Source organism: Mauremys mutica, chromosome 1 (genome assembly GCF_020497125.1).
Source record: "Mauremys mutica isolate MM-2020 ecotype Southern chromosome 1, ASM2049712v1, whole genome shotgun sequence".
Lineage (NCBI taxonomy): Eukaryota > Metazoa > Chordata > Testudines > Geoemydidae > Mauremys > Mauremys mutica.
The window spans coordinates 125,150,020-125,423,727 of record NC_059072.1 but is presented as its reverse complement, the minus strand read 5'-3'; the positions used below and the strand labels follow the sequence as shown (position 1 = coordinate 125,423,727).

General features: G+C 43.7%; 2 protein-coding genes across 6 annotated transcripts; both read left to right on the top strand.

Moving 5' to 3' along the window:
• The first annotated feature begins 54,601 nt into the window (after positions 1 to 54,601).
• SULT4A1 (sulfotransferase family 4A member 1) lies at positions 54,602 to 95,899 on the top strand. 3 transcript variants are annotated; one of them, XR_006577653.1, is made up of 8 exons: positions 54,602 to 54,936; positions 81,593 to 81,723; positions 82,107 to 82,187; positions 82,297 to 82,423; positions 86,247 to 86,341; positions 86,921 to 87,059; positions 91,786 to 91,917; positions 94,233 to 95,899. XR_006577653.1 is itself a non-coding variant. In XM_045008345.1 (7 exons), exons 1-7 carry the CDS (start codon positions 54,768 to 54,770, stop codon positions 94,343 to 94,345), a joined length of 849 nt encoding a protein of 282 aa, XP_044864280.1. In that variant the 5' UTR covers positions 54,602 to 54,767; the 3' UTR covers positions 94,346 to 95,899. The 3 variants fall into 3 exon arrangements, 2 of the variants coding, with proteins under 2 accessions (XP_044864280.1, XP_044864271.1); XM_045008345.1 differs by lacking the exon at positions 91,786 to 91,917 and having other exon boundaries at positions 81,599 to 81,723; XM_045008336.1 differs by lacking the exon at positions 91,786 to 91,917 and having other exon boundaries at positions 54,603 to 54,936.
• Positions 95,900 to 104,342: 8,443 nt separating this feature from the next.
• Positions 104,343 to 272,133, top strand: EFCAB6 (EF-hand calcium binding domain 6). 3 transcript variants are annotated; one of them, XM_045001807.1, is made up of 31 exons: positions 104,343 to 104,387; positions 120,673 to 120,819; positions 125,985 to 126,205; positions 127,692 to 127,780; positions 136,228 to 136,294; positions 145,910 to 146,046; positions 153,968 to 154,086; positions 159,182 to 159,309; positions 161,056 to 161,204; positions 172,099 to 172,209; positions 172,460 to 172,580; positions 181,562 to 181,732; positions 183,944 to 184,015; positions 184,163 to 184,323; positions 192,195 to 192,344; positions 194,570 to 194,741; positions 197,182 to 197,296; positions 203,982 to 204,115; positions 208,946 to 209,181; positions 212,136 to 212,232; positions 213,275 to 213,393; positions 215,336 to 215,563; positions 221,537 to 221,692; positions 229,942 to 230,137; positions 231,648 to 231,833; positions 247,097 to 247,309; positions 256,942 to 257,169; positions 260,705 to 260,882; positions 261,695 to 261,879; positions 264,838 to 264,987; positions 269,823 to 272,133. In XM_045001807.1, the coding sequence occupies exons 2-31, from the start codon at positions 120,678 to 120,680 to the stop codon at positions 269,943 to 269,945; spliced, it is 4,554 nt and encodes a 1,517-aa protein (XP_044857742.1). In that variant the 5' UTR covers positions 104,343 to 104,387; positions 120,673 to 120,677; the 3' UTR covers positions 269,946 to 272,133. The 3 variants fall into 3 exon arrangements, with proteins under 3 accessions (XP_044857742.1, XP_044857743.1, XP_044857741.1); XM_045001808.1 differs by lacking the exon at positions 104,343 to 104,387 and adding an exon at positions 106,467 to 106,561 and having other exon boundaries at positions 264,838 to 264,983; XM_045001806.1 differs by lacking the exon at positions 104,343 to 104,387 and adding an exon at positions 106,467 to 106,561.
• The last annotated feature ends 1,575 nt before the right edge of the window (positions 272,134 to 273,708 follow it).

Below are 273,708 nucleotides of genomic sequence, written 5' to 3'. Positions count from 1 at the left end.
TTGTGAGTTTTAGCTCAATATAGTGGGGAGCAAAGACAAGAAAAATGAAGTTTGCCCTCTGACCTAATTACAGGGACATATCCCCCATATCAAACAGAACTCATAAACTGTACATAGACTCCCCAAATTGTCACAGTAGCCTTTAGAGCTTACAACTGGATTCCTGTGGGCCCTCATGAGCATATGATAGGATAGCAGATGGGAATTTAGGGCCAGATTTGAAAATCCCTGTGACACTGGAAGACCAGGTGCAACCTCTTTCCAAGGCTTTAGGCCTCAGCAGAGCACTGACAAATTCATTTCTGAAAACCAGTCTGTTTCACCTGTGTGTTAGTATGGCTAAGATGGGTATTGAGCTTGTGATGGGTTTACCCATCCCCCCCAGGTGCTAACTGATGTACTGGGGTACCACTGAGCCTGCCTGTTCCACCAATCTAGGCTTCCTTACATTTTTCTGCTGAGCCAGGCCCTCATGCTCCTCCAGCACGTGCGCGCACGCGCAAACATACACACACACCCCAGCTGCAGAAAGATAGACACTGAAATCAGCACTGCATGGGAAGGCTTCAGCGATGGAATAACCCAGCACTCAAGTGCACATCCCCTCTGGAGTGTAAACCCAAAATTGTATCATCTTGCGCTGCACAGAGTACTGTACAACATAAGCTCATGAAATTCACTCCCTCCCTCAATGTGCAGGAAGATATGCACAGCTTTTTTGTCCTCCTCCTCCCCCCCATTATGAACTTCACAAACTGGTTTTAGAGAAAACAAAAACAAGTTTATTAACTACAAAAGATAGATTTTAAGTGATTATAAGGGCTCGCAAACAGATCAAAGCAGATTACCTGTCAAACAAAACACACACAAACTAAGTTTAAGATATTATTTGTAACCAGTTTATTTAGTAATTTCTCACCCTAAATGTTGTTTTAGGCAGATCGCATTGGTTCTTGAAGGCAAAGTGCTCTTGCTTGAAGCTTAAAACTCCAGGATTTCTTTCAGAGACCAGACACCTTTCCAGTGTGGGCTCAGCGCTTCTCCCCCGTCCCCGCCTTTGTCTGTTTCTTAGATGTTCACAGCAGTCATCTTGGGTGGGCATTCAGTGAAGAAAGACAATGATTATATCACTTTGCTGGCTTAAATAGGTTTTATATATGGCAGTTTCCCAGTGAGATTCTCTCTTCTCAGTGGAAAAATACTGGTATTCTATCATGGAGTCCAGTACCAGATGGCTTGATCACATGACCCTGCAGTGTCAAAGCAGCCATGAGTCAGAGATTGTTTGTAGCATCCCAGGAAAGCTCTCAGGAAGGTGGGAGATTAGCATCTTCAAAGACCTATTGTTCTCCCTAATGGTCCATTGACTTGTTCCCAGCAAACCAGCCAGACTGACTGCATTCTGTCTGATGGCCATTCCCCAGGTACAACCACTGTGTAGTACAGATGTACAGTTAATATTCCTAACTTTAGATACAAAAATGATACAGGCATACAAATAGGATAATCATTCAGTAAGTCATAACCTTTCCAATGATATCTCACAAGACCCATCTTGCATAAAATATATTGCAGTGATTATGACACAACCATATCATATTACTACTCTGAAAAATATGGGAAAGTGTCACAGAACTTATAATAGGGTCTTTATTGTTTAGACATTGTGAAATGCTTGTAAGATGTTGCATGCATTAATCACACTTATAATACTTATCACGTGCTATCAGGTAATATTTAAATTTTTGCTTTGTAACTCTAAACAATGTTTGCTCTGAAACTGTAAACTCAGGAGAAATCATCTCCTGACCATAAAGAAGGCCTAGCAAAACTAAAAGGGCCATTGTGGGACAGCATAGAATCATAGAATCTCAGGGTTGGAAGGGACCTCAGGAGGTCATCTAGTCCAACCCCCTGCTCAAAGCAGGACCAAACCCAACTAAATCATCCCAGCCAGGGCTTTGTCAAGCCTGACCTTAAAAACCTCTAAGGAAGGAGATTCCACCACCTCCCTAGGTAACCCATTCCAGTTCTTCACCACCCTACTAGTGAAAAAGTTTTTCCTAATATCCAACCTAAACCTCCCCCTCTGCAACTTGAGACCATTACTCCTTGTTCTGTCATCTTCTACCACTGAGAACAGTCTAGATCCATCCTCTTTGGAACCCCCTTTCAGGTAGTTGAAAGCAGCTATCAAATCCCCCCTCATTCTTCTCTTCTGCAGACTAAACAATCCCAGTTCCCTCAGCCTCTCCTCATAAGTCATGTGCTCCAGCCCCCTAATCATTTTTGTTGCCCTCCGCTGGACTCTCTCCAATTTATCCACATCCTTCTTGTAGTGTGGGGCCCAAAACTGGACACAGTACTCCAGATGAGGCCTCACCAGTGCTGAATAGAGGGGAATGATCACATCCCTTGATCTGCTGGAAATGCCCCTACTTATACAATCCAAAATGCCATTAGCCTTCTTGGCAACAAGGGCACACTGTTGACTCATATTCAGCTTTTCGTCCACCGTAACCCCTAGGTCCTTTTCTGCAGAACTGCTGCCCAGCCATTCGGTCCCTAGTCTGTAGCAGTGCATGGGATTCTTCTGTCCTAAGTGCAGGACTCTGCACTTGTCCTTGTTGAACCTCATCATATTTCTTTTGGCCCAATCCTCTAATTTGTCTAGGTCCCTCTGTATCCTATCCCTACCCTCCAGCGTATCAACCACTCCTCCCAGTTTAGTGTCATCTGCAAACTTGCTAAGGGTGCAGTCCACACCATCCTCCAGATCGTTAATGAAGATATTGAATAAAACTGGCCCCAGCACCGACCCTTGGGGCACCCCACTTGATACGGGCTGCCAACTAGACATGGAACCATTGATCACTACTAATACAAAGACTAATACAAAGACTTTGTGAATTGCCCCTTTACAACCATGAAGAGGCTGATCTCATTATCGTGAATTCTGGAAAGGGCAATAAAAATGCAGACAAGAACATTTTTCATCTCTTTTGCTGTTTGAATTCTGACAAGGCTGAAGCTACAAAACAGATGCAGAGATGGCCAAGGTCAACCTGGGTCAGCCCTAAAAGACAGTCAGAGCTGGCAGATTACTACAACTCTGTCATCTTTTTTGGAACTATGGACTAGAACTCATTAGTGTATATATGCTTGCCTGTTTTAACCTTGTAATAACTCATTTAGTTTCTTAGTTAATAAATTCTTGGATAGTTTACTGTAGGATTGGCTAAAGGCGTTGTCTTGGATATGAAATCTAAGGTACAAATTGACCTGGGGTAAATGACTAGCCCTTTGGGACTGGGAGGAACGGGAATATATTGTGATCTTTAGTGTATAGCAACCATCTATCACTAAGTCAAGCTTGCCTAGGTAGCAAGGTAGATTGGAATGCCCATGGGGACTGTGAGATCCCATGGTAAGACTGTTACAGTGCTTTAGGAGTTAACACTTGTTACTGGGTTGGTGAAATCTAATTATAGAACATACAACCAGTCTGGGGTCTCCGCCCTGCTTCTTGAAAGTCTGCCCTAAGGTTGGCACTCATAGTCATGAGCTACTGCAGACAGTGTGACAATCCCAATGTTTGTGTTGAAAGCTCTGGAAAATCTGGACCCTTCATTTTGGAGCCAGAGTAGGAACTGAGGTCTCTGGAAAAATCTGGCCACTATTATGTAAATTGAGGCATGACAATTGCTGAGTTTGAAATTATATATACAGAGAGAAGATAAACCTAAAGGTGAATGCTATCTTCATCCTACTGATCTGTCATTCAAAAATTGAAACTATTTCAATGCAGCAATTAATCAGCATGTAGCCAAAACCACAATCAGTCACCTCATACCAATAAAATGTACCAAGTCTGACTGCATTTTTGTCACAGGAGTCATGGATTGTGTTTATTTCTAAAAATAAAGCCTTGACTTTTGACATTTTAGATTTTTTTTATATGGATGATGGGTGGATATGATGTTAGTCAATTTAATGGGCAACCAATTTAACTGAGAATTGAGTGCTGCTAAAACCTCAGAAAGTGAACAGAGCAACCTCTCAGCACATAGCATGGGGTCATAAAGAACCAGAACACTAAACTTTAAAGTCTTTAATTTTTCCAAGGGTGATCACTCTTCCTTTCCAAAGTTAAATAAATAAATGTGGAAAGTTACAATAGGTTTACAAAGATCAGCTCTGATACAACCACTACATTAAAATCATATCACAGAACAAGCAGTTATTATAAAATAAAATAAAGGTTATTTAGAGCAATGGTTCTCAACCAAGGGGCCAAGAGCAGGTTTCAGGGGGGTTCACCAAGCAGGGCCAGCACTGGACTTGCTGGGGCCCAGGACTGAAAGCTGAAACCTCACTGCACAGGGCTGAAGTCCAGGGCCCTGAGCAATGTAGCTTTGCAGGGGCCCCAAGCAAATGCCCAGCTTGCTACCCCCTAACACCAGCCCTGGCTTTTATATGCAGAAAAACAGTTGTGGCACAGATGGGCCATGGAGTTTTTATAGCATGTTGGGGGACCACAGAAAGAAAAAGGTTGAGAACTGCTTATTTAGAGTATAAAACAATGTCACTTGATGTTGTTGTTGACCATATGCCTACTGCTTTTGCTTTTTCACATCCCTGTGACTTTTCCATGCTAAAACAGCACTAATGACATCTTAAATGATAGCTGGATAAGAGTAAAATTTTAATCTCAGTCATCATCTCTTGACATTTACATTGCTCCTTTAGGATCCCAAAGGACTTTACATACTCTACAAAAGACAGACAGGAATCACAACACCCACCCCTGATTTGCAGCCACCACTGGTATGGAATGCAGATGTTTAACAGTTAACTTGCTATGTAATAGTTTAGGACAGGCGATGGAGAGAAATTGTTATAGCTAATTGAAACTGCAGGAGGGAATTTAGGTTGTCATAGAGGCTTAGATTTTTCAAAATATCATTTTATGTGAAAACCCACACTCTCCCTCCTGCAGTTTCAATTGGCTGTAGCAATTTCTGTTTCCTATCCTAAACTAATGTGTATCTAAACCACTTATAACTAATACATTTTGAAAATAAATTAAAATATTAAATAACTTTTGAGTGACAAATGTCTGCCTTTAAGATTTAATATCTTGGAATCAACCAGGCCAAATAATAAACATTTTATACTAGTGCTTAAGGTAGATTCCCAGCTTCCAACTGTGGCATAAAGTGCTCATTTCCCCAGATTAAATCCTGCCATTTCTCCAGGACTGAATATGTTTCCTTGTGGGCCTGAGCTGGTGTAATTTAGGGGAACAATTCTAAATGGGAAGACATTTCTCTAGCAGGCTGTTTTCTAAACACACTTTTTGAATCTGCTCAGAGGTTTGGAATGTTAGACTAAGTCTCAGGGAGAAAGTGAGCTGAGTGCAGATGAGGATATGACATGTAGACACATGCTGTGTACATTAAGATGCATCTTTGCCATGACCTATAGATTTGCCCTTTTAAAAAAAAATATATCAATGACTTGAGATTTTACAAGTTGTTTTTCCCCCATGTGAACCAGTGGACATGATACTAAACAGCTGAACCATGAGTGTTACTAAACCAAACTCCAGGTTGCATGAGGATAACAGAAAGCAAGAAATCCATAAATACTGTGAAAGACTAGATCAGTTAATTTAGAAAGCTTTAATTCTTTCAGAATTGATTAGGTTTCTCTCGTCCTGAAAGAATAAAATAATTTGGCACCCTTCCCCCGGGCCTCTCAACAGTGTTTATAATGGAACTGGTCATGTCTGTATTATGACCATTAAATAATAAAGCACTCATCCACAAAGGTGGCTGGGGTGCCCAACCTCAGCAAAATGACTAAACAAAATAAAACAGCAGCAACAATGGTGGTAATTTAAAAACTCTTCTGGAAAAAAGTTTGTAGGTGTTTTTTAAAGAGAGAGAGAAATTAAATGAGACATTTCAGAAAGGAGAATGTTCCACACCAGTGGGACTGCTGCATTGGAAACTCAATCGCCTATGATTTTAATTGCAATTATGGAACTACTTAGCACTGGCAATATGCAAGTGCAAAATGAAAAGACCCATCAGGTGGAAACTCAGGAAATAGGTCTTCAGTTTAACTAGGGCCAGTCCCATTCAGAGCTTTATGAACCAGCAACGCTAATTTAAAATCAATCTGCCTGTAACAGGGTTCACGTACCACTCTAGCACCTCCTTCTGGCTCTGCACCCTCTTCAGGTGCTGTCTCACCACCATCACTCCTGCTCTAGGATCCACATCTCTCCAAGGACTGCGGTGTCCTTTTCAGCAACACAGCTCTCTGGCCATGCCACACACTGTGCTTCTCCCTTCTGGGGGACCTGCAGTCTGCTGTTCAGCCACTTCCCTTAGTGGCTGCTACTGCAAATTGTCTGGCCATTTCCTTGTGGTCCCAGCATCCTCTTTGCCCTTGCCTCAGGGCCTCAGCCTGCAAACCCCAGCAACCAACCAGGAGCTGTCTCTCGCTCACCCAGTCCCTGCTAGTAGCACTGCTCTGTCCAGGGTGCTGGCAGTTATCCTAGCCCTCCAGAGACACAGTCCTTCCTCCCTGGGCTCCCAGCAGAGAACTGCCCTAGACTGGCCAAATCTTAGACTAGAACCTACCCAGAACACCATTTGAGTTGAGGTGCTCTTGGAGTTGAAGAACCACCACCTTCTCAGTTACCTTCCACCTATCCTAGATCTAGTTGTTGGTACTTACCAAGCAAATGGGGTGTATAGTAATGAATGAGACACCTGATGTTTTAGTTTTTTGAACTCATTCTCATTCACATCACTTGATGTTTCCTAAGGATTGCCATAATAAAACATTACCCATTATTATTACAATTTGAAAAAAAAACCCCGCTTAGAACCAGATCTTCACCTGGTATAAGTTGGCATAGCTCTATTGAATTCCATAGAGTTACACCAGTTTAAACCATCTGATGATCTAGTTCTTACTTTGAATTTTGCAAATGGTGGGCCATATTCTGCCACCCTTGCTCATGCTGAATAGTACCTTACTCCTTGAGTAACCTCACTGACTTCAAGGAGACTAAGTAAGATACTATTCAACAAGAGCGAGGGTGACAGAATCTGGCTATCTATCTGTAAAACAGACAAGAAGTGGCCTGTTTTGGGTTGTTGGAGCGAGACTTAACCTTGGAAACAGAGGAGACGAGGGAAGAACGTGGGGGAGGGGCAAGACACATTGTGAGGAGTAACAGGAAAGAGATGGCCTGTAGGTGTCACTACACCTACCATACGCTATTATTAATTTGTTCTCTGTCAACAGAAGTGCCTGACTTCAGCCAAGTTCAAACACAAGGTCTAAAGTTTAGCTCTGAAGAAGAAAACCTCCCTAGTTCTGATCTCACTCTAGCCCTGTTCCTGGAAACCTTGACTCTCACAACAAATCTTTCTTACAGCATGCTGGGGGTAGAGGTGCTGGAACAATCTGTATAATGGGGGTGCTGAAAGCTATTGACTTTGACAAACTGTAAACCCTGTATATAATGGAAACCATTTCAAGCCAGGGGGTGCAGCAGGAACCCCAGTGCCCCTAGTTCCAGCACCTATGGCTAGGGGAATTAATTTCTCCACATTTGGCTCAGTCATGCCAACCTGTAAATTGTTGCAGTCATGGTAGGCAGCTATCAGCCTCCTAGCCAGAGGGAGATTAATCCCTTTCCTTACAGCCTCCAGAAGGGGGCTTTACATCCCATTTGCAGTAGATAAGAACAGTTGTTTACTACCACTTTCAGAGCTCCCCTGCATGCTAGGGCACAGGAAGCTTTGAAGGACCTGTGTGTCATGTAGGCAGATACACCCCCAAAATGCTGGCTTACATATTCTGCCCACACATGCACACACAGATTCTTCTGCATTCAGGGCTTTGTATTTTTCCTGTAGAAATAAGGCTTTTTCCAATGTTTCTTTATTAAAAGTACTATAGTGCTGACGACAATTTACTCCACCATTTTTAGGTGTTGTGCAAAAGGTAAGCTAACTCTGGCACAAAGGAATAATACTGCTTTTGTTCCTGTCCACCGACTAATAGGAATGAAGATTAGCTCCTAAAGGTTAAAAAACCCTATTCTCTCTTTGCATGGCCTCTTCTAACCTTATTTGTTGCCAGTATCAACACATAGAAGTTCTGTTTATTTAAAAAGAAATCTTTAAGCTTCACTCTGTATTCAGTTTGTCAAAGCAGAACTACTCTGATAGCTCAGCTAATTTTTCTGGCCTGGTTTCAAAATTCAGATTGCTAATCTTTACGCACTACACCTCTACCTCAATATAATGCTGTCCTCGGGAGCCAAAAAATCTTACTGTGTTATAGGTGAAACCGTGTTATATCGAACTTGCTTGGATCCACCAGAGTGCGCAGACCTGCCCCCCGCCCCACCCCAGAGCACTGCTTTACCATGTTATATCCGAATTCGTGTTATATCGGGTCGGGTTATATTGAGGCAGAGGTGTATGTGCAAGAGTTTTCAATCAATAGTCAGGATAATCTGTCTTTTCAATACAATCTTTACTCTGACAAAACTCCTGTTGAGTACAGACTAGTATATTTCCATTGTCCAAGCTGAGAGAAATGCAGAAAGCGAACAAATGGTATAAATGGCCCTGGTTCTCATGGGTGACTTTAATCACCCCGATATCTGCTGGGAGAGCAATACAGCAGTGCACAGACAATCCAGGAAGTTTCTGGAAAGTGTAGGGGACAATTTCCTGGTGCAAGTGCTGGAGGAACCAACTAGGGGAAAAGCTCTTCTTGACCTGCTGCTCACAAACAGGGAAGAAATAGTAGAGGAAGCAATAGTGGATGGGAACCTGGGAGGCAGTGACCATGAGATGGTCGAGTTCAGGATCCTGATACAAGGAAGAAAGGAGAGCAGTAGAACAGAGACCCTGGACTTCAGAAAAGCAGACTTCGACTCCCTCAGGGAACTGATGGGCAAGGTCCCCTGGGAGAATAACATGACGGGGAAAGGAGTCAAGGAAAGCTGGCTGTATTTTAAAGAAACCTTATTGAGGTTGCAGGAACAAACCATCCCGATGTGTAGGAAGAAAAGTAAATATGGCAGGCGACCAGCTTGGCTCAACAGTGAAATCCTTGCTCGTCTTAAACACAAAAAAACAGCTTATAAGAAGTGGAAGATTGGACAAATAACCAGGGAAGAGTATAAAAGTATTGCTCAGGCATGCAGGAGTGAAATTAGGAAGGCCAAATCACACTTGGAGTTGCAGCTAGCCAGAGATGTTAGGAGTAACAAGAAGGGTTTCTTCAGGTATGTTAGCAACAAGAAGAAAGTCAAGGAAAGTGTGGGCCCCTTGCTGAATGAGGGAGGGAACCTAGTGACAGAGGATGTGGAGAAAGCTAGTGTACTCAATGCTTTTTTTGCCTCTGTCTTCACAGACAAGGTCAGCTCCTAGACAGCTGCACCCTGCAGCACGGTATGGGGAGGAGGTGACCAGCTCTCTGTGGGGAAAGAAGTAGTTCGGGACTATTTAGAAAAGCTGGATGAGCACAAGTCCATGGGGCCGGATGCACTGCATCCGAGGGTGCTAAAGGAGTTGGCTGATGAGATTGCAGAGCCATTGGCCATTATCTTTGAAAAATCATGGCGATCGGGGGCGGTCCCGGATGACTGGAAAAAGGCTAATGTAGTGCCCATCTTTAAAAAAGGGAAAAAGGAAGATCCAGGGAACTACAGGCCAGTCAGTCTCACCTCAGTCCCTGGAAAAATCATGGAACAGGTCCTCAAGGAATCAATTCTGAACCACTTAAAGGAGGGGAAAGTGATCAGGAACAGTCAGCATGGATTCACCAAGGGCAGGTCATGCCTGACTAATCTAATTGCCTTCTATGATGAGATAACCGGCTCTGTGGTTGAGGGGAAAGCAGTGGATGTGCTATTTCTGGACTTTAGCAAAGCTTTTGATACAGTCTCCCACAGTATTCTTGCCAGCAAGTTAAATAAGTATGGGCTGGATGAATGGACGGTAAGGTGGATAGAAAACTGGCTAGATGGTCAGGCTCAACGGGTAGTGATCAATGGTTCCATGTCTAGTTGGCAGCCGGTATCAAGTGGAGTGCCCCAAGAGTTGGTGCTGGGGCCGGTTTTATTCAATATCTTCATTAATGATCTGGAGGATGGTGTGGACTGCACCCTTAGCAAGTTTGCAGATGACACTAAACTGGGAGGAGTGGTTGATACGCTGGAGGGTAGGGCTAGGATACAGAGGGACCTAGACAAATTAGAGGATTGGGCCAAAAGAAATATGATGAGGTTCAACAAGGACAAGTGCAGAGTCCTGCACTTAGGACGGAAGAATCCCATGCACTGCTACAGACTAGGGACCGAATGGCTGGGCAGCAGTTCTGCAGAAAAGGACCTAGGGGTTACGGTGGACGAAAAGCTGAATATGAGTCAACAGTGTGCCCTTGTTGCCAAGAAGGCTAATGGCATTTTGGGTTGTATAAGTAGGGGCATTTCCAGCAGATCGAGGGATGTGATCATTCCCCTCTACTCAGCACTGGTGAGGCCTCATTTGGAGTACTGTGTCCAGTTTTGGGCCCCACACTATAAGAAGGATATGGATAAATTGGAGAGAGTCCAGCGGAAGGCAACAAAAATGATTAGGGGGCTGGAGCACATGACTTATGAGGAGAGGCTGAGGGAACTGGGATTGTTTAGTCTGCAGAAGAGAAGAATGAGGGGGGATTTGATAGCTGCTTTCAACTACCTGAAAGGGGGTTCCAAAGAGGATGGATCTAGACTGTTCTCAGTGGTAGAAGATGACAGAACAAGGAGTAATGGTCTCAAGTTGCAGAGGGGGAGGTTTAGGTTGGATATTAGGAAAAACTTTTTCACTAGTAGGGTGGTGAAGAACTGGAATGGGTTACCTAGGGAGGTGGTGGAATCTCCTTCCTTAGAGGTTTTTAAGGTCAGGCTTGACAAAGCCCTGGCTGGGATGATTTAGTTGGGTTTGGTCCTGCTTTGAGCAGGGGGTTGGATTAGATGACCTCCTGAGGTCCCTTCCAACCCTGAGATTCTATGATTCTATGATTGGTGAAAGGCCATTTAGATTTGTATTTTTTACCCATACATTTTAATAATCATTTAAGGTTTATTGAGCCAGATCCTGTTTTCCCTGAACACCCCAAAACTTCCAGTGACTTCCATGATTTGTCTGATTACCAACATTACAAATATTTGTTTGTTTGTTTGACCTTGGTGTCCATTTAATTTTCTTGGGCTTTTTTCTGACCTCAAACAATTCTTTAGTTTTGAAAATGGTAATACTCCAAATTTTCCAAGTGTGCAAATCTAGGACCAGACCTTCAGTTGTACTGGAACGGAGCCTGGTGTACTTGAAGAGTGGGGAAACTATGGGTGTTGCATCTTGCTGGGACCAGTCATGATTACTGACGTGATGCCAAATATGATTTGCACTGATCTACACAGATATGGGCAGCTAACTGGATTTCTCATATTTGTATCTGAATATGAAAAATTTTGTTACATGGACAAGTGCACAGGGGACTGTATGACAGCCTATAGCCTGCTTCTTGTGTATGGGGAAAGTAAGCTGTTTTCTTCTTCAAAGCCCTGCAGACAGCCACAGGGTGCATTTCACCCCATTGACAGTTATCCAAGTAGATGTATGCTTATTACAACAGCACTGGGAGGCTGCAACTGAGATCAAGACCGCATTGTACTAGGCCTTGTGTAAACACATAGTGAAAGACTTGCTGGCTCAAAGAATGTATAACCTAAAAAGAAGTATTATAATCCTCATTTTACAGATAGGGAACTGAGGCACAGAGACACTAAGTGACTTGCCTATGGCCACATAGGAAGTCTATGGCGGAGCAAGGAGTTGAACCAAATTACTCAAGGTCAGCCTTCCTTTTTCCTACCTATACTTTCCTCCAGCCCAGATCAATCAATCCCAGAATCAGAATAAAGTCTTCAATGGATGTTGGATCTTCCAGTTGAGATAAATATTCCTTTAAGTGACTACAAAGTCTATGAAAACTTCCTTTCCCTTTGAAAATTTCTTTGAGGGCTGAATCTGAAAAGAAAAAACTCCCTCAATCCTACTGCTCTTTCTCTCTCTCCTTTGCAGAGAGTTAGCTGGACTACTGGTTACTTACAGTGCCAATGGAAGATAGACTCAACATAGCACTAATGTTCATGCTTTATATATGTTTGTTTTGAACCCCAAATTAAACCTTTTTAGGGGAACCGCTCTCTTTTCTTTCTCCCTTTCTTTGTACATGGTCCACTGAGGTTGTGTCTTGAGGAAGCCTGAATTACTAGAGTGAAAAGCATTTTTATTTTAATTACCTGAAAGGCAGGGGACTCTGCCTTTCATTTCTATCCCAATGAAAATTCAGATTAATATATAAAGGCATCAGCAAGTGCCCTTCTCTTCCTTTTCAAGATGAGAATAAGATGATTTATTTTAAAAAATAAGATCAAGTGGCAAGTCCCTCTTTTACAGAATTTTACTGTATCTCCAAATTTTCCTGTTTTTTTGTTTTTTGTTTTGCTTAATTACTACTTGTAGTGTGTAAAGTTAAATCAAAGGGACTATGTAAGGGCCCTAGATAGTTAGTGCTTCAAATCAGGACCTGTTATATACAAAACTAATTTTATAATGAATGATCTACTTAGAAAGAATTTTATCTCAGCTTCAAAGTCTTCCATGGTTAGATTTTATTTATTTGTGTTTACACAAGAGTCCTTCTGCCAAATAAACATGGTTCATTTCTGTGTTCCCAGAAACTGAGAGAGGATTACAATTTATGGGAGAGTCCTTGGTTTAATTCACCATCCTCTGCATGCAACTACATATCTTACCAAGATAGCCAGGCCTGTCAAAGGTTTATTCAATAATTAGGAAAGAGTGTACAGGAAGGTTTAAAGAAGCCCTTAAATGCTGACAACTCTTAGAAGAATTACAAAAAGAACAGATCAAAGGTGAGGAACTGGCCCAGTACCTGCCATTGCAGTATGTGCTATTTCCATAAACTGCTTGAGAAATAAATGCCTTCACAGGTACAACCTGCAAAATAATGCCCCGATAGTAAATGCAGAGAAGGCGCAGTCTTGCAGCATTTCTGTATGAAGTATTTAAAAATAAAAAAGGCTGAAGATATTTCCTTGCTACAACTCATAAGATACTGTCACAGAGTTGTAAAGAAAACTGAGTCAAAGTAAAATAAAACAAGAAAATTTGCTTTATTTCAATTATCTTAAAAGAAATTCAAGGTTCCAATTCACTTTTTTCTTTAAACATTTGATTTCTGATGAATGCAAAGACAGATAGATACAGACAGCTACACAGAGTTACAGCTGTATTAATGTATGGTCAGAGGGTACGTCAAAGTGCACATAAAAAAACCCACCTTCCCATATACCCCATTCTAACCATTTCATTTTCAGTCAGGTTTGAGATTTTCCCCTGCTTGATCACTATTTCCAGGTAATAGGTAGTGAATATTTAGAGAGACAGTTCTCCTTTAGTTTAGGCTTTAAATTTAACATAAATTTGATATATCCTGATGGAGAATGCTATCGGGAGTAAAAAATAAAAATAAAAAATATTTATCTAAATCAGGGGTCGGCAACCTTTGGCACGCAACTCACCAGGGTAAGCACCCTGGTGGGTCGGGCCGGTTTGTTTACCTGCTGCGTCTGCAGGTTCGGCTGATCGTGGCTCCCACTGGCCGTGGTTTGCCGTTCCGGGCCAATGGGGGCGGTGGGAAGCGGCAGCCAGCACATCCCTCAGCCCACGCTGCTTCCCGCATCACTGACACTGGAGAAGAAAGAAAACAGTGGGCCAAATTCTCAACTGATGTCAATTGACATAGTTCCAATGAAATTAATGGAGTTATGCATTTACCCCAGTCGATGGGTCCCTGCGTGTCATTGAAAATTTGGCCCATAGTGGCTTGCCCAAAGTTAAGCAGGCACAATTGCATGCTAATTTGTGTGTGAAATGATCGATTGAACATCGCATGGCTTGGATAATCTTAGGCCCTGAGAGTCAAGGCAAAATAAGTGCATGTTTGCAGTTTTGCTATCAGGATGGGAGGATGGATAAGAAGTGAATGTATTGTGAAAATAAAAGGAAGGTTTGGACAACAACCTTGATTTTAGGTGCCTCTCATATGTGAGTTTTATTGTTGTTATGACTAGAACTGTTTTGCTGATAAGGAGAATAATGAACTGTTATTGGCTGTTGCTAGAGAAATCATAAGCCTATTAGAGGTTAATATGAGTTGTGCTTTGTTAGAAGAAAAATTATAAAAATTTTAGGTAGCAAGTGTGCTTTGGAGAAGTCCAGGGAAGCTTTCCTCTGGGCAAGGATTTGACATGTAAGTTCCCCAGCAGCTAGATGGAAGGTGGTCCCCACACAGAGGCCTGGCTACTGATTTCTTGAAACCATTTCAGACTTTTTGGGTAGCTATAAATATTTGGAATGCTCTGAATCTACTGGTATAGCATGTGTGTGCGCGTGTGTGTGAGAGAGAGAGAGAGCTTGAGACCTAATACAAAAGTAGTTTTAGGTAAAAGCACTCTTGCTTGTGCCAGTCATTTCAGACAGATGAGCATGCCCCCACTGATTTATTCCTGACAACACCTGGAAAGAAACAGTAAAGTTACCACTGCTTTGGATTCTGAAAATCTTTGGTAACACCTGTAGCTGCTCCTCATAGGCTTCTAACCAAGTACATGTTTCACACTTGCAATGTTAAAAATTGAAGGCAAAACTTTTCTAGTGTAGACCTGGCTTGAGTCTGATCTGCAAAGATCATTCGAGACTGAGAACCTTGACTGTGATAGAAGCTCTATAACAACTCTCTTCTCACTGTACCACAGGAGCAAGGGTGATGAAAGTTTCATTCCTAATCAGTATAAAACTGAGGGACAACACAGTACCATAAATCTTGTGCAAAACAGTGCCTCCTGACTGTGCTGCCACAGGTGGTTTCTCGAATGGAATCAACTACCTTTATGGAACCATTACAGTTCCCATTTCAGACAGCTAACAATATGAAGAAAAAGGAAGCAAAAAACGTAACAGCTACTTCATGAACAAATGCAAGAAACAACACCATCCCCAGAGGTCTCACTAGCTATAACTCTGATCACTAAATACAACTCCAAGAATGGAAGAAGAGCTCCATGTGTTTCAAAAGTGTGTTTCTCTCTCAACAACAGAAGTTGGTCTAATAAAAAATTGACTTCACCACCTTATCTCTCTTTATGGACCATAAGCAGGGCCGGCTCCAGGCACCAGCATTCCAAGCAGGTGCTTGGGGCGGCAATCTGCAAAGGGCAGCAGTCCCTGCGTTTTTGCCCCCAAGCAGCGCGCCGAATTGCTGCTGGGGGCAGTCCGTGTGCCGTTAGGGCGGCACCCGCGTTTCCGCAGCGGCGGCAATTTGGCGGCAGCTTCTATGTTCAGCTGTCCACGGCAGCACAGCTTCTGTCTTCCGGCAGAAGACAGAAGCTGCCGCCGAATTGCCACCGCCGCGGAAATGCACGTGCCGCCCTAACGGCGCACAGACTGCCCCCGCCGTCCACAGCAGCAATTTGGTGTGCTGCTTGGGGCAGTGAAAACAGTAGAGCTGGCCATGACCATAAGCAGAGAAAATAATATCAAATCATCCCCCAATCAGCTTTGTATCAGAGAATTGTCTGTACTGGAGAAATTTGATGAAATAACCACTATTTGGACCATGACATGCCTGTAACACACCATGCACCTGCACACAAGTTGCTCACAACAGTGCACGGTGTTCAAACAGCATTTGGAGTAGATTTGTTTTAAGCATGACTAATCAGCATGTTGTCCTCCACCATGACCATCTTCATAAATTCAAATGCCAGTGTAGGCAACAAGCAGCCTTGTTCCCAACCCCAACGGTGAAAAGTCTTCCCATTACCATCCCACCTGATTAGGTGTCCTGTCTAGTTGAGTTTGAGCTCTTATTGGCCTGGAGTCATGTTTTCTAGAAGCCTCTGATGTGTACCAAGAATTTGTAGAGCTCATTTGTACATAGGTAATCTGATGCTGCTGGAGAAACTATCACTGTGTATTGTAGCAAATTAATTTCTTAGCACACTTTTTATAGAAGCCTATTTACAAGCATGCTGCCAGCTGTCCCAAGCCAGACAACCAGGGAGTCATGAGTATCTGGGCTGACGAGATGATCCAGTGACAATGAATTGTTGTTTACAAGACCTTGGTCTATAATTGCATGTCTGAATGCCTTGCCAACTAAGGCATCACTCAGCCCACTAGACAGTTCCACAAGAAAACAAGAGGGCTGCAGATCCAGTATGGAAGTGGCCTGAAATAACAGCCTGTCTGGAACGGTGAGGAAAGACTATCCATTCTACTATGGACTGGACTCACAGGGCTCATTCCTCAGTGCAATCCAACATACAGGTGGACATGCCAAATCCCAATCTGCCCAGGACAGAGACATGCACCTTGTTCATTTGGTCCTTCCTGTGCATGGCTCTGGTATTCTATCCCTGCCCAAGATCAGGCTAAAGAAAACCAGGACTCCCAAAACATGCATTTCAAGTCCCTGTGGACAGTGTGGAAACATTTCCCACCGTCACCTCTCAGTGCAGCAGTTACTCATTGCAGCTGGCCTGCAAGTGCGTGAGCTAATTTTGACACTTTCTGCGTCAAGTGTATGACAAAGCTTTCCAGAGTGACTAGTGATTATGTTTACTCCAATTGGAAAAAGCTTAAAGTGCTGAGCATCCACCTCCTGGAGAAAAAAAATCAAGCCCCTTTAAAAGGGTCTCACATTGGGTATCCAAAAGTCATTAGTCACTTTTGAAAGATTTGACAATAAATTCCATAACAGTCACTGAAGAGAACCCTAGTAGTATTATAAGAGTAAATCCACAACAGGAAACAATCCCAGTTAATTCCAACAACTGCTGACATTTGCTTCAGTCTATATCAGGCACTTGTGTCCTCCATCTGCACCCTACACTTGCAAAACCTGTGCACAGAACATATTGGATTTGGTGTGCACATCAACAGCAGGTTGTGTTGACATAAGATACAGCTTCAGGTGTCAACTTGATTTTCCAGCTCTACATGTTTTGCTTCAAGTCTTGTGGCCTCCTCCCTTAGTGTATCAAACACCTCATCCCTGCTCCCACAGATATTATCCAGAGTACAACAGGCAAGTCTGGAGATTGTTGATTGCCCTAAGAGGCTATCAGGTCAGTCATGCCCACCTTGCTTTAAGGGTCCCGAAAAGCCACTATGTTGAATCTGCGATGTATCTGAATTGCCATCTGACTGTTAACAGGGTATGTATTGTATTTTTGAACCCAGGGTATGCTGCGTTACCAAGAATTACAGTGGGGATGTAGGCACCATTAATATCAATATTATGGGGTGGGGAGAAGGTGCTTCTCTGTTTGCTCTGGAAAATTCAAAGCTGTGGTGGGGTTTTGTTTGTTTTGAAAAGCATTGTTTGGCCCTCTCATGTAAGCATTCTGGAACCAGCCATGATAATCCACTGGTTAAAGGTTGGAGTGATAGCCTTTTCTGTTAAAGCACTCCAAGACTTGGTAGGGTGGGTGTTTGGCACAGAATGGGCAGATGATCCTCTATACACACACTTCTAAGTGATTTGGGAATCCTGACTCTCAGTGATTTAACATCTTGATCATACAGTCCAGCAAAACATTGCATTTCCCCACAAGCATCCACCTGGACACCACCCACTGTGGACTCCACAACTGAGTGGTCGCTACCCAGTTCCTTCTCCCCCTCCAGGTGATCTCTGGTACTTCTATTACCTCCATCCTCATAGTATCTGAGTACCTCACAATATTTTTGTATTGATCCTCACAATACTCCAGTGAGGTAGGGAAGTGCTAATATCCCTATTTTACAGATGAGGAATTGAAGCTCAGAGAGGCTAAGTGATTTGTCCAAGGTCACAGAGGAAGTCTGTGGCAGAGCAGGGAATTAAGCCTGTGTGTACCTTCCTCCCAGGCTAAGGCCTTAATCACTGGATCATCCTTCCTCCCACCCTGGTAGTTTGGCTCTGCAGTTTTGAGGCCAGCTCCCACCGTGGTACAGAAGTAGCATTTCACATAGTAAGCTTCAGTAGCTGGTTACTCCAAGACATGAGCCTTGTGGTGGCATGAATTCCATTTACTGGTGGTCTTGTTCTCTGGCTTTTGCAGATAGTGCCAACTCACCCTCCTCTGCCTCTCCTGGGCGATCTGAAATGCAGGAGCTTCAGCAAAAGGCTGTCTTCCTGGCACAGACCACTCATCCTAGCTACCACTGGGAAAAAATGCCTTGGAAATGGCTGAGTTTCACTAGATGTTCTGACACAGAAGCAGTTGCTGCTACAGGCACCAGTGTGTCCCTCCTCCCCTCTCTGCAAGCTGAGCATGTTTTCAAAGTGGGGCATCACAGGGGTGCATTTCAGCGGGGGATAAAGGAAGTTGGCAGAGAAGAAAAAGGAGCACATATTTTCCCCTCCCCCTTTCAGAAACATAAATCTGGGCACTGTTCCCCTGCACTGACCTTTATTATCAAACAGTATTTCTATCATCCCACCACTGCTTATTCCCCCAGTGCCTGTAATACACCTGTGAGTAGCTTCCAAGATGTACTTCTCCTCAGCTCATAACAGACTTCAGGGATCTCATGACTGCAGGGATGCCAGAGTCCCCACTACTCGATACCAGGGCCTTGGTACCGAGCACTTCCCGGTCCCCGGAATCACCAGCAGCACCAGAGCACTCACCTCCAGTTCCACCCTATTTCAGCAGGGAGTCTGACAGTGACCAGGATGACAACATCTCCTTGGTCACATACCAGGCGCCATCATTACAACAGCTGAGGCCTTCCTAACTACACCCACACTGCAATCACCACCCTTCCTGGTCTGGCCACTCATGGGTGCCACCACTCATGCCCTTCCCTCCACCCCAGTGACCATACTGGGACCTGTGGGCAGCCTACAGGCATCATCTTTCCCAGGCATCTAGTGTCTCCTGCAAGGAGTCTACTAGACGATCACTTATAGCCTCTATATCCAGAACCTGAGGAGGAAACTTTTGATGAGCAGGAGGCCAGACTAGAAGAGGGGGCTACACCACTGGCAAACATCTCCTCTTCCTTACTAGATAAGGTGGTGATGCCCCCTACGCCATCGCTGGCAGATGATTTTAAGGTTTTCTGGGATCTCACTAAGAGGGTTGCCAACACATTGCAAACCCTCCTCAGAAAGGTGAAAGACACCCCCGCACACACACAAACTGCTGGTCATATCACACACTTCCTCCTCTTCAAGAATTGCCCTCCCAGTCAACAAGGCGATTCTGGATCCTGCCAAGGTCATCTGCTAGATGCCAGCCTCTCTAGCACACTGAGATGTAAAAAGGCTGGCAAGAAGTATTACGTGCCGCACAAAGAGGCGGACTTCCTTTTTACACACCTTCAGCCTAACTCTATTGTCGTGGGTGCCATTAACTCATGAGGGAAACAGCACCATGGTAAATTAATCCCTTATGACAGAGACGGCAAAAGGCTATACTTATTTGAAAGGAAGGCATTTTCTTCTGCAACTCTGCAGTTCAGGATTTCAAACTTATCGCCCTCACTTGGGTGAGACAAGTGTGGTACCTATACCTGACACAGCTGGCAATGTGTCCTCCAATTCCTCTTCAACCCATTCCTCACCTACTTTCCCCAAATGTCGGGTGGATCCAACATCCTGACCTGCACATCCTCCATCTCCAGGCTTGACTCCTTCATGGTTCCAACACAGAGATGCTGCTCTAAGGAGGTGAAGGACATGTCACTACACAGCAGAAAAATCGATGACTCATTACACTTACATGCAAAAGTGGAAACAATTCCAAATTCGGTGTCATTCCAAACATGTTGCTCTGACATCTTTCTCCTTCCTTTTTCTAGACTATATACTAGACTTCAAAAGGACTGGTTTGTCTCTTAACTCGTTCAAAGTACATCTTGCAGCCATAACGGCCTTCCACTTACAGGTGGATGGATACTCGGTATTTGCCCATCCAACGATGCCAAGATTCCTCAAGAGCATGGGAAACCTCTTGCTGCACACTAGCCCCGCCCCCATCACTTCAACATGAGACCTCAGTCTGGTTCTAAGAGCCCTAACTAGACCATCCTTTGAACCTATGGGGGCCTGCTCTTTTCTACACCTATCAATGAAGACACAATTTCTAGTAGCCATCACATCAAATAGGGGAAATAGCAGCATTGATGGCACACCCAAACTTCACAGTCTTTTTTAAAGATAAAGTCATCCTGAGGCCACATGTGAAGTTGCTTCCTAAGGTGGTATCGTCCTTCCATATGAACCAGCTCATTCACCTCTCCACCTTTTCCCCAAAGCCACACCGTGACAACAGGGAGGTGATATGACATATGCTTGAAGGTGGAAAAGCCTTAGCATTTTATTTGGACAGGACAAAGGACTTCAGGAAATCTCCTAAACTCTTCTTCTCAATACTGGAGAGATCCAAGTGCTCCTCAGTATCAATTCAAAGGCTCTCCAAATGAGTCTCGAGCTGCATTAACTATTGTTAATATGCCCATAACCTGCAACCTCCATCAGGAATTCACATGCATTCCCTGAGATCCGCTTCCACCTCAGTTGTTTTTGTTAAAGATGTTCCCATCTCAGAAATTTGCAGGGTAGCAACTTAGGCTTCTGCTCACGCTTTCGTGGAACCTTACGCGATTCCTCGAGACTCAGCTTCTGATGCCATCTTCGGCTCCACAGTATTATCACCAATACAGTACTCCTCGCTTAACGTTGTAGTTATATTCCTGAAAAATGCAACTTTAAGTGAAACAATGTTAAGTGAATCCAATTTCCCCATAAGAATTAATGTAAATGGCGGGGTTAGGTTCCAGGGAAATTTTTTTCACCAGACAAACAACTACATTTTATATACATATACATACACACAGTATAAGTTTTAAACAATTTAATACTGTACACAACAATGATGATTGTGAAGCTTGGTTAAGGTGACGAAGTCAGAAGGTGGAAGAGAATGGGATATTTTGGCCTGCATTGTGCAGGAAGTCAGACTAGATGATCATAATGGTCCCTTCTGACCTTAAAGTCTATGAGTCTATTTCCCAGGGAATGCCTTACTGCTAAATGATGAACTAGCATTTGGCTGAGCCCTCAAAGGTTAACACATTGTTGTTAATGTAGCCTCACACTCTACAAGACAGCATGGCAGACAGAGACAGAGACATACACCCTGTGTGTGTGTGTGAGATAGAGAGAGAGAGATGTGTATTGCCCCTTTAAGTACGCTGGCCCCACTCTAAGTACATTGCCTTTAAAAAGATCAGGAAGTTGAGACAGCAGCTGCAGCCAGCAAGCTCTCTCCATCCTGAGCTCCGTGTCCCCACCCTGCTCTATATGGAGAAGGGATAAGCGGGGGGCAGGAGTAGCAGGGCGGAGGACACTCTGACATTAGCCACCTTCTTTCCCCCTCCCCTGCACAGCAAGCAGGAGGCTCCCGGGAGCAACTCCAAGGCAGAGGGCAGGAGCAGCACATGGTAGTGGGGGGAGGAACAGCTGAACTGCCGGCAATTGATAGCTTGCTGGGCAGCTGCTGCACAGGAAACTTAAGGGAGTGGGGATCTGATGGGGGGCTGCTGGTCCATCCTGGTTCCAAGCCCCCACCAGCTAGCTGCAATGGGCTGCTCTTTCTGCAAGCAGTGGACAAAGCAGGCAGCTGCCAAACAACGTTATAAGGGAGCATTGTGCAACTTTAAATGAGCATGTTCCCTAATTGATCAGTTACGTAACAATGTTAACCGGGATGACTTAGTGAGAAGTTACTGTACTAGACTCCACACTGAAGTCCCAGCCCTTCCTGGGGGATACTGCTGTGAAGTCACCTACAGTGGAGCACCCCTAGGGACACTACTTGAAGAAGAGGAAGTCACTCCCCTTGTGCAGTAACAATGGTCCTTTGAGATGTGTGTCCCTATGGGCAGGGGCGGCTCTAGGCACCAGCAAAACAAGCTGGTGCCTAGGGCGGCAAAATATAGGGGGCGGCAAAAGGCTGGGGCCCCAGCTCATCCTGCCGCTGCGAGCCGAGGAGCGGCCCGTCCCCTGCAGCCGGGGCAGGGCCGTGCTACCGGCTCCGCTTGGGGGAGAGGGATGGCCCCTTACCGGTAGCGCGGCCCCGCCTGGCTGCAGAAGACGGGCCGCTCCTCCTCCGCTTGCTCGCGCCCGGGTCCTAAACAGCGCAGCAGCAGCAGCTTGGCTGGGGGGGGGCGGGGCTGAGCTCCGCCCCGCTCAGAGTCGCATGGGGAGGGGGCGGGGCTGCGAGCTCCGGGCCAAGCGGAGGCAGCTGAGCTCAGCCCGGAGCTCCGAGCCCCGCCCCCTCCCCACGCGGCTCTGAGCGGGGAAGAGCTCAGCCCCCTCCGGAGCCATGCGGCTGCCTCGCTGGACAGGGCCGCTTCTCGAGGCGTGCAGTGAGCCGGGGGTAAGCAGCCAGGGCCGGGGGGTTAGCTAAGGGGCAAGGAGTCCCGGGGACACTCAGGGGGCACAGGTTCTGTGGTGGGGGCGGTCAGGGGCCAGGGAAGGGGGGGTTGGATTGGGGGGGTCTCAGGGAGGTGGTTGTCAGGCACCCCCCGACCCCATTACCCCCCGGGCCCAGCCCTGACCCCCAGCTCCAAGCCCAGCCCCTCGGACCTGGGCACCCCCCCGGCCCCATCCCCCTGACTGCCAGCTCCAAGCCCAGCCCCTCTGAGCTGGACACCCCCTGACCCCATCCCCCCACAGCCCTGACCCCCAGCTCTGAGCCCAGCCCCTCTGAGCTGGACACCCCCCTGACCCCATTCCCCCCACAGCCCTGACCCCCAGCTCTGAGCCCAGCTGCTCTGAGGTGGGCACCCCCCAACACCATCTCCCTCACCCCAGACCCCCAGCTCCGAGCCCAGCCCCCGTTGAGCCGGGCACCCCCCGACCCCATCCCCCACAGCCCTGACCCTCATCTCCAAGCCCAGCCCCTTTGATCTGGGCACCCTCCGACCCCATCCCCCCCACCCCAGACCCCCAGCTCTGAGGCGAGCCCCTCTGAGCCAGACAACCTCCGACCCTATCTCCCCACAGTCCTGAGCCAGCCCCTGTGAGCCGGGCACCCCCCAGAGCCCAGCTCCCCACCCAGCCCTGGGCAACAGCAGCACAACCTCCAGGCAGTGACAGCCCATTGGCACCAACCATCACCATCACCCAGCAACAGCCCATTATGTAATTGCAAATGTATACAGACCAGTAAAGCATTTAATGTTTTTAAATAATGTATTTGGTGTATTTTCAAATTATTACAAATTAATTTTCACTAGTTATTTTTTACATTTCCAAATACATGTTACTATAGTATTGCAACTTTTTTTTATGGAAGTTGCCCCCAAAATTGCTTTGCCCCAGGCCCCCTGAATCCTCTGGGTGGCCCTACCCAGTGTGTGTGAGGAGCCGGGGAGGGAGGGAAATGGGGTCTCCTGGAGCCGAGCCCGGGCTGCGATGGGCTCCTGGAGTGTGTGAGGAGGTGAGCGGCCGGCTGGGTTCGTCGGTGCTGAGCAGGTAGCCCCACAGCCGGAGATCCTCGCCTTCCCTCCTGCCGGGACTGGGCCAGGGCACCGTGAGGCTGAAGAGCAGTAGGTCCAGGGGGCTCTCCAGGTCCTCGGCCACCAGCATGTCGGGGGTGAGGGCGGTGAGCGCGAACTGATCCACCTTGGCCACCAGCAGTGCTGCGAAGCCCAGGGAGGGGGCCGTGTTCTTTGCGCCACCCCGTAGCCGCGCCGCCACCTGGAAGTACTCCCGCTCCGCGCCGCCCAGCAGCTCCACCTGCATGGGGACAGAGTCGCAGCTGGGCCAGGGCTCGGCTGCAGTGTGCTGGTAGCGGATCCCACATTTGGGGGGGAGCCCAGTGCTGGGGCAACAGGGGGTGTGAGTGTGGGGCACTGGTGGGTGGGGGGGGCTCATGTCTGGGGGTGGGGGGGCAGCCAAAAAATGTTTTGCTTGGGGCGGCAAAAAACCTAGAGCCGGCCCTGCCTATGGGTGCCCCACAACCTGCTCTTCTCCCCTCTATTCAGAGTTCTCGACAGGGGGCTCTGTGATAGAGAAGGAACTGAGGGTGGTTTGCCCACATGGTCCTACATAGTCTCAAGGCAAACCACAAGGGATGGAGGGTGCATGTGCAAGCCAAATGGACACTGCTACCTAAAATCTCCAATCAGAGGTGCAGACACACTTACAGTGGAGCACCCATAAGGACACACATCTCAAAGAACCATTGTTACTGCACACGGTGAGTAACTTCCTCTTACTGGGCACTGTATGCAAACATACAAAGTCACGGTCCCTGGTCTCTCTGAAGAGGTTATAAAATCCAGTTTACATCAGTTTATTCGTTTTCACTCTGCCTCTGTGAGGTACATCGTTATCCCCATATTAGAGATGGAGAAATCAAGGCAAAGACATGGAGTGATGTGCTCAAGGCACAGTAGTACCAGACCTGCACCAGAGCCAGACTTAGAATTTGTGAACACCTTGTTCTTACCCCTGCCTTAATTCTACTAGACCAGCGGGTTGCTAAAGTTTGAGAGCCAAGGACCCCCATTTGGTTTTAAATTTTTTGCAGACCTCCAACTCCCCCACTCAGCCCCAGGCCCTGCCCCCACTCCACCCCTTCCCCCAAGACCTCACTCCTTCCCTGCCTCTCCACCCCCTCCCCATAGCACCCCCCATCCCTGCTCCTCCTCCTCCATCCTGTTCCCCAGCACACAGGAGGCACTGGGAGGGAGAGGGAGGAGTTGATCAGTGGAGCTAATGGCTTCAGACATGATTCCAAACCCTCCCCTGAGCATGCCCCATCCCTGCTCCTCTTCCTCCTTCCCAGTGTCTCCTGCATGCCGGGAACAATGGCATGCAGTAGGTGCTGGGAGGGAGAGGGAGGAGTTGATCAGTGGGGCCTGCGGACTTCCTAGAGTACCCTCACAGACCCCCAGGGGTCTGCGGACCCCAGTTTGAGAAATGCTGTACTGGACCACAGTGGTTTTCAAACTGCAAATACCTCTGAAAACAGTTACCAAAAGCTGCTCACTCATATGATCTCACCAAGAGTGACACACATGACTGTTCTGAATTTTTTGAGGGCATTTAATAACAAGCTAAATAGAACAGATGATCATATTGTCTTACTGATGTTCACAAGACATGCTGACAGATGGTATCAGATGGTAATGAAATCACAGCTGATGACACATGGTCACATGTATCAGGTCCCAGCAGCCTGAGGGTTGTTGAAAGATAGTTGAGTGGTTAGGGCCCTCACCTAGGACTTAGTAGACCTGGATTCAATTTCATGCTCTGCCACAGGATACTCCTGTGACCTCTCTTAGGTCTAGATAATTAAAGTGACTTAGGTGCCTCAGTTCTAGTTTTAGACACCACTGTAATTCACATAACTCCCACTGAGCTGCTGTCTAACTCTGTAGACTCATACACTTACTTTGAAAGTTAATTTTTGCTATAAGAGTCCCATGGGGTGTGTAAATTCCTGCCTCCAGGCATACATGCTGATACCTCACTGTAGGTTTCCAGACATGCCCAAGTCCCAGCACGATCCACAAACCAGGTGAAAATAGCCACTGCTCCGCCTGTGTTGCCTCTAGTGTTGCCAATTTTGCTTGGATGTATTCCTGGAGTTATCACATGACAATCATTAATTAAAGATTAATCTTTAATTCCTGGACACTCCAGGACAATCCTGGAAGGTTGGCAACCGTACTTGCCTGCAGTGCCCAGCGCACAGCTAACTCCACACAAAATGGTGCATGAGCTGTCCCTTATAATCTATAACCCAGTGGTTAGAGCAATCACCCAGGACATGGGAGACCCAGGTTCAATTCCCCTGAGCAGGAGAAAGGTGGGAACCCTAGTTTAAATCCTCTCAGGCAAATGCCCTAACCACTAGGCTATGGGATATGCTGATGAAGGGCTCCTTCAGTCTATCCCCTTGAAGCTGTTCCACTTCAAATGTTAATTGGGTCAGAGAAAAGCAATCACTCTCCAATCCAGTACCAAGGTCATTCACCTGAGAGGCAGGAAACCCTGAGGCAAGTCCCTTCTCAAGAGGCAAATGGGGCAATTGAAGTTGGATCTCTCACATCCCAGGTGAGTGCCTTAACCACTGGGATAAACATGACTCCAGAGGACACCTTCCCTAGGCCATTTTTTGTGGAGTTAGGCAAATGGCTAAGCTGTTCTCACAAGAAACATTTTAGCGCCTAAGCTGCTTGACTTCAGGGGAGAGGCTCCCAGCTGTGGATCGCTAGCAGAGACAGGTGTCTCGCTGCAGCCCAGACCTACCTACCTACGTCTGTGAGAGGGCCAGGGCTTAACACAAATCCCTTTTGTCAGTGTCTCTCATTGCCTAGCTTAGGCATCTGCTGCCCCAGAGGGCTAGCTTTTGTTGATGCCATTCTTAGGCACCTAAGACATAGATCCACAAAGGTATTTAGGCTCCTATGTTCCAGTGCTTTCAGAGGAAGTGATGAATCTAAATACCTTTGTGGATCTGTGCCTAGATACTTAACTCAGGCTTTGCGGAGCCCACTGTTGTTCCAGTGATTTTCTAAGTACCTAAAAGAGGAGCATCACAATGCCCAAGTCCCTTTGTGGATCAGAGCCTCAGATCCCAATCAGCAAAAATGGGGATAATAGAACTTGTGTACTTCACAGGATTTATCGCAGGATAAATGCACTAAAGATTGTGAGGTACTCAGATACTACAGTAATGGGGACCATATAACTACCTGAGATAAAGATTTGCTCATCATATTTCCTGGTTTTGAAATACTGATGAAGCATCTCGCATGGCTGGACTCGGGGTGGGAAAGTCTCTAAAAGTGAAATTTAGGATGAGTTTATATTAACATGAGCATGAATATATGGTTGCATGAGGCAAAATATAAAGTGATGCAGTATCCGGGCGATTCATAGAGGCAGGCTCACAATACAGAATGACTTATTCATGGCTGTGATAGTTTACATAGTATGGACAGGCGTTGACGTCCTAGATGACAGGATAAGTGTGACGGAATGTGATACATATCTTGAGAATTCCCTGCACTGTTTCTGTCACCTCCCACACAAGGTTGTAATTTTTAAAGGACTTAAATAATTAGGCATCAACCCAGCATGGTATTTAGGCATGTTTTTTTAACTTTAAACATGTGACTAGCCCCATTCACTTCAATGGGATTACTCACATGAGTGAGGTTAAGCACATGCTTAAGTGCCTGGATCTTAAGACCCAATTTACATTTTAGCAGTTAATGTTTAGATCATATTTCTGTTTGATTCTGCTCACTACCCGAGTTGATTGCTGGTATTTTGGAGGCAGAAGGCACTAGCTACCAAGTGGCAGAGTCCTACTACCAGCCCTTGTGGGAAATGCAATACCCTACTTCCTTCTTCTAGTGCTGGCCTGGTCTCTAACAAATTGATACTAGATTTACACTATCCTCCAGACTAATCATCTGTCCAAGTGGCCAGCTGAAAAGGAAGAAACAACAGAACTTACTCCTGGCTATTTTCTGCTTTGCTCCTGGTTTCTTTGGGGTTGGATGCTGGCTTTTTGAAAATGCAACCAGGCATCTCCTCTGGCAACATAGTAGTTGAATGTTATAATGGACATATTTACAGCAATGTTTTAGTGTTTCTCCATTAACTGCCCTAACTGTTCCCTGGCTCTTCATTCTTCCTATAAACTCAGGGCCAGAGTCTGATGTGAGATTTTACTAATGTAAATATGGAGTAACTCAAATCAATGGATTTACACTGGCATAACGAATGAGACTAGAGTCTGGTGCTGTTCTTAACAACTCAACCATCTTTTAGGTCTATTCCAAACACAGGTATTCTTCATGGAAGATCTATTTCTCTATCTCTACCTCTTCTCTTGTTGTAATGAAACCTTCTCTCTCTATTATCTACTGTCTGCCTCCATCTTTCCTCCCCAGTGACTCTTCACTTCATCTCAGCACCAGCTGTCTCATTTCCCCCAGCTCTCATTGTACCAATAACATTCTCATTCCAGAAGGCTCCTGATTATGACCTTCCCTCTCAGCTTCCCATTTAACTTTTAAGAGAACCAGAAACATTTTTTCCAGCAGAACAGCCAGTCGAGATAGTCTGGTAAGATTTGTGCTTCATAAACCTGTGCTGCTTATTATTTACTGGGTCTAATTCAGATCTCACACACATTAGTTTCAATGGAATTTACAGAGCCAGGGATTACACAGAATTGGGCTCATACAAAAGCCTAGTCCCTGATCTAAAGAGCTTACTGTTACACATAGCAATTATCTTTGATTGTCTTCCTGCCTGCTTCCATTACCAGCACGTGGCCTTAGTCTTGATCAACAAAGTCATTAATAGAGCAGGTCCTAGTTACATTAGTGATTTCTCTCAACTCACAACTTGCCACGACAGCTGCATTGTTCTGGGACAATACCGTTTATGAAGTACAGGAGAATGCATGAGAGCTGGAGATCAAGCATTTTCAGTCAAAAGAATTCAGCTGTGGAATGAATGAACTTTTGGTCCTGCCATGAGGGCAGGGGACTGGACTCGATGACCTCTTGAGGTGCCTTCCAGTCCTAGAATCTATGAACTTCTAGAGGAGATTACATTCTGGATTAATCTAAGCACCTTTGGGACACAATGCAAGGTCTTCCTCTTTGATAAAGTTTTCCCACCATAATCAGAACAATTTTTTAAATCTCTCCCCCCCACCATAGAGTCTGGGATGGGAGAAGAGCAGAAGAATCCATGAAATCCTCTAATCCTTTGCTATGACAATCTAATTTGCTTAAGAAGTGAGATTTAGCTACTGTGGTAATAGGTGCTTGGATAGACACAGATATACCTCTTCCTAAGGTATAATTTGCTTTCTTTTCTGTTACTTTATCTTTCCCCTCTTCTGCACACCCATTTGTTTGTCCAGTCAAATTGTTGCATCTGCCAGAATCTAGATTGTAAATTCTTTGAGGCAGTGACTGTTGTTTTACTGTTGGGCCCTTGACTTGTGCCATTAGCTGCTATTGCAGAACAAATGAATAAATTCACCTGTGCAATCCCATTGTCTGATTATGCTCTTATTTACACCTGGGCAATGCCATTGTCATCAATGAGGCTGCTCTGGCATAGCTACTTAACTTCAGAGTTGTTGCACAGGTGTCACTCAGGGCGGAATTTGGAATTGTAGCTTCATTAACACTTACATTGATAACATGCAATAACTCTCCACCCTCAAAAGACAACACCTTATTTTTGGCACTAAAGTTGACAGATATGACTTAGTCACACAGGAAGCAGATCTGTTGACTAAGATGATACTTTTTTTATATAGTCATTTTTCAGAAGAATGGCGTTTCATTATCTTATGGGTTGAATTTAGAATGACCAGAATCACCCTTCATTCAGTTTTTGAAAGTTAGTGACACAACTGCTTTTCTCCAGTCCTTTTCTGCCTCCCAACTTTGTCATGATATTTATAAAAATAAGTTGATAGTAATTCAATACATTCATTAAATAGCTGATTCTTTTCACACTGATTTACATTAATAAATCTGGATGATAAATATCCTAAAATTTTTGAAGTATTTCCTTGATGCCTATCAAAGTATTTATCCACAGTGGAACAATCACTGGGCCAGAGAGCAAGTGACTCTGGAGTCGCCTGGGTAGGATACCCACATGGGAGAACCCAGGTCCAGCCCCCTGCACCAATCACTCTTTTGCTATTTATCCACAGTGCAGCAGCTCCAACAGGAAAGATGGAGGGAGCCCCACGGAATATCGCCTAAGTCAGTGGTCAGAACACGCTGCTGACAGGATCTGAAAAGGCATGTCTCACCTTTCTCCCGCACTGGAAGGGAAGGGGAATTCAACCTGGGGTCCATCATCCAAGATGAGTGCCCTAGCACTGGACTAAAAATAAGGTGGCCTCCTCTGGCCATTTTGAATGAAGTGAGGCCAGTGCCTAACTCATTCCTGCAAGCAGCTTAGACAGCTGGTTCCCATTTGTGGATCGCCAGCAGAGATAGGCACTTCTCTGAAGTCTGGACTTACTAGTGGCATCACCTAGTGATTAGGTCATTGGGCCTCTGATCTTAGGCACCCCTGTAGTCAAATCCTACTGCAATCATTTGTACAAAATATGCCTTGTGAGGTATCATCTGAAAACCACCACCACACTGGTTATTAATCATTGTAAAATCCACGAGTTAACATTATATGTGAAGTTATGAATTCCCTCTGTAGAGTGTTACTAACATTTTTTTTGAACTTGACAAGTCTTGGGAGTGGGCAAACACTTTTTTTCAGACAAAGGCAAAGCCAGTGTCTCTATCCAGGTGCACTCAGAGACAATTGGCAATCACATGGTTGGTAGGGGAGCCTGGGCCCTCCTACACAACCAGGCTCCAGCCCAGAGCCCTGTGAGAGGCAACAGTGTCAAGCTCCCTGGAGTGCCTCAATGCTGCCTCCCTGGGCCACTTGCTATCACTCACCTCCCCATCAAAGTCTTGCATAAGACACCAAAAAGAGAATAACTGAACTTTCAGATCAGCAGGGCTCAGCTCCTTCCTGGCAGCAAAGACGTCTGTAGGCCCTTGTCTTGGCGCTCTCAGGATAGAGCTAATCCCTCTTTTGACCTGTCTGGCTCCCTTTAAAGCTCCTCTTCCCACTGGAGCAGGTTCTGCAGGTGTATGCGTGTTGGGGGAGGGGGGCGGGGGGCAGAGTCACCTGGGCTCAGTACTGCTCCTTAACCCCTTCAGTTCCAGTATGGGGTTTATATATCTCATCACATCTCTGAGAAATGGGCAAGACTTACCACATCCCCTTCTAGTCAGCATCTCCCATTGGCTAGTTTAGGCAGCTCCCTGCCTAACATGCTGGGCTTTGTAGATCACATTCTAAGGGCCCCATCTTTCCCCATTCACTGTATTAGGGAATCTAGGTGTCTAACTCGGCTTTGTGTATCCTAGTGTTGTTTGTGTGGTTTCTTAGGTGCCTAAAAGTCAGGCGCACTCTGACACTCAGCACTGCAATGCCTAACTCCTTTCATGGAACCCACCCTTAATCTCTCTGTGCCTCATTTCCTCATCTGTGAAGTGGGGATAATAGCACTGCCCTCACAAGGGTGTTGCAATAATAAATACGTTACAGATTGTGAGGTGCTTAAACTCTACAAGAAGAGGAGCTGTACAAGTTCCTAATGTGGCAAATTGCCAGCACTATTATGATGAGTCTCACGCTTACTCTTCTTCGGGGGTGGGGTTCAGGGAACCATTTCTTGCCCCTAAATTGGAATATTAATTGCCCCACTAGTGTCCTAGAGGAGGGGAGTGAAGAGGGAGGGACCTGGGCCCACCCTCTACTCCAGGTCCCAGCCCAGGGGCCCTGAGGATAGTGGTGAACCACTTGAACTGATGGTTCCTTCCCCTGGGCTACTTCCCTCTCCTGCCCTTCAGCTTGTGGGAGGCTTCCTGCCCTCCCTCTGCACAAGCCAGGTGCCCCTTACCTAGGGTCTTGGACTTCTTAGCCCACCACAGCACTTCTCCAAACTTTCCTCTGTTTCCCTTCAAACTGTTCTCTGCTCCAACACCAATCCTTTCTGCTCCAACTCCTCTCCTGTCTGATTGAAGCAGGGGTTTTTTATCAGGTGACTGACTGCAGGTGCTCTAATTGGCTTCAGGTGCTCTAATTAATCTATAGCAAACTTTCTTCCCTCTACAGGGAATAAGGCTTCCTTCTAACCCTCTCCTGCTGCCCTCTGGCCATGCTGTATCACCCTAAGTACAGAATTATAATTATAAAACAATATAAGATTAGATCATGTGAGTGCTATTGAATGAATTCAATCCACTCCCGTGTCTAATGATTGCAAAGTATTTAATAGATGAGTAATATAATCTATTTATGCAAAAGACTAATAACATTTACCGTCCAATTTGCATACAGGTTTTCTTCAGGATTTACTTTTTTTAATAGAATAATTTACTGTTCTAGTAACTCCTGAAGTATGATTTCTCTTAGCTCTAATAAAACTGACAACCACCAAGTGCCATGTCTTCTAAAACAAACATGACTCACAGCCCATAGATGGCTTAAGGACATTGCAGGCAGGGTAGAGTATATTACTACACTCTGAAGCTTTGAAACACACTGGGCTGGAAAAACAGGGTAATTGCTCAATATGTGTTTTGATGATGGCATATCTTATTTATCAACTGGTTCTGACTCCGGTTAATCTTGTAATAACTGTTGAGTTGTGTCATTGCTGTAACAATGAGGGCCTGATCCTGTGGTCTTCATGCAGCACAAGCCCCCGTTAATGTCAATGGTAGTTTGGCCTGATTAAGTTGGCAGCATGGAGCCCTTTGCGTGATTTTAGTGGTTCAGTGGTGGGGGTTCCTCCCACTCCGGGTCCATGGGAGGCCAGTCTGCCTCACTATGTCTCTGGGCTTCACCTATCATGGGGAATTAGCGGTGTGATAAGAGTCTATAGCTCAAGCCTGTGGTCAGGGGCTGAGCAACAAACACAGTTAAGCAGTCAGGTAGCCCAGGCCCTCAATCAGGGTGGGGCAATGAGTCAATAGCAGTGGCTCCCAAACTTTAACAACCTGTGAACCCCTTGTGATGGGTTGGATCGCAGAAACCCCCTTGGGAACTGCCAAATGATGTGCCAAGACTACTTCTGCCCCTACTCCAGCACCCTGTCTTGTTAAGCCAGACGCACCAGTCTGCTCCAACAGAGACCCAGGATCTGAACCACATGCTCCAAAGCTGCAGACTTAACTGAAAGCAACTTAAGATGTGTTCCTGTCTTTAACACTCAGATGCACAACTCCCAATGGGGTCCGTTTTACCCTGTGTAAAGCTTATACAGGGTAAACTCAAATTGTTCACCCTCTATAACACTGATAGAGAGATATGCACACCTATTTGCCCCCTCCCCTACCCCCCAGGTATTAATACATACTCTGGGTTAATTAATAAGTTAAAAATGATTTTATTATATACAGAAAGTAGGATTTAAGTGGTTCCAAGTAATAGAAGACAGAACAAAGTGAATTACCAATAAAATAAAACCCACAAGTCTGAGTATAATACAGTAAGAAAACTGAATACAGACAAAATCTCACCCTCAGTGGTGTTCCAGTAAGTTTCCTTTTACAGACTAGTCTCCTTCTAGTCTGGGTCCAGCAATCACTCACATCCCCTGCAGTTATTGTCCTTTGTTCCAGTTTCTTTCAGGTATCCCTGGGGGTGGAGAGGCTATCTCTTGAACCAGCTGAACAAAGGGGTTTAAGTAGACTTTCTCTTGTGGGTGGAGACCCCTCCTCTCTCCTATGCAAAGCCTAGCTCCAAGATGGAGTTTTGGAGTCACATGGGCAAGTCACATGTCCATGCCTGACTCCGTTTTTTTACAGGCAGCAGCTATTGTTTACATGCTACCCTGAACGTCCTCAGGTAGACTTCTTATGTGGATTGGAGCCTTCTAAGATTCATTGTCCTTTAAGTGTTTCTTGATTGGGCACTTAATTTGCATATTCCTTTCTCAAGAAGCTGTCCAAATGCTTTACTAAGGCTACTTAGAAATCAAGCAAGTACACAGCCCATATTCATAACTTTGAATACAACAATGACACATGCATACAAATAAGGTGAATATATTCAGTAGATCATAACCTTTACATAGATATGTTACATGGTATATGTAGCATAAAACATATTCCAGTTATATCATATATACATCATAAGCATATTCCCATGAAGCCTTATGGGGTGCAATGTCAGACCCATTTCACTAAGATGTCAAATCTCATGAACCCCCTCCTAAAAATGAATATTTCCAGGGATTTTCTCCTTTTCCTGAGTATAAATTATAAAAGCAGTGATCTTGGGAATATAAAAATTGTTTTTATGACATGCTTATTACACACTTTATTATTAATTATCATTACAGTATTTTTATTACATTATGAAAATGGCAACACTCTTCCAAGATCTCACTTTCATAGCTTGTATCACTTTGAATAAGCCTGATATAAGACAAGGCTCCTATGTTTCATCAAGGAGTATCATATGTGAAACAGCATGAAGATATTTAAAAAGCCAACTCAAAGAGTTCCTCCTGCACAAGCATTCAGGTCTTGAGCAGTCCAGGCAAACAATGCACATTACAACAAAGCTTAAACTTGTTCTTCATAATAATTTTAAAAACAATATGTAACCCCCAAGGAGATGACCTAGATTCCTGGAGCTCTGTTTGCTGGCAGCTCAGGGAGGAGGAGCCAAGGCAAACTCAGAGTCTGTCCGGCAACCAATAGGGAGTGAGATGCCCCTTCCAGGGAGTTCAAAAAAGGGGAGAAGCCATTTTGGAGAGGCTCAAGCTGGAGCTGGAGCGGGAGCGTCTCAGGCCTGCAAGCAGGGTTCCCCCCTGAGAACTGGCCTCTAGGAACCTGACAGCAGGTCCCTCAGCTGGGTTTTCCTTCCCCACGGATGATTCCCAATTGTTACATTTGCTGGGAAATTTCCCCAGCCAGGATGGGTTCACCTCTGCCTCCCTAGGTGAGACTAGTCACCACATGGTCAGCTCTGCTAGTCCAGGGCTGCTGCCTGCTGAGTGTGTGACTGGAGGCTGGGCTAGGAGGCTACAGTTTGGATGTTAGTGTTGTGTATTTGGTTGTCATGGTTTTTGGTTCCTATGGTAACTGAGTTAGATTATTAGGGGATAGCTCAGCCAGCTTCAGCCGGCTGGGTGAGTTCTCTGAGTCTGTAAATAAAATGGTGGTTTTGTTAGCTGTCTGCTGTCTGGCCTCAAGTGATTTCTTCCTAAACCGGCTGCCCCCAAGGATATAACAAGTGGCGACGAGGATGGGATCCTGGTGCTGCTCCAGTAACAGAAGGAAGTAGAAGTCAAGGTACAAAACAAACAAATAAAAATACTGCTTGTTTGCACTGACTGTGAAAGTGAAACTAAAATCATGGCTACTCTGACCAGGCCACTGGAACCTTTTGATGAGAATATAGAGCAGTGGCATGTGTATACTGAGTGTTTTGAGCTTTTTGGTATTGCAAATGACATTACAGAAACAAAGAAGGTGCCAATATTCTTAAGTGTTGTAGGGGCTAAAACCTACTCCCTGCTACGCAGCTTACTACACCCTGTTAAGCCTGAGACTAAATCTTACAGTGACATTGTGGAAATCCGGGGGTCCCATTTCTCCCCAAAACCACTGGTAATTGCTGAAAGATATAGGTTCCACAAAAGAGACCAAAAGGAAGATGAAACAGTTGTACAATTTGTAGCCATTTTAAAAAAGCTAGCAGAACACTGTGAATTTAAAGAGATGTTAAATGATGCCCTGCGTGACAGGTTAGTGTGTGGCCTCTGCAGTGAAGCTATACGGAAGCGCCTTCTGACAGAGGCTCAGCTTACCTTACAGAAGGCTGTTGATATTGCTGTCTCCATGGAACTGGCTACAAGGGAGGCGCAATACATCGGTGCATCCCCTAGGGTGAAAAAAGTGTCACAAGAACTGACCCACAAAACGGTGCAGAGTCAAGAATGTTACCGCTGTGGTAAGCCGGGTCACCAGGCATCGGAATGCTGGTGTAAGGACCTGGTGTGTCGACACTGGCAAAAAGGGACACATTGAGTGTGCCTGTAAACAAAAGAAAAGGAGGCCTGTGGTCTAGCCGACAAAAAGAGGAACCTTGCATACCCTAGAGCAGACCCAGGATGATCAAGGTGACACCTCAGCGCAAGAGAAAGTGCCACTGCATGTTTTGTCTTTGGCAGTGGGCTCACATGAATACTGGGTAACCCCGTTATTGGATGGCAAACGTATACGCATGGAACTGGACACCGGTGCAGCCGTCTCATTGATCTCCGAGACTGTGTATAAAGAAAAGCTACAGCATCTTCCACTTAAGGCAACAAAAACTGTTCTGAAGACGTATACGGGAGAAGCTGTGCCTATGCTGGGCACTATTGATGTTAAGGTGGAGCTCAATGGACAGGTGGCTAAATTGCCACTGTTTGTGGTGAGAGGTAACTACCCAGCCTTAATGGGTAGGTCTTGGCTTGGGAAGATTCAACTGAACTGGGCAGAAGTGCACCGGATGACTAAAGAAGAAACCAGTCTAACCCCTATACTAAGGAAACATGCTGCTGTTTTTGGAGATGATTTGGGAAGTATGAAGGGAATCACTGTGACATTGAACATTAAACCTGACAGTCCACCAAAATATCTGAAAGCCCGAACTGTGCCATATGCCATCAGGCCAAAAGTTGAAGCAGACCTGGAGTGCCTGGTCACCAATGGAGTCCTAATACCAGTTACCCATAGCTCATGGGCCACTCCTATCGTTCCAATAGTGAAGAAAGATGGCCTCTCAAGGTTGCCTTTGCCGGTCAAACATCAAGATAGTGCCCAAAAGGAAATCTTCTACTTTGAACAGGTAGAGAATACACCCATCACTGCTACTCAGATAAAGAAGGCAACCCGCGTTGACCCAGTATTGTCCCAAGTTATGGACCTGGTGATGCATGGAAAATCTCGACAAACCTCTCCGGTCTCATCTGACCTTGTTCCCCACATGTCCAGAAGGACGGAGTTATCGGTCCAATCTGGTTGTTTGTTGTGGGGGAGACGTGTCATTATTCCACCACCCCTGAGATCACAGATGTTAGAACAGCTACATTCTGGTCACTGTGGAATAGTGCGCATGAAGGAAATTGCACGAAGCTATTTTTGGTGGCCTGGATTGGACAGTGCTATTGAAGAGAAGGCAAAAGCTTGCATGTCATGTCAGGGTGTGAGGAATGCACCCCAGTGGGCACCCCTACACTCATGGGACTGGCCTGAAAACCCGTGGCAACGTATTCATGTTGACTTTGCTGGCCCCCTTGAAGGAAGCATGTTCTTGGTGGCAATAGATGCCCATTCTAAATGGCCAGAAGTCTCTATAATGCAGTCCACTACTGCAGAGAGTACTATCCAAAAACTATGAGGACTCTTTAGTCGTTTTGGTCTGCCAGAACAACTTGTGAGCGACAACGGACCGCAGTTCGTCTCTCAGGAGTTTCAAAATTTTATGAAGGCAAATGGGATACACCACATCACGTCAGCACCATATCATCCAACCACCAATGGATTAGCTGAAAGATTTGTGCAGACAATGAAAAACGCTTTGAAATCAGCAAGGGGACAACACTCCATTCAAAAGCGTCTGGATACCTTCTTACTTTCCTACCGAAACAAACCTCATGCTACGACCCAGGCATCCCCAGCCTTTCTAATGTTGGGACGACAGCTGCGCACTTGCTTTGATCTGCTGAAACCTTCTGAACCCAGACAAACTGTGCAACATCAGCAGCAATATCAAGTCATCAGACGGGCACCCAGAGCAAAAGACCGAACCTTTAGGCCGGGACAGCCAGTTTTGGCTCGGAAATATACTTCCAGAGCTAAATGGGTCCCGGCCACAGTCATCACTCAAACAGGACCTGTTTCCGTCTGGACTGCAGAGACTCTTACCTGGCGGCGACATGTAGATCAGCTGTTGCCAGGTCATGCCAATCCTCAGGACACATCTGCAATTGAGGGGTCTGACTTCACCTCTTCTGGTGAGACACCGAATCACGAATCACCTATTCCTGACTGTCCTCCTCCATTACTGCCGGCGGCTGAGATGCCCCTTTGCCCAGCACGAGCTGATACCACCTCCTCACCCGTTCGTGCTGCGGACCCTGAGCCCATGGTACTTTCGGGTGCAACAACACCAGAAGTTCGCTGTAATCCACCTAGAGACAGAAGGCCTCCTCATCGGCTGGATCTTTAGCTAGGGCGAACCCATGGTTATGGGGCAAAATAATCCCCAGGGTTTAGCCGGGAATGGAGGCAGTCTACCCTCCTTCTCTAGTCTAGTGTGTGTTTTATTTAGGGGATGTTCTTATTAGGGGGGGAGGAATATGTTGTGTATTTGGTTGTCATGGTTTTTGGTTCCTATGGTAACTGAGTTAGATTATTAGGGGATAGCTCAGCCAGCTTCAGCCGGCTGGGTGAGTTCTCTGAGTCTGTAAATAAAATGGTGGTTTTGTTAGCTGTCTGCTGTCTGGCCTCAAGTGATTTCTTCCTAAACCGTCCGCCCCCAAGGATATAACAGTTAGGGTAGTTGTATAACCTCCACCTTGAGCCCTGCACCCCTTTGTGATGAGGGGAAATCATGGGACCAACGCAGGCTGATTCCTGCTTGAGGAGGATCCCTGACAGCAGACCACAGCCCCTCTGCAGTGACTGAGGAGTGCAAAGTCATCTTCAAACCATTCATGGTTTGTGAGTGCACCAGCTTTTAGTTAGTTAGTTGGGGAATTTGTTTTGGGGACCCTCTACTCCCTGACCTGTGTCCTCAAATCCACAGTCCTCAACCTGTGTCCAGGGAGCGAGGGTTTGAGGATTTTATAACCTGCTGCTTATTACAACTGTGGAGGGATTTGCCACCTCCTCCCACTTGAGGGTCTTATGGGCTGTACTGAACCCAGTCAGCTACACTACTAAACCACTGCAGAGAATTTTATAGGTCATCAAGGGCCCCAGCAAAGTACGTGTACCAACAGGACACTAATTTTACACTTGTTACATCAAGTCACGGGTATTTTAAGTGTGGGCACCGGTGACCCTGAAAATAATGTTCCACCCTGTTATGTTGTATATGTTGCCTGTTTAATATAATTATTGTGTTGAATATATTTTTAGGTGTTGTGTTATTTCTTGGAAGTCTCCAACTATCTGGCAAGTAAGTGGGGATTACTCTGTAGTTAGAATTTTCTGCCCAAGCTGCCCTGGTGACTCTGCCAGGAAGGAGCGAGCAGGGTGGAGGCACCGCCAGATAATTTCATAGCAAAAAAGAAAAAAAGATTCACCCTGCTGAGTGGGTGGCGGGATCCAAAAGAGCCCAGACCTGTCCATCAAAACCTGTAATCGGATTGCCATTAAAGGAGGTAACTAGGTGGAGGGGGCGCTACAAATACTAGCTGTGTCAGGATAATGGGAAACAGAAATGGTTACATATGCTTTCTAGAGACTAAACTTAACTTTAGCAGGCCAAAATCTTGTCTAAAGCAGTTTCTCACCTAAAGCAACCTGCCAGCATCACTAGCCCACATGGCCAGGTTCCAACTTTCAAGAATGCAGAAAGCTGTGTCCTTTTTGCATCCTTAGTGAAGGATAAAATGGTGTCCTTTTTGCCTTCTACTTATACCCCAAAGTCCATTGTTTTTGTCTCCTGTCACAGGTTTCACCCCCACTCTGGACTCTAGAGTACAGATATGAGGACCTGCATGTGAATCCCTAAGCTAAATTACCAGCTGGTTTTGCTGACACCACTCCCAAGTACTAACTCCCTTCCCTGGGTAGTCTTGAGAGACTTCTTCACCAATTTCCTAGTGAACACTGGTCCCACCCCTTGGATCTTAACAGAAGGAGAATTTAACCATCCCCTCCTCCTTTCTCCCACTAATTCCTGGTGAGTCCAGATCCAATCCCCTTGGATTTTAACACAAGGAAGAATCAATCAGGTTCTTAAAAATAAGACTTTTAATTAAAGAAAATAAAGGTAAAAGGAAAAAAAAACCTCTGGGAGAAATTAGCATACCAGCTACTCTCACAGACAACAGATTCAAAACACAGAGGATGTTCCCCTGGGCAAAAACTTAGTACACAAAAGAATTTGATTATTCCTCTAATTGCACAAAGACAAAGTCACAAAAGAAAATAAACATAAACCTATTTATTCTTTTCTAAAACTTACTACTCTGATAAGAGGCTGGTTCCTTGATCTTTTCCACTCCAGCTGAAACTGACCAAGACAAAGGGAACTTCCCTCCTTCCTTTTGAAACATCCTGTCCCCCACCATTGGTTCCTCTGGTCAGGTGTCAGTTCGTCTAGGTGAACTTCTTAACCCTTTACAGGTAAAAGAGGCATTAACCCTTAACTATCTGTTTATGACAGCTCCTAAGTCAGAATGACTCCCGTGGTTTCTTTCATGGGCAGCGGGGGGTTGGGGGGAGGCTCCTAGGTGTATTTCCTATACTCCTGTTTGTTCTGTATGCAAATGGACTTCCATTGTGTTGACTCACAATGTTTAATTTGCATGTGACCGAAAGAGACACATCTTGTCTCCTGTCTAGAAGAAAACTGTTTGTCAGCTCTTCCTGCAACATAGGCGTTACCATATACATTTAATACATATACGCAACTTCTTAATATCATCCGTATGTACATCTCTCAACGATTAAGACAATCAGTATGATATAAGCTTTTATTAGATACCTTAATGACCCTTTTGGGATAAATTCTATGAAAGCATCGTGTTGGGTGTAATAAGTTTATTAGCCTGATAGGAGTTGCTGTTACAGAATAGTGAATCCTTTATCAATTGGTAATGAGGGATCCTTTGGATCACAAGCACATTAGTTTGAGCAAAGCTAGTGCAGAAACATCTACATGAGCTGGGAATCACACCCCTAGCTCAAATGTAGATGTACCCAAAGAGTTAAAGTTCCAGAAGAAACCACCAGATCATCAAGTTTGACCTCCATATATTACAAGCCACTGTCAACACCCAGCAACTGCACAAAAACCCAACAACCAAAATTAGATCAAAGTATTACAGCACTTAAGAGATTCAACTATTGAGAGCCCTCAAGTAGCTGTGCATGAGGAAATTGTACAAGATAAGAGGGAGTTCCACTAGGCAATCTCCATCCACTTACCACACCTGTTCTGATTCCCACCATGTGGACAGACAGACACCCCCCCCCCAACAAATCCAGGCTCCACAACTCCTCCAAATCACCATTGCTACTGATATGCTTATAACTTGCGTAGAGTGATGGCTGCCTCTTTCCTGATTTTTCCCTCTTATCTCTTGCTCCAGCAGGCACATCTGCTCATCAGCCAGCTGTCCAGGGGGAGAATGTGGATGTTTAAGGCTTTCCTCCATGCCATCTGCCTCCAAGTTGACTGCTCTTCCCACACCCACATTGGCACGCAGAGATACTGTTCCATGAGGAAGCCATTCACAAAACACCTCCATCCCATATGTGGGTCCATGCTTTCTGACAGCTCATCTGTAGCCAGCACTAAGTTTCTGTGTAATGGGTTTCCCTTTGCACTATTCCTGTCTAGATGTAGCAGAGAATGGAGCAGAAGAAGAAGATAGAAAAAATAGGGCAAGACCTTAACTTCCCTTTTCAGGAAGATGTTGAAGGCTCCTGGAGGAGAGAAGCCAGTGTTAGTTGGAAGGCCTGTCTCTTTTGCAGATGTTGACAGACCTGTTAGCTAGTAGCCAAGATAGCTATTCTGGCTGGAATATGCATAACCGGAACCATTCAGATAGTCTCCTGATTATGGCTAGGAGTATCTTGGCACAAAACATGTGTTCCAGCAGGCAACTTCTAGGTTTGTCAATGGGCGTCCACACTGCAGCCCACACTTCCCTCACTTCCATTTAGTCCTTGTGGCCACTATTATAACTGGGCCTACAAATGTATCCTAATTGTGAGCTCAAAGGTAAAAAGTGAGTGAACGTTTATAAATGTCACAATAACCTGGAACAACAAATGTTGGTGGAAAAAAGGGAGACAGACTGAATTAGTCCAAACAAAAAGGCTACTGATATAACTCCAGGACTGTATTAAGATCATGCCTGGTAAATAAAAAAAGTATGGGACTGGAAATCAATGGACCAAAATTAGTATGTCAGAAATTAGGCCTAATCGGTGGACAAAATAATGAAGCATGGGCTATTCTACTCGTCACCCCCTTGGGGGGGTTCTTAAAAAGAAAATACTTTTTGGGAGGAAAATACAGGTGGCTGGAGGCGAAGCGAGCACAAGTGAAAGGAGGATCTAACTTCACCATCATGGTGGTCACCCCACTATCTCCTGGGATCCATATGACATCATTGGGCCTTCCCGATCCTAATGTCTTGACCAGACAAGGCCAAGAGAGGGACCCAAATGACATCACCACCTCCACAGGTCTGAACACCATGTGGGATGAGAGCCTGTCTCACCCACTCCCTACCCCATCTTCTTTTCCTCCCCTACTTTATTCTTCTCTTTCCTATCTCTCTCCTTTTTCCTTCTGCCTGATAAGAGTCTGGCTTAGCCAGGCAAGACTGCATATTTTGCAACATTATTGTGAGCCTGTGATGAGAAAGAGGCAACTAAAAGCAATGTCCTAGACAGCGCAATGCTAGTACAAGTTTGCCAGGTCTTGGAGTGGCTGATAAGACCATGCACTGTCTGTTTATTCCAGCAGCAAGTTTGCAAGTGAGAATCAACACCAGAGACAGAAGCTGCATTTTCTCCCATTGCTGTTCTTTTCTCTCTCTTCTTGTGTGTGTTTGTCTTCTAGGAAATGGGATCAGGCTTTAACAACAACAGCTCTAGTCCATCTCAACTAACTTCTCTTTTTCCCTAAAGGACAGTAATTACCATCTTTAAACCACCTAAGGGACTATCAAATACAGAGCTTTTTCCTTCTAAAAACTCTCTCCAGCTCAAGGGAAAGGGAACAAAGGACCTTGTGAAATGAAAGCCTTACTTAATGTTTTACTGTTCAAATGCTTTAACCTCACCCTCTTCTTTTCTGTACCTTTAAGAAAAGGTTAAAAAGATTTCCAATAATGTGTTTGTCATGGTACTAAGTGGACTGAGGTCTCTGTATACCAAACCTTGTTTATCACTGTTTAATGTTGGACAGTGTGATATTTCTTGGGATGCCCAGGATTGAGAGTCATAATTACCCTCCTGCCTCAGCTAGAGAGGTGGTGGCACTTACTGAGGTGTCATCTCCCTGACACCATCAGTCTGTGAGCCCACTCAAATAATCCCCTCAGAGTTCTGCAGCTCTTCTGTATCCTGCAGATTAACAATAGGTGTACTTGAGCCCCTCTGAAAGCATCCCCCTGTAGTATCTAGTCCCTGTCACTGGTTTGCTGTCTCCAAGAACAGTGGATCTCAACCTTTCCAGACTACTGTACCTCCTTCAGGAGTCTGATTTGTCTTGTTTACCCCACGTTTCACCTCATTTAAAAACTACTTGCTTACAAAAATGAGGCAAAAATACAAAAGTGTCACAGCACACTGTTACTGAAAAATTGCTTACTTTCTCATTTTTACCATATAATTATAAAATAAATCAATTGGAATTAGGGCTGTCAAGTGATTAAAAAAATTAATTGTGATTAATTGTGTGATTAAAAATTAGTCAATTAATCACGCTATTAATTCTCTGTTAAACAATAATAGAATACCATTTATTTAAATATTGTTGGATGTTTCTTACATTTTCAAATATACTGATTTCAATTATAACACAGAATACAAAGTGTACAGTTTATATGAATTCACTTTATATGAATTTTTATTACAAATATTTTTAATAGGAAAATTGGATTTTTCAATTCACTTAATACACGTACTGTAGTGCAATCTCTTTATCAGGAAAGTTGAACTTACAAATGTAGAATTATGTACAAAAAAATAACCACTCAAAAATAAAGCAGTGTAAAACTTTAAAGCCTACAAGTCCACTCAGTCCTACTTCTTTTTCAGCAAATCGCTCAGACAAATAAGTTTGTTTGCATTTGCAGAAGATAATACTGCTTGCTTCTTGTTTACGGTGTCACCAGAAAGTGATGTAGCTGGTGTCACAAGATATTTACGTGCCAGATGTAGTAAAGATTCATATGTCCCTTCATGCTTCGCCCACCACTCCAGAATACATGCTTCCATGCTGACAAAGGGTTCTACTCAATAACAATCCAAAGCAGTGTGGACTGACATGTTCATTTTCATCATCTGAGTCAGATGCCACCAACAAAAGGTTGATTTTCTTTTTTGGTGGTTTGGGTTCTGTAGTTTCTGCATCAGACTGTTGCTCTTTTAAGACTTCTGAAAACATGCTCCGCATCTCGTCTCTCTCAGATTTTTGGAAGGCACGTCAGATTCTTAAACCTTGGATCAAGTGCTGTAGCTATCTTTAGAAAACTCACATTGGTACCTTCTTTGCATTTTGTCAAATCTGCAGTGAACAACTTAAATCGAACAACTTGTGCTGGGTTGTCATCCAAGACTGCCATAACATGAAATATATAGCAGAATGCAGATAAAACAGCAGGAGGCATACAATTTTCCCCCAAGGAGTTCAGTCACACATTTAATTAATGCATTTTTTTAAACAAGTGTCATCGGCATGGAAGCATGTCCTCTGGAATGGTGGCCAAAGCATGAAGGCGCATATGAATGTTTAGCATATCTGGCACGTAAATACCTAGTAATGCTGGCTACAAAACTGCCATGCGAACACCTTTTCTCATTTTCAGGTGACATTGTAAATAAGAAGCGGGTAGCATTATCTCCTGTAAATGTAAACAAACTAGTTTGTCTTAGTAATTGGCTGAACAAGAAGTAGGACTGAGTGGACTTATAGGCTCTAAAGTTTTACGCTGTTTTGATTTAGAGTGCAGTTATGTAACAAAAAAATCTACATTTGCACTTTCACAATAAAGAGATTGCATTACAGTACTTGTATGAGGCGACCTTAAAAATACTATTTTTTATCATTTTTACAGTGCAAATATTTGTAATAAAAGTAATATAAAGTGAGCACTATACTTTTTGTATTGTGTTATAAAAATTGAAATCAAATATTTGAAAATGTACAAAAACATTCAAAATATTTAATAAATTTAAATTGGTAGTCTATTGTTTAACAGTAATTAAAACTGCAATTAATTGTGATTAATTTTTTTAATCACAATTTTTTTGTTAATCACGTGAGTTAACTGTGAATAGTTGACAGCCCTAATTGGAATATAAATATTGTATTACATTTCAGGGTATAGTAAATAGACCAATATAAACAAATAATTGTCTGTATGAAATTTTAGTTTGTACTGACTTCTCTAGTGCTTTTTATGCAGCTTGTTGTAAAACTAGACAAAAAGCTAGATGAGTTGATGTACACCCTGAAAGACCTCTGCATATCCCCAGGGGTACGTGTACCCCTGGTTGAGAACCACTGTCTAAGAGAACAGTATATACACAACCTGACTGCACAGCTCAGGATCAGCAGCACTGAGATGTGGTTCTAGTGAAAACAATCATAAGTTTATTACCAAAGACTAAGATTTAAGAGATAGTGAGTAAGGATCACAAAAGGAAACAGAAATTGTTACATATAAAACAAAAGTATAACATGCCTCTTAGAGTCTACACTTAACTTTAACAGGTTAAAACCCTTGTCTAAAATAGTTTCTCACCTAAAGCAATCTCCCTTAACAAAGACTATAGCATGCTAAAATAACTGTCCCAGACACTACTACCTACAATAATGATATTGCAGCAGTTTGGGAAAATTACTGTAGAATGCCATGACCTATTATTAAATAAAGTTTGCTATTTGTTATTAAAAATAGTTAAAAGCTAAAATTCTACATGGCTGGATTACAATAGGAAATGTGTTGATCATTGATGCAAACTGCAACCACTGCAGAAAAATTTACATTATGACTAGCTCAGTTATGCAAGCCATGGCCATGCACTCTTCTTTGATAGAAACATAATTGCATAACTCTAGGGGAAATTACAAGTACAAGATTGTGATCCAGGCCTTTTCAGAAAAGCCACATTATTAACTTATGCTTCTGATTTGTTTGTTGCTCATCTTTCTCACTTGCAATCTATGACCTAACTTCCTTACAAATAGCTCTTCAATTTTCAGTTTTTAAAGAAATATTGCAGGATGCTGATTATTTTTAGTCATCTGCCTTTTGCATGCCTGCCTTTGTTGCATGCTTAATACACATGATGTGTCAGTGAAGTAAGTGGGAATATTTCTTTATATTACTGAGAGTGCAGTGAAGGTGAGCTGTGTTTGTCCTGAAAACCTCTCTCAGCACAGCCTACTGGAAAATGTAGTCCTGGGAATGAAAGGGCTGCTAAATTTATCCACAATCTCAGCACAGTCCTCGATGTGTGCTGAATTTGAAGTAGTACATATTGTAGCAGTATAAGCATTGCAAAATTCAGTGAAGATAAGATATTGTCAGGCTTGATTGTGCCTGGTTCTGTAAGGAGAGGATGTAACGAGACTCCCCTTTGCCTTCATGTAACTTCCAGTGGTGGCACAAACATTGCTCCCTGCTGTCCAAGTACTTGTATAGCCCCCATCACCATAGCATCTGAGCATTTCAAAATCTTCAACACATTTATCCTTACAACATCCCTTTGAGGCAGAGAAGTGCTATTATCCACATTTTACAGATGGGAAACTGCAGCCCGGAAAGACTAGGTGATTTGCTCAAGGTCACACAAAGTCTTTGGCAGAGCAGGGAGTTGACCCTGGAACTCCTGAGTACCAAGCAGCACTCTAACCCCAAGTATCCCTACAGGTAAATGAGAGGCTATGGTCTGATCTCCATCATCACTGGCAACAGAGCTGGGTGGCCATGTTGAGAGCACATGGTGCAACTTTTGAAAAGGTGATGTAGTCACTACTCTGGTGTGCTATCCTCTAAAAAAATCAATTTGGAAATGTCAAAATGATTTCATTATTTTCAATCACAATGGAATATTCTGACATTCTCGAAATTGAAATGGTTCATTTTGGTTTATTGAACAGTCCCAAAAATCTTTATTTCAAGTCAGCTCAATATTAAACTGCATTTTTTCATAGTGCTGCATTGCACCATGGAAGCTGTAGTTCAGGATCCTGATGTCCCAATTCTCCCCTATAGGCCAGGCTGCCTGGCCAGGCTACATGTCCTATAATGCACCCAGAGCATTCTTGCACTCACTTCCATGAAGAACCATGCAGCTCAGTCAGAGGGAAATCCGCATTGCACTGTAGGAAGATGTAATCCTCGAGGGAGTCCATCCCATAGGAAAGACTGGGGACTGGAACTACAACTCCTATAAGGTAATGTACTATTAGGGAATTGAAGTTTAATGTTTCGTTGAACTTATTCAAATGAAAAATTCCAAATCAAGTTGAATCAGCCTGAAATGACATATTTCATTTTGCTTTTCCAAATAGAAAATCAACAGTTTTCAGAAATATCAAAATTTTCCCACAGATTCTGATTTTGCATAAACTGCATATTCTGTTACAAAATAATTCTAACAGAAAATTCCCAATCAGCTCTACCAATAGCTCATCCTGCAGACCTCCACAAATCTTCCAGCATGGGCCATGTCTTACAATCCCCAGCCATGTCCTCTGTATTTCACAGCATATATGCAATACTGCATGTAGTTATTTGGATATGGTTATGACTGTGCAATAACAAGCAGTTATTACAGACATTATCCTTCCATTATGTATATACTTCTGGTCAGATTTTGAAAACTTAGCCTCCATTTTTATGTTTGCCAACTGTGGACACAACTTTCCACCCGCAGTTTCCATTTCTGAGGCCCCAAGCCTTCAGTCAGATCCACATGGACAGACAAACCCTTGCATTTACAGTCAGTTTTACTCCATGTTTGTACAAAGATACACCTTTGTGGATCCAATTGCAGCATCGGGGCCTTGGACACTGAAGAACTGGACTGCATTCGCAAATCATTTACTTATACTCTGAAGCAACCTAAATGTTGGGAACAAAATTGAACCCACACAACTAAAGCAAACAATTTTGCAGATACAAAACTTGAGGCCCCGTTGAGGCAGGGAAAATATATGAAAAACTAAGTTAAAAATGTAGAAATGGTTGAAGTATGTCCAGAGTAAAAATATGAGCAAAGCTTTCCACAATTAAGAGGAAAATGATTGCATATGTTTCTTAAACTTTGACAAAAAGTTTATTTTTCCAAGAAAAATAAAATGTTAGATAAAAAAAGTTGAAGACCGTCAAACTTCACAATATTTCTATTTTATAAATAGGGAAATTGGATGGGAAAAACAGGGAAATACCTTCTCACATCATTGGAATCTACTGGTGAAGGAGAGCTTTTTGGAAGGACAGAGTGAGGAAATAATAATTTTACTAAAATACAGCTATTGTCCCACCCACATACCATAGGGACTTCTGACACATACTAGAGTTAAAATCCTGGCCCCCTGAAGTCAATGGCAAAATTCTCATGAATTTCAATAAGGTCAGTACACCTCTATCTTGATATAATGCTGTCCTCGGGAGTCAAAAATCTTACTGCGATATAGGTGAAAGCATGCTATATTGAACTTGCTTTGATCCACCGGAGTGCGCAGCCCTGCCCCCACCCAGAGCACTGCTTTACCATGTTATATCCGAATTCGTGTTATATCGGGTCGCGTTATATCGAGGTAGCAGTGTATTTCACCCTATATGTATGCATAGGGTCTGATTCTCTTTTCACTTGTACCAGGTGTAACTCCACTGACTTCTAAAGAGTTAGTCCTGATTTACATCAGAATAAGTGAGAGGAAAAACAGGCCCATGTAGTTTATTTTACCCACACGATCAAACATTGCTCCTTACAAGTTAGTGCTAGTAAATGGGACTATTGAACAAATAAGAGATATAGGATCAGGCTATACATTTGGAAGATTAATAAGTGTAACAAGAAGCCCTAGAAATACACACGAAAAGATTGGATATAGCTATAGATGACACACATATGAAAGCTTATATTCTTTAAACTAATGTGACATTCAGAAAATGGTTCTGCAGACCATTTTTTTGTCACCTGCGAACCTGAGAATCAGTGAAATACTCCAGCCTGGTTCATCTATGCTATCTTTGATGTTGGATTCATCTTTTGATACTGAGTCTTCCTCAGGTAGTGTGCCACAAGATAGCTGAACACTGAACAGCCTTACTCCCTGTTACAGCTGCTGAAGATATGGCTCAAAATATTGGAATGCTCCTCTTTCCCCAGGATATTGTTTGTTCAGTTTTGTCATCTACAGACTTTAATCAGTTTGCTCCCTCAAATATACATGTACAACTCTCATTAACCACAAAGTGAAATACAGAGTCAGTGTCTTGCTATTGTGAATATTGATCCCTATTTTACACATTTTTTAATGTTTGTATAAATGTCTAAGGGCTTGGTTAGAAGCTTTAAAGAGTAAATTAATGCAGATAAATAGTAACCAAAGGTATAATATGATCTTTTGTCCCCTTGTTTGTTCTTTGCTGTTATTTATTACTGACATAACCAATTGTTTTAGTGATCAGAAATCACTGTAACAAATACTTTTTTTTCTTGATACCTATCATCTCTGTGGTTTGAATTGTGGGTCTGTAATACTTTCTTACTGGTGACAACAGTTATACCTCAACCATATGATTTCAGGAGAAGTAATGACATCAGAGGAAATTGATTCTGTGTAGTGGGATAGGAGACTCAGCTAGTAACAAAAGGATTCTAAATTAGCATACTGAACCTGCATTCCTGTATGCCCCAAACGCCCCTGAAATCAGGACTCTAGGTCTAAAAAATGTTGATGGCCAAATGTCAAATATCGGCACAATCTACGCCTTAATGGGGTTTTTCCACTAAGGGCCCACTCCTACTCTGATTGAAGTTTTGCCATTTACTTTGGTGGAAGGAGGGTTGGATCATAAATAAAAAATCTATGCAATAATACCAGATATGAGAGCTGGGACACTTTTCCTGTTTTGAAATATGAAGGAGTAACATCCTGGCACAATTTTAGAGCCAAATTCTGCCTTTAGTAACAAGTAGACATCTCTGATTGATTTCAGTGCACGTTGTGAGAGCAGAATTTAGCCCTTAATTAGGATATCAAAGCAACAAGGATATTTTTCTCCTACTGTTGAGATTAAGACATTTTGCCTACCATGAAGATCACATGCAGAAAAGTAGAGGAAGAGCTCTACATTGCACTGTTTGGATCCAATTCTCCTTTCAGTTACATCAACGCAACCCAGTTGACCTCAATGGAGTTGCATTCATGTAAATGAAAGGAGAATATGGACCGTCTTGTGCAGGTCACAAAAGGTGCACATGAACAGGGCCGGCTCCAGGCACCAGCATTCCAAGCAGGTGCTTGGGGCGGCAATCTGCAAGGGGCGGCAGTCTGTGTGTTTTTGCCCCCAAGCAGCGCGTCGAATTGCCGCCGCTGATGGCGGGGGCAGTCTGTGCGCCGTTAGGGCGGCACGCGTGTTTCCGCGGCGGCGGCAATTGGGCAGCAGCTTCTATGTTCAGCTGTCCACGGCGGCGCAGCTTCTGTCTTCCGGCTGAAGACAGAAGCTGCTGCCGAATTGCCGCCACCGCAGAAACGCGCATGCCATCCTAGCGGCACATGGACTGCCCCTGCTGTCCATGGCGGCAGTTCGGTGTGCTGTTTGGGGCTGCAAAAACAGTAGAGCCGGCCCTGACATGAAGCACATCAGAGTAGCTAGTGGCCTACTCAATGAACAGCAGTGGGTAGAGCAATAGCAAAGGAATAACACAGGTAGTACAAGATTCACATATCAAACTGTTGGCAATCATAGACAGCACAGTGCACAAAATAACACACTGGTAGCTGAGATTCCACAGCCTGTGATATTTATGTTGTAGCGATCCTATCACAGCCAACATCCTGATAAAACCAAGAAACAATGCCTTGCAGCCTTCGGTTGCTGACTCTTTTAATTCTCACCAACCCTTCTGACCAATGGAAGGAAGAACGTAGATTTCCCCAGGTCCTTGACATCTACATGTCTTGTCACAATCACCTTACTCACTCCCCCTAAAGAGGACTGAGTTCCCTTTCCTTTTAGAAGGCCCATCAGTAATTTATTTGATTAAGAGCCAAAGCCTATTTCAGCGAGATTAAGCAGAAGAAGTATTTCTTGATGGTTTACAAAAGAGAAAGAAAACCAAAAGTTAATTAAAAATTCCCAAACTTGAGATAGAAAAAATCCTTTAAAGTAGCAACATAAATTTAACTTAACTTTAACTTAAATAGGGCCAGATTCTGATACATTTGACCTTACGTGGTTAAGGCACTGGACTAGGACTAGGAAATCTTGGTTAACTTCCCAGTTGTGCTACAGAATTCCTGTGTTAACTTAGGCAAGTCATTTAGTCTCTCTGTGCCTCAGTTCCCTATCTGTAAAATGGGGAACTGAACAGCCTTGTACTTGTAATTTCCCCTAGAATTGCACAATTATGTTTCTATTGAAGAATAGTGCATGCCATACCTTGCATAACTGAGCTAACCAGAATGTAATTTTTTTTCCAGTGGTTGCAGTTTGCACTAATAAAAAGCACATTTCCTATTGCATTCCACTCCATCCACATACAATTTCAGCTTTTAGCTATTTTGAATAACAAATAGCAACCTTTATTTAAAAATGGGCCATAGTTATAGTGTTTGGGGCAATTGTTGTAGCATGCTGTCAAGGCTGATTCCCCAGTCTGGCACTCCGAGTGCAGAAGGTGGGGGGCCGCAAGGATTCTAAAAATTAATACTGGCTACTCCAGGCTTGTGTTAAACTCCCCAGGTTACAGCTTTCCTCTGACCTTGGATGGGTAGATGCTGCCACCACTCAGGTGCAAAAACCCCTTTGAGAACCCAGGAAGGCGCACTTGGGAATTCCTTCCTGTGGGGTACTCTCAAGCCCTTTCACCCCCACTCTGGGGAAAAGCTGAGAAAGAAAACAGCTGAGAAAGAAAACAAAGGAAATCAGCTGTTGCCACCAGATAATTAAACAACATGTGCACAAACCACTTAGAACACAAAAATTCAATCCTGTTCTTAAAAAGGATAAATTTTATTAAAAACAAAAAGAAAGAAAATACATCTGGAACTCAGGCTATTGATAGATTTAAAAAGAGAAAATACAAAAATTAAGAATCAAGAATAGCTTTCTTGAGGTCCAGCTTAAAGATGAAAAGCAAAACAAAAGCACCTGGGGTTAGCACAGAGGAGTCCACAAGCCATAAAGAAATAAAAGAGATAAACCTAATCACGTCTTCCTTGACATTTCGTGACCTTCTTACATATCTGGGGTTTCAAATGAGTAGCTTCTAGGCATGATCTGGTGATTTTCATACCTGGCCCAAAGCTTTTTACAGCATAGTTCCAGCCCTGTCTCTGCTCTCTGGGAGAACAATACAGACTTTTTAACCCTTTACAGGTAAAGCAAGTAGAGAACAACTACTAAGAGAGATTTTATAGCTAACTGGCTGGCTGGGTGTCACACATGTTATAATATTTGTTAAGGGTTACTGTGAAAGTGGTTTGAAACAATCAGAAGATATTGATTGTCGGGTTTTAAGATTTTACAGTAGGTTCTCTTCAGAGTAGTGTGGCCTAGTGGATAATGCAATGGACTGGGATTCCTGGGTTCTATTCCTTGCTTTATCACTAGATGACCTAGGGTAAGTGCCTTCGCTTCCCTGTGCTTTTATTCTCCCTCTGTGAAATGGGGATAATACTTTCTGTCTCACATTGCAAGCTTTAGGACAGAGATTGTCTCTTACTTTGGGTTTGTACTGAGCCTAGCACAATAGGGACTCAGCCTCAGGTGGTGCTTTAGGCATAATATTAATATTTTGACCACAGTTAGGACTGTCTGTGTGGTCTCCAAAAGAACTGCATTATTCTGTCAAAAGAGTAGTTCTGAAAGAAAAACCATGAGAATTATTATGTTTGTGTTTATTTTATACATCAGCCAAAGGGAATGGCAGGGAATGTCTTACAGAAACGTTTTCAACACAGCAAAGATAACAAAGCTTTTAATATGCAGTAGCTGCCCTGCTTTTCAATTGCACCTGATAAGAAGGACTATCCTTCATTGTTTGACTCAAATTTATTTCTAACCCATATACCAGTAAGTTTATAAGCTCTCTGGGATATGGATTGCCATGTACTATCGATTTATATGGTACTAAGCATAATGGCAACCTGACCTGGTGCTACCATCACAATAATGTCAGAAATAATACAATAATAATTAACTAAGCTGATGTTATCACACATTCATTATAGTAAATTATTGACTTTATAAATTCTCAATTATAATCACGTGGCTGTAGATAAATATATACATCCTCAAGAAATTAATCCCACCCCATTTTGAGCTTCCTCCTCTACACTTGTGTATTTTGGGTCTCTCTTTTAGTTGTGCATGTATTGGTAGATGGAGAAATGTATGTCATTAGCATTGTGAAAGGATAGCCATCTCAACTCTCTTTTATAGGCTTCTCTCCTTCCTCACGCCTCTAGACATTTTGCTGCTTAGACCTTTATTCTGTACCTGGCCTTTTGAAGAATTACATGTAGCTATAAGGCTTTTTTTTGGAGTCTAATTATAACACCATCTTGCTGTCTTCAGCCCCGTTAATACTCTTAGCCTTCACCTCTCAAGAATGAGCTACACACTCTAATTTTGTTAATCTGTATTTCTGGATTTTGGCCATGCTGGGGCATCCAAGCAGGTGTTATCCAAGCAGTTGGTGACAAATGTCTCCAGTTTAGACAAGGTTGGGGCGGGGTGTGATGTTTGCCTTTGGATGCCTCCAGCATTCCAGCAATGGGCCCGTTAGCTGGAGTTTGGGCTGTCACCCATCCATGAGTTGCTAGGGTAGGTTTAGTTTTGATGGGCTAGAGCCTCCCTCCCACAAGCATTGTCTGCAGAATGGCCACCACTCTTCTAAAATAACGTTTGTGGCCTGAGAGATATGATAGGGGTCACTGCTGCTGCCTGATAACTTATTGCTGACTCCGAGCCCTCACTTCATCATACTCCTTTGCCAAGAAGAGCCCTTGCAATGCTGCGAAGGGCACATTTAGCTCATCCCACAACCCCGCAGAGGTGGCCCCAATGCATGGGTGGGTCGGTGCAGAAGCAGGATGAGGGGCTGATTGTGGAGACACAACCCAGCCCCCTGCAACCCAAATGACATCTTGGGGTCATCCTCCATTGAAGGGGCTGCTGCACAGCTGACTTCTCCATGCGGCCGTGTATGACTGGAGGGGTTGCTGGGTGCGCCCTGCAGCCCACGGGCTGATGTGGGGACTGGCGTGGGGACGGCAAATCAAATCACTAACCCCTTCTTCCATTCCCCCCACTTCCCTTGCAACTCGGGCCCCCAGCCGCCAGCCTGGCGCGCACAGCCCATGGCCCCACCTCCCTGCTGTGTGTGTGTGTGGGGCGAGGGGGGGGGAACATCGCCCCACGCGGCGCGGGGAGGGTTAAGCAGTGGCGAGGAGGCCAATGCTGCCGCCGCCGCTCAGAGCTGAGCTGCCGCATCCTCCCGCCGCCGGCCCCGCGCCGCATGACATCACCAGCGCCGGAGCCCATTCGCTGCAGGTCGGACTCGGCTCCCCAGCCCGCTTCTCCCCCGCGCCTCCCACTGCAGCCACCGCCGGCCGGCCGGCACCGCCACCTCCTGCTCCCGGCGTGCGGCCGCCTGGGGGCTGCTGCTGCTGCCGCCGCCGCTGAGCCTCCTCCCTCCTCCCCCCGCCGCGTCTCCAGGCTGAGCCCTCCCCGCGGCCCGTGCCCACCTGGCCCGCCCCTGGCAGGAAGGAGGATGGCGGAGAGTGAAGCCGAGACCCCCAGCACCCCCGGGGAGTTTGAGAGCAAATACTTTGAATACAATGGAGTGCGGCTCCCTCCCTTCTGCCGGGGGAAGATGGAGGAGATCGCCAATTTCCCGGTGCGGGGCAGCGATGTCTGGATTGTCACCTATCCCAAATCAGGTACAGATTCATTCTCCCCGAGCCTTTCCCTCCCCGCCCAGGCACTGACCGCCCCTGGGGGTTGCCTCTTTCCCAGCTGAGCCCCGGGGCTGGGCTTTTGAACAAGTCCCAGGCTCTGTCTCCCTCCCCGGGGCTGCTTTAACTCGGTGACATACGGGATAACGCAGCCTGAGCTGATGGGCTTATGTCTGCACGGTAACAGTATATGTAGCAGTGTCTGCACAGCACTTTGGAAACCATACCGAGCAATGGCCATGCTATTTGATATCGGGTTTGCCTCTCCTTAGCCGGGTCTGGATCGCAGAACACAGCCCACACATGAGCAGACATAACGTGTGTGGCTTGTATTGAATTTTACATCGTCAAAGTATTGCACACGCGTATGCAACAAAAACTAAATGAGATACGCGGCCTGATAAAGCGAATTGTTTTAACATTGGCAGTGGAGCTCAGTCTCCCTATTAAAAACAAGAATTTGCTTCAAGATAGGACCTTTGAAGCTGAAAGAGCTTTGTAAAGCACTAAATTAGATACTGGGATGATGGATTGCCCTCCATTCAAACGTTCATTGACATCCATCAACACCCTTTGAAGTTAAGGGGGAGTTCTGTGGCCAGGGCACTTTACTGCGGGGTTGGGCGGGGTGAGTGGGAAATATAGATCCCTTTCCTAGGAATTTTCGACTGCATAAAAATAAAGGGCCAGTTGCTGCTACCCTTGTTTTGGAGCACTTTTCTGCATTGATTCCACCTGGACTGCTGAAGGAGGAAGGTACTAGTCAGTGAGAGTGATGTGTCATAATCTGGTCCAAGATAAATATGTAAAGGCAGGATATACGGTATGTTGAAGCAGATGTAGTGACAACACTCCACCACCACCCTCATTACTGTCTAAGGAAAAGGAAAACCAGAGTGTTCAGTGAGGACATGTGTTTGGAACAGTTAAACAGAGTAGTAAGAAATGCCCCCTATTAATAATACAAGTATGTGTTTCTGCAGTAAACAGTTTGAGCTGATAACTAGTATCTATGCTTTTAACACCATATTATTTTATTTATTATTCTCTCCATTTTCAAACAAGTGCTTAGACTGAATTAATATGGATACAGTGCTGCTGCCAAAGAAGCAGACAATATGGTAGCTTCGTAACCCACCTGATAAAACTGGAAACAAACAGAGATGCATGGACTCTTTCTTTTTAAACACATTGTTGAATGACTTTCCCCCTGGTAATAAGATGATCTCTTTCTGGAAAATTCAAAGTCCATTGTACTGAGATAACAGATGTTAGCTCTCTCAGTACAATGGCAAAATCGTGTTGTTTTACATTATGGGTAAAAAGATTACTTACTGACTCCTTTCATTTGACTGTATATTTTATCAAAGTGCTTCTCCAGTTTCTCTTGCTGTACCAGTGTAAAAGTGCACAGCTTCCATGATGAAAGATCCTGTTATTGTCTACTGGAGTTTTAAGTGCTTATTGCAGCTGCTGTTTCTTTATACTTAACTAATAATGATGCTGTTAATGATTCTGTTCAGTGTTTGGCAGATGTCTGCAGTGTAGACAGACCAGTGGACCAAAAATGCTAGAAGTAGAACCTGATAGCTATTGCTTTTTTCAGCTGTCTCTCTAAAAATCTATGACATGCAGAAAGCACTAAAAGTTCTATTTAATTATTTCAGCTTATTGAGGTTTCAGTTTTGTATCATGTTACTGTTCTTGAATCTAAAGCAGTTCATTAGAGAACCCCATATTGGTTTGTATTGGTGACCCGTAAAATATGTCTTATTACCCTGTGTCCCCCCTATAATGCACATCAGAACAATATAACGTGTCAAGAGGCAACTGCTTAGTTCCCATAACTTTACAGCCACTGAATCATAAGTAGTTATGAATAGTAACCCAACTCACAATTATTATTATTGTTGTTCTAGTAGTAACATTATAGATGCACAGAGGCCTCAGTGAGATCAGGGCCCTAATGTTCTAAGTACCATATATACGCATTGTAATAATGATGCCTCACTCCTAGAAAGTGTGTTTCATCTGCAGATCTCAAAGCACTTTACAAAGGAGATTAATATCATTATCCTCATTTTACAGATTGGGAAACTGAGGCACGGAGAGGTGAAATAATTGGAATTGCTCATTTACGAGTATAAATTCGATTTTGTTGATATAACTGAAACCTGGTGGGATGATTCCCATGATTGGAATGTTAAAATCAATGGTTATAAATTATTTAGGAAGCACTGAGTGGGTAAAAGGGGAGGGGGAGTGGCACTCTTTGTCAACAGGGCATTACCTGTTTCCGACTAACTGATAACTCAGAAGAAAATAATCTTGAATGCTTATGGATCAATGTCCTAACAGATAAAGCATAAGAGTATTAAGTGGTGTCTGCTAAAGACCTCCAAATCACACTAGGGAATACAATAACTGTCTCCTAATGTACCTGTCTATAAGTTTTAGGGGGGAAAAGCTACATGATCATGGGGGCCTTCTATCTGAATGACATACACTGGAGATCTCATGCTGCCAGTACTAAAACATCCTTGGAATTTCTAAATATTATAAATGGCAATTTCCTAACTCAAAAAGTGTTGTGTCCAATACAGGGAAATTCTATATTAGATCTCATCTTGACAGATAAAGAGGAACGGATCACAGAACTAAAAATTAATGGTAACTTAGGTTCAAGTGTTAATGATTTGATCACATTTATAATGTGCAAGCAGAATAAAGTCCAGACCAGAGATTATATATATATACTTGGGGCTTTAACATGGCCAATTTCACAGAGCTGAAAACAATTATGAGCCAAACCAGCTGGGGAGAAGAAATAATCAGAAAAATGTGAATGATAATTGGGAATTGTTTAAGAACACTTTATTAGATGTCCAAAAAGCCACAAACCCACAACTGAGGAAGAAGGCTGTATAGGTTAAAAAATTCACCTGGTTTTGCAATGGAAGTGAAGGTAGCTATAAAAAAAATTATAAACTTTCCCTTTCTTCCATTTGTTGTTGTTGTATGTGTGTGTGTGTATATATATATATTGTGGCAAATTGCCGGTACTGTTATGCTGGGTCTCGCGCTTTCTCTTCTTTGGGGAAGGTTCAGGGCGCCATTGCTTGCCTCTGAACCGGTATTTTTAATTACCCCACTAGTGTCCTTGAGGAGTAGAGTGGAGAGGGAGGGACCTGGGCCCGCCCTCTTCTCCAGGTCCCAACCCAGGGGCCCTGAGGTTAGTGGTGAACCACTTGTACTGGTGGTATCCTTCCCCTGGGTTACTTCCCTCTCCTGCCCTTCAGCTTGTGGAGGGGCTTCTTGCCTTCCTTCTGCACAAGCCAGGTGCCCCTTACCTAAGGTTTTTGGACTTCTCAGCCCACCGCAGCACTCTTGCAAACTTTCCTTTTGTCTCTCTTCAAAACTGTTCTCTGCTTCAACTCCTTCAAACCGCTCTCTGCTTCAACCAAACCTTCCTGCTCCAACAACCCACACTGTCTGACCTGAAGCAGGGGTTTATATCATGTGACTCACTGCTGGTACTCTAATTGGCTTCAGGTGCTCTAGTTAATCTATAGCAAACCTTCCACCCCTTGCAGGGAATAAGGCTCCCTGCTAACACTCTCCTGCTGCCCTCTGGCCATGCTGTATCACATATCCCCCCCGCCCTGCTCAACACCAAGGGGTTGGGCTACTTGGGATGAGAGGCAGTGTCGTCGCGATAGGCCATCAGCGTTGCCATGTCGGCTTCCAGCCCTATGCTGGACCCGGAAATGGAAAGGCTGCAGAGAGAGGAACCACCTCGTCACTCTGGCGTTCTTCTCCTTGTTCCTGTGCATCCACTGGAGCGGGGCGTGGTCTGTCACGAGGGCAAATCGCCGCCCCAGGAGATAGTAGCGGAGAGTCTCCATAGCCCATTTTATCGCCAGACATTCCTTTTCAACAACAGCGTACTTTTGTTCCCTGGGGAGGAGCTTCCGGCTGAGGTACAAGATGGGGTGCTCCTCCTCCCCTACCATCTGGGAAAGGACGGCACCAAGCCCCACCTCTGAGGCGTCTGTCTGTAGGATGAATTCCTTCTCGAAGTCAGGGGCTATGAGTACTGGATGGCAGCATAGGGCTGTCCGTAAATCTGCAAATGCTTCTTCTGTCGCATCAGTCCACTTAACTATCTCGGGGCCCCGAGCTTTTATCAGATCCGTCAATGGCCCTGCTCTTGTGGCGAAATGAAGGATGAATCTCCTGTAGTACCCTACTATCCCTAAAAATGCTCTGACCTGCTTTTTGCGGATAGGTCGAGGCCAACCTTGTATTGCCTCCACTTTGTTCCATTGGGGTTTTACCAAACCTCTCCCTACTACATGCCCGAGGTATCTGGCCTCAGCTAGTCCTATCACACACTTGAGAGGGTTAGCAGTGAGACCGGCCTTTCGCAGGGCATCCAGCACTGCTTCCACTTTTCCTAGGTGTGTTTCCCAGTCAGGGCTATGGATGACTATGTCGTCTAGATAGGCGGCGGCATACTTGGCATGGGGTCATAGTAACTTATCCATAAGTCGTTGGAATGTTGCAGGGGCCCCATGGAGTCCAAAAGGGAGGACAGTGTATTGGAAAAGGCCATCAGGTGTAGAGAAGGCAGTCTTTTCCTTGGCATCCTTGGCCAGGGGAATTTGCCAATATCCTTTGGTCAGATCCAGAGTGGTTAGGTATCGGGCCTTGCCTAACTGATCAATTAGCTTGTCAATGCGTGGTATCGGGTAGGCATCAAAGTGGGATACTTCATTCAATTTCCGGAAGTCGTTACAAAACCTCAGGGTGCCATCAGGCTTGGGGACTAGGACGATCGGGCTGGACCACTGACTGTGGGATTCTTCAATGACCCCGAGTTCCAGCATCTTCTTCACTTCCATCCTAATTTCTTCCCTTTTAGCTTCCGGTATTCGATATGGTCTTATCGTCACCCTTACTCCGGGGCTGGTGACAATATGATGTTGGACTAGTGTCGTTCGGCCCGGTTGTGTACAGAACACGTCCTGGTTCCAGTGAATCATCTCAATGACCTCTGTTCGTTGTTCTGGGGTTAATTCAGGAGATATCTTTACCTGTCCCTGTGGGTCATCTGTCTGAGATGGAGCTCCTCAAATGACCAGACACGTCTCTCGATCATGCCAGGGCTTCAGTAAGTTGACGTGGTAGATTTGCTCTGGCTTTCGGCGGTCTGGTTGTCTAACCTTATAGTTCACCTCCCCAATGGCTTCCACTATCTCATATGGTCCATGCCAGCTGGCTAGAAGTTTGCTTTCTGCTGTTGGCACTAATACCATCACCCGTTCCCCCGGCTGAAATCTCCATACTTTCGCCCGACGATTGTAATACGTCCGCTGGGACTCTTGTGCTTTTTCTAGATGTTCCCGTACTATCGGGGTTACACGAATTATTCGCTCTCTCATCTGTGTCACGTGCTCAATGACATTCTTTCCTGGGTTGGGTTGTTCCTCCCAATCTTCCTTGGCGATATCTAATATCCTGCGTGGGTGGCTTCCATATAGTAGTTCAAAGGGAGAAAAACCCGTGGATGTCTGGGGGACTTCCCGTATAGCGAACATTAGATATGGTAGAAGGGTATCCCAGTCTTTTCCATCCTGTGCTACCACCTTCCGAATCATACGTTTAAGGGTATGATTAAATCGCTCGACCAATCCATCTGTTTGTAGATGGTAGACTGAGGTCCGTATGGCCTGGATGCGGAGCAGGGCACATAAGTCCTTCATTAGTATTGACATGAATGGGGTTCCTTGGTCTGTCAGGATCTTCTTAGGGATGCCCACTCTGGCGAATATCTGTAATAGTTCCTTTGCTATTGCCTTAGATGTGGGGTTTCTTAAAGGAATGGCCTCTGGATACCGCGGGGCATAGTCAAGGATGACTAGTACGTTTCGGTGGCCCCGTGCCGATTTTTCTAATGGGCCCACTATGTCCATGGCTATCCTCTCGAAAGGGATGTCAATAATAGGCAAAGGTACTAATGGGGCCCGCAAGTGAGGTCGGGGGCTATGCAACTGGCATTCAGGGCAAGAGGCACAATAACGCTGGACTTCTGCTCGTATCCCTGGCCAATAAAACCTCCTTAGGATTCTATCCAGTGTCTTGTCTACCCCTAGATGTCCCCCAAATAGATGGCTGTGAGCTAACTCTAGTACTGCCCTTATATGTTTCCGTGGGACTAAGAGTTGCTCTACTTCTTCCCCTCGTATTTGCTCTATTCTGTACAAAAGATCGCGTTTGAGCACATAATATGGCCTTGGGCCTTTGATCTTTCCTTCCACAGGCACACCATTTACTTCCACTACCTCCTCCCTCACGTTTGCATATAACGGATCATCGGCCTGGTCCTGCCCAAAAGTCTCACGTGCAGTACCGAACTGACCTAATTCTAGGGGGCCTATTTCTACTCTTCCCCCTGGGGTGCTCCCACTTTGGGCTAGGAACTGCCTCCGAGTCTTCCTTGGCCTGAATTATCTCCTGGTCTCCTGAGCGGGTTCGCTTACCCACAAGGGAAGTTCTTTGATTCTCTGCTAGAATCCGGGTCCCTAATTTTTTATCTGCCCTTCGTTCTCGCCTAGACTTTCGAGGTTTCCCAGGGGTTGAGAATAACGCTGGAGCAAATTCGGCAAACATTGGGGTGAGGCTATCTATCGTTGCCTCTGTCTCAGCCTGGGGGTTGCTACCCTCCCCTGGCTCTATTGGGGTTAGTAAGCTCTCAAACCCGGGGAAGTCTCTACCAATTAAAACAGGGTAGGGTAGCTTGGGGACCACCCCTGCAGAAACCCTGGTAGTATTCCTCTGGATCTCAATCCGTACCGGAATTGTAGGGTAAAAATTCACAGTGCCATGTACACACGTTACCCCTGTGTTTTTGGCCAGGGTTAGTTGGTCTGTTCTCACCAACTTCCCCGAGACCAGCGTGACAGCACTCCCAGAATCTATTAATGCTATGGTCTTTATACCATTCATTTTTACTGGTCTGGTATATCCATGTGAGGTCATTGTGACCCCTACCAGGCCGATTAGGCCACATTGCTCCCCATAATCCCCCAGATTACACTGCATAGGTTCTTCCTTGTTGGGGCATTGGGCTGCTATATGCCCCAATTCCCCACACTCATAACACCGCCCCCTTATTCCGGTTGTCACCCTCTGCCTGGGGCTATTTGGTTGGCCCCCCACCTCTCTTCCCAAACCCCCAAGTCCCTTCCTGGCCTCGAGCCATTCCTCGGTGTCTTTCCTCCCGGTTACAGTTCTCCTATAGGTCTCGACAGCCCGGGGCCTTGGGTTTGGGGTTGGCTTCCTGGATTGCCGTGTCTCCCCGCCTGGGATCTGGAACAGTTCGCGGGCTGCCAGCTGTCTTTCCACGAGGGAGACCAACTCATCATAGGTAGAGGGATCATTCTGGCCAACCCAAGACCTGAGACCTGGTGGTAGCCCCCTCAGATATCGGTCCAATACCAGAACCTCCATCTTCTCAGAACTAAGGGCCTCAGGGCGCAGCCATTTCCGGGTCAGGTGTGTCAGGTCAAACAATTGTGATCGGGGTGTCTTGTCCTCCGTAAACCACCACTCATGGAACCTCTGGGCTCGCAATGCCGTCGTTACTCCGAACCTGGCCAGGATCTCTGCCTTCAGCTGGGAATAATCTGCTGCAGCCTCTGCAGCCATATCGTAGTAGACCTTCTGGGCTTCCCCACACAGGAATGGGGCAAGGATACCAGACCATTGATCTCGGGGCCAGGCCTCCCACAGGGCTGCTCTTTCAAAAGCCAGGAGGTATGCCTCCACATCATCCTCCTGTGTCATTTTCTGTAGGCAATGGCTAGCCCGTATGGTCCGGGTCCCTTCACAGTTGCGATTCTGCTCCATAAGGGCCTTTATCTGGTTCACCAGGTCTTTCAGCAGGGCTCGGTCCTGAGCAGCCTGACTCATCAACAAATGATTGGTCTCCTGCTGCATTCTAGTCGCCTCCTGTTGGGCAGTTGCTTGGACCTGGGTAGCCTCCTGCTGGGCCGCGGTGGCTTGTATAAGGGCCTTGACCACGTCATCCATCTTAAGGATGGGAGGGTTTTGCCTAACTCTGGTCTATGTCCCTAGCGCGCAGATTCCACTCCTGACACCACGTGTGGCAAATTGTCGGTACTGTTATGCTGGGTCTCGCGCTTTCTCTTCTTTGGGGAAGGTTCAGGGTGCCATTGCTTGCCTCTGAACCGGTATTTTTAATTACCCCACTAGTGTCCTTGAGGAGTGGAGTGGAGAGGGAGGGACCTGGGTCCGCCCTCTTCTCCAGGTCCCAACTCAGGGGCCCTGAGGTTAGTGGTGAACCACTTGTACTGGTGGTTCCTTCCCCTGGGTTACTTCCCTCTCCTGCCCTTCAGCTTGTGGAGGGGCTTCTTGCCTTCCTTCTACACAAGCCAGGTGCTCCTTACCTAGGGTTTTTGGACTTCTCAGCCCACCACAGCACTCTTCCAAACTTTCCTTTTGTCTCTCTTCAAAACTGTTCTCTGCTTCAACTCCTTCAAACCGCTCTCTGCTTCAACCAAACCTTCCTGCTCCAACAACCCACACTGTCTGACCTGAAGCAGGGGTTTATATCATGTGACTCACTGCTGGTACTCTAATTGGCTTCAGGTGCTCTAATTGGCTTCAGGTGCTCTAGTTAATCTATAGCAAACCTTCCACCCCTTGCAGGGAATAAGGCTCCCTGCTAACACTCTCCTGCTGCCCTCTGGCCATGCTGTATCACAATATATATATATATATAGAGAGAGAGAGGGAAAGTAAAAAATTGGTAAGGGAAACAAAGGGAGAAATTCATGGCCAGCACCGTTAAGGACAATAGGAAGGAACTTTTAAAGTATATTAGGAACAAAAAGAATCCTAGCTTTGGTATTGCTCCATTACTAGATGGAAACAGTAGAATTTGAGTTATAATGCAAAAAAGACAGAAGTGTTCAAGAGATATTTCTGTTCTGTATCTGGGAAAAACAGATAATGTAATCATATTATATGATGAGAACATTCTTTTCATTCTACTGGAATCTCAGGAGCATATTGTGCAGCAGCTTCTAAAGTTAGACATTTTTAAATTAGCAGCTCTGGATAACTTGCATCCAAGAGTTTTGTAAGAGGTGGCTGAGGAGCTCTTGGTCAAAAGGGCTAATGAAATCCTTGGATGCATAAACTGGGTAATCTCGAGTAGGAGTTTTGAGGTTGTTTTACCTCTGTATTTAGCTCTGGTGTGACCACTACAGGAATACTGTGTCTAGTTCTGGTGTCCACAATTCAAGAAGGAAGCAGATAAATTGGAGAGGGTTCAGAGAAGAGCCATAAGAATGATTAAAGAAATAGAAAACATGCATTATAGTGATAGACTCAAGGAGCTCAATCTATTTAGCTATGAAAGAGAAGGTTAAAGGATGACTTGATTAGAGTCTGTAAGAACCTACACGGGGAAGAAATATTTAATTATGGGCTCTTCAGTCTAGCAGAGAAAGGTATAACACAATCCAATGGCTGGACAAATTCAGACCGTAAATAAGGCATAAATATTTAACAGTGAAAATAATTAACTATAGGCACAGTTTTCCAAGAGCCATCGTGGATTCTCCATCACTGACAATTTTAAAATGAAGATTGGATGTTTTTCTAAAAGATCTGCCGTAGCAATTGTTTTGGGGGAAGTTCTATGGCTTGTGTAATGCAGGAGGTCAGACTAGATGATCACAGTGGTCCCTTCTGGCGCTGGAATCTATGCATCCATGAAAAAGTGACTTGCCCAAACTTACCCAGAAGCAGAAATGGGGCTAGAACCCAGCCCTTCTGAGTTCCAGTCCACCATAGGCGCCAACTCTGGCCCCGGAACACACACAGGAAAAAATTGGTCAGCACCCACCAGCAGCTCCCCGTGGCCCCCTCTGCCCCCCCTGCTCCAGCTCACCTCTGCCTCCTCCACGAACGCGCCGCCGCATCCTGCTTCTCTTGCCTCCCTCCCTCCCAGCGCTTGCGCCTTGAAACAGCTGATTCGCGGGGCAGGGAGGGAAGGGAGAGGAGGGGGAATGCGGCTTGCTGGGGGAAGAGGTGGGGCCAGGATGGGGATTTGGGGAAGGGATCCAATAGGGGCAGGGAGGGGGCGGAGTTAGGGGTGGGGACTTTGGGGATGGGGGCAGGGCCAGAAGTGGGGATGGGATGGAGTTGGGGTGGGAGCAGGGGCAGTGAAAGGGGCAGAGGGGCGTGGGCACCCACCGGCGCCGGAGAAAGTTGGTGCCTATGCAGTCCACAATATTATCTTACCTCTTACAATAAAAAAAATATTGATAAGGTCCTCAATGGTAACTACATCTAGTCAGACTTTTTAAGTAAAAAATGTGGCCTTTAAAAAAAAAGCAATTTCACACAAAATATTATCAATGGTGTCAAAATTTTTCATGAAAAATGTAGTGTCATTTTCAATCTTTTTTCTCCAAAATCTTATTTATTTATCCATTTATTTATTGTGAAAATAGTTTTTTATTGTTTGACTAGGTCTAGTGGTAATCACTCAAAAGAGAAAATAAACAACAACTGAATTAGTCAAGTGACAGAGCTCAGTGCTTCTAGCAGTTATACTTCCACAGTCCCATGCTGCAATCAAATGACAGAAGGATCTATCCTAGTTATTCCTCGTATGGCTGTTGATTTGGCCAAGTAAAGAAACAAATGGCTACAAATCCATATTTCATATGAGGGCGGTGCTGTCTGAATATGCGTAATTGTAGACCAAAAAATTATTTAACTTGTACAGAGGCAATTTCACCCCACACAGGCTGGGTAATACAATACTGAACCTGTGTTGGTGAGAGTGCTTGGCAGTGGATACATATATTGGGAGTGACCCAAGATAAAGGATGCTGTAACATAGTGGAACATTTAATATGTTAGTGGTCCTTCTGGGAGTAATGTAATAAAGAGAAAAAGATCGTACTTCAGTGTGATTGCTACTGACAGCAGCCTAAATAAATATACTCTTTATATCCCTAATTAATCCTAACATCTGCCTCCAATAAATGACTTAACAAAGTTTGGAAATTCCTGATCTTGGAAAAACTCATGCATGCAACCCAAAAGACATATTCTTCATGTAATTACAAGGAAACTATATGTTACCTCTGCAACGTTAATGCCAGTCAGGCATCTTGCAGTCTGTGTTAAAGAAAAGGGACCACTAACGTCTTCCCTGGTGTAAATCCATTGACTTCAGTGGAGGTGCATCAGGGAGGAATGTGACCCGTTACCATTATGTTTTGCACTGGTTGTGAATGTAAAATGGAATACTGTTCTGTATATGATTAAATAATTGGAACCTGTACAGCAGATTACTTTTCAGATGAGATAAGGTGTGTAATACTCTGCAGGAAGGCTATTGTTATACTACAGCCTGTCAAACTCATTGTGATATACTCACTCATACAGCTTACTCTTATGTGCCCATCTCAAAAAAATAAAATTTCTATATATACATTTAATAAACTTTATTACAAAATTAATAACGGGATTCTTGTAAGATATTTCTCCAGATGCTTTGCCTAGGGCCACGTACATCCCTGTTTAAACTCCATGGACTTTAGTGGAGTTAAACCAGGGATGCAACTGGTCCCTGAAGTATGGTGTAGCTCACCAGTTTAATCATCCAGATGCTATGCTCCTATGATGCTAGTCAGCTATACACTCTAACTATATTAGAACTATATATTTGCCTCACTTTCAAGCTGACATATAATGCCCTTCTTGATGGTTATCTTTACTGCATCTGTTCTGAATAAATGTGTATTTTATGTTCTTGGGTCAAAGCCTACAAATTAATGCCCCTTATTTTCTTCACTTGGCAAAATTGGTAGCTTGAGAAAGCAGAGTTATTCAAGTGAATAATGAAGCTGTCTTTCCACCTTGTCTATTCTGCCAAATAATTAGCTAGAATTCTATCTGGGAAAATGTCAGCATTGGGCAAATATCAGCATCAAGTTACTTCCCAAGTGGTCCATGCAAACTCCTACTTGTCTGTATTGTTATGCTGTGTCAAATGCCAGTGGCTGCTGCTGTCACTATCAGATACTTCCTGTATCATTTTGTACTCGCTGAAGTTGTATTATTACCAAGTCTTGAGCTTTTTTAATCCAGCGCTGGAATCCTGTGGCCACACAATTAAGTGTATTCCCCAGAAACATGAAGGTTGGCCCTAGGCCCTCTATTTAAATAAGCACCAACAGGACAGGACACTTGCACATAGCAAAGCCCTTCTTGAACTGACCTGTAAGTTCACTATGGTCCCCTTCTTCAAATCCTTTCTCATTGTCTCTGGCATTGTATCTTTAAGAAATCAGCCAGTGAAGGGTCAGATGGGTTAGTTACCATTTAGTTTATTTACAAATATCAAAAAACAAAATGGTACAAATGTATACTAGAGGGTCCCAGACCTTGTTGCTTCTCTGGGATGAGCGCACTGCACACACCAGGGACTTTTTGAATTCCTGCATTCTTCCCAATAACCTCCAGGTGCTACCCTCCCATCGCCCTCTATTTCAGGGACTCCCTGCAACCTCCCCACTCCCTCATCCATACCAAGGACTCTCTGTGTCCCCCATTTCTGCCGCTGCCACATGCCAGGGGCTCTGTGTGCCACCTCATTCCTCCATCTCTCCCACAGACCCCATTCTGCCCCTTCCCCATCATGCGTGGGCTCTGCATACCCTCCACTCCCATCTCTGAAATTCTGGGGTTGATTGGATGAAGTATTCAAAAGTGACCGTGTTACAGACAAACACAGAAATGCCATTGAATTCAGTGTAAGACCTTGCTTCACTTGGCCAATAAAAATTGTTTGTTTGTGCGTACCCTTTGGCCCCATGTTTCATGTGTCTTCTCGGATTGTAAGCTCTTTGGGGTAGGGTCCAGGTGTTCCTGTAGCACTTAACACAATGGGGTTTCTGTGTGGGGCCTCTGGGTGCTAGTATATAAATATTAAATAATAATGATATAACTGCACACGTAGCAGTGCACAGTTGCATAGGACCAATCTTCCCAGGGTTCTGTGGTCTATACACATCCTGACTCACCAACTAAAACATCACCTGGAATTACTCAACTACAGTTTTGTCTGATTAATTGGTTAATGTTTGTGCAGATTTAAAAGGTATTAAGTATTTTTATTCCAGTATGAGTGGATCATGGCATAGATTCTATTCCTTATGTGCTCATACGCATTCTCTTGGTTGCTGCTTGGTAATGCCAGCAGCCTTTGCGTGACACGAGTCATTGATAAGCCTGAACACAATGGGGTGATTCTTTTCTCACGTACACCAGCTTTACACTGGTATAACTCCACTGACAGCCTTGATTTGCACAGACATAAATGAGAGGAGAGTCAGGCTGAAAGGCTGCTGGGCAGCGTACGCAAAGCTGGCAGGTTCGCATGCCAGAAGCAGTGTCAGACAAAGTGGGATGAATCAGCTGAAGGCTGCAGTGGACTGCAGTGTTTGTTCCTGGAGGTGGCAGTAGCGGGCCCAGGTCTGGCCACAAATTAGACATGCTGTCAGAAAGACAGACGTGGAGTCCAACTGTCTCACCTGTCTGTTTCCTTTAGACCCTCTTCCCAACTTCCATTGTCTCTGCAGTGGTGAGAGTGACAGTCACCTGGTATTTTCTTCTAACAACTATCTCTTGTGCTGCTCTGGACTCCAGTGCCAGATAATTAGCCCATTTCTGCAATGATCTGACTTTTGTAATTCCCCATTCTCTTCCCCAGGAACTTCTACGAAAATAATAAATTTAGGGTTATTTTTATTTGCCTTCTGTTTTTTTGAGTTTTTAGAGTTCATGTTTTAAAGTTTTCCTTCACAAGCACAAGGGCTAGAACTTCAATTTATGCCCCCCGCACAGGAACACAGGTTGAGAGACAATCTAGACCTAATATAGGCAGGGCTGGTAGCACTGCTATTATTAAGGTTCCTTGACACTTCCCATTGTAAGACCCTGTTTTGAGTTGCTTAATACTTTGCCAAACTTTAACCACCTGAAATTTTCCAAGCTGGGTGTTTGATTCTGCAGGCTGTTTAAATCAATAAATAATCATTTATTATTTATAATAACTAAATAAAAAAATAATTTCAGCCAAAATAATGCAGGTGTTGTTGAAAAGGAAGCTAGGGAACAATACATTTTTTTTTAATGTTAAAAATATCTGATGACCTTTCCTTTGGAATGCTCCAATCCTCCCATGTTTTGGAGCTGGGTCTTAAAAATTCAGCTAGGGGCTGGCCAGAGTTTTTGCTCTTCCATGAAAATACGCCCAGACTTGGCCAAGTCATAAGCCTCTGAAAATGGCATTCCTCATATGCTCAGCAGAGACTTGCTAAAGCAGGAGTTTCAACCTTTTTCTTTCTGAGGCCCCCACCATCATGCTATAAAAACTCCACGGCCCACCTGTGCCACAATAACTGGTTTTCTGCATATAAAAGCCAGGGCCAGGGTTAGAGGGGTAGCAAGCAGGGCAGTTGTCTGGGGCCCCATGCCACAGGGGCCCCAGCAAAGCTACATTGCTCAGGCTTTGGCTTCAGCCCTGGGTGGTGGGACTCAGGGCCCTGGGCTTCAGTCCCATGCGATGGGGCTTCGGCTTTCTGCCCTGGGCCCAGCAAGTCTAACACTGGCCCTTCTTGGCAGCCCTCCAGGCAGCCCTGGACCCCTGGTTGAGAACCACTGTGCTAGAGCTTAGCAGCTAAAATCTCCAACGATTCTATCCTCACTGAGCTCACTGGAACCTCTCACAGCTCTTGGTGCTGAGCACTTGCACCATCCCCATGGAGAAACTGAGCATGCTGCATTCCCTCACAGCTCCTACTGTGCATGTCTCCCAGGGAGCCACTGAGCATGCTCCAGCCCAGGACTGCAAGAATGAAACCAGGCTTTCCCTATAATGACTGTTTGCGCAATGGGCCTGCAGCTAAAAGCTGTTTGGAGCAGGGACCATCTTTTTGGTCTGTTCTAACACAATGGGGTCCTGGTGTATGACTGCGGCTCCTAGACACAACCACAATACCAATAAATAATAAAAACTAATTATAATAATTATCGACATTGGGAATTTTGCCCTTGATTTCAGTGGGAGCAGGATCAGACCCTAAGTGGGTTGAGCAGGAAGCATTGCTACCTAGATTAGATGAAGAAGCAATGCACTTGGTCTCAGCATAGCAGTACCTCTCTTCAGCGCATCTCATCAGAGGAGCAAAGAAATGTGACAAGAGTGGGAGAGAGCAGATAGTCCCAAAGGAGGAAAGACCTACTACCATCTAGCAGGTTTCACTTGGGTAACCCAGGAACCGTAGAATAATGACTTTCCTGTCAAGAAAGATGTAGAGAAAATCCAAGTGATTTCCTTTTTGTAAACAGGCTCAGAAAAAATGTTTCCCCATTAAAAAGGTCATAAGGATTTTTATGGACATCCTGTACTTGTGCAACATTTGGTATTGACCAGACTGCAATGACTCTGAAGACTAAAGAATTTTTAAAAAATGTATTCAGTCCTAAACCAGTTGCTGATCACTGCTATCTCATTTGTTCCTCATCTGCCTCATTAAAGATATAAATTATAGGATTTCAAGTGCTTTAAAGATGAGCTAAAAGGAATTGAGTAGCCACAACTCAGTATTCTCATTATGCAATTCTCTGTTAAAATGCTCTTTGTCATAGTAACTACTTCAGTACTGCCTCACATACATGATACACAGAGCAAAACACTACCTTCAGTGTTGTCCCATATAAGTTGCCTCAGAAGTGCTGTCAAACTCAACACTTCAAAGAATAGTTCTGCATACACAAGAGGAAGAGTGGTTTTGTAATGAAAGCTGTGGTACTGGGACACAATAGATATGAGTTTCCTTCCCAGCCAGGCAATATAGACCTCCAGTGTGATGTTGGCCAAGTCATTTAATCTCTCAGTGCCTCACGTCTCCATCTGTAAAATGAAGGTAATTATACTTCCTTCCACCTATGCTTTGTCTTGTCTATGTAGATGATAAGCTCTTTGGGCTAGGAACTGTCTTGTACAGTTATGTACAGCCACTAGCAAAATGTGGCCCTTCACTTGAGAGGGGGTCTAGGCATTAATGCAAGTAATAAAAATACTAATAATTAAAGTGTTCTCTTACAGTGGGTGGGAACAACCAGCAAAAAAATTCAAATGCAAACTTCTGATGTTCTCAGTCACTTTAATTTGAATGTTCTATGCCATTTCAGAACAGTCACAGCTTGGGCATTATAGCTGATGCCACTGTGAGAAGGTGCTGAATAAATGAAGGTATTCAAGGCTTCCTTAGTATACAAGAGTCCTTTACAGCCTTATACATTGACAGGCAAATAAAATTAAATAGTTTAGATAGAAACAGTACTAATTTTATAGGCTATTGGGGAGTCAATGACTGTTGAGTGTTTCACTGGCTAGTGTGTGTATGTGTATACACTAGTGAGTAAGGCTGGGGAAGCACACCAGTCTTGTAGATATGTCAGTCTTGAAGGATTATGGGCTGAGGCAATCCACTAGCCCCACACAGTTCTTAGGAGGGGAGTGATGGTAGCATTGGGAAGTGTCAGGAAGGAAGCAAGTCTGTGAGATGAAGGTGTGAGAAAGAGGCGTTAGCTAGGAATAAGTGGGGCAGTCACTGGGAGAGGATGAAAGGTAAAGAGAGACAGTGAAAGGAGCTGGGAGGAAGGTAATTGGGTAGCTAACTGATTAGAGGTTTTACCAGTCACGCCAAAATCTACCTATTATTTAGAAAGTGGGAGCTAATTCCAGACCCTGTAGCCATCCCCATTCCCAGTGGGAGAGAGGGGCAGCAAATGAACTCATCATTTAAAAGGTTCTGGATAATATATAATGAAATTAGATTAATAGACAATAGTCCTGATTCAGCTCTTAGCTACACTGGTGTAAATGAGTAGTAAATCTATTTAAGCCAATTAAATGATACCCGTTTGAAACAGGTAAGATCAGAATCAAGCTCAATATATAAATATTAGCTATATATACAGTGGTCCAGATTCACCAGCATGCTATGGCTGTTTTGCAATGCACTGGTGACGCAGAGCAGCTATAAACCCAGGCTAGCCAGCCAGTTAAAAGCCACGGTTACTGCTGCTTTGTGTTGCCAGAGGGGCAAGAAGCAGCTATAGTGTACCATTGAAATTGGCTCATTCTGTGTATATATTGCTCAAACTTACCTTAATGATGTTCCCTTCAATGTCTTGAATTGTTATTACCTTCTGATTATAAGGAATATAGAGCTCTGAGCAAAAGATTGCATTGTAGAAATCATACACAGAGACACACAAAGACGTAACCATGCAGATCAGCTTGCCATGCATTCTGTGCTCATTTTATTAAATTAGGGCTACGTTCTCTCCTAATTTAGAACAATGATAGAAACATTGTTGCCTGTTTCAAGCTGTGATTTTACATTTATGAAAAAGAATGAAAACATTTTTGACGTGGATAGGGGTGCAGGTATTTTGCAAACACTGATATCACTTGGGACAAGTCTTGTGGCATATGATCATAACTCTTTCTGAAAAAAAGAACAGTTTGATACAAAAATGTTTTACCATTTTGTCCCTGTATGATTAATACTTATTGCTAGGTGATTGTGAAGTAGTGCCATGCCTGGAGGGGGAGCAACATTTGTTAAATGTTTAAAACATGGAGGTGCTTATTTCTTATTTTTTGTACCTATGGCTCTTGCCTGCAGCACATTTACATGGCACTGTGAGTGCACTGGCTTCATGCTATTCATCCTCAAAAATATATGCAAATGCACAGCAGTGTGGGTAGGTTTTTGCTGATGACTTTCCTGAAGCAGATTTCAAACTGGGGCATGGAAATTCCCTTCTGACTACAAAAGGACACTGTATGAGTTTGAATGCCAAGAGAGCACTTTCAGAACTGACGAGCATGCTTCCAGCAGAGCCTAGCACATGGGAATTGACTGGTTTCATAGAAAAGACTGGATGCAGTAATATCTCCTGCCTTCTGATCGCCTGCTTGTCAGTTCCAACACGCACTGTGAGGCCAAGGATTAAGGGATAAAGACAATGATTTCAGCCCCCTGAAATCAATGGTGCTGAAGATAACTAAATGGTACTAACTGATTTAAAGCAATGGCATCCGAAATGGGAGTTTTGAAAAAATTGGCATTAGGACAAGACTCTTTTCTGCATCATTGCCCTCTACAGAACATTGTAGCACTTTTCTGAAAATGCAGGGGAGTTAAACAGTGTGGGAGGATTCAGAACTGCAGCCCAAGCATGTTTTAGGTGCTGCTAAGATAATGCACCAGGATACAGTTCTGGCATCTTTTTAGAATAGGCTCTAGAATGAGAATGGGACTGAAACTGTCAGAGGCAGCTGAATGTAGGACACAGTTGATAACAGTTGTGTAAGGGCCTGCACCTCACTAAGAGTGCTGTAGAGGAGTTGAGATTTGAGGATCTGTAGATCCTGCCATTGGTATAAACACTGGCTGGGATTATTACTGTTATTTTATATGCCCAGAATATTCCAGGTGTTTTTCAAATACATAGGAAGGCAGACCATATCCTGAATAGTGTATGAAGAACATGTTTTCCCCCAAAGCTTCTTACTGCTCTGTTGATCTTCCCCTCATTGTGACTGCAGGTCTCCTGCATTCTCAACTCTGGTCCCTGTTCCAGGGTTCTAATATTAGGTAGTACCTCTGAATCACTCAGTCACAGAGGTAATCTTCACCAAAGGGAAGCCCTGGAGGGAAGGCTGGAAAAGCAAGTAATAGGACTGGATTATCTGTGGACATGGTCATATACCTGGTTTATATTGGTTTTTTTTCTATTCAGAGCCCTTATACTATTTTTTTCCTTGTTATTTTTACATCATAGGTCTTGTGTATATCTATGCCATGGTAGAGTGTTACATTTAGATAGCAGAGACTTAAGGGGATAAAAACAAGTAGTCCAGTGGCACCTTAAAGACTAACAGATTTATTTAGTCATAGCTTTCATGGGTGAAAAAACACTTCTTCAGATACATGGAGTGAAAAAAAAAAAGCCTCTCGGACTGTGCCGCTCCAAGAATGCTGTCCCTCAGCATGTGCCGCCCCAGGCACGTGCTTCCTTTGCTGGTGCCTGGAGCCGGCCCTGCTACAACCTACCCTGGAAAATGATCCCTCACTCTCACAGACTTTGGGAGGCAGGCTAGTCCTTGCTTACAGACAGCCCCCCAACCTGAAGCAAATACTCAGCAGCAACTACACACTACACCACAGAAACACTAACCAGGAACCAATCCCTGTAACAAACCCCGTTGCCTACTCTGCGAAGTTGTCGACAAAACTTTTGTCTGTCACGGGTACTGAAAAAATCCCCCCCCCCCCCCCGGGCAAAAGACAAAAGTTTTGCTGATGCAAGTGGCAGTGTGAACACGACTTTCCTGCCGACAAAGCTAACACCGCTCACGGGACTGGAAGTATTTTGTCAGCAAAAGTGCTGACAAAGTACCGAAAAAGAGCATTTACACACACTGACTGTACACAGCCTTGTCACTAAAAGCTGCGTGGTGTAGACAAGCCCTAAAAATCAAGACACTGGATTTTATGGCTCATTACACAGGCTGTAACCCACTAACTCTCCTTTGTCTGACAACTGAAGAGCTGTTAACTCCTCATTTCACCTTGAACGGTCTCTTGCAACATGTTAATCCCTCATGCTTAACAATCTGTTCTACCTTGTAGTGGCGGTGACACTCTTGAGTGTCTTTCCCAGACCTGAAGAAGAGCTCTGTGGAAGCTTGAAGTCTTGTCTCTCTCACCAGCAGATATTCTCTCACCCACCTTAGATCTGTAAATGAAGCATTTATCTTATGCCTTAAAGTTGGTCTCATGGTTAAGACACTAGACTTGGCTGCAGGAGATGGAGTTTCTATTTCTGGCTCTGCCATAGAGTTTCTGGGCAAGACTGTTAGTCCTGAATTTTTAAAACTGACTAGAGATTTTGGTTGCCTCAAATTTTTGAGTGCCCAAGTGATGTCACTTTAAATGGGCCTGGTTTTCAGACAGTGAGTGCTCAGCACTTGCTTCAAATCAGGCCCTCTAATGTGCCTGATGTTGGGCACCCAAAAAATGGAGGTAAAATCACTAATCGCTTTTAAAAATGTAGGCCTTAGTTCTTACTCAGGAAAACTCCCATTCAAATCAAAATGTGAATTGTGGGTCCTAAGTAGGTGAGTCATAGCAGAAGAACTAGGGAAATATGGCATCCCGTACAGCTGTATTTTATTGTCAGACCCAATTATTAAACACACAGGACCAGATTCTTAAGTCCTTATGCAGTGTTACCTCTGTCCTTCTCAGGCAAACTCCTATTGATTGAGCATTTGGGGGGAAAGGGAAAATCATCTTGCAAGCAATTAACAGAACTAGGCAGAGAATTTGTTTACAGCATTTGCTCAGTCAGTCTATAATAGTTTTAACATCCCTCATTTTAATAAGCACTTGCATTTACTGAAGCTATAAAAAAAAAGAGTCTTAATGGCACCATTGTATTGTATTAGCTGAAATTTGACCCAGCACTGATGGATCAATAGAGGCGAGACTAACGGGCTGCACTGGAAAACTGCTAGTGTTAACATTATGAATACCTAGAAAAAATATGCCTACCTGTATTGTATTTTTCCATAACACTTTCAAAAACAGGAGGTTAAGAAAGGAACATATGAAAGGGCTCAGGTCAGTTTGTCCCATTATGTGACTTGGAGGGAAACAGAGTTCTGTAAAAAGCTACAGTTGGCCACGTGGGGAGGAAAGAAGATATCATAGAATGTTCCTTACTTTACAGCTGCCATTTTTCCCTTCCACAAAATATGTATGCAGCCAGATGGCCATATGGGAAAAGGGGAGATTGGCTAGAGAACAGTGGGAGCAGCCAGGGAACAGCTGCTCTAAAATGAAGTAGCATTGAGCATTCTTGAAGCATCATTAACTACTTTTCAGTGTCCTGTGACTTCCTCTAGAGTAGTTCACAGAGTGCACACCATTAGCCATTGGCAGCATGGCTATAAGCTAGTTTGTACTGCTACTTCTGGGGTGTTGGCCCTAGGAGGACCATGGCTAGGTGAGTTCCTTCTCATGCTTGCCTTGGGAAGCCACAGCTAGGGTTTCTTGTACATTTCTGGTCTCTGGTCGGCTGGCCTGGGTCTAGGGTAGCCAACTTCCTTATCATACAAAACTGAACAGGGATGGGTATGGGCTCTGGGCTGGGGGTGCAGGCTTTGGGTAGGGCCAGAAAAGAGGGGTTCAGGGTGTGGGAGAGTTCTCTGGGCTGGGGCAGGAGGCTGGCGTGTGGGAGGGGCTGAGGGCTCCGGCCGGGGGTGTGGGCTCTGGGGTAGGACCAGGGAGGGAGAGGTTGGGGTGCTGGAGAGAGCTCCAGGGTGGGGCAGGGGGGTTGGGTGCGGGGCTGGGTACGGACTCTGGGCTGGGGGTGCAGGCTTCGGGTGAGGCCAGAAAAGAGGGATTCAGGGTGCGGGAGAGTTCTCTGGGCTGGGGCAGGGGGTTGGTGTGTGTGTGGGGGGGTGAGGACTCCGGCTGGGGGTGCAGGCTCTGGGGTGGGTCTGGGGATGAAGAGTTTGGGGTGCACAGGAAGGCTGTGGGACTGAGGGGTTCGATGGGCGGGAAGGTGTGTGGGCTCTGGGGTGTGGTTGGGGATGAGAGGTTTGAAGTTCAGGAGGGGACTGGGGAATGGGGGTGAGGTGCAGAGGGGTGAGGGCTCCCACTGGGGGTGTGGGCTCTGGGGTGAGGCCGGGAATGCAGGGTTTGGGATGCAGAAGGGGACTGGGGCAAAGGTGTTGAGGGGGGTTGTGGGCAACTGGGAGGGAGTTTGGGTGTGGAAGGGGGCTCCGAGCTGGGGCAGGAGGTTGGGGTGTGGGAGAGGGTTGAGAGTGTGAGATCCCAGCTGTGCTTACCGTGGCTCCCGGAAATCAGCTGCTAAAACCCTGCAGCCCCTAGACACATAGAGGGCCAGGGAGGCTCCACGCGCTGCCCTCGCGCCTGCAGGTGCCGCCCCCGCAGCTCCCATTGGCCACTGTTCCCAGTGAATGGGAGCTGCAGAGCTGGCCCTGGGACGGGGGCAGCGCATGAAGCCTCCCTGGCCACCCATGTGTCCAGGGGCTGCAAGGACCTGATGGCCGCTTCTGGGAGCCTGCCTTAGCCCCGGGCCCCTACTGTGTCGCTGACCAGACTTTTAACGGCCTGGTTGGTGGTGCTGGCCAGAGCTGCCAGGGTCCCTTTTCAACCGCAACTCTACCTGGGTCAGCTGATTCGGGTGCACAAGGCTCGGGCTGCAGGGCTAAAAATTGCAGTGTAGATGTTCAGGCTTAGGCTGGAGCATGGGCTCTGAAACCCTGTGACCTATAGACAACAGCCAGAAGGGAGAATACAGCCCAACTGCCCAACTTTAAAACTGCTGTGATTGTGGATTATTTTGTACCTCTTACTGAGCAGGTTATGCAGGAGGAGAACATAAGTTCCAATATAATTTGTATGAGCCTCCCAGAAAATCACAGTTCCTGGCTGTGGCATCGTTTACCTTGGAATTTACGTTGACACTAAAGAAAGATGGTCAGTGGGGACTATTTAAGGAACACAGTGTGCTTCAATACCCCAGATGCTGGCTGACTCTGTTAGCTTTGATTTAATTGGTGTTGAATAAATAAATGCACTGTGAGTCCATCGTGGCATATGATCTTGCAGCTGAGAGGGCTGACAGTCTTCTGGGATGTAATGCTGGTTTTCAGTCAGCTGCTGGATGGGGGAAGGATGGATGGAGTGGGTACTTATGTCTGGTGTATCTAGTGTCTCATTCCCAAAGTTAAGAGCCTACTCCCCTCTGTCACTGAGTATTTACTTTCTGTGCAACATCATGAATGAAACACAAAAAATGTTACAGGGAAGCATTTTGCATAGAAAATGTATAACCCAAAAGATGTCCCAGTTCCATCCAGTTGCACCTAAGTAAAGCTCTGTTGTGCGTGCACGTTAGCTTTGCAACTAACTGCCTCTTTCCTTCAATTGCACCAAAGGAAGGATGTGAGTAATACTCAAGTTCCCCTAAGTTATGGCAGGGGATGGCCCTGCATGCAGCAGGGGCCCAGGACTACGTAGTGCAAAGGTGAGCTTTGTATCATCTTTGCAATTGTTTTCCCCCCTCCAGCTCATTTCCTCCTCCCTAAACAAATCTCATTGGGTGCTCCTTGCCCATAGCCAAAGATATGGCCCCTCTACCAAAAGAGCCAGCTGAGTTTTCCTGTAGACTGGGATTGTCAAAGGAAATTGAAATTCAATGGGACCTATGCACCTAATTCCCTTCATCTCCTTTGAAAATCCCAGCCTCCACTGTTACTTTCTGGAACTCCAGCAGATTATTACTCTAACTCCTCCTAGACCAGATGATTCTCCTCATACATCTGCACACACAGCTAATTAAACCATAAATTCTACACTAAAAGTACATTAAAACCTCAGAGTTACAAACTGACCAGTCAACCACACACCTCATTGAACTGGAAGTACACAATCAGGCAAAAAAAAAAAAAAAGGAAATAAAGTACAGTACTGTGTTAAACGTAAACTACTAAAATAATAAAGGGAAAGCAGCATTTTTCTTCTGCATAGTAAAGTTTCAAAGCTGTATTAATTCAGTGTTCAGTTGTAAATTTTTGAAAGAACAACCATAATGTTTTTTTCAGAGTTACAAACATTTCAAAGTTAGAAACAGCCTCCATTCCCGAAGTGTTCGTAACTCTGAGGTTCTATTGTATTTAAAGGTGCGCTGTCAACTTTGTTTAAATTAATAATTTTAGGTTTTGTTTAAAAATAAATTCTAAAAATGTAAGGATATTTTTGTTTTTAAATAAATATTTGTATTGCGGTAATTGCCCATAATATTTTTTTTAACTCCACAAACAACCACACCAAACACAGAATAAAGCATGTATAAGTGTATCCATGCATGAGGGTGTTGCGTGTGAGGTGAGATAGTGCTGGATTAGGGCTAAGGGAGAGGAAGACCTCAGCAAGTTTTCCCTTAAATAAAAGGGACCTAATTCTCATTAATACTGAGGTCCTGAAAGCCCAGAGCAGTGTAAATGAGTCTTAGTGTGAATGAGAGTCAGGCCCAGCACCTAGAAAAGTAAGATGAAAAACAGCAGAATGTTTGTGACTGGAAGGAAGCACGGTTCAATGTCCTGAATGTAAGCCTGGGGGCCAGGGACTTCTGAGTTCTACGCTTGGCTGGAGGCAAACTACTTGACCTCTCTGTCTCCATTTTTTCATCTGTAAGACAGGAATAGGTATGTCATGAGGACAGATGGTGTGTGAAGAGTGGTGTGAAGTTGTATGGCACTGAAGAAATGCTGATTATTATTATTGAAATTCACCCATTTCAACTGGTCTTCTAAGAAAAGGACATTTGATCCACCCTCTTACTTTTATGAGTTAGCCTAAGCACTGTTGAGTGTCTGCACTGCACACAATCACCAGACTTCCCTCCTTGTGGTATCCAGAATAATCTCTCTAAACATCTTACTACTTCTCATACATTTCTTGCAGAAGTCTAGTAGACAATTTGCGGACATGTGAGTTGCTAACAGCATATTTTCTCCTATGTGGGGGGAAAACCCACATATAATATATGGGGCAGAAAACACTGATTTTTTAAAACTCCGATTTCCCTTTTCTTTGTTCTATGGGCGAGTGTGGCTTGCTGACCCCTCCCATCAGGAACAGGCAGGAAACATAACCTCCTACACCATTGGATGGTCCAAGATCAATATAGAACTCGAGAGTGCCGTGGTGGCTGAGTGGCTTGCTGGTCATCTTCTCCCCTAGCAGCCTGGCTCATTCAGGAGTGGCTATACGACAGCAGCCACAGAGGGTACTATATGAGAGTTATCTCTCCTTAGTTATCTGATTGGTTAACCACAAGGTCAACAGGGAGCATGCTGCAGAGTTCAAGTTTCCATCCGTCCCTGCCACTAACCCCACCAATCCAAATTCACATGAGTACTATGAATGTGACTTCTTGTTTGTATGGAGAGCAGCTGAGCTGGAGACTACAAAGCTCTACTGCTAATGTTGATCCCGGAACAGGTATACATTTTCTTCTTATGGACTGAGGTTGCTGTAACAGCATCTTTCTTTGCAAGTGGAATTTAGAAAGCAGAAATAAATTATAGAGGATCAAGATGTCTCGTGTCATAAATGTTTAATAAGGAAAAGTGTAGTGCTCATGGAGTAACAAGGACTAATGCCAAAGTGCCATATGTATGTTAATTTTAATGTATAAAAATACCTGCTGTGCTTTAGACTGCAGAGTGGAGTGAAGAGTTTGAAGGGACGATGTAAATGGAGCACACGACTGGTCACTGACATAGGTGTTCATAATATAAAGGAGCTTCTTCCAAGTCATTCTAATTACCCTGAACTCAGCTGGCAGGTAGATAGGTGAAATGGGTTTCTCATCAGTCGTAACATTCACAGGACTCATTCTGGAAAGCAACTCCCAGAAATGTGCTTCCCAGGCTATGATTTCATACCACCTGCATTCATGCATTTACTGAACAACCTCTTAAAGTGCAGCAGTGACGGGGTTGAGTTTTTTTCCACCTAATTTGGGATTAAGAAATCCTAATTGAGAATTCACTAAGTTTCCTGCTATGCTGGAAATGACAGTTTCCATTCCATTTGATAGAACATTGCACTGACTGCCAACCAGAAGATAAGGTTTAAGGGCGTCCAGTTTTCCATATTTTCAGCCACCATTGCAGAGAAGATGCTCTTTCACGTTAGAACTGAAAGAGGAGGGGCCAATGCTTTCAACCCTTGTCTAGATTAGAGTTTTTGTCCTATTGTACTCAAATTAATTGACTAGGATGAAACATCACCAGCAGCAAACCTTTGTGTCCAGGAACAAGTTGTTCCTGTATAGTTAATATGAGTTAACTGACAATCAATAAATTCTCAAGTTACAACAAGATCAAAAACTCTACTCTACATAAAACCTCAGTGTGCATACAAAGCGGTAGTGTTGCCTAATATTTAGAGCTGAAAAGGGTGTCTATTATCCTGAGGTCTGTTCCCATTACTGCTGCTCATGTGTGACCCTGGACAACCTCTGTGTACCTCAATTCTTCATTTCTTAAATGGATATGATAATATTTACCTACTACCTCACATTTATGCTGTGAATTTTGACTAATGTGGGTAAAATGCTATGAGATTAAAGATACTGGGAACACTATTTATATTTAAATTACTCATTGAAATAACTTGGACATTTTACAGGGAAGAAGATCTTATGTTTAAAACACAGCTGGAGGGATAGATCCAATATCATTAGCACTTACAGTAGCTCTAGATCCTGTATTAGTTTTCAGAAAACTTTTAAGGACAGTTATTATTATTTGTATGTGTAGGTCTTTCCTTTCAGATGTTTCTGTTTAAATAAGGATTATAATACAATCTCTTCTCTGTTGTTGTTTGATTTATCTTTGGAGGCACAGGCTTGCTACAGGAAGTGGTATATCTAGTGAGTCAGGGAGCTGACCCTGATGAGATTGGATTAATGAATATAGATGAACAGCTTCCAGTCCTAGAGTATCCTCAGCCTGGTCTGGACATCATCAAGGTACAGTTGACTTCACTGAAAGTCTTTCAGCATTTTTTTTATCCCCATATTTATTACCATTCCCTTCCATCCCAATTTTTTGTCCTTTTTGTCACTTGACCTGCTCAATTTGTTTTAATGATTCAGAATTGTATTGGTTTCGTATTTTAAAAAATATGCTATTGTAATGTTTTATTGTACTTTGTTATGTTTTTAAATATGTTATGGAGGGGATGGTATGATGGGACTGTCTAAAATAGCATGATGCCAATCTCATTAGTTTTAGCAGTGGGTTTGTGAATGTAAAGCAGTATAGTAAGGACCTTTACATTTGACAATTTAGGAAGAAATGCCAGCCAACTTATCTGCAGTGAGAAATATTTTCTCCTTCCATTTTCTTTTAGGAGCTCACATCTCCTCGCCTCATAAAAAGCCACCTACCATATCGGTTTTTGCCTTCAGACCTCCATAACGGCGATTCCAAGGTAAAAATGAATTGGTGTTTGATTAGTTGTACCACCTGCTGGTGCTTGCACGGTTTGTGAAGTGAAGGAAATATGTTTTTAATAACATGGATTGTTTTCACTTTCCTAGGTAATATACATGGCTCGCAACCCCAAAGACTTGGTAGTGTCCTATTACCAGTTTCACCGCTCCTTAAGAACCATGAGCTACAGAGGAACATTTCAAGAATTCTGTCGAAGGTTTATGAATGACAAGTGTAAGGAACTTTTCTCTGTGCATGATGCAATCTTTTATCCATTTATTTTTACCTCTGCATTCCATATATTATTATAATGCAAGTATATAATTACATTTCTGGCAATATTTTAGTTGCTTCATGGGCACTGCCAACTGATTTTTAATGGATGGATTTACACTGTAAAATTTCTCCATGTAGATGCAAACTATGGTCATGTCGTCTAAACAATTGCACACCCTGCAGTATTGGGCACTGTGGATTCAATCCTGCAGAGCTTACTCAGGCAAAACTTCCGTTGAGGTCAATCAGGGCCTAATCCTGCAATGTGCCAGGTGCCTTGTGGGAATTACCAAGCATCCTCAGCTCCTGTTGATTTCAGTGGACGTTGATAGCGCCCATCACCGGTTGGGAGTCATCCTGCTCCTCACAGGATTGGACCAAGCGAAGAGTGAAAGTTTTTGTCATAGTCAAGAAGAAGGGACCAGGCACTATGTGGGAATACCCTTCGGCCTATCTGCAGTGAAGCACACCGTAGCTACATTGTGGTATTGTAAAATCAAGGGTATTAAGTATCGTAAAATTAAGGGTATTATGGAGGTTTTATGCCTTCTGCTGAAATATCTGGTTCTGGCCACTATAGGAAACAAGATACCCAGACAAGATGGACTATTGGCCTGTTCACGATGGCAGTTGCTATGGGCTTGCCTATACTGCATGGTTAGCTCAAGCTATGAGTTGAGTATTGCCCCAAACCTGACCCCCATCCACACATAAAAATCTCTAGCTCTAGGCAGTTAGTGCTTTAAACTCAAGCTAACTGGCCTGTCAGGGTAGGTTGAAACTCAGTGCGGGTGACGCTCAGGCTAGTAATGCGGCAAGGCTGCATCATGCAGCAGCTCCAGTTAATGCAACTCATTAGCTGCTAATCAGATCATTGTGTAGCAATGGATGGATCCCAGGCAGCAAGCTTCCATTGGAGCTGAACTTTGAAGTAGTCATTGGATGCAGCTGCAGGGTTCCACAGGAAGGAAGAATGAGCCAGTGTAAGTTAATAACAGGCTTTATAAACCATTGTTATTTTCTCCTGTGGGTTTGCAGAAGGGGGGAGAATCACCATCTACCCATGCCATTTCATCTCGAACTTGCCCCATCCATACCCTGAGCACTGGAGTCTTGTGAAAGGGTTTCTATGGAGATGAGGGGAAAGGGGAGCATTCCACAGAGGTGCATCTCTCCTCTCTTGCGGGTGGGGGCTCTCCAGGTGTAATATATACCTTCCTGTACCAGGTTCAGTAATCTTGCCCCAGGTATGTGATTTATCCCGACATCACAGGGTCAGTAAAACATTATAACACTTTCTATGTTCCTATAACTGTGCAAATGGGGCCTTTTATAATGTAATACATTTAACTAAGGACCATGTCATGCCCTCAGTTTTTTTCCCTGCGGGGGAATGAAAGGAGAAGAAAACCTGCTCCTTTGGCCAAAGTTTTTCTGGAGGAAGGGGACTGAGCCAACATGACATCATTCTCCCTCCATCCTTCTCCCCTCCTGGCCCTGTAGAAACCCCTCCACATACCTTCTCTTCATGGTGGCTGTTTAGTTTCAGGACATGAGGATGAAGTCAGAGAACAGGCGCATTCTGTAGCATCATCCCCTGAAGATCTGAGAGGCTTTCCTCATATAAGATAATGATAGCTTGTCATCACTGTCTTAAACGGCTGCTGCTCTGCATCATCAAATCCACCCGGCTTGGGTTAGGAGCAGCCAGTATTGAGCTGTCCTGCGTGACATTTTTTGCTTCATCAATTTGTAGCCCTAATGTAAACACATACTTAGAGGTGTGTGAAATAGCAGGGCCGCCCAGAGGGGAGGGTGTGGGCAAGTGGGGCAATTTGCCCTGGGCCCCACAGGGGCCCCCATGAGAGTTTTTCGGGGCCCTTGGAGCGGGGTCCTTCACTCACTCCAGGGGCCCCGGAAAACTCTTGCGGAGCCCGGGCTCCCAGAGCTTTTTCCACTCTGGGTCTTCGGCGGCAATTTGGCGGCAGGGGGGTCCTTCTGCCCCGGTACCCACTGCCAAAATGCCAGGTCTTCGGCAGCAATTCGACCCCAGGCCCCTTGAATCCTCTGGGCGGCCCTGTGAAATAGTCATAACGAGAAAGTGCTCAGAATGTCAGTTTTTCACATACTGTTATATACACTGAAAATGGGTGTGTTTTGCTGAAAAATAACCTGTGTTTTGTGAATTTTCACATGAAAACAGGCCCCTTTGTGAAGTAAAAACGAGACCATTATCAAATTAAAATGGGCCTTTTCCAAATGCAAGGTGGCTTCAAAATGTGAAGTTCAGAAGTGGAATATTTTCTCATTTTGTATAGCTACTTTGTTGAATTTCATGGAAAAACATAATTTGAAAAGAAAATTGCCGATAATCAGAGACAAGATATTTTGTGTAAAATGTGGGAAAATGTTCACCTGTTTTTCACAGATCCCACTTCTTGATGATTTGAAGTACTCATTAGAAATTATGATAGATGACAAACTGATCAATTAACAAATTTTCAGAATGTATTTTTGCCTGGATTGTGTACCCAAATATATTTTCCTCTGATAATATTAGCAGCATGACATTTTTTTCTTAGATAGTAGGGATCAGTGCTTGATCTTTATAACATTGGTGTAAAATGGCTGAAGTCAATGGATGTATTCTGGATTTACATCAGTGTAAGTGAGATAAAGTTCTGGCCCTAAGTAGTGATATTCTTTTTTATGAGCAGAAGTACTCCTAGACAATTGAAAAGCAACAGGAACAAGACAGTAAATTTAGATTTTGAGGCACTGGGGAAGGGAAAGATCTAACTGTGTAGAGTTTCCTGGTTATAGATTTTTATTTTTGATTTTCACTCTTGTTTCCAGAACAACATTTGTATGTATAGGGCCATTTCCTCAATACTTTCTTAAGTAAGAAAGAAAATGTTGACTTGCCCTAGAAATTACATTGCAAATAGGAATGCAGTGAGGAGGAATCTTTTATCAAATATGTATAATGGTTTCTTAGACCATCTACACTTTTCTCTCTCAAAGCTATATCCACTTTCTGCTGAGTGTAGCCAAGTGAAAGAGAAGTGGAATGTAGTGTGACATGTAAATTGCAGGAATGTCCTCTCATTCCCATTCAGTAATATGCATAGTAACTGGGAATCTACATGCACATTTTTTCTGCTGGCTCCCTTTCAGCTTATGAGCAATGCATCCATATTATTGAGCTCAGAAGAGTGCTCACCATGCAACATGGTGGCCTTTTGCACTGAATGCGTAGCCATAATAACATGCCTTTAGGGCAGTGGTTCTCAAAGCCAGTCCGTCGCTTGTTCAGGGAAAGACTCTGGCGGGCCGGGCTGGTTTGTTTACCTGCCGCGTCCGCAGGTTCGGCTGATCGCGGCTCCCACTGACCACGGTTCGCCGCTCCAGGCCAATGGGGGCTGCGGGAAGCAGCGCAGGCCGAGGGATGTGCTGGCTGCCCTTCCTGCAGCCCCCATTGGCCTGGAGCGGGGCTTTCCCTGAACAAGCGGCAGACCGGCTTTGAGAACCACTGCTTTAGGGCAAATCAGCTCTCTGTGAAGGTGTTAAGATCTCATCAACACTGATGGAGACTATACTCTATTTCAGTGATGTTCCTTATTAGGAATAGAAACAGTGCAGAAACAAACAAAATTCCCTTGGAAATATAAAGTGCTTCAGTCATTCAAATGTACTTATTTCCCTCAGTTTCTGTTCCAGAGGGACTCATAACAATATTGATCATATTCCTTGTCAGTTATAATGTTCTCTATCTCTGCAGTAGGATATGGTTCATGGTTTGAACATGTGCAAGAATTCTGGGAACATCACATGGACTCCAATGTACTTTTCCTCAAGTATGAAGATATGCACAAGGTAAACCGGATATAAAGAATTTTCTATTGCCTGATATTGATCGTGACTCAGATTCATCAAATTAGGAGTCTAAAGTCAGATTCCTGAGTCCATACTTGAACTCCCAAAATGTGTGGCCTAATTTTTCAAAGCACTGATCACCAGCAGCATCCACTGACTTACATGTAAGCTGTGAAGTTGCTTAGCACTTTTTGAAAATCAGGTAATTTATTTAAGAGCCTTAATACGGCCAGATCCACAAAGCTACTTAGGTGCTTAAATACCAGATGTAGATACCTAAGTCACAGGTTTTTAGGCACCAAAGTCTCAGTTTTGGCTCCATTTCGATTCACAAAACTCACGCCAGGCCCTGCAGGCACTTAAGGTTTCCTAGGCATCTATGTTTTTGCCCCTGGCATTTGCTGGTTTTCCAGCATTTTAGTTTGGGGGATTCAACTTTCACACTCAGGAAGGGCACAAGCAGCACAGGATGCTATTTTGCGGTTGCAACCTTAACTCCACTTCAGCACATTTTTTGCATTTGTATATTTAATCCTGAAGTCTATTAACTTTTATTTGTTTTTAAATATTTTCTTACAGGACCTGGCAACAATGGTTGAGCAGCTGGTGAGATTCTTGGGAGTTTCTTATGACAAAGCACAGCTGGAATCCATGGTGGAACATTGCCATCAACTCATTGATCAGTGCTGTAATGCAGAAGCCCTTCCAGTTGGCAGGGGTATGTTATATACACAGTAACTTCTTCAGGTGGATGTCACAAAAGGATAAGTGATGGATTGATAAAGTACAGGATGTGTTGGCAAATCATTGTCTTAAATTCAATCTACAGTAAAATGTTATTGAAACAACATAGGGAAAATTATCATTAGTCTGATAGGAACTTTGACCATTTAGTATTGGGACAAAGGAGTGAATGTGATTTAAAAGAAAATAAAAGCATCCAGGATGAACATTGCATATTTACAAATATTTTAAAGGTATTGAGCCAACTTCAGCATTGGTGAAAGTGGGTGCAACACCACTGACTTTAAATGTGTTGTCTCTGCTTATATAAGTGATAAATTTGGCCCTAAAAGAGGCATTTGATTGAGAGAAAACAAACAACAAAAACAACCTGGTTGTAAGAAGGAGGTGAACATCTATCATCAGCAAAGATAACCACTACATTTTAAGGCCAGAAGGGACCATTAGATTAGATCATCTAGTCTGACCTCTGGTATAACACAGGCCATAGAATTTCACCCAGTTACTGCTGCATTGAGCCCAATAACTAGTGTTTGACTAAAGCATCTCTTCCAGAATGGCATGATATCTTGATTTGAAGACAACAAGAGATGGAGAATCTATCATTTTCCTTGGTAGTTTGTTCCAATAGTTAATCACCCTCACTGTTAAAAATGTGTGCCTTATTTCTAATTTGAATTTGTCAGGCTTCAGCTTCCAACCATTGGTTCTTGTTATATCTTTATCTGCTAGATCAGTGGTCACCAACCAGTCGATCGCGATAGACTGGTCGATCCTAGAGGATTGCCCAGTCGATCGCAATCTCCGGTGGCACAGTGTGTCTGCCGCTAAGGCAGACTCCCTGCCTACCCCAGCTTCACGCCACTCCCAGAAGCGGCCCACGCAGTCCTGTGGCCCCCGGGGGGCAGGAGTCTCCCTCCATGCGCTGGTCCTGCCTGCAAGCACCACCCCCTACAGCTCCCATTGGCCGGGAGAGCTGTGGGGGCAGTGCTTGCAGAGAGGGGGAGCACACAGAGCAACATGCCCCCCAGGGGCTGCAGGGGCCCATTGGCCCCTTCTGGGAGCGGTGTGGGGCCAGGGTAGGCAGGGAGCACCCCAGCCCTGAGCCCCCTCCTGAAGCCAGCACCCCATAGCCCCTCCTGCACCCCAAGCCCAAGCCCTGACCCCTCTCCCAGAGCCAGCACACTGTACCCCCTCCTGCATGCCAACACTCTGTCCAAGCCTGGAGACCCCACCTGCACCCAAACTCCATCCTAGAGCTTGCACCCCTCACCCCCTCCTGCACCCCTACCCCCTGCCTCAGGCTCAGTCCAGAGCCCCCTCCCACACTGCAAACCCCTCAGCCCCAGCCCAGAGCCCGCACCCCCTCCCGAACGCCAACCCCCTGCCCCATCCCGGTGAAAGTGAGTGAGGGTGGGAGAGAGTGAGTGACAGAGAGAGGGGGCGATGGGGTGAGCAGGGTGGGGCTTTGGGGAAGGAGCGGGGTAGATCCTGGGTTGCCCTTAGATTCAAAAAGTGATCTTGAGCATAAAAAGATTGGAAACCACTGTGCTAGATTAAACAGCTCTTTAGTATCTGGTATTTTCTTCCTGTGTTACCTTTCAGTCTTCTTTTTGAGAAGCTAAAGAGATTGAGTTCTTTAAATCTCTGTAGGTATTTTCTCCAGCCCTCAAATCACTTTTGTAGCTTTTTCTTCACCCTTTACAATCTTTCAACATCCTTTTAAAAACATGGACACCAGAACTGTACACAGTATCCCAATATTGGTCTCACCTTCTTACTCCTACTCACCACTCCCCTGTTTATACATCCAAGGAGAGCATTAGCCCTTTTTGACACAACATCATACTGGGAACTCACACTGTTTATCCATTATGACCCCTAAATACTTTTCAGAGTCGCTGCTACCCAGGATACCGATCTCCATTCTGTAGGTACGGCCTGCATTTCTTGTTCCTGGATGTGTGATCTTGCATTTTGTTTGAATGTGCCCAGGTTACCAAGTGATACAGATTACTCTGTACGATTACCTGTCCTCATCATTATTTACCACTCTGCCAATCTTTGTATCAGCCACAATGTTTATAAGCAGTGATTTTATTTTTACTTCCCAATCATTGATAAAAATACTGAACAGCACTGGGCTTAGTATGATCCCTGCAGAACCTCACTAGAAGCATCCCTATTCAATAATGGTTTGCCATTGACAGTTACTTTTTGAGATCTATCAGTTAGCCTGTTCTTAGTCCATTTATTGTATGCTCTACTGATAGTGTATAGTGCTAATTTTTTTTTATCAGAATGTTGTATCATACTAAGTCAAATGCTTTGCAAAAGTGTAAGTATATTACATCTATGTAGTTACCTTTCTCAACCAAACATGTAGTCTCATCATAGAATGAAAACAGGCTTGTTTGACAGGATCTGTTTTCCATAAAATCCCTGCTTACTGGCATTAATTCCCCTCCTTTAGTGCTGTATTGATTGAATCCTGTATCAGCTTTTGCCATGACTTTGCTCAGGACTGACATCAGGCTAACTACAATCACCTGGATCATTCCACTGGCCTTTTTTGCATATTGGCATGACATTAGCACATGATCAGTCTTCATAAGGCAGCTCCTTATTTTCATCTGAAAAATCTGTTACTCTGCAAGCCTGGCATGGAAAGACATCCTGTATACGGTAGAGAGGCAGTGCACTTATTTGAGTAGCAGACTGGGAGTCGGAGTTCCTGAGATCCATTCCCTGCTTTGTATTTGACTTGCTCAGTGACCTGGTGCCTTTGTGTGCCTCCATCCACCTATCTGAAAACAGGTATAATAATAATTCTCACCTACCTCATAGACTGTGTGTTCGCAGGTGAAAAAGGGGGATTCTTAGCTCAAGTTAACTAATGAGGTAAAATCCTAGTGAAAACAAAGCAGTTTGTAGTTTTCGCATGAGTTAGCAGGTCGAGTTAAAGGACTCCTCCCCCCGCCCCTCCCCTCAGTTTCTGTCTTTGTCAGCGATATAGCTCACTGCAAAAAATACACAGGGCTAGAGCCACAAAAGAGACTTGGGCTCAGTATTGCAGTGCCTCACTTTAATCGCTCTGCCACCTAATGTAATCCTCAGCCCTGACATAGGCACCCAGGCTCCCTATACAGTGCATGGGGGCTGTTAGGTGCCTAAGAATGGGAGTCACAAAAGCCAGCACACTGTGAGGAGCCACCTAAGCTAGCCAATAGGAAATGGCAAAAGAGAAATCGGAGTTTTAAAAAATCAGTGTTTTCTGCCCCATATATTATATGCGGGTTTTCCCCCCACATAGGAGAAAATATGCTCTTAGCAACTCACATGTTCCAGGGTGGGGGGAGAGAGAGACAAAGGCAGCGGTACCTTCCTTTTAATCCCCATCTATGGCTCAGCTGCTCAGCGGGGGCAAGTGATGAGGCCATGGCATTGGCGCTGCTGCTTCCTCACTCCCTGATTGGCTCTTATGGAGAGTGATTTCGCTGGCCTTTTGAATGGCAGTCGTGAGGAAAGAGACACTAGCTGTGGTGAGAACACCACAACCTGCCACTCCTCAATTGGAGGTCACGGTAGCTTCTCTGTAAACCAGCCTGTCTTTTGTGTTCCTACCCTGTTGCTGTTGTTATTATCTATTGTTTTACATTACAGTCTAGAAGCCCCAGTCAGGGATCAGTACCCGTTTGTGCTAGGCACTATACATAAGCTCTTATTTTGTGGTAGAGGAGGGAGCTACAGTAGTCAACTAAGAACCTGGTCATTTATTTGCTGTCTGCTTTTTATTGACATTCCTTATTTTGAATTAACTTTGATTGCTGTATTTGGCTTTTGCAATGTTTTGTTCCTTCAGAATGCAACTTCATTAATGGCAGTTTTGTCCTCTGTTCATTTATGTGATCTAGCACGGTAGCAATAACACCACATGCTCCTGGGGGAATTCTGCACCAAAAAATAAAAAATCTGTGCACAATATTCTGAAATTCTGCAAATTTTATTTGTCAAAATAACACTACATAATCATGCCAGTTTCTATTATTTTTGTAATTTATTTCAAAATACCTGCCAGCAAGTATGTCTGTAACAAAAATTCCTCCAGGAATAGAGTTGAAGAAACCCCTATGATAACCCAGTACCTGTTTCTCTGTGCCCCCTCCCCCAGCCCAGCCCAACCCCTCCCCCTTAGAGCCCAGCCAATATACCTGACCCCCTAACCCCCAGAGCCCAGCCACAGGGTTCTGCAGCCTAGCTTACCGCACCCCCTCCCCGCCAGAGCCCAGATACCTGCACCTCTTCCCCCCCAAGTCCAGCCGTGGGGCCCCCTCTTGCCCAGAGGCCTGCACCCCCTCCAGCCCAGAGTCCAGCCATGGGCCCCCCCCAGCCCAGACACCCACCCTCCAACCCCTCAGAGCCCAGGGATCTAGAGGGAGAAACAGCCTGATTCTTGGTCCCAGGCTTGTGTGGAGTTTCCTGCGGGCCACTGTCTCCTTCCCTCAAGGCATGCTGGGAACTGCAGCTGCCATGAACCTTCTAGGACCCGCCTACCCTCCCCCCCAAATTGTGCAGTGTCTCAGAATTCCCCCAGGAGTAACCACAGTTTACTGTAATTTGTTCCAAATATTTTTAATTTATCAACTACGTTTACCTTATTATTTTGCTTTATTTTGGTTCTTTAATTTTTTTTCTTTTAGCACATTGATCTTTACTCTGAAGAAAACCCTCAGCTGCTGTGAAAGCAGAGCATTTTGATTAGCTATATTACTTATATTTGCTTCATATCACATCATAAATTACACAGTTGCATGATTCAAATGATAAACCAGGTGGGTAACTTTTTGACAAGCTATCAGTCTATAGATGCTAGTAAAATACACTATAGTACGTTCCATTTATAAAACTTGTAATTTGTACCTAAGGTATCATTAGAGAGATTCAGGAATAACGAGGTTCTTCAATTTTATTTTTGAGACAAAGGAAGAATCCTTTTTTATTACCTAAAGGATAATGTATGATTTTATGTTGCACAGTGTACTGTATTTGTCCCATAAGTGTTGCTAGAACACAATTGAAATCAATACCTGACTTTTATGACTGCAAGAACGTTTTTATTAATAGTACTCACTGCCCTGTTTGACACAGGAAAGCCAGTACCAGCATTTATTTGTCAAAAACTGTCAGATTAAGCATTTTCAGTCAATTTCAAAGCCTTGATCTTTGAGGATTAAAAAAAACCCTTCTAGTAGTGAATTATATCTTCAGGGGTATTAGGAAAATTATTATTTTGCAAAATGACACTTGTCATGTGTAATAACTAACTTCAAGTCACTGTGCAGTTGGTGGGACACTCATTGCAAACTTTTTGACAGTACTCACAGATAATTATGTTCTTGGACCCAATTATGTAGCTATCATATTTGAGCAACTTTCATTACATTAACCAGGAGGTTCTCATATGCATCATATGCATCATCAGGTCTCCTGTGTGTAATTTGTGGTCTTGTTAATATGATTAAGTTCTGTGGTAGCATGGTCCTGACTCTCCTCCATGTTACAGCAGTGTAACGCCCTTAATTTGAATAGAGCTAATCTTCACTTAAACTTCTGTAAGTGAGAGGAGAATTAATCTAAGGCCCAACACAGTGGATTCATTATATAGTGTGAGCCCAATTCAACACTATGTTACACTGTGCATCTGACGAAGTGGGTATTCACCCACAAAAGCTTATGCTCCAATACTTCTGTTCGTGTATAAGGTGCCACGGGACTCTTTGTCACTTTTTACAGATCCAGACTAACACGGCTACCCCTCTGATACTGTGTTACTCCAGTTGATTTTGCCTGAGTTAAAGTGGCATAAAACCAGAATGACACAGTGGTGAATGAGGCCCAGAGTGTTTTACTGTCAACTTTGATGTCGTTTTCACGTCATTTTATTAGTTGGTTTCAGTAGAAAAGTAAAAGTATTTTATACAAGGAGCCAAATTTTCAAACATGGATGGCTAAATTGCACCCACAGAAAATGTGCATACATCCATTATGCATGCACGATTCACATTTATATGCAAACTGGGTACCTGAATGCACATTTTTGTAGGCATAATTTCGGTATTCACTCATCTTTGAGAAATTGCCTCATTATATTTGTACAATCATAAACACCTTTTATACATCTACTGAACATAAAAAAAGGCATTTAATGATCTTTAATGTTATTTTATTCTCTTCTGGGTGTATCCTTCCACCAATGCGTGATGAAGTTTCAGCAACTGTGTAAATACATCCCTGCTTCAAAAGGGGATAATTAAACCACCATTGTCTGCAGTGAGATCTGAAATCCACAATTAAGTTACAGTAGAACCTCTATTTTATGAACACCAATCTTATGAACTACCAGTTATAAGAACCATTTTTCCTGACACGGAAAAAAAATCACATAATAAAAGTGGCGTTGATGAAAAACAGTGAACATCCTTTCACATTTCACTGTCTTCAGTGCATTGGAAATCCCTTTGTAGTGGTTTAAACTTTAAAGAACAAAAAGAAAGCAAGGCCGTGAACATTACTGCAATGTGTGCACCGGACCTACTGGAATTTTGAGATGTTCAGTTATGAACTCTTCAATCTCCAAGTAGTTCATAAAATTGGGGTTCTAATGTAATAATAGTCAAAACAAATGTGGTACCTATTATTGCAGCAAAGAGTCCTGTGGCACCTTATAGACTAAAACGTCTGTTAGTCTATAAGGTGCCACAGGACTCTTTGCTGCTTTTACAGATCCAGACTAACACAACTACCCCTCTGATACTTGGTACCTATTATTGTTATTTAAAGATATAGGGCCAAATCTTTCAAGGGGATGAATGCTTCTGGGATGAAATTCACCCCTGTGCAGATGGCCAACACAAGGAACGTGGCACCTATTTTGAGGGCTTCAAAGGGATCTATTGGGGTGTATGAATGAATCACACCTCCTGCAGAGGCTAAGCACCCCAAGTCTCATTGAAGTAAAAGTGAGTAGAGGTTGATCTGCAGTTGACAGGAGGTGCCTGGTACCCCATGTGATCAGACCCATAATTTTAGAAAAGCCGGTGTTCTGTCACGTCACCAGTCTGACTTGTGCTCTTTCTCTGTATTTCAGGACGAGTTGGGCTATGGAAAGACATCTTCACTGTGTCAATGAATGAGAAGTTTGATTTAGTTTATAAGCAGAAGATGGGAAAGTGTGACCTCACATTTGACTTTTATTTATAAAGAAACACGCATGCATACAATATCCAAATATTAGCTAGCAGTGCTTTATGCGTTCATTTATTACCTGCTGGACAAACTACTGTAGCTATTATGTGTAACATGACTGAAAAACAAACAAAATCTAAGTAAACCATAGGAAACACTATTATTCTTGATCCTAAACAGCTGTTTATCCTTCAGCATTTTAATCTTTTGTCAACATGCAAGAATTTCATAGATAGTACAAGAATACTCAGCTGTTATGGAATGTATTATATAAGTATAAGGTATGTATCATATATGCAACTAGAATGTACACTTTTTCAGCCCCACATTGATTATTTAATGTATTTTATAGAAGCTTTTCACTGGAAACCTAAATGAAATTCAGTAAACCAAATAAAAAATTATTTCAGAAGGAAATCAGTAATAGGCCAAACCAAACTGTATGCGAGAATGATCTCAGGGGTTAGCTGTCACATTTATTTTTATAGTTGGAATGTCAAGGACAAAACAGTCCTATCCCAAATTAAAAGGCTAAAGATGGAGGTTTCCTTTAATTTCTGCACTTCCATTATTTGTAGGATTTCTGAGTGGATACCATTCGCTGGCACACTTTGCAAGCCAAACATAACTGCGGTTGTCACTCCGCGCACACATGCTCTTACGTCTGATAAGAGGTGGCTGTATTCAGAGTGAATGAAATTCATCCCTGTGAAGAGGGCAGGCCGTCACAAGGGCCTGTTCAGCACTTAAGTCTCACTCAAGTCCTCAGCACAGGGTGTAAGTGAGTTGTAAGTGGTGCATGGGGCTTGTGCTGGGCCTATGGTTAGGAGTCAATTTCTCCCAGGGTTTCTGTGATACGTGCTGGTCTTCCACACAGGTCTGAGTTTCACCCATTGAGAATGATCCTCTTAGGTAACGAGAGCGTTCTGCTGGATTCTGAGAACCCTCAAGTTCCATTGAAATCATGGGAGTTGAGGGAACTTAGTATTTTTAACACTTTTAGACTCATTCAGACATAATTTGAAGATGGATGTACATATTGGTACAAATACGTAAATGAACTAGCAGGTCTTGAAGAAGAGATTTTAAGGATACTCCAGCACGTGGGAGTATTATGCAAGCGATGGTATTTATGCAGAATACAATTGCAGCAATTGACTGTCAGCCATTAATTTATAAGCAGGATTTGAGTTTATTTTTTCTGTGTCTTTTTATTTCCCCGATATGCCTGTGGGTAGTTACATATTAACCTGGTGCAGGCTACTGTAACAATGAGATTCTACAGAATTATTTGATCCTTCAGTTAAAAAGCTATATTTTTAGGTTCTCAGCTGCAGGAGGCCCATTTTGCTAGCCCTACAGTATATCTCACCAAAAGCTGTGAGGAAGGACTAGCGGATTTTAGTATTTTGCTTCTGTTGGAAAATAACCTGTCAATGCAGCAATTGGCAAGTGGTGTGGCATGATGTGGCTTGACAGCACCTTTCTTTGTATATCTGTGAGTGAAACTGCTTTCAGTGAAATTTTATTTCTATTTTTATATTTTTAGTACTGTATGACTATTAAGCACTACACATTATTATACTTCTGTGCTTGCTTGCCTATTTAATAAAGACATGTTCCATGCATGGAAGTTTGGTCATTTGTTTCATTAACATACGCAGGCTGAAAAGTGTCTTCTTTTTTAGTTCATTTTGTCCTTGTCAAGTATCAAAAGGCCAGATGCGCACACAAAATAGCTCCTGGTTGTTATAGTTTTGCCTCCAGGACTGGGAACAAGGTGAGTCACTCATGACTACACCTACTCTTGCCTACACCACAACCCTTTCTCCCCTTATTGGTTGAAATTCATCCTTGTGCAGAGAGCTAGTTCCAGGCTTATGCCCCCCTAAGTCTCACCTAAGCTCTTCTTTAAGGACTTGGGGCTAAATCCACAAAGGGGCTTAGGCGTTACATGCAGTGCCTAACCACAGGGCACCTTGCCACACAGTGGAACTCACAACCCTGAGTTGAGTGTACAATTCATGTGGTGAGACATGCACCCGAGAATGGGCAGCACAAAAGCCAGCAAGCTGTGCCGGAACTAGCCAATAGCAAATGCTGAGAGGGGTGGGGGCTAAGCTCCACCCTTCTCAGGGATTGTAGGCATCTAAGTTTGGGCTGGATGGAGGCACCTGTCACCATTTGGGATTCTCAGCCATGAACCCTCTCCTGGAGTTAGGCATCTAAAGCATTTCTTGCAAGAAATGCAGCAGCACATGCCTAATGGCTAAGGTTAAGATTTTGTCATGGAGGTCATGGATTCCGTGACTTTCCAAGACCTCTGTCACATTTTCAGCTTCAACCCCATGCCCTGGGGTGGTGGGGCTGGCGTTGTCAGCCACTGGGGGCTGCGGGGCCCTGGAGCTCCGAGCCACTGGTCCTTGAGCTCTGAGTCACTACAGGCAGCAGGGGTTGGAGCTGTCACTCTCCCCCGGCAGTCAGTTCTCCCCCAGTTATTTTTAGTAAAAGTCACAGACAGGTCACAGACTTCTGTGAATTTTTGTTTATTGCTCATGATCTGTCCATGAATTTTACTAAAAATAACCATAACAAAATCTTAACCTAATGCCATATAAAACGATGACAGACTGGAGATGCCACTTCCTAACCCCTTATAACTGTTAGCCCTATGGTTTGTGCTCTCAGCTGGGCTACAGGAGACTAGCGTTAAATTCCCCTTTCTGCCTTATGTAAAGAAGTAATTTGAACTTGGGTTTCCCACCTCTCAGGTGAATACCCTGACCACTGGACTGTAGAGTAAGTCTCTCTCTGGCCCAATGCATAGTTAATTATTGATATCCATTAATATCCATGGAACAGCTTCAGCATGAGAGTTTGAGACAGAGAGTTTGGCCCTCTGAATTTTTCCCCATAGCGAATGCCTTACTGAGATGACTATAATAAAAAAATCACTGAAAAATAGAATAGAGAGAAGGAAGGAAGGGACAATCACACTAAATAATTAAAATGTTATTATTTTTCTGTTGAAATAACATTTTACTAGCTTGGAACAGCAATTGGAACTCAGTTTTGATGAGTTTTGTTGTAGTTAATTACTCAACTCAGATGCCATTTAATGTTAGGATTCTGCAGAATACAAGAGGAAGAGTGGGATGCTGTTAATTGCAATGAAAGAAAAAATGGGCTGTTAACACACAGAGGCTACTGTGCTTGTGACCCAGGCCGTGTGAGGTGCTGAACACAACGAGAACTGAAGGCACACAGCATTTCATAGAACCAGTCCCCTGATGTGCAGGCATGGATTAGGTATTACTCCCACGGGCCTTGATTCATCCCGGTATAGCTCTCCAAGCGAGAAGGCTCAAATAGAAGAGAAAGTATGACCAGCATGGATTCATGGTTAGTGAGTGCGAAGAGTCTGGGTTCCATTCCCAGCTGTCACAGGGCGCCATGACAAACTGATGGAACTTGGAGCCACCCTGAGGCAGCTTTAAGTTCCGACAGGGATTGAGGCAGCCCCCAGAGAGCCCCGTGCTGCAGGCTCTGCTAAGTGCTGCCCCAGCACACCTGAGGATCCATCCCTCTTCATCTAACCCTGCTCACAGCAGGTTTAATCAAAAGGGTGTTTTAACTGCTAGCCGCCTGCCTAAACTAGAGCTCCCAACAGTGCTAACATCATGGATCTGAGAGAGTATTAGCACTGGTGAGAAATGTTGGCAAAATGTTCCTTGTGTAGGAAAGACTTACACGGCCAGGCAGTGTACTTGGTTAAGTAGTAGAAAGACAGAAGAGGAAGCTAGTGAGAAATCAGTAAACAGTCTGACTCTAATGGTCCTCAGCCCTTTTTGTGGGCTAATAATATGGCCGAGGTTACGGGAGCTCAATAGTTCAGACTATAATTATAAAGATTTATATGCTCATCTCATTATTATCATCAGCCACTCAGATTCTTCCCTCATCCTCACCAATGTTAAAAATAGTTCCACTTAGTAGCCATCAGTAAAGATTTTAGAGGAAGGCTTTAAATAACAACCCTACCCTCTCTACTGAAAGGGGAAAGGCTAAAAAGAAACGCATTAGCGTTTAAAACAAAAAATCCAACAGTGACCATTAATGTAAAAGGAAGTGCTCATATATCATGAGACATAAGCTGTTGCTGGGGGACACAGAGCAGAGATGTTATAAATAGTAATAGTGCACTCTTCACTATAGTAGTTTCTCCTACTCAATAATCCACTCAATTGCTTTAATGTAGACTGCCTAGACTGGTGACCTCTAGTGGTCAAATCACAAATGTACACAGATGTAAGGTACTCTTCATTTTAATGCAATGTAGATGCTGCAAAGCAAAAGGCACACAACTAACTTTACATACGGGAAGAAAGGACATCTGGATATGCTGGTGGTATATTAGCAGACAAAGAAGAGGAAGTTTATGAAAATAGGCTCTTCCATTTAAAAATGAGAGAATCTCTATATCACAGCGTGCCTGGCCCCTGTAAATGAAGCAGATCCCGTGTCACGGTGCCAGACCAAGGGCTCTCATTCAGCCAGCTTATGAGGGCAGGGCAGCACGTAGGACTATAAAATATCAGCCAGCATGTGAGAGGGAAAGAGACCTGGTGAATCACCTGCATGAGTGAGAGTTGAAAAGGGAGGGGACAGGTGGGTGGGTGACTGACCATTACCAGAGCCAGGAGATAGTATCTGATTAATGGGTGAAGGGTGAAGGCAGGAGAGCAGCAAGATGAATTTACTGTCCGGTATTCCTAAACCAGAGTGCCAGGCCTGGAGAGGGGGAGTTGCCTGCTGACTTCTAAGCCAGAGCCCAGGGCTGGAGATGGCTGAAGGCAGGGGAGCAGTGGAGGGGTTTATCTGCTGACATCTCCACACCAGCAAACTAGAACCATGGGAACACTTCAGAGGCCAGCAGAAGAGAGGGATGCTCCCCTGGTGAGGATGATCTCCTAGCAGAGAGGCTGGGGACGGGATGAGGGGTTGTGGGGAAGAAAGGTGCTGCACTCCAGCTGGAAGGGCTGGGGTAGCTATCCTGGCAGAAGAAGACTGACAAAAAGTCTGCATGTGACAGAAGGTGCCAGTGTGTGATACATGGGGTATTGAGGGATGAGATGTCTTGCAGTTTTAATGACTACTTATGTTGAGAGTGACAAAAGGACTATGTGTTGGGACTTACATTTTGGACTACTTGTGGAATGTTTCTGTAATAAACCAGTCCCAAGAAGGGGTACTATGGAGAAAAGAGAGTCTGATGTAGAGACCTTGGCTTACCTCAGGGGAAAAACTGAGGCAGGTGCACCTTTTTGGGGAGCAGCGGAGGAAAGTCCCGAGCCCTGGCAATGTAGGGATATTAAAGAAGGTTTATATTAGACATGGTTTATATGAAAAATGATTTATTGTTAGAAATGATTTATTGTTAATTGATACTTTATAACTGAAGGTTTATATTAGAAGTAAATGTGATTCCCAAGATTTAGCCTCTAACCTGCAAGCCACCAGCTGTGTCTGTGTGAAGCCTGCTCAAAGAAATACTTTGTATAAAACTTGTTAAACATTAATTAACTCTAAGTAAGCCAAAACAGTAGCTGTTATAGTATATAGATAGAGACCCCCACCCTCTGTAAGTTTTCATCTCACTTTATTTTTGATTGTTAAAAGACAGGGAGTCTCACATAAATTGGTAACACCCCAAAAGGTAAAGAGACAGTGAAATAGATGTGATTAAGATAGAGAATGTATGTGAATAAGTGCCTAGTTTAAATAATGAATGAATGGTTAGGAAGTTACCAGACTGAAGAATTCAGTGTTGGCTGAAGAAGGTGTCAAGTGGGATCAACCAGATGACCCCTGGAGGGCAAACTGGAATCCACCCCACCACCTCAAAGGAAGAAAAAAACAAACATCTGACAACATGGAGCTAGCCACCTGCTGATTGATTTAGCAACAGCAGAATGAAGCAACTCTCATGGACTGACATAGGAATAAATTCCTATAAAACTGGACTCTAAAGACTAAGGACTTTGAGTCTATGGTTCTGCTGCCAGCCTCCAGGAGCATTAGGCGCATCTGACACAGGGCTTGGCTACACTTACAAATTTGCAGCGCTGCAGCAGGGTGTGAAAACACATCCTCTGCAGCGCTGCAAATTGCGGCGCTGCAAAGCGCCAGTGTGGTCAAAGCTCCCAGCGCTGTCCGTTATTCCCCACAGGGAGGTGGAGTACGGACAGCGCTGGGAGAGCTCTCTCCCAGCGCTGGCGCTTTGACTACACTTAGCGCTTCAAAGCGCTGCCACGGCAGCGCTTTGAAGCGCTAAGTGTAGCCACAGCCACAGACTCGGCTCCATCCTCATGACCAAGATACCTGGCCAGTAACTTGGCATGAGCAACATCTAGGCTGGTAACTATAACATCTATACAGAACCTGAATGAATGATTGTGTGAATGAATATATGTGTGTGTGTGTGTATAAAAAATAAGTAGTAATAGAAATAAGTAGTAAAACAATGTTGTTTGCTTTTATCTTTTGCTTTACTATTATATTTACAATAAATGTGGCATCTTTGCCTTATCCCTCTTAATAAGATCCTGCTGGTTTTTATTATATTGGTATAACAGCAGAAGCCAGGTGGGCAGGTGGCAGAGGGAAGGGAGGCGCCAGGTGGAGCAGGTTCTGGGAGTCCATGGGCAGGGGTGGTGGTTGTGTCCCCTAGACACACTGGGGTCAGCGACGCCAGCTGGGGACCGCCTTCAGTGGAGCTCCTGCCTTCCCCTCCCCCATCCCTCAATATCCCCCCTCAGGGAACTTGCGTAGGGCCCTGTAAATGCTAAAGACGGCCCTGTTCAAGGGACCATTCAAGGTGAAGTGGCCCCTTCTGCTCCAGCTTTTGAGTATACCCAGCAATCTGAAGCCTTTGTTCATCTTCAGACCATGTTTTTCAACTGTAAAAAGGATAACTGGGATGTTACATCTCTTTAAGGCCACTGTACGGCTGCAATCCTGCAAACATGCATATGACTAATTCCACGTATATGAGCAGTCCCATTGAACTTCAAGGGATTTCAAGTACATGCAAAGTTACGCGAGTATTTGTGGGATCAGGGGCTTAGGCTGTAACTGCAGCACTGCTGGAAGTTAGCTTCTAAAGCATGAACTATTGGAATGTTGAGTAGATTGCTGGAATTCTGAAAATAAAGAACATTAACACCTTAATTAGGTGTGCGTGTGCCTAGATTTATTTTTGCAAGACACAATTGCAGCAATGCAACTGTCAAAAGATGTGGTTCAATTTATATTAAAAAAAATAATCCAGGTTTGTGCAAGGTCACAGAAAATGGATTCCTATTATGTTAATGTGGAGGAATTTATGTCCTCCTATTAGTCTGAACAGAAATGAAGTCTGTCTCAATAAATTGAGAAAAAAATACCCCTCTGATGTTTCCTTTCTCTTATGTAGGTTTCCAAATGTGAAAACTAGTCACTTTGTATTAGCCTTAGGATAGATTTAGGATTCAGTCTATCTTACAATTTGGACTCATGGCAAAAAGCTTGCTTGACATAAATAAAAGGGTATTCAGACAGTGGCTTGCAGGATCAGGCTCCAAAACTGTATCCTATTAACAAAATATCACTTTAGTGATGAAACTGTGGGTATTGGGATGTTTGTTTGCCTACACCATTAATCTCATGCAGTGTTAGGTTTTAATAGAAACTGTTCTTTGCTTCTGCAGTAGTGCTGGTGATACACATTTTATCTTTTTGGATATACAAAAGGACCAGGTTGGTGTCAGGCTGACTTAAAACTGAATTTGTCTTTTAGGGCTCCATTGTGCATAGCTTACTCTTGAGAGTAGTCTTTACTCACACAAGTGGTCCCCCTGAAGCCAAAGGGACCATTCCCATCTGGGTAGCAGGACAGTATGTACCTATACATGGAAAGTACCATACTATGTAGTAGTCTTTACTATTGTACTGTACTTACTTGCTCTTGTTAAGTTCCTGGGGGAAGGCGGGGGGATTTCTATTTAAAACAAACACTGCTGCCTTCATTCTTCCTTAGTAAAAAGGAATTTTAATTATCAGCTCCTACTACATACTCAACACATGTAGTCCATAGTCTGTGACTCACCATTGTTTGCAGTACATCAGAATGCCTAAATTAGAATTAATTTGTCAGAATTAAGTGGAATTCCAGATTATATGTGTGATCCAAGGTTCACTGAAGTTAACAGTGACTTCAGTGAGCTTTAAAACAAGTCCTTACGAGAAGATATTATGGTGAGCCCTATCCCTGTTCCCGAAGGCGCCCACGTGTACTACAAAGAGTGATGTAGAGACTGAGCCTGCAATCTGGTTAATAATAGTGCCATTAGGAAGAGCAGCTCAGCCTTGAGATGTCTGGCAGGATATCTTAGCATACCATAGTGGGTGTGTAAAAAAGCCAGGCAGTGGACATATCCTGAGTTCTGCTGTGACTCCTATATGTTGTTCTGCAGGAGCTACCTAAGTGAGAGTAGCTGGGGACTGCTCTAATTTATATCAGCCCATCCCAGGGCTTGTGAGTAGGGCAATGCAGGGCTGCTTTCAGTCAGGGGCGGCTCCAGGCCCCAGCATGCCAAGCGCGTGCTTGGGGCGGCAAGCCGCGGCGGGCGCTCTGCTGGTGCCACGAGGGCGGCAGGCAGGCTGCCTTCAGCGGCATGCCTGGGGAGGGTCCGTTGGTCCCGCGGCTTCGGTGGACCTCCCACAGGCATGCCTGCGGAGGGTCCGGCCTGTGGGAGGTCCTCTGAAGCCACGGGATCAGCGGACCCTCCGCAGGCAAACCGCCGGAGGCAGCCTTCCTTCCGTGCTTGGGGCGGCAAAATCCCTAGAGCTGCCCCTGCTTTCAGTGGCCCTAAACTGTGCCAGTGCTGGGGAAATTCTCCTCTAACCAGCTGCTGTGCATTAGCAGCCTTTATATGCCATCAGAACAGTGCACAAGGGGTAAGGTGGGGGACAGAACCTGTTTGTAAAAATCCTTTTTTTCTGTTTGTTAACTTGGATTCAAAAGATGTTTATATGTCCCATCTATTAGAAACAGAGGCTTGTGCACTTAAAGTGCTATCTACCCTGTCCAGGCTGTTATACTGCCCCATCACCATTGCACTTGACTAGCTAGGGGGTTGTTGTTGTGACAACAGTTAGTGGTAGTGGCAAAATACACAGCTCTCAGTAGTGAGCATTCATTATGGGTATGTTTATAAAGCCCACCCATAAGAGCCCAGAACACAGGAACGGGGGTCGGGGGAGGCACTGGAACAATTTGTATAACGGGGATGCTGAACACCATTGAACCAAACTGTAAACCCCGTATATAATGGAAACCACTTCAAACGAGGGGGTGCTGCAGCACCCCCAGTTCCAGCAGCTATGCACAGCAGGGCTGACTGAAATCAGGCTCAATGCATGATGCAGCCCACACGTGCCACACCTCTCTAGCGTCCCTCGGTCAGACTGGATTCATTTTGCAGCGTGTCCCCACCGCCCCCTCACTTGCACTGGGGTTTTTTTTTTCGTTGCATTTCTGCCACGCCCCGAGCACCGGGTTAGACGGCCGCAGACAGGTCGGCCCGGCCCGGCCCCCTGGCACTGCCGGAGGCACCTAGAGCCGGAGCCCCGCGATCCCCTCGCCGCCAGCGCTCCCCCCGGGATGCACGGGGAGGGGGGGGTCTTTCCAGCCATGCGCACTCGAGGGCCGGGGAACCCCACCCCACGCGCCGCGACACCGCCCCAAGTGCGCAACCCCCGCCCCCGGCTGCCTCGCGTGGGCTGCGCCCGCGGCGTCCCCGTCGCCGTCTTCCAAGCGGGCAGCCAATAGGCGCCTGGCTTACGGTTGCCATGTAGCCCCGGCCTCCCGGCCAATCAGAAGCGAAACCAGTTGCTACAGCAACAGCGTCTTAGAAACAGGTGAGAGCAGGAGAGAAGTTCGGGGGGAGCGGAAAGTCCCCCCCCCCCCGCCCAGCCAGCCCAGCCCACCGCGGGGCGAGCGGCGCAGGCCGAGCAGGTAACTCACGCCCGGGGGAGCGGCGCCCCTGCAAAGGGGGGTGGGGGAGACCCCAAGAGCTGCTGGAGCCGGGAGGTGGGTGGGTGGCTGATGACGGGGGGGCGGCAGGAGGTTCCGGAGCCCCAGCCCTGGGCTGTTCCCGGGACGCTCCAAAAGCGGTTCCAGGGAAGCGGGGCCGGTCTGTGGTGAGACTGGAGCAAGGACACAACGCAGGCGGGGACTCTGGGTGGGCTGTGCCGCCAGTGCAGCGTGCAAACCTGCTCTCGGTCACCGTTTGCTCCCAGGAGCAGTTACTGATATTAAACTGCTGTCTCGCCTAACCTGCTCCTGGATCCGGGGTAGCAAATTGTAACCAGTAGCGGTTACCGAGACATAAGACTGTTCTGATTTGCTGACATGTCCTAATGCCATGCGGAAAAACACTTAAAGGCTAGATTGAGAGGCAAAATAGCACTTGCAAAAGGCAATCACCGTTAGTGGATTGAATGAAAACAAAGTTTTGAGACCAGGCCAGAAATTCAGTCAGACTGGCAGTCAGATGATCCAAGAGAATAAACTTCTGCTCTGAAAACAAGCAGAAAAAGTTAGAATTAAAAATTCCAAATTAGAAACCACAGTAAAAAAAAAAGCAAATGCAATACTAGAAACACAGATGTCATTGCTAAAACTACTAGCAAGTACTTACTTATACATATTTTCAATTAATATTTATTGAAATGTAAATTAAATAGCACAATGACATGCATCTACACAATAACAAAGGTACATGATGAAGTGCTAAGATCCAAGCAACAGATAAGGCAAATTTGTGAACTGCTATGAGACTTTATGCAGTCAGACACAATGATAAGGGAGTCTTTGTTTCTGAGGAGGTATATGTAAAATATTTAACTGAATCACGTCTCTGCAGCACCTCAGTAGGTTACATCAGACAGAGAGGAGTTGCGGTGACTAGGCATTGGGATGCCTGTGCCTTTTAAGACAGGAGTGGGGAACCTACAGCCCATGGGCTGCTTAATTTCATCCGGCCCGCAGAAAGTCTCAGTGCCACAGGCTGGAAGCCCCAAGCTTTGGTGTCCCGCCATGAGGCTGGACTCCGCTGCGAGCACTGGCTCACCAGGTTGCTAGAAATCCGGTCGGCTCTGTGTAGCTCCCGGCAGCTCCTGGCATGTCCCTGTGGCCCCTAGGAACAGGGGTGATCAGAGAAGCTCCATGCGCTGCTCCCGCCCCCCAGTGCTGGCTCCACAGCTCCCATTGGCCGGGCACCACGGTCAGTGGGAGCTGTGGGGGTGGCACCTGTGGGCGCAGGCAGCACACACCGCGCAGAGCCTTGGGCCGCTCCGCCTAGGGGCTGGACATGGCGGCTGCTTCTGAGAGCCTGCCTTAGCCCCATTGTGCCACCGATGGAGCCACCTGAAGTAAGAGCTGCCTGGCTGGAGCCCACACAATGACATGCATCATTGCGCGGGCTCCCTCCCACATCGAGCTCCCTCCCACAACCTTACTCCCTCCCAGACCCTGCACCAAGCAAGGAGTGCTGGATTGGGGATGTTTTCGGAAAGGAAAGCAGCTTTTAGTAGGTTAAATGGATTGTAGTTATATAATTATATCAGCGATTTTTTTGCACTTTTGTTCTTTAATTATAACAAGAAAAGAGACATCTGGCATGGACTTCTGGCCTCTTATTCAGGTGCCTAATGCTTTAATTCTGCAAACACTTTAAGTATATGAGCAGGCCCATTGATTTCTCGGATGAACTGAAGTTAGCATGCACTTAGCTGTTTGTACTCTTGGAGCCTAAACATGAATATGAAACTAAAAGGCAGCAAATTTTAAAAATGATAAAAGGAAATCCTTTCTATGCACAACATATAATTGCCGTGGAATTAATTTTCACTAGATATCATTAAGGCCCAGTGCCAGATCCTGAGTTGTGCTGAGTTTAAACTCAATAGTTTACTCCTGGGGGAATTCTGCACCAATGTGCAAAGGCAGAATTTATGTCCCAGACAGATTTTTTTCCCCCTCAGAAAATAGATTCTGTGAATAGATGCTGAAATTTTACCTTTCGCCCACCAGGAGCTACTGCAGCAGCAGAGGAGAGGGCAGCCAGCTCACTGGTGGGGAGGGGACAGTGGTTGCCTTCCTCACAGCACCTTGCCCTGCGGGGCCAGGTAAGGAGGTATGGGATATGCAGAGGGGCGAGGACGGACAGTGCAAGGCACACAGGGCTGCTGGGGGGTTTGAGAAGGGCTAGTGGGGGGGGGGGCAGAGTGGGCTGTGGGCACAGGAGCTAGTGGGATGACAGCACTGAGCCAGGGGTTGAATGGGAGTGGGAGTACTTTGCCACATAGGGACAGGAGGCAGAGGGTGCAGGGACACATGGGGTCAGGGTAGAGGGGTGGCTGAGTGGGGCTGCAGGGACACATGGGGATAAGGGGTAGGGAGAGTGCAGGGACACATGGGGACAGAGGCAGATATGCCTGGCTGAATGGGAGAGGCTAGGGATCAGCCAAGGTCTCCATGAGGAAGGCTCTCTAGCAACCCCCCTCCACCCACACACACAACCTGTTTTATACTTCTCCCATCCACACCCAACAGCCCTCCAGCTTTACCTCCAGCAATTCCTTCCCTTTCCCTCAGCTCGTCCATTACCTCTGACTACTCCAAGCCTTTGCACTGCTTCTGAGGGGTGCAGAAAATACATTTCTGTATTGTGTTTAAATGAATTATTACTCAACATTCTGTATTAATATGCCTACTAAGGAATCTATCTGTCAAAAAACATTTCCTGAATCTTTTTTGTTGTCTATATTGTAACAAACATACTTGCTGACAGGTATTTTGAAATAAATTACCAAAGTAAGTGAAACTGGCAGGATCTATATTTTGTTATTTTAACACATAAAATATGCACATTTTTGCAGAATTTTAAAATATTGTGTGCTGAATTTTTTGGTGCAGAATGTTTCAATTTTTTGGTGCAGATTTTCCCCAGGAGTAACAGTTGAGCAAAGCAGGAAGGAAAGGTAGCGTTTAGCTGCCTGCTCCCCCACCACTGGGGCTGAGGGTCTGGCTCCAAGAGTTTAGTAGGACTGAAAAAAAAATTAGACATTTATATGGCTAATGAGAGCATCCACAATTGCATTGGATAGGACTGAAAATTATTTTTTTTACAAATGGATATAAACCCTCATACTCAGGGAATAAAACATCTTCTAGTTGCCCTGGATTAGGAAGAAACTTTCCCAATGTGTAGGTTATTCCACAACTGTCCATTCTGTCCCTGGGAAGATTTATTGTATTACTTTAGCTGGAATTTGTAGGCCCAAAGAGTAAAAGGTGTTAACGTATTTCAATTACTGTTCAATATTAAACAGTTTTAAACAAGATTTGGGGTTTGGTATACAGAGACTTTAGTCTGCTTAGTATCATGACAGACATGCTTTTAAAAATTCTTTTAATCCTTTATTAAAGCTAAAGGAAAAAAGGAAAAAACAGCTGAACTGTAAAATATTAAGTAAGGCTTTCATTTTAACATTATCCCCTGTTCCCCTTTTCTTTAGATCAAGAGAGTTTTTAGAAGGAAAAAAATCCCTTGTCTGACAGTCTCTGAGATGATAACTAGTGTCCTTTTGGGGAAAAGAGTAGAAGCTAGTTGATATGGGTGGAGCTGTTGTTGTTTGTTAAAGTCCGACTCCACTTACTAGAAGACAAAACAAAGCAAACATATACAGAGATGAAAGAAAAGAACAGCAAAGACTGAAAAAAATATAGCTTCTGTTTCTGGTGTTGACTCTCACTTGGAACCTCACAACTGGAGAAACACAGGCACAACACATGGTCTTATCAGCCACTCTGAGACCTAACAAACTTGTACCACCATCAGGCTGTCTAGGGCTTTGCTTTTTGCTGCCTCTTCCTGGTCACAGGCTTACAGCAGTGTTGCAAAATGTATAGTCTTGGCTGGCTAAGCCAGACTCTTATCAGACAGAAGGAAAGAGGAGAGAGATAGGAAAGAGAAGAAATAAGATAGGGAAGGGAAAAGAAACATAGCGGGTGGGGGGAACATATTAAGTCTCACATTCTAGATGATACCTGGGATTCAGCTGGAGCCAGTGGAGATGGCAGTGTTATCTGGGTCCCTCTCTCCAACCCAGTCTGGTCAGGATATCTGTTAGGATTAGGATAAAGAAGGTCTGGGGTCCTAGGAGACAGTGGGGGTGGCAGCCATGATGGTGAAGCTTGCTCCTTTCCCTTCTCTAATCTTTCAGTCAACCAGCATCGCAGTAACCTCAGTCTGTTCGTCCATCAAATTTCCTTTCAAAGTCTCTTTTTGAGGACCCCAAAAGGGAGTGATGGATAGTATAGCCCATCTGCTATTATTTTGTCCATCAGTTAAGTCTAATTACAAGATTAACTGATTTCTGATCCCACTCTGTTCTTTGTGTTTGATTGTTTTTTGGTGCAGCAGCCTCATCATATGAGGCTATGATTGCCAGTTTCTTGTTTAATTTTAGCCAAGTGTTTTTAAAAAATATCCTTTCACTCAGTCTAGCATCCTGAAAGAAACACAGCCAGGCTTTTTTTTTGCACTCTTCCATTTTTCTGACATTCTCTCCAGTCCCTTTAGGGAAAAATCTTTGATTCCAAGCCAACTCAGTTGTTCATAAAGAAACGTTCTTTCCATAGAATATTGTCCACAATGGCATAGAACATGATCAACAGCTTCTTTGGTTCGGAACACATTACACAGCCCATCTTTATGTCTTTTTAATAAGTTTAACTTATCATTTATGGTGCAATGAACTGTTAACACACTCTGTAAATAACTACTTCAATTTTTCTAGCATGACTGTGGAGTATAGTATTGAGCATTCTTCATAAGACCTTGGTTCTTTTATTTCCTTGGTCCATAGTTCTTGCCATTCCTTCGCAAGCTCCGTTGTGACCACACTTTAAAAGGGTATTTTTTCGAGCTTGTTTTGTTGCTTTGTCATCCATTTCATTTCCAGGTATTCCAGTATGCGCCATAATTCATGCTATTGTTACGCAGATACCTGGTTGCATTATTTCTGTAGTTAGGAACATTATTTCACTGATTATGCTTTCCCAAGTCCCTGTTCTAATGATCATAATGCCAGACAAGGAATCAGATAAAATTACAGCTGCAGCCAGATGTACATCTCAAATCCAGGTTAGTGCCAATATTATCCCCATTAGTTCAGCCATCAGAACAGTCACATAATTCAATAGCTTTTTAGATTTCTGAATTCCTAGGAATATAAAATGCTGTTCCCATCTACCTGTGCTATCATCTTTTGACCCATCTGTATAGACTTGACAAAGCTGTTCGCATTTTTCTAAATAAATTCAGACATATCTTTGGTCATAATTAGGGCTGTCGATTAATTGCAGTTAACTCACGCAATTAACTCAAAAAATTAATCACGATTTATCGCAGTTTTGATCGCACTGTTAAACAATAGAATACCAATTCAAATGTATTAAATATTTTGGATGTTTTTCTACATTTTCATATGTATTGTATTCTGTATTGTAATTGAAATCAAAGTGTATATTATTTTTATGACAAATATTTGCACTGTAAAAATGATAAAAATAGTATTTTTCAATTCACCTCATACAAGTACTGTAGTGCATTCTCTGTCATGAAAGTGCAACTTACAAATGTAGATTTTTGTGTGTGACAAAACTGCACTCAAAAAACAATATAAAACTTCAGAGCCTACAAGTCCACTCAGTCCTACTTCTTGTTCAGCCAATTGCGAAGAAAAACAAGTTTGTTTACATTTACAGGCAATAATGCTGTAAATATGAATATGAATCTTTAGCGCATTTGGCACGTAAATATCTTGCGATGCTGGCTACAACAGTGCCATGAGAATGCCTGCTCTCACTTTCAGGTGACTTTGTAAACAAGAAGCAGACAGCATCCTGCACTTAGGATGGAAGAATCCCATTCACTGTTACAGACTAGGGACCGAATGGCTAGGAAGCAGTTCTGCAGAAAAGGAAATAGGGGTTACAGTGAATGAGAAGCTGGATATGAGTCAACAGTGTGCCCTTGTTGCCAAGAAGGCTAACGGCATTTTGGGCTCTATAAGTAGGGGCATTGCCAGCAGATCGAGGGATGTGAACATTCCCCTCTATTCGACATTGGTGAGGCTTCATCTGGAGTACTGTGTCCAGTTTTGGGCCCTGTTACAAGAAGGATGTGGAAAAATTGGAAAGAGTCCAGCGGACCAGCGGAGGGCAACAAAAATGATTAGGAGGCTGGAGCACATGACTTATGAGGAGAGACTGAGGGAACTGGGATTGTTTAGTCTGCAGAAGAGAAGAATGAGGGGGGATTTGATAGCTGCTTTCAACTACCTGAAAGGGGGTTCCAAAGAGGATGGATCTAGACTGTTTTCAGTGGTAGCAGATGACAGAACAAGGAGTAATGGTCTCAAGTTGCAGTGGGGGAGGTTTAGGTTGGATATTAGGAAAAACTTTTTCACTAGGAGAGTGGTGAAGAACTGGGATGGATTACCTAGGGAGGTGGTGGAATGTCCTTCCTTAGAGGTTTTTAAGGTCAGGCTTGACAAAGCCCTGGCTGGGATGATTTAGTTGGGAATTGGTCCGTCTTTGAGCAGGGGGTTGGACTAGATGAACTCCTGAGGTCCCTTCCAACCCTGATATTCTATGATTCTAGGATTATCCCTTGAAAATATAAACAAACTTGTTTGTCTGAGCAATTGGCTGAACAAGAAGTAAACTGAGCGGACTTGCAGGTTCTAAAATTTCACATTGTTTTATTTTTGAATGCAGGTTTTTTTGTACAGAATTCTACATGTGTAACTTCAACTTTCATGATAAAGAGATTGCACTACAGTACTTGTATTAGGCGAATTGAAAAATACTATTTCTTTTGTTTTTTACAGTGCAAATATTTGTAATAAAAAATAAAGTGAGCACTGTACACTTTGTATTCTGTTTGTAATTGAAATCAATATATTTGAAAATGTAGAAAACATCCAAAATCTTTAAATAACTGGTACAGTATTCTATTATTTTTAACAGTGCGATTAATCACGATTAATTTTTTTAATCACTTGACAGCCGTAGTCATAATTTATTTTTTTCCCCTTCCCTCAGTTTTTTCACAGTTCCAAATCCACAAATGGGGGAATCACTGCCAAGCTGTAGTTTGCTTTCCCATGACTAAAAATGTTTAGTTCTCTCAATTTTTCTTTTTAATATATCTCCTTTACCCAGTTTTTGACCCTGATAGTATGAGAAAGTCTGTGACAATCCATATAATTTTGTCTACTAAACTCCCAGAAATCCTTATAAATCTGTTGTGTACTTTTGTTTTCCTGATTCCCTTTTACCTTTGCCCAGAAGGTTAGCTCTAATAGTTTCATCCTTCAATTTATAGGTGCTTCTCCAGTGGCTATTTGCAGAGCACACACTGTTGTTGTTATCATTGTACCACATGCCAGTCCCAGAGCTTGGGCCTGCATTTGAGGCTGATTCCAAAGCTTGGGATCTGTAATCTAAATGTATCAGTGCTCTATACATTATCATCAATACCTTCTATCTGCACCCCATTTGTTTCCAAGTACACTTTTAAGTACATTCATCCTACATTTCCACTTTTGTATACCATCTATGTTACCTTCCCTAGTGAATTTTATTATTGCACACTAGTTCTAGGAACATAATCTTTTGAACTATCTAAATTTTTTCACCATAAAGAAATAAGTCTCAGCCATCCCTAATTTTCTTTCTGATGAAACCCAATCCCACAGGGTATGTCTACACTGTAGTTAAACACCCGCCGCTGGCCCATGTCAGCTGACTTGGGCTCATGGAGCTCTGGCTGTGAAACTGCAGTGTAGCTGTTTGGGCTTGGACTGGAGCCTAGGCTCTGAGACCTTCCCTTTCTTGCGGGATCCCAGAGCTTGGGCTCCAGCCCAAGCCCAAATGTCTACACTGCAATTTTATAGCCATATAACCTGAGCCCTGCGAGCCCGAGTCAGCTGACATGGGTCACCCGTGGGTGTTTAATTACAGAGTAGAAATACCCTTAGTTTTTGCAAGAGAGAATTTAAATCCTCACTCATTTGCCCACTTGGAAATTCTCTACAGTGCCTCATTTCTCTTTTCCATGACTACTTTAAGTCTTTTGTGCTTAGTCCATATAGCACAATCATCTGTGAAAAGGGAAATACCTATTTCCATCTGTACACTTTCTGGGAGGTCCTTTATCATAATGGAAAAAAAAGTAGAGGGGATAAAACTCCCGTGTGGAGTTCCATTTGTAAGCTTGTAGGTATTTGATAAATTTGTTACCACTTTGACCTGTATAGCTCTTTCACTTAAAGTCCCTTAGCCACCAAAAAATTCTCCCTTTTATTCCAGTTTTGGCTAGTTTGTACAGGAGGCCTTCCCTCCATAGCATATCATATGCTCTTTCACTTTCCCCGAAGACTGTTATCATGAAGATTTTAGTCCTTATGCTTTTTTGTACCTCCATTTCCAGTCTCACTCTATGGTCAACTGTGCACCTTCCTTTTCTGAAACCACATTGTACCTCAGGCCTGGTCTACACTAGGCGTTTAAACCGGTTTTAGGAGCGTAAAACTGATTTAACACCACACCCGTCCACACTAAGAGGCCCTTTATATCGGTATAAAGGGCTCTTTAAACCGGTTTCTGTACTCCTCCCTAACGAGAGGAGTAGCGCTAATATCGGTATTACCATATCGGATTGGGGTTAGTGTGGCCGCAGATCGACGGTATTGGCCTCCGGGCGGTATCCCACAGTGCAACACTGACCGCTCTGGACAGCAATCTGAACTCGGATGCAGTGGCCAGGTAGACAGGAAAAGCCCCGCGAACTTTTGAATATTTCCTGTTTGCCCAGCGTGGAGCTCCGATCAGCACGTGTGGCGATGCAGTTAAAAATCAAAATAAAGAAAGAGCTCCCGCATGGACGATGCGGACGTGATCACTGTAAGGGCAGGCAAATCTGTTCTATCAGCGCTCCGTTACAGAAGACGAAATTCAAAATCATTTTTAAAAAATCTCCAGACAGATGCCATAGCAGGGACTCAGCGCACTGCTGCGTGACAAGCGTAACGGAAAGCCAAAGAATCAAATGGACGCTCATGGACTCAAGCTATCCCACAGTTCCTGCAGTCTTTGAAAAGCATTTGCATTCTTGGCTGAGCTCCAAATGCTTCTAGGGTCAAAAACAGTGTCCGCGGTGGGTCAGGGCATAGCTAGGCAATTTACGCACCCCCCCACCCACCCCCAGAAGTGAAAGGGAAAACAATCCTCTCTTGACTCTTTTACATGTCACCCTATCTTTACTGAATGCTGCAGATAGACGTGATGGTGCAGCACTCAACACCAACATCCTTGCTCCCCCCACGCTATGGATGGCTGATGGTGCAATATGGCTGGTATCCGTCCTCATCATCAGCCTATTGGCACATGGGGCAGTGCAAAAGGACTGGTAACCATGCTGACTAGCATCAGTAAGGTCAATCAAGGGCGCCTGGCCCTAATTTTTCCTGGTAGATGGTACAGTATGGCTGATAACCATCGTCATCATAGCAACAGGGGGCTGAGCTCCATCAGCCCCCACCCTTCATGTGTAAAGAAAAGATTCAATTGCCCCTGGACTAGCAGAGGGATGCTGGGCTCCTCTCCTACACACTCCTTACTGTCCTGTCTGGACTATCATAGCAGCTGGAGGCTGCCTTCCACTCATATCTCACTAACAAGTCACTGTGTCTTATTCCTGCATTCTTTATTACTTCATCACACAAGTGGGGGGACAATGCTACGGTAGCCCAGGAAGGCTGAGGGAAGAACGGAATCAACAGGTGGGGTTGTTGCAGGAGCACCCCCTGTGAATAGCATACAGCTCATAATTTCTGCAGCATCTGACACAGAGCAGCTGTGCTCTCTGGTTCTCTGATACAGTGGTTCTCTAGTACACTTGCCCATATTCTAGGCAGGACTGATTCTATTTTTAGATACCAAAAAGGAGGGATTGACTCAGGGAGTCATTCCCAATTTTGGCTTTTGCGCCCCTGGCTAAGAGCAGCCAGGGGCACTTATGACAGCAACAGATGGAGCAGTGCAAAAGGACTGGTAGCCACGATCATCTTATTACCAATTTATGGTATGGTAGATGGTACAATATGGCTGATAACCATCTCTGCTATCATGCAAAAGCAAAAGCATGCTGCTGTGTAGCGCTGCTGAATCGCCTCTGTGAGCGGCGTCTAGTACACATACGGTGACAGTCACAAAAGGCTAAACAGGCTCCATGATTGCCATGCTATGGCATCTGCCAGGGCAATCCAGGGAAAAAAAGGCACGAAATGCTTGTCTGCCGTTGCTTTCCCAGCAGAAGGAGTGACTGACGACATTTACCCAGAACCACCCGCGACAATGATTTTGCCGCATCAGGCACTGGGATCTCAACCCGGAAATTCCAAGGGGCGGGGGAGGCTGCGGGAACTATGGGATAGCTACGGAATAGCTACCGACAGTGCAATGCTCCAGAAATCGATGCTAGCCTCGGACGGTGGACGCACACCACCGATTTAATGTGTTTAGTGTGGCCGCGCACACTCAATTTTATACAATCTGTTTTCTTAAACCGGTTTATGTAAATTCGGAATAATCCCGTAGTGTAGACGTACCCTCAGTTACAATATCATTTCCACTACCTTGCTTGGTTACCTAATTGGTATCACCAATGCTTGTTTCCATTCTGTTCGCAGTCCTTTCTCCCATATACCATTATATAACCTCAATAGAATCTTTGGACTCCCTTCTGACAAGTATTGAAGTATTTCATTACTTATATTATCTTTGCCTGGAGCTGTATTTTTCATTTTTCTAATGACTACAATAAGCTCTTGCATACTAAATTTTTTGTTTAGCACGTCATCAGTATACTCTCTCCAGTCATTTAATAGTTCATAGTTTTCTTCAATAAACTTACTTTTTTCTCATGAAACTCATTGTTTTGATTTGTATCATTACTGACCTTTTGGAATTCTTTTGCTAAAATGTCTGCCTTCCTTTCCTAAGCTTGAGACCTCAATTTAACTGTCTACAATAAAACCAGGTATACATGTACTTTTACTTCAAATTCCATTCATTCTTTGCATTTACTTATCTGTTTTTGAAAGCTTTAAATCTTTGTTCAATTTCCCACAGAAATTACTCCAACTTTCTTTTTTTTTCCTTTTTGACAATCCTTTGTGCCACTGCCTTACAATTTATTTATAATTTGTTAAGTCTTTGCTATTCATTGTGTGTTTTTGCTTGCTTGTAAGCCTTATTTGTTTCCTTAATTGCTAATTTGCAAACTTCATTCCACCAGGGAACTGGATTTCTAAGTCAGGGGCAATTTGATGTTTTATAGATGGCCAGATCAGCTTCTGTTGTAATTCCTTTTATTACGTTGTTGTAGAATTCTCCTAGGTAGTCACTTGTACAGTTACTACATAAATATTCATCACATTCAATCTTGAAAAGGCCCAGTCAGCTTTTTGAAAATTCCATCTAGGAACTCTTTCTGTGTTTTTGACATTTCCTCGGCCTTGGTACTCAATAAGCATAGGGAAGTGATCACTTCCGATTCTGTCATCTTTATGAATTTCCAGTTGCATTTACTGGCTATATTATTTGTTGCAATTAACAAATCCAAAACAGAAAATTATCCATTCACTGAATCAAATCTAGTAGTGCTCCTGTATTCAATATTTGCAGGTTATGCAAACCACTAAATTGTTCTGCGCATTTAACATTTAGCTCAGTTTTCTTACTTCTTTATAGCTCATTATGACTAATAAATTCTCTGCAAATTATGATTGGGTTTTTGACATTAACTAGTTTTTCTAATTCTAAAATAACTAATTTTTACATGGATTAGAAACATCAATCTGTATATAAGAATTTTTGTTCTACATGGGAATCTCAATAGCATTATATTCAAAATTTAGTTTCTGCACATTCATTTCTATGTAACTGAGTCCCTCATTTGTAAATATACAGGAAACCCTCCTCCCCTTCTCTGGTAGCCTCTCAATCCCTCTGGAGATCAGATCCTTGTAAATTGACTCAAATTTACTTATTAGCCATGTTTCTTGCATACATACATATCAGGCTTTTTTCCCCATTTCAGTGATGGCTTTCTTAAATTCCTGTCCCTGCATTATTAAACTATATTAAACTAAGGATAGTTATGACCTTGTTATTTAAGCTGTATTATTGCCTTCATGTAAAATCACATGAATGCAGTCTATCAAGAGGTTCAAGGTATCAAGAGGTTGTCTATTTTTAGATATTTTTCTGCTTTAGCTATGATTTTAATCCTTTCATTTTTTTCCCTATCTGCAAGCTGCAGTCAATTATTTCTGTAATGAACACTATAAACTTCTCTTTACCTACAAGTAATGCATCATCTCCCATTCCTCTCATATTCTCCTCCCTGACCAGAGATATGTTCTGCTGCCCCCATACATCTTGAATATTTTTCTATTTTCTGCAGTGGGTACCTTTTGATAGGCTCCATATATGATGTTTTTTAAATTATTTTAATCTTTTGTATTTCTGTAGCTTGTTCTGCTGCTGCATGTCATTTATATGTTGCACTGTGCTTCCCCCCCCCGACAATTGCTGCATTTAGGTTCTGTTCCTTCTACACAGTTCTCACGTGAGTGATTTCCTCCACATTTACTGCTCCTCATTGTTCCTTTACAAATGACTGCCACGTGTCCAAACCTTTGACAATTACAGCGCTCACAGGAGGGTGGCAGAGCAGGGAATATATGGTTTAACCCAGAAAGAATTGATACCCTATTTGGATCCTATCCAGAAGTGTCCCACTTTTAAGTGATATGTCTACCACCATAGATGGCTAGTTTTCTCCCTCTCTTCTATAAGTAGCTGTTTAACAAACAATACTTTATCTTCATCTATATTCTTCTTACTGTCATCCACAGAGAATCTTATTGGCACTCCATACATAGCCCCTCTAGCTTCTATCAGGAATAGAGGCAATTCACAAGTAACTTCCATTTTCCCTAAGGCTGTAGTTTTAAGAAGTTTTTCACCTTGCTCCTCATGTGTACATTCTATCAATAGATCTGCACCATCACTTTACTTTAGCGATTCCACCATTTTCAGAGGGTTAATATTTCCTATTTTCACATCTTCTGGCACTGATTCGACAGTTATGAAATGCTGACTTTTGCCCTGTTTTTGTTTTTCATTTCTATGCATTCCTTCGTCAAATCCTGATATAGCTGGTCTTTCCCCCTATCCCCCTTTTTCCTGATCTGAGACCATTCCTCATCCCCTGCTGCTTTTCCTTCATGCTCCAAGACAACTTTCTCTTTCCCCTCCTTGCTTCCATTGTCAGTTTCAATGTTCAGTCACCTTTCAGCTGGGGGGAGGGGGACAGGGCTTGCCACAGTCCTCCATCCAGCCTGCTTCTGCACTCCAGCCTCACTACCATCAGCCAAACACCAGCACTAAGCCTGACTCCAGCCCAGCCAGCCCCTCTCCAAACTCAGGCCACAGCCAGACAGCCCCTCACACTGTTCTTGTTTACCAGGCATGACCTTAATACCGTTGTTGAATTATTGCAGTAGGCCTTTTTCCTTGGAGTGCTATGTTCCCCTGCTAGGAGTAGGAAAGGTGCTGCTGCTGCATTATGCAAAGAGCCAGAGCTACCATTTTCCCTGGCTTTTTCAGGGCCTCACAATGTTGGGAAAATGGTTCTTAAACTCTCACTTCGGTTCACCCAGCATAACGATAAAGCAGAATCCAGCTTTAAATATGCAAGCTTTCAAGAATCAACCTTTTCCCATCAAGTCATGGAAAGAGAATGAGGTGGGGTAACAGATATAGAGTAGCAGTATGTTAATTCAAGACTTTATGATTAAATTCAGAGATGCAGATAAGCAAAGAAAGATTGTGTAAACCTCTGTTATGAGATGTACACCTCTACCCCGATATAACACTGTCCTCGGGAGCCAAAATTTTTTACCGCGTTACAGGTGAAACTGCGTTATATCGAACTTGCTTTGATCTGCCGGAGTGCGCAGCCCCGCACCTCCGGAGCACTGCTTTACTGCGTTATAGCCAAATTTGTGTTATATTGAGTTGCATTATATTGGGGTAGAGGTGTAGTTTGTGTCCTTACTTGTTCTTTGTCAATTACAGTGACAAAAGGCTCTATCAAGCAAGCAAGAGGGAGGATAAAACAATGGGTAAATAAGTATACAGGACTCTGATCCCCTTCCTTTGAATTAGATATTATAAGAAGACTGGGATTTTTAAAAACAGAGAAAATGCAGCCAAGACGTTTTCTATCTCACCATACACAATATAATAAGTACAAAAAAGATAGTCTGAAGAAGTATCAGCAATACAACAACCTAAAAAGCCAGGAAATCAATTTGTATTTGGGAGAAAAGAAAAAGACTGGCATATATCATCAAGCTGTTTCTGCAATCTGCCTCCAAACTGGAAACAGAATACAAAATGGCACTGTTGTGTAAAACCCATCTATCCCATGACCACTGTGAAATGTACCCATTACACAGAAACTAGATGTATGGACTTAGGGAACACATTCATATACATTGTTATGCCAATAAATATATTTAAATTGAAACAAATAGAGGGCAAGATTCTCAGTTGATGTAAATTGCTGTAGCTCCACTGAAGTAATCAGAGTCAATGGATCTACGCTGATCTATACCAGCTGAGGATCTGCCCCGGAGGTTATTGATAGTGTATTTAAAAAATCCTCAGTGAGTCTGATCATATGCACCAATATAAACCAGGAAGAACTCCATTAAATCAGGAATAGCTCCAAGGAGTTATTCCATTGAACTCAATTGAATTATTCCTGACTTATTTGTTGGAGCTATGCAGATATAAAACTGGTGAAAGTGAGAAGTGAATCAGGACCTCAGATTAAGAGGTTCTTTGTTTTTGTTTTCTGCTGGACTAACATAGGGCTCGATCCTGGTCTACTGAAGTCAAAGGAAGTTTTGCCATTGACTTAGCTGGGAACAGGTTTGTGCCAATAGTTACTACTACTTTGTCTGAACCTAGATAGTAGCACATACAGTTATTTCTGCCACAGTTGTTTGAACAGTCCATTTGCTAGCAAATCGATTGATATATATTTATGGTAAGAAGGCAAAAGGGCAGAGCAGTGTTTCTGGATACAAAAATTTCCCTCTGTCTTAGGCAGACTACAGATAGCTGTCATACTCTTTTTATCATCATATCCCACAAGCCAGAGGTATGTCTTGATGGTGCCTGAAACAGAAATATGAGTGGGTTAGGGTTGCCAGCCATCCAGGATTGTCCTGGAGTCTCCAGGAATTAAAGATTATGTCATGTGATGATATCTCCAGGAATTTGTCCAACCAAAGTTGGCAGTTCTAAAGTAGGTTCACATTTGTTTGCTCCAAGTACTTTAATTGGCTGCTAGTATTTGTGGCAAAATAGATCTTGCAGTTTAGGGATGTGTTTATTGAGCTCCATGACCTCTTGGGAACCAGACCCTACCTATCTACAGTTTAAAGGAGTGGATTTCATGGTGGCTGCTGGAAGTATGTCAGATATTTGGTTGTTCAGGTGGTGACGTTAGGCCTTGAAGCAAATGCAGAAGAAATTTTCCACCTGAAGGGTGAAGAAAGAAGCAACATTTTGCTTGGGGCTAATTTTTCTTTTATTGATAGCTGTAGAGGCAGGATACCAGCCAAAAATTGCTTCTGTACAGTCTGGACAATTGTTTGCTATCTGGGACATGGTGGGGGTGGTCTAGAAAAGAGCTAAAAAGAATCAAGCAAATGTTTTTATTTTTAAAGTCTTTTAATAAACATAACCTTCAAGATAGTTTAATGCCATTTACAAAAATCAGATAGCTAATTATTTATTACTTACGGCATGATTTAGTCTGTTTATATCTTCTGCTCTGAAACACAGATTTGAAAGTGCCTACATAGGATGAACTTTATTTAACTTCCAATGAACAGTTTAAAAGAGTCCCACATCTGTGTGGTCAGATTTGGTTCTCTGTCAGTCAGAATCTTCATCAGCAACTTGGGCCTCTTTTAATTAAGTCAACTTTTATGCTTCTTCATATTGCCACAGTCAGATTCCTTCCTTTTGTGTCATAGGTTCTAAAGTAGTGTCATAATTGTGTTTTTAAATTCCCAAGGTACCATGGCCAGAGTGGTGAGTGCAGAAGACTTCAGTGGATTACGGCCCTGCTCTCATGGAATCATTTTTACTGCAAGACCACAGTCTACACCAGGCAGAGCATCATCATGCAGAAGCAGGCAAAGCTCAATTAAATCAGCCTCATGTACGAACAGATTGTCGACTTTTAGATTTTATAAGCAGCAGGATTTTAAACTGAAATCCCCATATTGTCCACAAGCCAAAAGCAGCCTGAATCTGGCATCGCCTTCTCGGCCACCTCAGTTCTGTTATTCATGTAGGCCTAGAGTGTGCTGTTTGACACAGTCCGGAGCAAGCTGCACTGTGCCTCAGAGGGTTGTCTGATGCACAATATCTCCAGTGTTCCCCTCTTTGGGGAGTAATTTGCTACAGCCTTTTACAGGGCGCATCACACTCCCCCTGCCCATTCCCTACACTCACACGGGATGCACCTATCCAGCTGTACTGGCTGATGCATAGGAAGGATGGAACCATGGCCCTTTCTTGTCCAATCCCCTCCCTACCCACTTACTTGCAGGGAGGGAAAGGGTGTCAGGAGCACAGCTTCACCTTTATTCCCCATCCCAGCAGTCCATGCAGGTTTATTGCAGTTGCACAGGGTCTTTCTCCCCACTACTCCAGGCAACCATCTAGCCCTCGATCTTAAAGCTGCTGGGTACGTACTATTGACAGTGTCAAGAGATTTAATGTACATCCTGTTACAATTGAAGTATGTATCACAGAGTTGGAAGGGACCTCAGCAGATCATCTAGTCTAACCCCCTGCTCAAAGCAGGACCAATCCCCAGACATATTTTCACCCCAGTTCCCTAAATGGCCTCCTCAAGGATTGAATTCACAGCGCTGGGTTTAGTAGGCTAATGCTCAAACCACTGAACTATCCCTTCCCCCTTATCCTATAGGAACTCACTTGAAATTATCACATGCTTACCCCTGAAAGAGCATATGCATATTTTATACTAGTAAGATTTCTGAGTCACTTTAATGAAATAAAAATTGTTAATATAGTTGTGAATATCTCATTTGCAAGAATTAAATATTGAGAGTTACTGGTGTTTAAGGCTTCCTGATTCACAGTTCATGCCTTTTTTCCTTCTTCCTTGCCACAAAGTTTTAGTTTAAGGGGTGTGGCAAAGTACCTTCTTCTCCTCAGCAGGCTCAGTCCTTTTTAGCTTTGGAGACACAGGCTTGGGCAAAGCAAACCCTTCTAGGGAGCACAGGGTCTGGCTAATCCTTCCCTCAGTCAATCCCTTGTGCTTGTTTACTCCCCTTCTGGGGACAGAGTGCAGCCTTCCTTGCTGCAAAGATTCAGAGCCTTGCTGCACCTAACTTGCTGGCAGCTTCCCTGCTTCTCTCACTCTCCCCACTGCTTCCATGCCAGGGAGGGTTTAAAAAGGTCTCCAGCAGCTGGAGCCAGCTGAACCTAATTAGTTCCCTGGTAACCCCTGTTCCAGCTGAACCTTATTTCCCCCTGGTTATCTCTCCTCAGTGGTTTGGGAGAGGACTTTTAACCCCCTGGGACTAAGTACTACCCCTCCCTTTGTAGCCATTTGTCCTGGGTTTGCCACAGGGGTAAATTCACTCTTGGCATAAATTGACACAGCTCCATTGATTTCAGTGGCTTCACACTGTGAATTTGTATGCTCAGCTTCCCTTTGTCAGAACTGATTACTGTTAATGATATGTGCAAGAAACCCTTTAATCAGGCCCTCTCCTGGGGAACTATTTAGATTTACAGTGACCAGAGTGCTGATTCAGCTGCTGGTTCTCAGCACTCTGTCACACCTTTCCCCCTTTTCTGGTGGAAAAATTTCTCCTTCCATGGGCTCTCCATTCTTTTGGTGGAGGTACTACTCTCCTGGAGTCCTCCTCCTGATTTTCGGATGAGGGGGATTCCAATAACTGCCAAACCCCTGTCAATAAGTTTGGGTTCTCCTTATTCCACAAGGCTAATTCTGTGTTTTCTTCTTTCTCTGCCTCTTTCTTTAGGAGGCCTCCCTTTTCTTTACTGTCCCCCGGCTTGTGTTACTTTGTCTAGTGTTTTCCAACCCCTCTAAGGGTATGTCCATACTACCCGCCCGGATCGGCGGGTAGCAATCGACTTCTCGGAGTTCGATATATCGCGTCTCATCTAAATGCGATATATCAAACTCTGAACGCACTCCTGTCGACTCTGGAACTCCACCACCATGAACGGCGGTGGCGGAGTCGACGGGGGAGCCACGGACTTCGATCCCGCGCCGTGAGGACGGGTAAGTAACTCGAACTAAGGTAGTTCGACTTCAGCTACGCTATTCGCGTAGCTGAAGTTGCGTACCTTAGTTCGACCCTCCCCCAGTGTAGACCAGGCCTTAGTCTAGCTTCTCCTTTTGCTTCCCCGAATGTTTTATTCCTTCTCCTCCCTAGTGGGAGGAGCTGCAGTCCATGGCTCCTATGATGGGGTGAGACAACGTGTCCACTACCCCAACCCATTTCCAGTTAAGCTTCCCCTGCACTTCCAGGGGTGCAACAGCCATAGGGCAAAGTGTCTTATCCCCATGGATGCATTCAAGCCACAGCCTTGATCTTGGGAGCATCCAGTGGGGCTTCACCAATTCCTGTTTTACCAGTGAACAGTCTGAGGCAGTGTCCACTGGACCCCTTTGACACCTTCTCCCCTCCTTTACAGAAACCATAGATAATTTCTTTTTCCTTCCATGTCCAAGAGTCCCTGTCCAACTCAGAATTCTGAAAACCCACATTCTCTATAAGGGCAGTCTTTTTTTATGTGTCCTTGGTGTCCACACCAATAACAGACAATACCCCGAGTCCCAGCTGGAGTCCCCCTAGGTTCTTCCCTCTTCTTCTCTGTGACCTTTCCAGATTGGGTTTCTCCAACCCTCCTCCCAAGATCTGGTCTCTTAAACTGCCAACCCTTTTTCCTAGGAACATCCACCTCCACAAACTCTTCTGTGAGCTTGACCACAGAATCTAGGGTGACCAGCAGATGCTGCCTGACCCATAACCAGGAGTTCTCAGGGATGCTCTGCAGGAACTGTTTTAGAATTACTGCATCCATGATCTCACTTGCAATCTGAGTGTCTGGCCTCAACCAGCTGGTAGTCCAGTCTGTCAGATTTTGGGCAAATGCCTAGGCTTGTAACCTCCCCCAGGTCCATCTAGTGGCCCAAAACTTTTGCAGGGAACTTTTCTGTGGATAAGTCCACCTGATCTAGTATGACTGTCTTAATCACATCATAGTCCCATGCTCGCTCATTACTTAGAGCAGGTCTACACTTAAAACCCTGCATCGACACAGCCGCACTGATGCAGCTGGGCCACTGTAGTGTTTAATGAAGATGCTCCTACCTCCGTGGGAGAGCTTCTCCCATCAGCATAGTTAATCCACCTCCCCAAGAGGCGGGGGCTATGTTGACAGGAGAAGCTCTCCCACTGACATAGAGCTGTCTACATGGGGGGTTAGGCTGGTATAACTATGTTGCTCAGGGGAGTGGATTTTTCACACCCCTGAGTGAAGTAGTTATACTGATACAGGTCTGTAGTGTAGACCTGGCTTTACAGCCATATAAGTTGCCTGAGCTTGACCAAGAATGCGTCAGGATCATTTGCAGGGCCCATCTTACAGACACCTATCACCTGTGTCTGGTTGCTGTTCCCCACTGCAGGATCACATTAGCTGCTGCTGCTGCGGCACATGGGCTTGCTCTCGAATAAAATTCTGTAGGCTTTTCTGTTGCTCAGCCTGCCAGGCAAGCAAGCACGCACTGTTTCTCTGGGTGATGGAAGGTCTTCTCTCTAGGGTCTTCTGTATCTCTGTCTGCTGTTCTACGAGCCATTGCAATGTCTCTTCCATTGCCCAGACTGCTGAACCTTTGCACTGGCTCACCCATCAGGTTCTTGGTCAGTACAGATAAGGCAACTCCTGGACAAGTCCCCACTTGTGACAGGGCACAGCCCTCAGTTCTTGTCTCCTCATATAAATGGCTCCGACATCTCTGGTCTATAACCACTGCTGTGTACTTTATTTGTGTTTTATTAACCACCACACCACCCTCTGACAGTCCAGTGCAACAATTCTTATTTACAGTATTATACAAACATGAGAGGGGGAAGAGATCTCTCCACGCAGAGATCTCCCTTTACTCTGGCCTGGTTGGTTGGTTTTTCTCTCTTTCTCTTTCTCTCTCTCTCATCTTCCTTGCATGGCTTTCCTGTGCTTCTTTTCTACTCTTGCAGTTAATGGGGAAATTCGCTCCTTAGCTCTTCCCCAGTCCAGACTGATCTAGTAATTATCTGTCCCTTCCCTCAGTCAGGCCCTCTTCAGGGGAACTAATTGGATTTATAGTGACCAACTGTGCTAGTTCAGCTGCGGTTCTCAGCACTCTGTCACAGAGAAGATGTGTGGAGGAGAAATTGCAGTAAAGTGTAAATAATATAAAGGGCCATATTCTGCCATTGAAGGCAACTGAAATATTGTGTGCCAACTGATGGCAGGACTTGCCTCAAAAGTACGGAAAAATGTAAATGCACAACTAACTTCAATCTTTAGACTAGGGTGCTCAGCTCCTATTGTCTTCAAAGGAAGTATTATATTTGTATCAGTAGCTGAATTTGGCCCTATAAATGCAGGAGAAATATCAGGCCAAATCCTGTGGTCCTTATTCAGTTCTTACTCAGTCAAAGCTCTAACTGAAGTCAAAGGGAATTTTGCTTGAGTAGGGATTACACTATTTGTCACCATGCTGTCCAGTTCTCCAGCCCTCCTTTCCCATGGGTGTTTTTACAGCAAGCTGGCTGTTGTGTGTTAAAATGCTTATCTGCAAAGGAGTCAGCACACAAACAATTGGTGTTGACACATCATTGGCAGATGACTTCACTAAGGAGTTTAATAACTGAATAAAGCATCTAAATGATACAAAGCAAAGACATTCAAGGTCTTTTTATCCCTGCTGAAGTCTGAAGGTAGAATGCTAGTGGGGATGGGATGGACAAATATATTGTGAATTACTTTACATATGTTTTACTTTGTAACTTTAACTGCTCTTTTAGAGTATCTTCCAAGTTATCCAGTGTCTTGGCTATAATGTTATAAATAAAGCATTGGGAATTTTTTTGATAATACTTAGCACTTTTATATTGCTTTTGATCTTCAAATGTGCCGCACAAATGTTAATTAATTTACAGTGATATCTCTGAGGATGGATTGATTTATGTTGAATTCTCAGCAAAAAACCCCACATTTGATTTTGCCAGGTTTAAGAGTTTAATAACTGTCTGATATGTTTTACAGCTACATCTGTGCGCTCTGTCCCAGATCCCACACTGTCCTCCTCAGAAATTGAGCAGATTTTACTTAAAAAGACAGCTGAAAAAGAAGGTGAACTTAAAAAAGCATTTCAGACAATTGATATTGATCACACCCTAACAGTCACAAAAGGCGAATTCAGGAGAGTGATTGAAACCTTTCTTTTTCCTCTGACACAAGCACAGTTTGATTCTGTGCTGGCACAGGTATGCTATGTTATACATGTGTATAATCACTTGGGGGCTGTTCTTATCCACATCAATGGCAGAATTTCCTCTCCATTTCAGTGGGAGCAGGAGCAGGTCTGATTTTATCAAAATGATGATAGATGGGGCCAAATCCTTCTTGCCTTATGTGAGTAGTTCTAGTGAAGACAATAGAATTACTTATGCGAGTAAAATGAACTAGATTTGGCCATTTGTATTTCTTTTAAAGGATCCCGTTTGCATTATTTCTCCATTTAGAACCAATTCATTTCAACATTTAGAACCAATTCATTGGTAGCTTTTGTGATAATTAATCAAATTATGCAGTCTTATTCCTGGAGAAAGATCAGATTGAAAACCCTTTGAGTCATGGTAGAACACGTTCTTATTTATATTGTAAGGAGCTGAGCACTGTAAAATAATGAATAATTGGGAGGAAGGATAGTTGTCTGTTCACCACCTTTAAGCCATAGCTAGGGTGGAGTATATTCTTTAAAGGCCATTAGTTGTATACACTGGTTGAGATTTTCAAAACCCACCAGGGGATAGCTATACAACGCCCATTAATTTCAAATGGAATTGTGTGGCTAACTCCTCTAGGCGACTTTGAAAATCTTAACTTCTTTGTCCATGGGGTCTGCTTCCTGGTATTAGCTCTGTAAAGTTCTCATTTTTTTCAGTTTAGTAATTTTACTGTTGTACAACAACATTTAGAACCGTACAGTGAACTGCAAAGAGTTATACCATGCACCTCCAAACCATTGTTTCTAGTTGCTTTCAACATACTTACCCTTCTCCCCAATGGTTTGTAACGCTAATGAGTAATAGAAGATGGATTTTTGGCCCTCTGGAGTTCCAGTCCTGACCCCTGTGGCCATGACTTTCTGTCCTAAGGTTTCACAGATTTTAGGTTTTATATCCTTTCCAACATACTTGTTGTTTGATTTTTCACTTATATTGAGCTGTTACAAGGTGTTATCTTCACATTTTAAAAATATTGGTCTCTGAAAATTCAGCACTGATTTCAGTTAAAATGTAAGTAATTAGGGTCCTTGATTATACCAAATAAGCAATATGTGGATCAATACGTGGAAATACCTTACATATGCATGTGGTACACAGGGAAAGATTGTCTCACTGGTTGGATTAGATGGGATATATTTTCACACATAGACACAGAGTTAGTGTGAGGAAAAGACCTACATGATCCTTAAGTCCTTTTCCCTTATAAATGTAGGAGATAGCCTCTCTTTTGTTGCATGTACTGCGTGTCATTTCTTCTCACCTTTTGTCTAGGCTCAAGTATAGTATCAATATATATCTGATAAATCCTCCAGCAAGAGGCTATCAGAGGAGATTATTTTTGCATTTTAATAAAGTAGTTAACTAATAATGGAAGTGAATGATTTTTTTTAGTCCCATGAGATTTCATTACAGGATTTATCTAGAAATTCATTTATTTAACACTCTTTTTATTGAAATGTAGATTCCGATGACTAGCAAAATTACTGTACCATATCTTGACTTCCTGGCAAAGTTCACTAGGGTTGCCAAAAGTGCCAACATGCAAAGAAGGTAAGAGCCTCTTATTATGTAATCCTATTGTTCCCAAACTGTGATCATGGATCACTTGCTAGCGGTCTGCAGAGAGCAGGCTGGTTAAATGATTCTAGCTCTCTTTGTTTCCAGCTGTTACATCGTGTTACAAACAGCTCCAGGAACATTAAGTACTTTTTCAATATTGCTTTTCCATATAAACAATTGGTGTATTTGCCATAGGGATCTTATATGATCACTGAAGGGAGGGGAGGTAGTCTGTCAGGCCATTGATCTTGTAATGTAAACATATAGAGCTTCAAGCCTAATTGATATATTCTGTTAACTAGTAGTAAGTGTAACTGAGTATATGAGAAGTTAGATATGAGCTGAGGTTAACATTTTTTAGGGATACTCAAAACATATAACTCAACTTGCAGGATGCAGTGCTTGACAAAGACACAATCTGAGGGACTCACAAACATTATTCTGGCAGGAAAGTTAAAATGCTGTGGGATTCATTTCTTCAATGTAAATAACATTCTTCTTTGAGAGATGTCCCTACGGATACTCCACTCCAGGTGAAGGTGCATCCCTGCGCCTTTGTTCGGAGAGTTTTGCAGCAGTGCCCGTACAGATTGCGCATGCGTGGTGCCTGCCTCATGTGCCTTTGTCACCTCAATAGTGCGTGCATGACCCAGACTCCTCAGTTTCTTCTCTACTGTCCCCGCCCTGAGATGGAGCTCAGCAGTCCCATTGAAAACCTTCGTTTTTCAATTAGACAGATTATATAAATTAGTAAATTAGGTTTTAGTTTTAGGTTAGTTTAGTCAGATAAGTTTCAGTTGTTAGACTTACAGCCCCTGTAAAAAAGAAATTATTTTACATCCGATAATGCAGTTAGAAAATGCCTGGTTCACTGGGTTTTAAAAGATGCACAACATGCAGAGAGGCAATGCCTATCTCAGATGGACACTCTCAATGTGTCCATTGCCTGGGGGAATCCCACATTCCCCAGAAATGTGCCCATTGTAATAAACTGAAGGCTAAGGCACTAAAAGACAGGGACCTGAGGCTTAAACTCCTCCTCATGGAAAAGTCACTCAGACCAGCCTCCAACCCTGGGCAGGAACCCAGGGCCGCCCGGGGGGGGGGCAAGTGGGACAATATGCACCAGGCCCCGGGCCCCACAGGGGCCCCCACGAGAGTTTTTCGGGGCCCCTGGAGCGGGGTCCTTCACTCGCTCTGGGGGCCCCGGAAAACTCTTGCGGGGCCCGGGCCCCCAGAGCTTCTTTCGCTCCGGGTCTTCAGCGGCAATTCGGCGGCGGGGGGTCCTTATGCTCCGGGACCCACTGCCGAAGTGCCCTGAAGACCCTGCAGCGGGGGGGAATCCTTCCGCCCTGGGACCCGCTGCCGAAGTGCCAGGTCTTCGGTGGCAATTTGGCGGTGGGAGCCCCCTGCTGCCGAAGACCCTAGGTCCCCTGAATCCTCTGGGCGGCCCTGCAGGAACCCTCTTCTCGGCAGAGGTCACCGGTCTTCTCAACGCCAAGATTCTCTAGGGACAAGAAACTGGCAAAAAAGCAGCCAGCTTTCTCGCCTCATAAAGAGCACATCACCTCAAAATGGTCACCAACCTAATCAGCTTCATCGGTGCCAACTGCTCCGCAGCTCAGCACCTACGATGCTCCAGGCACCTCCAGTGCTGTCCGTGCAGTGGCCGCCGCCAGTACCCACTGCTCCGGTGCCAAGGCTAATGGCTTTAAGCTGCCTGTCTCCACCATGGCACCGTCAGTAGCGCCAAAGGAGACAGTACTGACAACCGCTCTTATTCCTGTGCCACAGATGAATGCGCCTAGCGTGACAGTGCTGACACAAGTTACTCGGGCACCGACTCAGCTCAGTGCAATTGGCACCCTGCCCCCTGGCACCGATGCTCTCGGCATAGTGCCTTTTCATGCAGCAGAAAGATTTGTTTGTCTCCCCAACTCCAGAATCTCTTTTATTGGGCACTGATGTCTCACCGGTGGTGTCAGTACCGCATCGTCAGCTGTCTCCGATACCATCACAGTTTTCCGGTGATGGAGATGATGAGATTGAAGGGGCATTCTCCCCACACCATTCTTCCCCGATTAAGACACTTATTGCTGCCGGACCATTAAGATCATAGTCCTCATATTCTCACGATATACCACCTTAGTATGGCCACCCATGAATGGGACCACCCATGCCCTTCCCAGGTCATTGGCCATACTGGAGTCCCTGGAAGTCTTATAGAAGACACCATAGCAGCCACCCCAGTCCACGTAGGGACGACACCAGATCTCCACCTCCACCTTCACAGTCTGTAGTGTTGGAAACACGAGAAGAGCCCATGGTGCAATAGGTAGAGGGCACTGCTCCTGACACCTCGTCAACCAATAACAACTCATTTTCCTCACCAGATGAGGCTATTTTGCCTCCACCATCAACCACAGCAGATGATTTTACCCACTTTCAGGACTTATGCAAAAGAATGGCTAATGAGCTTAAGATCGCTCTGGAGGAAGTGCCAGAAACTCAGCATGAGTTAACTGACATCTTATAGACATCAGCCTCCTCCCAGATAGCATTACCAATCAACGGGGCTATCATGGAACCTTCCAAGATGGTGTGGTAAATTCCAGCCACAATACCCCCAACCTGCAAGAGAGCAGATCGAAAATATTACGCTCCCTTCAAGGGATCCGAATTTCTTTTCACACACTCAGCACCCAATTCACTGGTTATGGAAGCGGCCAACCAAAGGAGTAAACAACATTTTTGGTGGAGAGTAAGATACTGGACCTATTTGGCCGCAAAGTATACTTTTAGTCTATGCTACAATTCAGAGTGGCAAATTATGCGGCATTACTTGCCAAATAGGACCACAGGAATTATGGTAAATTTATGGAATTTATTAATGAAATTAATGAGGAAAAGAGACAACAATTCAAAGCTCTGGTTTCTGAAGGGCAGATGATCTCATGCATGGCTCTACAGTCCTCACTGGATGCTGCTGACATGGCTGCCAGGTCCACCGCTACGGCCTCAGTCATGCACTGAGCCTCCTGGTTCAATTCTTCCTCATTACCACGGGAGATACAAAATACTGTTGAAGATCTCCCTTTTGATGGAGAAAAACTGTTTGCAGCCAAAACCAATGAACTGCTGCACAACAGGAAAGATTCATGGGCTACCCTTCGGTCCCTTGGCATCCATACCCCTGCCACAAGAAGGAGACAATACACATATCAACCGTATGAGTGCCCTAGATACCCAGCTGTAGACGGGTCGGACTCACCCCCGCTGCGCCTCCTGCTGGTGACTCCGGGAATTAGCTCAGTTCCAGTCCAGAGCGCCCTCTGCAGGCCGGTGATCCACCTGTCTTCAGGCCCCCCGTGTCCCTCCCTGGACCCGGTGCCCTCTTACATGGGGTGCTGCCCCCTAGCAGTAACCCCTTTCTCTTAGGGTCTCCCCTCCTTGGGGAACCCCCACCCTCTATCCCCACCTTGCCTCAGTATTGGCTACTGCCAGTCATTCTCTAGCCCCATGTCCTGGGGCAGACTGCAGTATCAGCCCGTTCATCACTGGCAAGGTTGGGTTTGGACCTGCTGCCTTGGCCTACCCCTGGGCTGCCCTCTGCAACTCCCAGTACCTGTTGGCCCTTCACTAGGCCGCAGCCTTCTAGGCTGGAGCTCCCCAGCTCCTCAGCCTTTCCCCAGCCCTGCTTCACTTAGGTACCCAGTCTCTAGCTCCCTGCAGCCAGGCCCTTCTCTCTCTGAAGGCCAAGAGAGACTGTCTGAGCTTCTGGCTTCCCTGGCCTTTTATAGGGGCCAGCTGTCGCTCAGTTTGGGGCGTGGCCTCACCTGCAGTCACTTCCTTAATCAGCCCAGCCTTGAGAGCAGCCGCTCTCAAGCCCTGCCAGGCCACTTTTAAACCCCTCACAGCAGGAGCAGGGGATCCACCCTGCTACACCAGCATACACACAGCAACATGAAAGGCCATACAAGGAACAACAGCAGCAATGACAGAAACAGAGACCACAACAATGATGCCTTCTACCACTAGCAGTGTCCCAACCGCCTTCCTCGGATAAGGAAATTTGAAGTCTTGCATTCACTATGTACCGAGGCTATGAGACTCTGGAATTGGTGCATCCAGCACAATATCCATATCTCAGCCTCCTACCTACCCGGATGCCAGAACACCACGGCAGATGAGCTCAGCAGATGTTTTCTCCTGGATCACGAATGGGAGTTAAACAATGCCATCCTGGAAGACATATTCCAAACTTGGGGTTACCCACAAATGGACCTTTTCATGACAGCATGCAACACAAAATGCCCCAAATTCTGCTCAGGTCCAGTCTGGAGAATCGATGGGGGATGTGTTCATGATCGCTTGGAACTCAGACCTTTTATACGCATTCCCACTGATACCATTACTATCGAGAGTGGTACTGACGATAAGGACCAAGAGGGCTTCAGTAATCTTAACAGCCTCCACACGGCCGAGACAAGCGTGGTATCCGTACGTAACATGGATGTCCGCACATACCCCAATCACACTCCCTCTACAGACAGACCTATTAACCCAACGGGAGCGCCAACTACAACACCCCAACATGAAGATGCTACATCTCAAGGCATGGCTCCTCCACAGTTCTCTAATGATGAGCTAAATTGCTCTGAGTAGGTCCAGAGAGTGCCGCTACACAGTAGATAACATACTACACATAACACCTATCTCCACAAATGGAGGAGATTTACTATATGGTGTCCCACCAGACAAACCATTGCAGCATTTGCACCTCTTCCAATTATGTTGGACTACCTCCCGGAACTGAAACAATCCAGTCTTTCCCTCAGCTCAATAAAGTGACACTAGTGTCAAAATTGGTGACACTACAATCTTTGCTCACTGTATCACAAAGCGATTCCTTAAGAGTATCCAAACTTTCTGTCCGGACATGAGACCACCCATGCAACCATGGGACTTAAACTTGGTCCTAACAGCCCTGATGCATAAACTGTTCAAACCTTTAGCAACCTGCTTCCTACTACACCTGTCCGTGAAAGTGGCGTTTCTAATAGCAATCACATCATCTAGACGTGTGGGAGAAATCGGGGTGCTCCTGGCAGACCCACCATATACTATCTTTTTTAAAGATAGAGTCACTTTGCCAACCCATCCCAAATCCTTCCCAAAGTATATTTGTCCTTCACATCAATCAACCAATACAACTACCTACTTCCTTTCCTAAACCACACACCAACACTTTTGAAGCCACAATGCACACCCTTGACATTAGGAGAGCATTGTCTTTTTACCTTGACAGGACCAAGCCATTTAGAGTCTCACTAAAACTTTTTATCTCTATCACAGCATGCTCTAAGGGTAACTCCATATCCATTCAAAGAATATCTAAATGGATATCCTGATGCATTCACCTATGCTCTCAATTAAGAGGCATACAACCTCCAGCGGGAATCAAGATGCACTTTACCAGATCAGTATTGATGGCAGTGGCATTTCTAAACAATGTTCCCCTTATAGACATTTGCAAAGCTGCCCTCTGGGCCTCTGAACACACCTTTGCTAAACATTATGCTGTTATGCAAGGTCCTCAGGTGAATACTTGACTTGGTCAAGTTGTACTATGAATGGCTATTTTACCAACTCCGAAGCCCCTACTGTCTGAGGTCGGCACTGCTCTTCAGTCATCTGGAGTGGAAGACCTACAGGGACATCTCTCTCTAGAAGAGAAGGTTACTCACCTGGTGCAGTAACTGAGGTTCTTCAAGATGAGTGTCCCTCTGGGTGCTCCACTACCCACTCTCCTCCCCTCTACTTCAGAGTTTGGAGCAGGTTCCAGGGTACAGAAGGAACTGAGGAGTCTGGGTCACGTGCGCTATTGAGGCACCAACAGCATGTGAGGTAGGCACTGCGTGCGCGTGACCCATACAAACACTGCTGCAAAACTCTCTAAGCAAAGGCGCAGGGACATACCTTCACCTGAAGTGGAGCACCCACAAGGACATCTCTCGAAGAAGCTGTTACTACACAAGGTGAGTAACTTTCTCCTCTCTGGAGCTTCAATTTTAAATCCTCCTTTACTTCTGATATAAATCACTTTCAGCAATAAAAGTGTGGAGGTACCAATTTTGTGTGGTAGGTAGGTAACTTTGGGATTAAAATGAGTGCCTTCCCTTTACATGAGGAACATCTGAGAGGTATAATGCAAAGCATTCTCTGAGTACCATACTGTATATTATACAGTAAAACTAATCCTACATTTACCTTTTAGCTTTGCTCCAAAAGCACTATATAATTTAACCTCCCTCCCCTTCCTTCCCCTTTCCTCCCCCTTCTGGGATGACCGGGTAGTAGGGTGACCAGATCATAGAAATGAAATATCGGGATGCGGGGGTGGAGCCAAAAAGCCGTTTCGCAGGGGCCGGGGAAATTAGCAGGCCCCGGCCGCACCGCGGCCGTTGCCCTCCCCGCGGCCCCAAGCACATGCGGCATGTCCCGCCACCCCGCCGGGAAGGAGCCGCACCTGGAGCGCAGCCGAGCGGGAGAGGCGCGGGGCTCCGGACCCCGGCAGCGGAGGGGGAGAGTGGCTCAGGGCCGCGCGAGCGGGCCATGTAAAGTTTATCGGCTTGGGGGGGACCCCGGCCGGCTCCTCGCCCCTGTAGGGGAAGGAGGGGGTGGAGTCAGGGCGGGGGGGGGAAAGTCCCTCCGGGAGGGCAAAATTGCTTGTTTGTCCAGTGTCCCGACCGCACATGGGTCGGGATGCGGGACAAACAAGCAAATATCGGGACAGTCCCGATAAAATCGGGACGTCTGGTCACCCTACCGAGTAGGGACTCTGCAATGGAATCCTCATGGAGATTTCCTTTCATAGATTCCCTCTCCTGCAGGTTTGACTGTGGGAGCAGATGATCCAGGCTCTGACAGACAGTTGCCTTAGAAATTATTCTACAGATTCTGACCCAGCTTTTTTACCGTCAAGTGTAAAGTTAACAAACCTCCCAGAGAATGAGGGGGAAACAATAGTGGGAGTAGTCCACTGAAAGGAAACAGGAGGAAGGGAGAGGAGGAGAGGAAGGGAGGCAGAAAATGGGAGGAGGAAATTTAAGGCTGTTATCTTCCAGAAAAACAAAGGAGCTTTGCAAAGCTTGTGATTAATTAGCAAAAAATAATTAAATAGAGAATGAAGGATCATGCACAAAATGAAAACTTAATCCCTTTTCATATCATGGAAAAAATAATGAATAGGTTAAACATGTGAGGCCTGATTTTCCTCTCACTTTCACATGGAATCAGAATGAGTTTGGTTCATAAACTCTTGGTTTATACTGGTTAAAGAGAACAGAATCAAATCTATAATTATAAAATGCTGCATTTTGACCAACCACATACTTGTAGACATGTATTAAAACTATACACAATGTAAGTCAGAAAATGATGTGAAGCAAAAATAAATGTGGGATAGTTGTAGCTTAATTTACAGGAGTTTGCCACAGGAGGGCAGTGCAGGTGCTGTTTTTCCAGAGAAAATTTTGTAAGAGGGAGCTTAGGGCTGGTTTCTGCCCGGATTTAAAGCCCACACAATTTCAGTGAACCCAGTGGGCTGTAAGTCAGGGCAGAATTTGGTCTTTAGCGCTCAATCCTGCAGATACACACGAGTACTTTCTTACATAAGTGTTTTCAGGGTCAAGCCCTTAGTTAGGGGAAGAGCCTGGGAAAACAGGAATTTAGAATCTGTCAGATTCGTTGAGAAAAATAAAACATGTTAATTGTTAACTGTGAAAATGACTTGGTCTGTGGTTTTGATGTAAGTAAATGGGTGAGAGTAGGGCCATTCTTTTTCTAAAAGATCTCACAAGTTAAAAGATCATTGACAATGATCTTATAAATGCAAAGGGCTAGATCCTCATTTATGGCTGAGGAGCACTTGATGCAGCTGGGCATTGAGAGTGTCCTTTGTACTCACCTGATTCGAGGACTCCTTTGTGTGTCAGTCTTGTTCCCTGGTCCAGCCATGCATCAGTATCAGCTGCCAATGGCCCCAGTGGCTGTGAAAAGAGCTGGGGATTGCTTAGGCACTGGGAAGCTATGCTATTGTCCTCCAGCCACATCCTCCACATTGTCAGCCATGGTGTGCAAGGTGTAGGAGCTACAATGTCTCTACATTGCTCAAGAATCCACTTGCACGGGGAGATCGTCTGGGAGCTGGATCCACCAGATTCAGTGACACTTTGTGCCAGTGCAGCAGGGCAGTGCAGCCGGGTCCAGAGCCCTGTGCAGGATCACCGTGGAGGCCCATTCCTGCAGTCTTTACTCATTCCATACTTAGGCAAAACCCTCACTGATAACAATAATTGGGCCATTGTTGGTTTACAACAGTAATGTAATGCATTTGCCTTATGTCTAATCCTTTTGTTAATATTATTTATTTTTAGATGGAATGATAGCCAAGGCAGCCAAACCATGACATTGAGTCAGCTGGAATCCCTCTTAAAGGAAAAGGTACCGTATGGGTGGATAGTAACAGAAAATGATTGCTAAAATGGTTATTTACTTTATAAGTTAAGTTCTGGCACTTCATAAATGGTACTGGTACTCTTAGTTCTAGATGTTGCTTGCTTGAATAAAAGGCCGGATTCATTTAAGGGGCTTGATGCTTCACTTTAGTGCATCTTGGGTAATCAGTTAAATTTATGCAAAGTTGGTAAAAAAAAATGCTACCAAGTCAGAACAACAGCATTTTAGGCCCTTCACTTTGCATGATGGCAACACAAGGGGCAGGCTGTGGAGAATCCAGCCTAAGATCTCTGGCACCATGTTGTATGAATAAAACTCTAGTACCTTCTTCTGATGATTCAGGTAATAGTGAAATGGCTAAGTGTAAAATAGATTTTTCTCTGATGGAGTAAAAAATATCCAGCATCAATGTAGTAATCTTTTATTATACTTGGACATCAGTTAAGCCAACCAGAGATCATAGCAAATATTTGCCATGGTGCAGAGCTCACCAGAAGAATGTTCTATGCCCTCTGGAGCATCATGTGTCATGTCCCACCACACCCCAAGATTTTTATGTGAGCAAAAAAGCATCCTAGGACATAACCTCATGCAAATCCTGCTTCCTACACTGTTTGGCACAGGCTTGGCACATATATTGGGAGGAGACAATAAAATCCTTCCTATTTTACAGCTTCTGTTGCAACCTCAAGGCTGCAGTAGCATCCTCAGCCCCTCATATATGGTGGACATCTGAATATATCTTTTCTCTAGTCTGAGTAAAATATTAACATATCACAGAGCTGTTAGGACAGATTGTACCCAAGACAATCTTTCCTCACTGCAGAAAAGCCTATCAATCATAGATGAATATAGTTATTATTAATGTCATAGCTTTTATTCATTTGGCTATGTGCAACTAACTGGAGAGTAACATTTACATTTTCATGTTGAGTATGTCATATCACAAAAGAAACAGCTTAGATATCTTCTTATTACAAAAATTATTAATTGAAAATATCCCCCAAAGTCCTAATTAGTGTTCTGGTACACTTAATTTCCCAGGTTCTGTGTTATTTTTTTAAGGACATTCTGAAACAGCAGTGATATGTATATTTAAGTACATTAATAGAAAAGGCTATCAACTTAAAAGTAAGGTTACTGCTACATATATATTACTATTAGTATATTATATTAGATTTATATTAGTTAAAAACCCCAAGTATTTCAAACTATGGAAATTAACCAGCAAAATAAATAAATGTTCAGATACACTTCATTCATACAATCTCTTGAATAAATATTCACATGTAAAATGGCACATTGATTATTCCCAAACCACACTTTACTCTGCTCCTCCAAAATGCCCTTCATCCATCTAACAGGGACATGTTTGTGTTAATTACTGTGATAGTGTGGGAAATTGTGCACACACATTTCTAAAAATTGGGTCTTTAATGCCATTTTTTCTTTATCTGTAAAATAGAGGATAATAATTCTCACCTCACAAGGGTTAGACTCATGCTTGGAAAACACTTTGAGATACTCAGTTGGAAGATTCTATAGAAGTGCAGAGTGTTGTTATAATAAAATACATGCAGCTACAGTGCAAGAAGATGGACTACATGACCTACTTGATGTCCCATCTAGTCCAAGTGATTTTGTGACATAAGTCACCACTTTTATTTGCCATAAGTAAGCCTTGCCACTTTCATAATAATTCTTAAATATTTAGAACGGCAAAGAAAAGCTAGGAAAAGATTTGGAATATTTCAAATGCAAGATCAAAGCTATGAAGCTAGATCTGAACATGGGATTCTTTTCTTTCTAGCCACTTGCAATAACAGTTTTCCAATAGGCCAGTATCAGAAGAGTTGGTGAAGACTTGACTATGGGAGGGAAGTAATACCATATGGGGAGAATGGCCATTATATTCTGGATTTTTTGTGGCACATCCTAAATACAGTACTCAGCACAGGAAGCTGGCCAGATGCTAAGCAGATGTATATAAAGATGAAGAAAATGAATCATCTCCGTCTACTTAGTGAGTGGCTTAAGAGCCAATCTGAAGAAGTTAAGACAGCCCAGTGGCTGGAGTAGCCTGTGCAGTCCTATCTGCGCTCCCCTCACTGTGGGAAGGGGAAGACTAGTGGGTTTGTATAGCAGAAGATCTTCTGGTCCTTCCCCTCCCCTGCCCACTCTATGCACTGTCTGCATACTACTGCACTGGATGCTCCAGCAGAGCAGAGCTCTGTGCCCCATAGGGTTACTCACCCCCTGTACCCAAATCCTGAGAATACAGAGAGTCAAAGCACTGCACAAAGGGAAAGGGGTCCCTTTGCACAATGGAAGTTCACTGGGTTTGCTGCTAAGAGAGCCTCCATAGCCTCAGAGTCAGGGGCAGGATTTTCTCCTTGATTACTTATCCAAAAGCACAAAAAAGCAAGGAAGGAAATGTTGATTCAAACAGTGAAGTGTCTCCAAACATTAAAAAACAAGTTAGATTCAGGTAAGACTGGCCACCTGAAACAGCTTTCAACAAAAGCAGCAAAAATATTCACCTGAGGAGCTAGCGGCAGCAACAAAGAAAAAGAAGAGAACCAACCACTAGAAAAAGCAAATTTATAAGAAGGCTCGTGAGAGTACAATGATGGCTCCATAATGCACTTATGCATCAGGGTTTACATTTAGGGATTTCACTTCTAGCTGTTGTATGGAGATGTTTGTGCATAAGTATTCATACTAACTAATCCTTAGTTTTGGACCTAAACTGCTAGTGTCTCTAAAGGTAAGCAACATACTGAGCCTGATTTACACTAAGCTGCCTTTACACCCCAGTAAATTGTGGTGGTGTAAAGAGGCCTTAAAGTGCGCATAAATATATTACACTAATTTTAAGGTCCCTCTGAATTGCTAGAATGTATAAAGGGCTTTATACATGAGAATTAGGCCCAGTATCTCTTCCTCACTCCCCACTTTCCTACTTCCCTTCCCCCCCAAATTTTTGATTTTATGTTTATGAGGCTCTGAAAATAGTCTAATTCTTTTCTATCTGGTTTGGCCTATCTCTACCAGCTGGTAAATAGGAAATGTTCACCGTAGGAAGCCAATACTCTGCAGAGTGTAAACAGATGGAATCAATATAAAGTGACAAGTTAGACTGTGCTACTGAGAATACAGAGCCAAAACTAAGAGCATAACAGTCACGATACTTATTTTGTTCCAATTCATTTGGTACTGAATAGCACTTCATATATGCACAGCTGTGTCCTTCCGTTTTTTACTTTCTTTCTTCTGGTTTGATGATGACAATTTCAAAGAAAAACTTTAATTAAAGATTTTACACAAAATGGCCCAAAGTAGAATATAGGGAAAATGAGCATTGATGTGTTTATTGCATGAGGAATATTTTTTCATGCATTTATTTTTCCTTTTTTTTTTTAAACAAAGCAAAAAAAAAAAGTGTGCATGAAATGTGCTGGATTGATAGCCTTGCAGGCTGAAGTTTTCTGTTTGTCTACAGCACAGGCACCAGATTGAGCTCTGGGTGTGAAAGCTTGTTCACCCTGCCCTTCCTATATACCTGGTACCCTGCTCTGGAGAGGCTACCCTGTAGGGATGAGAAGGTGGTTCATTCTCCAAGCCCATTCCAGGGTAGAATGTGAGAATTCCTGCATGTGTGTGCCCGCTGAGGGAAAGAGGATGCCAGGAGCCAGGATTGCTTCAGTCCAGCAATGGTAGCCTCCCCAGAAGGGCTGTGGAAATGGAAAGGTTATGGCCTTTCTCCCTTTCTTGCCCTGTACAGACCAGCAGACTTTGCCTTGTGTGGAGGAAAGCACATCTTGCACCCTGTAAAAGTGTGATGCACAAGCTGTGCTTCTCTGGGAACTGCTGCAGAGGCAGTGTGCTTCCAAGTTATCCCTGCTGCAGACTGTGACTTAAAGGCACAACTGACTTCTCAGTCTTTTGCCACCAAGAATGACAACGTGATGGTGGGATTTTTGACGCATTTTCACTAAAATGAGAGAGGCAGAATGTTCTGCTGGTTTGAATAGTGGGTTGGCAGTCAGGAGACCTGGATTTAAATCCCAGTCCTGCCATCGACTCATTCTTCAGCGTATAGTTTTGTAGAATGAACAGTTGCTACCCTTAAATTTTTGCCATTTTTACTTCAGATAAATAGTTCAGTACTTGCAGTACTCCCTACATTACTAGGGTGTCTGCTATGAAGAGGAGCAGCAACTGTTAGTTTACACTTGCAGAATTTCCTTCAGATTCTCTTAAAAGTGGGGAGCAGCTTTTGCTACCTGCAGAAGCCGTGGGTGTCAGACTCCTCCCTCCCTATATCCCCCAAGCTATGCAAGGGAATCTCAGCAAATCTGCACATAGGTCTCTTGCCTCCCCACTCCATCATTTTGCCTCCCTTGAACAACATGATTCCTCTATGAATTGTGCTATAGGTGGCTCACTTGTCCTGTGGATTCCCCTGAAATCCCTTTCAGGGTTGTTCCACACCACATGGTGGGAAGGCCATGTAAGCTAGTATGGACAGAATCAGAGGGTTTGGGGTGGGGAGAATGTAGTGATGCAGTGCAGACCAGTGAACCCTCTCCACCTTCCCCTGCTTGCCCTGTCAAACCAGGGCCGCCCAGAGGATTCCGGGGGCCCGGGGTCTTCGGCGGCAGGGGGCCCTTCCGTTCCGGGACCCGCCGCTGAAGTGCCCCGAAGACCCGCGGCGGGAGCCCCCCGCCGCCGAATTACCGCTGAAGCGGGACCCGCCGCCGAAGTGCAGTCCGGTCTTCGGCGGTAATTTGGCGGAGGGGGCGTCTTTGGGGCACTTCGGCAGCGGGTCCTGGAACGGAAGGGCCCCCCGCCTCCGAATTACCGCCGAAGACCGGGCTGCACGTCGGCGGCGGGTCCCGCTTCAGCGGTAATTCGCCACTGGGGGGTCCTTCCGCCCCGGAGCAGAAGGACCCCCCGCCGGCGAAGACCGGGAGCGAAGAAGCTCCTGCGCCCTCTTGCCCCGCCCCCTCTGGGCGGCCCTGACCCTATCCACCCCCCCCAGAACACCCACAATCCAACCCCCCCGGCCCCAGCCCCAGCCTCTTACCCCCGGCTCCCTCCTCACCCTGAGTCTCAGCGCCTCGCCCGACAGCCGCAGCGTGTGTCCAGCGGGGCCTGAGCTCTGTCCTGCTCCGAGCCGCGTGGTGAGGGGGCGGGGCTGGGAGCTCCACGCTGAGCGGAGGGAGCTGAGCTCAGCCTGGAGCTCCCAGCCCCGCCCCCTCACCACGAGGCTCTGAGCAGGGCGGGGCTCAGGGGCCCCGCCGGAGACACGCTGCGGCGCTGTCTGAGGACAGCGCTTGATGTGCTAGGGCTCCAGGAGAGTGGCGGAGGCGGGAGCCTCAGCTGTTCTCTTGGGGGCCCCTGCGGAGCCCGGGGCCCGGGGCAAATTGCCCCCTTTGCCCCCCCCCCTCTGGGCGGCCCTGTGTCAAACATTCAGAAGTGAAACTTTGTGTTCTCTATGCAGAGAGGATTCTACAGAATAAGGGAGCAGGAAGGAGATTATTATGTAGGTGGTACCCCACAAGCTCAGATCCATGGGTGCAGGCTCTCTTTGGAATGCATATGTTGTGTGAAGTATGGGGATCATTAATAATTATGTTGCTAGCAAAATACAGTTGCGTGGATAGCCTCGTAGTTGGAGGTAGAGTACTTCAGTCTTTGAAGGGTAATCTGTGGTCTGCATAAAAACTGTATTTAGAACTCCCTGTGTCTGGTGCTGGATGTGATTTGCACTGAATTTTCTTTACACATCAAAGTGTAAGAAAATACTTTAAACACCTATTTTTTTGAGCCTGAGGGATCCCCCAGTGCTACACAAACTGCCTTCTTGTAACACTGCTGAAATGCAGTTACTTCTGAGGTGGAACTTAGTAGCCAACTGGCACACAACGGTAGTAAGAGAGGACAATATGGCCAGACACCAAGACAAGGTCCTACTGTAATGAAAAGTGTGATTAACTCATTCATGTCTATTGAGAGCAAACAGGACTAACGTTTCTAATGTTGAAACAGCTGATCATGTTCAATGATCAGCTGAAATATCTTTATGTAGTTGTGACAGGATCCCTGGGGTACAGCCTGGAACTGGGGTACTGTTATGCCCCCTTATCTCTCCAGCCCGGGCTCTCTCTCACAATGCTTTGCTAGTGACAACAGCACCTGGGGGGTTTGCTGTTTATCACTCAGTACAACAGCCCCACATCCAGCTAAATTGCACGAGTGCTCCCGGAGCCACTCACGAATCACATAGAGAATGGCACCAGCAAATCTCCCAAGCCCCCAGCCTTGCACCACAGAACTGTACTGTCTTGCCCTGGTCAGAAGCCTGACCTGTATAAATTCATTCCCAGTCTGCCCCTCCCTTGATGTGGAGAGGATACAAACTAGCCTTTGTAACCTGAGCTGAGATTTCCCAAGCACTTCATCCAAAACACACTGTTTTAGGTAAAATATAAAACAGGTTTATTAACTACAGAAAGATCGATTTTAAGTGATTATAAGTGGTAAGCACAAGAAGTCAGAGATAGTCACCAAAGAAAATAAAAGGTAAGCATGCAGTCTAAATCCTAGACTTTATTAGACCAGGGGTTCTCAAACTGGGGATCGGGACCCCTTAGGGGGTTGCAAGGTTATTACATGGGGGGTTGCAAGCTGTCAGCCTCCATCCCAAACCTCGCTTTACCTCCAGCATTTATAATAGAATTTATAAGGGGGGGTCACACTCAGAGGCTTGCTATGTGAAAGGGGTCACCAGTACAAAAGTTTGAGAACCACTGTATTAGACTGAACAATATTTGGATCAAGCAGTTTTTCTCACCCCACTGGATATTGCAGGTAGGTTACAGTCCTTAATAGACAGGCTTTCCCTTTAAGTCTGGGAACAGTCTCCTCAGTTCAGTTATTTGTTTTCCCTGCATTCTTGTTGCTTCCAGTGTAGGTGGGGAGGAGAAAGGTGCCCTCCTGATACCACTGACCCTTATTTTATACTCTTAATCCATGTCCCTGGAAGGAAACTAGCCCAGGCATGCCTGGTGGGGCTTGCTGAGTCACAGGGTTGAGCAATCCCCATTGTGTGGTGTTTCTCTTACAGAATTGCAAATCTCTTGTGTACAACTCCCCTGCTGATTAATGGTTGTTTAAAATGTCAGCCTGGGTATGGATCACCACCTTTGTTGTCACTGGAGAACTAACAATGGACGACTCCCAAATTTACAACATATTTCAATAACAACCATACAGCAAAATCTCATCACTTCATAAACACTAATGATATACATATTTTGACAGAACAACGGGTTTCAGCAGATCATGAGCTTTAAAATGATACCTCACAAGGCATACATTGTACAAAACATATCATGACAGTAGTGAATATGGGGTTTCCAGGGTGCTGCTTTGAGGTACAGAGTGCCACAGTAGTAAACTGCATGGTACTCAATTTGACTTATAAGGATGAAAATTTGAGTTCAGCCTTCTAGGAAATGAATCTCTGATTCGGGGGGGATTGAAGTATTTAAAGCTTGATTCTTTAACCGTACAGTGATCCTCTTTAACAAAATCTGATTACCAAAAGATATCAAATGTTAATAAATAGTCTTTCTTATGAAAACCTTGAGGTTGTGTGGGACTAGATGTGTGGAAATGTTTTCCCATTCCAGTGAAACTGGGAAATTTCTGCCTTTTTGCCAGTCCTGTTGATATTAGAACTTTATTGTGTTGTCTTAACCGTTCATAGTAGCAAAAGGCAATTTTTTATGAGTAAAACCAGCTTTCCTTCCTCCTTCTCCGCATCCAAAACAAAAAAAAACTGTTCCCTTCTGTCATCCTGGTCTGTGCACACCTGCCAAGGAACAGTCATAACCTGACTGTATGCCTCAATTCTGCTTACTTTGGACTAGATTGTGGGCCCTTTACTTACATTGGTGGGCAGGTATAACCATAGATTGTGCCATTGCAGTCAGATAAACTATGCTTGGGATTAACTGCTCAGCAGTGGGAATAAGGAGTTCACAATGGCAAAGCTCCTATTGACTTCAATGGGAGCAGGATTTCACCCAAGGTTTTGCTACTTTATACTCTTACTAGCACTGCATAGCCTACAGGATTCTATTTTGGCTCATGTACCTTCATCAGAACAGGCAGTTTAGTTCCAGTTGTAGAATCTTTATTGTTGCTCCTATTGTGTGAACCAGAAAGAACACAACTTGACTTTCAATTCCCAGCTTGAATTTTTAGGAACAGTAGTTAAAAAGAGCAGTATTTTTAAGCAAACTTTTCTTACTTGTAAACTGAGCAAAATTCAACATAGAAGTAATTGAAAAACAGTAAGCTCGGAACCCCACAATGTCATGTTTTAATGTATGACTGCATTTTCAGGTTCAGACTTGCACAGATTTTTAACAGGGTCAGAGGAAAGGACTGCAGTTGTAAATGTCACCACCTTCACTAGCAAAACCCCATGTTTTCTTTTTTTTGCCCTCAAACATACCCCCTTATTTTTGGTAAATATTTGAATTGAATAAAAAAGAGGTTCACTCCACTTTATTCAGAACACTAATCATTTGTTGATTTATAATAAACATATGTGGAAGAAAACAGAGTCTTCTCTCATAGGTTGTTTGCAACATGTCAGAGACAGTTTATTTTCCTGACACTTGCAAGGGGAGAGTACACCCGGACAGGGGTTCCCCCATCCCGGACAGGGGTTCCCCCATCCCAGGCAGGTCTCTGCTAGATAAACAATTAGGGCAAGCGTTTATACCTTTTGTTACAGACAATAATGATCAACAATCACATCTTGTGTCTTCTGATATTCCTTCTTCCTTCTGATATCTTACTTTTCTCAGCAGTTCCTGCTACAGTCTGTATTCCGTTCTTATCTAACACAAGGTCAAAAAACAGTATCTATTACAGTTTTTCCCACTCACTTCCCACTCGCTCAGGCCCTGCCTTGAAGTCTCACGTTATTAAAGTTAGAGTTAGCCTGACTCTTGCTCTATTCTGTTGAAAACTAAGATGTCTGCGTCCAAATTCCCTTTATCCCTTTCTCCACTTCCACACATAAATACCCATGAAACTGAATTATTACTTTAGAGTTATAGTGTTAAGTAACTGATTAAAGTAATACATTAGCAAGCTGTCTACACATTAATTGTAAAATTGCATGAGTGAATGACTTATATACATAAATACACAATCTTGCAGTATTTGGTTTCTAGCAAATCTCTAGGTTTCAGTAACTGGCGGAAGATATATTTTATCTACTGCTTAAAAGGAATGAGTTGTATTTGAAACTCATTACTTTGCCTAAAATTTTTTTAACTTTACTAACACCATTTACTGAGGAAATTGCCTTCAAAACATCCAGTAACTGCACAGTATTCATGTCTTATAGTCATTTTGTAACACTTCCCACTGTGCTCAAAAAGGTTGTTTTTTTGTTTTTGTTTTTTTTTGCATTGTTGGAAAAGGTATAAAATGCCATTTTTTATATTAACAAACCTGTCCAGTGCCTGTGTTTCAGGTTGCATCAGTATTTGTTTCTTGTTTAATTTATAGATTTCAAAGAATTTGAAAAGCATCATCAAGACCTGTAGACTTTTTGACTATAACCGAACAGGACAAATACAGCGGCATGAGCTAAGACGGATTCTTGAGATCACTTGTTTCAGGATGAAGGATGCAGAGTATGAAAAGTAAGTCAGTCAAAGATTTTTGTATGGTACTTGAAATTAATAAGTTAAGGGACCTATATGGCCTTCTGACCTGCACAGGCTGTCCGGTTCTGGAGAGTGGCTTGGTAATACGCTGACTTATTAGGACAAAAGCTGGCTGGCTACCAAGAGCCTTGCTCCATATTGTGGACCTATTACTTTAATCACCCACATGCATACTTCAGCCTCTGAAACTTCCTGTAGATTGAGGGAGGTAGTAATTCCATAGTCTAGTTCCTAAAGGAATGGGTCTTAGCATCCTTAACTCCTTCTAACTTCAAGCAGCTTGATTGTTGGGGGGGGGGGAATGGGGGTCTCACCCACAGTCTCAAAGAGATTGGTGTTTGGGGTAAAACCTCTTTGCCTTGATCTCCAAAAGATTGTCAGAGGAGACATTCCTTCCCCCTCCCTTCACATCAGTTCCAGGAATGGTACTGCTGGTGCCTTCTCGCCCCAACCTGATTACATGCTGAATGGTGATAACAGTGAGACCCACCTGAACCTGATCTAGGAAAGAAGTGGTGAGTAATGGAGATGCTTTCTTTGCTCCAGTCACTGAAGGTGAAAGAAACAATCTTTTGCTCAATCCTCTAGCTTTCCTTGGCTGAGTCACGGGAGATATTTGAACTATGAGTTCTCTTCACAATGTTAGTCAAGGAGGGCAGAACATACCCTCTCCATTGGGATGTCAGGGAAAGCTTGGAACTTTGACATCATGCCCCAAGCCTGATTGCCAAGCATGGTAATTAACTGAGCTGGAAACACAGATTCTGTCTCTGAGAAGCGGGCAGTCAGAGAGGGAATATGAGTCAGCAGACAGAGCATGGGCCTTTGATTCAGGAACACTGAGTAATCCCACATCAGCACTGATTTGCTTGGTAACCTCAGGCAAATCACTTAACCTTTCTGTGCTTAGTTTCCCAGCCTGTATAAGGGATAATTATACTTACCTCACTGGGGTGATATGAGGATTAATTAACGATTGTACAGGAGTTTAAAATATAATACGCTCTGCCCTGTAAGTGCTAAGTATTAATTAGGAGTACACTTGATACTTTTGGCATGATTCCAGGGTACCTGCCAGCTTTTACTGTCATAAACCCTAGCAGAGGCACCTCTCTCAGAGGGCAGTTGTAAGTGAAAAGTGGCAACTGCCTCTATGCTACTGAGGGTCTGCAAAAGGCAGTGCCTGCAGCCCTAAGGTAGGCTAAACTGCCCCAAGAGGATGGGTGTCTAAGGCAACTGGAGGATACACTAATTCCATGCATCTCTGGGGCATTCTTTGCTAGTGAACTCCTGTGGAGCCCTGGCTGTGATTTAAAGCTGCTTCTCTTCAGTGGAAATTTTGAAAGAGGGCAGGTGATTTGCCCCTGGAGTTCAGGAATATTAGCTGGTGGAGGTAGGTGTAATTAACACCACGAACATAGGAGAATATAGCTGTGTGTTTACCACATGGCGGTTTCCAAGGATGATGTATCATCTTGGAATTTAGAGCTGCTTTCATGGATGCATACTCCATAAGGTCCATGGAGCTTTTGTCAGCAGCAATCTTGGAGGCTGTTTTCTGTTGGATAAGGGCCTAAAGGAAAATTAAACAAATTAGGATGGGCAGTTCTTTTGTTGTTGGGTTTTTTCCCCCTCTGCAAGCAATCTCCAAAATAATTTTTAGCCTGCCTTTGCTGTCTGGGCTCACTGTTTCAATTTTTATATCTTTTCTGGCTGGGACACTCTCCAGAATTACATCCCAACAAAACCAATTAAATAATTTTGTACATGCAATTATAGAACAGAAGCAATACTCTTCTAAAGCCAGCAATCAACAAACAAAACAATGCTTTATTTGACAATAAACCTTGTGTTTGGCATTGCTATCTGAAAGGTAGTAAATCTATAAAAAATGTTACTACATCTCTGTAAGTACTGAATAATAAAAAAGATCACAAATTTTTATTTGGGGTTTTTTAATGCTCAACAATGACGATGTTTCAGATAAAACTTCTGAAGCTTAACATATAAAATAATGATACAGATTCACCTTTATATTGGAGAACAGAAGATCAGAAATAATGCATTAGTTCTTTTAAAAATTGCTTTCATCCTATCTTGCTTAGTAAAAATCACAAAACTACAGTCACATTCTCTTAAAGAAGCCTATTAAAGTTGAGAGATTTTATATGTTACCAAACTGTACCTGAATTCCGTATTTGGATGGACCATTAAGCATCTTGGAGTGTATTCTCCACTGAAAGTACATGGGTGACATCATTAATGATAATAGTGCATTGAGGGAAAGATATTAGTGCCGTATTCCAGGGATGAGAAGGCTTTAACTTTTTGAGGGCAGTTAAAATCGTGGGCCAGATTCACTGCTACACCAGCAGTTTTGCACTTCTCTAGTTAAGATGGGTTTGTGGTTGTTCGCATCACCAGGGCAGCACAAAGGAATGTAGCATGCCGGTAAATTTGGTTCTGTCTCCACCTCCATACTCCATCATCATAAGTCACCTGTCCCCTGACCCAGCATGTCCTAAGTGAATATTGTCCAAGTGCATAAACTTAGTTTACTTATTAATGGGCTTTGGTATATAACATCATAGGTAAATAGGAAAGAGCAACAAATAAAATGGCAAAGTCCAGGTGTCCTCATATATTTCCTGAGTGCCCTCATCATTTTCTGACTTCCCAGGAGTGATAAGCAAAAGTGAAATGCCTCCACTTTCACATTCCAGAAATTTCACTGACTAGATAGGTTGCTCCAAAAAAAAAAAAAGAAAAAAAAAAAGGTGTTGCCATGAGAGGCTAGCAGGAAACTGAGCAAATGTAACTCTTGTGGCAAGACACCAAAAGCTGCACTTTCTATATTTCTTTGCCTAATAGTCCATATCTCTGAGCAGTTATCTGTGGAGGTCCCCAGCAAAAATCCACAGCCACTCTCTAACTAAAGTCCATGGACAACTTTCACTCTTCTTTAGCATCCCAGGGTCTGAAATCAGGTAGGTCAAGAGGTCTTCTTTTCTTTAAGAATATTATAATTCCTCCCCTCTCGTCTTCCTGTTTTTTCATTCCTGTTTGTTAAAGCCAGAGCCTAGATGGAGGCTCCTGCCTCACCAAAGAGCCTAAAAATCAAGCTACATTAAAAAGAAAAGAGGATCCTCTGGACTGCTAGTCTAGTTTAAATTGGCTTCTGTTCCTGAGGTTCCCAGTGACGTTTCCTTAGATATTAGGAGCCTCATTTTCAGTGACATGAACCCATAGAGGAACTAGAACATTAGGTTCTCAATTGGCTGCTACACTGTATCTCTTTAATAGCTCTGGGAAATATAGATTTAAATGGCATGGGTTTTTCAGATGAAGGTTGCATTTGTCAGAACAGACTAGCTCTTAAGTTTTGCTTTGGAGGACCTGAAACTTTTTTCAATACTCCCAGTTAACAGGCTCCTGGCTTTTACCATCCGTTTTGTCTCTGGAGTTAGTTCTAAACTACAGCAGAGCCTAACTCACCTGAGAGGTCACTTCCAGACCAATTTGGAATGAAAAGACAGCTATACAGGTGTTTCAGTGTCTTCAGTATTGTCCCATTTACTGGAGTGTGCTGCTACTCTGCCTTCTGGTGTTCTCCTTCAAGGTGGTTTCCTGTGTTCACTTCTGCTCTGCACTCGGGACTCTGCAGCTGTTTCTGATTCAAGCCCAAGCCCATTGAATATTTGACTTGGAGTGTTTGATAAATGTTTCTCCCCATGACAAAACTTCTCTTATGGTGTTCTGGGACTGTGTTGAATCTCTCCCTTGACTTTAAGGGTTTTTGGATCAGGCCTGTAATTATAAAGAGGGCTTTCTTTGACCACAAATGTCAGTCTTTAGGGTAGGAGACACAAAAGGAGCTGTGTGGTTTTGGGAAAATGGTCAGAGTCAATGATCAGGCTCTACATAAATGTGTGAGATCCAAGAGCCCTGTGAAGGACACCATTTGGCCTCAGGAACTTTCTCTCAGATAGGCCAGACAGACAAATCAGTTGTTTGTAGTATAGTTAAAATGACACTAAGAACCTGCCAATGAGAGAAAAGTCTGGCAGCTCTGAAGTCTTGTCCTGTCACAGAAAAAGGCAAACCAGCTCTCAGTTGATCTGTGCTGGCACAATCTTGCCTGGAAAGAATGGTCCCTAGCTTTCTCCCTCCCATCCATAGATCTATATGCCTACCTGACAAATACCATTCTCTTGTACCCAGTACTTAGACCTTCAAGCTTTCACAGTTATACAGTCCAGTGGTCCTAGTGAACTTTAAACTCATCCAAGCCTCTCATCAGTGCTGACACTTCCCTGTTTTGGAATGGCTATTTTAATAAAAAGCAATGGACCTTGACTCTCCCATTGGTATCCTGGATTTGTCTCAGAGCAACAAGACAATCTCTTCTCATATATTGTAGAAGGGGTGTTCAGATATTGTAGGATGGGGATACAGCACCAATTCTTAAATACCACACGTAGAAGATTTTTCTTAAAAGTCAGATGCTTGAGATGAAGCTGTCCCCTGGCACCTTTAGTGTACTCATCTGGCAGTTATGCAGCAAATAATTCAAGGTTATTTTCCTTGGCAGCATTTCAGAGCAAATCTTTATGTAAAGAATGAAATGTTCTTAAACAATGGGCTGGAAAGGATAATGGGTACATTTGTTAGTTTGTTTTGAATTTTAATGAATAAATAGCATTCATATTTGTTAAAAATAGAAAGTAGAAAAATAAAATAATTCTAGTGATGACAAAATTTTGATATTTAGAAAAACAGCACTGCCTAATGTCCACGTTAAATTTAATTTGAATCTTCTGAAACTGACTTTTTTTTTAAAAGGGTAGGGAGTTATTGGGTGCTCTTTAAATAATGTGCTGAAATGTAAAAAAAGTGCACACCTTAAAATATGTACAAGGATATTTTTGCTCCCTTGTTTATGGTTGTGAAAGGTCTTTTCAATAGTGGAAAAATAACTACAGCCCAGACCCTTAGTAACCCTTAGGAACAGGCTTACCTTTAAGGAAGTCAATAGTCCTGTTGATTTCAATGGGACTACTCATGGCTCTGATTCAGAAAAAGCATCCATGTTCAGGAAAGATGCTTAAACACGTGCTTAAATCCCATTAAATCAATGATAGTATTAAAGTTATGCATGTGCATAACTGTTTAAGGGTCAGGGCCTTAGTACTTTCCTGATTTGGGATTTATATGCTCAAAATTAAGCACATATGTGTTTGCAGCAACAGGATTTAATTAGAGGTCTGATCCAAAACCCATTTAAGACAATGACTTTCCATTGACTTTAACTGGCTTTGGATTACTGAGAATACAGGGGAAACAGTGAAAGTAACTACACATGGTGCTGTCAAATATACAAAGTAAAGACAAAAATAATACAGATTTTTTATTTGTCAGCTAACATCTTTCAGTTGTAGTAATCTGAAATATTACTACATACAAGGCACAGCAAACTGATCCCTTTAAAGATGGCACTTTTTGTTTAAGTGGGTGTTTGCCCTTGTGTCCTTGGACAAAATTTCTGAGTATGTTCATTGTGCTGTGCATCAGTGGATTGCCACCCTATTTTATCTATCCATTCTAATCTAATCTATTTATTTCATTTCCAACATCACCACCACTACAGATATGAGGAGCCAGTATAATTCATAGTACCTTTAGGATTAAAGAAGTTATATAAATAATTATGAGTACTGTACTATAAATATCACAATATGGTAAACCTCAGTGGGGCTATTTATTATTTTTCCACATGGAGACTGGAATAAATAGGAATGCCACTTAGTGATTTCAATTCTAAAAGCAGTCTATCCATCATGATGATTCTGCCCATGAATTCTTATTTTAAAGCATATAAACATGGTTTCCCCCCTCAGGAATGAATGTTTCGTTATTTGTTTCCTTCAGTAAATACAAGGATCAGTTCTACTTCCAGTGAAGACGATGGCAAAACTCCTATTGATTTCACTGGAAGAAGGATTTGCACCATTGTTTGTGGATGCTGTAAAGAAAAGCTCACTCTTCATTTACTATATCTTCAAGTTGCACCATGTCATTTTTATAGTAACCTATGGTAGTGATAAAGCATGAAACATATGATTCTGATCCACGCGTATGGCTTGGGGTTTTTGGTTCCCTTTCAATGGTCCAATACTAAGAGCAGCTCATAATGATGTTCTGAACAAATAATTAGTGCTGTAGTTCCTTTTTGGGGGTTGACGGGATTGATTTTTTACCTTTGACATATGAAAATCCAGAAAAAGCCTTTTTGTTCAATCACAAGACACTGCCTGATAGCAGTAACAATACAGCTTATGGGGGAAAGAGCTTTTCAGGTGTTAGAAATTGGAGCATCCATGTACCGATGAAAACTGTCACTATTGTTTTTAGTGGTAGATAATGAATGAAGTGTTCATTTTTGATAATTTGTATGTATATCTGGGTTTAACAGTATTTGAATGTTACAAAAACTGAGTTCCAAAAAAGTATGAATGTCAAACAGATATATCATGAGTGACATGTTATTTATGACAAGATATAGCATTAACCTGATCTTTAACATGGCTTTTTTTGTCATGATTTGACTGTCAGTGTTGAAATAAGCCAGTCACACAATGTTTGTGAAGTGTTTCCTTTATTTTGAATTTGTACAGAAAAGTTTGCTTCAAATTGGAAGATGGTCTATCCATGTTATTATTAATAAGTTTTTCTGTCATGCTTTACAGATTTCAAAGCATGGTACAGTACAAATATTAACTAGTTATTCTTTGGGTATGTAGGCACTATATCTCATTTTTATAGATGGGAAAACAGAGGTAAAAAGAGGTTAAGTGACTCGCCCAAGTTGCTTATCAAAAAGGAGATTGAGAGATGTCTTAATTTAGAGTCTCTCTCCATAGGGAGAGAATAGTACAGGCTCTTTAATTTAATGGAGAAGGGCATAACAAGAACCTGTGACTGGAAGCTGAAGCCAGAGGAATTCAAATTAGAAATTAGGCACAAAGTTTTAACCATGAGTGTAATTAACCATGGGAACAAACTACCAAGCAAAGTGGTGGATTTGTCATTTTTTTGTTGTCTTCAGCTCAAGACTGGATGCCTTTTTGGAAGATATGCTTTAGTCAACCACAAGTTATTGGTCTCAATACAGGGACAACTGGCCTGTGATATACAGGAGGTCAGACTAGATGATCTAGTGGTATACTTAGGCCTTAAACTCTGTGCATCTCTGAATTGTACTACAAAATCTCTGCTTTCATTTTTTAAAAATTACATATTTCTAGTGATTAGGAAGATAAACTTGGAAGCATCAAGTGAGTGTTGTCTCACATAAACCTTCAGTCAACCTGAAACAATAGTTCTGAAAGGTGTGAACTATCCATTGATTTCAATGGATTGACTTAAATCTAAAGAGGACAACCTAACTGTTCATTCTATTAACTATTTCACCATTGATTAGCACAGATATTTAGCAAATATGCTCATCCCAATCCCAATTGTTTCTCAGACTGGAAAATTTAGTATAAAAATAAATTACACTGGGGATATAGTTCTAATTGTAACATTCATTTCCATATTTAATTTTAAAAAATTCAAATTTTTAATTTAAATAAATCTGCTGCAGAATGTCCAGGTACATGGTCAGCTAAATCACATGGTAGTGTGGCATTGAGTAATAGTATGCAGACAACTCACACACCAAATATATAAACTCTGGGGGAAATTATACAATATGTATATGCAAAAAATGCCACCTTCCTTTTCTGAATTTTTACATAATATTCTGTAAAGATCATATATGTTTATTTTCGAATGTTTCACTACAGATTTGGCAGAGAATGTTGTTCCCTGAAAGGAGTTGCTTTTTTTTTTCCAGACTGTGGAATCATTCCTGTGTTGGTAAAACAAATACATTGGATTATAAAGAATTTCTGAAGAACCTTGGTATAACTATGGGTATAGTTAAGAAAAATGCAACAGAAAACCAACGCCTAGGTAGGTGCTCACAAGGAGAATGCATAGTGTAGGCTTTGGGAAAGCGAAGTTTTCACTTGGGGCCTGATCTTACTCCTGCTGAAATCAATGGGAGTCTTTCAATGGGAGTTGGATCAGGCCCTTACATGGAAACTTTCTGGAATTTTCAAAGAAGCCCAAGACAACTATGTGCCATTTAGGTGATGGTCTCTCTTAGAGTGGTTTGAAAAGCTTACCCACAGTGTATCAACATTGCTCATAGGCCAAGGTTTCAAAAAGTGACACCCAGGTGTATGCGTAAAAAGTACAGTCACAGTTGAAACTCATTCGGAGCAATTATGTATTAAGATTGTAAGAGTTCATGTACAAATAGCTATTGGAGTACTGTGCTTAATGTGGTTGTATGTACTATCAAAGGGCTGCACACTCGGTCATGTTTTTTGTGCATCACCTTCTGGCCTTCATTTTTGAAAATGTCCCATAATGCATATCAGAGTCTATGGACTTTTGAATACATTTTAAGAAAAGGAGACTGTCAGTATGTTTTTTGTCATTTAAAAAATAATTATGTTTGCATTAACCCCTTAGAAGCTTGCAACTAAAATCTCAGAGGGGTAGCCGTGTGAGTCTGGTTCTGTAAAAGCAGCAAAGAATCCTGTGGCACCTTATAGACTAACAGACGTTTTGCATCCGAAGAAGTGGGTATTCACCCACGAAAGCTCATGCTGCAAAACGTCTGTTAGTCTATAAGGTGCCACAGGATTCTTTGCTGCTTTAACTAAAATCTGTTTCTTTAAAAACCTATTATTCTACATCATGGGTTTGTTGTTGTAGGGTTACTTGCAAGCGCTGGCCTTTCTGCCAAGTGAGTTTTCATTTCTCTTTGTTTTAAAAAAATAGTATTTAAACATTATACCGGGGGAAAAAAGCCAATAAAGAATTACACAGACTTTGCAACCTGAAGAAAAGACCGTAAGCTAAATTTTGAGCCTACCAACTTGAAACATTGCCCCTTTCATTTCTACTATTGAGACTTAATACGTCACAAAGTCACAAAAGAACAAATTAACCTTTCACAGTTGTCTAGAAAAGCCTGGCCAACAGTCATACTACTGAACTGATCCACTGCCTGACAAAAAGTCTTCCATTGGGTAGTGGGACTTATTTCTAAACCAACATTAAATGAATAGCCTGATTTTCAAAGGTGCTGAGTACAGTAGTGCTGTTTCCATTGACTTCAGTGGATGCTCAGCACTTCTGAAAATCATACCATTAGAATTTTTTTTATTTAATTGTACTTTTCCCCTCTTCATTCTGAAACAGGGTTGTGTGTACACAGAATGATGTAAAGTTTATGAAATATTACAAAATAAGATAGCTTAGGAAATAATTGGTAAAATAGCCACAGCTGCTAGGCACTTGGTTTTTTACATAGTGTGACCAACTGACATCATAACCAAAGCTGTTGCTCCAAAGTCAAATTCCACTCTGCTTTGACCAACAATGAAGTTGTAAAGGTGAACAATTATCTTAGATAAACCCATTCAGCTAGTAAACATAGGGCAGTATTTAGGGTAGAGATCAGAATGGGTGAGCTAGAAAGATAAAAGGAGGAGAAGGGTGGATGTAGTGAGAGGAGAGACATTGAAGATGGTGCACTGGAGTGGTTAATTAAATTGGGCCTGATCCTGAAAGTAGCTGTACACCCTCAACTCCCACTGAAGTCAGTTGAGCATATCAAACACCTTGCAAGAGGCTCTCAATAGAATCAGAATTATTATCACATGTGGTAATTCTACAAAATGTATCTCTATCTGAATCCTGAAAAATGCATAGTACTCTTACTAAGGCAGAGATTCCTCTGGCCTGTTTAGCGCTTTACTGATATAGGATTCCAATTCACCTCCAAATTGAAATTCTGATGGCCAGTGTCATCAGGCTGTTTGTTCCACAGCTCCTGCTATTATATGATGGTTTTATACAGCAACAGGGAACTCGAATGGGCAAACTCACAAAATCCTCCTATTATTAGGGAAGAAGATGGGCCAGTGGATAATGCACAAGTCTGAGTCAGGAGACCTGGGTTTTCACCTCCCACTCTGTCATTCACGGACTTTAAGGCCAGAAGCGACCATCATGATCATCAAGTCTGACCTCCTGCATACTGCAGGCCAAGAACCACACCCACCCATTCCTGTAATAGGTCAGTCACCTCTGGCTGAGTTACTGAAGTTCTCAAATCTTGATTTAAAGACATGATGTTACAGAGAATGCACCATTTACTCTAGTTCAGATCAGCAAGTGATCCGGGCCCCATGCTGCAGAGGAAAGTGAAACCCCCCCAGCTAATCTGAGCTGGGGGAAAATTCCTTCCCAACCTCAAATGTGTTCATTTAGACCCTGGGTGTGTGGACACCTGGGAAAATTCTTTGTAGTAACTCAGAGCCCTCCCCATCTTAGCATCCCATCTCCAGTCATTGGAGATATTTGCTACTAACAGTCACAGATGGGCAATATCCCATTGTAGATAAAGTCATCAAACCATCCCCTCCATAAACTTATCAAGCTCAGCCTTGAAACAGGTTGGGTTTTTTTGCCTCCCCTACTCTCCTTGGAAGGCTGTTCCAGGATTTCACTCCTCTAGTGGATAGAAACCTTTATCTAACTTCAAGCCTAAACTTATTGATGGTCAGTTTGTATCCATTTGTTCTTGTATCCACACTGGCCCTTAACTTAAATAAGTTCTTTCCCTCCCTCATGTATGTCCTTCTGATGTCTTTATAGACAGCAATCATATCTTCCCTTAGTCTTTGTTTTGTTAGGCTAAAAAGTCAAGCTCCTTAAGTCTCCTCTTGTAAGGTAGCATCTCCATTCCACTGATCTTACTAGTAGCCCTCCTTTGCACCTGTTCCAGTTTGGATTCATCTTTCTTAAACATGGGAGACCAGAATTGCACACACTATTACAAATGAGGTCTCACGAGTGCCTCGTACAATGATAAAACTTCTCCGTCTCTACTGGAAATACCTCACCTGAGGCATCCTCAGATTGCATTAGTCTTTCACTGCTGCATCATGTTGGCAACTCATAGTCATCTTGTGATTGACCCATACATCCAAGCCTCTCTCCTCCTCTGTCGCTTCCAACTGATGTGTCCCCAGCTGATAGCAAAAGTTCTTATTAATTCCTAAGTGCATGACCTTGTACTTTGTACTATTAAATTTCATCTGTTTCTATTACTCCAGTTTTCAAGGTCATACAGATTTTCTTGTATGATATTTTGGTCCTCCTCTGTATTGGGAAAGCCTCCCAACTTTGTGTCATCTTCAAATTTTATTAGCACACTCCCACTTATTGTGCCCAGGTCATTAAGGAAAATGTTAAATAAGCTTGGTCCCAAAACAGATCCCTGAGGAACTCCACTAGTAACCTCCCTACAGCCTGACAGTTCACCTTTCAGTATGACCGGTTGTAGTCTCCCCTTTAACCTGTTTCTTAAACACCTCTTTACCACACTGACTCACTGGGTGATATTTGACAAGGAACTTAACTTCTGTTTGTCAGGTTCCCCATCTATAACGTGGATAAATATACTTACCCTCTTTGTAAAGTGCTTTGAGACTCAAGGCACTGTCTACATACAGATGATGTAAAAACTGATTTAGCTAAACCACTTTTAAAAGGTTTTAAAAAAATTTAGTTAAGCCTTGTGGGCACTTCCACTGGTTCAAAACTGGTTTATATCACCTACCTCGCAAGAAAAACTGATATTGCACCCACTAGACCCTTCCCTTCAGGGCCTGCAGCCTGGCAGGCTACGGGCTCACGCTCCCTAGCCTCCCGGAGCCTGGCCAGCACTGCGCTGTCCGCAGTGCTAGTCTCCACCCTTGGAGACTGACCTTCACCTCTCGAAGGCCAGGGACAGACTGACTGCTTGCTTCTCTGGGCAGCCTTCTTATAGGGCTGAGCCTGGCCCTGATTGGCTCCCTCCAGTCTGGGCCCTGATTGGCTACCAATAAGCCCTTCTTTAATTGGCTCCTTGCCTGTGCAGGAGCCCTGGCCTGCCACAGCCTACACTCACAGGAAGTGGGGCAGTCTGCCCCAGTACAGGCCCACATAGATATTTGCACCAGTTTAATTAAATCGATTTAAAAACATGCCCTTGGTTAATCAGGTGCGACTTTGTGAGTTGACTAGGCCTACTGATGAAAAGCATTACACAAGTATTAACAGTTGTAACTTTTATTTATGGCCAGATTCTGATACTTTTGCTCATGTTGAGTAGCACCTTACTTCATGTCCTATTGAAATGGAGTACTCCAGGAGTAAGATGCTACTCAGTGTGAGAAGGGGTGTCAGAATCTGGGCCATGTCTAGCACAGTGATCACACTTGGTGCTATACAGTGATGAAAATATGCAACATATAGCAGAGCTCTTGCCTTGAAGAATTTACATTCTAAAAGTACAGTGTGGATAATATAGCACACAATACAGTTCAGAGAAAGCACAAAGTGGGATGGTGATTTTTCTAGCTCGAATGCTTCACAGGAGAATTTTTTGATGGGGAGTGCACTTGGCATATATTAACTAAAGGCTCTTTCAAGGGCTGTGGGCAGTATGAAAGAGCACAAATTTAGGAATATGTGAAAGAAACAAAGGGAGCAGTCAAGAGAAACCAGTGTCTTTCAAAGTTAGCAGGCATGTTTGCTGTCCGAGATCTGTGGGTGGGTTGTCATCCATATGCTGAAAATGTGTTTTCAAGGGCCTAATTGCTCTGTAACAATATTGGTAAAGAGATAAAACTATCAGAATACTCTGTGATATTACATGCAAATAAGAGTATTTGTTAAGATTGTAAGCTACATGAATTAATTCTCCTAAAGAAAAGTGAAGATAAAAAGCACTATTATAAATGCTAGCTTTGTGCCTATTATTCTTCCCTAGAAATCCTGAGAAATATAAATCAGTCGTATTTTGAGATTATCTTAATATTTTACATGAAGACTTCTCTAATGATTTAACAAGAAATGGTCTTCAAAAAGAAATCCAGTTACTTTTATTTCTTTGAAGATGCCAATAGCAGTGACTTTGCTAAAATGAAGTTTTCCTTACCAGCACTGAACTGGGAGGAGACACAGGACAAGATGCCAAAACAGAATAAGCTGTCACTACAGACTTCACCAGCTGAGGGTAGTTTGATAGAATGCACACTAGATGACATTGAGATGGCTTTTAGGAAAAAGGTAAGAGAGTCCTTAATGTGTCTGAATACTCTGAAATATGGAGGGGTTGAGCCAGGCGTTACACAGAAAGGAGATTACACAGAAAGTTTTGGTGTTCAACATACAACTTAATAATAATTGTGTTGTTTTTTTAAAAAAGCCCTTAACTGAAATGGCAGTTTTGTTTTTCATGGCACTTTCTAAAGGTTCATATCTTGTTTGCCAGGTTCATAGCTTTAAAAAATGTATATAAATACCTAGGAAAGCACCACTTTTCTAGACGAAAACAAAATAAAAATATTGAAACTGGATGGGTCAGGCAAATCATACGTGAATCTATCACTTCTCACTGCTAGATCACTTGCCTAAATCCCAACCCAGCTCAGTAATGATTAAAAGTTGTCATCATTTGGCAATTATTTCATGACCTACATGAAATAAGCTAGTGGACTAAGTGCAGTCCCTAGTTCAATATCTGTGAAGCTCATAAATGGCACCCAGGCTGGAAGTTTGAACACAGAGGTTAAGGGTCGAATGGGCATGGAGAAGGAATTAACTCCTTATGCCTTGAGGGGATACTTCCAGAGCATGGTAGAGGGACAACATGGGGGATCTTGCACTGCCACTTCCATACATATGTTCTACCTATTTTGTGGATAGAGGAATATAATCCAAATCTCCTGAGAGTCAGTTCTGTCCTTTAACCTCAAGAACCTCTCTCCACTCTCAGAAGCCTATAGTGAAAGTAAGGGGATGGGACTATGGACCAGAGTTAGTGTTTTAGTACAAATCCAGCTATACAAGCCTATAACTAATTCTTCAGCCTTGAAGTGATTGGAGAGTTCTAGCAGGCTGGAGGCCAAAAGGCACTAAGGCTGCAGAGACATTACCTGACCTTCTTTCCGCTTTAGTTCTTGATTCTGAAGTCAGGGTAGGTCCTCCTGAGCCACACAGATTGGTGTCTGGGTTGGTGACTGGGTACATCTCATCACCCTGTAAACCCTATCAGCCCATGATATTTATTTTGGACTTCCTGAGGTCTCTCCATACATTATCTCTGCCCTGTGATGTCTGCAGTTTTCATTTAGCAGTAAACAGGTTAGATAAAGGTAGGGTAAAGCACCAAAAAGAGTGATGGAAAGCCCAAGGAATGTTTGTTCTATTCAACAAACAGTACTGACTGAACTTTTGGTGAATAAAACCAATCTTCCTGCTGTTTTGTTATCCTTACTGAAATTTGCAGTAAGTCCCATAAGCACAACCACACTCCCCTAGTTTCTTTGCAACAGCCCATGAACTAAAAGAATAACCAAAGAAATGTGCAATATGTTTATGTAACAGATATATTAACCATTCTGTTTCTTATAACATTTTTTCTAGCATTCATTATGATCCATTTTAATAAAGAGGAGCTTGGTACTGAGTTACACTAGGGATGTCTTTAAAAGTATATTAAGACAGATGTATCAAGCAGGCAGATCCACCAATATTTTTAGCCCTGAATTTTGAGGTAGAGTTAGTATATATGCTATCTTTCTGTGAGAAACTTGTCTGCCTTGTCACCTGAGTCTCTGTGATTGGGAAATACTGTTTTGTAGTGAGCCTATTAATTAAACATCTGACAGTCAGCGCTTGCCATGGTAACCTATTTGATCAGTTTACAGAGAAGAACATTTGAAAAGGTCTTGTAAAAAATACATTATTGTTTTAAAAACTTCATGAGCTTGATTTTTCTGAACAAAACACTGTAAACTGTATTCATTTCAGCTGCACTCAGCCTATCAGGACATTGAAAAAGCCTTCAGAGCATTTGATGTCAGTCAGAGTGGATTTGTGTCTTTGGATTACTTAAAGTCAGTCATAAATGGCTTTATATTTCCATTACCAAATGGAACTTTTCAAGAGCTAATGAGTAGGTAAGAGTCATATTGTTTTCTTTAGAGACATTTTTTAGCATTGCAACCTCATAACTTGATTATTGCTTTTTGTGACTTCCTTTGTTAATTTGCCTCATTTGTGCCTGTGTTGCAGCGTGTATGGAACGATATGTAAAATCTGATAGAACTAGCTAGATCGGGGTACTCAAACTGGGGGTTGGGACCCCTCAGGAGGTTGTGAGGTTATTACATGGGGGGGTCATGAGCTGTCAGCCTCCACCCCAAGCCCCGCTTTGCCTACAGCATTTATAATGGTGTTAAATATATAAAAAAGAGTTTTTAATTTATAAGGGGGGTCGCACTCAGAGGCTTGCTGTGTGTAAGGGGTCACCAGTACAAAAGTTTGAGAGCCACTGCACCAGAGGGCCATGTTTGCAGCAGTAAGGTAGGCAGGCACAATAGAGTGACAGCCTTCACTCAGAATTGCCTTACTTCTATTTGTTTGTCATTTTATATGTAGTTTCCTAGTGGGAAGGGTACTCACTTTCATTCAGGTAAATACTGGTACTTTAAGAGGAATTTACTGTATAAAAATAATCAGAGCTGAAAAATAACTCAAGTTTAATCCTGGGCATGTTCAGAACCTAATACTCAAATTTCAATATTTGTTTTTTTCCAAAATGCCTTTTAGGTTCAGATAATTATTACTAATTATTATTATTACTTTTATTAATTATTTCATTGTTAGACATTAACTATGTGGTCAGCATTATATAAGAAAACAATTGAAGACAGTCTCCGCCCTGAAGAGCATACATTTTACTTATAGGTTTTAGTCAAATTTAGGACAACCACTGTGGATTGAGGGCAGTATGATAGTACCTTGGCACCAATGGCAGTTACCTGTGTTGACTGAGAGGCTGGTGGCTGCTGGTTCCTGAAAAAGATTTTAATCTTGGCTGGGCTACATCTTGGCAAAAGGCATTTGAAGCTTACTTTTAAATGTAAAAAAATGTGCTACTTACTTTATCCCAGAAACAAGGGATGGGGTGAATTACTGGAAGAGCAACTCGACCAGTATTACCATTTATTACCATGTTTGTGTGCTTCAAGCTTGCACTTTTAAAATGTACTGCTGTTTAAAGGGTTAAATGAAAGTATGAAGTACAGCATACCTTCAATGGAACTTACTAATGCTAACCACTTTGACTTTGTAGTGGTCATCAGTAATCACTATAGGATTAACTATAGGAACACTGGGGAGCTAGATGATGTTGTGATGTCACTTCTGGACAACTGAATTTAAATAAAATTAAGACAAAACTCTTCTGAATTTGGGTGGAGGGAGGGCATTGCAAAACTAGAACCTGAACTGGACTGAGAGAAGGGCAAATCAGGCCAGCTCCTAGATTAAAACCCAGGTACTAGTTCAGGTTAACCAGAGACTGCAGCATTATGGCCAGAATTCAGATACTGTGGTGATAAAGCATGATATAGATCGATAGAAAAGGATTTTTGGGACTCAGCCTGCCCTCAGGGACCTGAGTTAGGTTAAATTCTAATTTCTTTGGGCCTGATTTGAGTTCAAATGGAGCTAGCCAACTCCCCAAACCCACATTTCCCATTTAAAGCCAGAATATGGACATTCTTCAGTATTTTGGTTCAATTTGGACCCACACTTATACACAGAGACCAAAACCCGCAAGAGGAAATTAGCCAGAAGATAGCCTATATTCACAGGCAGCAGTGCTAAGAGCATATGGAAAATCAAAGAGGAAGGGGATAACAACTTAACTTTTTAACTAGCTCTTTAACAAAAACAGAGATTGCTTGAGTCTTAAATAGTGGTGCAAGGCACACAAGTCAGTTCTTACTGAGAATGTGAGCAAAGCAGGAACCGGATCATGTGTTACTATTTAAAGATTCCATAACATAGTTTATATAATTAAATTCATTTGTGTGAAAGTAAGATCATCCCTGAAAATAATCCGTTGGATTTTTTTCTTGTATGCACTAGTTAACTTTAAAGGCCTCATCACAGATATACATTTTATAGCAGCAGGTCCTGTATGAGAGTATCATCTGCAGTAACTATATTGCTTTGTGCATTCAGCAGATAAATCTGATTTGCTTCTAGTCATTCACAATGTGATATAACAATGATCAACTATTACTTTGTCAAAAAATATTGCTATTATAGTTTCTTCAGTTCATGTCACTCGCTTGTATTAAATCTTAAAGTAAATCTTGCTCTTAAACACAAGCACATAATGGAAAGATTTCTACATGCATTTTTCCATTGGAGTTTTCTCTAGACATTGACAAAATATAGTGTCACTTTAATGATGCTATAAACAGAAATATTCCAACCTACATATACCATATCTTTCAGGTGATATTTCTCAGATAAGGTAATTCAAAAGATGCACCAGTGTGAAAACAACCACAGAGCTTTCTCATAGTTATGTTGCTGTAGTAATGTATATATGGCTTCATGTGGGCTGATAATGAATATAACAATAACTAATAGGGAATGGTGTATGATGTAAAGATTAAAATGATATTTAAATATTGTTGTAATAGGGTTCACTCACTACTGGGACAACTTGTGACTGGATCTGGGGATCAGCTCTTGCCTGGTCTGGTCTCCCTTTCTATTGGTTTCTCACTTCATGAGCTTTCTCTCTTTCTGGGACTTGGGGTGCTCCCTCTTCATGACCTGGCCAGATGACTAAGTCACTATTTAGGCTTCCCCATGTGAGGGTCAAAGTCCCACTAGACAAGCTATCCATGTGCCCTGCCGGGCAGTTTTCTGGTCTAAGTCCAGGTCCAGGGCCACTTTCCCAGTGGCTGGCAGAGTAACCTAGGCCCATCCATTACTCCAGGTTCCAGCTGAGGGACCCTGTGCATAGCAACCATGGTCTAGTCAATCTCAGACCCTGTTGCTATTTCGCTGGGTTTCTTCCTACCTCACTTCTCTATCTCCTGTCTCATTTCTGAATTTGCCAACTTGAGCTTCCTTTCCTCCCAGTGGCTACTCCACCACGCTTGGTTTCTTGCCTGACTCTGTAGTTCAGGGCAGGATCCCAGGGCTTGCTCCTAGAACTTCTCCTGGTCCCTGGCCAATTCCCTTTCTCTCTAGACAGTGACCCCAGAGCTCATCCCTCACCTGCCTCTTGTTCTCAAGAGGGATAGCTCAGTGGTTTGAGCATGGGCCTGCTAAACCCAGGGTTGTGAGTTCAATCCTTGAGGGGGCCACTTAGGGATCTGGGGCAAAAATTGGTCCTGCTAGTGAAGGCAGGGGGCTGTACTTGATGACCTTTCAAGGTCCTTTCCAGTTCTAGGAGATTGGTATATCTCCAATTATTACCTTTTTATTACCTCAACTTCCTGGCTTTGTACAAGTCCAGCTTGTCCCTGCCTAGCTGAGCTTCATCTTCAGTTAGACTTTATCTGTCCCTGGCTCTCCTCCAGGTGAAGCATATAAATTTAATTGCCCCTTTTTAATCTGCTCAGGATTTGTGTGGGGTGGACGCCCCATCACAATTGCCCACATTAGATGGGCCAGGGAACTATTTATAGATAACACATGACAGTGTTTTATGATTGTTCTAGATATCTGCATGTTTTAAACCTCAGGAGTGAAATCCTGGGTCCACTGATGTCAATGGTGTTTTTGTCATTGACTTTAATGGGGCTAGAATTTCACCCCTGAACAATAAAAGGACCCTGTTACCTAAGAACTCATCTCTCACAATATGTGCCCTTGCAGCAAGATCAAATATATTGTAGACACGCCATTCATATTTACTTAATTTCAAAGGATATCACTCGTGTTAGTCCCAAATTCCCTACATTTCACACAAATTCGGTGTCCCAGCAGTTTTACTTTTGAAACTCCTTTGCATCAGAAATAAAAATGAATAGAACAAAGATTACAGGAAGAGCTATTTATGCTGAACAAAGGAATCCCACCACATTTTAATTTTCCTGCATGAATAATATTTTTTTGTCTTATGTTTATTTTGGGTCTTTGCCACACGTGTCCCTTGACAGGTGGAGATGTATGAGTGAAGGATACTCTTGTTGTCTGTTCCAAAGACCAAACGTTCCATGACCAGAATGAGCACTTTCCCAGTGCGGGGCCTTCTCTTATGCAACTCGCTCCTCTGGTGAGATGCCAGACCTCAATTTGGCAGCTTTCACTCAGGTCATGATGGAAACCATGCTTACTTGGTCAGGCTTTCAGTGAACTTAATATCTGTTTGAAAGAGTGAGGGCAATTTGGTTGCAGATATTTCCTGGTCCTGACAACAGTGTTTGTAGTTTTAAACTACCCTCTTTGGTTAGCTTGGTGTCTGATTTCCAGGATTTAATATTTTTGTAAAGATTCCAGATGTTAGGCAATGGTGCTTAAAAATTCTTAAACACTCTTAAATATATGGCATTTTGTAATGGATGACTAACAAACCATAAATCATCTGGTTTTACCCAATACTCATGCTATTACAATCTTCATCAAACAATGTCCCCCTTTTTATAATGTTTATATTCTAGGTATTTAAAAGAGGACATAATGGAAGATGAATTTCTCAAAGTCCAAAATTAGTTTAATATATAAGGCCCACTGGATAGAACACTATACTGGGACTCTGGAGCCCTGGGTTCTGTTCCTAGCTCTGTCACTGGCCTGCTGGGTGACCTTGGGCAAGTCACTTTACCTCTTTGTGCTTCAGTTTCCCATCTGTAAGATAAACTTCTTCTTCTTCTTCGAGTCGTGTCCCTATGGGTGATGCACTGTAGCTGTGCTAGCATCCCTGCGCTGCTGATCGGATCAATGTCCTTTAGGCCCGCACATGCACTGTCTCTACTTGTGCTGCACCAAGAGGCTATTCAACGCGCACGGGTTAACCCCCCTCAGTTTCTTCTCAGCTGCCCCTGGCTAGAGACAGCTATTCACAGTTCGTTAGGCCCATTACTTTTCATTTTGCATTTCTATAGTTAGCCTCCTAGTACTTAGTTGTAGTTTGAGTTGTAGTTTTTTTTTCTCTTTTCTTATCTTTTCTCCCTAAAAAAAAAGAGAGACTTTATTTTTTTCCTGTTTTTTTCCTCCTTGGGGGACTCTTCCCCCAACAGGTTATGCCCACTTCACCAGGCTTCAAGAAGTGCCTCTCTTGCAAAGAGGTGATCCCCGTTGCAGACAAGCACTTCCAGTGCACACGCTGCCTTGGGGAAGGGCACATTCAACAGAAGTGTGGTCTTTGCCAGCAACTCCGGCCCAGGTCCCATAAGGATAGAGAGCTCAGGCAGAAGGTCATCTTCATGGAGGCAGCTCTCCAACCCTCTCTGGATCCATGCCACAAGTCACTTGGCAGACCCGAGTCTTCCCCACAGCCCTCAACATCCAAAGACTCTGGGTTGAAGAAACAAGCTACTGACCCCTCCCGTAGTAAATCTTCGTAAAGGGTAGTGGGAACGCCCCACAGTGAGCCCCAAGATAGCTGCTAACGATCTCCGGCATGCATGGTGTCCTTGGTACCATTAGCACCAAGAGAGTCTCAGCCCAGGTATCATTGACAAGCCTACATAGCCAATGGGCATGGGCACCAAGTCAGTGGCACCGAGGGACAAGGACAGGAGGAAGCACTCTGCTGAGAAGGCATTACTGGTATGTAGTGCTCCATCAGTACCAACATCAACACCTCATCCAGCACCAAAACAACCGGTATGGGCAAGATCCCTGCCCTCCCCCCGGTACTGCCAGTGGCACTGAATTGGTTGGTACTGCTGGAATTCTGGCACTCAAGAGACCTCCATGTACCTGATGCACTGGAGGCATCTCCTTTTGGTACTGGGACCACCTCACTGAGTCTTTGCCCTGCATGGGAGTCTTCCCTGCTGCCTTACCACACTCCCCTGCTCTCTAGTGAGGGCTTGGATAGCAAACTGGAGGATGTGGCATCACAGTACTCCTCCCAAGCTCCCGATATCAACAGGGCCCCCAAGCATACCTTCAGATGACCCCACCATCGCCATCTTGATATGGCCACCCCTGGGCACCACTATGCCACCATCAGCCCAGTGGCCATACTGGGATCTTTGGGCTGCATATTGCCACCATGGCTCTCAAGATTCTAGCCCCAACTGAAAACCATTGAGGCACATCTCTTCAGCTGCGGTATCCAGGGCTTCAGAATTTCCAGAAGTAATCATGGAGGAACAGGAAGGTGGTCTTGAGGAAGAGGTGACACCGAGAACCATATCCTCCTCCTCCCCGCATGAGGCCATCATGCCTCCCCCACCATCTCTGGCTGATGACTTTCGCCTCTTCCAAGACCTAGCAAAGAGAGTGGCAGACACTCTTCAGATACAACCAGAAGAAGTCAAAGACACCCACCATTGTCTCCTTGACATACTTGATTCATCTTCATCCTTAAAAATCACCCTCCTATTAACGAGGTCATTTTGAACCCTGCAAAACCCATTTGGCAAACCCCAGCATCAGTGGTACCTACCTGCAAGCAAGCGGACAAAAAGTATTATGTCCCAGTGAGGGAGATTGAATTTCTCTTCTCCCACCCTCCACCCAGCTCCATCGTGGTGGATGCTTTTCATTCCCATGGCCGCCAATACCAGAAGAGGTCCACTCCCTACAATAGGGACTGGAAGCATTTGTACCTTTTCAGAAGAAGGCATACTCCTTGTCCATTCTTCAGTTTCAAATCACCAATTACCAAGCCCTGACTGCAAAATATGACTACATAAATTATTCGAAACTGAACGATTTTATTGAGCAGCTGCCTGAGTTGCACTGTGAGCAATTTAAGGCCATTATTCAAGAGGGACAGCTAGTGGCCAAGTCTGCTCTCAACACAGCCGACACAGTGGCCAGGTCCAACTCCCTGGCAATGGAGATGCGATGTGCGTCATGACTCCATCTATTGGGCTTCCTGAAGGAGGTACAGTCGACTGCGGAAGACCTTCCCTTCAAAGGCATTAAGCTCTTTGCAGAGAAGACTGATGCTTCTCTTCACATCCTGAAGGATTCTAAGGCCACTCTGTTCACTGGGCATCTACACACTGGGACAAAAGAAGAGAAAATTCAGTCTGCAGCTCCAGCACAAACCACGCACCTCCCAACACCCAGCTCAGTGATCATTCCAGTGTTGGAACAGGGAGACTTGTTTTTGGCCCTCGACCTTCAGGATGCCTACTTTCATATCTCAATCCTACCGTCTTACAGATGATTCCTCAGATTCACTCTTTGAGATGTGTCCCTATGAGTGCTCTACAAACCACCCTCCTCCCCTCTACTTCTCAGTTCTTGTCAATGACTCTTTGGTAGAGAAGGAACTGAGGGGGGTTAACCTGCGCGTGCTGACTAGCCTTGTGACGGGGCCCAAGAAGAGACAGCACATGTGTGGGCCTAAAGGACACTGCTAACGAAGTTCTTCCATCAGTAGCATAGGGATGTAAGCACACCTACCATGGAGCACCCACAGGGACACGCATCTTGAAGAACCATTGTTACTGCACAAGGTGAGTAACTTCTTTGAGTAATGTCCCTCTGGGTGCTCCACTGTAAGTGTATCTGCGCTTCTAGTCTGAGGTGTTAGGTAGCAGTGTTCGTTCGGCCTGCCCATGCACCCTCTCTGCCTCGTGGTTTGCCTCAAGGCTATTTAGCACTGCGCGAGTGAACCACCCTCAGTTCCTTCTCAGCCACCTTTGGCCTCAAACTGAGCAAACAGTTGTCTCTTCCTTCTCTGCATCATTAGTATAAGTAGTAGTTATTCATAGTCTTTTAGTTTCCTTTAATAGTTAAGTTTTCATTTTCCAGTTGGGGGGGAAAGAACTTTTTATGTCATATTTCCCACTCTTTTTGTGGGGGATCACCTTTGCAGGGGCATTTAGTAGTCTAGAGTTTCCATTTTTCCAGTTACAAAAATAAATAAATAAAGAAGAAACAAAAAAACTTTCTTCTGCATTCCTAGCCTTTAAGGGGTGATATCTCCACCAGGGGCATGACCAATTCCCCCGGTTTTAAAAGCTTCCTCTCCTGCAAGGAACCAATTCCAGTAACAGATGGACAATCTCACTGTATCTGGTGCCTTGAAGAGGCATGCATCCCACAGAAGTGCACCTTCTGCCACCAGCTAAAGGTGAGATCTCGCATGAACCGGGAGCTGAAGTTAAAACTTCTCCTGATGGAGGGTGTGCTTTGGTCACCAACTGATTCTGGTGCTGAAGCTTCTCAAGGACACATATTGTCCCTGGAGCCTTCAGCCTCCAAAGGGATAGACTTGCAAAAAAGCTCAGCAGATTCCCCCTGCAGAGACTTGAAAAAAAGGGCTTCAAACCCGCAAACAGAGTCCTTGGCCTGCCAGAGAGGTTCCCCAGCATGCTCAGCCACGTTGGTACCAACAGCACCAGCGCTTCGAAGCATGGTACCCAGAAACAGCAGGGACTCTCTAGAATCCCCACTACTCAGTAGTGAGGCCCCAGTACCATGCACGTCTCAACATCTAGAATCACCAATGGCACCGGGACACTTGCCACCAGCACCCCGGTCAGCACCACCCTTATCCAGTGAGGAGTCTGACGGTGACCAGGATGATGTTATTTCCCTGGCCTCTCACTGTGGTCCACCATCACAATATCAGGGACTTCCCCAACTACTCTCTTATGCCGCACTTCAATCCTGGTATGGTCCTCCCTGGGCACCCCCCAACCCAGGCATTCCCCCTGCACCCCCAGTGGCCATATTGGAATCCTTGGGCAATGTACAGACCCCATGCTTCTCGAGCATCCAGTGTCTCTCATAGAGAGTCCACTAGATTTTTTTCCTACAACTTCAGTGTCCAGAACCCCAGAACCAGAGGAGAAAACTTTTGAGGGACAGGAGGAAATGGAGGCTAGCCCCCAGCAAACATTTCTTCGTCATCACCAGATGAGGCTATGATGCCCCCTCCTTTATCACTAGCTGATGATTTTAGATACTTTCAAGACCTTTCTAAGATGACAGTGGATGAGTTCAAATGGCTGAATGGACACTGCTACCTACAATCTCCAATTAGAGGTGCAGGGGCGCAGATAGACCTACAATAGAGCACCCTTAGGGTAACACATCTCAAAGATGATTAACTTCTTCTTACCTTCTTTGTAAAGCACTTTGAGATCTATGGATGAAAAGTGCTATATAAGAACTATTTCCTACTAGTCATAGAATTGCTTTGGAATCACAAAATCCTGAAGTCTTGACTCAGGTTTTACTCCCAGTAAATTCAATGAGTGTTTTGCGTATGTAAGATTTCTAGATTTGACCCATGAAAATTAAGGATGGAAAAGACACGTGTTGTCAGGCAGAGCCCAGTACTGAGAAGTGCTGAGCATGTGCAGTTCCCATTGAGGTGTGTGGGAGTTCCAGGTGCTAAGTATGTCTTGGATCTTACTCATCCCCACCCATGATAAAACCCATGGGAGGAGGCTTTGTGGGAGACAATCTCAGTGACGATTGTTTTGCAAGGATTCTACTACATCATCTAATTGGAGTGGAAATTCTCTATCCTGTGGAAAAGGCAGCCTGCCGTCAAACTGTGTGGATCCTCAGGGATCCGTGATGATGCCCTGTGCTGCTGTATCAGCTCTAGCCCCTAGTAGCCATGCTGTGCTCTCCCCAGCTCCCTGGCACCATGGCAGTTGCCCTCTGAGGTGCTGTTGAGGTAGCTGAAGAAGGGGACACACATGGAAAGGGCCTCTGTGAGGATCTCAGGAACAATAATGCAGACCAAGATCCATCTGTTTGCTTGTTTCCAATGCAGAATTGTTCCCTACCGTGTACTTTTGAGTGATTTATAGAACCACAGAAATTTGACGTGGGAAAGATCTCAGTCAGGGGTTGAAAATACCAGTTGTCTGGGTCTTAATTTTAAAGATAATCTGTTATTTCATATCTGATTATTGTTTCAGACAAATATTATGATTATGAAGCTATTTCCCCCAGTTTTTTTAATAAACTTTCCCTCAAGCCAGTGAACTGTGGTGTGTATGTCACACCTGTAAGTGGGTTACTTTTGAAAAAAGTCAGCTTTAAGAAGAACCAGATAGAAAAACTGTTCTACCCTCAGGTTTTGATCAGGCAATGAACGATTGTTCTGATGGTGTAATTCTTCCAACTTGGAATTTCTTTGGCTGAGCTTGATAAACGTAATGAAATTCTGAGGATGGAGTTTTTTGTGGGATCTCCACAAAAGTCTTTCCACCATTTGTTGTCTTGTTAACCCCTTATTACATTTTGTTGTTGTTTACACCTCACCTTGGTAGTCATGATTTAAACACAGCATAACACCATTCTAACAGGCTTCAGGAATAGATATTTAAAACTTTGTTGAAATAAGTAAGGCAGTTGGTAACGGTGCTTAAAAGACACCATCTAATTTAGTAACGTGTTTTGCCACACTTACTTAGGGCTTCATCCTGCACCATTGAAGTTAGCTGGAAGCTATGCCACTGACTTCAAGGGGAGCAAAATCAAGCCCTCGTTGATTTCAAAGGGATTATTCACAGAGTAAAATACTACTCAACATGAGTGAAGTTGACAGACTCTGGCCATTAATGCCTTATAAATGCATTCTAACACTTCTAAATTTAAGGGTTTTCAGCTTGGATAAAACCAGAACCATCTGATCAAGTCTAGTTCTGATCAGGTCTAGTTGTTTCTTCAGTTAGACTGATGGAACTCAGAAGAGTATTTGGCCCAACTTGTTTTATTGTTGAAATTTGCTACATACTTTTTGTAAAATTTTAAGGTATGTAAACTCAGACTAGATTGCATAAATTTCTGTCACAAGCCAAAATTCTCTCTGGAAAATGTAGTTATAGCAGTATTTACAAAAGGAAGTCTTTTTAAACAGTTCTTACATCTTTGTTTGACCAGATTTGGATTTAAAGCCACAGGTAAAATTGCCTGGCATCAATTTTTAGAGAAATTTCAGGATCCTGTGACATATGAAAATGGACAGACACTTCCTATAAGAAAAAACCACAGGTACGTAGGAAATTACATTTTTTTTGTTCAAGGTGTACTTGAACTTGATGGAAAATTATATCTACTGAAATAATTGTTGATTTAATGTACTTCAAGTAATCTTTTGGGGATATTCCTATTATCCATATAAATGTCTAAGCATATTTTTGAGTCCTACCAAGCTTTTGGCCTTAATGAGTTTACATCTTCTCCCTACTCGGAAGAGGATGAGAGATGAGAACATTGTGTCAACCATGTTTTCCTATTGTAGAGTAAACCCAATCAGAGGAATGGATGAAGCTTTCTCAAGTAACAGTGTCCTTCTAAAGCTGCGCAGACACATCCAAAATGCATATCCATCACTGAAGCAGGCATTTCTCATGCTTGATACAGTAAGAGACCTTATTTTTAACTCTTATAATGCTGAGATTCTGTGGATGACTTAACACATTCACAGACTGATGGAGCTTTTAACCTCTCAAGCTACCTTTTTGACAAGTACCCAGCAACCTTTCAGATCCCAACCCTCCTGCCAAGCGAGTCTTTCCCTTCATCTGGTTTCCTAACCCTCTCCCAAACATCCTATACCTTCCTCCAATGAATTACTTGCTTTCAGGTGTTGCTGCCTTCCCTTGCCTTCTGTCTTCCACCCTAATAAAAAAAACCACGGCCACTTACACTCATAGCAAGTGCTGGAGCAAATGTGCTTCACCAAGACTCAAGCCCTGATCCAACTGCCACTTCCCTCTTGCTACCCTCTTGTCATAAATCTAACTTTGCCTCTCCCTCAGCTCCTAACAATCCATCCTCACAATATGCCAGGCAGCGCAGCTTTGAAAGCGTGCCAAAGGATGTACAGAAATTCCTCATTTAACGTTGTCCCACTTAACGTTGTTTCAGTATTATGTCCCTGCTCAATTAGGGAACATGCTTGTTTAAAGTTGTGCAATGCTCCCTTATAACGTCGTTTGGTTGCCTGCTTGTAAGATTCTGTGGAAGAGCAGCGACTTTACAAGGGAGCATTGCACAAGTTCCACTTCTTTGCTTCCTCCCCTCCTTCCCAGCGCTTCCCCCACCGCCAAAAGCTGTTTGGCGGGGCTTAGGAATTTCTGGGGGGGAGGAGGAGGAGCAGGGAAGTACCGTGTCTCCACTCCTCCCTCTCCCTCCCAGAAAATCCTAAGCGCCGCTAAACAGCTGTTTGGCAGCACTTAGGACTTTCTGGGAGGGAGGGGAAAGAGTGGAGATGCAGGGCCTCCCTGCTCCTCCTCCTCCCTCTCAGCACTTTGCACTTAGGACTTTTTGGGAGGGAGGGGCAGGAGTGGGAAAGCGCTGTGTCTCTGCTCCTCCCTCTTCCTCCCAGAAAGTCGTAAGCGCCGCCAAACAGCTGTTTGGCAGCACTTAGGACTTTGGGGGGGGAGGGAGGGATGTGGCGTGCTCTGGAGAGGAGGTGGAGCGGGGATGGGAAGAGGCGGGCCTGGAGTGGAGCGGGGACAGGAAGAGGCGGGCCTGGAGTGGAGCGGGGACAGGAAGAGGTGGGCCTGGAGTGGAGCGGGGACAGGAAGAGGCGGGCCTGGGTGGAGCGGGGACAGGAAGAGGCAGGCCTGGAGCATTCCTGGCAAAATCTGAGTCTGTTCTCTGGGGAAGTTGCTGCTGCTGCTGCAAAGATGTTTCCTAGCATCCTTGCCTGCAGCGGGCTGTGCCTGTGTGGGGTAAGCCAGGGGCACTTCCCAACCACAGTACAGTACTGTACAGTATACAGTATAATGCCTTGTCTGCCCCCCACAAAAATTCCTTGGAACCTAACCCCCGCATTTACATAAAATCTTATGGGACAATTAGATTCATTTAACACTGTTTCACTTAAAGTTGCATTTTTCAGGAACATAACTACAACGTTAAGTGAGGAGTTACTGTATGCTATGCCAGATACAAGGGCATGTTCCCACCAGAGAAGGAGGAAACTAGGAGGCAGATTGTGGATGAGTCACAATCTGCTTCCTAGACTGCTCCTGGGGGCAACACAACAACATGCTGCCTTATACACAGGGCTCATGGCAAAGCCTGATCTTGTATGTATGGCCTGCATTTTTTCTTCCTACATGCAGGACTTTACATTTGGCTGTATTGAAACACATATTGTTTGTTTGCGCTTAGTTTACCAAGTGATTCAGATCTCTCTGTATCAGTAATTTACCACTCCCCCAATTTTTGTGTCATCTACAAACTTACCAGTGATGATTTTGTTTTCTTCTAGGTCATTGATAAAAATATTATGTAACTTGGGGCCAACAACCAATTCCTTGCAGGACCCTACTGGAAACACAGACCCTTGATAGTGATTCCCCATTTACAATTACATTTTAAAACCTGTTAGTTAGCCAATTTTTAATCCATTTAATGTGTGCCATATTCAGTTTTGTATCATTCTTGTCTCTTAATCAAAATGTCATAAAAAAGATATCAAGTTCACTTGACAAGATCTATTTTTTCCAAACACCCATCTTGATTGGCATTAATTATATTACCCTACTTCATTTCTTTATTAACCAAATCCTATATATAGGAGGGGAATATTACATACATGAGGCTAAATTGTCCCCTCCCCCCATGAAAAGCCACAGGTGGGAATGTTTTGATTTTTTTGATTTTTTTTAAGTATCATTCTTTTTTTTATATTTGGGGTTGGAAACTCTCCGTACACTTATTCCATTTACTCTATATAGTTTTTAACCTTTCAGTTGCGTTAATTATATTTTATTTTGTTATTCTTTTTTCATCTTGTAAACTTATGTGCAACTAAATTCCATAAATTGTAGTGTGTTTCTATTGTTAGAACAATTTTAGTATGTTGCTGTTCTGTTTTTGTTAATCTCCCACATTGTTTATGTTAGTTTTTAGTATTGATTGTCTATTGTGTCCCAGTTGCTTAAAGGATTGCTAAAGTGAAAACTTAAGATGTCCACCTCAGACTTCCAGAGTTCCATGTTGCTGCATTTCCTGTTGTGTGGATAAATTTAGAAATTCAGTCTGGGATCTTTCATGAGCATTACTTTTATTTGTAAAACCCTTTTAAAAAGGATAGTATGTGATGCTTCTCTGGGCAAGCAATGCAAGCTGTGTGTAGAAGTCTCCTAAATGAAGACATCAAGGCCCAAGAAAAGAAGCTAAAGTGTTTTCTAGCCACCCATGAAACCAGACAGCCTATGGAATTTATAAACATCTCAGAGTGCTCCTGAAGTTGTCATAGGTTCAAAAGAACTGTAGGTAGCTCCAAAATTACACTGTGATCCTGCAAAGATTTATGCACATGCTTAATATTACACACATGAGAAGTCCTATTGATTTTGACTGTAATTGACATTAAAGATACACATACATGTTTGTAGACTCAAATTCTATACCAAGCCATTCTGGAAAATGTTTCAAAGAAGTTAGGAAAATTTCACAAATGCAAATATGCAACTTCTCAAATGTCTCAACTGCCTTATCCAGTTATTCACAAACTTAAATAAATAAATATCCCTTGGCACGTGACCACACCTGAGAAATTATAGGCAGAATTATTGCATTTTAGTGAAGTGAGGGAAGGGATTAAAATCAGTATGATAATGTAAAGTAAATTAGAACCTCAGCTACAGAGTCATTGTCACAGCCCCATGCTATACAATATAAATAGGAAATGTGGAACTCGTAAAACATTTCTTGTTTGCGGTCTATAATCTGACAGATGTATAATGTCAGACCTGTGAGATTGACCAGGATCATTCCATTGCATCACTCACTTTATCTGCAGCAATATTTTAATCTGATTTTTTTAAAGAATTTGGGCATGCTTTTTATGTCTAGCTCTAGAATGAATGCACTCTTAATAAAGAACTGTCAGTCTATTCTGTTCTATGGCTTTCATGATGTACTGAACTATGTTAAAAAAAGCATTCTTGTCATTTTTGATGGAATGTCATGATATATATGATCCATACACTGGGCTGTGTGATCGTTCCTTTAGTGGACAGATGGAATTTTTTATTACTTTGATTTGCTACAGATTGCTCTTCTTAAATTGTACAGTCTATATTTTTGGATTGGATGAGCAAATAATAGACTGAAAAAATTAAAGCTTTCAGTCTGGTTGACACAAGCAAAATGAGCACTGGGCATATCTTCAGAGGTACTGCAGGCATTTTTTATTACAAATTTTTATATAGGTAATATATCACAATTCCTTTCAAATATAATTACATAAAAATTGCACTTTCCCGCTCTGCAGTATAAATTACACACATATATGTTTCAGAGCGGTAGCCATGTTAGTCTGTATCAGCAAAAACAATGAAGAATACTTGTGGCACCTTAGAGACTAACACATTTACTTGGGCATAAGCTTTCGTGGGCTAAAACCCACTTCATCAGATGCATGGAGTGGAAAATACAGTAGGCAGGTATATACACACAGTACATGAAAAGATGGGAGTTGCCTTACCAAGTGGGGGTCAGTGTTAACGAGACAATTCAATTAAAATGGAAGTGGGCTAGTCTCAACAGTAGAATACCAAGGGAGGAAAAATCACTTTTGTAGTGGTAATGAGCAGGACTGTCCCTAGCTATTCTGGGGCCCTATGCAGTCCCCTCGGGGAGAATGTGGGGGGGGGGAGGGGCTTAGGCCTCTGTGTGTGAGGGGGGAGGGCTGGCTTGGGGGCAGGAGGGAACCACCCACCAGCACTGACCGGCAGCACATCTGGGGCCAGGTCACTGCACTTCCCGCCGCCAATGAGTGCAGGCCCAGCCCTGGTGCAGTCCTCAGGGGAGTGGTGGCAGGGCGGGGGAGGAGCAGGGTGGGGCTTTGGGGAAGAGATGGGGTGAGGGTGGAGCAGGGGTGGGAAGTGGTGGGGCTAGGGAGGAGCAGGGGCAGGGGCCATGGGGAAGAAGTGGGGCAAGGGCTGGAGCAGCATGCAGCTGCGCAGGGCACCAGGAAATTTGCCCTACGGAGCTGCGTACTTTGCGTATGGGTAGGGACAGCCCTGGTAATGAGACTAATGTAATCAGGGTGGCCCATTTCAAACAGTTGACAAGAAGGTGTGAGTAACAGTAGGGGAAATTAGTTTTTGTACTGACCCATCCACTCCCAGTCTTTATTCAGGCCTAATTTGATGGTGTCCTGTTTGCAAATTAATTCCAGTTCTGCAGTTTCTCAATTGGGTTTGTTGCCAACTCTGTCTGCATATCTATTCAAGGGACAACCATCATAGGACCTAACCACATCAGCCACACCATCAGGGGCTCGTTCACCTGCACATCTACCAATGTGATATATGCCATCATGTGCCAGCAATGCCCCTCTGCCATGTACATTGGCCAAACCGGACAGTCTCTACACAAAAGAATAAATGGACACAAATCAGACGTCAAGGATTATAACACTCAAAAACCAGTCAGAGAACATTTCAACCTCCCTGGACACTCAATAACAGACTTAAAAGTGGCAATTCTTCAACAAAAAAAACTTCAAAAGCAGACTCCAACGTGAATCTGCACAGCTGGAATTAATTTGCAGACTGGACACCATCAAATTAGCCTGAATAAAGGCTGGAAGTGGATGGGTCACTACAAAAACTAATTTCCCCATACTAATTTTTCCCTACCGTTACTCACACCTTCTTGTCAACTGTTTGAAATGGGCCACCCTGATTATATTAGCCTCATTACCACTACAAAAGTGATTTTCCCTCCCTTGGTATTCTACTGTTGAGACTAGCCCATTTCCACTTTCACTGAATTGTCTCATTAGCACTGACCCCCACTTGGTAAGGCAACTCCCATCTTTTCATATACTGTGCATATATACCTGCCTACTGTATTTTCCACTCCATGCAACTGATGAAGTGGGTTTTAGCCCACAAAAGCTTATACCCAAATAAATTTGTTAGTCTCTAAGGTGCCACAAGTACTCCTCGTTGTTTTTACATATATGTTTGTGTGTATACACACACAATCACTACAAAAGAAAGAATTTGCCTAGCAGTTTACAAAGAAGAGAGTTAAGTTTCCTACATTGCAGTGGATGATAATAATAACACATACCAGCATTAGGGCCCTGATTTAGCAAAGCACTTAATCACGTACTCAAGCACATGTTTATGCGCTTTATTGTACTGGTCATCAGTGAATGAAATTATTTACACAGATACCGATGTTTGAGACAGCAGAAAGAGAACTATGGCTACAGGAGGAACAGCTTCATTATTAACATCCAAAACAGTTACACATACAGAGATACATACAGATTTTCTGCTGGTGTAAATCATTTTAGCCCCGGTGAGGTCGTTGGAGCTATGCTAATTTACACCAGGTGACAATCTAGCTCATAAATGAAAACATTTTAGAGATTTTAGGTGTCAAATAAACAATAAAAAATTTCACTGATCGAAGGCTAATATAATATATATTATTTTTTCAATATTTTCAAAGCAATGACTAAGAAACAAGTTATCTTTAACCACAGTATGTGTTTAAGCCAGGGGTCGGCAACCTCTGGCATGCGGCTCGCCAGGGTAAGCACCCTGGCGGGCCGGGCCAGTTTGTTTACCTGCCGTGTCGGCAGGTTCGGCCGATTGCGGCTCCCATTGGCCGCGGTTCACTGTCCCAAGCCAATGGGGGCGGTGGGAAGCGCCGTGGGCCGAGGGATGTGCTGGCCGCGGCTTCCCGCCACCCCCGTTGGCCTGGGATGGTGAACCACGGCAAGTGGGAGCCGCTATCAGCCGAACCTGCCGACGTGGCAGGTAAACAAACTGGCCCGTCCCGGCAGGGTGCTTACTCTGGCAAGCTGCGTGCCAGAGGTTGCCGAGCCCTGGTTTAAGCTTTGTGGAGAAGATTCTTCCACTTACTCGGTACATATTTTCATGTAAAATAGAACTAATTTTTGTAACTCCTCTGCCAAATTTCTTAACACATTCACTGAGGTAGATATATTATCCAGTTTCTTTTCCATATGATTTAATGCACTGACAACAGTCTCTAAAGAAAATTCAGATGGCAGAAAAGCAGTTTCACAAGACCATTATCTTTTGATTACAAAACTTCAAAGTGTTTCCCAAACCAGCTGATGAAGTAAATAATTGCTCATCCTGTATATTACTACTGCCACCCTGGATCTCTATAGGGGACTAAAGGGAAGCAGAATTTTTCTTGGTGTGAGGTTTATGAGCAGCAAAATATTTGTCTCGTGCTTAGGCAGGAATGAATCACTGGAGAAACTGTTTACCATTCATTTTTCTTTTATTGTTCCCAAGCATTTATTCCTTACATTTCTTCTTTTTTTCCACCGGTTTTTTTTAAGGGAAGCAAAATAAAATAAAAGTCCAAGCAAAAATATAAAATTCTAAGATCTAATAGACTGTGATAAAAACAGACTAACCTCTATTTAAAACTCTCCCTCAAACCGTATGGAGATATGTCATGGGGACTGAAACAAAAATTATGCCTTAACTGTAACAATACATAAATATAATAGTACTGTTGTATAAGCCCATTCCATTGTTTATTGCATAAGATGCTTTAAAAAGTGCACATTTATATGATAGTATGGCAGTGTCACATGCTGGGACTCTGTACAGAAATGCAGAATTATTTCTACTAAGTCACTCTCACTGTCAGACCCAGTGGTTCCTATTAGCTCCAACCCAGGAATATAAAAGGCTTAGCATTACTCTCTAAGGTAGAGAGACCTATGTGCAAAGACAGAGACATCAAGGAGGAAAATACCCTAGGAAAAGATAAGCTCAAAAAAAATGCTTAGGTTGGAGTTTGTATTTTATTGTTCTGATATTAGGAATAAAGGAAATCCCCTGATAGGAGGTGAATTTGGGACACTAACCCAGGGTGCATGTATATGTCTGTTCTGTGCTGAGAGCCGTGTGGGAATTCATTCCAGTCACAAATAGCCTTTAAAGGACTCCCCTTCTACACCAAGGCAATGGATGGGGCCAATGGCAGCAACAAGTCACTGTAGGGAAACAGAGCTGGTGGGAAGTAACAAAAACATCCTTTTTATTTAAAAAAGTGTGTGTGTGTATGTATGTGTGTTTATATGTGCTTGCATAACATAAACCATCAATTTAATTTTTGCAGAAAGGTGCTGAATTAACAATCTTGGAGACCAAAGACTTTTGTCTGTTTCTCCACAGAACTGGTCCAGGACAGGCAGCTATATTCTAAGCTCCCTAATACTGCTCTACCAACATATTACAAACCTGGACTTAGGGTACGACTTCTAGTGTAAAAGGATAGTTCAATTTCTATAACCTTAGTCCTTCTGCTTTGACTGCCAACAAGGGCTCCCGTTGCAGTATATCCTCTTGTCCACTGAGAACCGGACTGAGACCACCAGATTCACATCGTGTAAACTGGTGGTTCTCAACCTGTGGGCTGTGGGCCGCTGGCAGCCCAATCAGCACACAGCTGTGGCCCATGTGACATCTTCAGGGCCATACAGGTAGTATATATATTGAGTGGATGCAGCTCACGTAACACACAGAGATCTGCATATGTGGCCCACAGTGATAAATAGGTTGAGAACCACTGATTAGACTATCAAAAAGCTAACCAATAGTGAAAGCTTTCAGTCATTGTGGGTTGTGTGACATAGAGGTTCAGAAATGTCAGCAATGTCCCTCTGCCATGTACATTGGCCAAACTGGACAGTCTCTATGTAAAAGAATAAATGGACACAAATCAGACGTCAAGAATTATAACATTCAAAAACCAGTCGGAGAACACTTCAATCTCCCTGGTCCATCGATTATAGACCTAAAAGTCAATATTACAACAAAAAAACCTTTAAAAAGTCCAACGAGAGACTGCTGAATTGGAATTAATTTGCAAAATGGACACCATTAAATTAGGCTTGAATAAAGGCTGGGAGTAGATGGGTCATTACACAAAGTAAAACTGTTTCCCCAGGTTTATTCCCCCCATACTGTTCCTCACACCTTCTTGTCAGCTGCTGCAAATGGACCATTTTGATTACCACTACAAAAAGTTTTTTTCTCTCCTGCTGGTAATAGCTCACCTTAACTGATCAGTCTCATTAGAGTGTGTATGGTAACACCCATTGTTTCATGATCTCTGTGTGTGTATCTATCTATCTATCTATCTATCTATCTATCTATCTATCTTCCTACTGGTATTTTCCACTGCATGCATCCGATGAAGTGGGCTGTAGCCCACGAAAGCTTATGCTCAAATACATTTGTTAGTCTCTAAGGTGCCACAAGTACTCCTGTTCTTTTTGTAGGTTCAGAACAGTGTTTTAAAATAGACATTGTCGTTTAGTAAATTTGTTCACTCTGTTTCACACACACATGAACATTTGTTTTAGAAACAGGATGGAAAGATCACAAGAAATGAGCTTCGTCGTGTTTTGGACTGCATCTTATTTCGAATAAGAGACAAGGACTTCCAAGACCTAATTAAGATAATTGATCCAGAACACACTGGGTACCTCAGCTATCATACATTTTTAGACTTGTTTGAAGAAAAGGAATCTCTAGTAAGTGTTTATCAATACTTTTCTAAGGATTTTCTTTTTTATAATGTTTATAGCAAGGTGTCAGGAGAATTCTTAATAAAACCCTAAGCTCTGAAAAATCTTCATCTAAGTTAGTGAATGCATATGCTTTTCAGCAGGATAAAACTCCTACATAATTCACACTCTTGGATTCTTTTGCCTCTGAAGTATGGGTTGAGAACCAATTTCAGTTACCTCAAATTTCTGGAAACTCCCCCTGGAATGTAAACGCAAGTTCATGTACATGTGCGTAGCAGGTGTGGGATGGAAGTATCTCTTTCCAGCTTTCAATCATCAAAACTGTTTTGCAGATATTTTGCAGAAGAGCTCTTTCTATCTATTTATACTAGATAATAATACATAGATTCTGAGATTTACAATACCCATTGATTGTGTGTTTTTATGAGTATGACTTTGAAATGTTTGGAGTTTTTTAGTAATCTTTTAATATCTTCCTTTAGAACCACTACCATACATATAGTGAGGTTATATCCTGTATCTTTTGACCAGAATATCTAGTCAATATGTCAGTTTCTTTTTTTGCTTACTGAATTATACTCAGAAGTAGTCTAATCTATAGTTTTCATAACTGCTTTATTATATTAGAGCTGTTCATAATATTTTTATTAGATCAATTTTAGGTTCACATTAGTGTGTCATCTGAATAAATCTTTATTTAGTTTTTGTCTTAAGCTGATGTAGTTAGTGTCACTGGAGAGAATCAAAGAACCTGGCAGTGTCAAGAGATGCACTAGATGCACAAAAAGAGGTTCCTACTGAATAGTCTTGAATGGTGTATATTGCTTTGAGAAAAGCTTTGATGTAGAACTGAAATAGATGGCATCCTGTTCTGATGGCTCCAACAATAGATACATTTGATTCATCCGTTCATGTCCCTTCTACCTATTATTGAATTGAATAATGGTTGTGCTGAGAGTCTTGGACACATTTTTATAATTATAAAACTGACATGTCGGAGGGAAAAAGTATAAATACTGTCAAAGTGCAAATACTAATGGGTTATGCAAATGAATTTGGATGCTCAAATTAACTTATTTGGATTCATTTTAGAGTTGAAATTCTACTGCCTACTCAGTGTTCTAAATAAAGTAAATTTTAGCATAAAGAAGGGCAGGCTAGAGAAACACAGAGCAACAGGGATCATGGCCACCCTGGGGTAAGATACCAGCTGACAACCAGAGATTACCATGCTAGCTAGGATTTCACACTTGAAGTGTGATTCTGCTCTGTAGAGTGGGCCAGATTCTGACCTCTGTTGTGCCATCTATTGGTGCAAAGCAGCTGCAAAGCCAGCCTAGCCAAATACAAAGGCTCCACTCACTCATTCCCTGGGTGATGTAAAGCTGGCATAGCTGGCTCTGTAACACTCTGTCCTGCCCACTCTGTGACACAGGGGAATTCTTTGGGGCACACCCAGAGGGAGGGGAGTTTTTTTAGAATGCTGTGGTGCTCTATCATTCTCTGGCTGAGGGAATGGCCCCATGGGGACTGTTGCAGCCAGATGAAAGTCAAAGCAGCTCTGAGGCAGATGCTAGTAGTGCTGGGAACCAAGCTGGGCCTCAACTAGCCAAACCAGCTCCTCGCTGGCCCCAGGACCGGGGTATCTGAAAATGACATAAAGGCACCTTTGTCTCGCCTTGGATTTTGCACTGAACAGAGCTCTGCTGGATCTGGTATTGACCCCAGTTACTCTGGAAAAATAAGGTTCCATGTGTCTGTTGCATCTCAGTAGTTCTTGTATTAAATGTACTCGGTTTACAAGTAAAAAGATGCTTTTATTCTAACTGCCAGTGCCACAAACTGAACCTGATCTATGTTCTGGGAACCAGATTCTGCACTCACATTCACCTGTGCCATCCCACTGTCTTCAAATTTTTCCCTCAGAGACAGCTATCCAACTTGCAGCTCATCTGTCAGTCTTAGTGACTTTAGCTTTGGAGAGTAACAAGCAATAATATGTTGTTTTGTTATTAAAGTCAGTAGCTGTGACTTTTCATTCACAAAAGGAGCAGATCAGTGTAGTAAAGTGCCATTTTTGCATAGTCACTTTTCAGATTAGAGACACACTTTCAAACAGAACCTTGAGAATATATGTATTGGCTTTCATTGTACACTATGGAGGAAACAGTGCTTTAAAAAGTTTTAATACAAATAAATTTTTTTTTAAATTAGATGGGTCATAAATGGCTTAATGGAACAAAGGAAGTTAAGAAGCCACCTTCTCTTGTTCTAGCTTGGGATACTGTAAGTAATAATGAGGTTTATCTTCAGTAAGTGTTGATTTTCTGTAATTAAGGGGTTTATTTAATTTTTACTATATGATTACTGACATATGGCAATATAACTTCACAGACATATTTTATTTCAGTGACTGATATATTTGCATTTTAGGTGGAAGACATTCTTTCGGATAAAATCACGGAAAATTGGAAAGACTTCCACAAGGCTTTGCAGACCTGTGACCCTAAATGTACAGGCATTATTAGCAGAAATCAGCTAAGAAAAATTGTACAGATATATTGTCCCTCTTTGTCCGATGAACAATTTATAAAGTAAGCTGCTGGCATCTGACTATTAATTTATGTAACTTTATTAACTTTCTCTCCATATTTTTCTAAAAAAGTGGTGTTTTGAATCTTGGGATACTTCAATTTGCCTTAAGCTTTAGAGAAAATAAAATGCCACCAGGCCAGTCAGTAACCTCTATTCTGCAAGTGATCAGCTTGCAGATTTCCTCTTTATTTCCATGGAAGTTCCATTAATGAAACACTGGCAAAATTGGGGTCGTATGGTTCAAAGGATAACCCCAGCTTGTTTTACCAAGCCCATTCCTCAAAGTGAGAATTGGGTGTGATGGAAAATGTATCTTTAAAAAAAAGTATTAACTGTTTCCAAATGGAAATGAATATAACTACCCACATTATCTTATTGTAATATTCTACAGTAGTATCTTGTAATGAACAATTCGAGAGCCTTGATTTTAGGAGAACCCTTGTAAACTGGGACATGACATAATCAACTCTCATTTTGATCATTGGCCAATTGACAACTACATCTCAATCTAAAAAACAATGAACATCCCAAATCACATATGTGTATGGAAACAAAATCTATATCTTGTAAAAGAGGAGTGGATTGTATTAGGCATTTTATTGCCGTGGCATGTCAGTCAGGCTCTAATTGGCTCTAATTTGCTCTCCTACAAGCTGTAACATTCTTTACATGCAGCCCTGTGATTCTCCAGAAGATGTGGGATTCTTTCCTACCTTTCAAAACATCATAGGAAAATCAAAGGAATCCGTGCCAGCCTGAACCTTGTGACCCAGTGTCCTGATGATCAGTATAAGTGAGGAGCAAACACAACAGCATCAATAGGAAATGGCTTTCAGAAAATAATTTTGATCTTGAAATATGAACGAGTACAAGTGTGATCACTGAGATAAAATTCCACTGCATCCGTTTTCCTTTCCTGTGAATTTTGTAGAGAAAACGTTGGGTGCCATGCATGGGGTTAATAAGAGTCAGGCACCTAATTCCCTGAACACTGTATTAAAAATACACCCTTCTTGTCATCAGTCAGTTTCATGGCTCAGTGTTGTATAATATATACACATTGACACTGATCATGAGCAATTACTTATCCTTTGAGTATTGGATAACTGGCTGTCATCATTCACACACTTCTCCAGAGCTTGTGTTTGTCAGTCTGTTTGTTTGTATGGTTGTTTGAGGGACCGTGTGCTCTGGCTGGCAGTTGGAGGCAGGTTTGAAAGCGCAAAGCCTCTGGTAATTGGCTGAGCCTTAATCAGTGGGCGGGGCATTCACTCAGGCCAGGGCTTTATAAAGCCGCGCACAAGCGACCAGGGAGCTTTGCGACCAGGGGCTGCTAACAGGGAGTTTCGCAAGGGAGTTTGGGAAGGGAGTGGGAGTCCCTTGCTGGCCCTAACCCCTTCCCTGTAGTCCCCCTAAAACCTATAAACCAAACCACATTTCAAAACCCCTTTCTGTAAACCACCCTTCCATTAACTAGGAGACAATGCAGGCAGAAGCCCAGCAGCAGAGTGGGGGCTATCCAGTTTATTGCACTGAGTGTTGCATGTATGATTACCTGCCCTGTGGGCGGGTGGCGTATGTGTGCAGTCGGTGCAAGGAGCTCCTGGCCCTCAGAGACCATGTACAGACTTTGGAGGCCAGGGTGGCGGAACTGGAGGAGCTAAGAGAGGCAGAGAGGTATGTTGATGAGGCTTTCCGGGACACTGTAGAATTGTCCCACCTCCGCTCAGACAGCCCCTCCGCTGTTGAGGAGGAAGAACGGCCCAGGGAAGTAGAGCAGTCAATGGGAGCAGAGGGAAACCTTCCCGTAGTTGGGACCCTCCTTCCAGATGGTGCTGGGGTTGCCTCTCGCACTGAGGTTGCCTCTCTCGGGGAGGGAACTCCAGTTTCTAGGAAAAGGCAGGTGTTAGTAATGGGAGATTCGATTATTAGAAACATAGATAGCTGGGTTTGTGATGACCGGGAGAACCGTATGGTGACTTGCCTGCCTGGTGCGAAGGTTGCGGATCTCTCGAGGCATCTAGACAGACTTATGTGTAGTGCTGGGAAGGAGCCAGTGGTTGTGGTACATGTAGGTACCAATGACATAGGGAAGGGTAGGAGAGATGTCCTGGAAGCCAAATTTAGGCTGCTAGGGAAGAGACTGAAATCCAGGACCTCTATGGTGGCATTCTCAGAAATGCTCCCAGTTCCACGCGCAGGGCCAGGTAGGCAGGCAGAGCTTCAGAGTCTCAATGCATGGATGAGACGATGGTGTAGAGAGGAGGGATTCACGTTCATTAGAAACTGGGGAAACTTCTGGGATGGGAGGAGCCTATACAGGAGAGATGGGCTCCACCTAAACCAAAGTGGAACCAGACTGCTGGCACTAAACATTAAAAAGGTTGTAGAGCAGTTTTTAAACTAGGAGATGGGGGAAAGCCGACCGCTTCAGAGGAGCATGTGGATCGGACAGAGACTTCTCTTAGGGGAGAGTCTGATGATAGAGAATCTCCAGGTTATAGTCAGGAGCAGAGGACTGAAGAGTATAATGTAAAGGCCGGATCAGATGATAAACAGTCACAAAAAAAAGAATCTGGCACATCAGAAAAAGGCAGGCTAATAAACAGGGACAAGTTTTTAAAGTGCTTGTACACAAATGCCAGAAGTCTAAATAATAAGATGGGTGAACTAGAGTGCCTTGTGATAAAGGAGGATATTGATATAATAGGCATCACAGAAACCTGGTGGACTGAGAGCAATCAATGGGACACAATCATTCCGGGGTACAAAATATATCGGAAGGACAGAACAGGTCGTGCAGGGGGAGGAGTGGCACTATATGTGAAAGAAAGTGTAGATTCAAATGAAGTAAAAATCTTAAGCGAATCCACATGTTCCATAGAATCTCTATGGATAGAAATTTCATGCTCTAGTAAAAATATAACATTAGGGATCTATTATCGACCACCTGACCAGGACAGTAATAGTGATGATGAAATGCTAAGGGAAATTAGAGAGGCTATAAAAATTAAGAACCCAATAAAAGTGGGGGATTTCAATTATCCCCATATTGACTGGGAACATTTCACTTCAGGACGAAATGCAGAGATAAAATTTCTCGATACTTTAAATGACTGCTTCATGGAGCAGCTGGTACGGGAACCCACAAGGGGAGAGGCAACTCTAGATTTAATCCTGAGTGGAGCCAGAGGTCCAAGAGGTAACTATAGCTTGTAAATAGTGACCATAATACAATAACATTCAACATCCCTGTGGTGGGAAGAACACCTCAACTGCCCAACACTGTGGCATTTAATTTCAAAAGGGGGAACTATACAAAAATGAGGGGGTTAGTTAGACAAAAGTTAAAAGGTACAGTGACTAAAGTGAAATCCCTGCAAGTTGCGTGGGCCCTTTTTAAAGACATCATAATAGAGGCCCAACTTCAATGTATACCCCAAATTAAGAAAAACAGTAAAAGAACTAAAAAAGAGCCACCGTGGCTTAATAACCATGTAAAAGAAGCAGTGAGAGATAAAAAGACTTCCCTTAAGAGGTGGAAGTCAAATCCTAGTGAGGCAAATAGAAAGGAACACAAACACTGCCAACTTAAGTGCAAGAGTGTAATAAGAAAAGCCAAAGAGGAGTTTGAAGAACGACTAGCCAAAAACTCTAAAGGTAATAACAAAATGTTTTTTAAGTACATCAGAAGCAGGAAGCCTGCTAAACAACCAGTGGGGCCCCTTGACAATCAAAATACAAAAGGAGCGCTTAAAGACGATAAAGTCATTGCGGAGAAACTAAATGGATTCTTTGCTTCAGTCTTCATGGCTGAGGATGTTAGGGAGATTCCCAAACCTGAGCTGGCTTTTGTAGGTGACAAATCTGAGGAACTGTCACAGATTGAAGTGTCACTGGAGGAGGTTTTGGAATTAATTGATAAACTCAACATTAACAAGTCACCGGGACCAGATGGCATTCACCCAAGAGTTCTGAAAGAACTCAAATGTGAAGTTGCGGAACTATTAACTAAGGTTTGTAACCTGTCCTTTAAATCGGCTTCGGTACCCAATGACTGGAAGTTAGCTAATGTAACGCCAATATTTAAAAAGGGCTCTAGGGGTGATCCCGGCAATTACAGACTGGTAAGTCTAACGTTGGTACCGGGCAAATTAGTTGAAACAATAGTTAAGAATAAAATTGTCAGACACATAGAAAAACATAAACTGTTGAGCAATAGTCAACATGGTTTCTGTAAAGGGTTCTTTGAAGGGGTCAACAAACATGTAGACAAGGGGGATCCGGTGGACATAGTGTACTTAGATTTCCAGAAAGCCTTTGACAAGGTCCCTCACCAAAGGCTCTTACGTAAATTAAGCTGTCATGGGATAAAAGGGAAGGTCCTTTCATGGACTGAGAACTGGTTAAAGGACAGGGAACAAAGGGTAGGAATTAATGGTAAATTCTCAGAATGGAGAGGGGTAACTAGTGGTGTTCCCCAAGGGTCAGTCCTAGGACCAATCCTATTCAATTTATTCATAAATGATCTGGAGAAAGGGGTAAACAGTGAGGTGGCAAAGTTTGCAGATGATACTAAACTGCTCAAGGTAGTTAAGACCAAAGCAGATTGTGAAGAACTTCAAAAAGATCTCACAAAACTAAGTGATTGGGCAACAAAATGGCAAATGAAATTTAATGTGGATAAATGTAAAGTAATGCACATTGGAAAAAATAACCCCAACTATACATACAACATGATGGGGGCTAATTTAGCTACAACGAATCAGGAAAAAGATCTTGGAGTCATCGTGGATAGTTCTCTGAAGATGTCCACGCAGTGTGCAGAGGCGGTCAAAAAAGCAAACAGGATGTTAGGAATCATTAAAAAGGGGATAGAAAATAAGACTGAGAATATATTATTGCCCTTATATAAATCCATGGTACGCCCACATCTCGAATACTGTGTACAGATGTGGTCTCCTCACCTCAAAAAAGATATTCTAGCACTAGAAAAGGTTCAGAAAAGGGCAACAAAAATGATTAGGGGTTTGGAGAGAGTCCCATACGAGGAAAGAGGCTAGGACTCTTCAGCTTGGAAAAGAGAAGACTAAGGGGGGATATGATAGAGGTATATAAAATCATGAGTGATGTCGAGAAAGTGGATAAGGAAAAGTTATTTACTTATTCCCATAATACAAGAACTAGGGGTCACCAAATGAAATAATAGGCAGCAGGTTTAAAACAAATAAAAGGAAGTTCTTCTTCACGCAGCGCACAGTCAACTTGTGGAACTCCTTACCTGAGGAGGTTGTGAAGGCTAGGACTATAACAATGTTTAAAAGGGGACTGGATAAATTCATGGTGGCTAAGTCCATAAATGGCTATTAGCTAGGATGGGTAAGAATGGTGTCCCTAGCCTCTGTTCGTCAGAGGATGGAGATGGATGGCAGGAGAGAGATCACTTGATCATTGCCTGTTAGGTTCACTCCCTCTGGGGCACCTGGCATTGGCCACTGTCGGTAGACAGATACTGGGTTAGATGGACCTTTGGTCTGACCCGGTACGGCCATTCTTATGTTCTTAATGTTTTTACCATGATTTTGAACCATTATTTGTGACGAGAGAGCTGTGCTCAGGGTGGAGTCCAGAATTACAACCAATTTAAATTCTAAAATGATTTCTACTTGAAGTTTCAACATCTTGTATCAGAAAACGATGTTGGGGAGGGAAAGCCCAGAAAAGAAAACCAGAAAAAAAATGGTCAGTAGAGGTCTAATCCACCACCATTGCAGTCCATGGATATTTTGCCAGTGTCTTCAGTGGATACAGAACTGAGCCCTGAATGATTCATTCTGAAAGGTGCTGAGCACTATGACTATGATCCAACAATGCACATAAAAAGCGTTTTAATATGGTATCAGTCCCATTCAAGGGGACTACTTACATACTCAGAGACTGGTGCTGCTAACATCGCCTAAGTTGAGCACATGCTTATGTGCTTGTTGGATTGGGGCTAGAATCTCAGAACTTTGCAATATCAGACTTTCTAGATTAGATGGGTTGATTTTGCAATGATCTGATAGGACCTGATGCAACCCAATACAATGTATACCTGACAACAGTGGAGGGCATTCATGAGGCCTTTGTAGAATCTGCATAAATTCCACTTTCTAAGGATATCCAGTTGTACTAGCTATGGATAGTTTAAATATATTTGTGCAGCATACACAGGCATGGAGCATGAACTCTCACTCAGCCCATCCTTTGGTCCTGGTTCTGGAGAGCATCTCTATTCAGGACAGCACTTAAGCACATGCTTGAGGGCTATCCTGAATCAAGGCCTTTGCTAAGATGTATATGTCCAGGAGCACCTCATCACACCAAAGAAGAAATTCAATTCTGAGGTTAAAATGAATGCAGGTTTTATGTTCAACAAGGTATTATTGCTATTGATGACTTATTTGATTGGGTTTTTTTGTTTTAAGGGCTACATAAGAAATGGGGATTGATTAAATTTGAAATCCATGGATGAAAACTTACTTGGCAAATAATTTGCTATTCACCTTGTATTCTACCAGACTTGGGCCTTATTCTTTAAAAAAAGATGCTTTTACTCACATGAGGCCACCAGTACACACATTTTTCAAATGGGGATTTATATGTTACATGTTATTTAAGACCATCCTGGGAAAATATTGTGGGGAAAGATTATGCAGAGAAACAGTGGATGGCACTGTTCGTTCACAGCTCTAAAGAGGTTAGGGATGCTGTATTTTAAAATAATAAGTAAAATATAATTGACTCCTTTAAACATGCACAAATTGGACATATGACTGTCAAATCTGTGTCGGAGTTGTCATAACCAGACTGGGGATTTAACTCAGATGCTTTGGGGATGCTGCATTACACAAGGTTTTTGAGTAAGGGTGATGAAGAGAATAAATTACATTCTGAATTCCAGTGTTTCGGCCACATCAGTCTTATTGATTTGAAATGATACTTCTGCTGTTGGGGGCTTCAGTTATAATTGGGCTTTTGGCACTGATGTGACTCATCCTGAGGCACTTGAGGACAATGCTGCTTTTACTGAGGCAGAATGGTTGGCAAGCCTGTCCCAGATGGCTTCCTGTGAGATGACATTCAGACTGAGGAAGAGAAGGGACAATTTTTAAGGACATTTGGAAGCCTTTTGTAGATTACATTTCCAAGGCAGATGTTGTTCCTAGTGTTTGTGTCTGAGTCCATCCATTTTCAGGATGAACTTATTTGAATGGAGCTGGTTGGATGGTGTTACAACATGGTGACTCCCTTTTCTCTCCATGATCCTTCCCCTCCCTCCACTCCTGTTATTGGTTTAGGGTAGCAGATTAGATTTATTAAAATAAAAAAAAGTTTTGATGTGGATTTATCACAAGGAGGGTGCTTGCTTGAGGGGGTTTTATATCTTAAGTTACAAGTCATTTTGTATCACAGGTTTGTTGGTTTGCTTGTTTGTTTTTAAATAAAAGTCTAAATGGGGAAAATAACTATTTTGTAGACTAAACAGAATGCTGCGGATTCACAGTATAATGCACTTTCATTCCTTTCCATTCTTTCATCTAAGAATCCCCAAAAGCTTTACGGACATGAATTGTCTCATAAAGCTAAATTGAGCTCTGTGAGCTTGGTATTAGTTTCCCCATTTCACAGATGAATTAAACTGAAGCACAGAGAGATCACCCCGTGAGTCAATGGCAGAGTGACCCCAGTCTCCTTCTCTAACCACTGGACACACACTCCCTCTATCTGGGAAGGAAGTTCATTATTTTGGTAATCTTTGCCTTAAAATATGCATATTGTGCCTTACTCTCAACTGTGTACATTAATTTCAGTTCTTTATTTTATCTAGGCTATGCCATAAATTTCAGGATATTTCTCCTGATGGGATCCTTTACAGGATGCTTTTGGAGAGCTTAGGAGTTGCTGTTTTACCTGGTGATTTAACTGGTATCAGCACACAGATCTCAAAGGGAAGTCAACAGAGAGATCTGTCAGAGAGGTACTGTGCTTTATTGATACAGATGATTCCCTATCAAAATTTAAAAATATTGATACCATTATAAAGGAAACTTCCAAAAAGACTGAGCATTTGCTCTATATGTCAAATGCTAAGTGTTGTCTTATGCAGAGCTCTGGGTCTATGCATAATCCCTAAATAATCTGACCTCCAAAGTATTGCATCAGAAGAGCAAATGTATGGTTTATTCATCAAAATCTTTTGGACTCAAGTAAGAACTGTTGAGCTTACTTCACATATTACAAAAGGGGTACATCCCACCAAGTCATCAGTGACTTTGCTGATAAGCAAGGCTCTCAGGGTTTGTTTGTTTTTTCTAGACAGCATGTAAAGTATAGATTATGAATCGCCATGGAATCATTGAGACTTCATCTTTTGGGATTGAGCATTCTCAGAGCTCCACAGATCAAGACTGATTTGATTCTGATGGCTGTAGGCTTCTCAGTCTATAGCATCATTGCATGCCTTTTTGCACTCAAGCTACGAGGACATTTGAGTCATCGATTCAACTTCTCTTCAGTTACTTGAAGCTTTGGTCTATGTGGAAATACCTGTATAATAGCCAGTAAAATCTTCCATAATGGGGTGCGGTATATTTCTCCACAAAAAAATGTGGGTTCAGCCTAAAAACTGTGAATCTTCTGAGATCTTGCACAGATCTCCAGGGTCCTTGGTCCTCCACACTGGCTCTGAGCCCTTGATGGCTCTGCAACTACTCCCTGACAACACAACTCGCATGGGCTCCCTAAATGTTGCTAATCCCTAGGCTACATCCCTTAAAGGGGGTTCACCAGCAAGGAAGGAGTATGGGAAAGTTAATTCAGATTATGGCTATTCCATTGGGTGTCAGTGGGGACAATGCCCTGTCTAGTAAGTACAGTGAGCCATTCCTAGGGTTTGGGGGAAAACAAGACATGCTGGAAGCAGTGTGGCTCTGTGGAAAAGGCACACACCTGGAATTTAAGAAAGCTGGATTCTAGTCCTGGTGGTGGATGAAAAGCAAAGATTATAGAGTACAGCATCAGAAAGCCTTGCTTATCAGCAATGTCACTCCTCTTTACTTTCATCATTATGCGTTTCAGAATTTCAAACATGTTAGATTTAATTTTCTATGTGAACTACTAGTGATACTTTATTTAAAAGCAGTTAATGAAAGTGTTTCATTAAAATATTTTAGTGCTAGAAGTTAAAATTTTAAGGTTATTATCGAGTTAAGGGAGTACTATAAAATATACTTAATAAATCTATAAAAATTAGACTGCTGAATATTCTACATTTTGCTCATACAGAAATATATGCTTTCAGACTTAACAAAAATAATTGTGTTAACTTACTTTTTCATGGACAATAGTAAATCCATAACAAATGTGAAATGGATGCAACCGGGACATATTACACACACTTTTATTGTACATCTTCTCTGTCTTCAAAAGTTATTGCATATTTAATCATGAGTTATTCTAATGGTTTGCCGACGAATATTGTAGTATTTCAAAGGGAGGGTTATATATTCTATGTCTGGGGATTTTTCTTTTAAGGACTGAGAAAGGATATGCTAATCCGCTCATTGCACATAAAGGAAAAAAAGTGGAGGTTGCTTATTTGGGTTACTAGGAGTGGGAAGCTGTGAATCATGGTGTTATATGACTATGTCCTATGGGCAGATATACAGAATATCACTGATGCCATTTCCAAAGGCCACCAATTGTTACACCTTTCCAGCAGGTGGTAAGACGACATTAGCCTGATTCATCTCCCTTTAAAGTCAATCTGAAAGACTCCGATTGACTTTTTTTGGCATTGAATTGGGTCCCATGATGGTGGTTAAAAATGTTAATGGGTAAAAGTGGCTCCCCCAAGGCTGGGAAATCAGAAGATCCAAAATGAACTGGTAATCAGCTCCCATATTTAGATGTGAGTGGTCTCTACTTCAAAAATAAATAGCCTGTGGCAATATCATGCAATCAGTTTTTACAAACATCAGTTTAAACATGGGTTTCTGCTTAACAACTGATTGCACAATATGGCCCTTGGAATCTGCATGGGCCTTAATTTGTACTCACTATAACTTTGTTTAGGCACAAAAATAATATTTCTGGTGTTATTGTCCTGTTTATTGTTAAAATAATCCAGTTAATTATTGAATCAAATGTTTTAAAGTAGAAAACACAAGTGACTTGTTTTCATGTGCAGTCTTTCAATTTTAGAATGAAACAGATTGAAGATCAAGCCAATAAGCATACCAAGAATAGAACTGTCGATGAAGTAATTGAAAGGCTCAAGGACAGTGTGATACAACAGGAAGCAACTATTAAAGACAGCTTTCTTGCCTACAACAAGCAACCAAATGGAAAAATTAGTAAAGATGATTTCCGGAAGGTAGGGGAAATGCTAGGTGTTTTTCTTTATCTTTTTGTTTTTTCTGGAAGATGGTTTGTTGTTTTATAGTGGTGCCTATTCACACACCTACAGCCAGGTCAGTCATTAATGAGCTGGAGCATGTTCACATGAGCTCCTTGTTAATAGCATAAAGAAGAATCAGCTTTCATTTCAAAAGAAAAAAAAGTCAATTTCTAGTTCCTTTTCTTGCAGAGATTGCCTGGAAAACCCAAACTGATTTCTAATGTCAAAAAGAACATGCTGCTAGACTCCATCTCCGCAGCAGGTGGCTGGGGAATTTATAGAACCAGACTCCAACCTACCACACACCTTCTCTGTAAAATGAGTTAGTTACATCTGAGGTGCATCCCAAATTTTTTTTTAGTTAGCCATCCCCAAAATCCTTATGCCCCAGGCATTGTGGTGTGATCACATCACAGCTGAGAGAAATTGAGTACCTTTGGGTGGAGGAAGGCAGCAAAACATTGTTTGCAGACAAACCAAAAATTCCAGTGCTGGTCCTGCTTGTTAAAATTTTAATCCTCTCTGAAGTGAAGACCAAGCTGGCTGCTGGTCATTCAGGCCACTGCTATGCGTCAATAGCAAAAAGCATTGTATGTAAGCACATAAAACAATTCTCTGGTTATAGAAGCTGAAGTCCCTTCTCATCTTCAAGTCAGGTTTCAAGTACTTTGTCCTAGCATGCCACTGCTCTGAGACTTGCACATTCAGTGCCTGTGTTGGGGAAATTGTCCCCCAGCTAACTAAGGACCTTTTAGGCCATATAAAGGCCTTAGAAGGAGGGGAGAATCTCTCCTGTAGTGTGCATTTAAAAACTGACTTTAGTTAATCAGATTTTACTGTGCTCACCACAGTGACTAACATGCTCCTGTGGTTATTAGATTTTTTGGCAGTTTTTGATAGTGTGGATCAGCAGACCTGGGTACAGCACTTGGGTGCTAGAGGATCAGTACGACTGGGGCTATCTTGAACTGATTTAGTTTTTTACCCGTGAGTGCTCCCAGTTGGTTTTGCTTGGTGAATTTTCAGTACTACTAGGATTGTATGTGATGTTCTTCAGGGTCTGTTGTAGCTCTGATTACTTGTCACTCCCTGTATGTTGCCTCTTGAAGAGATTTAGGACTGATATGAATTTGCTGTGGTACAGATTTTCACTCTCTCCAGACTTCAAGAGAAAAAGTATTGCCAAAGTTTGGTGTTGGGTGGCTAGAAACTGGCTGAGATTAAATACCAGCAAAATGGAAATTATCCTGGTTGGGTCAGACAGGAGAAATTATGGGAGAGGCATTTCCTCGGGCCTCCTCCAATTAGAAGGGGAGGTACTTCCGACTGCTAGTGTGGGCAGAGTCTGCACATTGTCTTTATCCAGATGCTGATTTGGAAGAGCAGTGGGAGATAGCTGTGGTGAAAACAGGATTTACCATGTCAGTGAGACCTTTAAAAAATGGCAGCACAGCTCCCTTAGGACTTCTTAAGAGACTAGGTTTACCTCAGTTTGCCAGTAAAAATTTCATCTCTCATCAGTGTGCAGAATGCTGTGCACTTCTTCATCTGGCTGCTCTCCTCCTCCCAGCGGTGGATGTATTTCTGTGATTCTATGTGTGCATTGCAGAAGTGCTCTGAAATGAGAGGTGCTAAGTAATTGTAAAATGTTATTTCTTTGTCTTATTGTTAATAATAATAATAATAAATAATGCATGTATTAAGAATAAAATTGCAACCTTGCCTCCCACATGCTGATCTGTGCTATATACCTTTGGGACATTGGCTTTGGATTACTGCAGTGTGTTCTACAATGTGGTACCTAAAAGGCTTATTTTGTTGCCTGGAGCTAATGCAGCAGCATGATTAACATTACTGGTAGGCAGAGGGAACTCCACCTACCTGCTGCTTTTTTCTTTGCATTAGCTGTCTGTGTGAAAGTTGGATTTAAGGTTTTGGTATAACACTAAAAGCCCTTAATTGACTGTTTTACTAACCTCACTGTTCTTCTGACACCCTACAGATTATGTATGCCTCTTTTAAGGGTTGCTAGTACACAAAGAATAAAGAACAAAAATCATCATATATCTGCAGCCATTTGTGCTACCATCAGATCTCACAAGCTAGGCAGTTTCAGGCTTCATGAATATTTGGATGGTATATGGTCTGGGAACTCTCACCTGCTGACGGATGTGGTTCCTCTTATTAAATGTATATCTAATCACTATAATTTCAAGTCTATATAAACCATAGTTACCATAAATATGAAGAGAAGAGGTAAATGTTCAGACCTATCCAGGTTTAGCTATGTAATCAAAACCCCATATGGTCCTTTGAAAGTGTACACCAAGGAGCCCGGACATTTATTTGAAAGGATGGCATGTAAGGAACAAACATTTTCTGATTTCCCTTTTGTTTTATTTTTTCACTTTGACAGGTGTTGGAAGATCATGGGATGCCAATGGACGATAGCCAGTTTAATCTACTGACTGAGAAATTAGGATTCCCAAATGGAGGGCTGAGTTATCTTGATTTTGTAGCAGTATTTGAAGGTAGATGAACATTAATGACAATCTTACATAAAACAAATCTTTCATGGACTTTTCTCTCTCAATATTATATAGGGCCATTAGGTGGGTAATTGAGAAGATATGGGCTGTGTTGTTGTCAGGATGCTACATATTCCTGTCACTCCTGATCCAGCCAAGCTGTTGATCATCTAACCCAGTATCTGAGTGAGATTGGAACATGAATGAGAGTGAGCTGGTTAAAGCTCAGTACAGATAGGACTGAGATGTTAATTGTAGGGTGTGGAAAGCAATCAGATGAGGCTGATCTCTCCCCCTTTGATTGAGGGTGGCTCCCATTATCCATTAGTTGAGCTCAGAATCTTAAGAGTTGTAGTATTGGCACCCCAGTTGCAGTTGGATGATTTTACAGCAGCATGGTCCAAGAAGGCTTTTCTACCACTTGAGCCTGGCCAAAAGATTGCAACCACTTCTTTCGGATATGGAACTTTGTACCATGAGCCATTCCTTTGTCACTTCAAGACTGGATTACTGCAATCTGCTCTACGTGGAGCTACATTTCAGATCAATCTGAAAACGTAAACCGGTGCAAAATATAGTGGCTTGTATATTAAGTGGTGCTTCTCAGTAACAGCACATGTCCCTGGTGCTCCATGATCTGCACTGTTATCTTTTGGTTTGTGGATTGAATTGAAGGTATTACTTTTAATTTATAGAGCCATAAATGGCTGGGAACCTTGCTACTTAAGAGACTTCCTCTCCTCTCCTGCCATAATGCCACTGTTGTGATCAGCAGAGGTGCTTCAGCTGGATCTCCCTTCATTTAAGAGAAAGGGGGCTGGAAGTAGAGCATGCTCCATGAAAAACACTCTGCTCTGAAACAGGCTTCCCCCCGATCTGAGATAGCCGAAATCTCTTGCCTTTCAGCATGCACTGAAGGTCACAACTATATGTAGAAGCTGCTGCAGAAGGGGGCTGTTGAGGGAAATCAGAATTGTAGTAGGAAGCAGAATGTGGAGTCTGCTGGAGTTTAATTTCATGTGTTTTATTGCAGGAGTGCCCAGAATCTTGGAGAGGCAACCCTTTTTTATTGGTTGTGTGCATCTCAATAAACGAGTAAAGTGTAGGCGAGGATTGTATCAGTCATTGGTTTCGGTATTACCTGATAGCGGTTATAATGTACCTCAGCTATAAAAAATGTTCTCAGCTCAGGAACAAACTTTAACAAAATTTCATCTAAATTGACACAGGCTGCAGAGCTGGGTGATGCTATATTTGGACTGATTTTGTATAGCTTTTGTTCTGTCCAGGATTCATGGTCCATTTTGGTCAATTTCACAGTCTCATAGGATTTAAAAAATCTTAAATTTCATGATTTCAGCTGTTTAAATCTGAAATTTCACAGTGTTGTAACTCTAGGGGTCCTAACCCAAAAGGGGGCTGTGGGGGAGTCGCAGGGTTATTGTAGGGGGGTTGCAGTATTGCCACCCTTCTGTGCTCCTGCCTTCAGAGCTGGGTCCTCTGCCAGCAGCCACCGCTCTCCAGCCACCCAACTCTGAAGACAGCGCAGAAGTAAGGGTGGCAATACTGTGACCCCCTACAATAAATTTGCAACCCTCCCACTGCCCTCTTTTGGGTTGGGATCCCCAGTTTGAGAAACGTTGGTCTCTCCTCTGAAATCTGTATAATATAGGGTAAAATACAAAAGACCAGATTTCAGAGGGGAGACCAGATTTCATGGTCCGTGACGAGTTTTTCATGGACGTGAATTTGGTAGGGCCCTATTCATTATTATTGTAGTGCCCATAGACACCAACTTTCCCTGGTGCCGGTGGGTGATCACGCCCCCCACTTCCCTGGCCTCGCCCCGACTCCACCCTTTTCCCGCCCCTGCCCTACCCCCATTCCAATCCCTTCCCCAAAGTCCCCGCCCCAACTCTGCCCCCTCCCTGACGCTATTGGACCCCTTCCCCCAAATTCCCGTCCTGGCCCCACCTCTTCTCCGAGCGTGCCACGTTCCTCCTCTTTCCCCCTCCCTCCCAGCGCTTGCCGCATGAATCAGCTGTTTTCATGTTGCAAACGCTGGGAGCTGGGGGAAAAAGCGGGCACACGGTGCGCCCAGGGGAGGTGGTGGAGGCAGAGCAGAGGCGGAGGTGAGCTGGGGCGGGGAGCTGCCAGTGAGTGCTAAGCACCCACCAATTTTTCCCCGTGGGTGTTCCAGTCCTGGAGCACCCACGGAGTCAGCACCTATGGTAGTGCCTGGAAGCCCCAGGGAGGGATCAAGGTTCCACTGTGTTTATACACAACATGTACACGGCACAAACGTACCATGAGGGGATCGTTCTTGCTCCAAAGAGCTTGCAGTCTAAGTAGTAATATGATGTGTCCTGCTAGGATCACTAGCTTCACATTCTTTAACCTGTTTTTTTGTTGCCATTCTTGGCAATTGGCTTTCCTCAGGGAGATAGGGAAGGTGAATATCTACATACTGTAAGGTTTGACTCTGTCACCCTGACTCATGGTGAGTAGTACCAACCTCACTCCATCTGTAGTCAGATTGATTTCAGGGCAACGTGAGCAAGGGTAGCAGACTCTGGTCCTTAAGAGACAAGAAACAATCATAGTTCATTTTCCCAGGCAACAGTTAGATCCAGGAGCAATAGGTGAAACCTGAGTGTCATAGGTAATTACTCATTCCTACTTTCTTTTATATATTTTTCTCTTACTTTTCTGCTTTAGTTCCAGATTTTCTGGGTGAAATCCTGACCCCACTGAAGTCAATGGGAGTTTTGCCATTGACTGCTGTGGGGCCTGTTTCACCTGTATTCTGACTATTTTGATCATTTTCTCAAAGGTGTACAGTTCTGATTTCTTCACTGCAAGCAGTTGCCATTATTTCACCTGGCTTTAGATATAGGAGAAGGGGAAGAATTGACTTGTAGCTGGCTGATGCAGTATTAAGGGCATTCCTTGTATCAGCCCTAACATTCATAATTTTGACCTTGTCCAACCATCTGTCCATCAGAACATCCTATACTGTCTCAAAGAACCTAGTAAAATATGCCTGATAGCAAAGTAACATCGGTACAATCAAAGTAAAACTGGACATATTCACTAGAGCAATGTTGCAGTGATTTAATCAGGAGTCTTGTGACATTTGGTCTTTTTCTTAAAGCCCCAATTCCTGGGAGTTGTGAGAATCTCTACTTTCATTTTTTTTAAAAGTTACCAGTCATCATAGTTGCATAGGAAAATTACCCAGATTTTACATAGAGGTTTAAAAAACAGAAGGCAGAGAAAAAAATGAATTTATTATTTTATTAAAATATGATTTTAAGTCAATCTCATGATTTTGGGGGGGAAATGATTCTTGGGTTTTGAGCATTTGCCGCTAGAAATACTATTGATATCTGGCATTATCCTACTTTCTTTATGTAAGTAAAACTCCCATTGACTTTAGTGAGATGATAACTTTAGTAGGAATGTTGCCTGAATGAATAGTAGTGCAGGGTCAGGTCCCAAAAGACTGGATGTGTATAAAGCAGGGGGAAAGCAGGGGCTAAAAATGAGAATCATAGAAATGTAGGGCTGGAAGGCAGTGGTGAGCTCCAGCCAGTTCGCACCGGTTCGCAAGAACCGGTTGTTAAATTTAAAAGCCTTTTTAGAACCGGTTGTTCCAGAACAACCGGTTCTAAAAAGCTTTTAAATTTAACAAAGGCTCGGGCAGCTGTCCACCCGGCCCCCGGCCCCAGCTCACCTCCCCCTCTCCCCTGAATGCTCCGCCCTCCTTCTCCTCCCCTTCCCCTGCTTCCCGCGAATCAAATGTTCGCGGGAAGCCTGAAACAAGCAGCAGGCAGGTAAGTCGGGCGCGGGGGGAAGGGGGGCGGGACAGCGCGCACGCTGCTCAGTCCGGCTCCCCCTGGCCCCAGCCAAGCGCCCCAGCCCGGTCCCAGCCAAGCACCACCGGCTTGGGCTGGTCCCGGCTGAGCGGCTCTGGCCCGGCCCAGCCCGGGGAGTCGGGCCCCGCAGCGCTGGTCCCGGTGCCAGCCGAGCGGCTCCGGCCCGGCCTGGGGAGTCGGGCCCCGCGGCGCCGGTCGAGGTCCCAGCGGAGCGGAGCGGACCCGGTCTCGGCTCCAGGCAGTGTGGTAAGGGGGCAGGGAGCAGGGAGGGAGTGTTCGGTGGGTTGTGGGGGGGTGGATAGGGGTCAGGGTGGTCAGAGGGAAGGGAACAGGGGGATTGAATGGGGGCAAGGGTCCCGGGGGGCAATCAGTAAGGAGCAGGGGTTGGATGAGGTGGTGGGGGCAGTCAGGGACAGAGAGAAGGGATGGTTGGATGGGGAAGGGGTTCCGGGGGGCCATCAAGAATGAGAGGAGGGGTTGGATGGTGCTGCAAGGGGCAGTCAGGGGACAGGGAAGGGGGGGATGGGTCAGGGGTCCCGGGGTGTGTGTCAAGGAACATGGGAGGTTGGATGGGGCACGACCCCCGGGGGGGGGCACAACCTCCTCGTGAGGTGAGGAGGAGGGAACCGGTTGTTAATATTTTGGCAGCTTATCACTGCTGGAAGGGACTTTGAGAGGTCCAAGTCCAAGAAACAGAAAGGCCCACAGTGGATGGCTTTTAATGGTTTCTTTGTTCGTGGGAGGGAAGGATAGTGTTTTTGATGTTTCCGAGTTATTTTTGTCCTCATGTCTGTGTCTCAGTGGGTTAAAATACATATAGATTTTAAAAAGAAAAGAAGTATTCTCTTGGGAGGTTCTGTTTATTTAACTGATTAATAAGAAAAATTCTGAGGGGGAAAAATGTTAGGAGATACATTTTTCTGTATAAGTTTATCTCATTTTTAAAGTTCAAGTGAAATAAAAATACTTTGAAATTGTAAAACATATGAGGATTGTTGAACATATGGATGATGATGAACCTACAGGTCTGCTACATTATTTAATCTACTGGGTGAACTACTATCATTGGGTCTTCTGGTTTCGTGACTCTGAAAGGCCAAAACCTATAGGTTGTGATCCTGCAATACCCCCCTTGTTTGCAATCCTTTTGACTTTAATAGCGTTATTCATATGAGTAAGGGTTAAAGGATGAGTCCCTTATTTAGGCATATATATATCAAGACGAACAAAAAAAAATTGCAAAATTAAATTATATAAATATACGTTCAGTTATACATATCGTATCTATGATGACAGTGTGTATCTATATCTAGAGAGAGAGAATACATGACAGCATGGTATGGGAAGGTTTAATTAACAAGAGTTTGTTCTCCAAAGCAAGTGCCCAATAAAACCTTTCCACCTCACTGCACTGCCATCTATTCTGTATATGCCACTAATGTTGCAGGAAAACTATTTTAAAATGCTTTAGAGAGTTAAAACATGTTATTTAGACTATTTTTCATTTCCCTCTCTCGTAAACCAGATACCTTAGTTACCATGAGTCCAGCTGCACAGGGAACAGAAGGAGCTGTAATAACCTGTAACGGTGACTCAAAATAGCTTTTCTATTGCCTAAAAATATCATGGCCCTTCCAGGATTTAGAAGCAAATGTAGTGTCCCCCACTAGGAAGCTGGCAATCTCCTCTTTGTGATCTTTCAGGGCTGTGAGATTATAGACATAGAAAAGCTGGCACTTGTGCAGGATTGAATCTCACCTGCCCTGACCCTCAGATAGGGTAATTTGGGGGGCGAAATTACACAGTTGGGCTGAGAAGGAAGAAGTATTTTGCTGACAGATTTATTTAGTTGCTCATGGCTGTTTGAAGCTACTGAAGGTTTGGGTATGTTAGAATGACTTCAAGGGAGATGGGTTAGTGTGCAGTGAGTGGGCGGTGGTGGTGCAGTCGAAGATGGGTCACAAATTCATTCTTGTGGCATTGTCTGCAGCAATGCAGAACCTGTGTTCCTTCTCACGCAGGGTATGTCTGGACTGGACCTGGAAGGTGTAATTTCCAGCTCAGGTAAACATACCCATGCTAGTTCCAGTCGAGCTAGCATGCTGCTAAAAACAGAAGTGTAGCCGTCGCAGCAGGAGCAACTAGACAGGCTAGCCGCCCTGAATACAATCCCTTCTGAAACCCCCTAAGTATGTACTCGAGGCAGCTAGCCCTTCCTGACGCTTGCACTGCCACTGCTATACTTCTATTTTTAGCATGCTAGCTCAATCCCAGCTAGCATGACTCTGTCTACCCGAGCTGGAACCTACACCTTCCAGTGCCAGTCTAGACATACCTTCAGACAGGCAAGATGAAGACCAGTCACAGCTCTCCTGGACTCCATCCTCTCCTCCAGTTTGATACCATCCTCATTCAGAGCAACACTCAGGAACCAAAGAAGGCTAAAGTAAAAGCAAAAAAACAATAACAAAAAGTTCCACCTCAACTGTGTCTTCTGCACTAGAGCTGACCCACAGGGGGCTGGAGGTTTTTTTCTCGTTTTGTTTTTGCTTTCACTGGGAGAAACCACTGTACCATTGAGTGAAGCAGGAGCTGAGGCAATTTCTGTAAACCAGATGGACATTTACTAATACTGTATACAACTATGGAAGTATGTAATGTGTGAAGCCTAAAGAATGTGATGGTTTTTTTTAAAACAATGTATTGTATATGATAAATAAATAAGACAACTCCATTGGTCCAGTTTGTTTAATACTAAAGAAAAAGATATTCAAGTCACAGATTGCTTTACTTTGCTTTAATTATTTCAGATCCCAGATTGAATGGACCAGGAACTACATTATATTGCAGTCCAAACCACCGAGTAAATAGCACTAAATTTCACTACATGACTGCTGAAGAATGTCTAAGTCAATTTAATGATAAACTGATGGAAGGATATGGGGTAAATAAATGCAACTGTTGATTACTTTTGACAGTATAGCTAGTTATGTTAAAAATATTTGTTAAAAGGTATTTTTAAGTGGAGTTGTCAGAAAAGTGACTCTATAAAAATGATATTGGGGTTCAATATTTATTCTCTTCCAGTGACTTCCAGAGCAAACATACCATACTCAGTTTACAATTCAAAAGCTGATTTTCTAATTGCTATCCCTGCAAACTCTTCCTGGGATCTGAAACCCAAAATATTTTTTCTAATCCTTTTATTGTCACTAGTAGTAAAGACTGTGCAACCAGAATCGGAACAGACACATTGATGGTCCGCAAAGAACAAAGTCCAGATGAATCTTCCATATCAATATTGATTTAGCACTGCTACAAATAAAAAACTTTTTTGTTGGGAAAATAAAAGCAGTTTTTTATATACCCTCTTTTTCAGCTATAGCCACAGTTTAAGAAAATATTATTTACATTTCAACAAAAGTAAACAGCTGTTCTGCACTTATTAGACGTGCGAGTATCCCCATTAGTGTGATTACTAACAGAAGAAAAGATCAGACCCATGATGCCTAAAGATTTCAATGAGCAATGCAGTGCCCTTACGCAAGAAAGCAGATTTTTCCAGAGATGACACCAGTAAAAATCTAGAGGTCCTGGAAGAAAGCACTGATTTCACAAGGAATTGAAATAAAACAGCTTATTATTAAAATGACATTAAAATACAAAGGTGAATTGTTGAAAAGTGCCCCTGTTGGATAGGAGCTCAACATATCCCATCACTATTGGCTGGTGCACTGACCAATAGCAACACAGCATTGTATCCTCTTGTTAGGACTTGATGCAATCAAGAGCTGGTTGCTGCCATGATAGGAGTGTAGGACTATTCCCATGGCCAGCCACTGAATATAGACAGGGTATTGTGACAACAGCACAGAACTGCCAGGCCAAATCAGATTTTCTGCTGATGTGTATATAGGCAAAAAACAATGGAGCTGTGCTCATTTAAACCATCCTAGCATCTGTCCCACCTTCATGGTATTATTGTGGTAAGAATTACTTCCTTTTCTACATTTACTTTTTAATTGTTAAATAATTATCATTAAAATTTATCAGTTGAAATCCTAACATACACATGTATAGAATAAGAGAAATGCTAATTTTTTTTAGCATTTGCAAAATAAAAGATTGTTTAATCATTATCCTTTTGCTGAATTCAGTTCCATCTGTGTTCCTGGCACGACTAACACACCAATATTCAAAGATCCTATGTTTAGACCAACTAAAGCACCCCATGACAAGGCTGGCCATTCTTCTTCAAGTGATTGCTCATGTGTATTCCACAATAGGTGTGTGTGCTCGCCACGTGCTCTGGTACCGGAAGTTTTTCCCCTAGCAGTATCCGTAGGGGAGTACCCCTAGTGACCCCTGGAGTGGCACCTCTATGGCGCGGTATAAGGGGCACTGCACACTCCCCCCCCCCTCAGTTCCTTTTTGCCGCCAGTGAAGTTGCATCGGAACTGCTCTGCTCCAGTATTGTCTGCAGCTTTCCTCTTGAACTCTTGTTTGTTCATAGTTAGTAGTACCTGTAGTTAAAGTAGTTTAGATTAGTTTAGTTTAGTGCACCTGGGTCAGGGCATGCCCCAGGCTTTAAGTTGTGTGACACTTGCAGGCAGCCGATGCCAGTGAGTGACCCGCACGTGGATTGTTTATGCTGTTTGGGAAAACCCATCTCAGCGATGGCTGCACGGTTTGCAGCTCTTTCAAGCCTCGGACCAAGAAAGAAAGGGACGTTTGGCTTCAAGCCATTCTGATGGAGTCAGCGTTGACCCCAACTCCGGAGCACCACTCCGAGTCGGCACCAGGTACTGGTGCACCTTCCAGCAGTCGGCACCGCTCCCCGTCCACGGGGTATGCGAAGAAGGCTAAGAAAAGGTCTTCACGGAGGCACCGGAGGAAGACTGGGGGAGAGACTAGACCCACGTTGGGCAATTCTTGGTCCCCGTCGGCCTCCAGGCCTCCCACTCAGGTTGAGCAGAATAGCCCGGCCCATTCAGCACAGGCTTCCCCAGATGTCCAGGTGCCCTCCACACCAGGACATTATGTCTCTGCCGGTACCAGGGGCACCATCACCGTTGGCTCCCTGGTCCAGAGGCAAGCCACTGCTAGGATGTCCTCAGTCACTGTGTGGTCGGTACTGTTCACGGTTGAGGGAATGTTCCTGATGCCATTCACTGCTCAGCAACCACCCCGTGCGCAGTCCGCACAGGTCCCCATCGACCCCCACCAGGTTGTCTGGCTGGGTTCTGACAGACAGGGGTTCCAGGCACCGCTCCACCTCAAGGGACTGTAGACCTCGCGAGCGGAGCGGGCCACGTTGAGACCGAGACAGATGGCACCAGAGGTCCTCATCTCTGGGAGGCTATTGTAGCCCATCGTGATATGGGCGTCGATGCCATTCCCGTTCATTGTCTCACTCCAGGACTCGGCCGCGGCACTGCTCCCACAGTCCTGGACATCGATCCATGGATCCGCCCGCCGGAGCTGATCGCAGAACAGTTCTACCGGTGGTACCACTCCTCCACATCGGGATCACGGTCTCGTGGTCTGCACCATTCCCAACGGCACTGCTCCTCCCAGCCCAGGGACAGCAGCCGGTTGTACGACAGCCCGGCCTCCCTTCCTAGTCATCAGTCGATGGGACAGGCTAGTCAGGCTGAACAGCCTGCTCCGCCGGTGCCACAGCAGGTGCAGTGGCACCGGGCTACTTGGCCAGCACCGTAGTACCAATGGGCCTCGTGGCTGCTGATGCAGCCCCCAGTGGGGGCTCGCTCGGTGGCTGGAACCTTGGAGAGACCGTCGGCCTCCCTCTCCCAGCCTCCCAGAAAGGAGTCGGTGGGGCATGCATCTTTGGTTCTGCGCCCGGAGGGAGACCAAGTGGTGGGATCTCTGGTACTAGTGGGTACGCAGAGTACTGCACCTGCATCTTCATCCTCCCCTGATGAGGTGATTACGGCCCCTCCTCCCCCTGTTCCTCCCTCTGACTCTAAGGCCCACCAGGAACTATTGAAAAGGGTGGCATCAAGCCTCAGCCTTCAGGCCGAGAAGATGGAGGAACCCTCGGACTCCCTCTTCAACATCCTCTCAGCCTTGGCACCGGGGAGGGTGGCCCTCCCACTCCACAAAGGGGTGGCAAAAATTTCAAATGCCTTGTGGCAAACCCCGGCTTCCTTGCCTCCCATCTCTAAGAGAGCAGAATGGAAGTACTTTGTGCCCCCCAAGGGGCATGAATACCTGTACACCCACCCTGCCCCCAACTCCCTTGTGATTGAGGTGGTCAACCACAGGGAGAGGCAGGGCCAACCAGCCCCTACTCTGAAAAATAAAGACTCAAGGAGGCTGGATTTATTTAGGAGAAAAGTTTATTCATCCTTGAATTTCCAGTTAAGGGTGGTGAACCATTGGGCTCTCCTGGGTCAGTATGAGTTCAATTTGTGGGGCTCTCTACCCAAATTCGAGGACTCCCTCCAGAAGCATGACAGGAAGGAGTTCAAAGCTCTGGCTTTTCATCTGGAGTGGACTAAGCCATTCAGGAGGTCTTCGTAGCTGTTCATCGCCTCGGCCGAACGCATGAGGGGTCAGCCGATCTCCACTCAGCAACTGTCCTACTGGATCACCTCGTGCCTCTGTACCTGTTACGACCTGGCGGGAATCCCTTTGCCGTCTATTGTGAGAGCACACTTGACTAGGGTGCAGGCCTCGTCGGCTGCCTTTTTAGCCCATGTCCCCATTCAGGACATTTGCAGGGCTGCCACATGGTCTTCCGTTCACACGTTCACCTCGCATTATGCAATCGTCTCCCAGACCAGGGAAGACGCTGGGTTCAGCAGGGCTGTGCTCCATCCCAAGAGTCTGTGAACTCTTACCCACCTCCAACAGATATAGCTTGGAATCACCTATTGTGGAATACACATGAGCAATCACTCGAAGAAGAAAAGACAGTTACCTTTTCCGTAACTGGTGTTCTTCGAGATGTGTTGCTCATGTCTGTTCCACATCCCGCCCTCCTGCCCCTCTGTCGGAGTTGTCTGGCAAGAAGGAACTGAGGGTTGGGGATGTGCACAGCGCCCCTTATACCGCACCATAGAGGCACAACTCCAGGGGTCGCTAGGCGTGCTCCCCTACGGGTACTGTTAGGGGAAAAACTTCCGGCACCGGTGCATGTGGCAAGCACGCATGCCTATTATGGAGTAACATCTCAAACGTGAGTAACATCTCAAACACCAGTTACAGAAAGGTAACTGTCTTTTCTATAATAAATAATTTCTGGAAACTTATCACTTTTAAATTCACTCTGATATATTTTACCCATTTTAACGGAGGGAAACAGTTCTAGAGGGACATTCATTTTTGAAAGGTCTTGTCTCATAATGGTTTCATCAAAGTGTGTGACAAAAAAAATAAGAAATAAGGTGTTTTTTCATTATAGAGTTGATGAGAGCCGGGATCCAATTGGCCATTGGCCCATAGAGGGCTTGCAGATTGGCTCCCAAGTGGTTTTGCATTAGTTCAGTACTTGTTTGTAATGAGGAGAGATAGGACTTCAGTTCATTTAGGGGCAATGATAGAATGTTTACGTTAACTTTATATGTGAAGTAGGTTGACAATGTAGAGTCTTGTAAGGAGGTGTTATATACCATCAAACTGCCTTACCATATTTTGCCTGTTGTCAAAATAAATCCATAATGAATATTCAGTGTTTGTATTTTGAAATTGTAACTAATGTGTTTTATCTGAAAGTTTAAGCATTAACATTCAGTTAAATATTCTTTGTTAGGACACCTACTCTGCCTTCCGTAAAACAGATAGTAACCATGATGGTATCATCAACATGCTTGATTTTCGACACCTCCTGGAGAGCTTTGTGTTCCTCCTTACAGATAAGGAGTACTCACGCCTACTTGGTTTATTGGGCATGAACCTGAACTCTACATTAAATTACCAGGAATTCCTTCAACTGTTCCAGACCCAAGAAACAAAAGAGGCACATCCTTGGCTGAATCCATCTCACAAGTAAGAAGGACAGCAATGTTATAGTATGTATACTGATTGTATACATTTATAGAAGTTAAAATAATAGAAATGTAGGGCTGGAGTTCTCCTTATGTGCTGAGGCATGGCCAAATATACCTAGACCATCCCTGACAGGCATTTGAGTAACCTTTTCTTTAAAACAGTTTATTTAATGTTTGTGTAACCTGTTCTTAAAAATAATGGGGATTCCACAGTCTCCCTTGGGAACCTATTCTAGTTCTTAAATATCCATATAGTTAGAAAGTTTTTCCTAATATCTAACCTAAATGTCCTTTGCTGCAGATTAAGTTAATTATATCTTGTCTGACCTTCAGTAAGAATGGAGAACAATTGATCACTGTCCTCTTTATAACAGCTCTTAACATATTTCAAGACTGTTATCTGGTCCCCCCATGCAAGTCTTCTTTTCGCAAAATGAAATATACCCATTTATTTTAACCTTTTCTCATAGGTCAGGTTTTCTAAACCTTTATCATTTTGGTTGCTGTCCTTTGGATTTTCTCCAATTTGTCTATATCTTTTTGAAAGTGTGGCACCCAAAACTGGAGCCAGTACTCCAGATGCGACCTCACCAGTTCTGAGTAGTGTCTTACATATGACACTCTGGTTAAAATACCCCAGAATGATATTAGCCTTTTTTGTACCTGCATCACACTGTTGACTCATATTCATTTGTGATTCACTATAATCCTCTGATCTTTTTCTGTAGTACCACTACCTAACTGGTTATTCCCCATTTTATAATTGTGCATTTGATTTTTCCTTCCTAAGTACAGTACTTTGCACTTGTTTTTATTAAATTTTATCTTGTTGATTTCAATCCTGTTCTCCAGTTTATCAAGGTTATTTTGAATTCTAATCCTGTCCTCCAAAGTGCTTGCAACCCCTCCCCACTTGGTGTCATACGCAAATTTTATAAATGAACTGTCCAAGTCATTAATGAAAATTTTTAATAGTACTAGATCCAGGATAGACCCTTGCAGAACCCCACTAGTTATATCTTCCTTGTTTGACAGGAAACCATTGATAATTATTACTATTTGAGAAAATGTAGTATGCAAGCTCCTATTAAATAGTATTGAAAAAAATCAGTATATTAATATGTTCCTGACATCTGGGGTTGGTTAAGTTCTATAAAGTTCTCAGTGATTTAGGACCCAATTCAGCAAGGAACCTAAGCATGTCCTTAACATGAATTGTCCATGGGACTACTGACATGCTTAAAGTTAAGAACATACATAAATTTCTTGCTGAACTGAGCCTTAGAGTCCAGTTACCCTAGAAGTCAGAGGCCAGATTCTGAGCTGCATCTTGTGTGCATCCCAGAATAGGAGAGACAGCCCAGAAGGGGCCAAAAACTCCTTTTTGCTCCCCAAATTCTGTGCTGTTCCAAGGGCCAGTATGATTCCTCAGTATATATTAGAGCAGCCTAGGGGCTGCCCCAACTTAACAGTACCTGAAATGGCTCACTATTTGGCCTCCGGGCAACCATCATAGTTTGAATGCTGATCACACCTCTGCCTGTATACCAGGAACTGCTTGAGGGGATGGATAGTAGAAGTCCACTTGGAGAATGCCATGGTGTGCCAGCCTTTTTATGCTGCCAAAGCATTGTAAATGGAATAGATCAGTTATGGCACTTTAGCTAAGTAAACAAGCTGTTGTGCAACAGAGTACAAGGACAATAGGGGAGCTACAGCAGCATCAGGAAGATGGCTTTTTCTTTTCCCCTCTGAAAAGTAATACTGTGTGTCTCAAAGATTTGGCATTTTAAAAATTTGGCTTTATGTTTAAAAATAAATAACTATCAGGCACTTAAGATTCCTTCTAAGTATTCAGTGTGAAAAGAATCCATCCTCAGTTTAACTACACAAACAGAGATAAATTAATAAAAGTAATGACAAGACAGAGCAGAACCAAAAAATCTTCTGATCAGCAAGTCAGATCTGCTGTGGATTTCAAAGATATGATATACACATAGGCTTATTTCTCAGTTTTAATTTGTCTGCTATAGAGTTACTGATGGTTATGACATTACTAATATTTATCTGCCACTTTTTTTCTTAATTGTACAACTGGGAAAATCAAGGACACCAATTGAAGAGGGATTCTAGGGATCATTACTGGGATTCTAGTAACAGTAGAACTCATGACAAATTAATGTTTCCCTTTCATTTCATGTCAGCACTGGAATATGTTGAGTGTAGCTAAAAGATGCTCTCGTTTTCAACAGAGTAGCAACAATTATTGATTAGCAATGGAGAGCGATACCACTTTCCTCCAGCAACTGAGTATCATCATGTATCATATGATATTACTATTTTAAAATGCCAGTAATAAAAAGTCTAACTGTTGACACAGCCTCTTTGGAGACGAGGTGAAAATACGCTGAAACTTTCCAGTTAACTCTTTATATCATTTGATTGGTCAGTAGTTTTGCATAACGGAAATCCAGTTACCAGTGATGTGGACTAGAACGTTATATAAGTCTCTCTCTCTAAAGCTACCAACTTTGTAGATTCAGTGGGCCAGGTTCTGATCTAATTACTGAAGTAAATCAGGAATACCTTTATTGGAGTCACTCCAGGTCTTGTGATATGTTACTAAATTGTTTTTGTTTCTAAGATAGTTAACATTTCCTTCGAGCTGGATAAATGATCCATGTTTGCTATTAAGTCTGCAGGCAAGTTGAACAACATTGATCTGAAAATAAACAGGGAATTACAAAAATTTAAGATGTCTTCCCTAACTTGCAGCTGGGGAAATAAGGCAGTATTTAAAGAATTAAGTTTACACAGATGTGAAATAACAGTCTTTAAGGGTTTCTTAGAAACTAAAACCAAAAACAAAAAAACCTCCATAAACTTGTGAGAGATTAAAGATTCCATTAAATGTAAAACACAGTTAGTTATTATTTTATTTTTCTTTCTGAGACCAAAACAGACAATAACGGATGCAGAACTAGCTTGTGATCAGGCTCATTACTATCTTGTTATCAAAGCACAGACCAGATGGCATGACCTAGCAAGGGTAAGAAAAACATTTTCATTAAATAAATAAGCTGCACGAATGGATTTTAGAACATTATGCAGTGTTGATTTTCAGATTATACAAATATTCAAAATGGCATTTGTAAAGTAGCTCATTAATGATACAAACCTATTATATGTATTAAACTAAACTGCTGGAGTTTTTGATTTTTAAAAATTTAATTATTTAGTAGTTTCTATTAGAATTTTTCTAAAATTTTCTTTATATTACTATTGTGATTTCTTATGATCTATTACTAAATATATGTATTGTAATAGTATCGAGAGGCCCCGTCATGGATTACGGGATCCATTGTGCTAGGCACTATACATACACACAGAAAATTGCACTCACAATACAGTCCTCATTAAGGCAATTAGTCTGTGCCAAAATACCAATAATTATATAAAGAGAAACGTATAAACAATCTTAATAAAAACTAAATAATTAAAATGTCATGTATCTGAACCAATTGTATACGCTGAGGATAGTGGAGGGCAGGTAGTTGTGTATTGAGGAAGGGACTACCGGGGAGGGTAAACTTTGTTATTTCATTACATTCTTATAAAATTTCAGTAAATGAGTCCATACTGCTGCTTCTTAAAATTTGCAAGATGAGCATGTACAGTTGCAACTAAAGAATACTTCATATTAGTTTATGGCACAACAAGCTGGAGCCAGCATCTGCAGAATTGGACACCTCAGTGTGGATTTTCAGTCTATACCTTCCACCTCTATGCATCAAGGTTCGTGCATACCCACACCTGTATGCACACTTTTAATGCTCAAATCCCAGCATACACAGGTGATACAAGTTTCATATGCAAAACACGTAGCCAGCACCCATATGTGTTACTTCACCAAGAGATCCATGCACACAATGAAGGCTGATAATCAGGCCCAGAAACTCGTTAAAAATGGAATTCATCTTCGCATGGTTTTTCATTCTTCCCTAATTCTTATTATTCCTGATGCATATAAAGAGACCAAGTATTTTATAAAGCCTGTTGGCTCTTGTTATTAAAAGTTTCTTAAATTCTAGACTTTCCGTGAGTTTGATAGCGAAGGCAATGGCATTGTGCAGCCAGAGGATTTGAGAGCTGTCTTGTTCAGATTTGCCATTCCAATCACCCCAAAAGAATTTGAAAAGCTTTGGGCAAGGTAAGGTGGCTCTAAATATTAGTTCTTCAGCAACAACGTATCTATTTAACTTGACACAGGAATCTTATTGAGGACAGTGAATTACAATTGTTTACTTTCTAAGGGAGACTTATTTTATTATGTTGATATCAGCTCACCATGATACCGTGTTCCAAAATACGGCTTTTTATCACAGTAAGATCACTATCACAATAAGGTAAATGCCTAATCATTTCTCAACTAAGTCAGTGAGTCTAACTTCTATTGGGTTTAATGGAATTGCCTGTCCCCTTTAATTTGAGCTACCCTTTCAACTCTGATGATCACTTGTATTGCAAGTGAAGTAAATTTGGTTTTCTGCTAGGACCTTATTTATATACACAGATTCCCGCCAGTTCTCCCTAGTTGGCAGTCAGTTGCAGAGAGGCTTAGGACTGGAAGAGCAGGAGTGTTCCAGATCAGCCTGGAGGTGCATTGGCAGAGCTTTTGAAGGAAGCTTGTCTATACTGTAGGTCTGTCTGAAGTCAATGCTATCAGCTGCCTCTTTTCATGAGACTAAATTCACTCACAAAATTTTCAGCTTAAATAAAAATGATTCACTGGAAAGAAATATGATATGTAGCAAACACATAACAAAGAAAAGTAAGATTGTTTCATGCTGTGTAAAAATTGTGAGTAATATCATGATACGTTTTTATAGACAAGTAATTTGTTGTGAAGGGGAAAAAACACTAGCCCTATGTCAGCTGAAAGTAGTAGTACTATAAATTGTGTCTGAAACAGGAGAAGAATGTCAGATGCATGTGACATTGTATAAAATCCACCTTCATTATAAGTCTTTAAAAACACAGACTCTCTATGGTATAAGGCTCAGGTGTATAGTGTCTTGGTTTCAAACTGCATTAACTATATGGTTTATTTCCTAGCACTGATTCATCTCTGAACTATTTTCTACTTCATTACATTTTACTTTCTATTCTTATTCCTTATGGATGTCATGCTACACTACAATATGTCCCTTCCATTCAGTCATCTGCTGCACAACTTCATTCCCAACCATCACGCATTTATAGGACATAAAATCTTTTATTTACCTTCTGTGACTGTATGTAGAATAAAGGAATTGGAATAACAACTAAGCCTAAATTAGGCCTTTCCCTGCATGGGTGCACTAGAGAAGGAAGGGGTTGCATGGAACACACCTACGGCAAGGTCTCTATCCAAAAAGGCATAAACAGTTTTAATACAGTTAGGCCCAGATTTTTAAGACTGGCCTCTAATTTTGAGTACCTCTATTTTGAGTGCTCAACTTGATATTTAGGGCCTGATTTTTAGAAGTTTCACAACTCCTATTGAAATCAGTGGTCAGCACTTCTTGAAAGTCGGCCTATCTGTATCTCAAGTCAGGCATCTAAAAATAAGGTACCACGAGGTAAAGAATATTTCAGTCAACTTGGTCCTTAGAGTAGAATTTTCAAAGGTACCTAAGGATATGTTTACACTGGAAAAAAAGGTCCTGCGGCAGCAAGTCTCAGAGCCTGGATCAACTCACTTGCACTCATGGGGCTCCCGCTACAGGGCTAAAAATAGCAATGTAAACATTCTCACCTCTTGGGCTGGAGCCTGGGCTCTGAGGCACACCCCACTTTCTGGATTTTACAGCCCAGGCTCTAGCCTGGGTGGGATTGTCTACACTGCCATTTTTAGTCTTGAGGCGTGAGCCCGAGGCAGTTGACCCAGGCTCTGAGACTCACTGTTGCGGGAGGTTTTTTGTAGTGTGTAGATGTACCCCAAGTCCCATTGAAAGTCACTCTTACACACTTTTGGCATGGCATCTAAAAGGACTGAAAATCAGTGAGGCTTTAGCAGCTAAGTGACTTAGGCATTTTGAAAAATTAATGGTAATGCCTTGCAGTGATGAATATATGAATATTTCATTCTAAAAGAATATTTCTTTTAAAAGGTATGATACAGTTGCAAAAGGCTACCTTACTCACCAAGAATTTCTACAGAAATTGGGGTTAGAGTTTGCACCAGCTGACACTGGACTAAGCAGACATATTGTGGAAGACAATTATGCAAGTTTAATGGAGCATTACAGTAATCAGCAAAAGAAACATTTGGAGATGGAAGAGCAGCAGAAACAGCAAACTAAAGCCCTACATGTCAGTGAGATTAAAAAGCAGATCAAGTAAGTTATTTATCAGTTAAGTGAATAACTTTCATGCTGTGTTTATTGTTACTGTGGCAAAACGTAATGCTAAGCATACATATATGTATTTAAATCCTACTAGATACTGGGCCAAATTTATACCCAGTGTAACTCCATTGATTTCAGTGGGGATAAGTTTGACTCATTCAGTTGTTTGAGGCAATTCTAAAATATTCTCCCTGGCAGTATATCATTCATTTTGTAGAATTTATGGCCCCAATCCTGGGCTGTGTCAGAGCTACTATTGACAGAGATTGAGGGAGAAGAGCAAAGGTAGCTTTAAGCCAAGCCTCCTTTGCAGTTCTCTGATCCTAGAGGTGGCTGGGACTAGGCCTGTCCCAGTAAAAATTAGAGCAGCTCTCTTACATTGTCATTAAAGCTATGTATTTTCAGGTTATGGTCAATCACCACTTTTCCTCCTTACTTATTTGTTTTTCCCATTTCCCCTCCCCTCCAGCCATTGGTTATTTTGTGTGTGTGCGTGTGTGTGTGCGCATGTGTGTGCGCGCGCAGAGGTCTTGCTTTATTTAGGTTAGGAAAGCATCTAGCATTTTGTGGGTGCTAACCAGAGGTGAAAGTAAGCCGGTCCGGTCCAGTCCGGTCCGGCATACCGGCAAGAGCCAGTACGTTGTGCCAGACGGCACCGGCTTCCGTGGCCGAGATTAAAATGGCTCTGGGCTCTCCGCAGCGGCAGGGAGCTCCGAGCCCTTTAAATCCTGCCCACAGCTCCAGCCGCAGGGCTAGGGCTGGGATTTAAAGGGCTCAGAGCTCCCCACCGCTGCGGAGAGCCCAGAGCCCTTTAAATCCCGCCCGCAGCTCCGGCGGACAGGCTGGGGCCAGGATTTAAAGGGCTCAGAGCTCCCCCCAGCCACGGGAGCCCCAAGCCCTTTAAATCCCAGCCGGAGCTGTGGTGGGGATTTAAAGGGCCCGGAGCTCCGCGGCGGCTGGAGCACCAGGCCCTTTAATTTGCCCGTGAGCCCCGGGGGCTCCCAGCCACCTCTACAGCTGGGAGCCCCGGGTTGATTTAAAGGCCCTGGGGCTCCCAGCCACAGCCGGTGCCCCAGGGCCTTTAAATCTTGAGAGGCCACGCCTCTTCTGCTTGAGGCCACGCCTTTTCCAGATGAGGCCATGCCCCCTCAGGACTCCAGCAGTACCGGTAAGTCCTGTAAGTTACTTTCATCTCTGCTAATGAAGTATTATTATTAATAGTAATACCTCCTGCTCACATCATCAATGAAGGGGATGTACTCACAATAAAGTAAACCAAGACGAGCCACATTGTCTTCCAGACAAAGGGGGAGAAATCATTCTTTGCTCAGAAGGTGAACAACAACATAACAGAATAAAAGGAGAAAAATGCTAGCTAAGCTATTGGTTCCTGCCCCTTTTTAATATATTTTACTGTGGCCCAAGCAGGAATTTAAAAATTAAGGGCAAAACCTTCCTCTCTGATCTGCATTGCAGACCTCTTACCTGCATTGTGGATCTCTGAGGTAATGGAACTCCCATTGGCATCAGGGAAAGTTCCACACGTGGAAAGACTACATAATATGCCCCAGAGGTGGTTTGGCAGGTGCTGTGCTGCAATCGCTGCTTATTACACTGCCCGTGACTGTCTGACTATTACCTGGAGTTCTTCTGTCATGTCCAGCTGTAGTCTCTTGTCTCTTGCAAGCTCTTTTGGTCAGGGTCTGTCTCTTTGTTGTATGTTTGCCACACACAAGGGGACCTTGGCTTCTAGATGCTATTACAATACAAATAATAAAAAATGCTACTAATGGTGAAGAGACCTGTGCTGCAAGTAGGAACTCTGCAGTGTGGGTCCAAGACAGTGATTGAAGTCATAGAGGGCCACAAAGTAATTGGGGTGTGACATTTGGACACACACTGCAATATTTGCATTGTTCTGAATCATCTCATTTTGTGATATTATCACAAAAATACTATTCGTGTTAGAAAACACATTAGGCCATTGCACTGTGATTGTTTAGTCCTCCTCTCATAGAAATTGCCATACTAGATGGAATCCTAAGATCCATCTAGTCGAGTATCCTGCCTGGGCGAGAACTAGGGCCCAAATCCACAAAGGGACTTAGGCATTGTGATGCAGAGCATTTTAATGCCTAACTTCTAGGCATCTAGAAAATCACCAGAACAACACTGTGATCCAGAAAACCTCAGTTAGGTGCCCAGGTTCCCCATACAATTAATGGGGAGATGTAGGTGCCTAAGAATGCGAACCACAAAAGCCAGCATGCTAGGCAGTGATCCTCCTAAGTTAGCCAGTGGGAGATGCTGATAAGAGTGGTGTGTCATAAACCTCACCCCTCTGAGGGAGACTGGGGCTTTAGACCAGGCTGCTGAGAGGCAACTGTCTTTGCTAGTGATCCACAGCCAGGAGTCAGATGACTTAGGTGCCTAAGATATGTGAGAAGCACACAATGGCTAGGGGGGCGGGTGTGTGCCCACCTTATAACTTTTAGCCCAGTAGGTTAGAGCACTCAGCTGGGCTGTGAGAGACCCACCTCTCCCAGGTCGGGAGAAAGGCTGTGAACAGGGATATGCCTGCCACCTTTCAGGAGAGTGCTCTAACCACTGAGCAATGGGATATTCTGGTGTGGGGCTCCCTCAATCTCCTGCTAAAGCTGTTCCACCTTGGATAAATACATAGAGTTGCTGGGTCATGAGAGATGTCTCTATAGCTTTGTAATTAAGGCACCCTCCTAAGTGGTGGGAGACTTATAGTCCAGTCTCCTTGCTCCAGTGGCTCTTTAATTATTCATACATAGTGGTACAACTTCAACAGGAGAGACTGAGGGCTATATTCCATAGCCTTGTGATTAGTGCCACGAACCCCTGTTTAAGTCCTTTCTCTGTTTTAGGCAGAAGGGGGATTGAACCTGGGTCTCCCACATCCTGCATGAATGCTCTAATCACCAAGATCAAAGTTGCAAGGTGGGGATCACTTTATCCTCTAGCCAGATTTTGAATGGGATCTGATCTGGTGGGCAGCCTCTGAGCACACCAGTGCATTTGGGCCCACAGGTGCTCCTCTGGTTATCTCATCTATTTTCCTCCAATTCATGGATTGCTGTGAAGCTTGGGCAGGAGATAGGCATCCAGATGCCTAGCATGAGGCAGCAGTATGCACGCCCAGAGGCAGAAACGTAGGCCCCTGGGGAACCTTTACTGCCAACTTTTAGGTGCTGAGCGAGTTTAGCTGTCCATAGGGTCAGGCAGCAGCCAAACACCAATTTGGGGGGTTGCAGTGGTGCCTAAAACTAAATCTGGAGTTTTGGCAGCTAAATATCTTTGTGGATCTGGGTCTAGATGCTTCAGAGGAAGATGTTAGCGGCCCCTCCCTCATTAGATTTTATCCCAATCTCTAATAGCTAGAGATTGGCCTAAGACCTGAAGCATGAGGTTTAATATCCCTTCTACAATTTTTGTTATTAATTATTATAACTCTGGATATTCTTTTTGCCCATATAAATGTCCAGTCCCTTTTTGAATCTTGTTATGTTCTTGGCCTCAGTGACTCCCTGTGTGCAATGAGTTCCACAGTTCAATCACAAGCAGTGTGAAAAAGTGTTTCCTTTTATCAGTCTTTAGTTTCACACCTGTTAATTTCATTGACCATGTCCTTATTCTCTGTCGCTTTCTTTGCCTACTTCCTGACTGCCAGGAGTTATCCTCCGGTAGCAATTCCAGTCTGTTTGCTCTGCATACCCACTGGTCCTTCACATTCAGTTTTCTCTGTCTGAAAGCAAGCAGTGCAAGAGGAGTTGAACCCAGACCCCTCGACGCCTCAAGTTTTACATAGGAAGGCTGTAAGTGTCTCTTGAGCCACACGTTGGAGTCATTGCTTTAAAAATGAAGTGCATTGTGTGTGTAGCCACAATGGAAGGCAGTGTTCCAGCAGAACCACCAATGTTCCCCTTCATGAGAGGGTCATGGGCAGCAGAGCTGGATACCATGCCCATTCCACCATGTTGGTCAGCATAAAGGCATTTGAAGATGGAGGGAGGCCAGATACAATGGCTACAGGATTTAGTGGTTCCAGTGGCTACAAAATCCAACACAGATGGTATACAATGGTCCTGGCCCTTCCCTCACTCCCTGAGGGTTGGGAAATGCATTCCTTCCATCTGTCCAAGCCTGGCTCGGGCTAGTTTACACAGCCCATTTACTCAGGCTTTCTGAAAGTGTTGTGAATTTCACCCTAAATTCTTTGTAGCAGTTTTAGTGCCCTGTGATTAGACACAGTAAAACTGACAAGGACTCTGAGCATCTTAACATTCAAAATATAATGCTGGATATATAATTTTTTTGGTTTTGTTTTAACTCACAGGAACAAATACCCCAAATTAGAAACAGACATTGAGCAGCAGCTCTCCAGCACTTCAAGAGAAATACAAAACATTTGCAAGACAGGATTATTTTTTGGCAGCATAGCTGTATCCATAGTTTAAATCCTCATTTACTCAGTGCACATATTTACTGCTGCAAGTGGAATAATTACTGCTTGGAAACCATTACTCAGTCCAAGAAATGATGAATGCCTCAATTTTCTAAAAATATGAATCTCAAAAGCTGTTTTGATTTTACATCTTCCTTTACTTTCATTTTGAAGGTTTAAGTGGAAGATAATAGTGGTGATGAAGAGCTATCATTTAGCAGCATGGGTCGGAATGTAACATACCCATGTAAAGGATTCCAAAATAATGGTGCTGTTGTGATAGATTGAGGGCCTCATGGTGCCTTTAAAGCACAGCCTTTCATTGTGGGCAGTGTGGAACCACACTATCTCATGGGGAGGGATTCCTCACTGAGCACCCTTGAGGGTATGCAGGTCGTATTAGCAGATGATAGCAGCCTAGAGGATTCCCTGATGCATCTACCTTGCTTTGAAGGCCAGTATGGAGAAGTAGACCATGCCCCCACCTCCTCCATCCAGCCTGCAGTTGTGGCTGGCCCTTAACATGTGTCAAGCAAGGGGGGAAAGACCCTTTGTGCTCTCCATCTATGCACCTGTGTAAGAGCCCGTCACTACATGCCTGATCGGTGTTTCATAATCTACATCTGGCCATAATTCTCATTCATTTTAAACCTTGCATTAATCTTTAGTGACTCCTCCAGCCAGTTGAGTTTCAGTGATAGGTTGTGGAGGCAGCAGTAAAGTATGGACAGGTTGGTGTTAACTAAGAGTAAAGGGGAAAGCGAGGGGTGATGCCTGGGCTCCAAAAGGTATTCAAAAGATCCCCAACTTCTGTGGGATGAAAATAACAAAATAAATGGGGGTTGGGAGAAAAGAGTCTTGGGTCTGAATTGATTAATCTGTGAAGAATCAGATGATGTTTTAAATACGTGATAGCAGCTCTAATGAACTCATCCAAAGCCCATTGAAATCACTGGGAGTTTTTCCATTGACTTCAGTCAGTTTTGGATCTGTCCCTAAAATAGTATAGTTCTTGGTCTGATATAATAATTCCAATTAAGCAGCAAGACTTTCTGTTCTTGTTAAAGTTTTATCAGCCCAATATTGCAGAGGGTAATTTGCTGGAAGTCAGTTGTCATAACAGCTATATTAAACATCGTATAGCTTCTTTGGGGCCAGGTTTTCAAAGAGGGATCTAAATTTTGTATCTTTAATTTTGAATGGTCAAAAGCAGGTAGTTAAACCATCTCACTAATTGATTTACAAATCCAAATGTCATTTGTACACATATATCTGGGTGGGTTTAGCCCTGAAATTGCTTGAACAAATTTAAAAGTGGTTTTTGAAAATTAGACATCCTAATAATTTTTGTATCACTCTTTGGACAAATGATACCAAGTTAACAAATGCAAGTAAACTGAGATTCTTACTCTGCCTTTTATTTTTGTATATTTGTATTTATCTTTTTCTAATATTTAACAGGAGAACTAAAACAAACATCTGCTCTCTTTCAGGGATAAATTTAGGGACTACTTCCAAGACTTCAACAAGGCCTTTTATAAACTGGATAAAAATAAAGATGGCTATATAACAGTAGATGACCTACGCAGGATGCTGCAAGAATTCAACTATTATCTTGGTGATGAACAGTTCAACAGTCTTCTAAACAGGTTTTTATGATTATATCATAGGTCTCTCTTTTGTCCCAAGCCAATAAAGGACTTAAGTATGCGCTTTACTTTAGGAAAATAAGTAGTCTTATTAAAGCCCATGCAATTACACACATACTTAAAGGTACCCATGTGCTGAAGCGCTACGCTCGATCAGGGTTGGTTCTGAGGGTGGTAATTGATTTTTAGATAAAATTAAAAACAGATTCATTTACTCTGTCTTCCTCATAACATTAGTGTTGTAACAACTTAAAAGCTTTTGAAATCAAGCTGATTATTTGAGGAAATTAAGCAGATCTGAAAATAGGTCAGGTTTTTTAGTGTATTTTAAAATTTGTAATTAAATTAGTAGTTTTATTTAATTAAACAAAAAGGAGTGTGTGTGTGTGTGGGGGGGGAAATGCTGCAAAACCAGAAATTGAATCATATCAGGTTAAAAAGTATTCATTTTCAAATGCTACTGCTATGCAAAGGCATACATTCTGTATTGTGTCTTAATATCATCAAGTAATATCAAGAAATAGAATCTCTTTTATAAGGTCTATAGAACATAAAGGACCTAATCTAGTAGAAAATATCCATAGCTTTCTGCACTTCACAAGCCACAGAGGTGACATCCCTATGTGGCACTGCATTATGTTCTCATAACACTGTTAGACCAGACTCTTTAAAAAGAAATTACAAAACCTTTTCTCAGTTCACCTTTTGTTGAGTGATCAACTTTTTATGAATGGAAACCCTAATAAGAATCTTCTGCTTGTTTCTTCTTCAAAGACCTCTTGATGATAAACACCTCCATTCATTGTAATTTTGTGCAGATTATTCCTTTCTTGATCCAAAACAGACTTTTCTAAATAATACAGAGTAGATTAGCATTTGCATTTGGTTTTATTACTAAAATTTTAATACCAACTTGGCAATTTATTTCTCTGCTGAAATGGTGTTGATTATTTCCTTTTCCACAGCGTCTCCAATATTGGAGCCAGCTTGACATTGGTAATATGTGGGAGTGCTGTGCAGCTGCAAGACACAAAATCAGGGCTCTTGAATGTATTTTTCTTAGTAACGGATATTGGGTCTATGGTTAATTTCTGTTCCAGCCTCTTTTTATAAAGCTTCCTTTTTGTTTAACTGGCTCTCCTCATTAATTAGACATTCTAGTAAGAGGATATTCTGGTGATTGGTGGCATAGGCAGTGGTCCTCAGTGATTTACTGTGAAAAAAGAAGACAAACGTACATTACAGTAATTCATTTTCACATACAGAATATAAGGCCTTGTCTACACTACAAGACTATTTCGAATCAACTTAATTCGAATTTGTGGATTCGACCTTATGAAGTCGAATTTGTGTATCCATACTAAATACACTAATTCGAATTTCTGAGTCCACATTCACGGGGCCAGCGTCGACTTTGGAAGCGGTGCACTGTGGGAAGCTATCCCACAGTTCCCGCAGTCCCCGCTGCCCATTGGAATGCTGGGTAGAGCCCCCAATGCCTGCTGGGGGGAGAAATGTGTCGAGGGTGGTTTTGGGTAAGTGTCGTCATTGAACCGTCAATCACAACCTCCCTCCCTCCCTCTTTGAAAGCGCCTGCGGGCAATCTGTTCGTGCACTTTTCTGGTCAGTGACAGCGCGGACGCCACAGCACTGCAAGCATGGAGCCCGCTGCGATCATCGCCGTTTTCTCCTCCTCGCACTTTATCGTCCACCTCTTCCACAGTCAGCTGATGAGAAATTGGGCTACTTTTCAATGGTGCTGCAAGCACTGGGGGACCATAGGGGACGTTTTGCAAACATCAACGTCGGGTGGCCGGGCAAGGTTCATGATGCGTGTGTTTTCAGGAACTGTGGGCTGCTCAGACGCCTGCAGGAAGGTAGTTTCTTCCCGGACCACGAAATAACTGTTGTGGATGAGCAGATTCCTAAAGTCATCCTCGGGGACCCAGCCTGCCCGCTAATGCACTTGCTCATGAAGCCCTATACAGGCGCCTGGGACAGCGACAAGGAACTCTTCAAATACCAGCGAGCAGCGTGACCTGTGACTGTTCAGTTTCTTTACAGAGAAGCTGAACCTGCCCCTGTTTCTTTACCCACTGACTGTTGACTCTCCTCTTCGGTTACATACCCCGTTCACCCCGTTTCCCCCACTTCCAACACCCGTGTAAAAATAAAATACATGTCCCATTGTTACTGAAGAAAGGTTTCTTTATTCATGACTTTGCGTTAAAGGGTTGAAACTGGGAGGCAGACTGTGCTGGGTAGGGTGTGCGGTGATGTAAAGACCGCCTCTAAACTCAACGAATGACAGGCTCCTGCTCCTAGAGCGGTCCGCAGTGCCGGAATGCTTATTTCAACGGAGCCTGCCATCCCTCTTTTTCAAATTCTGTGTGCGGGGGGATATGTGACCTTGTGGCGGAGGAGTACGGATACAGATTCCTCTGCTGCGTGACTCAGCGGTCCAGGACAAGGACCGCTGTATAAGATCTGTAACCGCCCTCCCCCGCTACAAAGTCACATCCCCCCCGCCCACACAGAACCTGGAAACCACCTCCCATACCGACCATGGTGCCTACTGACTGCACTGTGTGTGTGACCCGCTGCTGATCCTGCCCCCGTGTCTGTACCCTGGGAAAGGTGACTGTCCTATGCAATTAACAACCCCCTTCCCCATGCCCCCCATTCAAACACAGTCTTATTTGAAAAAACATGACAGAAACAGTAATTAACAGCAAAGTATTTTTATTACTTAAGTAGACACTTAGGGGATGGAACTGGGATTGGGACTTGTGTGAGTCCGGAAGGGAACGACTTCTGCAAATGTAGGGTATGAGAGCTTTTGGGTACTTGAGCACTCTGCTGGGGTGCAGTGACAGTTTACACGGCCTCTGGCGCCCCTCCTTCTGGTTATTTTGGGTGAGGGGGGTATGGGACTTTGTGGCAGGGGAGGGCGGTTGCAGATACACTGCAGGGGGGCTCTGTCCTCCTGCGGTCCTGCAGAACATCCACAAGGCGCCTGAGCGTGTCCGTTTGCTCCCTCACTAGTCCAAACATTGTTTGAGTCGCCTGCTTGTCTTCCTCACGCCACCTCTCCTCCCGTTCGCTGTGTGAGCGCTGGTACAGAGAGACGGTCTCCCTCCACTGGCTCTGCTGGTCCGCCTCGGCTAGGTAGCAGCCCATACGTTCATCGAACATCTTGTCCCTTGTCTTTTTCTTTCTCCGCCTAATCTTTGCCAGCCTCTGCGAGGGGGATGCTGTGGCAGGTCTGGAGACAGTGGAAGCTGTGAGATGGGAAACGGGGAGTGAATTCCTTGCAAAGATACATTTTTGCGAACAATTAACTGAGTCTAGGCTGTCTCTGTGAATTCTGGGTTGAGACCCCTGTGCCTGCTGGGGCACAAATAATTTTCACGGTGGATTCTGGGTAAATGTCGCCAGTCATTCCTTCCTCCGGGAAAGCAACGGCAGACAATAATTTCAAGCCCGTTTTCCCAGAATTGCCCTGGCATACGCCATAGCGTGGCAACCATGGACACTGTTTTGCCTTTTGTGTATGTCACCGTATGTGTACTAGATGCCGCTGACAGAGGCGGTCCAGCAGCGCTACACAGCAGCATGCTTTTGCTTTTGCATGACAGCAGAGATGGTTACCAGCCATATTGTACCATCTACCATACCATAAATTGGTAATAAGATGGTAATAAGATGGGCATGGTTACCTGTCCTTTTGCACTGCACCATTTGGTGCTGTCATAAGTGCCCCTGGCCGAGCAGCCAGGGGCGCAAAAGCAAAAATTGGGAATGACTCCCTGAGTCAATCCCTCCTTTTTGGTATCTAAAAATAGAATCAGTCCTGCCTAGATTATGGGCAAGTGTACTAGAGAACCACTGTATCATAGAACCAGATAGCACAGCTGCTCTGTGTGCGATCCTGCATAAATTTGGAGCTGTATGCTATTCACAGGGGGTGCTCCTGCAACAACTCCACCTGTTCATTCCGGCCTTCCCACAGCCTTCCTGGGCTACCATACCATTGTCCCACCACTTGTGTGATAAAGTAATAAAGAATGCAGGAATAAGACACAGTGACTTGTTTGTGAGAAATGAGTGGAAGGAAGCCTCCAGCTGCAATGATAGTCCAGGCAGGACATTAATTACTGTGGATGAAGGAGCCCATCATCCCTCTGCTAGTCCAGGGGCAATTCAATCTTTTCTTTACACAGGAAGGGTGGGGGCTGATGGAGCTCAGCCCCCTGTTGCAATGATGAGGACGGTTACCAGCCATATTGCACCATCTACCATGAAAAATTAGGGCCAGGCGCCCTTGATCGACCTCACAGATGCTAGTATGCATGGTTACCAGTCCTTTTGCACTGCCCCATGTGCCAATAGGCTGATGATGAGGACGGATACCAGTCGTTTTGTACCATCAGCCATCCATAGCGTGGGGGGAGCAAGGATGTTGGTGTTGAGTGCTGCACCATCGCGTCTATCTGCAGCATTCAGTAAAGATAGGGTGACATGTAAAAGAGTCAACAGAGGATTGTTTTCACTTCTGGTGGTGGGTGGGGTGTGTGCGCAAATTGCCGAACTATGTCCTGACCCACCGCAGACACTGTGTTTGACCCTAGAAGCATTTGGAGCTCATCCAAGAATGCAAATACTTTTCGGAGACAGCAGGAACTGTGGGATACCTTGCGTCCTCATTCCCCCCTCCCTCCATGAGCGTCCATTATATTCTTTGGCTTTCCGTTACGCTCGTCACGCAGCTGCGTGCTGAGTCTGTGCTATGCCGTCTGTCCGTGGATTTATTAAAAATACTTTGGACCAGGCGCACCATAACAGTAATTCCACTACTTAGATGCATGAGTCTCCTAGCGAGATCACCGTGAGGACGGGCACTGAAGGAGATAGAGAGCGCATGCTGCGTGAAATCTATCACGAACCACGGACCGATGCAGCCGTGCTCGGGGAGGCAATGCTCCCTGAATACCGCATGAAAGCCTCGCGCGGAAAAGGGTGCTACCACGGAGCACCCAATAAGGCAGCTCTCCCCAGGAACCTCCTGCTGATGCTTATCGATTAACGGAAGGAGAGCTTCGTGGAGATCTCCCAGGAGGATTTCTGTTCTATCACCATATATAGAGAGACCTCCTTCTCACACACTTCAGATTCCTGTTATATTAAGAATAAAAGTTAACATGGTTAAAGCACTTACCGACTGCTCCTTCCCCTGATTCAGGATCCGGGTTCATGGCCGGGGAGGGTTGGTAGGGGATCTCCGTGACGGTGATGAATAGATCCTGGCTGTCGGGGAAACCAGCGTTGTAAGCACTCTCGCCTGCCTCGTCCTCCACAAACACTTCCTCATCTTCCCCGTCCATGAACATCGTCGAGGAACTGTCCGTTGACACTGTCCCATCATCAGAGTCCATGGTCACTGGTGGGGCAGTGGTGGCAGGCTCCGTAGCGTCCGTTTGCCGCTTTGATTTTTTGGTAGCCTTGTCTGGGGTCCTTGGTTTTCACGCGGCGATGCGTTGCATGACGGCTGTATCCTCTGTCTGGATCATGGCTTTGGAGACCTTCTCGTAGGTCTTTGCATTCCGTTTGTTGGAGCGCAGCTCCGAAAGCACAGACTCCTCGCCCCACACACCGATCAGATCCAAGACTTCCCGGTCAGTCTATGCCGGGTCCCTCTTTCTATTCAGAGATTACATGAACTCCTCTGCTGGAGAGCTCTGCATTGCTGCCGGTGCTGCTGAGCTCGCCCCGATGTCCAACCACGAAATGAGATTCTAACTGTCCAGAAAGGAAAAGGAATTCAGATTTTCCCGGGTCGTTTCCTGTGTGGCTGCTCAGAGCATCGAAGCTCGGACTGCTGTCCAGAGCGTCAACAGAGTGGTGCACTGTGGGATAGCTCCCGGAACTACTAAGTTCGATTTGCATCCACACCTAGCCTAATTCGAGCTAGCCATGTCGAATTTAGCGTTACTCCACCTGTCGGGGTGGAGTACCAAATTCGAACTAAAGAGCCCTCTAGTTCGAATTAAATGGCTTCCTGGTGTGGACGGTTGAGCGGTTAGTTCGAATTAACGCTGCTAAATTCGATTTAAAGTCCTAGTGTAGACCAGGCCTAAGATTCACCATGCTGGGTCAGACCATAGGGCAATCCACTCTGGCACTGGCAAGTTCTTGATGCTTCAGAGCATACTTTAGCCATTATATCCCTAGCCAAGTGTGCAGTGCTGAATGCAGGACAGAAAAAGTCCTCCCTGGCCCCTGCGGTATGAGATTTGCTTACCTCTATCAAAGCATGCAGACAGTGTCTACAAATGTGATTACTCATCATAAAATTATCTAGGCCTATTAAAACTCCATGTACAGTCTCTGAGCCAGATCCTGATCCCAATTACCCCAGTGTAAATCTTCAATTCCAATGGAGCCAATGGATTGCACCAGGTTAAGTGAGCAGAATCTCTCTGAGTTTTGATGGTAATAAATTCCATAAGCTGACTACACTGAATTTTCACTGGGGTAGCTGAGAGCAGAATCAGCCCTTTGATGCTCTGGTTTACTGTGGTAATGAATTCCACAGGTTGACCACACAAGTCTGAAGTCTTTTCTCTGATTGTTTCAAATCTACTTGATATAATTTAATTGAATGTTCTTGTCTGATGGGACAGCGAAATAAATAAATAAATAAATAAATCCAATCTGCCCCCCCTCTGACTCTTCTCCTTCCTGTACTAAACAACCCTTATTTTTGCAGTTTCTCTCCATATGTAAATCATGACTTAATTCTCATCTTATGTGGTGAAACATCGTTGAGTAAAAATTAATTTGGTTTTGTAACAAAGTCCTCTGCAAAAAAACCTCAAAATCATGTTAGAACTCCTCTTTCCCCATGCTGATATTTGACGCAAAAATGTATTCACTGTTTATACCTGGAGCTATCTATATTTAGATATGCAGCTCACTGAATTTCTTATATGATGAAGTACAAAACTCCATAGTCTCTGTGATCTACCAGATATTACAGTTGGCAAGCAGATATTTAAAAGGTCTGAGAGGAGATTTGAGAGACTTCAGGCCAGACTCTCCAGTGCAACCTGACCATGAAATCTTAGCAGCAAATTCCCCTTGTGGAGGGGAACTCTTCACTGGTTGGAGATGAAATCTGCTGGGCCAGACATATCACCCTTCAACTCAGTGGTTGTGCCAAGGGAGGAACGGCATGTGTCAGAGGCATAGTGAAGGGGAACTTCGTTACACCCAGTCCTCCACACCCCCCAGAAACCTTATGCCAATGGCTTAGGTTAGAGAGCCATTATGTTGCTCTCATGGATACCAGAGCCAGGCTCGTGCAGGATCAGGAGCTGTACAATTGTTCCCTGATAGCCTGCCACCAGGGGCCCAGTGACAGTCAAACCCTTCAGTTATAAACTCAAGAAAAGCTTTGCATGGAAATTGATCTAGTTTCCTACCATGTGATGAATAGAAGGCAGTTTATCCAGTGTTTATACCAGGAGACCAGGAGTCAGAACTCTGGGTTCCATCTGCAGCTGGCACACGGTGATTTTGGGGAAGTCACTAAGGATATGTCCACCCAGCAGCTGGCAGCAAGCTAGCATATTAAAATCAGCAGTGTGGACTTTGCGGCTCGGGCAGTGGTTCAGGCTCTCAAGCCCACCTGACCCCCTATGTTCGAGCTTGGGTGGCCATCCCAAGACTTTGCTAGAGCCTCAGTGCCCACAGTGCTATGTTTAGCGCCCTAGCTTGAGCTGAGCTAGCACAAATCTGTGTACCTAGGCTGGGAGGCTCCCTCCCACTGACAGTGTAGACATACCTTAGGGCTTGATTTTCAGAGATGCTGAGCAGCCATAACTTCCACAGAAGCCCATAGGAACTGCAGGGACTCAGCACTTTTAAAAGTCAGCCCCGTAATCTCTCTTTGCCTCAGTTTCCTTATCTGTAATACTGGGATAGCAAAACTTCATGGGATACTGTGAGATTTATGTTATACTTTAACAGCACTTTTAGATCCTGGAATGAAAGGCACTATGCAAAGTGCAAAATCGGGGTAAGGACTATCTTTTTGTTCTGTCTTCATACAGCGCCTACCGCGATGGCGTCCTGACCCAGACCTGGGTCTCCTAGGCACTACCACAATACAAATAATAATAATTAATTAGTAGCAGCGATATACTTTTTTACAAAATGTTGATATACTATTCTGCTTTTTCTCTTAGCTTAGGAATCAGTATTCATGACAGCAAGCTCTCTTATTTTGATTTCCTGAGAGCGATTGATGATGGCAGAGCATCTAAATACCAGCAGAGACAAAAGCATGCTGCACCACCTGCAAGCTTTGCAATGCTCAGCTTAGAAAAGACCCTAATTAAGATAAAAGAAATAGTTACATCTTCTTATGATTTGTTATACAAGGTAGGTTAGATGTGGACATAACATTTCATTTCATTTCTTTATGCCTGACTGGGGGCTAGCCCAACTCTCTAGAAGCATTTCTGCTGCTAAGTGGGGTTCCTCAATCCCAGGCCAGCAAGAGTGGGGATAACTAACTATAAAAGTAGCATAGTCGGCCCCCATCAGAGAAAGCACTTTCGATAGCATCTTTGTAGCATCAACCTGTGGTGGTGACATGACGCGGCAATGACAAGTCACTGCAGCATATGGCCATGTGAGGATAGAGGTTGGTGAGTAAAAGAGGAAAACAGGATCATAGAGTCCCCACCAAATGAATTAGGTACGTGTAAATTGTGAACCTATAGAACACTGACTAGGACTATATTCCTTTCAAATTTGTACAAAACATTTACATATGTAAAATCAATGTTTATATAGTCAACTGCATATTTCTATTGTAAAATAAAACAAGGGGGCAAAGATAAAGTTGGGTAAGTGGTTGTTAGTTGGGTGGAGTCACAGTGGGCATACCCTCCCCCACACAGTGGCGCCCCTACACTCCAGTATCCACTCTCACTGCACCAGTTGCACTCTCTTCAGTGTCCGCTCCTGAAGCAGGATTCAGTCTAATACATTTCCTGTGGAAAGAGTCTTTGGGAACTCATAGAGTTGCCACCTCTGCAGTACAAAAAACTGGAACATCCGAGAAGATCCTGTGCCTATAAAACTGGACAGATGACAGTGTTTACTGAGCACCCTTCCATATTTCCCAGGACAGTTACCTTCAAAAAAGGATTGAACCTAGGAAAACCTGGACAGATGGCAACCTAATATCTGGAAGAGCAAGAATGTGGGAACCAAGATGAGAGGTTATTTGCTCACAAGTTGACCTCTGCATCTCCAAGAGATACTGAGAATGGAGATCCTTCCCACAGAGTGCTTGTGGGGTGGGGGGGGAGTGGTGATGGAAAAAAGCAACATTAGCTTAGCCAGTCAAAGTTTCCATCTGCTGAGAGAAAGGAAACAAACTAGTATGCACAGCCAGCTCAAATTTTCTCTGTGGGGGCACTCTACAGGGGGTGGATGTCTCAAACATTTTTTTTTGTATCTGTTCTTGTTTGGCTGATAAGAATTCATGTTAACCTGTACCTGGGCTGTATATTTGGGTATTCAAGCAATCAAATATACAATGTCTATCTGTTCTCACTGAATGCTTATTTTTTGGACGATTCTATTGATTGGAGAAAAAATTATGTATTTAATACACAAAAATATAGGATAAATTTGATTGATTTTTAAACTTGTTGGATTTCAAGATGATAAACTTTTCATTTCCAGTGGGGCTTCAGTAAAATGGTTGTAATCTTCTTTCATTTCTTCACATCTAAAATACCTGCAGATAAAAGAGGAATACATATCACATATGCCTTTATCTATACAATGTAGCCATCCAGTAATGGCCATGCTAAAGAGAAATCTCTTCTGAAATATTCAGTGTTTTTTAAGGTAACATTCCTTTTTGCTTTTTCAGGCATTTTCTCTGTTTGATAAAGAAGGCACTGGGGCGGTTAAAGCACTGGAATTCCGCCAGGTACTTGACCATTTCTGCTTTAAACTATCGGACAAGCAATTCAGGCACCTACTCAAGAAGCTAAGGATTTATGAAAATTATACAGTAGACTGGAAATTTTTCCTGAAAAATATTAATCTCTTAGAGGTAAGTCTAGCTACCAAGCTGTCAGCTGTTTCTTTTAAAAATGAACTCAAGTGCCTTGAAATGAATGAATTCAATAAGCTTGCTAATTCTAAATAAATGGTCAGGTGCAGCTTCTCCCGTCAAATATCTCTTGCAGTCAATGAGATGTTGGGAATTTCTGTTGAGTAAGCAATGAGTAAGTAGAAGTGAAAACGGTCTCTCATATAAGAAAGAACATTCATTAGAATTAACAAATTATGGCATTGATTCTGCAAGTTACTCCATGGGAACAGAGGGCTTTGGTAGAATAGAGTAACTAGTAAGGATGGGGAATTACAGAAGGGTGACTGATTTGGGGTCTTGAACAGGCTTATTTAATTCATTCATTTTTCCAATGATGAATCCAATGTTTTACTCTGAACAAATGTATTAAAATGGGAGTGGAATGTATACACCACAGAGGGCCATATTCAGAGGTGAGTTTGAGTAAGAATAGAGGAAATTTCAATTGGTGAAATCTACAACTTCTTCTGACACCCTCAACGAGTACGTTGCACAAACTTAGCCTCACTCTAGACTTACTTAAGATTCACTTACATTTAATTGTGGCCCAGTCATGTTATCTGACACTTACACTCACATAGACTCTCACTGAAGTTGATGGGACTCTACACAGACGTAGGATGTGGACCTCAGATTAAGGCCTGGTCTACACTCGGGGGGTGGGGGGGTTCAATGTAAGATACGCAACTTCAGCTATGGGAATAGCATAGCTAAAGTCGACGCATCTTATTTCAACTTACCTCCGTCCTCACGGCGTGGGATCAATGGCCGCGGCTCTCCCCGTCAACTCCGCTACTGCTTCTCGCCCTGGTGAAGTTCTGGAGTCGACGGAAGCACGCGTTCAGGGATCGATATATTGCGTCTAGACAAGATGCGATCTATCGATCCCCGATAGATCGATCGCTACCCACCAATCCAGTGGGTAGTCTGGACGTACCCTTACACTCACACCCACTTAACTATTTGGAACCTCACCCAAATGTAGGAATTAAGAGCAGGTAAAGACAGTATACAGAAGTTCTTCTTCGAGTGCTTGCTCATATCCATTCCAGTTAGGTGTGCGCGCGCCGCGTGCACGTTCGTCGGAAGATTTTTACCCTAGCAACACTCAGTGGGTCGGCTGAGCGCCCCCTGGAGTGGTGCCATTACGGCACCGGATATATACCCCAGCCGACCCACCCGACCCTGAGTTCCTTCTTACCGCCCGGGTCGGTCATTGGAACAGTGGAGTGCGGCTTAACTGACCTCCACTTTCCCTAGCTTCCTCATAGTAGTTCTCTTGTGAAATTGTACATAGTTAGTTATCTTCTTATCAGTTCTTGTTTTTTATTAGTTATTAGTAATTTTTAGTGTTATATTAGTTAGCAGGTTTGGGGATTAGCCCCCTCCCACGCCCAGGACAGGAGCGCATGCCCGGCTCCCCGGGTTTCAAACTGTGCTCGGCCTGCCACAGGCCTATGCCAATAGGAGATCCACATAACTCCTGTTTAAAGTGCCTGGGAGAGTCGCACTTATCTACTAAGTGCCCCATTTGCAAGGCTTTCAAGCCGCGCACCAAAAGGGAGTGAGATATCAGGCTCAAAGAGCTCCTCATGGAGGCAGCCTTAACCCCTCCAGCTTTGGCACCATCGGACTCTCGAAGCACCTCCTTGGCACCGGGCCACTCTTCTCTGCACAAACCGCAAGCGCCGTCGGCACCAAAATCAGCCATGAGACGCTCCCTCTCGCCGAAGGCGAAAAAAGCGAAGGTCGCGGCCACCTCGGCCCCGCCCGCTTCGACACCGCAGAGTGTGCCCCGATCAGACCGCCCGGCACTGAAACCTGCCACGGCGCAGATTACTCCGGCACCGGCCATTCGCCCGGTACCGTCGACTCCGGTCCATCAGAGACCGTCGAGTCCGGAACCTGTGTCCTCCCCGGCGACTGCCGTGGTAGAGCTTCCGATGCCGTCAACTCCAGAGGCCATCGCAGCAGCAAAGGACCTTATTGCCTTGACAGACTCGGCAGTGCTTCCGCCCCCGGCACCGCTGGTGCGGGTGCTCCATTCTATTGGCAAGCCGTCCTTGCTCAAACCACCTCCTGGCACCGAGTCGGACCGGCACCGCTCCCGGTCACACGGACGCTCCCGGTCCCGCCGAAGATCTCCTTCCCGGTGTCGATCTCAATGCCACTCACAGTCCCGGCACCGCTCTGCCACGCGATGCCGGTCAGACTCGCTGCACCGATCGTTCTCTCGCTCCCTATCTCGGCACTCGTGGCACCGATCCAGATCCCAGTACCGCTATGGACGCCGTGCCTCTCGGAGCCATTCTCGACACCGCGAGTGGAGATCACGGTCGACCTCTCGGCACCGGGCCGGTCGTAGGTCCCGATCTCGCTCTCGCTGCTGCGCTGCCTCCCGGCACCGGTCACCAGAACGCAGGGGAACGAGATCAGTCGGCACCTCGGCGCAAGGCTTCTCCGCTCCTCCGTGGCCCTCCAGGCATGCGTCGGTATCTTCACAGGCCGACAGCTATTATGTGGGCGAGCATGACCCTCAGGTGTCCTCGGGAGTCTTCCAGGAGGCCCGATACATGGACCAAGACCCTCGTCAATGGGGTTTTTGGACTCCTTGGGCTTACCATCAGGCCCAAGGCGCTCCACTGCCTTCCACCCACGCAGTTCCATCAGAGTCGCGTGTCCCGGAGGCTACAGTAAGCCGCCCCCCGGCTGAGACGGAGGTACCGCCGCCACCCCTCCAGCCTTCGCCGGAGCCTCTTGACCAGGAGCCGTCCCAGGACCCAGAGGCTGGGCAGGATACGATCGTCCTGGGGGTCTCTTCTTCCTCCTCCCCGGATGAAGCAGTAGCGGGGTCCTCCTCATCAGGGCCCCCCCTGATAGATTTGAGGGCCCATCAGGACCTCCTTCGGAGGGTGGCATTGCGTATGGACCTCCAAGCAGAGGAAGTGCCAGAGGTGGAGGACCCGGTTGTCACCATTTTATCGGCAGACGCTCCCACTAGGGTGGCTCTGCCATTCATCAAGACCATTCAAGCTAATGCGGACAACCTTTGGCTGCAAAGCTCAAATCTCCCTCCTGAATTGCAATATACAATCCAGGACCTGCCCTGTGACGGCAAGGGGTTGTTCTCCAAGAAAACGGACCCCAGGCTCCAAAGCCTGAAGGATAACAGGGTCATTATGCGCACCCTGGGGATGCACACCCCGGTGACCCAGCGACGTCCGTTCCGCCCCCAGCTGAACCGGCCTTACTTTATGCCCAGATACAGGCAAGACTCTGGTCGGCGATGCGGTCGAGGGGGACGTAGGCGGCAGCCTGGACCCCAACCGTCCCAGGGCCGCGCTCCTTCTAAGCCACCGGCGGGGCCGAAGTCATCATTTTGAAGATGCGCCCGGGGACGGCCTACCAGTTCCTACTCAGGATCCTTTCCCTCCTTTTTCCAACTGCCTTTCCTACTTCCTCCCGGCGTGGTCGCGGCTGACCTCCGATGCCTGGGTCCTCCGCACAGTGGAACGTGGATACCACCTCCAATTCGTTTCACCCCCTCCTTCCCACCCTCCTTCCCGGTCCCTCTTCAGGGACCCCTCTCACGAGCAACTCCTCTTACACGAGGTGCAGACGCTCCTCCATATGGGAGCGATAGAGGAGGTTCCAGAGATGGAAAGAGGCGGAGGGTTCTATTCCCGCTACTTCTTGATTCCCAAGTCCAAAGGGGGCCTCAGGCCCATCCTAGACCTGCGAGACCTCAACAAATATATGATAAAGTTGAAGTTCCGCATGGTCTCCTTGGGAACCATCATTCCAGCCTTGGATCCTGGAGACTGGTATGCCGCCCTCGATATGAAGGACACTTATTTTCACATCGCCATCTTTCCACCGCACAGGCGTTTTCTCCGTTTTACTCTCAATCGACTTCATTTCCAGTTTGCGGTCCTTCCCTTTGGCCTATCCACGGCCCCAAGGGTATTTACGAAGTGCATGGCCGTCGTCGCCGCCCACCTTCGTCGGCGCGGCATCTGCGTTTTTCCCTACCTCGACGACTGGATCATCAGGGGGGATTCGCAGACCCAAGTGCAGCAGCATGTAGCCGTGACCAAAGACTTGTTCACACGACTGGGCCTGGTGCTCAATGGGGAAAAGTCCATCCTCACGCCCACCCAGAGGCTAGATTTCATAGGGGCTACCCTGGACTCCTCTCTGGCCAGGGCCTACCTTCCTCAGCTTCGCTTCCAGGCTCTCACACAGATCATTCAGGGGCTTCAGACCTCCCGCATGACCTCGGCCCATACTTGCCTCCGCCTCCTGGGTCACATGGCGGCTTGTACCTACGTAACCAAGCACGCCAGGCTCCGCCTTCGCCCCCTCCAGATGTGGCTCAACTCCGTGTATCGCCCGAACAGGGATCCTCTAGACACCCTGCTCACCGTTACAGCGAGCACCCTTCGCTCCCTAGACTGGTGGCTGGCCCCATCCCAAGTGTGTGCAGGGGTCCCATTCCATCCGCCTCAGCCTTCACTTTCCCTGACGACGGACGCCTCAGCCCTCGGATGGGGGGCTCACCTCGGCCACCTTCGTACACAGGGCCTCTGGTCATCGCAGGAGTTGAAGCTTCACATCAACGTCAGGGAGCTATGCGCAGTGCGCCTCGCGTGCCAGGTGTTCCAGAACCAACTCAGCGGCCGTTGTGTCCATTACGGACAACACAACGGCCATATCAACAAGCAAGGGGGAACTCGCTCTTCCCCACTCTGTCAGGAGACGATGCAACTGTGGGAATTCTGCATAGCCCACTCGATAGATCTAGTGGCGTTTTTCCTCCCAGGCGTGAAGAACACCTTAGCAGATCGCCTGAGCAGGTCTTTTCTGTGTCACGAATGGTCGCTGAGACCGGACGTTGCTCGTGCAATTTTCCAACAGTGGGGGTTTCCCCAGATAGACCTGTTCGCCTCTTGAGCGAACCGGAAATGCCAGGACTTTTGCTCCTTTCAAGGCCTGTCACCGGGGTCCCTGTCGGACGCATTCCTCCTGCCGTGGAATCGTCATCTGCTATACGCATTTCCCCCGTTCCCCCTAGTCCACAGAGTTCTGATGAAGCTCTGCCAGGACAGAGCGCATCTCATCTTGATTGCGCCAGTGTGGCCCAGACAGCACTGGTACACCACGCTACTCCGTTTCTCCATAGCCAGTCCGATTCCTCTGCCGCTTTATCCGGATCTCATAACCCAAGATCACGGCAATCTCCGTCACCCAGACCTGTCGGCCCTCCATCTCACGGCGTGGCTCCTGCGTGGCTAGACGAATCAGAGTTGCGCTGCTCTGCTCCTGTGCAACATGTCCTTTTGAGCAGCAGGAAGCCTTCCACTCGCTCTACTTACCTAGCTAAGTGGAAGTTCTTTAGTTGCTGGGCTCAGGTGCGCAACGCTTGCCCTTCGGAGCTACCTGTCCCAGTTGTCCTCGACTACCTTTGGTCCCTCAAACAGCAAGACCTAGCATTGTCCTCACTGAAGGTGCACCTAGCGGCCATATCCGCTTTCCACCCAGGCAAGGGTGGACACACAGTTTTCTCTCATCCATTGACCACTAGATTCCGGAAGGGCCTTGAGCGTCTCTACCCTCAGGTGCGCCACCCGACTCCAACCTGGGACCTCAACCTGGTCCTCAACAGGCTCATGTCTCCACCCTTTGAGCCGTTGGCCACCTGCTCGTTGCTGTACCTGTCTTGGAAGACAGTCTTTTTGGTAGCCATCACATCGGCTAGGCGGGTCTCTGAACTCCGAGCGTTCACGGTGGACCCGCCCTATACCATCTTTCACAAGGACAAGGTGCAGCTACGTCCGCATCCAGTGTTTCTCCCGAAAGTGGTATCGGCTTTCCACAACAATCAAGACATCTTCCTCCCGGTTTTCTTTCCGAAACCGCATGCATCCTCACGCGAGCAACAGCTTCACTCCCTCGATGTTCGTAGGGTGCTGGCTTTTTATATAGATCAGACAAGACCATTCTGCAAGTCCCCACAACTGTTCGTTGCAGTTGCCAACCAGATGAGGGGTCTTCCCATTTCATCGCAGAGGATCTCCTCGTGGCTGACAGCGTGCGTACGCACCTGCTATGACTTAGCTCATGTTCCCTTGGGTCATCTCACCACCCACTCTACCAGAGCACAGGCTTCATCAGCCGCCTTTCTGGCTCACGTTCCAATACAAGAAATATGTCGTGCGGCAACCTGGTCATCGGTTCATACCTTCGCTTCCCACTATGCTCTGGTCCAGCAATCTCGAGATGATGCAGCCTTTGGCTCGGCGGTCCTACACTCCACCACATCTCTCTCCGACCCCACCGCCTAGGTAAGGCTTGGGAATCACCTAACTGGAATGGATATGAGCAAGCACTCGAAGAAGAAAAAACGGTTACTTACCTTTGTAACTGTTGTTCTTCGAGATGTGATGCTCATATCCATTCCACACCCACCCTCCTTCCCCACTGTCGGAGTAGCCAGCAAGAAGGAACTGAGGGTCGGGTGGGTCGGCTGGGGTATATATCCGGTGCCGTAATGGCGCCACTCCAGGGGGCGCTCAGCCGACCCACCGAGTGTTGCTAGGGTAAAAATCTTCCGACAAACGTGCACGCGGCGCGCGCACACCTAACTGGAATGGATATGAGCAACACATCTCGAAGAACAACAGTTACAAAGGTAAGTAACCGTTTTTTTCCATTCCATTTAATTTACACATTCCTACACCTTCTTCCAGTTGCTTTGCCTGTCCTACCATAGACTCCGCTACACAATTATAAATGGCTGTAAGTAAATCTAATTTAGGGAGGCTAAATTATGCCCCCTTGCAGTTCACTTCTAAATTTGGTGAAGAGAATCAAAAACTATGTGTATCAGTTAATATAGTAGTCCTTAAACAAAATAAAATAACTTGCATCTATGCCTTAAAAAGCAGCGACTGTTTCCTTTGCAAAATATATGCTTGTGGGACAATAAAATGAAAAAAAATTGTCATCCAATGGAAAACTACATAAAAAGCCTTTTTACTTTATTACCATGGCAATAATAGAATGTTGTGCAAAACAAATTCATACAGAACTATATGGTAATTAAATATTATGTCATAATGTAGCAACTGAAAAACCAATGAGATTTCTACTTCCTGTCTGTTTATATTCCAAATCAAAAAGTCAGTTAGGCATTAAAGAATAGCAGGATTAGTTTCTTTCTTAAGAGGAAGAAAAGGACTGCAATTTTCAAATGAAGGAGAACCCGCAAACAGCTTCAAAATGTTTGTAATATGTACATGTCAGTTATCAATAGGAATATTTAGATTTAGGGTGTATTATAAGTGCAATGGTGGCCATAGTTTAATACATTTTACTGTCTGTAAATGTAGCGTTTACATTTATAGTATTGTGTCTGTTACTCTGTCCGTAATGGCAGGAAAAGCCTAGTTAAGTACGGGTATAGTAAAAGTAGTTTTAATTACAGTTCTTTACAAAAATAAGATTTTTAAATATTTACATTTTCATCATATTAGCAAAATGATATCCTAACTAACAAAATAGACTATCTGGTTCTCAGATTTGATACATTTGTGTTCATGTATGTATAGAATTAAAACACCTTATTCACAACTCTGTTAATCCAGACCCAATAATATATTAGTTTTATGAGTGTATTTGTATACAGCAATAATCGTTCTTTAGCAATCTTTACCATTAGATAACTATTTTTGATACCTAGGGTTGTTTCTGGTATATCTTGAGCCTCCAAGGTGCAACCCTCCTTTACTCATGTTGAAAAAGCTCAGCACCTCACAGGATCAGGCCCCTAAAAAGACTAATTCTGCATCAGAAACTTTGTTAGTGTTGAATCTTTCAAGTTGCTGAGTAACTCGTGGAAGCTGCTAAGCCAATTACTTCAGCAGGAAATTAAGTTGCTCCATATCTTGCTGGAGGTGCTTAGTATTTCACAAGATTGAACCTTAAATTGCTTCTGTTTGAACAGCATTTTTTTCTCAGTGAATCAATATTTTTCTGGCACTTGAATGTGCTGTGTGTGGGATAGATGAGATAAAACCATCAGTAAAATTCCAAATCTCTCCAGATGGGAGAATTTTGTTTAAAAGTAATATGAACCAGATCCATAGTATCAGCTTCTAGATCCCATCAAATCCGATGTTTTCAATTTGAGTTCAAATGAAAATTCTATTCCTTTGCAATTTCATCCCACTGTGGGCCCACACTCATAACTGGGCTGGAGCACAAGCTGCAATCATTAAACTATTCACCTCTTCCAAATATGCAATAATTTTGACTTTTAAAGTATGTAGCTAAATTAATGAGGTATGCAACTCATTCAATCACATTATGAAATCTTATTATGTTATACAACTTGATCACTGAAATATATGCAAAAGTAAGTAGTAAAGTATTCAGCTTGATCATTAGAGTATGGAAAATTTACTGAACTAGTAAAATATGGACCTAGGATGACTTTTGTCTCAAATGGCACCTCATAAATAAAACCCTCAACCACAAAGGCAAACATTTACAAGCCCAGAAGCTATACAGGGTTAAGGTATATTTTATGCTTAGAAAACTGCTGAATTAAGAAGAGGTGAGAACATCTTGGGGAAATTAGTTCAAAATTTTATTCATCGTTAGGGTCTTTGGATGGTTTTGATGTATGATAATGAGATTTATATTCTGATTAATTCTCTATAATACAAACAACAATAGGTCTGATCTGTTGTAGATGAGTGAGATGTCAACTGAATCAGAGTTTTCTGTCGAGGTGCATGAGTATACTGTCAAAAATAAGATTAAAGAAATGTAAAGCATTTTAAGCACTATAAATGAAGTGTGATAAACTTAAGGAGGTGAGAGAGAATTCTGATTGGCTCATTTACCTCTTACATTACTAAGCAACTACCTAAAAGTGAGCAGGTGGTACAGCAATAGCTGAGATGTTGTGATACTGCTAACCAACGAAGACCACGTCTTAGGGCCTTTAGTAAAATGTCCAGACCAGTGGACTATTTACCACTGTGAGCACATACGCAGCTCTCTACGTGTTCCGTGAGCCGTGTCCACACAATATGTATATACTACCTATACATCTACAAAAAAGAAGGTTTAGTATTTGTTATATGATAGCAATGTGATTCAAATCGATATAGTACCTTTCATTTCAACACTGGCAAATGTCTACTAAGAGCATTTTAAATTAGCAAAATAAGTCAAAACATTAACTGTTAAAATTAATTAATTTACTGCCAGGGTGGCATGGTGATGTGGCTGGGCTGAGCACCCAGAGAGTCTGTCTGCAAAGATGGGGAGCCCTGCCCGTTGTGGTGTGCCATCCCCACAGCCACAGACTGCCCCCAGGCACCCAGCCCCTCAAGAACCCAGCCCCTCCAATTCCCCCAGCCAGGAACTGTCTCCCAGCCCTTCCTCAGACTGCCCCCCCACCAGGGAATGCCCCCCATCACCTAACCCCCCTGAGATTGTCCCCCCAGCATCCACTGGGCTGGCACAGATGCCTGCCCTGCAGAGACAGGGGACCTTGTCCACAGCAAAACAGCCCCCCTAGGGACTGCCCCCTCCAGGATCCAGTCCCCCACCAACTGCCCCCAGCACCCCCCCCCACAAGGACTGCCTCCCAGCACTCGTCCCCTCCATCCAAGGACTTTGCCCCAGTATCTAGTTCCTCTATCCAGGGACTGCCACCAGTCCCATCTGCCCCCCCACCCAATCTGTGCCCCATGCACCGGCTGCACCCATTTCCCTGCAGTCCTAGTCCCCTGCACCTCCTCCCTGCACCCTCCATGACCCTAGCCCCCTGTATCTCCCTCTCCTCGCCCGCTGTACTCCTACCTCAGCTGCAGGTAGCTCAGCCATGCAGCCCACCCTGCTCCCCTGCTGCTGCAGTCCTAGTGCCGGGAGCCTGCTCCAGCCGGGGTCATTGGACCGGTAGAGTGTGGGGGCACTGAGCACCCTGGCCTCCTGCCAATGCTGCTGGGCCCAATCCTGCCAGGGGAGGGCTGATGCTGGTGGGCCTGATCCTGCTAGGGAAGGGCGCTGATGCTGGGCCCAATCCTGCATCACCCCATTTTTGCACCCTCATCGGGGCGGCTCTAGGCACCAGCACGCCAAGCGCGTGCCTGGGGCGGCAAGCTGCAGGGGGCGCTCTGCCAGTCGCCGCGAGGTGGGCAGGCAGGTTGCCTTCGGCGGCATGCCTGCAGAGGGTCCGCTGGTCCCGCGGCTTTGGCGGACCTCCCGCAGGCGTGTCGCTGAATCCACGGGACCAGGGACCTCCCGCAGGCAAGCCGCCGAAGGCAGCCTGCCTGCCAGGCTTGGGGCGGCAAAATACCTAGAGCCGCCCCTGACCCTCATGCCAGCTCTGTGCCTGGTGCAGTGCCCCTTCCACCCCACCCTAGTTACGGCCCTGAGGATGTCACATGGGCCACAGCTGCATGCTGATTGGGCTGCCTGCAGGCTGTGGGTTGAGAACCACTGGTCTAGACCATGGAGCAGCTGAGGATATGCTCCACGACTCCTTCTGTGCTGGCCTGCCAGCCTCAGGGCTAATAGGGCCAGGTTGGAGCTCCCCTACATTAGAAGAAGGGAGTAACGCACCACTCAGGATTTAGCTCATGGGAACTGCATTTGACCAAGATCAGGCCCTGGATAAAATATACGAAGATCTGCTGAACTAGTAAAGTGATTTGCAGGGAGGAAAAGTGAAAACATATATACGAACAGCCATACTGGGTCAAACCAAAGGTCCATCAAGCCTTCATCTCACTCAGTGTTTTTACCTGCATGGAAGATTTCTAAAAGTTCACCCCTCTTACCTTGATGGCCCTTCTAAAGCTGACTAGCAGAATGTTGGGCCTTGAGGATTCCAGGACAGGTGGAGGTGACTGACAGGGTCCGCATAAGAGATTTCACTACCATAAGGCAGGAAAACTTAAAGAAGAGGAGAGAGGTTATAAAAGAGCTAGAAAGAGAGATTCAGGGGCAACAAGCAGGGTTCACAATGGACGGAGAGGGGAGACAGAGAAATGCTGGAGAAGAGAGGGAGGATCTGAAGGGAAGAGTTGCACACCTATAAAAACTATCTCTGGACAAACCCCAAAACCTACTTTTTTTAAAGGGGGTTTATGCTAGTGTAACTTGGAAGTTACAGCAGTATAACAAGAGGTTAATGGAGTGGTGAAACATGTATATTAATCCTGTGCATACATAAACACAAATGTATGAGATCTGAAAACCATCTAGTCTATCACGTTAGTTCAGATACTGTTTTGTGACCAAATGACCGTGACCTCTGTGCAAAGCCCTAGGCAATAGCCCTTGTTCAGAGGACCTGAGTAGTGCTTAGGAAGACAGAATTCTTCCCTGCTACCCCCAACAGGTCGAGGCTTCTGCAATTAGCTACTCCATTGGCTCTGGGGCTTCCTTTCCTGACAACATTGGCACTCATAAGGTTTATCTTCATTGTGGCAGCCTCCATTCTCCCAGACCTCCTTAAAGAGCCATGGGGTCCTCCAGTGCTGAGAGGCCACCGCGGGAGAGTTAGTACAACCTCAGACTGCATTAACATTCTGGTGGCATTCCTACAAGCTGCTAAGTGAGGCAAAGCTCATCTTCCACCTACCTACAACTTCACCCCCTGCCTGCCCAACACCTCCATATTCTTATCCTGAACCTCTAGATAGCCTTTAGTGGTCGAAAAACATCGTTGCTGATCCCCCTCCTTTTACAGGTGCAGATCATTGTGACATGATCTAGGCCACAGTAAATACTTTGAAAATTGATTAAGAGCAGAATTTGACTAACATTATTTAATTCCATAGTTATCTTAGTTAAACTTATAGGAACTTGGGGTTCTCTTACCTCAGGTGAGTGAGGTATTCAGTGACACCTCCATCAGAGGATGAGGAATGAGGTAAGGGCTGATTAGCCCAAACCTATTAATATGTTCTTCTTATGTAAAAATATTTTAGGCAGTCAGCTGATTGTGTGTAAATCTCATTAATTTAAAAAAGGATTGTACACATTTACTGTAATAGAGGGCAGAATTGGGCCCATAGTAAATTATTTCCCCTATTTTAAAGTCTTTTGTATAATGGTTGTGTTTCTTTTTGATCTGATCTTCCATAGTAATAATACTGCATCTAAACATTGCTAAGCTGGAATGTGTGGGTGGGTGTCAGTGCAACTTTGTTCAAAACAAGTGAATGAGACACACAAAACTTTCATTTTCAGTGTATCATTTTCAAATCTGACACACTCTTAACCCTTGGTACATATTACTATATCTAAACTCCTATTCAGATCAGTAGCATTCTACAAGCTGAAAATCTACATTGTGGGGTAGATATAGTGGAAGACTGATGCATAGTAATAAAACCCACCAAACATTGTGTATTTGGAGTAGTTAGTTTTCAGAATAAATCACTGCTGTGTTTTGTTATTTATTTATTTATGAACAACAGAATACAGAAGTCCATTTTGCTGCCAAAGAGTTACATTTTCAAAAAGTTAAAATTAATTAAAACTGTGCAGCTAAAACCCTATTCAACACTTTCAAATGTTACCTCTAAAAAGCAGCAGCAAACTTCAGTTTTTAGATTAAGCCAAGTCTTCTTTATAAATTCAGTTTCAGCGACTACAAAATTATATTTAAAATAATTGAATTATTTTTAAAGAGGAAACTTTGTTTTCAGAATTACATGCCAAGCTTCAATCCAGTGCAGTTTCTAAACTCTTGAAAGCAGGATTTTCATAACACAAATGGCAACTGTCTTTACTATAGCTATGCTAGCAAGTACTGCTAATATAAAAAAAAGCTATTATAAACACTTCCATTTTTAATTCAAGGACATTTCTTAAAAATATGTTAAATGTTAGTATTTTATTTTATACATTTATAAATTTAAAAGTACAAGTTTTTCTACTCTAAGCAATACTAAATACCAAAAAAAGAAACAGATGGCTTTTGGTCTTGTACTCTAGTTTCCTTGTCACTTCTCACATGATCATTATAACTGAATGGAAAAGAAAATATGTTTCTTCCATAACTACAAGAAACCTGTCACCTAATCAGAAACGACACCACTATCTTCAGATGCAAACAACACTTTTCAATATTAACCACACTTTACATAAAATGTACCCGCAGGATAAGAATTACAGCTGTATTATTAAGAGAAGAAATATGAGAAGTGGAATTATGCATGCAGACACTGAATCGAGTCCATGCTGCTGTTAGGGAATGAAGACTGTCAGGCATTGTACAATAGAACTTTCTAGGTTTCTAACATTCTGAAAACTGCAAAGCACTGCACTTCTGTTTTTAATTATCGTAATGAGGCCAAGGACATTATTAGTAAAAATCGAACTGCTTGGGAGTGTTTGAGAGAATGACACATTTTGGAGGGCTAACTTTCCTTATTTATTTCAAGAACTTTAATGTAATTTTGTTTTACATAAGACTCAATCCATCTTAATGTTAAGGAAAATTAGAATAACAGCAACAAAAAAGAGGGCTACTAAATCTGTTTGCAAAGCTCACATTTGATAACTGGAAAATCTGAAAAAATTACAACGTAATGCACCAGCTATGACAATCTATAGTATACATCTCATTGTTCCACCTTGAACACATCTAAATGCTTTATACAGTGGAGTTGTGGTCCAGTGCTTAAAAAACTTTTCCTAGCTCTGCCACTAACTTGTGTGATTTCGGTAAGTCTCTTAACCTTTCTGTAACTGAGTTTACCCAATTGTATAAAAGGGGATAACAGAGAGCAGCAGTGCAGCATAGTTCATATCGGTAATATGCTTTTGGATTTTTAATGAAAAGTGCTAGATAGGAACAAGTACTATTTTTTATACTGATTTGCCACTATTAATTGCAGTTTGCTTCATGGACCTCCTCTAGGATTTCAGAGCCCAAGCCTGGACCCAGGAGCTCTGGAGACTGCATGGATTCTGCAGCCATAGAAACTCCTAAGGAGGAATCACCCCTCTAGGGAACCCATGAAGCACTTACATGGGCTGCCAAATTCTTTCCTAGATACTAGAGTAGCAGGGCCCACATGATTGTCTCATATGGCAGTCAGATGCTGGGAAGGTGCTGAGCATGGACAGTGCTTCTCCGACATCCAGAAAGACATGGGCTCTTCACCGGCTTTCCTAAAGGAATCTGGGGGAACTTTAAAGGATCTGTATGGGCCAAAGACAGTGTCTTTTCACCCTAACCACTGAGGCAATGAACTTTGCACACTAAGCTAACTTTTACTAGCATCGACCATACCATTGTACAGTTTACGTAGTTTGAGGGTCTTATGTGCCCTAGAGATACATGACAACTGTGGTCAAGATTGGTCTGTCAGTTACTACAACAAAATGCATCGTTCTATTAATTCGTGGGAAGAGTACATTTCAATAAGATGTGTGGGAGCAGCTGAGTTAGCTGTCTAGGCTTGTAATTGGATGGAAATGCTTGTGTACTAGTGCTCAAATGACCAGCAAAGCATTCTCCAGCTCATCTGATAGCAAATTTTGATTTTAAGACTATGTTTAAAAGATTCCATGGTTACATAAAAAGTTTTAAGCTTGTATTTTATCACTCGATTACAGTGGGGGCCAGATCCTCAGCTGATGTCAACCAGTATAGCTCCATTAACTGAGGATCGGACCCATGGTTTGCCCACAAAAGCAAACAGTAATAAATACAATGATATATTCAAGATGGAAACTCTATCTAGGGTTATTTTGCAATATACCATTTTTCTTTTGACCAGTTTTTTACAGCAGACATGGTTTCAAGTTTATATGTTACTTTTTCAAGATAAAGTATTATCAAGAATGTTTAGAATTCATAATGGAATGTTGTAGTTTGTATCTAGTGGCACCTCCATCAGAGGTTGAGCGATATGCTACCTTAAGCTCAGACATTTTTTAGACCTCTATAAAAATCAGCTTTTAATTTCATTGCTTTTATTAGCTTAAGTTTCAACCTTTATGTTATGTCAATTTAGATTTTTGTTCTTTTTAACATGACCCTTTTTCTTTTTCATGGTATATGCAAGCATTACTTGGAATACATTGAACTATAAGGCTGCCTTCTCCATAGACTTTCCCCATTATGACTGGCTGAATTTATTCTGTGAATCCATCACTGATTTTGTGTGTATGTTTCTGTCTAGACTGAGGAATGGCAGAAAGTCGCTCAGCCTAAATCTTCTCGGGAGTTGTCAAAGAAAGATATCCTTACGCGTATACAAGAAGTAGTGACTGCTCGCTTTAACACCATTGCACAAGAATTTAAAGATATTGATTGTGAGAAAGTTAATACAGTATCAAAAGAGGACTTCCGGTGTATTTGCAACCGTCACTTTCTGCTTCTGACAGATGAACAAGTAAGAAAAGTATTTATTATTTAAGTGTACAACTAACTAAATTGGCATAGAGTGTAGGGATGTGTGTATACATGCTAGTGTATATATGCAAGTAACCTGATATTTTTGGTGCAAAACAAAAAGGATTGAAGAACATTATTTCATAAATATTTATTGCTGCAATTATGAGGGATTGCTTTTTCAATAATATCTGAGTATGTATGTGAAGTACGATAATTGCAAGCTCCCTACCTACACTAGGATACCAGCAGAATAAATTCAAATTTCAGTTGCACAAATCTTTAGGCACACCCTTAGGCCTACAGTCCTGATGAGGATTCTGTCTGTCTTTCTTGCATAACCATTCATTTCTGGTGCCTCAGCAGGATCTCCACTGGTTAAATTCTGTTCTCAGATATACAGTGCAGCTTTCATTGAAGTCAGCAGGAATAGCATGTATGTAGCTGAAAGCAGAACTTGGTCCCATGGGTCCAATTTTGCCCTAAAATATATGGTCACAACTCCTATTGACTTAAGCGGAAGTTACACACATTTATATGAGGGGAAAATTGGGCTCCAATTCTACTTTTTTCTTTTGCATCTTCTGACCATTTCTAAAGCTTTCTATGTGCCAGCCTCTGCAAGCCAGGTTGGAAGTCAAAACAGCTTGGTCTAAGGGTCAGATTCTCAGCTGGTGTAAGGAGGCATAGCTCCAGTCAAGTCAATGGAGCTATATCAGTTTACACCAGCTGAGGATCTGGCTGTAAGTGTTTTATTCAAAGGACTTTATTAGGTCTAGACTATACACTGGGGCACAAAATGGGGAGAGGATGCAAGAAATCCTCCATCCTTGTGCCCTGTGCAGTGTCTGGATACAGTAGTGGTCTTTACATCTCCCTGAGCCAAGGACTTCTCAAGTCCAGTTGTACTGCTGTGCTCACATCAGCCATCATACGGGTTAGCTGAGTTGACTTGGTCATGCACAGACAGAGACTTCATCCTCTCCAAGGGTGGCATAACAGCTTGCTTTCCAAGGGACATTGAATACATTGTATCTAATGGAGCCACAAGGACTCCAGGAGTTTCTGCTCAAGTGACAAGTTTCTGCCCTGCTCCCTACAAAATCTGCACACAATTTGACTGAAGAGCTTATCCCATCTTGATTCCATTAAATTCCTGTACTTCCATATCAACAGAGAAATCTGTAAAATCCTTTTATCATTTGTGATTTTTGTTTGCCATCAGGTGTTTTTCTCTTGGACAGATACCCTCTTGGCCACTGTATTTTCCAATGTTTGCTTGACTGCTTCAGTGAATATTTTTTCAGGTGCAAGATGTGCTTTTGATAGCCTCTGATTCAGAACTATATTCCATAGGACCACCTGCTGCACTGACTTACTGTTGCCAAAGTAACTACAGTTACCCACTTCATAGACAGCTGAGTTCCTTGCAATTTTTCAGTTCTCTGACTCTTCATATTCACATATGTTGAATAACCATAATTCTTGTTCTTGAGAATGACTCAAGAGTAGTCAGATTACTTCTGTAGGCACTGGCTAGGAGATCAGCTGCTAGAGAGAACTATGTCAGCAAATTCATCCATGCTGTCTGGCAGTGGTACGCAAGGACTCCTTCATTTTCTTTATTGGAGTCTTCATAAGTGTCTTCTGTCATTTACTTGTGTTAATAACTTTACTGTCTGACTGAACTTCCAGAGGAAACTTCACCAGTGTCATTCAGCAAGCTGGTGGCTTTGGTTTCCATGCTCCCCTTTGCAGGGAGAAAACTAACAATCGGGAAAAGGCAAATAAAAGTTGAAAGTCTTCTAATACCAAGACTTATTGGCACAGTTCAGCAGCTCCGTGCTAACCTCTTTTGGATGGACACTGCTGCAGATTCTTCTTTGGATTGAACTGATGTTCCCCATGAAATGATAAGTGATTTGTAAACAGAAAACCATCTAGTCACTGGCCATGTTCCTGATCATACAAGTCCCCGAGCTAGCGTGTTTTCAGTGAGATCTGGTCAAGGGTCTTGATCTGGGTTCCTTGCAGATGGGGGTATGCTGCTATGTCTGATCTTCAATCCCCTCTGCTGAGATGCATTGGCTGGGGTGTAGTGTGAGGTTTTGCTCTAGGTTCCTTCTGCTTGGGGTGCCCTTGGTTCATTGGTTCTCTGAAGTTGAAACTGTTGCTCTTTATCCTGCTGTCATGCAGGATAAAGGTACTGCTGGTACTTGCAGTTTTCTGTTGCTGCTTCTTTCAGACTGATTGTTTTCTTGTAGAGTACTAGTGATCTGTCTGTATCCATCTGTTGTCTCTTGTCATATACTTTAGATTGTAAACTCTTTGGGACAGGGACTGTCTTTTTGTTCTGTTTGTCCAGTGCCTAGCACAGTGGGATCCTGAGCCATGACTGGGCCTCCTAGGCATTGTGATAACACAAATAATAAATAACAACAGAGGCAGGCATAAGAGTTAGTTGCTGGCTGGTTGCTAAGCAACTAATCTTCTTTCTCAGCAGCTGTTTGGTCTCTCATCCTCCTGGGGCAAAGGAAGTGACAGTGGTTTGGAGCTTCTCTCTAGGAAATCTCTTCCACTGCTCAGCTACATTTCTAAAGCTCCCACTGGATCAGCTGCAGCCTCAGTGGAGCTTTTTATGCCCTGACTGCAGCTTGAATTTGGCAAGAATGACTCTGATTAGCCTGCAGTGCTGAGACAATGGAATCCAGCCCCTCACCCTCCTTCCAGATTCTATATCTGCTAAACCAAATGTGGATAGTGCTGCAGCTTCCTTGGCTGGAGTTATCATTATTCTGTCAGAATGGGATTTCTGCCCTAAAGGCAGGGTAGATAGAAAAACAGAAGGCAGCCTGAGCAGAGATTTCAGTAGCTCAGCAGCTGTCCAACCTTCCTGCTTCACAAGAGCAGCCATGTCATGATGCGACAACCTGAAAAATGTGGATCCTCTAAACTATAAAGAATTCCTCACTGTTTTCTACAAAATGTCCTGAGTGACTTTTTTCCATAGCAGATACATCCATGGATTTCCAAGTCCCTGCATTTCACAGCTAGACTGCAAACTGTGGCCGAGACTGTGGCCCTATGGCATAAATTTGATCTAGTTGGTACTATTGAAGTCTAGCAGGATGACTTGGATGATTGGAATGTTAAAATAATGGTTATAACCTATTTAGAAAGGATTGAGTGGGCAAAATGGGAGGAGGAATGGCTCTTTATGGCAACAGTGGCATTATCTGTTTCCATGTCACTGGTAACTCAGAAGAAATTGTCTTAAATGCTTATGGATTAATGTCCCAGAGATAAAGCACAAGATGGGAATGAGTTGGTGTCTGCTACAGACCACCAGATGACACTAGGAAACAGGATAACTGACTTCTCACACCCTTATCTATAATGTATAGGGAAAAAGACTGTATGATCTTGGGGGACTTCAGGTAGAGTAACATATGCTGGAGGTCTCAGGCCTCCAATACTAAAACATCCTTGGAGTTTCTAAATGTTATAGATGACAATTTCCTAACTCAAAAAGGGGGGATTTTATATTAGATCTTGCCTTGACAGATAAGGAGGAACTGATCACAGAACTAAAAATTAATGGTAGGTTAGATATGAGTGATCACGACTTGATCATACTTATAGGGCTAGTCTATACTTACCGTCCGGGTTGACGCGGTGAGTTCGACTTCTCGGAGTTCGAACTATCGCGTCTGATCTAGACGCGATAGTTCGAACTCCGGAAGCGCCGCGGTCGACTCCAGTACTCCACCACTGCAAAAGGCGGTGGCGGAGTCGACCTTGGAGCCGCGGACTTCGATCCCGCGGCGTCTGGACGGGTAAGTAGTTCGAACTAGGGTACTTCGAGTTCAGCTACGCTATTCACGTAGCTGAACTTGCGTACCCTAGTTCGACCCCCGCCCTTAGTGTAGACCTGCCCATAGTGTGCAAACAGAATAAAGTCCAGATCAGAACTATCTCTGCTTGGTGCTTTAAAGGGGCCAATTTCACAAAGCTGAAAACAATTGTGAGCCAAATCAGCTGGGAGGAAGAATTTAAACAGAAAAATGTGAATGATAAGAGGGAATTGTTTACGGACACCTTACTAGATGCTCCAAAAGCCACAATCCAACAGTGGAGGAAATAATATATTATAAATGGAAGAAAGGGGAAGTTGATAGTAACGAACATAAGTCAGAAGCTAGAAATTATAGACAAGAAGATATCAATGGCCAACAGAGTTGATGACACTAAGATGTTTTTTAAGTATACTAGGAACAAAAAGAATCCCAACAATGGTATTGGTCCTTTACTAGATGGAAATGGTAGAATTATCAATAATAATGCAGAAAAGGCAGAAGTGTTGAATAAATATTTATCTTCTGTATGTGAGAAAAAAACAGATGATGTAGTCATATCATATGAGAACTCTTTCCATTCCATCTCAGGAGGATGTTAAACGATCATTGGAACAATGGGGAAGACTGGAAGAAACCTAATATTGTGCCAGTATTTAAAAAGTATAAATGGGATGACCTGGGTAATTATAGGTAAGGCTACAATTTAATCACAGAGGTCGTGGAAGTCACGGAATCCGTGACTTCTAACGACCGCTGTGACTTCAGCCTGTGATGGTCGGGAGCTCGGGGGTTCCCCCGCTGCACACGGGGGCAGGAAGCTCCAGAGTACCACAGGTGGTGGGGGTACCCTACAGCTCCTGGCTGCTGCTCGTGGCAGAGGAATCCCTGAGCTGCTGGCTGCCGCGGGTGGCAGGGGAACCCCCAAGCTCCTGGGCAGTGGGGGAACCCCTGAGCTCCCAGCTGCCACAGGTGGTGGGGGAACCCCCGAGCTCCCAGCCACTGTGTGCCTCTAGAGCTGCAGGAGGTACCCAGCAGCTCCTGGCAACCGCAGCTGGCAGGGGGGACCCCTTGGAGCTGTGGGCAGTAGAGGTACCCTGCAGCCCCCAGCTGCTGCAAGCGGTGGGGACCCCCACTGCGCCTAGCTGCTGTGCAGCTGCCCTGCAGATCCCCATTTTGTCACAGATATTTTTAGTAAAAGTCATGGACAGATCACAGCTTCTGTGAATTTTTCTTTATTGCCCTGACCTGTCCGTGACTTTTACTAAAAATATCCGTGACAAAATCTTAGCCTTAATTATAGGCCTGTCAGTCTGACATTGATCCCAGGCAGGATAATGGAGCAGCTGATACAAGACTAAATTAATAAAGAATTAAAGGAGGGTAATATAATTAATGCCAATCAACATGGGTTTATGGGAAATAAATTGTGTGAAACAACTTGTAATATCAAGTTTGGATGACAAAAGTAATAGTGTTGATGTAATACTTAGACTTTGGTGAGGCATTTGACTGTGCCCTGGACAACATTTTGATTTAAAAAACTAGAATGATATAAAATTAATATGACTTATGAAATGAGCCTGGAACATCAACCCCAGAGGAAACAACCCCAGAGCCTGGAACATCAACCCCTGACAGAAAATCCAAAATACTTCTTCATTCCAAGTAAAACACTCAACATGACAGCTAAAGAATGGGCCTAAAACCAGACCCTAGATTGGGAGGGAGAATGGGCAGCGCCCAGAATCAAGGTATGAAGTATTTCACTTTCCCTTTTTAGGAGCAAAAAGCCTCCCCTCTCCACCTGAAGAGTCCTCCAGCTTGGATTCCACAGTCTTTAGGGTAAAAAAGCAGTCAAGGGGAGTAGTAGCTGTTTTACAGCTAATAAAGCTCAATAAGCAGATGACAAAAAAAATATCGGATGGAAAAATATGGAAACTCTGCCATCCATAATAGCAACTAGCAGCGTGGGCCTGATTCTCATTTACACAAAGGCCCCCTTATACTGCAAGATATTATGTAAGAAAGAATCAAGCTCTGTCTCTTCAGGTGATATTTTGATATTGACAGGCCCTGCAAAGGCATGCGTACATACATCTATATGACGTTGCCATGGCAGATCTTTCCGATCTGTATACAGCAATCTCTGCTCCTAATACAAGACCCTGCTGTTACGGCTGTTATTGCTCAAAGTCTTTACTCAAGAGTTACTAATGGTCATAGCCAGGATAGGGACACAAAGGATGTCACCTTTATCCCTTTCTGGATAATGCCCAACTTTGAATTACTATTAGAAAGGCTCAGTTGGAATCCATGTAACACTATAGATCAGAGGTGTGCAAACTATGGCCTGCAGGCCACATCCGACGCACAGGACCGTCCTGCTTGGCCCCTGAGCTCCCGGCTGGGGAGGCTCAGCCCTGGCCCCTCTCCCACTGTCCCCCCTACCCCGCAGCCTCAGCTCGCTGTGCCGCCAGCACTCTGGCATGCCGCTCCTGCTGGACAGTGAGGCGGGGTGGCTGGCTCCGGCATGGTAAGGGATTGGGAAGGTGGGGTACTGGGGTGCAGTCAGGGGACTGGGAGCGGTTGGATGGGACAGAGGTTCTGGGGGTGGTGGTCAGGGAATGGCAAATGGGGGCTGGATAGGCATGAAAGTCCCAGGGGGCCTGTCAGGGGTCGGGGTGTGTGGATAGGGGTCGGGGTAGTCAGGGGACAGGGAAAAGAGGGGGTTAGATAGGGGGTGGGGCCCCGGGGGGGCAGTTAGGGGCAGGGGATCCTGGGAGGGGATGGTCAGGGGACAAGGATCAGGGGGGGTTGGAGATTTTGAGGGGGGCAGTGAGGGGGTGGGAAGTGGAAGGGGGCGGAGAGGGGGCGGGGGCCAGGCTGTTTGGGGAGGCACAGCTTTCCCTACCCAGCCCTCCATATAGTTTTGCAACCCTGATGTGGCCCTCGGGCCAAAAAGTTTTCTGACCCCTGCTAAAGATGGAATATTTCATATTAAAAATAAGTTTCCCATGGTGTGGTCATTCTTCGTGAGGCAATGGAAAAATCAAGACTCTGTTGTCATGGACCTTTCTGTAAAAGTAGAGGGGTTAGCCATGGTGGTCTTGCCAAATTCCAGGCAGGTATTTATAGTGTACCTTCCTAAAACTCTCTCCCTCCTTTTCTACAGTTTCCATTGTATGAACATTCTGCTTCTTCTCTCCTTGAACTCAGTTGTTGCTATATGTCATCCCAAAAGTGGCTGTAATATTTAATGTTTGTAAAGCACTTTGAGATCCTTAAATTAAATGTTAAGTTTTTTTAAATGTAATTCATGACATGGTAGCAGCCAGGCCAATGGGGGAAAGTTCATAGAATATCAGAGTTGGAAAGGACCTTAGAAGATCATCTAGTCCAACCCCCTGCTCAAAGCAGGACAAATCCCCAGACAGTAGTTGTTTTGTTGTTTTTTTTTTTTTAAAACCCCTGTTCCCTAAATGGCCCCCTCAAGGACTGAACTCTCAACCCTGGGTTTAGCAGGCTAATGCTCAGACCACTGAGCTATCGCTCCCTCCCCCTAGTTAAAAGGATGTTCAAAATATATGTTTACCCTTTGAAGTTTGACTACAAGTTTGCCATATCCACCAAAGCCCTAAAGGTGACTAGCTTCCTTGAGGGTTTAAGTTTCTGCTGAAAAAAAGATTAAGTCAAGAGCAGTTTAAGGTTCACAATTTGATTATATTTAGAAAAAAAAATCAGAAATGAAGGCCTTAAAAGGAGTGCTCCTGCCTACTGACTCATTTGACTGTGAAGTGTGATACCCTTACTTACATTGATTAGTAATTTATACCATGAGTAGTCTCATTTAAGTCAATGGAACTACTTGTGGAATAAAGAACTATTCAATGTGGATAAGTGTATTGCAGTCTGGCCCTTAGAATTCTGTAAGCTGCTATTAGGCCAGATTCTTTATTATTATTTGATTGTGGTAGTACTTGGAGTTTTAGTCAGGGATCAGACCCCATTGGGCTCACAACTTGGGGTCTGATCAGAGAACAAAAAGAGCTCTGCCGCAAAGAGCTTGCAATCTGAGTATAAGACAAGAGACAACAGATGAATACAGACAGACCGGAGAATACAAGGAAACAATGAGACGGTATTGGTCAGCATGCAAGGCAGTGGTATCAGAATACCAGCAGTCCGTTATTTTTTTAGTCAGCATCACAGAAATGGAAAGCTTTAAGGATAGTTTTGCAGCTGTTTATGGGAAACTCCTCTCAATGTATAGGGCAGCATGGGAGAAACCACAAGTTGCCTGTTTGAAAATTTAACAAATGGACCATGGATGTTGACATAATGGGCCTATCAAAGGCAGGTGTGATGTCTCGATAGTGAATGAGAGATGATGGGTGGGGTGAAGGGTCTTCAGAGTGAAGACAAATAGCATTTGTTTGGTATGACAGAAAAGACAGAACCAGTGGGAAGATGTAAAGTGACAGGCTAGGAACATGACCATTGCAGCAGCATTCTGAATTAATATGAGCAGGGCAAGATTTCACTGGTCAATGCCAGAGAGAAGGATGTTGCCGTAATCAAGAGGTGAGATGGACAAGAGTGTGCATGGATGGATAGGAAAGGCTATATCTTAGAGATGATATGCAGAGAGAATTTGCCAGATGTAGATACAGCCTGGATATGAGGATCTAGAGAGAGGTCCAAGTCAAAGATGACACCCAGGTTTTGGGCCTTGGTGACTGGCAGGATAGTGGTGTTATCCACGGTGATCAGGAAAGGAGATGGGGGAATCTATGAAGTGAAAGATCAAAAGTTCTGTTTTAGCCATGGTGAGCTCGAGCTGATGGCTAGACATTCATGAGGACTTGTGAGAAAGACAGGCTGAAATTTTAGTTTTGACAGAAAGAGACAAGTCTGGAATATAGAGGTAGTTCAACTAACTTACTGTACTAGTAATCCCATTGGAATCATTGGGACCATTCATGTAGTGAGGTGTTATTCAGCATGAATAATAAGGGTCAGGGGTGCTGGAATAATTTGCATAGTGGTGGTGCTGAGAGCCACTGAACCAAATTGTAAACCCTGTATATGATGAAAACCACTTCAAGCCAGGGGGTGCAGCAGCACCCCTAGCACCTCTAGTTCCAGCACCTATGATAAGGGTACCTGAATCTGGCCCCATCTCTTCTGAAGTAATACTGTGTATTATACTGATGTAGTTCATGACACTATATTTTAACTACATAAGGCTGTAAAAGGTTGTAAAATTTTCCTACAGCATTCATTTAAGTTTTGCAATGAGACATTTTTGCCCTCAGAGTGAAATAAAATTGTTGATGCAAATACAATAACTGAAAAATCTGAACAGCCTGTTGAGATGTTAGTAGAATTTAGGTGCACCTGATAGAATGATAAACTTGCTTCATGATACTTAGACAGGATGCAGGTGCATCGTGCATTTGATTTACATTTTCTGGTAAAGCATTCTTATATACTGTAGCTCAGTCACTGTGTCTAATCAGAAGGTTTAATGGTCTTAAACAGCTCACTAAGGGCCCAGTTCAATTAAAAAATGTCCTACAGAAATCCCTTTTTCGTTGTTTCCCCAGACTTACACAGACTTCTGCAGAGAAGCTGTAAATTTTTTTATTAAATTAGACCCTAGGATTCCTGTCATTCCAAGTCACTTTCTCATTTTCCTTTCAACAATTTCTTTAACAGTACATAATATATTTTTCCAGCTAGCATTTACAAAAATGGGCTTTTGCTTCTCCATTAGTTTGAAAACCTCTGGAATACAGTGCCTGTTGATGCCGATGGAAAACTGAAGTACTGTGATTTTTTGAAGAAGTTCAACGCCGAAGTAGTGACAATGCCATCAGATACTCCAGCCACAAACAATGCTGCATCTTCCTCCAAGCCCGCTACCCCTGCTGAGCCTGGGTCACGGTTACCTTCTCAACCTTCGCGTCCCAAGACAGCATCTTCTCCATTAGGTCAAGTAAAAGTAGGTGTTTGATCACTTAAGGACTTTTCTAGGTTTTCACATTTATTAAGTTTATTAATATGAAAATATTCCCATTGATATGGCATCAGATCAGATCCAAATGTCTGTTGATAAGAAGCTTTGGCACTTAGCAGAGAATTTGGGATGATAAAAAAAACGGACTTGATCCTCAGTAGGTATAAACTGTGTAGCTCAATTGAAACCAATGGTGTTATGCTGTTTATACCTGCTGAGGATCTTGGCCATTGTCCTACTAACTCACAAATGAGTCATATTGTAAATTTGTGAGTTATTTAACATAGGACAGTCACATTTGTGGGAACAAAGTAAACAGGCCCAGCCATAAAAGCCCAGCTGCTGAAAAAGCAACATAAAAAATGTAAGGTTTTTACCTGTAGATCATCAGCCCAAGCTAGTATTGACCAAAAGTTATTAACCTCTGATAGCTGTTAGGCAGTGTGACGGGGCGGACTGGCCCTGCACTGGGACAGAGAGTTAACCCTTCCCTGCTGGCAGAGGAAGCCATGCCCCTGAGGCTCTGGTGGGCATGCTCCAACCAGGAGTCAAGCATAAAAGCCTGCAGAACCACTCAGTCAGGGCTGGCGGGTAGGGAAGGAGGATGCCCAGCAGAAGCTCCAGCCCAGGAGCAGTTTTAACCCTTCCAGGAGGGAGCTGAGGAGCCAGGAAGCAGGCCCAGAGACTGGCAGCTGTGGGCACCCCAGGGAGCACCGGGTGCTGAGGAACCTGGAGACCCTGATGCCACAAGGACTGCTACATTTGGAGGACTGGTAGGAAGTTACCCAGGGAAGAGAAGGGAGTGGTGTCTTCACCACTCTGAGGGCAGCGTTTTGAGGTAGGATTTCCCACTGACTCGTGGTGGATCACGCCGTCACTGACAGGGCCCTGGGCCTTTTGGGGGATGACATAGTTCACTGACTCCTCTCTCTCACTCCATAGGAGGTAGATGAACTCCAGCCGCTGGGCCACGATATCCCCTGAGAGGAGAAGAATTTAGAGAGACTCTGGCCATTAGACCATGCTACCTTAGGAGTGCACTATAGAGACTCCAGCCACTAGGCCATGCTATCCAGCCGGCAAAGATTGTATAGAGAGACTCTATCCATTGGGTCCCGCTGCTTTAGGAGCACACTATACAGCCCTGACTACCGGGGAAGTAGTAAGACTGACAGACACAGGGAGATGGGGTTAATCTCGTGCCCCCCTTGAATCAAAGGGGTTGATGAGGTACAAAATCCACCACAGGCAGTCTCTAAAGGTAATAATTGGAGATATACCAATCTCCTAGAACTGGAAGGGACCTTAAAAGGTCATTGAGTCCAGCCCCCTGCCTTCACTAGCAGGACCAATTTTTGCCCCAGCTCCCTAAGTGGCCTCCTCAAGGATTGAACTCACAACCCTTGGTTTAGCAGGCCAATGCTCAAACCACTGAGCTATCCCTCCCCCCAGGAAATGTATTGGTGGTCTGAGTCCAGTTTTCAGTGAATGTTTACCTGGGTCACAAAATCTACCATCAAAATTGGCAGCCTTCTCTTCAGACTCAACACAGAGGCCAAAGACTGAATGGACAGAGGGACTAACCTGGCCCCATCTCCCATTTTGGTTAGAAGCACCTTGACAGGGCAATGTAGGGGAGTTTTTCCACTACAGCTTTCCAGGACTGCAGTCTCCTGGAATATCTCTCTGGCATCTCTCCCAAGCACTAACATTCATAGAAGATTATGAAAATCTTAAAAGGAGAAAGAATGAAAGAGTTAGCCAATATTCCTCCTGACAGTTTGAATCTTTTGGCTGTATATTCTTCTAGTCAGCAGCTTATAAATTCTTCAGTGCTTGGAAAAAATGATTCATATTACTGCTGACTATACTTAGATGTTTAGCTGTTGAAAAAGCAGTAGCCAACTGAATAGATTTAAAGATGCAACAAACTTCCCACAGTTGGTAAGTCTAAAAGCATTGGTCTGTTGTGAACTTGATTATTGATCTGTAAGTCCCTTGCATTGGAGAGGCCTGACAGTTGGTCACATGCTTCATTTTTGACTAAGGGATTGATCCAGTTCTCACTGAAGTCAACGGAACTTTCCTCATTAACTTCAGTGGGAGTTGGATCTGGACCCAGAAAGATCATAGAAAAGGAGCACAGGCCCCCCAAAATGCACATCTCTTGAACAGCCCCAGCTCAACCTCATCACCATGCATCTCCCTAGAAGTGCCCTTGTGGCTGTGCATAAAAGGGGTGTGGGGATCATGGCCAAGATTTATGATGCGAGCCTGAGATCTGCAAGAATACACAGCAAAGACCCAGTGAATATTGCATTATACTTTGGCTCTCTTCACAAATGTCAGTGCAGCTCACACCATACTGCTAAAGGCTGAGGGCTCACAAGCCCATGCTTAATCCCTCCTTATTCTCAGAATGAATCATAAATTCTACTGAGTAAGGAACCTACTACAAAGAATAATTGTTCCCCTTCTCCTGGTCACACCCTCTTCTGCTGCTGAGGAGAGCTCCCCTGTGGTGATCTCTGAAAGGAAAGAGGTGGTTGGAGAATATACAGGGAACATACTCTGAACCTTTCCAATTCTTTTCTGTTGGAATGGGGCTTTACTGTTCCTCGCCATGCTGCCTAAAGGGAGGGGAATATATGACCATATTATAGGTAGGCTTGGCAGAATTCATTTTTTTTTAAAAATAATTTGACAGATAATATTGATGTTTATTTTTAAGCATTTTTGACATCTGTTGATTTAGATTTTCACAGTTGTGGGAAATTATAGGGAGAACATACAAAGTGAGGGGTCAGACAGCAGTTATTTAATGACAGTAGATATTGAGATTTTAAAAGTTAGTTTTATAACCATTAAAACACAAATTGTCAACACTACATGTTGAAATCTACAAAATAAATATTCCTATATCAAACTCTATTAAATTCTCAAGCAGCATTTTCCTTATTTTGCCTGTCTGCAAATTTCAGTTATAATCTATGAAAATATTTTGTTGGGTTATGTGTATATGGTGAAATTGTTGTTTACTGACATTTACTGATAAAAATCAAACACTTTCAAACCTAATTATAAGGTTCTTGCACTTACTGTTAAAATTTATAGTAAGCAAATTAGTATACTTGCTTTAAATTGTCGCTATCCAAGAACTTGTGCATCGATCTATTTATTGTGAGACTGACATCAAATTACACATCTTTTAAAAACAAATATATCTGCCACTTAAGGAACAATAGGTTCAAGGGGGAATATATACAACTGAGCTATGAGTTGAGCAGACTCAAGAAATTACAGATAGAAAAACACTCGGTAGATTCAAGGTAGATCAATTTCCAGCCTACTAATATGTTCATCCAAGTAGAAGCATTTTTACTTTAATGCTGACACAAATCAGATCATAAATAAGGATGCTTCAAACAGTGAGGTATGCTAAAATTATGAAGCACTAGAACTGGGACATTTTTTTTAGTGTTTTGTCTACATAAATGTTCAAATTTGCCTGTTACTTTAGACTCCAGTGTCCAGCCGGCCTCGTACTGCAATGGCATGGTCCCCACCTTTACTGAACTGTGAACCAATAGAAAATAAAATAAGAAAGATCATTCAACATTCCTGGAGAGAAATACTGAAAGACTGTAGAGAGAAGGATGTTGACCGGCTAGGAGAAATCTCAACATCCGATTTCTTAGGTTTGTTGCCATCTGAAAATTGTGTTACCTCATGTTAAAATGTGCTCCAGTTTCTTTCTAGGTGCCAATCTATGGGAAAACACTGCCCTCAACAAGTGGTATCAGCTGCATGAGCGATCCAATTCTGTAATCCAGATTGCTCAAGTGAGGTTTGGGGGAAATGCACTACTAGGCAGACTTTGATGCTCATTTGAAAGGGAGAGCATGGTTTTAGCTGGTGTTTGCTACACAGCATAGCATATGTACTGGAAGACTGGCCACACTCCCCAGTAGAATACTCCCTTGTGGAGCTAGGTAGTGATAGTAAGTACAGGCCCCAGACCTTTTCCCTAGCACTCCCTCAAGTGGTCCTATTGAAGTGAATGACAAGACTTTTATGTATTTCAGTGGGAGCAGAATTTCATTCTTTAGATAGGTATGCTGCTCTTCTGCTATGGCGTCATGGGGGGACAATTCTCTGTGCCCTCTTTCCCCAATCAGGGTATCTGTATGGACAGGATAGACTTTTTGCCTAAATAATAGCATATAGATTCGTATATCATTCGTATTGGAACAGTTACAGCTCAACTAATATTGGGTTTATTTCTTGCGCTGTCTTTAAAGCTCATTGAAGTTTTATCACTTACCTGTTATCTTGCTAAATGGGAATTGTTTCCTCCACCCCTGTGTATAGCAGGATCCAGATAATCCATTTATGTGACAGTCACTGGAACTGGGGCCTGTCAACATATCCCTAATAACTAGTCAATCCTTTCACCTATTTGCAAGGATAGCAAATTGACTATCATTTGTTATTTCGGTGTTCCTTTCAGCCATAACAGAGAAGTTCAGTTTGGATTTAAGTAAAGAAGAGGTTAGCCAAATAGCAACAAAATATGACATTAAGAACAATGACAAATTTGCATACTGCGACTTTCTCCAAAGCTGTGTCCTATTAATGAAACCACAAGAAAGTTCATTGCTACAAAGGATGATCATTCAGAAGCCACGAATACCGGTACGTTCAGGGGTTTGTCTAACTGTTTGTAGATTGTTTCTGCATCAGAAACTGAGTATTTTAGGGCCTGGGCCTGTAGTCATTGTATGCATAGAATCCCAGTCACTTTCCATGGAGTCCAGTTACTTCAGTTGACTTATTTTATTTACTTTAGTCAGAGCATCTCCAGAATCAGGCCCTGCATATCCGGTTCATAGTACAATCTAGATACAGTTTGATTAATTATCAGCAATTGACCATATCTGTAAACTTTAAAAAATGTGGTGAGGGGTATAAGAAAGGCCTAGAGGAAGACAGTTTGGGCTGATGAGTTTCAGGGTTAGACTCTATCTGAAGGCAACAGAAAGTGAGGGGGACTGTTGGGAAGCTGGTTACTCCCAGAGTCTCTGCTTCGGCCCCAACCCAGCCCAGTCAGAGCAGAGAGCAGCTCTAATCTGTGCCTCTTGTCAATGGTCTCAGTCTGCCAGCTGGGGATAGCTAATATGCATTGCATGCTGTCTACTCTTCCTAACCTGCATCCCCGCCACCAGCATACATGCTTCCAGCATGCCCCTTGTACCAGATATAGGGAAGAGAGATGCATAGAATCTAGCTGTTCCCAGCTGGGCATCCCCCCCCCCCCACCCAGAAAGTAACAGGCTGTTTAACCTGCAATGGCCCCCTATGGCATATCTGGCTTCATCGGAACTATCAATCGTTCATTTTCAGTATGGAAACTAAGGCAAAACGATCACATTTTGCTTCAGACAATTTCAGATTTTTCACATGAAGTTCCCTTTATGCACAGATTTGAAACTGTGAAATTCTGTCTCAGAGCTTGGGATGGATAGAGCCATAATTTGAGCCCTTGTCTAGTATCATTTTCTATTTATTCATTTAAATTTATAAAGTATAATGAAGTGTCCATCCCATGTTCTGGGCACCTTTACATGAAGTAATTTTCACAATAATTTTTTTATAAGAGGTTGCTCCACCCACTCCACTGTATACAAATTCACACCAATAGGCATAATAAAAATAAAATAAAACCCTTTCCATGACAGGAACAATAATAAAAATATCCTGTGGCTCTCAACTCCCTCCTTTCCTCAAAAGTCAAATAAAGTTTGCAGGCAACACAGAGACTCGGGGATTGTAAATAAGAGGACAGGTCATTAATACAGAGTGATCTGAATTAGTTGGTAAACTGGTCTTAAGCAAACAATCTGAATTTTTTAATATGGCTAAATGTAAAAGTATACATTGAGCAACAATTTAAGAATGTAGGCTATATTTTCAAGATGGGGTGACACTGTCCTCAGAAGCAGTTATTCTGAAAAAGATTTGGGGTGGTGGTGGATAATCAGTTGAAAATGAGCTCTCAGTGCAATGCTGTGGCCGAAAGGACTAATGCAATCCTGGATGCATAAACTGGGGAATATCAAGTCGGAGTAAAAGAGGTAAAATAACCTTGCATTTGGCACTGGTGTGACCACTTCTAGAATACCGTGTCCAGGTGTGGTGTCCACAATTCAAGAAGCATATTGATAAATTGGAGATGTTCAGAGAAAGCCATGAGAATGATTAAAGGACTAGGAAACATGCTGTATAATGATAAGTTAAATAGAGTGAACTCCTTCAATCTCACAGAGAAGAACCTACGTGGGGAATAAATATTTGATAATAGGCTCTTCAGTCTAGCAGTGAATGGCAGCAAGTTGAAGCTAAACACTTCAGACTGGAAAGAAGGTGTACATTTTTAAGTGAGAGTAATTAGCCATTGGCACAATTTACCAACAATTGTGGTGGATACTGCATCACTGGCCATCTTAAAATCACCAGTGAATTTTTAAAAAAATAAGATATGGTCTAGTTCAAAAGGAATTGTTTTGGGGACGTTCTACTGCCTGTGTTATCCAGGAGATCAGACAGATGATCACCATGGTCCCTTCTGGCTTTAGAATCTATGAGAAGCTGGGCCTTTAGCTCCCGTGGAGACATGCAGACTCTGAGCTACAGAGAACAGTCTGGGTCCCTACAGCCAGGATGAAGGGCTCTCTTTATACTGTAAAAGAGGGTCCACAGGGGCCCTCGCAGTAGTTGACAGAAGTTTACATTGGGCAGCTGAGTTAGTCATGATTGGACAGCAAATCCTTCCTTAGCTCTAGACTTCCTGAGATTAAGATGAATTTCACCCTCAGTGCTCAGGGCATTGCTCCAGCTGCCCACACACCACTTCAGCCCCACATAGCAGCTGTACATTCCCTGCATGCTGTGATAGAACTGGAGTTTCCAGTATCCTGTGCAGCATACATGAAGCAACTGTGGTCTCCAACCCTGCCCACTGGCTGGAAGAACAGCTGGGTGTGGGGCAAACAGCAGCCCTTACCAAAGGTCAAAAACAACAAGAGGCAATAAATACTCCCCCAGTTATTCCCATACTAAATTTCGACTGTCCTGCTCCAGCTAGTTCAAGTATAGAACTGTTCAGAACCTGGTTACAAGAAATATTATATAAGTATTTTTTTTACCCTCCTACCGTACTCAGCTAATTCATTGTCTGATGAATTTAGCCACCTTCAGGCAAAATTTGAATATGAAAACTTGCAACCTGAAGAGTGAATTTTCCAAAGAGTTATAAGTAACTGAGAACAGAGGCTTGGAAGGGGAGCAGCTGTGTGACTTTAATTGCTGCTTCTCTGTAACATATATAAAAGCACTGAGGCCTTTGTTTAAAAACAATCTGATAAAGAATTACATTAATTTTACAAACACAGATTTTGGGCTTTGATAGTGCTTAAGTGTTTCAACTTCACTTGCTGAAGAATAATAAAAGGTGAAGAAAATCTAATAACATTTATTCTGCATCAGAATTTCACTGTAACACCTTAACATTTCAGCATGTGACTGCACTCATCTACCATGTTCTTTATATTAACAAATGCCCATCTTTCTCCCCCACCCGCTCCACTTTGCTAGAGGAGTCCTGGACCACAGAGCCTGACATTTTTCAATGCAATGCTAAGAATTCAACCCCAGATCTTGCACTGCTGGAGGCCGATGAGACGAACGTTTAAATCCTATGATGAAAGTGGGAGCGGGCTGTTAAGTGTTCAGGATTTCAGGCAGGTAAATTGCATTTACTAATCTAAAACTAACAAACTGAAAACCAAAGTCTCTAAATAACTTTACTGAAGCAGTTTCTAAAATCATGGCAATGATACATTTGCAGACTTATTTGCTGTGACATTAATACTGAGTGCTAATAATAATGATAATCACCCTCTTTCCAATGCATATGCAAGCACACAACTCCTTTCACACCAGAGCTGAGAAAAGTGGGCTTCACAAGCCCAGGAGGGAGAGAGGGAAGCAGGTTGAAGAGGAGAAATCCTTTCTACCACGCCTCTCTGCAGTCACTACTACAGCCTCAGGATTCCAGTGACCCACCAGCTGCTGTGTTCGCTTATGAAAGGGGAACTAGCCTTGCATACTCCTCCTTATCATAAGGCAGCCTAGCTGGAGTGCCATCCTGTTGCAGGCCACAGTTTGACAGGTACACCTGTCTCAGTGTCCTCTTCAAGTCTCCCCAAAACAGCCCAGAGAGTCTTTTTTAGTGCAAATGGCCCTTGTGGGTTAGTTTGTTACAGAAAAAAAACTCCATACACATAATCCCAACACTGTAATCCAGGCTATACATTCAATACAGCACCAGGATTCTTCACCACCACCCCCCGCATCTCTCCAGCACAGCCCTCTCTGGCCCAGTGGCTTCAGTTCTCTGACTCCAAGAGCCTTTAGGTATCACCCTCTACTGCTCTTAGCCTTCATCCCTCTCCAGCCTTCCCTGGCTCAGGATAGACAGCCCCTCCACTGGCTCTGCCCTGGTCAAATAGCCTCTCCTAGCCCTCAGCTCTGGTCATGTCTCCTAGCACCGGCTCTGCCTGTCTGGAAAGTCAGCAGGTTAGCCTCTCCAGTAGCTTCATAATAATTCCTCCCTCCTTCCCAAGCCAAGAGGGCCTACTGAGAGTCTTCTACTCACTATAGCTTTTCCTAGAAACCACCTCTACCAGTCTCCTGGCTTCTCCTATCTACCTCTGACTCACTAGGTTTCTCGCTGATCTTTTATTGCTCCCAGGTGCTGCCACACACCTTTAATTGGCCAAACTGGGAGCACCTGTTCTGGCACAAGGCCACTGGATCTGCCTCACTTACAGGGGCCAGACATCCTTGTACAGTTGGAATGACTCTATCCCCTCTTTCTGCCCCTGTCCTTGCCAGTAGAACACAGATCTGTGGTACATAGGGATACGTATCCTCTGCATGAGCTTCTTAGATCCAGCACCTCGCCAAACTGCAGAACCTTTTTCAGTGTCTGCAAGGCTGCTCCCCACCTGCAGTGCCTTTAGCACCTTGAGGCCAGGGATTAGTGCTGTACTCCTGGATTCACACCTCTGGGGAGTTTGATTGCTGCTTAGCATACATTTTACTTCTTGTTTCAAGATCCTTGACATTTCTGTAAATCAAAATCAAACTCATAATATGAACTACAGTAACTACCTACATTTACCAGTCACGTTGCAAGGATTAAAAAAAGATGCATGAAGCTGTTTAATTAATGTTGAGTCCAAGTGAGATACCAGTGACCTTCTCCACCTGCTGTCTCTGCCACTTAAAACATCTGGTAAAATAATGGGCCAGTCCTCAACTGCACCGAGTAGTTAGCTTCCCTTCCTGAGGCTGCCAGGATCCAAAACGTCCCCAGGTGGAACTTAAAGCAAACTGAAGACCTAAGGGCAGAGATCCCATAGAAATTGCTCTAATTGTCTGGGATCAGTTAGAGCAAGGTGTGGCCCAGCCTCACCACATACACGTTCTTCAGACATGCCCCTACGGGAAGGTTGGGGAGCAAGATATATAGAGCTCTATCAGCTTTAGGCTTGCGGTTTCCCCTATATGAGTGTAGCTTTCTGGCTGCTTTGTACTATCTCACTAGTGTAGAGTCACTGGAATAGGGGTGAGGATCTGGCCCACTGTATTTTTAAAATTTTTTGTGTAATGTCAAGTTTATTTGTCAAGCATTTGGCAATAACTTTTTAACTCAAGCCGCTCTATCTCAAGCAATTTATTTACATTAAGAGAAAAATGAAACCAGTCCATTTCTGTGATAGGATCTATTAGGTAAGTTGATTTTTTCCCCTGCAATGCTTAAGTGCTACTCTAAAAAGTTTTCCTTAAGCGATTACGGACAAAAAATAAATGTGTTGCATAAAAGATGGTGTGCTTGGCAAATACTTGGCTTCAGCAGCTCCTTAGATTTCAGTTGATTTCATGAGGTCAGGAATTAACTGCAACATAAACAATCGAAGTGCATTTATATGTATTAAATGATACGCACTGAGCATTTGTGTGCCAGGCAATGTTTTGTTGAGAAAGTCAAATAAACCCCAAAAGAAGGGAGAAATCAGAAATGGGGTTGCAGTGAGGTGTGATTGAAGTGAGATGTAAGATAGAAGAAGTGAGCAGAGAGATATTTGGATAACTTATAGTAGGGGAAAGCTCTGTGCTATCAGCACTCTAGGAGTTATCAAGGCTGGGAGATATATGAAAGGGAGGAGTGAACAGACAGATCACTTTTGATACCAGTGCTCTGCATAAGCACTGAAGTAGACACAAATACGTATATGTGGTTACTGTAACACCAGCACTATAGTGATTTCAGATACTGGCTTGGCTCAGACTTATCTGAATTTCACATAAAATCAGTGGCAACCAGTAAAGTACAAAAGGAGTTACTCAGATCAGAAGATGTCAGGTGCTGGTGGAGATCCTGCTGGACAACAAACTATTGCAGAACCTGTGGACAGCACCTAAAGGTACCCTGCAAGGATGTATGCTTTAGAAGCACCTTAAACTAAAAGTAATGTTCATTTCTGAGTATCTCATTAGCCTTGGTGTCAAAGGCATTAAGGGCCAGATTTTTAAAGGTATTTAGGTGTCTAAAGATGCAGATAGATGTTGTGGCAGAGCTCTGACCTTGCTCCTGTGGGTCCTGCGCTTCTAGGCGGTTTATGCTTAGCCTCAGTGGCTCACTGTGACCCTCCATGTAGCCCTTCTCTCTCTAGGGCCAGGGTTACAGTCTACTGAGCCCTTTTCATCATAGGCTGCAAGGAGGTTGGGGAGAGAACTCCCACAGTCTCTGTTCAGCCACCTGTCCTGACAGGGACCTGACTTCCCCTTCCAGGAGATGTTCCTGTAGTGGTGGGTTGGGGGGAACCCGGGCCCACCCTCTACTCCGGGTTCCAGCCCAGGGACCCTAATGGTAGCAGCTGTTGGCAGCCAACCTTTCACTGCCAGAGTTGCTACATTTCCCTGGGCCACTTCCCCACAGCTCTCCTGCTTCTCCTTTCTTCACCCTTACCTTAGGGCTCCTTTAACGATTTTTTAGGGTGTCTTCAGTGACCAGCCCTTCAGCCACACTTCCTCTCCTCTGCCTGACTGGAGTGAGCCCTTTTTATAGTAACAGCAGGGCCTTAATTAGAGTCAGGTGATCACATTAACTGAATGGCCTCACCTGACTCTTTACAGGTTAATTAGAGTCAGGTGTTCTCATTAGCCTGGAGCAGCCCCTGCTCTGGTCAGTCAGGGAACAGAAAACTGTTAATCCAGTGGCCAGTATATCTGCCTTCAGCTATTCTGCTGTACCCAACTGGCCTGAGTCTATCACAATGCCTAGTTGGATTTTCAAATCACCTAGGCACCTAACAGTCACTGAACTCAATGGGAATTAGGCACCTAATTCTGAAAATCCCACTGTGCACCTGTCTGTGCTTTAGGCACCTCCATATCTTTAAAAATCTGGTCCTTAATGCCTGTAGCATCAGGTACCACCTGGTCAGTAGTGCTCTCATTAAAGTTTAAGGAAAGAACTCTTAATGTTGCTCTTAGGAGTATTAAGGCACTGAGTGCCCCTTCAGAAATGCATATCACAGCATACATAAGGGTTCTCACGGGTGGAGTGAGTAGATATATTGGACTGGCTTGTTCCTTCCACTTCTTCGGATGGAGAGGACCCAGATCCTCCAAGCAGGGTGCAAAGAGAGAAGCCACAGCTAGTTAGCATCATCTCCTGCTCATGTGGAAGCCCTGTCATGGGTGTATTATGTGAGTCAACCTCCACCTGTGGTGAGAAAGTGGGTAGGCCACTAGCTATTCTCAATGGCACTATCACGTGGATCCCTGCAGGGCATCTGAGAGCAATTGCTGCTTGGGCCAACATACAGTAAATCACTACCCGAGGGAGGATTCAGGAGCAGCCACCAGGGGAGCTATGCTGGCATAGGAAAGCTGGGAGGCAATAGGAAGATTGTGGTCTTCACAGATGTTTATGAAATTCAAGACCATGGGGCTGAACCCTCAGGCAGTTTTGCAAAGGGTTTAAGTGAGACTTATGTGGTGCATTGGCCTTGTGCGAACCTTGTGCCCAGCATTGAATTTCACCCTTGGCTTCTAACTTCACGTGAGCAATGTGGGTGTTGGGAGGTTGTAGAATCCCCATTGCTGGAGGTTTAAGTTCAGAGAAACACCTGTCAGGGATGGTCTAGGCATACTTAATCCTGCCTGAGCCCAGGGGGATGGAGCAGATGACTTCTTGAGGTTCCTTCCAGCCAGGGCCAGCTCCAGGCACCAGCGCAGCAAGCAGGTGCTTGAGGCGGCCAACGGAAAGGGTGGCATGTCCAGTCTTTGGCGGCAATTCAGCGGTGGGTCCCTCAGTCCCTCTCGTAGGGAAATACCTGCTGCCGAATTGCTGCCAAATAATGAAGCAGTGGCGGTAGAGCTGCCGCTGAAGTGCCGCCAATCGTGGCTTTTTTTTTTTTCTGGCTTGGGGCACCAAAACTGCTGGAGCCGGCCCTGCTTCCAGCCCTACCTCTCTATGATTTTATAACATTCTGTGTATTTTGCAGGTGCTGCGTCAGTATCACATCAACCTGACCGAGGAAGAGTTTTTTCACATTTTGGAATTTTATGATAAATCATTATCTTCAAAAATTTCCTATAATGATTTCCTCCGGGCATTCTTGCAATAGGAAATGGAAGGTGTCATCAAATGCAAGAAACTATAGATAACAGAGCTAATGACTGATTTATAATTTCTAATTAATAAATTAACCAACTACAGCTTTTTTTGCATCAGCAATCTCAAAATACTTAACAGTTCTGACAAATACAGTGGCCATAGGTTGTAGAGTAATTCTGCATGACAGAACTATTAATATTCACATAATCCATTTATCTGAGAAAAATGATACCACTTAAAGTTGTTATAGTGATGATTCCGAAGACCTTACAGGCATCTGCAAAAGGAATACAATTAAGAAAATCTTTTTTGTAATTAAAGAGTTTTATTAATTAAAACCCCTTTTTAATTTCAATAAAAAGATTTGAAAGGCCTACTATTCACTTTTATAAGATATAATAGAAATAATACATTTGGAACATTATATTATCCTTCATTATTAGAAAATTGTCTGCTTTACAGTCTGTCTTTCCTCCCACTTGATCATGCAGTGACATATTTAGATCTCCAGTAGCTTTATATGTTGACATGGAACAGCTGTTATACTCTGAACAGACACACTAGCTGTGCCTTGACGTGTCATCTTTTTCCAATGAAACCTTTCCCCATAATTTTCCCATATTTTAACATAAAAATTGAAGTTAAAAATAAAATTAGAGCTAATTCGCCATTCACTATTGTATTTGTCGCTGCAAATGTGGAAGTGTATACGTCTAACTTGCATCTCCTCATGTTAACCCGAGGTTTATTTTTATGGATAAACTATTTTTCATAATGTATAGTGCACAAAAATTAAATATCCAGTTAGATTTATTGGTTTTGCAAAAGTGAATAGTTTGAGCACCTATTAGAAAATTATGGGGAAAGGTTTAAATGGAAAAAGATAACATGTCAAGACACAGCTAGTGTGTCTGGTATTTGTAGATTTTAAAAGAGAAATTAAAAGATAATTATTTTGATTGCCAATCTCTTTGGTAAGCAATGAACTTATGATCAGCAGGTTCTGTTTTCTGGGTTTATATCAAGACTTAAATGGGTACATTCAGTAACTATTAGGTCAGTACCTCTCTTTGTGGCATCCTGGATCTGTTCTCTGCCACTCGGTCATTTTAACTGATCTACTGAAGAGCTCTGTCACCACACTATGTGGTTGCTTTCCAGGTTTCTTTGCTTTCCTTCAAATCAAAAATAAAGTTATTTTTAAAAAAGGGAAAGAAACATCTCAAAGAACAAGTTCTACAGTTATAAGTGAGTCTCTTCACAGTCATTGCCTAGAAAGTGATCTGTGGTAGGATGTTTGAATGAAGGCAGAAAAGGTGCAAACATGTTCTATACCTAACATTTTTAATGCATTTACAGCAACATCTTTAAAAGAGTTGGTAAAGTAGCACCAAAGATTTCAATACAAAGCAGAGTAACTGCTAACTGGGGATAATGCACATCCAAACAATTTCTCTTCCTTATTGCTGGTGAACTTGCCAGCCATTGCTATAGGTCTGATCCGAAGAGTGTTGAAGTCAGCTGAAAGATTCTCACTGACTTTAATGGGCTTTGAAACAGGCCTTATCTGAGGAAATAATCTCATTTGAAACTTCAAAAAAGATGTCTGGTGGATTTTAAATGAAAAGTGTTAATGAGACTTGGGGTTGTTTGGCTTTGCTGATTTTGGTTCTTGATCTCTACTATCGATATGATCTGTATTTTGTTTATCATACACATTTCAGGAACACTTGTTATATATTCAAGGAATTATACTTGAAAATTGATACACTTGAGATAGTAACACAAAGGATACTTTGTTACATTTTCTTTGAAAGTATTTGCCACATATAAATCCATTCATTAGAACTGCATTTAGAGCTTAGGTATATAACTAGAATGATGTAAGGGGTTCTCCTCTACCAACCCAAGGTGCAAAAGTTCCAAGTTCCATTTACAGGTAATTTATACAGATTCACATAAATAAAAGACTCTAAAATCCATTTAACCTTTTTATGTTTAATTTTATTCTGAAAACTGCTCTCAAGACATTCCTTTTTTACAAATATTTTCCACACTTAATGTTTGTCAGTCAATGAAATTCAAATGCAATATACCTGTATTGAGTTCTGTTGTTTCTATGCTGTTTGCAGTTGTAAAAGAATTAATTTTCACCAAATTAACTATTTGGAGTATACCTAAACAAAGTATAATAAAAATCAAAACTTGGAGTAATTCTTTTGGAAGTAGGGATGTTTCTTTATTGATATATTACTAATAAGAAAAGAACAAATCTAGAAGTTCAGTAAATTTTCTTTCGTGTTCCTAGGATGGGAGTGTGATAATTTGGTCCAATTTTAGATCAAAAGCAATACGAACACCTCCATCTCTGTACTGCATTATGGCATATAGCACAGCTACTGTGATTCATGTCGGATTCAGGAGTCATCTCCTTGCTTCCAATCATCTCAGGATCTCTGTTGTCTTCAGGAGAAATGGCTCCGGGAGGGGGCGTCTCAGGATTTCTTGACACTTTATGCCAGTGTATTTTTCATTAGTGCTACTGGCAGAAAAATCAGACTCAACAACTCCAAAGGGATTAAAGAACAATCTTTTTGCTGTAAAAACAAATCAAATCATGCTGTTTTTTTTAGTGAGTTCTTAAAGGCATGGATGGCATTTGCCAACTGCTTATCTAACCTCAAAAACAAACTGAATTTCCACTGCCAGCATTTTGAAATAACCTGGGTAAACTGCTACATACATAAACTTTGCAATAGAAGAGGGTTTGCTTTCTTTGGTGTTTTTTTGTAACTATTATCAGTAAACAATGGTCAGCCGTTCAGCAATGATTGGCTGGCACTGATTCCATTTGTTTTCGCTAAGAGATAGATAATGTCAATGGAATTGAACATTATCCCGTGATAATGGTCTCCTGCTGCTACATGTAAATGCTGAGGCAAAGCCGAAGCAGTTATGAAAATAAATGTCAAGGTGAAGCTCCGAAATTTATTTTCAAAGCAGAAGACATTGATCCTGTGCCTGTTACAATAGCTTTACTTCTTTTATGCCATCGGCTGTCACTCTAACAGCACCAGTATCAGCCTGATAATGCTACACCGATTGCTCCCTGTGCTATTATTGACCTGCCGTATTGACTTACTGAGGTTTTCAGCCAGCCAGAGTAGCTTGTCCATTGTAATGAGTTTTTTAAAGTATACCCCTCTATAAAATACAAACTAGTTTGTAGGCTGAAGTTTTAGGGCTTGAGTCTGGCTGTAGCAGTGCCTCAGATGCTCTTCTAGGGCACAATTCCCTTTCTGTTTCTCGCTTGCTCCTCTGTGGATAGGAACTTATGATATCCTACACCAGTAGTAAACTACCACCTCCTTCCCTGCCTTCCCTGCTTTTCCCCCTCTCATGAGTGATTGGGAGGTATGGAGCAAAGGCTCCACCCATTCCCTTCCCCTCCCAGTTTGCCTTCTCCAGTGAGGGAATAAGCAGGTGAGTAGCTGCATTTACACCCACCCAGGTAATCCGCATAGGCGTGGTAGGGTTCTTACTCATACTTGCTTGGGCACATTGTCCAAGTCACAATCTAGCCCGTAACGTTTACCCTGCAATAGATAGTCATCCAGCATCTGATCGGATGAAGAAACCATGATTCGCTAGGTGCTCTGAAGTGCTTAAGGTAAGTCAACAATGCCCATTTCAGTTAGTGGGGCCGATATGCTCTTTGACTTGTGAAATTTTGGACTTGTGTACTCTAGGCTCTTTTTGGAAATCTCCCACCA

Coding starts and splice junctions, on each gene's coding strand:
- SULT4A1 (XM_045008336.1), top strand. CDS start 54,768: ATGGCGGAGAGTGAAGCCGAGACCCCCAGCACCCCCGGGGAGTTTGAG. Junction 82,424..86,246: donor AAGGTTTATGAATGACAAGT/GTAAGGAACTTT, acceptor CTATCTCTGCAG/TAGGATATGGTTCATGGTTT. Junction 87,060..94,232: donor AGCCCTTCCAGTTGGCAGGG/GTATGTTATATA, acceptor TCTGTATTTCAG/GACGAGTTGGGCTATGGAAA.
- EFCAB6 (XM_045001807.1), top strand. CDS start 120,678: ATGGCCAGAGTGGTGAGTGCAGAAGACTTCAGTGGATTACGGCCCTGC. Junction 154,087..159,181: donor AACAGAAAACCAACGCCTAG/GTAGGTGCTCAC, acceptor TTTCCTTACCAG/CACTGAACTGGGAGGAGACA. Junction 264,988..269,822: donor GTGTTCAGGATTTCAGGCAG/GTAAATTGCATT, acceptor TGTATTTTGCAG/GTGCTGCGTCAGTATCACAT.